A 281,686-nucleotide genomic window follows, 5' to 3' on the forward strand; every position below is an offset into this window, starting at 1 on the left:
AAACCCCAACAAGATTATAGTGTTGACATCACAACAGCTTTGCTAATATTGCTTCATATTATGTAAATTTTGAAGGCTATAGTTATGGCAAGGCATTGCAGCCTTCCTTTCCAGAGTGGTGAAAAACGTAGCTGAGTCCTCTTTAAACTAGGAGGATGAACCATCTGTTGTCTATTAAAGCACGCGCCCGAGAGCCAGCTACTCAGCTTCACGCTCACCTATAGAGCACTTCGGGGAGCAAGCACAAGACACGATGACTCTGCTTGGCTAACTGAGCGCTGCGCTGCCTTCCTCACTGGCAACGTCTGGCCTTCCGCAAGCAGCTTTAATAACACAGGGCTCCGGAGGGAAAAATGGACTCAAGACAAAATCCTTTCATTTAATCACTCCAAAACACAGTAAATATTTCAGAAGAACTTAATGATACAAAAGCAAACATGAGAGGCAAAATCCTGTTCTTCTGAAAACAATTTTAGAGATGTTTTGTGTCCAAAGAGACACTTTCAAATATTGTCAGACCTCCAGAACGTTCTTATTAGTCCTACTACTGCAGGACCTGTGAGCTCTGGTCAAGTGCTCACAGTGGTCAAGGGCTGGAGCACCTTTCCTGTGAGGACAGGCAGAGAGAGTTGGGCTTGTTCAGCCTGGACAAGAGAAGGCTGTGGGGAGACCTGAGTGCAGCCTTTCAGTACTTAAAGGGAGCCTATAGGAAAGATGGGGACAATCTTTTTAGTAGAGACAGCAGTGACAGGACGAGGGGTAATGGTTTTAAACTAAAACAGGGTAGGTTTAGGCTGGATATAAGGAAGAAATTCTTTACAATGAGGGTGGTGAAACACTGGAACGGGTTGCCCAGAGTGGAGGCCCCATCCCTGGAAACATTCAAGACCAGGTTGGACAGGGCTCTGAGCAACCTGATCTAGTTAGTGGTGTCCCTGCTCACTGCGGGGGGGTTGGACTAGGTGACCTCTAGGGGTCCCTTCCGACCCAAAACTTTCTATGATTCTATGATTCTATAAGTGCTGTGACCTACTGTACAAAGTCTTGAAGACACAACCCACCCCAAAGCAGTTTGCAATTAAAACAAGATGAGAGCCAAACCCGGGACTCAGGCAAGCCAGCGGGCATTCAACGTAATCATGATCACCCAGCCATGCTGTGCCTCAGTATAATTCAGATTTTTGATGCGTATCAAACAACCACAGGGAGTTTTATGGAGGTATTGAAGGAACATCTGCACTTTGTGAATGTGCAAGAGAAATTCCTCCCGTAAGCATGAAGAAAAAAGCAAGTGGAAATCTAATCGGCATTGGATGGAGATGGGCATCATGGGCCATCCCCATCTGGGAGCCAGCCTTTCGGTAATCACAGTGAAACAACCAACTGGACAGGCCACCACCGGCCTCAGCACACCTGGTTAGCACAGCCAAGGTGTTTACAGGCGATACGACAGAGAAAGGGACGTCAGTGACTGGACGTCAGTAGAAGGACAAGACAGAGTGTGGGGTACCAGAGGGTCAGGAAAATGCAAACGAAATGCGACATTATGAAAAACATCTGCTGAGGGTGCTGTTTCATTTCAGGTTTATAAATTAATCAATAGCTTATTTTGCCTGAAATGGGAAGGTCCTGCTGTCATTTGTCTTTTTCTCTCCCTCCCCAGCCAGCACGGACAGATCGTTGCTACTCATCAAAAACAGTGGAGAAGACTGACCCAATACACCGTGCCACCAGACCAGGTCTGAAGCTGACACAGAGCGGCAAGGCTAGGGGAGGAATTGAAGAGAGGTCTGAATGGAAGAGGAATCTTCTCAGGGAGAAAGGGAGCATCATCCTTTGAGTTATAGCACGGGGAAGTCGGGACAGGTAGCAGCGCAACACAAAGACAACCACTCCACCCCCTTCCCTATTTCACTCACTGTTCTCATCTTGCCTCTAGTCTTCAGCACTAATTAATGCCGCGCTAGCTCTGCTCGTCCCAGAAGCCTGATGTTAGCAGAGGATATCAAATGAATTGCTGTTCTTCAAATGGAAAAGAGATGTTGTAGTGGCTTGAATTTTCATAGTGTGGGCATAAAGAAAATATGCTTAGTTTCTTTTTTATATACCGGGAAACATATGAAAGCTGGATTATATTTGTCCCAGCCTGCCAGTATTTTAAATTTATAGATCCCAAATCCTTTGGGGAATGTCATAAATTTACATAAACTCTCAAGTGCTAATGCTTGCGTAGGGATCTTTAGATTAGCGGATCCATGTGCAAAAGCACATATGCACAGCCACCTCTTCGAGGTCTCGCGCACATGGAAGCCAACGCACGCTAACGCTTCTCATCTCAGCATTACTCCGGCCAGCAGCAGACCAGAAGCTCCTTACTCCACACCACCACGGTTCCTCAGAGGACAACTCCTTTGAGATCTGCCAGCACTAACAGTACAAAGTTCTTCAGTTTACCAGCGACATCACCTCGGATGCAACAAGAGTGCTTTCCAGGCTGTATTATCTCTTAAGGTCCAAACATTTCTGAGCTGGCCTTTGATACTAAAATTTAGCCCTAAGAAACACCAGCCACTGCCCAGTCTGTCCTCGAACAACAGAGCAGTTTATCTCAACAGTGCATGCAAATTGATGAAAATTTCCCACTTTAAACTATTTTACATTTTCATTACAATTGTTTTGCTTTATTCAATGACTTCCCATGCAAGCCAAACTGGTTTATACGTGGAACTGGATTTTGTGTATCAGCAATACCCCCTGATACAGTTCTTCAACAGAAACATTTGAAAGGCGTGCCTATTCCTATCACATAAAGGCTTAAAATCAATATTTTTCCTGACACGTGAGCACCAAATGCCTGAGCACGCTGACGCGCTGCAGGACACGAGACTTGGCAAAGGTGATCCCTGCTGTGGGGAACCGTGGGAAGCCATGAGGGCAGGCAGAGCATCTCCCCCACAGCGCGGGGGGTTTGCAGGATCCCCCGTGTCCCCCTGCCTGCGACCCGCAGGGTCTGGCCTTGGAAGGGGGCTCGAACCTGGCCGCCCCTTCCCACCGGGTTATCAGAAGGTGGCACTGTGGGATCCACCATCGCCTCCAGCCTCAGCCCAGCCGCCACCAGCAGCAGCTGCCAGCACAACTGCAGCCTTAATAATGACAAATTGCACATCCGCCGCTCAATTAGTCCTCATTCATGTTGCGAGCCCGTCCTCCGTCAGGTGGCTACAGTCAAAATCCCTAACACTGAATTACCTCTTTTGTTTAAAAAAAAAAAAATCTCTAGCGCAGTACTGTGGAGACAGGGACCCACGGGCTAGCGCCGACGCGCGTGTCCTGGGCAGAGTCACCGACATCGGGCTCTCTGCTTCTCTGGGCTGAGGTTTTTCAGAGCAAAGCAGAAGAATTACAGGATGGCAACCTCAGCCCGTGCCCGACACGACCGCTTCAGCCTTCGGTCACGGCACAGCAAACACAAGAGGCAGGAACGTTGTCTGCGGTGTTAAACAGCAACTGATCCTGCAAACACTGAGCACCGAGGCTCCAAAAGGTGAAAGGCTCAAAGCTGTGAAGAAGTTCAGTCACAGTGAAAGCACTGCAGCCTCTCAACGGCCTAGAGGCTCAGCTCAGAAAAGTCGTGACCACACGGCAGGGTGCAGACAGACACAGAATCACAGAATGGTCGGGGCTGGAAGGGACCTCTGTGGGTCATCCAGTCCAACCCCCCTGCCGAAGCAGGGTCTCCTACAGCAGGCTGCACAGGACCTTGTGTGTGCTCTGCCCACAGCCCAGCTCAGCCAGAGGCCAACCTGGGAAGCCTGGGACAGCACCAAAAGGTCCCTCACCACGGGGGGAAGATGCACAATTTTGGCCACAACCATCCAGCTACCCCAACCGCTCTCGGACGTGCAGGGAGCCGACGTAGCTGCCTGTCTGGCCAGATGCCTTTGCACGGGGTGAAGGGTGCAATGTCTTGTGCCACCAGAGTCAGGAACAACTTTTGAAAACGACGTGCATGTTCCTCAGTCAATTAAACCTTATAACTGCAAACAGAGCCGTGTCTAGGTATTCTTGAAAACCTGAGCCGTAGTATGAGCCCAGGGACCTCACCATCTGGCATACTCAGTTGCAAAATCGATGCTGAACGCACAGGAACACTAGCAGTTCTCCCTTCTATCACAGGACACCACGTCCAGGTGGTGAACTTCTGCCTCACGTCACCTCTGAAAGAACGAAATCCCTGAGGACCAGCTCGTACGCGCTCACTCACCCACTCGTATTTACCCCAGTGGAAACACCGGAGGAAGTATCTGCTACTCAGTGAGAGTAAGAGGCAAGCAATCTGGCTCAGAAAGGAAACATAACACCAGCTGATTCGGAGCTTTTTAGCATATGAATGTGTAAATTTGCTGTGACAGGTGGGATGTTTCAATGGCTTTCAATAGAAAGCCAACTGCTACTCAGTTATCATTAGAAATTTCTCACTGAAATGCCAATGACTGGTGCCCCATGCTGGGTAACGGAGCTCCGAATTAGTTTTTAAAAAGAGAGAGTGAGAGCAACTGAAAGCAGTATCCCTGCTGGGGGATTTCCTGATCGGAGCACAACCAGCAAAATATTTGTTCATGCAAATGTTTCCTGCCATGAGCAGCTTAACAACATCAATGTGTTTCACGGAGGAAAATAAACAACAAATAATGAAAAGCACATGAGGCAAATAGAAATATTTGGAATCATCCTAATTACAGAAATCTTCGCTTTATGGAAAGAGCCAGAGAGCCCAGCACTGACCTCAGTCTGTAGCAGAGCCAGGCCAGGGAGAGTCTCAGGAGGAGATTTCCAAGACCTCTTTGCCAGCTATTCAAGGATATTCGGCACGCAGCAAGTCCTCCAGCAGGGAAGACAAAAAAAAAAACCACCCTTGAGTGCAGCTACCGATGCCCTCGTGTAGACGTAACTTCAGGGTTTCTCCGGTGGTGCAAGGTAGCTCGCACATGGAGCGGTCCTGTCACCAGTATAACCCTCTGCGGGTAATCTCGCTAGATGGGTCTCCTGGAAAACATCAGTAAGACAGGGGACAACATTTTAGGGAGTTGCTAAGGCTTTTTGGTGGCTCCTGTCCAACAGCCAGCACACAGGAAAAGAGCCTGTACAATTTCACTCTCCTGGAATAACAGAGAGAAAGGTTCCCATCTGTCTCCTCCAGCTCCCTACCCCTTCCAAGATGAGCAACAACAGATCACCACCTGCTTTTGCCCAGCCACAAGCAGAGACGAAACGGTCCGGCAGTCCTATCAGCAGCAGTTCAGCCCAGGATTTAAATCCTCGGTGGGTCACACACACAGCTCCCACAACATCCCTCCCCACCTCGGTCCCCTCACCATTACGGTCCCCTCACCATTACCGACTGCAATCAGCGTTTCAGTCGAGCTTCCATTTGTTTTTACTGAAATAAACACACGGGTGCTCAGAAACGACAATAACAAAATGTCCAGGAGACTTGAAACAACACAAGCTAGATGAGGGATTTTTTTCCTCCTTCACCGCGCAGAACCTATATTCCAGAGAGAGACGAATTTTTCTTCAAACTAGAAAAATGCTGTTTTCTGTGACCGACAGCCATGGCTACCGAACCAACTGTCCTGCTCTAAATACACCCAGTGCTACACTAAGTGAAACCAAACAAATGAATTCAAAAAGATTAACAACTCTCAAGCCAAAAGACGTGGAGCCTTTTATGTTTTTCTCTCCAGGATATCTGGGGCGTTTGTGTGAACACAAGTACACTGCACATGATTACAATTTATTGAATTAAACACAGAATAGTTTATGTTGTACAAAGTAGCACTTTCTTTCCTTATCTAATGCAGATGAAATCTTGAACTTCAATGCCCATCTGCAATACCGTGTTCCATTACAAAAACATTGAGCAAATTAAACGAAGTTCATCTGGCACGGTATTTTTTGTAGTTTGGTTTCTGAGGTTATGAGCAGGGCTTCGGGCAGCTGCTGCAATCAGTCTGCAGCTTCAGTGTTGGTTTCATGGTGGCTGATGACCTAACAGAAACAGCAAATGCTGAACATCAGGGGGAAGTGGCAGAATGCTGTTTAATCATCTTACATTTCCTCTTTTTTTTTTTCTTTTTGTCTAAAAAGGTTATTTTTCTAAAAAGGGATTAAAATCTTCAGCCATTTTGCTGCAAGAGGCTTTGGTTTCAAGCCACAAAAAGACACAGTGGGGGGATTCATTTTGCTTAACAATCAACTTGAAAAGTTCAACAAGACACGCTGCGTTTAGCTTTGAAGCTCAGCTGTTGGCTCCAGTCCGAATCTAAAGAGAGTTTTGAGGGGCACATTCGCACCTAGGCTTTCCCTGGAGAAGAGGATTTACGGCAGCAGACCTTCAGCCACAAACCCCCGTGCGCACCTCGGCCCATATACGAAACCACACCAAATGTCCCCAAGCTACCGACACGCACCGAAGCTGCGCTTGATGTTTCCACGGCTCCCGATGCGGCGGTTGCAGGCTAACGGCTCGGCACCTGACGGCACATTAGTTTGCAGGAGAGCACGCACCAGTGTGGACCAGGCTGAGGAGCTGAAAGGATCCAGCAGCCGGCTCAGAGGATGCTGCTGCGTGTTCGCCCCAGAGATGCGCTCATCTGAAACCTCTCCGGGCTTGGATACCGCCAGCGCTCACACCGACACGTCGGAGATTATATGTTCTATCTAGCAGTTTAGAGAGGCCCTGCAAGGTTTATTCTTCTCTTTGCTCGGTCCTGCTTACCCAAAGGCCTCCAAAATGTATCAGCTATCAAAAAACATGACTTCAAAGCTGAAGGAAACATCTGAAAGCCCAAATGGAGGCAGACAACGACGCCCAGCGCTCCAGGAAGCGTCACTTTACAATACGCGAGGTCTGTGGAGGTGATGACATTAACACTCACAGCAGAATTTCACTCCCAGCGCTGCTAAGAAGCAGCTGAGAAGCTCACAGCTTTGCTCCAAGGTGTCTCTTGAAGTCTCCTGTATTTCTTTGCACCTCCCTGACAACAGCTCTCTGTGGCTCTCCCATAACACTGCGTATTGTGAACTCGGAGTTATTAGCTATGTTAGCCAAGGCAGGGTGCAAAATAACCCCGAGCCTTCTTTCTTAGATCTCGGAAAACTATTTGACTCAGCTTTCTTTCCTTACCACGAGTATAAAAAAAAATAGGCACTGGAAGAGTTTACAAACCCTTTTCATGTGGAGAGGAGGAACATGAGTTCCCTTTAATCTTTCATAGCTTGTGTGTGTTAACGGCATGCTTGGAGAGTGCCAGCTGATTTGAATTTTGCAAGGGATATGCAGGGACCACCAAAGTGAAAGAAGGCCTGTCCTTGCGATGAGAGAGGGGCTGCAGGGGCAGAGGTGACCGTGGGGAATGTAGGTCTAGAAGGAGACATTGTGCTGGGACCATCACACGAGCAGGATGCTCTCTTCTGCAGACTGCAGTCCACATGCACAACTCGGGTCTACCCTAGGCCAGGGAAAGGCGGGCTTCCCTGTTCACCTCTGCTCATTCCACATCTCCAGCTTGCCAGGAAGGAGGAGAAAGGCTTTCTCGCTTTAGCATAGGTGTCTTTGCAGAGAGTATAGTCTTCCCTGCAATGAATGGGGATCAACTTTAGCTTACGATGGGTGGCTTACTGTGAAGGCAAAATACGAACTATTTATGTAAAATAGAATACAGATTAATGATGGGAGAAAACCACAGGTGCAGAGAACAAGCAACAGATCATGTCCGAAGAGCACTAGGGCTGCTGCTATTACAGGGTGACTAGCTCTAGAGTTTAGTCACTGGTTTACCACCTCCCTGAGTTGAAGTACCCATATTACTGACACATTTTCTAAGTGCCTTCCAGAGTTTAATGCTATTCTAAATACCCTACAAGCCTCCTTGCAAGGACAGGTTTGAAATAAATACTTGCACGATGAGCAGTACTCAAAATATAGTGGGTTACATACTGTCGTGCCATAAAACACCTGCCTTGGGTGTGTTGTGGGGCATGACGCAAAGAGCCTTCTGCCTTCAACTACCTGAACAGAGGACTCCAGTCTTCCAGCTGTGACTTGCCACAGACCAGCTGACTGCGTTCAGGAGTTTTTTACTGAGCAGCATTGATGTGAATTTCATCACTTTATAGTTCTCCCCATTTGGGTTGAAAAACTGGCACTACTTCCAAGAAAAGTATTCAATAAGGCTAGGGAGACAAGCAATGTCTAATGTGAAATCTGCCAAGTAATGCGAGACGGAGATGGTGAGAAGTTTTCCAGCAGGACATTCTTCCAGGAGGAAATTTGGTTTCCTTGATTCCCAAATGTTTGCAGAAACGTGTCAGCTTCAGTGACACCGTGTTTTGAAAAAAAGCTGGAACAGGGCTTAGGTTGAGATTGAACACTCAGACTTCCTTCGAGGGGAACTTTGCTGTTTTGAAATGCATTTTTTCAATCCTTTCAATCTTATGTAACACAATATAAAACAGAAAAATCAATTTCAGACCAAAATTACATTAAACCGAAAAGTTTCTGTTATCTTAAAATAATTCTTCCCCCGAAAAGCTCATGCTGCAAGAATCCAAAACTGTGTTACGTCCTTGTTTTGGAATAGAAATGGATTTAAAATCGCAGTAAACTCCTGTGAAATGGACCCCTCCGTTCCAGCACAGCGTCGTGGCTTTTGGTTAAATTCACGACTGGAGCAAAATGCACAGTGGAGAACAGGCCAGCTGTTCTGCAATACTTGTAAAGCTATAGATTTATGGATATGATATCTATATGAGAATGCTGGACGGTTAATTATAGAAGATATTCTAAAACTACAGCTAACAGCAGCATTAGCCGAGAGGTCTGAAAGGCTCTTGAGACATTTCTGCCCCAGTTCTGCTCCTCATGCTCTGTTGGCTCTGACCTGGGGGAACTGGTGAGCACCAGCCGTGCTTGCAAACAAATGGCCGTGTCCTTGCAATTACCCAGTGACTCCCAGATTTCAAAGCCAGAAGGGATCATATAGACTCAACATGTGTCTAACACAGTACCAGCCTTCATTCTTTTAACACTTGCGTCCCATTATCCAGGTTGCCAAGTCTCGTGAATTTTTGGCAAGTGGTAGATCTTGGCCAGGGTGAGAGCTGCTCTCCCAATCACACGAGAACCTCCAGCTTCCTCAGAAATTTTAGCCAAGCTAAGGGAAACTTCAGCCAACCTTTCTGACAAGCTGTTTATCCTAGCGTCTGCTTCCCAGGATCGAAGCGATTGCAGCATTCCCAAAAGCAGGCAATGCGCTCTTCACTCCCATCAGTAACCCAATACCAGTCTGACAGGGAAGGACGGGGAACGGAGATGGAGAAAGATCAGCAGATAAACAGGATCAGATTTCAAGCACAGGGGTAGCTCCTCTGGGACTCCCTCTCCACCCCCAACTCCCCGTTTCCTTCTTCTCTCCATCCTGGCCAGTTTGAAAGAACAGGAAAGGAACTGGGCCGCAGCTGCATATTGCTGTGCTGGCCTGGGGAGAGAGACTCGAGCCCAGCATGAGCAGAGCTGATGCTGCAGGGACGGGGTGGATGGTGAAGAAGTCTATAGTGGAAACAGCAATTTGCAGAACTCGCGGGAATGGAGAAAGCAGAGGGAACACAACTGATTTTAAGGAGGAGTCAAACAGGCCAATTTGGGGATAAAAAGTACCCACCTAAACAGACCAAATATTTCTTCTTGATAAATCTGAGAATCACTCACACTGAAAAGGGAAGGAACATGGCGAAGATTTTTTTTTAAGTTGTACATGAAACAGGGCTCAAAACTTTCTCTCTAAATTCACATAATTAAGGATGGAAGAGGGAAGCGTAAAATCTCTCCCATTTTCAGTCTAGTTAGGTTAAAACTACTGCATTCTGACACGGGTTCATCAAACAGCCTACATCAAAATCAGTTTGCACAGGAGGAATCAGAGATTGGGGTTGGACTAGATGACCTCTAGGGGTCCCTTCCAACCCAAAACTTTCTATGATTCTATGCCAGAGCAGCTGCTGGATATGAGCTGGGTTATCCACACCTCTTCCATCTTTCTTTCTGAAATTAGACGGTCAAGCAGCCAGCAGAGATACCTCCTCACGCAGAAACATCACCCAGTCTGCAGCTCCTGTAGAGCTGAGCTCCTACCTGCAAAGCTGAGCCTGAGCAAAGCCCCAGGCTGGGAACAGGATCCACACAGAACTGCTTTAATGAACCAGTTCCTAACGGAAAGGCACCACATCTTCCCTGGATTCAGCCTCAGCTCCCACACTAAAGAAGAACCTGGGAGACTATGGGTTGGACGGCTGAATACAAACGGAAAGACCTTTTCCAAGGTGTTATTCTGCAGATAACCGGAAAACAACATATAGTTTCCTAATCTGAACTACCACTAGTAAAAGAGCTGGATCCTGCATGAAAAATCATGAGGGCAAGCTGTACAAAGCATCCAAGAACCTGAAGAGCCTTTAGATTCGGAGAGTGAGCAAAACTATAGGAAATAATAGCAGCAACTGAGCTGAAATGGCTATCACAGCTAATCACATCCGTTCTTCTTCCCTAATAATTTACAGCTGAATAGCAGGCTCTGTGGAAGTATTGGATAAGCAAGCATTTCGTGCGGTGCCCACTTTTAACAACTGCCTGGGAGTGATTATTTATGTGCAAGTGCCAAAGAATTTGACGTGACAGATTAGAAAGTAAAACCAAATTCTGCTCTCAAGGAAATCACGAGAAATGGGAAGGAACAGATTGGATTTCAGTGGAGCAACTGTGCATTTACATTTTTTCACAGATGCCCACCTTTGACATTTGGTCCATTTAGAAAAGCTCAACGTAAGAAAACAGGGTGGGAGAATCAACTGAAATCATAAATGATCAACAGATGAAGGAGTGGAAATGTCCATGTTCTGCTATCCAAGCTCTTTTGTGTTTGTTGGAAGAGTCTTCCCTCATCAAGCCCAACTTCAACTTATTTGGAGATCCTGATGTTCATCCAAGGCCTAATTTAGCTATCGAGAAATGAGATTCAAAGGAAATTAGCCCTTTTTAAGTGGTTTCTTTTTCTCCCAGTAGCTTTCATGGCATTTTCACTTCCTTCAGCTTTTCAGATTTCAAACTTCAACAAGCGTGAAATCTTTGCTCTGTTGGAGCCAATGGCAAAATTCCCACTTCTTTGGATCATCCCATAATTTCATGCTATATATTTTGCCCAAGCTTTACCGCAATCAAAGCTTCTTTGTTGCTCCGGTTAACAGTAAACTGTTTCCAGATTCTGGCATTCCTAATCTGCAGATAAAGAGCTACAAAACTGGAGTAATACTGGAAAGGAAGGTAGTGCTTGAGCAGAGGCAGTCTCCTTGACTGGAAGACTCGGAGAAGGAAAAGTGATCTAGGTGCAAGGGCAGAACATTTCCAGTCCCACCACAACAGCTCAGGTGCACACCACGCATGCTGCCGCGGGGGCAGCCGGCTCGGAAGGATCCCAGCAGAAAGGAATTGCCATCAGCTCGCTCTGTTGGTGCAGACACATAGGCACTGACACCCTCGATCACGATAAAAGCTGAAAGAGCTAAAAAATGGCATCAAAGATTAAAACAATAAATAAAATAACAGCTCACTGAAACACCCTTGGCTTGGTGACCCACCCAATAAAATGATGAAAAAAGCAAAAGGGCAGTGAGGAAAGCTGAGAAAGACAGCATTTTGCCCAGGCTGCAGGAGAGTGGCAAGGTGAGGATCTCTCACCAACAGTTCAGTGTCTCATACTGACTTGCCTTCACGTGGAGCTAAGAAATCTTCCAGCTGACAAGAGATGCAGGCCAGGCACCATAAGAAGCCCGTTAATTTGCTTATTCCCCAAAGGGCTTTAGGATCGCAGCTGAACACACAGGGTTTCTTCTCGGAGTCATGGGAGAGCCCGCGTGCCCTTTTCATTTGCTCAGGGGATGTCTAGTCTCTCCGCTTCCAGAGACAGAACCACAGAACCACAGCCCTGCCTGCTGTATCATTAAAATTAGCCCTTTGTTCTGAGACATTGAAAAGGTTAAAGACTCCAAGAAAGTATCAAAGCATTTATATAGAGCACATCATCAACAGCGTTTTCTCACCTACAGATAACGTACTAGGTAAACCTCAAATTAATATCACTCTGTATGTACTGTCTGTGTTTGCTACATCATCAAGCCAAAAATTCAACCATTCACTAACACCACAACAAAGAAAAGAAAATGAGCTCTGCAGTATCCAGACCAGCTGCCTGTTAAAGATAAGTCTGCACCTCTTGTCCTGGCTCCATGCAAATACACTCCAGTGGGTTAGGAAGAACTCTTTAATGCAGGAAGATGTAGACTACCAACAGATATTGAGGGTGATAAACAAGATTGCTCCCTTCAGTTTCTGCCTTAATATTTGCAGAGCATTTTAGGAGGAACTGTAGCCCTAACCCCACTCCCGTTTTCCGGCGTGAACCCAGACTCTGTCCGCACACACACAGAACAGAGAAGTACTGATCGCACAGAAAACTCGAACATTGCTCTCTCCTTCTCGATTTTTAAGCATTTAGTTGTGCAGTTGGAATAAACTCTTAGTGGGGCTGTTTGGATGGGATTAACAATAGCAAGCACTCCGGTAGTCTAGAAAAAAATATATTTAATATTAGCGTTCCAGCTGATCTTTAAGCCAAGTCTACCTATGAAGACATCGGTAGACATCAGGTTTCTGTAACTCCTAATATAACACTGCAGTTTTCAACAGCTCTCAGTTCTAGAGATCAAAAATCCCCATTGTTTTCCCCTGGGTGATGCAGGACCTCACTGCAGTGATACAGTCAGTGCCTTCTTACTGCCATACACTACATACGGGGCAGAGTGGCCTCTCTGAGGTCCTTCTGTTTCCCTCCCCCTTAGACCCAATGCATTCAGAGAAAAAAGGGATTTCAGCAAGAGCATCATGAAGTGCACGCCAGACGGGCACAGCCCAGCCCCAACACTGCGTGGAGTGAGCAGCAGTCAGAACTAAGGAGCAGAGGACATCTAGGGCTGTAAGGCAGCAGGTTTTGAGGGGCAACTTCCTAGTGTTTAAGGAGTAAAATGCGCCAAGGGGTGGGAAGGTGAAGAGGGTAGATGGAAGGAGGAGTACGGCTCCAGTTCATTTAGGGACCCAAGAGAGACTGGTCTCCACTCCTGTACAGTCAGGGGAAAGTTGAGCATCTTCAGAAGGCAGGATCAGGGCAGGAGATCTGAATCACTGTCTAGAAAAAACTACCTCTGAGCTGGTTTTTGGGGCATCTAAATTAGACAGTGAGTATTACCCATGCACAAAACAGCAGATGCAGCCTTGAACTAGGGAAAACTGGAAAAAGCTGGTGATTGAGAGCCACAGCCTGATTCACAGTTTTCTCATGGGGTAGCAGAGTCCTTGTACAATGAGCTCGTAGCAAAGCAATGAGTAAGCCCTGTGAGAACATAACATCACCTGAATTATGTAGGCCATGTCTAGACACAAATGCTTACATTCCACATAATCAAATAATTCTCAGTAAGAAGTTGTCTAAACAACGGACACAGTTCTGGCACCTGAATTCAGAAAAATAATCACTGACTCCAGAAGTCATCTCTTCATTTCAGTCAGAATAAGGCGCAGTCCAACAGCACAAGGCTGGCAGGGTCCGGTCCAATATGGTTTCAATTACTTGTTTAAAGTCAAGCATATTCTCATGACCAAAGTACATTTTAATAAATATATTCCCTTAAATGCCCGGTAAGGCTCATGGTAATCTACTTAAGCATTATTTTCTGGAAGGTTTAAGATTCCTGTAAGCTGAATTACATGTGGAAAGTTACATTAACGTGTCTTCACATAAACTGAAAGTTTATTGTTTTATTATTATAGAAAAACCATAAAAAGATTTGTCTGAAGCTATTGGCTATTGTGCTACACATCTGGTGGAATGTTAGTTATTACAATAACTCCTTCAGCGCCCTCAAATGAAGCCCTAGGCTAAAAATGAAAATAAGTAATACGATAATACTGTAAAAAGATGTTATGGAATCATACGGAAATACCGAGCCAAATCCAGCTGTCAAGGGAAAAAAACCCTGGCTGAGTTTTAAAAATAGCATTAAGTTAGGCAGGAAAAAAGGTCAAAACCCTCATGACCAAGCCATCTCCTCAGCCAAGTCCGGGGTGCTGTCATAGCGCGCTGGCAAGACGAGCAGCGCTCGAGCCAGCTGCGGAAGGATCCTTGGCTAGTCTGAGGCTGACACTATTGTCTCTGTTCCCAAAGCTAATTAAAGGCTTCCCAGAAATATTGGTTAAGTTTAATTTTGTGCTGGTCTCAGATCAGGTCTGGGGACAGCAGGAGGAAGAAGATGACACAGTAAAGAGCCAGCAGGGATGGAAGGAGGTGAGGATGGGCAGGGGCAGCTGAGACGTGGGCAGCATCAGGAGGCTGAGTAGAGATGCTACGTGTGATGGGCTTTCAAACAGAAGAGCAGTGCTGAGGCTGCCCAGCAATATAGCCAAAAATTCAGACCAAATTCTGGGATGAGAGGTGGGTATTGAGGGTTTGAGGGAAGCAATCCCAAAATCTGGCTGACAGAGTGGTTTTCCTGGGGAAGATGAAAGGGGTAAGAAAGGTTGGGAGAGGCGAGTGAGATTTAGATGAAGCTTCTACTCCGAAGTAGACGGAGGGGCTTGGGATGTAGATAAAAGCAGGCACTGAGGAGGAACGGCTGGTTGTTGAAGTCTGGGAAGAAGACCATGAGGAGTCAGAGGCGTTTCAGGAAGGCTGGAGTGTGAGCACGGGGAGGCTGCGCCTATCCCGTTTGCTCTCTCTTTCCATCCTCCAGCCCATCCCTCCTCCTCATCCCCCCGACACAGCAACAGCTCTTCCTGCTGCCCGGGAACCACAGCCGTCCCAGGAAGGGCTGGGGAGCAGGACAGCAGAGGCACTGACATAGATTTAATTCTGCAACAGCTGATCCTCATCTCCTCAAGCAAAGGCGAAGTATGCAGTCTGTCATCCCTCCATCTGCTGCCTTAATCTCTTGTAACCTCTGTTGGAGGCAACATCCATTTTCTGGTGGAAAATGAAATGTAGACAGGACCATACCAGTTGCCTAAAAAAAGGTGGCATAACTGGAAGCAGTTTTGAGCGCTTTGACTTCTGCAAGTGAACCAGACTGGTTCCAGCAACCAATGTCTATATTTATATTTATTGCTCTCCCGATCCAGAGCATATTTACCATGAGAGCTAATGGAGCAATATTTCTTCTCCTATCAGCACTGGCTGCTGCAGAGTCTGGGTCCTGTGGCAGAGCAGCGTCGTGCTGCTGCACAGCTTTTTCTCGCCCTCATCTGAAGCAACAATGTTGTTACAGCCAAGCCCAAGCCTGCCTCCTCTGAGAAACTGGTCAGTGTGCAATAGATTTGGGGTTAGGACAGGGAATGAACCAAAAATACTTCACAGAGACAAAATTCTTTGCTTTACCTAAATCTTGAAGCTCTTTTGTATCACTTACCTGAACATCCATCTTCTCCAGATGTTTCATTTTTCATACCAGTGGCACACTGCATCTGTATCTAATAATGTTACTGATAATTGTTGTTATGAAAGAGACAGGGGTTCTTCTGGATCAAGCACAGTAATATTGTTGGCTTGTCAAAATGCCACATACTAATTTAATTAATAATGCTATTAGGTAGAGGAAAGAAAATTTATAATCTTATTCTGGAAACTTGAATGAAGAATTAATCAGTTAAAAAGCACACTTTGGAAATGTGCTGTGTCTAGTCTAGACTTATCTCTCAAAAAAAATCAGGAAAAGTGGTTAGGGATAAATAAGCTAACCAGAAACATCTGCCTTTAATATTCCATTTTGACGTCAGTGCATCTTTATTGGCCTCCCAAAATAGTCTAAGGTTTTGTGAAACAAGCAGCAAACACAACATACTGTTGTCCAGTTTTTAAAAGATTTTTCCATTGATGATAAAACTAGAAAACCTCACTGGAAGTAGAAATTATCACTATTTCATTTTTAAAAACGTGCTTTTACTGCACTCATAGCAAAACTCAGGCCAATGCATGACCTCAAGGGTTATCCTGTTTCACATAATCTGAACTTTGCTTGCAACTTCCATGAAACCTCCTCGCAGCCTTTACAGGGTAAATATTGTTCCTGCTCTGGCTGGTCAGCTGCATCCAGCGGAGCACCGGCAGCCTCCAGCCCCTCTACCGACAGGCGACTCTCCAGCTCACCTACAAGCCAGCATCCCTCCGTAACTGGAGATACGGCCTCGTAAAGTGCTGGTTTTTGAGAAGCAAGAAGCAAAAGCCAGCAATGCTGCTGCTGTGCAATTCATACGAAGCAAGCACGTGAGGCAGTCCTGCAGCCTTGGCAGCAATTTTGCTCCACTGACTTCGTCTGTAGAACAAATTGCACAGGGTAAAATCCGGTCCAAAGCCTTCCTACCACTCGAGTCCAGCAAAGCTTCACACCAACTGAAGAAGACTCCTGCATGATACAGCTGGGGCTCCAAGTTGGCTCCAGAACAGGCTGGCACAAACTGCCAGTACGTACTGGAGACAGAAAAGCCGCAAGCGGGCCAGAGACTCTGTGGTTAGGCAGCTCCAGCCAGCCCAGCTCCCTCCGCAAGCCGCATACCGCTCCTGTGACTCACGGGCTGGAGCTGGGGCAGGAGAGGAGGGCTACACCGTTAGTATTTCCTTGGCTTTCTCTAACACCTCTGCGAAAGAGCGTTTGCACATCAGTTAGGTAGGATCAATTGCACACAGCAGTAAGATTTGCCCTCTTTCAGGGAAACATAAAGCTTCTAACACCTCAGACAGACAGAAAGAAGCCACTCTGATTCTGCTTTTCACTTCTGTATAAACATTTCATTTTAAAAACCTCTTCAGATCATTTTGAGCACATTTTTAATAGATTCAGAAAAATTCCGCCTCCTCTACACACAGAGCAGCGAGCAGAACACATCTTTGCAAGCCACAACCCAAAGTTTAACGACATTCCAAGCCTGATGCACATCTAGGAGTGATGATGTGGCAACAACAGCCCTGCAACAACTGGGAGTGATGGGAAGAACCGTAACTGCTCTCTAAACAAAACCCATTTGATCCTTTTCCCCTCGGACAGAAGCGTGATGTTGTTGTTCTCCCTGGGAATTGCAAAATCACTTTCTAAAAGTCAAGTTTTCTGTAAACACAGAAATGATGCAAAAGAAACCTTGCTTGGATTTTCATAACTCTTTCACTCCGCAAATACTAATCACTGTAGTAAGTCAGTCAAGCCTTTTTTTAATGAGACTATGACAACCTGAATCTTTTGTGATAAATATTCATCATCATTCAATTCCATAAATGTGAACAATAAAGAAGCAGGTTAAGACCACGGAATTTGAAGGAACCCTTCCCAGCAGCCAGCACAGGTTGCTCATAGCAGCCATAGCTGCGGCTCGGTCTGCTGGAACAAAGAGGCCTCCGCAACCAACAGATACTTGCATTGAGCTGACAATCAGTTTTGAACTCATACGCATGGCCACACTGTGAAGTGGCCCTCATAGCAACATTTAAACAGACACTTCTACATCCCCCGACAGTTTCTCTCTTCTTTTACCCATACGCCAGCCTTCTATGTCATATCTCTTTACTACCATACTTACTTCTTTGCTTTTTCAGTCACTCACTCCGTTGAGCCTTCAGGGATCAGAGCTACGCCTTCACCATGGACTTCTAATTTGGATGCTCAGCTTGAGAGATGCCAGCTTGAGCGATGCCTGCCACCTGCATCTCCCATGGCTTCAATGCACACTGTGCCTCAGTTTCTTTTTCTTAAGAGCTGGAAGCAAATATTCAACACCAAAAACTGTGGGTTTCATTTTCAAAGACAAAAGGCAAACAAACTCCCTCAAGTTCTTTTCTCCCTCACATTAGAGTTTCTCAACCCTTTCTTAGGGCTTGTGATGCGTGCAGAGCATGGGTCCAGCGGGATCCCAGCAGACCTCCCAGAACAGAGCTCCCCTCAAAATCGAATTTTATGTCCCTGTTTACAGCTGTTGTTCTAACACAGCTTGGATGTCAGACACACATATTTAGAATCACTTCTGGCCCAGAAAAGAAGGCTGTACTAGAGCCCCAAGAGGTTTTCTGACAAGTCTTCGACATTTCCATTGTGTCTGCGTTTGTCTGGAAGCGAAGCTCCCTCCCCAACCCACTCAGCATCTTCGTGATGTGTCGGTCTCAGGAAGACAATGGTGGGGCTCGGGGGCTTTGTTTGCCAGGTGGTTCCTACACTGAGAACCAAGCTGTAATGTCAGAGGGAGCAGCAGGGCAGGGCAGAGAGGAAGGGAAGATGCGCACTAACCCTGGCCAGGAGGACGCACGGAGGTACCGGCACGCTGCCCTGAGCCCCCCACAGCCCCCAGTCTGTGTGCTCTGGCTGAGGAATGGATAAAAGAGAAAAATACCAGCTATGGCAAAGGGCCTGGGATTTCTGCCCAGACGACCTTGTGTATGGATGAAGATAAAATCTGTAACCAGCTGTGCCGGCCCTGAACTGACCATCCTCAGCAAACACAGTGAGCACAAACTACAGAACCAGTTGCTCCGACACTTGTAAGATCCTTTGTCCCAGACCACGGGGTTGCCCACGCTCCTCGAGAAGCCTGGAGCCTCTCCCTAACTTCTCCCCAGCCCTCCCCTTTGCTTTCTGAGCATTGCCAGCCCTGGCCATCCACGAAGTCCTTGGGCAACAAATTACATAAATGACCTTTCTTTCTTGCAATCTAATTTATCTGTTATTTACTGCACCTTATCTAGCGCCTTCTCTGTGAAAACCACACCATAAATATAGCCTAGATCTGCCAGCAAGCCTCCTGCTACTTTAATAACCCATCAGTACCTATTATATATAGCGTAGCACATAATGAAATCCAATAGCACATTAAAATAATTGACAAACATGCACACCTTTATCTTTCACCTTCTTCTACTGGAAACCTTCCCATTTTACACATCTTCCACTTCCTGAGACCAATGCTTCCTTTCCCCTAACTGCAATTTTATTGCTTTGTCCAGAAAGAAAAAATATTCCCTTAACAAATCAGTTACGTGTTTGTTCAAAGCCTACAAGGCCTATGAATCTCCTCTATCTCACTTAGTCTTTATCTCCCCCAGTCTTTCCTAATGAAAAACATAATAATCATTGCCTTTCAGATGACCTAGTATGTGAAGTCAGGAACACATTACTTATTTTATGAACCTGAAGATGAAAGGGCCACCATAGCTTAGGTTACATTCTCCAGTTGGGAGTGCATACCCTTCTCCAATTAATTAGGAGTTAGTTCCATATTTCAACTCCTCCTATGGATGAAAAACATTTGTAATAATTCCACATACAAACAGTTGAGTTGGACAATATAAATCCTCTGCTTTGGAGTTTCTTCCTTCCTGTGGAATACTCCAAATCTTTTCAATCATCCAGACATTACCTGGGTTATAGTCGTCTTCATTTTTTAAAAATTCTTTCCAAGGAAATTATGATCCTTCTGAACTGACCATCTATTTAAGTTTTGATAATTGCTGAGTGTCCTGTGCAAGAGTTCAAATAGCTCAGCTCTGACCAAAGTCAAGGGGAGCAACAGCACAAATTCGGGCACTGGTGTGCAGATTGCACCACGAAGAACAGAATTTATCCCCCAAAGTTTCTTTAGATTTTTCATATAAGCAGAGGCTGTAAGACAGCGATAGTGTATGATTAAAGAAACTTTAAAATGTATATGAAAAAGCAGAACAATAAGTGTCCAAGAACAATTTCTGAGAATTAAGATGATTCCCCGAAGTGCTGCGCAAAGGTCTGTGATGATCAAAGGCCAAATGGCTAAGGTGGTGAGATGAGTAATTTTAGCTACACTGATGTGCCCTTTTATCCTTGAAAGAAGAGCATCTGCAATAACCAGCACTGTGGGACAGGTATACAGGAAGACACATTCAGAGTACAACTGTTACTGATGATAAATAATTTTACAGACACTGGGTTTAATTAGTTGATTCTGTAATTGGTCAAAATTTCACTAATACAAAGAAGCTTCTCTTGTTTAAAACAGTAAAGATGATCAGCTACTCTATTTATCAAATTGTCTTTAAATCATAAGGGCATATATATATATTTTCCTACAGACACTGTAATGAAACAGGAGTTGGCATACTGTTTTTTCCTCTGCAGGCCTTTACACTCATTTCAAAAGAAGCTGGATATGATTTTGTCTTCCTTTTAAACATGTCTGAAAAACACAAAACCATTTACTTGGTGTAACTGCCCGTAGCTATAGAAGAATCATAGAATCATTAAGGTTGGAAAAGACCTCTAAGATCATCAAGTCCAACCATCAAACCAACACCACCGTGCCTGCTAGACCACGTCCTGAAGTGCCTCATCTACACGTTTTCTGAAGACCTCCAGGGATGGTGACTCCACCACTGCCCTGGGCACCTTGTTCCAATGCCTGACCACTCTTTCAGTAAAGAAATTTTTCCTCATATTCAGTCTAAACCTTCCCTGGTTTAGGACATTTTCAGATGTACAGACCTATTACCAGATCCAAAGGTGATGTGATACCAGGTTCTTGGGTTCACAGACGTCGTTACAGTTGGGCAGAACCATCATCTGAAAGCTCATAGGGGCAAGTCGCTGGGAAAAAGCAGAGGAGAAGAAAGGAGGGAGAGAAGAAATTTGTAATTGTAAATCTCAGCAGTTTGGGGTTTTTCACAGGTTGCATTCCCTGCGTGGATTTGCTGCGGCTCCTTCATGCAAGTATTTCTGCAGCCTGTAAACACAGACCAGGAAATTTATAAATTAAGTTCTTGGAGTTCTAACTTGCAGTTAGGCTCTGCCTGCCTCTTCGTCCTATGAACCCGAGCTTAGCTCCTGGCATTTTCCTGGCCTGACAGTGACAAAATTGAATCTAGAGATCTCAGTTATAGCTCTAATCTTGATGGATTTTCTGTCGTCTAGCCTCAGTCGTGGAAGCGCTGTGATTGTCTCAGAACTCTATCATTTTTAGGAAAGTACACTCCTAGACCTCCTGGTAGTGGGAAAAAGCTTGAAAACACTAAAAAAAAAAAAAAAAAAAAAAGACAGAAAATAAGTAGGTAAACAGAAGCATAAGGGCTTTAGGACTTCATTATGTATTACTACAGCAGTAGTAATATCTTCCTCTGTCTTCATAGTCCTCTACACACCACAGTTACGCCACTATCTAAAACCTTATCCTACCACCTGTGTACCCAAGGATCCAGCAGAAGCAGGAAGGTGCAGGGTGCTGCACAAACACAGAACAGGCATTATATGAGACAGAAGGAATTTCCAGTCTAGGAACTCTTTTCTTCTACCCTTTGTTTACTTTTTTTTCAGATTAGGATTTTTTTAATTATGCACTGCTTTTCTTATATGATTGTAGGTACCTAAGGCCTTCGCTCAGGATGCCTAGAAGTTCTTCTAACAAAAACCTACAATACATATTAAAATTACTGGAGAAAATACTGAGGCAAATGTTTCCACTTCACAAGCACTGGGAATACTTGGTGAAAGACGCTTATTCTGCATGAGTGGCCAAGCACATACTGCTGATGCAATGCTGCTGAGAACCTCTGCACTGGTGTGGATTTTGTGTTAGCAGTAAAAGACACCACAGTATGGAATAACAGAAGCTGAGACTTTGTAACTGTTTTCTACTGTGGTTAAACAACGTCAATTTTATACTGTCATTTAGTCTCAAAGCGAGAGGAAGCAGCAGTAAGAACTCCAGACCAAAACATTTTCAGCTAGGCAGGACACTCACAGTTAGAATTTTGGTACATGCTATTCCAGGAATAAATAAGCTTTTTTTTAGTAGTGTTAAATCTTTAATTATAACATCTAGGAATTTACAACCATGACGCTTAAAAGCTGAGCTTTGAAAATTTAGAGAAACTGAATCTTCTAAAACGCTGTCTGGCACCACAGGTAACCCTTTCATTCTTTCTGTTTTTTAGTTTTTCTTGAACTAGGTAGTACCTTCCGTCATTAAACTAAGGAATTTCTCACTGAATCATCTAAAGCATAACATTGATGAGACACAGTTAACCTGTACTCTTGTCTGCTGCAGAGCAGAGGAATAAAAGCTTTCTGGTATGTAAGTTCAAAGAAATGGACCTTTTACCAGATTTGAACAGTTGTCTTGGGAATGCAGATTTATGAAAATTGATCCCCTGTCTTTGTCTGCTGGAACAATGTGCCTTTCTTCCCCACGTTTGCCCCCTGTCTATTCTACTGAGTCAGACTTCTTCAGAAAACTTTTTTTAATTAATAGAGGATACCCTTGCAGCCACAAGGTTATAAGATGTCTCTGACAAGCCCCTCTTTGGATACAGTCAAAGAGGAAGACATTCAGACTTCACATTCAATTTAAAGTAGAGGTCAGAGTTCAAAAGTGTCGTTTGCCCTTGTCATGTTCTATTTGGAATTCAAATAGTCAGAAAAACAAAAGGCAAAATGACACATCCTCATCACTGGTATTCACCAGCCTGCTCCAAAACAGGCGTCAGGGTAAAAGAAAGGACATTCCTAAAGGTATTTATTGAGATACACTATATATAATCTCTGCATTCCAAAATACACAAAATAATCAGACTAAAAGAGCGTAGGTATATACAGCTACTGACTGTGACAGACTTCAAAACGACTCTCGCTGGGGAGAAACTTACATCAGCTTATTCATATTCTTCCTTAAACTACCTTTATAGAAACCAAATAACTTCAAATCGAAATTTTTGGAAGATAAATTTTTAAATGCCATTACAGTAACTGTTGCTGTATATGAAATTTTCTTGCTATTGCCACTTAGTCTGTTTGATTATTCTCTGGGAGGAAATAATAAATAGTTCACTGATTTCTGCCATTTTCCTGAAATAAAATCGTGAAAATGAGAAAAGGAGGAGATTATATACATTGCCAAAACGTGAAATGTTTTAGGATCATAGATTTTTTCCAAATATTTGATCATACAAGTTTTGCTTAAAATAATAGCGCTTTTGGGAAGCACTCCAAAACCAGTTTCCTCCTTACAATGTACTGGCTGCATCCCACCTTTGTCTCTGAATAAAGTCAGGAAAAAAAAAATGAGTTACAGAATGCAGCAGCAGCAGCTACAGAAGCCAAAAAAGCAGCTGAGATAATACAAAATAGACAAACTTCACTCCTTTTTAAGTATTCTTACCATATGGAAGCTTCTATTTACACAAGTGCAAGACTCCTTTGACGATAAATATTTTTCTGTAAAAATATAAGGACTACATAGAATCTGTAAGGACTTCTCATTCATTCATTTATTGTTCTTCACATAGTCACGGACCTTCAGATCTATTTCTGATTATACTCTTACACAGAGCTCCTGCAGGTAAAATTTATTTTTTTTTCTACCCATGCCAGCTTCTGCTAAGCATTTTCCTAAATTCTGCAATTCTAGTCATAGAAGCTCCTTGTAACCTCTCCTGTCTCCCAGTTTGAAGTCTAAAGCCTAAAGCATGCTCCAGCCTGTGTTTTTGTTCATTCCCACATCTGCCTCCAGCCCACCCACCGCACCCACCACCTCGCCACCTGAGTGCCTTGCGAAGCACGGACCGCGTACCTGCCGAGCCCGCGCAGCCGCCAGTTCCGTCTCCTCTCTGTACACAGCACGCCCCGATATTATTGTTGGTTGAAGACCTGACTGATTAAGTTCGTTTGAGCAAGACTACGCAACCATAAGGGCTGTCTGTGTAAATAATGAGAGGGATGATATGGAGAGGTAACACTTTTCACTAAGCTGGTATCTTTGAAACAGATAAACGAGGAGGAAGGCAAAGCCAGGTTATCTGTCTCTATTTCTTCTGCCTCGGTTGTGTCTATGCTAGAATTTGGAAATGAGCTTGGGGTTGGACTGGATGACCCACAGAGGTCCCTTCCAACCCCTAACATTCTGTGATTGAAGGATATGTAGACCCAGCCTAGTTAATCCGAGTGGTCACCTAGCAGACAAGTGGCAAAGCTGGGAATATTACCCAAGTCCTGGGTGCCAGACTTTTTTAGTTTCACTAGTCCCTACTCTAAGCAGAGTATTTACCTGGTGGGGACATTCTGGGCAGCACGAGATTCTTTTCACTATGGATTGCTGCACAACATACAGGCTGTGGACGGCCATGGCTATGCACCAAGTATCCTTCAACGCAATAAGAACCAGAAAAAGGGTCATACTTTTTCTCCATTTATCTTCATTAGATGTTTAATTATAACCGGCCTTCGGGGGGGGACCTCGGTTTGCTTCCCCAGTAGGATGGCTCCACTCCACCAGCAGGTTTGACTGCAGACGAGTATAGGCAAACGTAAGCGCCGACAGACAGCTAGCCCATGTAGTACGAAGACATGAGAGAGTGGACTTTCATGTGTTTCAGCGCTCTGAGCCTACCCACATGTCTGTACAGAAATTCTCACCATCCTACCTTTGACACGGCTGCGACCCATAGAAATTATATTAACTGTCCTAGGTACTTTATCTCTGAAATCATATCTTTACTATCTATAAAGAGATACCCTAAGGGATGAATTAAACAAAAGACATGCTAGTAATCTTGTTAGATTATCGTAAATATTCTTCACACCTAATCATCTTCCTATCCTTCCTAGATTAACTTAAAAGAACTTTAAAATACGAATATTATTTTCAATACACAACACTTTCCTGGACTGTTTCGTGTTTCAGTGCTTAGAAAATGACAAAATATAAAAAGTTTTGGCTCTGCAAGACTATTGGTGATCTCTGCCTGATAACATGCTCCAGTTCTTTAACTGCATTTAATTTTGGACATTTATAGGCCCTGTCATCTTCATTTCCCAGCGCAGTATTGCTGAGCTGCTCCTCAAGAAAACCAAACCACTATAACGTATACAGTGTGATATGCTGCTGGCTGACACTGAAGAAAAATTCTAATGACAAAAAGTCAGCCTCCCTCTAGACCAATCTGTGAGACAACTCATGATTTATTGGACAAATACAAGATTTTTAATATCTAGAACCCTGAAAAGTGCCTGCTGCTTCTCTGTTGTAATCGGATTCCAGGCAGTGACTCTGCTCTGAGGCGTGTTGTACCGCTCGTGTCAGGAAGACGGATGAAAACCTGAAGTTCATCACAACTGTGAGACAGGACTGGAGAAAAATGTCACTTTCCTGACATCATTCCTGACATCAAAGAATCAATAAGCAGCACTTATGTTTTAAGTTCAGAGAGATAAAAGTAGACAGACAGCATTTTAATGTTTGTTTCCCTTCTTATAGCATATTTAACGCAGGGCTGATTGTTGGTTTTTTTCGTGCCAGACAAAGCAAGTTGGAAATACTTTCTCACAGCATAAGCTAATGTTCTCAATCTGTTTTTCCTTTCTAGGGACTGCGTAGACAAATTCCACAGCAACATCTGATGATAAGATCAGACAGTAGTAACGGAGACATGTTTAAATCATATTTACAACATGTCCCCTCCGGGCCAACCGAAGAGCAATCTTTCTTAGAACAATACATATTGGCAATTTTTTTGCTTCGTTTAGAGACAATTTTAGCTCTTCAGTGTCACAGAAATACGCAGGGCTTTACTCAGATAAAACTGCTATCAAGGCACTGGGAGCTCTGCCAGGAAAAGAGCAACGTCTCTGAAGAGGAGTTCAGCTCAAAACAGGCTTCGGGATTTACTCTACTGGGCATAAACCGGTGCATTTTATCCAAGTTTAAAAGACAACGAAAACATGGTTTTGACAGGAAAAAAGAAAAGTCATTAGTTTCTGAGTCTAAATTTACTTTAGACCCACCAAAATGTACATCCATTTACACGTCAAACAAAGCATCATTGGGGTCTGGCAGCCCTGCAGAGAACCAGGATCCCCAGCCGCCCCCCCCAGGGCCCTTCCTCCCTCTCCTGCCCCGGGTGGGGAAGCTGACAGGTTTGTCCCAACAGACCCTGCTTCGTCCGGGGCAACGGACAACTGCCCAAACCTCTACCCTTTCCTTAAAACAAGGTTTGGTTGATAGCAGGAGGAATCTACACAGGCTTGCTGACCCTTGACCAACAAAATGAAGTCCTTCTGGACAGCAAACTCCAAGCTCTTTGCTGCAAGACAGAGCAGAATCCAAGATATCAGCAGAATTACAAGTCAGCAGCTGGATATGGGTCTAGACAGTGAGACCATCTGCCGCTGCGTTAGATAGGTTCCATGTAACCACGTTATAAATGCTCCTGCTTTCTGGTACGCACTGCATGACCAAAGTTAGGAAGATCTTCTGCCCTGGAAATATCGCTATATCACTGCCAACTGGTGGGCTTCCTTTCCTGCAAAGCAAGTGACACTTTGCACTGCCAGAGGAAGGATATCGGACAAGGCGGTCCATAAAGCAAAGAAAGAAATCGGTGCAGCAGAATGTTCGAAAGGAAGGAGGGAGAAACCTCTGCTACGGAAATAATGAGCAGAATTGGTATCCTGGTCTTGAAGCGTTTCATGTTGCAAATGCACACGCTCCGTGCACCGCGCTGGAGAAGGTTCTTCACTGCCCCTGTTAAACCGTTCCTAAACCTCCCTCCGAGACGGAGCTGCTGCCCAGCTCCGCCCAGCACCCACCGGACACCGGGATCTCTGCACCCCACCACCACAGCGACTCCTCAAACGCGCCACAGCTTGAGGGGATCTTGGCAGATGGAAGCGATGTAAATATGAGATTATGTTATCTAGCATTGTTACTATAATTTTACGGTCCTCTCTGTATACAGCGTCTTAAAACTTTGTAAGCTCTTCTCTTGTTTGGCTTTCACTGCCTTTAAGCATCTTGGTAAATTTATAATCCCTTTTCTTTAGCTTCTTTTTCTGTCTCTTTACTTGAAGACCTGGCATGTAATGAATCAAAGGAGGGATATTTATACCCATACTGTGAGAATGTTTACAATGTACAGAAAATTCTGTCTGTGGTTTGGTCTTTGTATATTTTCAGAATAAATGACAGTTTTCCAAACGCACTATATTACTGTTGAGTCCACAGAGTCTGTATTTATGTAACTAAAATGCTTTTATTTAGACTTTTGCAACATGCCAAAATTAAAAATGTTTTAATGAATGAATCAAAGCAGTACAGTAAAGAAATCTGTAACGTATTACCATTTCAAAATAAAGATTACTGTGAAAAGCCTCTCAGATACACAGAATCTGTTTGTTTTACAAAAAGCAATTTTGGTTTTTTTATGCCCATTGTCTTAATAACAGAACTTTGATCTTGAAAATATTTTAGCCTGAAACATGAATATGGTAATAGCCAAAGTTTCCATTTAGCTGCTGCTTTAAGTTCCAAGAATATTGAGTTCCACTACACGTAGTATTTAATAATTTACATATGGGCTCCAGGCGACCTCCCTGAGGTCATGATGCAGACACTGTCTAAGTCTTCCAAAATTTCACTCAGGTATGTGGATTTTCAAACTCAAGAATATCAATAGCATCACTAAGGGCCTGACTCCGTATTCCCAATGCCATGATCTAGTTTGGAGAACCTGAGTGTTGCGGAAGAGCGTTCCAATCAATCACACAGACATTAAGCACTCCAGGACTTCCCCACATATTATTTGCAGAGTTCCTTAACAGAGCTAAGAAGTCATTACGTTACTCGAGCATCTGGTATTAAATCCAGTCCCCTATAAAGTTTTAGAAACAAAGGAAGCAGCTACTAATACTCCATTTCCTTAATTCCCTTCAAAGGAATTTCCCTTTCTGAAATACTTCAGAAATCGGAGCTAAAAATCTGTCTTACTCGTTTGCCTCCTTAGGCTTACTTACAAGTGCAAGTACCCATGAATGAATGAGGCGGCCTCCCACCTTCCCGCTCACAAATGTCGCTGGGGAGAAAAAACAGAGGATTTAGTAAATTTGCCTGGCCCTTCCAGCTGTCACGCAGCCCTGCCTGACCACGTGGGGATCAGCTCGCCCATGCACCTGTAACGAGCGCAGTGCCGCTGGGGCTGCCGGGCTGCGATGGATGCCCAGGCAAGCGGACACCGATGGATTTATCGAGCCTGTGCAAATCGTCTCTGTAGCACACTGTATATCATAAGCCTAACATTTACAGAAGCACCAGTTCTGGTATATGTTCGCTACCAAAATGATCCAGAGATGTTTCTGGGCTTCTGCATCCGCTCCTGGGGTGCGAGCTAGTCAGGTCAGGGAGACGGTGGATCGGGTTTTGAGAAGAGATTCATCACCGAGAAGTTAAAGACACGCTGCTGGCACCACTAAGGGTATTCTGAGCATCCTGGTGGCACCCAAATTTGCTTTAAAAGCAGTTGTATAAACACAGCTACAGAATCACAGAATCACAGAATCACAGAATAGTAGGGGTTGGAAGGGACCTCTGTGGGTCATCTAGTCCAACCCTCCTGCTGAAGCAGGGTCACCTACACCAGGACCAGATAGCATCTGCCTTAGAGGCAGACCAATGTCGGGTAGAACGGTACTCTGGGCTGATATTTATTCTTCATTAAGCAACGTTTCTGATAAGCTGAAGCCTTCATCCCATCCCAAATCAAGTTACACATGCGTTCTTTGAGCTTGCACACATTTCCAAGATCCTTGAAGTGAATGAATAAATCTTACAAATGGTTATATGCCTCTAATGACACCTCTTGAAGGGAAGCTGAACATAATAAATTCTAGTTAATCTTGATGGATGGGTTGGAAGCAAGGTGCGCAAGAGATAGCTAGCGAAACCACTAGTATTAGACATTTCCATTATCATTAAACACGCCACCCTGCCCTGGAAAGCTGATTAATATCAACACCTCAGAAAAAATACTGGAACATCTCCAGCATCGGATGTGACCTTGCAGTACTGCGGGTCCAGGGCAACTGCAGAAGGCAGCGAGTCCTCTGAGCACGTTCTTTAATCTTTGGTTACGATATGAGCACCGTTAACATTTTAGAGGGCTCCAAAATTACAAAGCTACTTTCTTCACTCCCCGTCAGTAAAGAGGACATACACTTGGATTTAACACGTGGCTGAAAACAGTGGTGTAGCTACGTCCCAATCGGAAGGGCAGTTTGCCGCTGTGGATCAAGAGATCCGGACGCGCAGCATACTTGGGCCACTCTGCCCACACCCAGGGCAGAACCAGCCCATCCACCCTCTGAATTCAGCAACACAGAGACAACAAGGATTCAGTAACAAGGAGATTCTGCACTCGGAGCAACGTTGGCCTAGCATGGCCCAAAGTAAAGAATGCGATTATAATCCAGTTCCTGATACTGGAGAAGTCTGAATCACGTCCTTTTCGATGTCATGCCCAAGTGAGCTTGACCATACTGGCAACAAAGGAAAATTCATACTGCTACTGAATAGAAATAGCCTTCTGCAGAGCACAGGACATTTTCATCCATTAAATATCTGGAATATTTCAGCGCAGCTACTTTTACATTTAAAATACCGTGGTCTGGGGCACACGTCGCCATGTGCTGTCCCCGCGTGCCGAAGCACGGCTGCGGCATCCCCCTCCTCCTCCCCACCCGGAGAGCCGGGCCACCGCTGCTTCTCCTGCTCGTGGCCAAAGCCCTCGGTGGCTCCCGCAGAGCCGGGGCAGTGAGGAGCTGGGACAAAGCCACCTCCACCACGGAGCTGGCCTGGGCGCAGGTATACGGGCTGGGAGCGGGGGCTCGGCCGCGGCAGCGCTCCCCGCTCAGCGAGGAAAACCATCTGGATTCCACAGTTCACAACTGGGGCAGGCATTCCAGGGCAGCCAGGCTCCCACTGGTTTTCACTTTGTTTTCTTTAAAACAGACCGAGTTGCTGTCAGCTTTCCTGCGACTTTCTCCCGCTTTAATTTACGTCCCATGCACGCTCCGCAAACATTTTCCACTGGAATAAGCCAGGGAATGAGTTTCTCCCCTGCAGCACTTGGGGAAAACTGATGAAGTTATGCAAAGAGGTTTGGATTATTTCTAGTCTGAACTTTTTATTTTCTGATTTAAAAAAAAAAATAAAAAAATTCAGATTATATTAGGGCTAAACCTATTGTTACCAAGCAACAAAGAAGGATAAAATTGGAATGTTTTTGAAATGACTGCTACATTTTTCAGATCTCAGTTCAGCTTACGGTATTAGAGGAAATTAGCAGAACATAAATAATCATCAGCCTATTAGTATATTAAATACCAGGATGCAAACCATCCTGACTATATACCACACATCTGTGCCCACATACATTTGATTTTCTGATGTGAGGAAAGATCTCTAAGAATTTAGCAAGTTACTACTGCGGATGAATTCCATTCAGTGTCTTACTATTTTTAAAAGGAATGTCCTCCAATATCCTCGTAATTCTAGCTTTTGTCTAGCATTAGTACCCTGGGAAATGGGTGACAGCTTTCTGTGACTTGAGGAGTCACAGCAATATGGCATACATATTTGTCTCAGATTAAAAAAGAAAAAAAAAAGCCACAAGAATAGTTCAATGCAGTAAAGTGTCACACAGCCAATATGCAATAAATGTAATAAACTCCCACATATCACTTGACCGTCTTTGCAACTGTACAATCTCTCTCAGTATTTACCTATTGCTTGGGTTTTTGAAAGGGAAAATTTCTGACTAATGACCTGGTCTACTTTAATATAACCAGGTTCCACTTAACAGAAAATTGATTTTTACCCAACCATTTAACTGACTCCTTTTAAGATCAACCGCCCAGTGAGATGGACCTGCGCACTACCACGGGCAGTCCTGATCCTGGCAGGCGTGCTCCTAGCAAGCGACATGCTTCAAAGGCACCTCACTTGTGCACATTCCCGCAGCGCATACGGTCTTGCTACAACTTTAGCTAAAGGTAGATTATGAGACTAAAGAAAATAATACAATTAATTGTTTCTAAATACCCAGAACACAGCCACATGCAGACTCACTGAGTCCCTGCAAGTGACTTTGATCCTTGTGGCTGTTCCCCTTCGGACATAGCAGTGGGGAGAAATTGTCCTCTTGGGCACCCTGAAGGGAAACCAGACTGGGACCATTCTGCTCCGTGCCGCTGCTGACCTGTGTCACGATTTCAGTGAAGTAGCCAAAGCCTTCCACCAGCAGACGAGGAACAGAAATCCTCCAGGGAACCCTGGGATGGGCAGGACACTGATTTTTCCATTTCTGGGTTGTTTGATAGTTTCTGGGGTTTTTTCTACTTACAAACGAAGTTAAATAACGAAATGCTAGTGTTTTCAGAGAGAAAAAAAAAAATAATGACAATACTTTTTGGTTTCATATGTTATGTTTCAGTTTTTATTTTTAAAAATCCTGAGTTTTCTAAACTGGCAAAAAAAATTTCTCGTAAGGCCAAGCAATCTTGTCCTGAAATTTCATTTTAAAATATCTAAATATTTTACTTGGAAAATTACATAGCTGAAACATTCTCTTTTTTTCCTCCCTCAAATGAATCAACTTGATTTTGACTGAAACACCGCTTCAAATAGGGGAGAGAGATGTCTTCTGGAAATAAGTTTTTGAAGTAAGTCAGGTTCGTATTAGGGTTTAACCATAAGCGTGAACCTGTGTAATCCCAGACACCTTCAGAGTAACTCTGAGACCAAAAAAGTTTTAAATAACTGAAAAAGACTTGAAAGGATCAAAAAAGGTTATTCCAAGGCAGATTTTTAAGCATCAGACAGGGAATCCAAAAAAATGCCCAGCAAATCATATTGATCTTTTATGCTATCTGTAGTCATCGTGGTCACTAAACACCAGCTCAGACTCCGCTGCAGGCACTGCTGTTTGACAGGGCAGGCTCATGTCCAGCCACAACTTTCAGTCTTTCTTATGATGAAATGCAGCAACTTCCACAACATATTTAAACATGAATCCCTGGATCTTCTCCCCACCCAATTTAAAACTTCTTCAGTTCAGCTCACGAGAATTTTACAACAAATCAGATTGAAACATTCTGAAAACATGGCACGTAGGACTCCAGGGATTTCTTGAAAATTCAGCAATGAATAAGACACATAATGTGAGGTTTTGTAATTCCCACGTGAAGGTTTACGAGTTCAAATTGCAATGCTTCTGAGAACAGAAGGGAGGCAAGGACTGAAGGATGTAACAATGTTTAGCAGACTAAATGATACAGCGAAAAAACACACAAATGTGGAGCACGTAATTCATCCTTTGTGGCATTGAAGAACCCCTTAAGAATCTCATAAAAATCTTTTCTAAAAAAGGCTTGAGCACCAGAAAACTTTGTGTTCTATCTAAATCAGTTGGTCTAATAATAGATGGAAAATAACTTTGCCTGAAAAGATTTTGCCACTCCATGCAAATCGCTTATTTGAACAGCGATACAACATTGAACCCAATTATAGGTAACTCCCGACCACTCCGCGAGCAGTTTGGGAAGGAATACACGAGTATTTACATAAACATGTACATTTGTATATGACCACTGGACAAGAAACCCAGAATACAAGCGATTTCTAAGAGTTTCGCCCATCACAGGGTATCTCCACGAGCGCCCTCCGAAGTAGCGATCGGGTGGACCGTAACCTTTGCTAAACGACCATGCATTTGGTTCCTTGGGCGAAAGCAGGACCCGAACTGCATCACTAACACCTAAGCACAGCCGGCGCATTCATCAGCAACCACAAGCAGGTCCCGTTGAAAATTATTTCTTGGAAAAGTTTTAATGAGAAGTTTCTACTGAATTACTCAAAGAGGTGTCTATCGTGGCTTGCTGTCCAGTCCTATGAACAAAATGGTTTCTGAGTCCAAATCAAAATACTCTGTGTTTGTCACATAAAATTCTTCTCTGACCAGTATTAAGAACCAGACACACTGGGAGAAGTCCTGCCCTGCTCAGGCCTTGTGCTAAGAGCCCTGGGATTTCACGTCAGTCGAGCAGCTCCTTCAGTCTTTGGTGGCAGCATGGCACAGGACTAACCACTTGCAGACATCTGCCCTGATTCTGAAATAACGTAATTTGTGCACTGTGAACTGCTCTTACTTTTCCTTATCCTCCTACCTGCCTGCCGCTTTTCAATACACCTAAAATACATCCACTAAGGGCAACCCCCATCAAACCAATGCTATTGTTTCCTGGCAACTGTATTTTTTCCCATTAAAAAAATTAGTCATGCAGGTGTTTTTTCCTTAGGGCAAGTCTAGCCAGTTAATTATTAAGTAACTAAATTGCTTAACTAGTTAGAGGAACCCCGACCCATCACCAGTCATCACTTGGTTTCCACAGTGTTCACGGTTCACAGCAGCAGAAGATACGGCCACCTGGTACCTGCCAGGTGCCGGTGGGGGACGGGGCCGTGCTGCCACACGCCCAGCCCCGGTCCGGTCCTGCTGCCCGCACGACAGCTCGGTCAGCAACGTTCTGCAGCCTGCGCTCCACCACCCCAAAGGCACTTCCAGATGGGAGTAGCAGGGACTCCTCCACGGCTTTTGGAGAAGTCCTGGCACTGGGACCTTTCAGGTGCTGTGGCAGCAGCGTGACTGACAGTAAAGCTGTGCTGCTGGAGGGAAGGAAAGCAGAGCTTTCGGGGGATGCAGGTCCTTCACGCGGATGGCTCGGACTTCTGTGATTTTGTAAGATGCCTGCTGAGGCTGGAACAGAAACTTATTCTGGGCAAAGAAGGCCTTGCTGTTTACACAAGGATGCCAAGCAGCTCCCTAAGGAAGGATCCAAACGTAAACTTATTTATGTGAAACGTGAAAACTAACCGTGAACTCACAGAGTTGCCGTCGCCCTGTGGCAGTACAGAACAGTTTGTCTTCTCATTTCGGCATCCAGCGTCGCCTGCAACCTGGATCTTTTTCTCCACTGTACATTCACAATGAATAAATTAAAAAGTCAAAACACACAAACACCAAACTAAACTGGACGAAATCAGCCTTGAACAAGAAACGCATCGTGACTGCTGCCGAATGCATCACACTTCTTAAAGCCCAGGGACGTTCAAAAACTGTCAGTAGCACAGAAAGGTGCTGCTTCCCTTCGCTTGTGCACAGCAGGAGACAAATGAACTTTGACGTCTGCTTTCAGCTCATCGCAGACCAACCAAGGTGCTCCATACGCCGGCACGGGTTGTTCGTGCAACAACCACCCAGCCTAGCGAGGGCAAGGGCATCCCTCTCTACAAACCCCAAGCCTGGTTTCTACAAAGTCTGATGTTTTCTTTGGTAAGGCTGCTGTTTCCAGAGTCTAGTTTATTCTTGCAAGGATTAAGTAGATAGCAAGAATAACATGCTGCAGTGTATGTTGCCAGCCAATTAAAGGGGATCATGGCCTGATACTGGTAATAGAGATTCTACAGAATATTTTTCAGACTCCCAGACAATAAATCTTAGAAGTAATGTCTGGGATATTGTTCCAGCCCAACAGTATCAAACATTTATACAATGGTATATTTATACAGCTAGTTTTATTTGGAGCAATGATCTCTCTAGATTGATGTAGTGACTCAAAAGTCGAGCCTTGAAGCCTGTCTTATTATGGTTCCTTCAACTAATGAGTACTGAAAACAAACAAGCAAGTCACCAAAAAAAAAAAAACAGACTGCAAAAACAGATCATAATTGATACTAATCATTTTTAAAGTCAACAGTAATTCTCCTTCATAAAGATTTTGTATGAGTCTGCAGATACTACTTACAGCCAGCGATTCCACCCTGACCTCTCATTTTAAGAACCGCATTACAGTTACAACAGTTTGTAATTGTCCATCTATATTTATTAACTCCGTTCTCTTCTGCCTTTCTCTTACGTGTTCTTGTTCTACAAGCATATACTTTTTATAGTACGAACTTCTCTTTTAACTTCTATACATATATTCATATTAATACGGAAACATTTCTATGTATTACTGTCACCCAGATATTACTGTTACCCAGACAGAATGACCACCCAAGTCCCATTCTAGAGGTACAGGATGCACCTAAGGTACAAGTGATTAAATCAACCTGCGTGCTCTCTCACGTGCTACTGTTGCTGAAAGTCGTAATGGCAGTTTTTAGTGCTGGGTCCTGAAACTGGGTGTTTCTGAGTGGAGGTTGCAGAAGACACCAAGAAAAGTGCTCTCTACCATGTCCGCCTTTAATGGTTTTTGTCTACGAGGTCTACATTTTCTCAGTAAGGGTAGGGATAACACTGATAAATGGTGAAAGTACAAGACATGAGCAATTTAGGGCTCAGCTGAGCAGTTCCACCCAATTGCCATACAATTCTACATGAGTCATTTAAACTTCAGAAAAATGTTGCCATTCAGGGTTATGGAAGAAAAGGCTGACCTGTTTGCCTTGGTTTTTATCCAAGCCCAAGTGCAATGCTATGGGCTGAAGCTAGCTCATCTTATAAGCAGACATCTATGCTGCTGAATGATTCAAGCACCTGTGTTTTTCTCCTTTGCAAGAGTAGGTTTTCACAATTTGTGTCACTCTGCTAGTGAAGAGGGTCTTATTTTCAGGACAGATAAAGTGGACATATTGGTGGCTAGAAGCAAAGTCAAATAATGCAGCAAATCGAGCGCTCTACCTGAACCGGTGACACGACAAACCCAGAGGCAACAATAAAGTCTGCCAAGAAGCCTGATATTATCAGTGGGTCCCCAGGTAAAAGAAACACACTAAGTGGTCACAAAAGCACTTTGACAATACGTGTCTTAGAGTATGACAAGATTTTTACTAAAACATAATTTGGATTTACAAAATGTCCTATACTCTGGATGTTTTGACTGATAAAGAGGTAGTAGGGGTTTCTCCCCAGAAACGGCTAGCAGACATTTGGATAAGCAACAACATCAGTGTATTTATGGCTGTATGACTCAGCCCTGATGTAAGCTGAAGGTCACATAACGCTCCTCAGAATACCCATAAACATAATAACTTGTTACAGTCAAAAGCGACAGCAGAGGAAGTACAGTGTGAGAAGGTCGAGAGCAGCAGCAGCTTTCCACTAACACCCCTAAGAGTAGCCAGAGTTTTCATTTGCTAAGTCTTGGTCAGAATCAATAAAACTTCCTTTCTTTATGTTTTGATCATTGAATCCTAAAATGCGCCTTCTGTATAGCAAGAGCAAGAACATATTACTGTATTTACACGCATTTCCATCAAAAACCTGCAATCAGCATCAATGCATCAGATTTCCCTTTCCCCTCCACCTCAGAACTGTTGAAAATGAGCTAGAAAATAGTTCACTAGTTATCTGAAAGGAAACCTGCTAATTTGGGTGGTAGATGATTGCTTGAGCACAGTTGCCCAAGCTGAGCCCTGACGTACCCAGGCCATTGGAAATCATGAATGAATTTCAACAGGGTATGCATCCAGTTGATGTCCTACTAATATGTATTTGCCTGGAAATCCAACAGAGAGCTTAATAATGTATGTCTAATGTAGAATTTACTGGTGGCATAAAACGTTCCTAATAGGCAATATATTGGATACATGAAATACTGTGATGACTTTGACCCTCACAGTTCAAATGTTTTATGAAAAGTGCCATTCAGCAGATACCAGAGCGCCGAACGCTCTGCCCATAGATGATGTGATCGAATTCACATCTGCATAGCCCAAACCTAAGCGATAATTTTGAGTGAAGTGTAAGTACTCTACCAGGAAAAGCTCATACATCTGTTGATAGAATAGAATCATAGAATTAAGATAGACTGTTAAAAGACAGTTCCTTTCAATACTGCATTAAGACCATATTGATATCTACCTGGAGCATTTTTATGACATCCACTAGCTCTATAAAAATGGTACAAGTTGATTTCTACCAATTACATTCACAAAGAAATGGATCTGAAGGGCCTGCAATACTTTCCAGAAATGTTTGTCCTCAAAAGACTACGAGCTTTGCAAATCCACCATGGGTTTTACCTGCCCTGCTAAAGCAGCTCTACATTACCAAGATCCCATCAGTCTGGTTAGAGGCCTGATTTCACACAATGATCCTTGTGCTTCCCAAAGTCACAGGTCTCAAGCAAACAGGTGATGAGCTTCCTGACTGCCATGCTACAGTTCAGCATTGGACCCATAAGGAAACAGCATTAAACCAACAGCCTGAAACTTGTGCTTATTAGATCTCCTCAGTCTTACTTTGGGTCATGTGTTCTTAGAGAGAAGAAAAGAGAAAGGACCCATTGGGGAAGCGACTGCAAACTGTTCCATGAGACAGGTAGGATTTGCATGACTGTACATCCATATAACCTAAATTCCTCATGCTGTAGACAGCTGCCATAGGTATCTCTTCTGTAGCACACAGGTATACCAAAAAGAAATTCAGGTAATCTGTTTAAATGTTAAGTAGAATCTTAAGAGCCAGATACAAAGCTTATCAATGCCAGTAAAAATCCAAAGTGTCATGTGCTACGTATTTTGAGTAGTCCAAATTATAATACTAAGAAAGTAGATTATTTCCTTTGGAGAAGCCACAGACAACCCCAACAGCCCGTAAGAAACCAAATCCTTCAGAAGCACTCTGGAGCAGCAATTTTTGGTGAAGAGGAACACTGAGTACTTATTTTCTTTCAAAAATCAGAGCAGTCACTTTATTCATATGTGGAAACACAACCTCCCCACTATGTTTAATGTCACAAAAACGCTAACTGCTCATGGGGGAAGTATTAGATCAATGCTAAAAAACAGCTGGGAAAGACCAGGGGAAACATTGCACAAGCTCTGCAAGCACTTTGTGGAATATTTAGCTGGCACTTTTCTGGAGTGTTTGTGAGCATTTTGTGATATTTCTGAAGGCATGCTGGGAAAGTGTTATGGGAAAATAACAGTCAAGTAGTAGAGCCATATGAAAAAAATCAACAACAAATAATAATGAAAGAAGCGAACTTATCCCCCAGATAAATCAATGCTAGAGCAGAAATGCGCTGTGTGTAACAGTATTTCTTGCTAGGAAAGCACCAAGCTAACTTGTGTGTTATTTCTATGATCAGTTCCCTTCATCACTACTCCCAGCAAGTTGCTAGCTTCCAGCAGCAGATGAGAGAGGCATCAATGTGTCCACACATTTCAAGAAATCTGCCCGTCTCCCACATTCCTCCCTCTTGGCCTATCATTAACTTAATTCAGCTTTTGTGAATTTTCAAGAATGCCCGTGCTGCTTTAACAAATACAGGTTGCATCCTGTTGTGCTTAACTGAGGGGCATTTAAGCAATTTATATTCACTGGAGTTGTAGTTCTCTCCTCAGATCTTATCACCTGAGATATATTTCTTCTTCATAGTTATTTTAAGCAGGATTATACACCCTCTCCCCTTGTCCTGCCCCCAGGTGGGACAGTCTTCCCATCCACAGAGGAGAAGCAGCTTCCCCAGCACAGCTCCTGCCTCCACCCCTCTCCACTTTACTATTTTGAAGTTTTCTCGACAGATTCACGACTTTTAAAGGTATGTAGAACGTATCCTGCAGCCTCCTCTGCTCTACTTTTTTCCAGCTCACTTTGATCTCACCCTCCTGCGCAGAAACCTCAGTGTCTGAGAGCAGACACGGTCTTTGTCCTCGTGACAGACTTGACTCCAGAGACCAAGAACTTCTGCAAAATGCCACCAACAGCGTGCACAGCTTGAGCACTAACATTTACCAGCCAAGGCCCCAGAAGGGTGTATATTCCAGTAAGAAGCCAACCCCTTGAGCAATGTAAAAGGCCTGCCAAGGACAGCCAAGTAAAACCAGATGCCGTGGGTTGGAAAGATACAGAATGGTAGTCACACTGGTAGACAGCGCGAGATGAGAAAATAAGGAGAGGACAAGGAAATGAGTGGGGAAATGAAAGAAGAAACAAAAGCAGAGCAACAGGGAGAGGGCTGACATATGCAGTATGAAAAAGCATATGACAAGCAGGCTATACAGGAAAATAAAGGAAGGCAGACGTCAGTGCAAAAAGGAGGAAAATGGGATCTAGATGTATATGCCCACATCACTTCTAGCTGTGATACTGCTGCCTACATCACAGTAATTTAGCAGTTGGGATCTGTTAGACAAGAATGAATGATCTCCAAATGTTTGGAAAAATATGAAAGAATGAATCATACTATTTGGCTATATAAAAAAATAAACCTATGACCTTTCTATTATTACTTACAGTTTTATCCTTACTTTTGCCATTGGCCTGAATGGTGCCGTCCTGTTTCAATCTGTCTTCCATAAATTCCTGATAATTGCGTATGTGCTAACTTTACACGGCAGAGGTCAATACTGTACTTTGATACGATAGCTGAGAGTAATACTAAGGGAATGGCAAATGTACAACTAAACTTTCAGCAACTTGAAAAAGCTTTGCATGCCTCCTGAAATAATTCCTAACATGCTAACCTTTTCTAACTAATTCAGTACGCTAACCTTTGCCTTTAGAATAGTTATAGTCAGATAAATCATTTGACTCTACTATCAAGGCTGTTACCTTTGGCTTCTTCCATTCTTTTCTATCCTGTTATTCAATGACTTAAATCAGTCACTAGAGCCTACTTCATCAAGCTTCAATAATCTATAAAACAACTATTCATTCCATGATTTTTTCATGATTTTTCACCACTCAGCGCAGTTTTCTTCACTAATATTACTGAATTTCTCTTTACATTGGGGGCGGGGGGAAAGGTAATTTCCACAGTGGTTAATGAAAAAGTTATTGGAAGGCACAAAGCTACTGCAGAATAAAACCCACATCTTTATGTAATACCTGCATTCAGAACCAAATAAATCAGTCTTCAGAGATCAGGCTAAAGGAACAGGCTTTGGAGCTTCAGTCACTGGGGGCTGTAGCAGTACGGATCCACTCTGACAGCATACAGCCAGAAACACAGTGCAGAGCAACCAGTGCCGTGTATAAACATGTCTCGGGGAGATACAACCAGGCTGCTCTTCGCTCAGCGTCTCCTAGCTACAGTTCTGACGATCACACAACAGACTGGGTCAGAAAAGCACCTCCCATCCCCAATATACAGCTGTTTAAGTAGCAAGAAGGTCCTCGGAGTGAATTTCTGAATGTGCAGGACGCTGGGTGCAGTCACAGTCAGAGCTCACAAATGATGAGAAGGCTTTGCACTGGCCTTAAGCACCGTAGGTGAAGGCTCCCTGACTTCATGGCACAAAGCCCTTTTACAAACGGCGGTTATTTTAACTGGAGTATGGAAAAATCTTGCTGTAGTCTTCATAAATGCTGTCTAATGGAAAATGAACTAGCAGAACACAAAGAGTAGGTATGGGAGCAATCTCATAATGTCCTCATTGTCACAAAGCAATGTACAAACACACAGTGTAAGCCATTATACCGAAAACAATCATCTTCCCAAAATGGCCTGCAGCAGCAAGCAGCTACGGAAAGGGATTTGTTACCAATCATACAACGCTCTGCGCTAGTTACCAGTCAGATCTTCTCCTGATGTTTAGCAGGATTCTCTGCTTTGCAGTTTGAGAAAGCGCCTTGATCTTAAATAAAGTGCTAAGCTTTCAGCCTCCTAGTTTAGCTACACGGTGAAAAACATGAGCTACTGTGAAAGAGAACGGAGCAGAGAAGCAATACCTGTGGAATTGACCATTCTCAAGGTTTTACTCCCATTGCAATGTCAGTGGAAAGTTTCACATATAAAACTGGAACAATTCTGATTAATTCTGAGCTAGCCACGTCAACACATTTTTTGGAAAAAAACAGAGATTGTTGAATCATAGAATGATAAGGGTTGGAAGGGACCTTAAAGATCATCCAGTTCCAACCCCCCTGCCATCAGCAGGGACACCTTCCACCAGACCAGGTTGCTCAGAGCTCCATCCAACCTGGCCTTGAGCACTGCCAGGGAGGGGGCAGCCACAGCTTCTCTGGGCAGCCAGGGCCAGTGTTTCACCACCCTCATGGTGAGGAATTTCTTCCTAATATCTAATCTAAATCTGCCCTCTTTTAGTTTAGAGCCGTTCCCCCTTGTCCTATCACTACACACCCTTGTGAAAAGCCCCTCTCCATCCTTCCTATGGGCCCCTTCAGGTACTGGAAGGCTGCTACAAGGTCACCCCGGAGCCTTCTCTTCTCTAGGCCCTGCTCCCAACTCTTCCTGGAGGAAGGCTTGCTCCAAAGGAGCCACGCAACAGACCTGGAAGACTGGCAGGTTTAGTTCTCCATTTCTGACACACGGCTGGCCGGGCTGTCGATAGCTGTCTGCTATCTTCACCTAATGCAGGCCCTACAAGCGTCTCTACTCCCTTCCCTTGGGAACAAACTGTGTGGGACATCAACTACGAAAAGTACAAAAAGCAAGGGAGAAAGAGTGACCTTAAATGGTGGAGCTTATGATCGTGTAGATGTCCCTGAAACCGCTTAACCCAAACACAAACTGAGATCTCTGAGGACACAAACGCATCCCAGTTCCCACACGGGACCAGCTTTGCTCTCTATAGGAGTCTCCTCACCTCCAGAGCATGTCAACCACTGCCTCTGGAGCCTCCATTGGTTTCCTTCTCTTTTCTGTATGACACCCACAGCATTTCCCAGGACAGCAATCTCCATCCCCACCTCCAACCCCTCGATTATCAAAGCTGCCAATCCTACTCACATGGATGGAGAGGGAAAATGAGCCGTATGCTGAACGTGGAGCATAATCCTCACTTCAAGTTTTACTTACTCGGATACCCACGCCGCTCCTCTGCTCCACACCATCTTCTCTTCTCGAAGATCCAAAGTTTCAGCCTCATTAGTACGTCCTCCTAAAAAGCCAAACAAATAGGAACAGTCTCCTTCATGCTCTTGGTGACTTGGCTTTTATATTATCAGACCTGACTGAAAAAGTTAAGACCATTTTTATATTAATGTCTTTGAAAATTGTCCTTGTTTTGTTTTTAATTAAAATATAGCATTAGCTGTATCATTACCATTACTTTGCTAATTTTTCAGATAACACTTTTTCCCTGCATTTTTATGTGGCATCCCGGTTAACAAAATGTTTGGGGCTTTTTTCCAAAGCTAAGCATTTCAGAAATAAATAAGAATAAGTATCTATTTCAATACAGTTCTAAGAAAAAAAATAGTACAGAAAATTTACGTTTTGCATTTAGAAATAGAAAAAAAGCTGTGGACAATATTTCCTCGTAATGATCTGTTTCTAACTTTTTACAGTGACAACAAATTTGACATTTCAAAGAGTTTTGAGAAAAAAAACACTTTTATTTCTTCAGTCAGATCTCACATTTATATTAAAAAATATTTTTGCCAAGAGGCTTACATTCTGTCACTGACAAATGTAGCAGAGACTGCCAAAATAAAAGGATGCTACTTTTCTTCATTTTGGAACCTTTGTCAAAGTTTAGAAAAGATCTTAGAAACATCAAAACTAAACATCTAAACTAAATGTCTAAAATGTTAATGAAATTTCAGGACATGCTTAATCTTGCAAAACCACAAAGGAAAAAAAAAACACAAAGGAAGAGAAAGAAAGGAGCTGGAAGCTGTCTAGATCAAGACATTTGAAAAACAAAAATAAGGCTAAACCTGAAACAGCTATGAGAGCTACACAAAATGTTTCTCGTTAGAGCAAGCCAGCTGTGAATATTCATATTTAGCCACGTGCTTTGAACGGCCCCGGCGCAGCCTCCTGTGCAGCAGGGCAGCACTCCGGTTCCGTGGTGTTCCCAGCACACCCACGGAGGAGCACGGCTCCCGACACGCCACAGCACTGCGCAGTCGCGAAGTCACGGACACCAGCCACGGCGGGGAGGCCGTGGGGGTCTCGGTACCCACGCAGCCGCGACTCCTGCGGGGATTCAGAGCTCCCAAAGGAGCTCATGCAAAGACGAAGAGTCTTCATACCTTGAAGTTTGTTCTTTCTTTCAAAGAGAAAAAACCCCAAAACCTTCTCATGTTTTAAGAATATACTTTTTTCTCTTAACAGCAAAACTGGGTTTATTTAGCTAGAACGTACCGTCTGTCCTTTTCTGAACTGACTGGTCTCCAGAACACACTCAACTCCCCTCACCTGCAGCATTTTCAATTAAGAGTAAACAGTGATGCATATTAATGAGCAAAACAATGGCTTCACCTAGTGTAACCCTCTTAGCATATGACTTCTTAATCCACTGTCTGTATAATTCATCGGGGACTACCTTCTTAAGCTCTTTGATCATTCATATTAATCCAAACTTTAACTTGCATCAAGAGGTTTCCACACTGGCTTAGCAGTTCCCTGATTCTGGCGCTTCACGTCACTGATTTAAGACCCCTGCAATCGAAATATTGGGGTTTCGGGATGAGGTCTCCAGCTGTATGCACACCCCGGGTCTTCTGACATGGGAAGGTTCCTACAGACATCTTTAGTTTCTATCGCACGTGGAGTCTGGGATCTTTCAAGCTCACAACTTCTCCCAAACGTCACCGTGATGTTATTGCGCATCTGTCTACAGGCTGGGATAAACGGTCGCCATGCACCAAGCTGAACGCTGACACAAAACCCTCCCCTACGAAGCCTTTTCACACCTAACGTACATAACTTTTCTGAGCCCTCGTTCAGCTCCCAGAGTCAAATGCAGAGCACACATGCTAAAGAGCAGCTCTCAACCTTTCCCACCGAAGCCCAGCCCACAGCAAGGCATTTTCCACCTGCATACCCAGTTTGATGCTTATCCTAGCCTGATCATACCAAGTTTATTTTAAAAAGAATTATTTTTATTACAGTACTTAAAAATCACATGCATGAATTATTATTACTTTTCTAAAACTGCACACAACTTTTTCCAAGTGGCCCGTTCCACACACTCACCATATTTGCTTCTTTTCACCAGACAAATTTTGCCATGTCCCTGCTTTAGCTTCACAAAGTTACACTGCTCTACCCATGGCTCTGTTTTATCCCAACCCCCCTCCCTAGCAAGAAATAAGGAAATAACTCTTTGAAATCTGTTCTTACAATTTCTAAGAACTGAAACTTACTTTTCAAAAACTTGTGTTTTAAAGCAACATAAATTCCACAGAAAATCCAGGAGCACTGAAATGGATTCCTTAAGCCACCACCACTTTCTAAAATACCTTGACTATCAAAAAAAAAAAAAAAAAAAAAGCCAAAAGCTCAATTAGGATCAAACTAAAGACCCTCAAGCCCCTAATCCTGTCTCTAAGAGCAATCAGCTGGGGATGCTCATCTTGCACAGATAACACAGGGTCTGTTGGTGGTTTCTCCCCTACCTTCTGGCAACCAGTAATTGAGGAACTTGTAGAGACGGAGGTCAGTAGCAACAGCTGGGCTCACCCAGAGAGCAGCCCCCAGGATGCTCTGGGCCCTCCCTGAGGGCTCTCTGCAATGCCCTGCCGTAGCACCCTGCGGGCAGACCAGCACTCCCCTAGCCTTTATTTCTTATCTGTCTTGGGGCTCACCTGGCCCAGAATTAAAGAATTTTTTACTTAGACTGGGCTTTCCACAATGCTTCTGTTTCTGAACTAGGATGTATGTTCTAAAAGGGAATTTTTCCTTAGTTTATCAGAATGTAAACAGTGCTGTAAATACATAAGCGGGGCAGCTGCGTACCTAAGAAACCGTGGATGATCACCCAAGCCTTCCTGTCAAATACACCTTGTGCAAGCACTGAGAACTGTTTATTTTGGAACCAGCACAGGAGCATCCTGAGATCAAGCAGGGTTGCTGATGTGGAAAATACGGAACGTTCCACATTCTTCACAATCGTCCTGCCAGGAGGAAGAGTGAATTATTTCCACTCCTCTTCTTGAAAACAGGAGGGTTTTTCACACTTTTAAAGACTTTCAGAAACGCTTATATGTGAACACAGAGTCCTGGATAAGTTCAGCTTCACCTCTTTCTCGTGGGGTCAAACTGTCGATTCGGGGCAGCCCACAGGCTCTTAGATTTGTCAGGTGAACACAATCCCAAACACACCGACCCCCGCAGAATGCCGCCCAGGTGGGTGCTGTCTGACAGGTCTGCAGCATCCGTGTGCATGCAAAATGGGGAAAAGGCACGCAGCAATTTGTGTTCACCGAGCCCTCTGTTCTCCGAGACGTGGACCGACCTCCACTATTACTGAATTCGTCGTACAAACCCCTACAGAATACGCCTCTAAATTATGGCTTGCGTTTTACGTCCCACCCGTTACCATTGAGTTAATTACAGTCTGGATTTAAACATTATCATTACTTAGAAGGTGTAACATGTGTGAAAGGGAATTAGGTATACATAATGTCAGTTCTCTCTCTCTAAATTGTTTAAATAAGGGAGGAAAAGACAAAGAAATTATATAGTACAGAATGTGGTGTCTACATCATAATTTGATCCCTCCTGCACGTTTCTGTACTGCCAAGGAAATTCAGAGATGCAGCATTTGTGGCCGTAGGGCTGGATGCCGAGTGCTTTCCAGCATGCCGCCTCCACTGAAATTTGGACTCCTTGTGTAGTTTCAGGCAAGCAGTGGTGAGGCGTGGGCCTCAGTCTTGTACTCTAATCACAGACTTACTCATACAACAGCAACCACTCACCGAAATGGGCTCCCCTATCAACTGAAGAACAGCCCAGGAAAAGCAGAATTCAGTTTCTAGCACCCAGCTGAAGACTTATTACAACGGGCACTTCCATTCTCCTGCACTTCATTAAGCTCAGTCTTAAAACATGGCTATTTGTCCCTTACTACAAAGAGGATTGTTCATAACAAAATACATAATAAATAACTTCAAGATTCTCAGATATTGTAGGGGTGAATGTAACTATTCACGCAAAGAGCACTCAACACGTCTGACTGACCAAATTTCCTAAAAAAAAACAGAAACAAGAGCATTATTTTATATTTATCTCTGTCCATATTAATATAGGAATGTGTACTTATAGCCACAATTCTCGCGGATCTTGCCTCTCAGTTATTCATAAATAAAATATAAACTTCTACATGAAGAGATGAGGAGATGGAAGCCAGTTATGAAATAGGCTCCAACGATGCCAGTCCTCCATGTACGTGTCCAAAAACAGCTAGACATCCGAGGCAGACAGTAGCTCTTGAAGAACTACACAAAAATATGCATGGATCATCAAGAAAGGATGCACATGTGCTGCCTTTTGCTTCTTGCTTAAATGTTTCTTCTGAAAAAGAGGGATTTGATTCAGATTTTTGACGCAGCTCGTTCTGTTGCTAATACACAACTGACTTCTACGCATCCATTTTAATATTGTGTCAGCCTTCTACTTGTACGAGCAAAACCCTGAAATCCTAGCTCAACTGCCAAGCCAGAGTCTGACTTTTTGTGAAATACTAAACATAAACATCATATAAACCATTCTCCTCATGAACCATCGCTGCTGTGGTTGATAGGGACTACGCTTTACCAGTACGAGAGTGAAATTTTATTTGGTCCACATTGACCAGCTCTTCTGTGCATCTTCCATTCATGCAAACTGGTATTCCTACCAGCAGTAAAAATAAAGGATTGAGGCAAGTTTACTTGACTTCTAATGACAGGAGCTATGCAGATAGATAAAAGAAAAACATGTAAAACACACTTATTACGAGAAAGGTCATAAAATGGCATAGAATACAGAAGCTTTCAAATTTATAACGCTGTACAGGGCTTCAGCGCTTGGCACTGAACAGAATGTTGAGAAGATCTTGACATTTTAGATACATTTTAAAGATACTGCACATAATCCGAATACACGAAACATATTCTAAACCCGCTCAGGACCAGTGTGAGTTTCAGTTTCCCGCAGGCCCCAGCTCATGAACTGGGTGCACGAGGAGGGCCAGGTGGCATTGGACACGTCCTATTAACCTTGGGGGTTTGGTTGGAATCAAAGAAGGCAGGAGAATGACACAGATGATGGCTGTGGAGCGGGATTCGAATCTTTCTCCATGTTAAGTAATGGTTTCTACTTTTTTAAAGGCAAACTAATGTTAAAAAGAACAGGTTTCTTGCAAAGATCTCATAATCAAGTGTAAAGTGATGCTAACCTTTACGATCAAAAGGCAAATGAAGAGCAGGAGGTACTTCCAGCCAAACTGCATTTGATCTTCTGGGAGGCTGGAAACTTCACAGCAGCAGAAAAAGAACCCCAGCCTGCACGAGACCTGCGGCAGGAACCTTCGTTTCGCAGACACCGTGTCTGTGCCACGTCCCGAGCACAAACCGACAGGCGCTCACCCTTCCCGGGAGAGGAGAGCAGAGCAAACGGCAGAGCCGTGCCGGTCCGGCCACGGTCCCACCCCAGCACCCCACCTCCGACGAGGGGAGAGCTGGCTGAGTGAAAACCACCTTCCTCTGCTGCGGCAACGTCATGCCAGCCCCGGTGGCAACACTCTGGGAACCAAACCTCTTCTCAGTTTCAAACCTCGGCCTTTGGAAAGAACATAAAAGGCTCATGTTGAGAGGCTGTTTTTTGAACATTTTTTCCAAGGGAGAGCGGAAATGTAAGCGACTCCAGTAGGGAAAGCTCCATTTGTGCCTTCTCCCGTGGACAACAGCAGCGGGGAGAGGGGAACTTCAGTGCCCTGCCAGCGCTCCAACTGTCGTCTAAATGCAAGACTGCAGTGGCCTTCAGAAGTTTTAATTTATAAATACAGTATCTATTCCTACAGAAATGTCACATTAAAGTACACCACAGAATTCAGCACACCATCTGCCTACCAGTGACTCCAAACGAAAATGTTATTCAAGTTGTTGCCCGTATTTTCCATCCAAATATTTGTACAGTTTCATATAGCCTAAGGAACCTGGCCCTGATGTCATTCTCGTTGAAATCAATAACAGCTCTGCCTCTGGCTTCAACAGGAACGGCCTCAGGCATCCCGTAGTGACAACTTTGAAATATTAACCCAAAACTGCTATCACTGAAGGCAGTAATGTGTTTCCATTTCTACTTACAACCATCCTGAATGCAGGCGGCACTTTCCGAACTCACGTAAGGAAGGTCGTAAGGCGGTGCTCACGCCGGGCACTCACTGAGAGCAGCGACCTGCAGGCAGCCTGCTCAGGAACGGCTGCGTCGATGGCTCTCCCCACCAGAGCAAGACGCACAGCGTCTTCAAACACAAACACGTCGTCAAAGACACAGCGGCCGAAACGAGCACCAACGCTCACGTCGCTCACTACGCGCAGCCCCAGACCACGCAGTCAGAAGTTTAGTTTCAGATAAAACGCCCACAGAAAGGAATAGATGTCGTGATTAATAACAGCTATCGGAGATCTTGCGGCAAACTGCAGAACCACGGTGTCCCGCCGCGCGGTGTGCCGACATCACAGCCGGCACACGGAGGATCGGCAGAGCGCGCGGCTGCGGCCCGGGTGCTTGGAGGTACGAGAGAGTGGTGAGAAGAGGAACCCTGAGGAGGCAGAGACGAGAAAGAGGAGGAAGAGGAAAAAGGCCATGAAGAGCAAGAAGGAGGTATGGGAATCACTGCTATAGATCGAACAGAATAATCAGAAAGTCAATAATAGACCTGTGTTAATTGAACTTGATCACCATGGCCCTGGACTGCGCGTGACTTTCAGATGGAGTTAACAGAAAACCTACATACGCCGTCCCGAATTACATCATTTATGTTTTTTTTAAAAAGGCACAAATTGTGAAAAATTCCTTAGCTGGGTACATAACCCTGAATACGTGATGCACACGTTCTTCAGTAGAGCGATGTCAACAGCCAAAAGCAACCTTAAGCCTTCTGGAACATTAATAATTAGAATGAAATGACCACTACAGATGGAATTCATATTTGTAAAGTGAAAACCCTTAATGCTAACTACTCGCCTGAGACTGAATTGGGGACGTGGCTGTGTAACCACTAGTCTGTTACCTTCTAAAGGTCACCAGCAGACAAACAACCATCCCAGGCGTTCGGAAAATCATTTTACTGTGATATAATGGGAGACACTAAAGGTCACTTGAACCTGAAGTTTGTAGCCGGGCTTCTACTTTGCCAGAAAGCAAAACACACTGGTGAGGGGACTGGAGCATCTCTCCTAGGAGGAAAGGCTGAGGGAGCTGGGCTTGTTCAGCCTGGAGAAGGCTGAGAGGGGACCTAATATATACTTACAAATAACTGAAGGGTGGGTGTCATGAGGATGGGGCCAAGCTCTTTCCAGTGGTGCCCAGCGACAGGACAAGGGGCAATGGGCACAAACTGAAGCAGAGGAAGCTTCAGCTGAACATGAGGAAGAACTTCTTCCCTCTGAGGGTGACGGAGCCCTGGCACAGGCTGCCCAGGGAGGCTGTGGAGTCTCCTTCTCTGGAGATATTCCAGCCCCGCCTGGACAAGGTCCTGTGCATCCTGCTCTGGGTGACCCTGCTTGGGCAGGAGGTTGGACTGGATGACCCACAGAGGTCCCTTCCAACCCCAACCATGCTGTGATTCTGTGAAGCACGACTGAGCTGGTAGTTGGCTCCAGCGCACGTGGGAATTCTGCTCCACCATCACAAGGGACAAAGCTGGTCTCTTACAGCTTTCTTCAGTGCCTGAATACTGAAGTCAGAGTTCCTCCTTGTCAGAGGAACTGGTTTTGCCTCATGCTACACCTGGTACGTCAGGTGTGGCCTGGCTAGCTTTCGGTGGCAGGTTCTGGAGTGCTTTTAGATCATCTCCAGGCAGAAACAGGTACCAAAAGCGGTCACATTTCCTATCTCCCCCACGTGCATCCAGGGGACATCATTGATGGGACATTCATGGGACACTACCAGGACACTGCCTGGACACTGATGGGACACTGCCAGGACACTGCCAGGACACCGATGGGACACTGATGGGATACTGATGGGACACTGATCAGACATTGACAGGACATTGACGGGACACTAACTGGACACTGATGGGACACTGACCGGACATTGACGGGACACTAACTGGACATTGATGGGACACTGACCGGACACTTCCGAGCTACTCAAACACAGCAGAAACGCGTCCCTCCGCCTCGGGGCCAGGGGCAGCCCCACGGGCAGCGCAGGGCCGTGTCCCCGGGGCAGCTCCACGCCGCGCCCGTCCCGCATCCCCCGCGCTCTCCCCTCCGGTAAAGCCGTCCCGTTGGCCGCCGGCTGCTGTGGCGGCAGCTCGCAGCCCCCCCCCGCCGCCCCGCGCCCCATGCCCGGTTACCTGGGGGGGGGGACACAGGTCGGAACCCACCGCGACCCCCGACCTCCTCTCCCCGGAGCAAAGCCCGAGCCCCGCCCAGGGGGGGCGGACGGGACGGGACGGGACGGGACGGGAGACCCCGGGGCGCCGCGGGCGGGCGGGGCGGGGCCGGGGCGGGGCCGCGCTCTGCGCGGGCGGGAGCGGGGCGGGGCCGGGGCGGAGCGGGGCGGGGCCGGGGCGGGGCCGGGCGGTCCCCGGGAGCGGCGGGGCAGAGCGGGCGCGGCGGCTGCCGGCAGCGCTGCGGGCCGGGCACCGAGCTCCCTCCCGGGCGGCGGGGGCAGCTGCCCGATACTTATTTATTGTTATTTTTTGCCTCCCGCAGTCCCGTCTCCGCGCTTTGGTTACTTTGGGCTTTTCGGTTTTTTTTTTCTTCCCCTTTTTCGCGTGTTTTTCGGCGAGGCGGGAGGAGGAGGAGGATGGGGTTCGAGCTGGATCGCTTCAGCGGGGAGGTGGATCCCGACTTCAAATGCAACCTGTGCAACAAAGTGCTGGAGGACCCGCTGACCACCCCCTGCGGGCACGTCTTCTGCGCGGGCTGCGTGCTGCCCTGGGTGGTGCAGCAGGGCAGCTGCCCGGCCAACTGCCAGCGCATCTCCGCCAAGGAGCTCAACCACGTCCTGCCCCTCAAAAGCCTCATCCTCAAGCTGGACATCAAGTGCGACAACCACTCGCGGGGCTGCGAGGCGGTGGTCCCGCTGCAGCACCTGGGCGAGCACGCCGAGACCTGCGACTTCTCCCCGGCCAAGTGCCGCAACCGCGGCTGCCGCCAGGTCCTCAACCTCCGCGACGTGGAAGCGCACATGAGGGAGCGCTGCGAGGCCAGGCCCGCCGGGCTCTGCGACCAGGGCTGCGGCTTGATGCTGACCCACGGCGAGCGGCGGGCCGGCGGGCACGGCTGCCTGCGAGCGCTGCGGGCCCACGGAGCCGCGCTGCAGGCGAGGGCGGCGGCGCTGGAGAAGGCGCTGAAGAAGGAGGCGCTGCGGGCCGGCAAGCGGGAGCAGTCGCTGCTGTCGCGACTGGCGGCGGCGCAGCTGGAGCTGCAGGTGACGGCGCTGCGATACCAGAAGCGCTTCACCCAGTACAGCGCCCGCCTCGACGCCCTGGCCCGCGGCCGCGCCGCCGCCCCCGGCAAGGTAAGCGCGCCCGGGGCGAGACCCCCGGCCCCCCGCGGCTGGGGGGAGAGGGGCTGGGGCGGGCCCGAGCCTCGCCGGGGTGCGTGTCCCGGCGGGGTTCTGCATAGCGGGGCGGGGAGGGGGGGTCCCGCGGGGCTCTCAGCCCTGCGTGGGAGCGGGACGCGTCCCGAGGAGCCCGCGAGTCACAGAATCACAGGATGGTGGGGTTGGCAGGGACCTCTGTGGGTCACCCAGTCCAACCCCCCTGCTGAAGCAGGGTCACCCAGAGCAGGCTGCACAGCACCGCGTCCAGGTGGGTCTGGAATATCTCCAGAGAAGGAGACTCCACAGCCTCCCTGGGCAGCCTGGGCCAGGGCTCCGTCACCCTCAGAGGGAAGAAGTTCTTCCTCCTGTTCAGCTGGAACTTCCTCTGCTTCAGTTTGTGCCCATTGCCCCTTGTCCTGTCGCTGGGCACCACTGGAAAGAGTTTGGCCCCATCCTTCTGACACCCACCCTGAAGATATTTATAAGCATTTCTAAGGTCCCCTTTCAGCCTTCTCTTTTTCAGACTGAACAAGCCCAGCTCCCTCAGCTTTTCCTCATAGGAAAGATGCTCCAGTCCCCTCAGTCCAGTCCAGTCCCCTGAGATATCCCAGCTCTGGCTTTTCAGAGCCGCAATGTACCAGGTTCTGTAGATATTCATTTTTTTTAACGTGAGCATCATTGGGATCTGGACCCCACATGGCAACCGGCGCATCAAAATACCCAGGTCACGGTATTACTGTTTTATTTTTCCTCCCTTCTCTCCCCGAAGAAGCCTCTAAGCAGCAAAACGGGGATTGCCGGGGCTGGAAATTGTACTAAACCTCCACGAATCGACTCCCAGGAGTAGCGCAAAGCAGAGTGGCTTGGCAGAGGCTGTCGTGACACGGTGCTTGCCAGACCCTTAGCTCACCGAGCGTCCCAGAATACGGCTTCCTGCAGAACGGTGTCCTTGGGATTAACTGCGACGCAGCTCGGACACCCTGCCAGCTGTTCCATGAGCTGAGGCCGTCGTCCTCGTAACATCCGTGTCCGAATACGAGGCGGCTGCTGTGTGCTTGCATTTTTTTCCAGAGTCACGCAGGGTTCTTTCAAAGCTCAATTTAGGAGGAGAAAAATTAACTCAGCCCCTCAGAATTAGACTGTTTATAAAATGACCAGAATCAAAAGCCAGAGCGACAGCAATCCTGAAGTTTTAATTGGAGTGAGGCTCCCCAGCGAGGGAAGCCCTAGAAGCCAATTATCTTTTAAATGAAGACATTCAGAGTCCTCCCCGTGACCCGGAATGTGCTGCCGCAGACACAGCGGTGTTAAACCGTTCGAAACTGTCAAACATCTGTAGCCACACCGCTGGTAATGTCGAGGTTCGGCAAGCTGTGTAAAGGAAACAAAACTTCAGGTTAGAACCTCTCTTTTTCTCTGGAGAAATCCAGGGGAAAACAACCCACCATGTTTTGACTAACTCGGAACAGAAGGAGTGTTTCAGTCCTGACTGTACTGGTTTAACTTCTGGCAGCACTGGTTGTGATGCTGGTTAAAAACTTAGCAAAATAAATCAGGGGCTGGCATTCACATCGAGATTCAGGACAGTTCTCCTCCTCCTCTTCCCACAGCCCCGTGTGCTTCGCAATGGCGTGCTGCAGAGCTTTCCGCTCGCACAGCTCCGCTCCCGCTGGCACTGCCGGGGATGGAGAGCCCTCCCCGCAGTCCCGCAGTCGGGAATTGTCCCAGCCTCCTCGTCCCCGCTCGGATCCGGACAGCACGCCTTTATCCTCGCGCTGCCGCTCCTGCGTCGCGTTGGGAGCGTTGGGTTCGCATTGCTCAGCTCTGCACAGCGTAGTGAGCTGCTGTTAGCGTGAAAGCTGCTCCTTCACGTCGTCGTAAACGTGCGCGGCACAGAGTTTCCAGCCATGCTTTTTATCAGATTTGTGGATGCAGCTGGCCGAGACGACTGTGCTCGCTCTCAGCTGCCCTACAAAAGGCTGCTATCCCGCTTTCTGAAGCAGCGCCCGAGCTGAAGCGAGCTGGAAGGTGTCATGTCACCGCGGGCCTGTGGTCTCGCGGTCAATCAATGACGTGTCTTTCACAGCATTTTGGGCAGCTTTCCAACGCTAACAGCTTCAGTCTGCCCAGCTCCCAGAGAAGCGCAGCCGGGAAACTCGCATCTTTGTGCGCCGGAGGGTTTTTTAAAAGACCCTCGGTGATCACCTCGCGCGGGGCCTGCTTTACCGATCTGGGGCTGTGGCAGGCGTCCAAGTTTTTACTCCGGGGTGGTTTTCTCCGAGACGCTGGCGTGGGCTGTGCGGCGTGCGGTGCGGATCGTAACGCTCGGCAGGGCACAGGTACTCGCCTAAGGATTGATACTTCACAGAATCACAGAATCACACAGAATGGTAGGGGTTGGAAGGGACCTCTGTGGGTCACCCAGTCCAACCCCCTGCTGAAGCAAGGTCACCTACAGCAGGCTGCACAGCACCGCGTCCAGGCGGGTCTGGAATATCTCCAGAGAAGGAGACTCCACAACCTCCCTGGGCAGCCTGTTCCAGTGCTCCGTCTGGAGCATGTGGATTACGTATATGATAATGTGGAGGAACCAACTTCAGAAGCAGTTGCGTATTCAAAGCATTCGGCGCCTTTGCTATCATTATTTAATTATGATCATTACTCACATTTTGTGTATTTTGTTATCAGATGTGACTGTTCAGCCTGTGTTAAAACAGAAGCAGGCCTAGCACTAGCAAACTGGGTTCACGGGTTAGATGTGGTGACTGCAAAACTGACTGGAGGATGTTCTGGCTCCTCAGGACGCGAGGAAAGACATCTTCTGATTTCCCTGCCTGGTGGTTGCTTGTCGCTGCAGATGCAGAACCAACCTAGAATAAATCAGATGACGTGTCCTCTAGTCAAAACAGAAGAAATGCCCACTTACAGTTCTCTTTAAATGCTTAGTTAAAGGGGAAATATGATATTGAGGGACGTTAGGCCATTCATGAAAGACCCAAATTCGTGGCGTTTTAGCTGGGGCAAACTTCTTTAGCAGCTTTGGAGACCCAGGTCGGGGTTTGCCGTAGCGTAGACTTCCTTTGTGATGCTGGGTGACTCACGTAGCTTTCCTGTGCTTCGATCTCCCGTTTCTGAAGGGAGTTTTATAACACTGCCATAACTATGCTGAGAGAATTACATAAAACACGTATTTTATACACACAGTCACCTGTAAATATCTCACAATTTTCTAGGTCCCCTAAACGGATGTGCCTTAAGTGACTCCCATTGTGTTTTCCATGTGTATTCTTTGCCACTGAGGGAACATTTTAATTTTATTGTGTAATTACTCTGCTTACTCCAAAGGACAAATTTGAAGGTTTATTCTGAGAGCGACTGTTTATTCCTTGGTGGGAAGAGGAGAGGCTTATTGTGGGCGAGCTTGAGGAGGGAGTGGTGGGGAAGGTGGTGTGTCTTACTCAAAATTAGTGTTTCCTTTGATCAGGCATGTCAATCCTGAAACATCAAAGTCTAGATAATCAAGAAAAAACTCCTACTATTCAAACAATGCTTAATCCTTGCTGAAACATACCACTGCTCACACCTATTGATAAGCTGAGCTGGTGGTTCCTTTATGTACACAGCCGCCAGAGTCCTTTGGGAAGAAGCGAGCAAGGGAGAATCGGGAGCAGGTCGTGGCGCTGGCTGCAGCGGCGGTGGAAGCCCTTCTGCTGTCCCGACGGCCGAGGCCAGGGCCAGACTCCCAGTGAACGGATCAGAGGTGCAGGAACCCGTTCCTGAGCTGGTATTTAGGACCTCTGGTTTAACGCCTCTGTGGAGGTGGTGACACAAGTTTTAATTGTGTAAAAGCCAGATGAAGTCCTTTGAGACAAGGTGGGGGTTTTTTCTCAGCCTGTCCCCGAGCAAGATCCGCCGGGCTGGTCCTGGCAGCCCTTCGGCCAGTAAACAAGGGGCGAAGTGCCTCCCGTAACGAAGACAGACAGAATCACAGAATCACAGAATCACAGAATGGTAGGGGTTGGAAGGGACCTCTGTGGGTCATCTAGTCCAACCCCTCTGCTGAAGCAGGGTCACAGGGACCTTCTCCGCCACAGCACTACCAGAGAAATCAGTCTTCCGATATCCAAAGGGGAAGGCAGCCTGTTAGCTCCACGTTACTCAGCTGGGAAGTGCAGTCATTTCAAGAATTATGTCGAAGAGGTCTGTTCAGCTGTGGGAATACAACATGCCAGTAAGCATCAGGTCGGCCGCCGCGTCAGATGACGGGGCAGGGCTGGATGCTGGCCACCGGCCACCGCACTTCCACGGTTACCTCACTGTTTAATGATTGTTTCGCTGGAAAGCGAGACACGTTAGAGGGGAAAAGAAAGGCAGAGCCCTGGAAAAACCCTTTGCTTCAAGAGGGTTGTTAAAGGAACTGTGAAGACTCGAGCCGTGAATCTGCAGAAGTAGCCGGGAGTTGGGGCGAGGCGCTGGTGCCTCCCTCGTGCCGGGCACGGATCAGTCCGGGTCAGCCCTGCGCAGCGGCGTGCGGGCCGGGCTCTGTCTGCCGCGGAGGGGACGGAGATGGCATAAGTGTACAACGCCATCGGAACTGACTGGGAAGTTTCTTTAAAACCCCCGTGGACGTTTTTCAGGTTTACCTACAAAAAAATGCGTTAGGGTTCTTTTTTTTTCCCCAACAACTTTAGACTCATTCAAACCCACCTGCTGTAACACTTGTTCTGCTAGGTATGAAAGCATAATCGTAGCCACATAAGGAGGCTTTAATGAAAACATTCAACTTTAATTACTGACAGTGTCTGGAGAGAAACGCCGTAATTGTTTCTTGATTGTTCTAATTGACTTGCCTCCTTAAAAAGGCATAATAGGGAAAGTAAACAGTGGCCCTAGCGTGTCCTTGTCTTTCAAATCCTGAATCCTCAGCCCCTGAAATTGCTCTCACAGGACTGGAAATTTGCTCCTTGAAATCCTGTCTGAGGTCTGGGCCTGAAGACTTGCAGGGAAATAGCCTTTACTTCATTTTTCAGTCCTCTTCTGGGTATCTGATTCATGCTGATGCCAGGCAAAATCAAATAAAATCAGTTGGCGCTTATTCACATTTCTCTGTATCAGGTCCAAGTCTATTTATTATTTGACTTGCAGGAAAGATAATGATCACAAGCCGACAAGAAAACTGTAAACCAAATTTTCAGGTGGGGTGTGCTGGTGCAGCTCCCCTGCGGTGGAGCTCCGAGCGTGCGGTCGGTGGAGCTCTGCCAGTTTACACTGGTGGGGAACTGGGCCTTGTTATCCATCCCCAAATCTGTAGGAGTAATTCGGTAATTCAGGATTACTTTGACATTTTTTATAAGTTTTATAGACATTAATATTTGATTGACAGCTTCAAATTGACATGTTAGAAGAAAAATGCACAAATTAAAAACATCTGCATCAAATTACAGTGTAACTGTTGTAATTTCTATCATTAATTGGTTATGAAAACCAGACTTGTAAGATAACTTCCTCAAGATTTTTGTGTTCATAACTTTTGCACCTTTTGGATAAAATAAAGAAGATGATCTTGGAGGTAGCAAGGTTCATATATATATCTGTAGATGCACAACATACCAATCCCATTCTGATTTCTAAAAAAAAAATTGTTATTCAGATGGTGTTGGGTAGTGTTCTGTAGTGTTGTGCTGTAAATAACAGCCACTTGACTGAGATTGAAGTTCGTGCGTTGTGAGGGTTTAGTCCTCTCTAACAGTACACGCGCTAACTTTTGTCTTAATGAAAGTTAATAGACCGAAGTAGCATCTCTGTGTGTGTGGTAACGGATGTTTCTGTGAGTTTGTGTCTGTAGTTAGGAACAAGCAGGGGTGAGGGGAGAGGATAAGGGATCGTGTTCACACCGTCCCCCAAATACTGCAGGTCCATCCAGTCTATCTGTGTCGTACATTTTTTGTCCAATCAGAGAAGTCTTCACTGCAGAATTTCATCTTTTAAGGAATTATCATAATGATTTTCAATGACGAAAGATTTCTGGTTTGCTAGTGTTAAAATTCCAAAGAAAAAAATTACTCCTGGCAGGCGCTGTGAAGAGCAATTGGCATCTCGGGCCTTTTGCAAACTTGGTAGCAGTTCTGTTTAATGCTGTTCTCAAAAGCGCACCAGAGCACTTCTGTTGTATAACACTTCACGTTTGATACCGTTTCAAACAATGTCATGTAGCTAGCGCTAGGGAGAAGCCACATCAAAAACCAGTCCTAGGATTCCCTCACCCTCAAGCATTGGAAAAGTCAAGAATTCAACTGCTGGAAACGTGGAGTATTTTACATAACACGTCACATATGACTGGGTCAAGTAGCTGCAGGAACCAGTATTACATACAAATATCTTCTGCTGCTGTGAAGTGTCTCGCTGTAGATCTCAATAAAAACCAGGCATAAATCTGACGGGGTGGGTCTCGCCGAGCAGCACTGCTGGAGAACGCCGGGGTGGCTGGCGCGCCGAGGCCGGGACCTGCTGACTTTGCTCCCGCAAAGTTGTTCTAAACATTTTTCTCTAAACTACATGGGGGGGGAGGAAAATAAGAAATCAACCCAGGAAACCTGGATGGGAGTATTAGCTGTCCTACTTACCAGTGCACGCAAATATTTTGAATATGTTGATCTGTTCTTTGTAGGGTGAAGAAACTAAAGCGCTGACTCTCGTCCTTCATCGTGACTCTGGCTCCCTTGGATTTAATATTATTGGTGGCCGACCCTGCGTGGTATGTTAATTGTTAAAATATGTTTGCCCTTTCCAGTGGGGAAAAGCATGTAGGTCAACACTTAGAGGAAGAACGCTGCTGACAAGCCTGTCGTTCCCTTGGGATTCTTTCGGAGCAAACCTTACATTCGGATTTGTGTTGGATCTCTGTGAACTCCACTGGCTTTTCTCTCACGGCGTGTTTATTCTTGCACACTGTCACACCTGGCAACGCTGCTGTTGGTGCAGTGTCACTCCCAGATGGTGAAACCCGTGGTGTCCCTTTCTCGGGCCATACAGCTTTGAAGATGTTGCGTGGGTCCAGGGCGCGCAGCTTTAGGCCCTGACAGTTCACTGAGAGAACGTTATTTACTCTCCGTTCCACCAGAGACCGGGCAGCCCTCGGTGCAGGTGGAGGGACGTAACCTGAACAGCCTACTTCTGAATGCTGTGATTTCAGCAGATGTTTCCTGCACCATACACTTACTAATGTGGTTTTTTTTCTGGATGCTAGTTGGCTGGAGCTGCTGCATATGACTTTAATTAGATCAAGGAGTGGATTATACCTTGTCCTAGTAATTTACAAAGTCTTCAGAACTACTTGGCCGCTCGGAAATCTGACATTAATCACGATTTATTCCTAGTAAATTCACTTGAAAGTTATTCTTTCTTTACAGTTAGAGTTTTTCAATTTTCTGAGACGTTGCTCTGCACGGGTAGAAGCTGGTGACACAATACACCGGAATATGGAAATACCTTGTTAGGTAGAAGTTGGTTTTTGTGGTTTTATTTTTAAGCCTCCAGAGGAAGAGCTGTGCAACTAAAAATAAAAAAGCACTGTTGTCTTATGTTTGATGTGCAAGCAGGCTGCTCTCTCACTGGATTTTACATTAAGAGTAATTGTAATGAAAATTACTACCGAGCTGGCCTAATTCAGAGGAAAATTACTATCGTGCAACTAATGTACCTAATGGAAGTCCACTCCTGGTTGTTTAATCTTTCAAAATGGGAGTATCGGGTGTTCTCATTAGCACAGAGTAATTCCATGTTAAGACATCGATAAGAATATCTCTTTCAAATTACAAGCACTGTTGTGACATGGACAAGTTTTAGCTGAGGGCAAATTAGAGTTAGTTCAAGGTACAATAATAAATTTTTCTTTTCACCCTTAAAGGACAATCAAGATGGTTCCTCTAGCGAAGGAATTTTTGTATCGAAGATAGTTGACACGGGGCCTGCTGCGAAGGAAGGAGGGCTGCAGATTCATGACAGGATTATCGAGGTATGTGAATACACTATCCAGTCTCCTTTAATAGTGCGAGTCCCATCCCAGGTCTTCAAATGGCGTGGTGTTTAGGGTGGGTTTCAGGGAAGTGTCCCGTGGTAAACGCTGTCTAGAAGACATGTCTGTTAAAATACGCTTGACTTGATTCAGTGCTGACCTTCATGGCTTTAGGTATAGTTCTTCCCTAAATATAGCAACCAGATTATGGATGGTATGTGCGTGTCCTGACTTTCTGAGGAGCTAGCATCTATCTGGTATGCCATAGATATTTCTTTTTAAAGCCGTTGGAAACTTGTAAGTTATTTAGTTAAAACCATATGTGAAATATCTGTGGTGTAAACCATGATTTTATTTTTTCTTGGTGTTTAAGAACAGTTAGAAAAAATTCTGCTCTGCAATTTCTGTATGGGTTATTATAAACCTAAGTGACTCCCTTAATGTTGTTTGTAAGTTCTTATATTACTCAGATTGCAGTCTGAATTTCTGCTCATTTTGCCAAAGTCTTGACCTCAATAAAAAGTCCTTCCTGTGAAAGAGACGATTGCTTGAAACATTGCTTGCAATTTGGAGGGAGCAAATTTCTCTTTGGGGGGAAGAGAGAGAGAAAAACGTTGGTTTTCATGAAACAAAATGCAGCTGATTGTGAGTCAGTTCCCATTGTTTAGCACTTTACAGTTCAGAAAAAGTATTCTTCACTGTCTTATTTTTGTAGGCTGGAGAAACTTTGAGAGTCTATTGTTCAAAAAGATAAGTGTGGTGTTTGTTGCCAAGGATATCATGGAGCAGCCAGTTTCTCTAAGTAATGGAATTCCATTGCTCTTATGTTTTGCAAATGAGCAATAAACAGCTGCTAAGGATTTTCTGTTGGCAGGGGACAATGTGTATTTGCTATTTTCTGTACTGTTACGGTAAATCGTATTCACAATTTCGTAAGGATATAAAATATTAATTAAGTTGCTTCATATGGGAAAGAACGGAGCCACAGTAGCAGAGCTATGAAAAGATAAGAAGCTGAGCTGTGAAATGATCCAGAGTTGCTTAAAGTACAGATGTGATGTAACATAATTGCGAAAAGGTCTGGACAATTTTGTGAGAACTATGCAATTTTGTTTGAACTGAAAATTTTCCCATAAGCATGTATTTCCCCAAAGCTTGTTTGAAAAGCTGACATCCGTTTCTGAAGTAGTACATAGTCACACAAACCAAACAACTCCGTGAGGACCAAAACTATGGAGAATCCAGTACGCCAAGGTTAGGAAGTGTCCCAGTCTCTCGCTGCAAGCCCGGTTCAGTCTCCCTGAGCGTACGCGCCGTAACGCAGTCTGTAATCGCGGTCACACGGCATTTCTCTGTCGAAGCCACCCTCGCTCACGGCACGGGGGACGAGGGCAGCTAACCTCCACAGCATCTGCTCCCTTTGCAAGGGACCTCCCTCCTTACTGGTTTGGGGAGGGGGGGTGTTCCACTTTTTTTTGCTCCCTCCTTCCTGCTCCGTTTCTCCCCAAGCTTGGCGTTTGGCAGCGTCAGCACGGGCCAGGCTAAGCAACTGAGTACAGTTAGGCTGGACGCACGCTGAGAACCCGAGGAGAACACAGAGGAGGACGAGCTGGGTGAGCTTTCCTGCCTCACTTCTTGGCTGTGGGTCCTCCCCGAGTGGACTGACGCCTGGGTGGGCAGTGCTTGCGCAGGGTCTTTTCCGCAGTCCAAGTTACGTTTTCACAGGAGAGCAAACCCCAGAGTAAAGACACGAGAGCGATTTGCCATATTTGCAGCACACCAAGGGTAGCAGGAACCTGTGTGTCGACGTGGGTTGACATGTGTTGACAACTCTTGTTGTGCTGACCGCAAACTCATTTTCATATTCACTCTTCTCATCTCTAAATAGATACAAAAACCTGATGAAAGTTTAGCGTGTTTTTTCCCAGTGGTTGACTTTGGGTGCCTCCGCGTCACCATCTGAGTTTGGATTGAAGCAAGTCTCTGAATGGTGCCCAGCTAATGCAGTTTAATTCCCATTCTGGAGCCATCTCCAAGTGTGCTAACTGGATTTTATTTTTAGATAAAATTAATTCATTTAATGCATCCCAGCCACTACAGGCATCCACTTCCCAGAACAAGACTTGAGAGCGCTCATACAGGGCCCTCAAAATACAGGTAGTGTGGACATCAGCTCCTGAAAGCAGCTGTTCTACTCTGGATTCTGTGCAATTTATAGTTAGTGTGCTACATCTAACCCTAGTGTGGGCAAAGGAAAAAGGGGGATACTTCCTGCATGAAGGCATCTAAGTGAGCTTTATCATACTAATATCCAATTACCTTAGATAATTGAAATATCCCGTAAATGATCTGGGTGAAAAATAGGTAATGTCCAGTGATAGTGTCCTTCTAGAGACAAAATTTTTTATAGCCTTCACGCTGTCTTTTCGATTTGGCAGTTTGGCTGAAAAACCATTTACAGATTTAGCTGTAACTGGCAGGACACAGCTGGAGGACTCAGCTGGAACTTGGCATAGAGAGTAGAGCATCCCAGCGGGTCACATTTGCTTTCAGAAGCATGAGAGATGGTAAAGAAAGATGGCAACTTAACTGTCTCGAACTGAATTTAGCTGTCGAGCACTTCTTTGACTTGTTCATTCAGTGTTAGGGTTTTGTGTATCACCAGCATGGTTTACATGGACTCTTTCACAAAGAACTCTTATTCCAATATAAGCTGCTGAGCATAGCATCTCCAAAATTAATTCCAGCATCCATCGCAGAGAATTTACGATGAAGTAAAACATAAATTATTTGATTTCCTTTTGGAAAATGTTCTTTTGCTGTGGATCTTCTGGTGGATACATTCTGGAGCACATATAAAATATGAGTGTCACTTCTCATTTTCACAACTGTCACAACATTTCTGATTAGTGAGCAGGGATTAGGCAGTGCAAAACAGACACGGACATGGTACTGTTTACAGCTGATAGCAAATGCATTGTTGTACTGGTATTTGCCTGCAAATTCCATCCCCTGACAAACTGATACGGAGATAAACTCTGAATTATGTCAGAGACAATTTTTAAATACATTTTCTTTATGAAATTTGGATTTCCTGTTCTACATCTTTGAGAAGGTTAAGTCCAAAGAAGTTAATCAGGTTTAAGAATTGTCTTGAATTTTCTGTGAAAGCAATTTTTTGGCCCTTTGAATGAATATCACTGACATAAGTAATGCCGTTGTGAAGTGACATACATCAAGACCAATGTTGCATGGTGTGTGCTCCTCAGTTTCAAAGCAGCGTGTAATGGAAATACGGAGAAATAGGCTTTTTCCCTTGTATTTTGTTTTACAGAATCTGTTAAATAATAATGATATTTAGTGCTTACATAGGACTATGAAGATCGTGTTATGGCTATTAACTGCTTAATAATTTCCTCTCACTGTTTAATAATAATAATAATATATTTTGCAAATGGGTAATCTGAGGAATATATATATAGGGAAATAGGTTCTAGAAGTTCTTGTCAAATTGGGGTTAAAGGCTTGCATCTTGGTCTGTGTGTGAACCAATGCTTCTTACCTATATGTGTTTTCAGATCTTTCACAAGTACTTTAGAAGCGAGGGAGTTATGATGCTGTGAGATTTTCTCTGGTTTGATGACGTGTTTTCCGTGCAGTTCTGTACCACTTCCACATTCAACGCGAGCAGCTGTCTTAATGCAGTACTAGTGATTTACTGAATTATTGTTAAGATGTTCCATAGCAAATTGCCATGTTAAAAACATGCTAAAACTGTTGATTTTTATGCAAAGGAATTACTGGTCTCATCGATTTCATTTTTGTCAGGGCAACAAAATGGTCCCAATTTCCTCTTAACAGAAGTTGGTTCGAGTCCCAGCCTCCTCTACACAGCTGCTTGGCATTTCTTGAGAGAAAATTAGATTTTCAGAGTTTTTATTTTTAAGCACATCAGCTCCGGAAGATTATACATAAAATATAGCAGTCTCTTCTCCCTAACTAGTAAACTTGTTTGTTTAGCTTCGGGACTGCTTGGAAAGAAGGAGGCTTTTGAAACGCTGACTGCTTGCCACCTTAAAAAGTTTGAAGCACAATTAGGGTACTGTTGAGGTAGTACAAACCGCCACAGCTCCACTGAAACCGGGAGGATTTATGCCACCTGGGACTTGCCCGCTGTTTCGTGCTGCTCACAGGAAGGATCATTAGTTCAGGAGTTGAGAACATGCCTTAGTGCATGCGATTGATTTTCCCCAAAGCACGCTCATTTGCTACAAATTACAGGTTGCCTTTCTGTTAGGTGGCTTTCTTCGCAGATTAGACGTAAGAACAGTGAAACTTTTTAGCAAATCTTCTGCTGTATACATGCAAGCACAATCTACGCTCTGCTCTGGGTTCCCTCTTCACCCTGTAGTCCGCGGGCTGCTTTGGCAGAGCCGCTTTCTGCTCACATCAGGTGGCTGGGTGGCTCCACCAAGATGAATTTTGTAGCTGCATTAACAACACAGCCTCTGAAAAGTCAAATCAGCACAGAGAAAGCTCCTCAGCCCCGCAGGAACGGCGAGAAAGGACGCGTTGGCAGGCACGCGGCGTACCTGTCCCTGTCAGCGACACGTACAGATCCTCTGCGGAGGCAAGGTCTGCTTTAAACTGGAGTGAATGAATAAATGAAGAAATATGTCATGCGGTCTGCTGGTGCGTGATGGGGTCGAGTTTTTCCACAAGACTGAGCCTCCGGGCTGAAAGGGTTCAGTGTATCGCCAGTCAGCCCTGCCCTGCGCGCCCTGTGCCGCTTATCACCACTCACAGACAGCTCACGGGAGACTGCCACAATCACTGAATAAAATTATTAACTGAGCACGGCCTTCAATCTCTCATGCGCTGGTGAGCACTTTTGAAAATGATGCCAGCTTTAGCAGGATAAACCTGAGGCTACAGCTACTTGGAGGAAACGTACTGCGAGCACTGGCTGGACTCCGACAAGCGTATGGGTTACTACACAGAATTGTTTCATTCTCAGGAAAGGAAGAGTTCAGCTCTGCAAACGAGATTTACTGCGCAGCTACGTACACTGAGGAATTCATTTTCTAGAAGAAAACATTTTCAGTCAGTGACTTAAAATTGGCTGTTCGAGTTCCTGCCAGGACACAAGAGCACATTAGAGGATTTGTGGAGAGCAAACGCAACGGGGCAGTGAGCGCAGCTATAGCAGAGTCAGCTTTTTTTAGGGTTTATAGTCCTAGAAAACTTTCCAAGCCCTTTGTCCGTATCTGTTAATGGTATCTTACAAAGCAGCATCGTGCCAATGGTAAAACATAGATCCCGCAGCTCGGTCAAAAGGGAATAATAACAACCTAAAGAGGAAAATGTAAACGAAAACAGGCGGCTTTGGTTATCACTGCATTTTTTCCTTTCATAAATTTATTTGCCTGATTTCATACCAGCACTGCAGTCTTAAGCTGTGGCGGGGAGGTGGGGAAGCAAAGGGATGAGCCGGACAGCAAAAAGAGAACGAACCAAAGAGGTGCAACAGGGTTTTTACACTGAATACTGGACTGGTGTCCTTCCCACGAACAGAAAACCCCTAAGTTGGATGGGAGGAAAATTTAAGTGTAGCAAACAAAGCAAGCAGCGTTGTTTCTAGTATTACAGAGCTACGATCTCTGCCTCTTCATTGCTAAGCAGACTGTGGAGCTCAAGTTATAGGCACATTTCATGCTGCAAAGGTTCAGCGTGAGTTCCCCTCAAATTTCTGCACCATCTTATTCTTTCTTCTTTTTAACAGAAGTCCACAGCATGCTGACCCGAAGCATAATGTGGGCATTTTTAATCTGTGGAAGCTTAGAATATCGCTCTCAAGGGCATGCTGTATGAAAAAGATGTAATTAAATTATCCAGACAAGCTCTCTAAACTCAGGAAAAGAGCCCTTATGTGGAACACTTCTTAAATTAACGGGATTATGGTGTCCGCGTCCCTTCTGCCCCTGCACACGCCCCTCTGCTCTGCGCTTCCCTCTGCTCTTGCTTTCCTTGCTGACTCAGCGTGCTTGACAACAGCCCGGTATCAGTCTGTAGCTAAGGTAGAACCTGTCCTGCAGAACCTTTACTGCTCTTGCGACGGGGGCAGGACAACTGCGCACAAATCGGAGAAAATAATTGCCGCTACTGGAATGAGGAGGGATACCGTTTTTTTTCTTGAAAGGTGCTGCAGTTACATTTGTGAAAGAGCTTCCCCGACAGCAGCGCAAGTCTTTAGCTCGAGCCAGCAGACGAGTGCTGCCAGGGTGTCCGAGGCTCATGGGGGGACACGTGGGGACCCCCGTGCAGCTCTGCCCCGCTCACACTGAATTTAGGGGGGGGAAACAGTTTAACTGTAGAATTTTGGCCTTGTTCCTCACGTATGTGCAGTGGCTGCAGCCATTCCAGTTTTACACAAACTACTTCATAGAATCATAGAATCATTAAGGCTGGAAAACACCTCTAAGATCACCAAGTCCAAACGTCAACCCATCACCACCATGCCTACTTAGAATCATAGAATGGTTTGGGTTGGAAGGGACCTTAAAGATCATCTGGTTCCAACCCCCCTGCCATGAGCAGGGACATCTTCCACCAGCCCAGGCTGCTCAGAGCTCCATCCAACCTGGCCTTGAGCACTGCCAGGGAGGGGGCAGCCACAGCTTCTCTGGGCAGCCTGGGCCAGTGTTTCACCACCCTCATGGGGAAGAATTTCTTCCTAATGTCTAATCTAAATCTGCCCTCTCTTAGTTTAGAGCCGTTCCCCCTTGTCCTATCACTACACACCCTTGTGAAAAGCCCCTCTCCATCCTTCCTGTCGGCCCCTTCAGGCACTGGCAGCTGCTCTAAGGTCACCCTGGAGCCTTCTCTTCTCCAGGCTGAAAAGCCCCAGCTCCCTCAGCCTGTCCTCATAGGAGAGGTGCTCCAGCCCTCTGCTCATCATCGTGGCCTCCTCTGGACCCGCTCCAACACATCCATGTCCTCCTGATGTTGGGGGCTCCAGAGCTGAACGCAGGACTCCAGGTGGGGTCTCAGGAGAGCGGAGTAAAGGGGCAGAATCCCCTCCCTCTCCCTGCTGCCCACGCTTCTCTTGATGCAGCCCAGGATGCGGTTGGCTTTCTGGGCTGCAAGCGCACATTGCCAGCTCATGTTGAGCTTCTCATCCACTTCTAAGTTAATTGGACACCGGGGATGAACCTAGAGCCTGGTGTTGGCATCAGTGATGTTCGGAGGCTGTTCCAGTGATGGGGCTTCTCCAAGCCCCAGGAGACAGCCTCAGCATTTTCTCCTGACATTCCCATTCCCATTTGTCCTCTGGAAGTAACCCACAATCCCTGTTCCTCTCACGTGCTGCTCCCTACAGACAGCTGTACCCCACGGAAGCTCTCTGACGTCCCTGCTCTGGGGGGATGGCTGCAGGGGGGAGCGCCGGGGCTGCTCTGCGGTTGGGGGGGCTGGGCTGTAGCATCCACAGTCCCTGCAGAGAAGTTAAATAGCATTGTTCATGTTTGTGCTGGAGTTACACCATTAAATGGGAAATTGCTCTTGAGAAAAAGGAGAAGTGATCATGACCTTTCCAGGTCGGATTCTCTTGCATCAAACTTTTCATGACTGAAGGGATGGGAAAAGTGGGAGAAAAATTCTATTGATAAGATAGCATTTTATAACGTTCAAAAACCAGCGAGAGTCACAGATTATCTAGCATATGCCCTGCCCCCCAAATTTTTCTCTCTTTGCTATGGTCATTAACTCCTTTAGTGCCACAAGGAGCAGGACGTGGAAGGGAAATGCAAACCACCCTGACAATTTCCAGGCCTGCCCAGTCTCACATTCAGCAAGGGACTCGCTCGGCTGACGCGTGTGTTGCCTGATCAGACAGCTCGTGAAGGACCTCAGCCACTCTCCCTCAGCTTGCCTACTGCCAAGTAAACCAAGCGGTGCCAATTCCCTCCATAACGCAGCTACGGGTGGGTCAGGTCAGGGTGCTGCAGACCAGCCCACGGCTGGGACACCTGCCTTGAAGAGAAAATACAAATCACCTGAGAAGTCTGGATATTGGCTTTATGAAATACTCCTCTTTCAAAGAAGTGAAAAATAGCTGTTTCACATTCTCTGTAGCTAAGCAGAGAGAAACGTGTCAGACTCCCAACAGACAAATACTTTTCCAAAGAAGTTGCATCTAGAGCGTGTAACAATGGGACAATTTAATCTTCTTTTCACATGTGGTATAATTCCTTGCATTTTCAATCATCTCCTGTTCAGTTTTCCACATGCGAAGCCAACCCGTTATGATTAACTGTTAGATTTTATTTTTGGATTTTTGAATGCGCCGAGTCTTTTCAGAGAAAACACACAGAATGTCCTATCGTCTATTTTCACACATTTTGTTTGTATCATAATAATTGGGCAATCAGACACAATCATCCTTAATTTAGTACATATGCAGTACATTACCATGTCAATTATAAGAACAGATATGCATAAAGTCAGTGCAAATTAGCTGACAAAAAAAAGCAAGCTCAGACCATTACTATTCAAAATGCACTTGAATAAAATTTACATAACTTTTCATTTGGAATTAAAAGAAAAATGGAACTTGTCCAGGAAATGTGAAAAGTACTGAATGGGTGGGGGTGACCAAACCTTCCTGGGGATCCTGAATCCTGACCCTGCAGCTCAAGCCTTTTTTATTCTGGTGGGGGGATTTTTCTGCGTAACCGACGGGCACTTTCTTCACAACAGCGTCTTCCCTTTATTCCCCTCCCCCCCAAAATATGGAAACTGAACTGAAATCCTGGCGTCTGTTCTATTAAGAAATATAATGCAAAGTCACTTCTGATTAATGATATTTGTAGTTTTTAAGTCAAATAAAGTCTTACTGCTTGATAGCAACCAAATTATATTCCAATAGGGGGTATGGGGCTTTGTTAATTTCTTTTTTCAAAATTGCTAAGTGTTAGTTTATGATAAGATATGAAACATTACAAGCAGGAAAATGAGGGTACTTGATTAGAAGTTGATCCAATTTACTGTATCACATCGTGTAGCAATAATGGCATTAGATTCATATTCTCTCTCATACATAAGGCTTTTTCCTTTGCCCTATTAATTTGTTCTTTACACTGAAAAATTGGAAGCCTTTCAGAATTAACTGCAGTTCTGTGCTATAAACACTAAGAGGTGACAACTTATCAGCACTGTGAAATTAATTCCAACATTGTTGACCGCTTCTTTACTTTATCCATGATGTTTTCATAAATTTTAAAACCATATAACGTTACTATTTTATGTTCCACTACAAAGTGCAACTACAGGACTTGTAAAGTTTTTAGACTCTCATAAATACAAATGGTACTGGGCGGACAATAAGAGTAGTTTTGCTTCAGCACTGGGGCTTTTAAATGAGAAGAGTATTAAAGCTGTTGCTTTTAAGAGAGAATAGTATTTAAGTGGTTGCTTTTAAGACTTTACTATGCATTTTAGTATCCAGAGTAAGTTTGTATTATGTTAAGTGTTCTTATCATGGTGTAGCGTTTCTAAAAAGCTTGTATCTGTAAAGAGAATTTACCTCTGAAAGTGAATTTGAGTTTTAAAGACTGGGCGGGGGAATAATACTTCAAAAGAGGAAACGAGAGGGTTTCTCACGAGTGGAAGGGGGTGGTACGGAGCGCTCTGCGGGTAGGTCAGTGGATGGTGGAGACGCGCATCCCATCCCTGGGTAGGCGGCCGGCGACGTCCCTGTCGTGCGGGGCCGGGTGATGGCTGTGCTCTGGGCCACGCGGTTCCCAGATAGCCCAGATGGCACAAGCGTCTTGTCTGCAGCTTAAATTGTGCATTGAATGTACCTCAGTTGTGTGAAACATGTAGAAAAAAAAGTCAGAATATGGAAAATAGTATCTTTTGTTGGTGCAGGCCCCTTTTTAACAGTCTACTGAAGCCTGGTGTTAAAATAATCTTTTTAACAAAATCATTGATTTATGTAGCCTCTATTGTAGGACTTGACCCATGGATCTCAGGAATAGTACACCCTACCGCAGACTCTTCTTATACACCCTTGTGCACTGACACAGTTAGCATCCATAACACCAGTATAATATCCACAGCTTAATTATATGCCCCATTAAACAGCAGTACAGAATTAATCGTGTTTAAACTGAAGTTAGATGACATATGAAGAGTCATGACTGGTCTCTTTAGCGTAGTGAATTTTATCTGAAAGTACTTGCCTTTATTTTTTGCCATCACCCCCATAACTTTAAAGTGCACAAAAGCGTGCAGTGCTGAAAGCAAGTAACAGCTTTGGTGATCAAGCTTGGCTCAGGATCCAGTTTAATTTATGCAGAGATTTTCAAAGACACGAGCCACAGGTGCTCAGTCCTGTGAAATATCACCAGGACGTTGGTAATTTGGAGATCCCGTCTTCCAGTTTAACAAAGGGAGTAAAACCATTAAAGGTTTCGCAGGCTCACCAAATGGCTGGGGTTGGAGAGGAGCTCTGGAGACCATCTCATCCAGCCCCCCTTGCAGGGTCAGCTGCAGCCTGTAGCCCAGGGCCACAGGTCTGCCGTGGGTGAATGAAGGCACGTTCAGCCTGAAGAAGAGAAGGCTGCGAGGGGACCTAATATATGCTTATAAATATCTCAAGGGTGGGTGTCAGGAGGATGGGGCCAAACTCTTTCCAGTGGTGCCCAGGAACAGGACAAGGGGCAACAGGCACAAACTGAAGCAGAGGAAGTTCCAGCTGAACATGAGGAGGAACTTCTTCCCTCTGAGGGTGATGGAGCCCTGGCCCAGGCTGCCCAGGGAGGCTGTGGAGTCTCCTTCTCTGGAGATATTCCAGCCCCGCCTGGACAAGGTCCTGTGCAGCCTGCTCTGGGTGACCCTGCTTCGGCAGGGGGCTGGGCTGGATGATCCACAGAGGTCCCTTCCAACCCCGACCATGCTGTGATTCTGTGACACGCTGTGCATGTGAATAGTCCTTCTGGGCCACGGGGCTGAGCAGGGACGTGAGCTGAAAACTAGTAAATAGTGTATGTGTGTATGTGTATGTATATATAGATGTTTGATTGATTGGATGAATATGAGAAAGAAACCAGCAACAGGAAGGGAGAGTAAAAATGTTTCCTGAATCATTTGAGGGGGGAAAAAAAAAACGAGAAAAAGAGAACTTTTTAGTGCTGTTTTTTTTCTTGTTCTCTCAGTTCTGCAGGCCTCCCAGCTCAGGAAGATTTAGTTTATTTCTTAAAAGGTCTTGCTTATAAAGCAGACCTTTCTCTGGCCCTGGCCAGCTCTAATAAAAATGAGCAGTAACTTTAGCAGCTGCCATACCACATGACTGCTTGGAATTGCATAACTTCTTTTTCCTCCTAAAGAAACACACAGAGAGATCATCTGATCTCCACCCTTGCAGCGTTCTCCAAAGTGTTTTTCTCTGACTTGATTTCTCAACAAAAATCTTTTTCTTCATTCTTTTAACAATCCTCTCCCTCTTCAGACCAAAAGCTGACTGTAAATAGTAAGAGGCTCTAGGTAGAGCTTTCAGGAGTTAAGTGAATAGGGTGATTATTTTTATTTTTGCTACTTCAAACTTTATTACTGTTTATCCATAAGAAGCCATGTCATGGGTGAAAGATATTTAAGATAATCAAATATTTTGTTGCAAATTGTGGGGTTTTTTAGGGCTTACAGTATTTCTGACAGTATGCTTTTGGATGGAGGGGCATTGTTGTTTGACAAGGAGGAGGTCCTGGTGAGAAAGACAAGACTTCTGTGGCCATTGCACATGTGAACTGAACACAGACTGCTGGCTCCCACCGGGTCCCATTTCATCCTCTGGAAATCCCGGAGTGTCTAACCTGATCTGCAAACACAGAGCAGTTGGAAGTTTCAATTATTCATCCTGGGTGGCATGTGGAGATGCGCCATTGTTTTCTGAAGATTTGTTTTCCCCTCTAGCAAAAAAAGGACCTTTTTTTCTTCCCCAAACGCTGAGCCGGCGCAGCAGCACAGTACTGCCGAGGCAGCGCGAGTACGAGGGAGCGCAGAAGACAAAGGTGGGATCGATCCGTAAGCAGGTGGCACGTTGTTCTGCACCAAGATGCAGTCTAACCTGTTGACTTCAATATGGCCAAGGGCATGGCTGGAAACCAGAGGCAGCAGGAGCCCTGTGCAGAACAGCCGGCTGTTGGGCTGCTGGGGCGGACGCACCGCGGCAGTTCTGGTACAGTTTTACAATTACTGCTTCCACCGCAGTTCTCACGCAAACTTTTAAGCACTCTTTTTTTTTTTTTTAAAAAAAAAAAAAAGAGAGATGTTTGATGAACCTACAGGTGTGTAAATCTGTACTACGTATGGAAGTTCATAATCATTTGCCAAAATGTGAGAACAAATAACCCCCTCTCTGCACAGTGCTTTTTTCTGATGCAAATTTCTTGCAAAGAAAAAAGCCCTTGTTAATGAGGAGACCCCACTGACCAAGTATTTATTTAAGTCTCCTTGTAGTTCATTCAGAATCAAGGCTAATATTCATATATTGTAAGTCTTAAAGAAATCTCACGTCTATAGTTACAAGGAATTCTTAAATCATTCAGTGTTCATTGAAAAAAACCTGTGCATCAAACTCTTCAAAGCTTAGTTCATCCCAGATCCGAACAAACAAAAGCCAGGTCATGACAGCATCACAGAATATGAAATGTTGCCAAAGTAACGAGCCCGTTGGCAGGCAGGGAAGCCCTGGGACCTGCCCTTCTCAGGGACGCCGTCGCTGGCTTGCACCAAGTTCGATGCCCTCCCTGACTTGAGGCAGTTGTCGTAACTGCAGGCTTGCCATAAAATTTGAGTTGATGTAATTTCCACTTTTGCATTTCCCCATTTTCTCTGCTAGGAATATTTGCCTTTTCCTGCTACTTTGTCGAGAACCCTAGCTCTGGTTTCAGGGCGAGAGCCTTGGCACCTTGCACGCTGCAGGCTGAAGAAGAGCTGGCCCCTCGCAGCCTGCCCTTAGCGGCAAGCGTCGAACCGTTTGGAACAGAAAGGGACGAGCTGTCTTCAGGTGCAGTTACAGTTCATAAGCGTCCTGCTAGCAGCTCTTGTTTTACATTAAAAGTTCACACAGCCAGCTCTCCGATTCCTTCCTGGATTTGAAGGAGCCAGTACATACCGATGCCTTTTTTTTTTTTTTTTTTTAATATAACCTTTCATTGTTTTCCCTTCATTTTGGCCTCTCTCTTGCCTCTTAAAAGCTTTGTAGGCAAAGTTTCCTCTGCAGCAGGGGAGTTGCTGCTGTTTCCATTACAAACCTTGCTGTAGCAGCTAGACCCTTTTCCTTCAGTTTTAGCCAGTTTCACCCCCTGCTGCTAATTAAAATGATTTCTTTCTCTCCTTCTCTGTTTAGCAAAAAAGCAAGTTTGTTTGCCCTCTTTATGGATTTCTCGTCGCAGAAGGCATTTGCAGGCTTGCAGAGCAGCTGACGTGAGAAGCAAGTAATAAAAGCAGGAATGAGCGCGGGTGTCAGAGAGAGCAATAGATAATATATGAGCCTCTTGCCGGGTCTAGCAACTCCCCGAGCTCTGCAGAGCAGCGAAAGCTACTTTCACGGGGCTGACGCTGTGCATTTCAGGTCGTTTTCCCAGCTTGCCTTCCCCAGATGCTCTGCTGTGGCTCTTTGTTAGACACCCAAACTCATTAGATTAACGAGAAATATTTTAGTGATGTATCTCCGGCAGAAACAGGGAGTTGAGGAGATGCTGGGAAGTTTCTTTTGGGATGAAATGAATTTCACACACAAGCTAAGGGAGAAGTCGTGTGCCTGCCAGTCCTCCAGATACGAGTGATGCACTGTTAGTCTCGTGCTTAGACTTTACGCTTGCTTTTGAATATTGTGTTATAATTTGAATAGATTTATAGAACAAAGGCACCAAAACCCCACAGTTAGAACTAAGATGATACGCTTGTCGCTAATTCTGTCCCTTTTACCCTAACTTACCCTAAAAATAATTTGCTTTCCATTGGTTTATTCCATAGCCTGAGGTTCTGTTCAGTACGAACAAGGATTGCAGAGTCTGGCCCTTACTACTTGTTTGTGTCTGATGGCAACCATTTAATTCCCCTCCTTTAGAAAATCTTTGGGGAAAAGAAAAAAAGAACTAAGCCCAAAAGCTTTTAACTGCTTAGAAAGTGTTTTCCTGCAGTTTCAGGAAGAAATGCAATTATCATGGCTGCTTAATTAAAGTGAGTTGTCAATGAAGCGATAAACCATGGTAGAATTTACTTATCCTTGAAGAAGGATGCAAATTAAGACTATACGTGGAGGTCTTGGGAAAGGTCTTGACCGCTTTTTGCCACCAGACTAGTAATCACGCCAAGTCATTCATATTCCCGGGCAATCAGATGATGTACATGATCTTTTGCAGGGAAAAAAGGGCTATGGAAATAAGTGTACAGTCAAACATGCTAAAAGAATAAATGTCTTTGTTTATATCTATCCTTGATGCATTAATCAATGAGCTGTTAAGCGCAAACCACAACACTGCAAACCATGCAAGCCCTTTCTCGAAGGAAATTGTGAGTAAGTAGCCAAGGATAGTCAGACAGTATTTTAAAAGCTGCTAAAAATGGAAAGACAAATCCTGACCTGAAGTAATGACCATAGTGTCCAATTAATTTGATATCTGCTAGGGCAGAACTCTTGTCTAGCTGAAGTCAGCAGTGAGGATTTCACTAAGTGAGTTTATGAGAACTGATGGTCACATTTGTAAAAATATTTTCTTATCTAATGATAAAAAGTAAATTTAGAACTAGTTATTGTAACTATTCTTGTAAGTTCCATGCAAGCCTATAGTATGATCTGTAGGTGAGCAGGAATCCCTAGGGATAAAGCTGCCTTTAGTGAAAGTGGTGTTACCATAAGCTGTCTGCTACAAGGGAGAAAAAGCCTGAACATGTAAAACATGCATGGTAATGCTTAAGTACGGAATTTGTTTTACTAAACCCAAAGAGACTGCTCGTCTGCTTAAAGTATATTCATTAGATGAAGAAAAACTGGTGTCTTAGGTACTACTCATGAGCATGAGAATCTATAAGCATGTGAAAATATTCCACAAATGGCATATCCACTGATCTGTGAAAGACACAAATTGATTTTACATTTCCTCTGAGTATGTAAAACCTTAACTAGTCATGGAAGAATCCAAATTATGCTGACACCTAAGAAGAATTTTATGGAAAACAAGAACAGATTTTTAGTCCTGTCTCCCAGTTTGTAACAACCCAGTTGTAAACTGCTCAGCTTGCACTTTCTTCAATGTAATGCCCAGATTATTAGCAACTTTTATTCTCCCGACAAACTAAATTTTTTGACATGAGATAGCGAACCACAACATGTTACATTGTTGTTATGGATTACTACGTATTTTCTTTTTAAGAAAATAAAATGTAACATTAGCTTTTTGTTTCAAAATGGAAAAATGTTGGGTTTTTTTTACTTTTCAGAATATTCCCATTATTTTTGTTACAGTGCACTCATTTTCTATTCCTTATATTAAATTCAGTTTCTGCCATTAATTGCAGTGTAAGTACAGGCTTGGAACCCGGAATAACAACTTTGCAACTGAAACACACTGACTGCCAGCACTCCCTGTGATTTAGAGAGACATCAGACTTTGCATTATTGTCAAGTGTCCAAGTTATTTTACATTACTTTTCTTCTCTGAATGTATTTTTTTTGTGTCATGATCTAATTAAATTTATTCTATAAAAGCTTCTAGTTCAGCTTCACGGTTGAAAATTTCCCTTTGGTCAGATGCACAAATTCAACAAATTCTAGATCAAGGTCAATAGTAAAGCTACAGTTTTATTGTCATTGGTGGTGTTCTCTCCCAGCCATTACTTATTCTATCATTTAAATAGCCTTTGGATTAAAGTATACTATTATATCAAGACCACGTAGCATTGTAGGCATTAAGAGCACCAAGCGTATCTCTAAATCGCAAATGGGCCTGATTTTTGTTTCGCTTTATCCTTTGCTCTGTCAGACAGAGGATTTCCTACCCTTGTTTGTGAAAAGCAGGCTGGGGCTGGAGTTTGAAAGGAAAGCATAAAACTGATTGCCTGATGGTTTCATGTTACAGACCACCTACCCTGAGGAGGCTGAGAGTTGGAGGCCCATTGAAATTCTAAAGAAAGAAAAAGCTATAGACGAGCAACAAACAAATAGGTAGAACTTAGTGGAAAATTAGAGGAACAATAAAATAGGATTCCATTTTGTTAGCAGTTTGGTACTTGGAATAGCTTTACATTTGAGAAAATACAAAGCAAAAGAAGGAACCACTTAGGGGAAAGACATTAGACAGACGTTTAAAGACTTCCTAGGCAGACCTCACATAATTTTGTACACTTAAATACCTTGCGATAAAAGCTATGTATATTCCAATGTTGTTCTACATAATTCTTTTATTATACAACTAAAAGATGAGAAAATTGTAACTAAACTTGCAAGGAAGGGGAAGAAAATAAAACATGCATATCTCCAGAACAGGCTTTTTTAAAAAGGTAAGCACAAGGCAAGATTCTTGTAGTTCTTTTGGGACCTCAACAAGCAATTTGTCTAGAAAGTATTTGTTTTGGATAAATTATGGAAGTCAGTGACAACGAATAGATGTATCTTTCACTGCACTGCATGCAATTTAATAAAAAACCTATTTCTAGTCCTCCATGGAAAACTTGAAAACACATCTTCGATTTAAGTCTGGAAGTCTGGTGTGCACTAAATAATCATAGTTGTTTACAGAAAGTTCTATAATAGTATTAAATGAGTATGGAGACTAACAGAAGATCAACAAATTAATGCAAAGGGGAAAGAATTGGGACTTTCAAATTGAAGACATCAATGCAAACGTAAGGAGATCTGCTAAGACACTTAAGACAAGTACGGCCAATGAGTCAGTGGTCAGGTACCCGACAGAAGTGAACATTTTTGCAGGTAGTGTTTTTGCCGACAGATCAGTGAAAGGCAGCCGATGTGCTGCCGAAAGGACTGGAGCTGAATTTAACATTCACTTTTGGCTGAAATATTTATCTAGCTTTATTTACGATCACCCTTAAACAAATCTGTTTACTTCGGGGCACTGTGCAGTGCTTTATGTACGTATCTGATTAACTTCCCCGTACGATCACCCTGCGAGTTAACTTCTGTGTTGTCTGTGAGGATTTTGAACAGCAACAGAGGAACTTTCTCCAAGTAGGAGAATTTGATTGCAAAACCACAGATTGTTGTGGACCACTGAACTCGAAGCGGAGCATTGCCACAGTTAGTTTAAGGCAGTTTAGCTTAGCATAGGTGAAAAACTTCAAATGATAAAGAAATGAAGTAGCTGTCAACTGAAGTTTAAGTTTACTCCGAATATTTCCCAGAGACAACGGCTGTACATCACTGCTGTTTGTCTGGCTGCTCACTTCCATGATGATAACATTGGGTAGGAATTTACACAGAGCGGGCTAAAACCTTTTATTCCCAAACACATTTATCTTCGTCTCAATCACTTGGGAATCCAACAGCACAAGCTCACGAGGCCAAGCAGCTACATCCTCGTTTGTGCAAAGGCCGGTTCCTCTGTGCTGCGAGTCTGCCCACAGAATCACAGAATGGTCGGGGTTGGAAGGGACCTTTGGGGTTCATCCAGCCCAACCCCCTGCCCAAGCAGGGTCACCCAGAGCAGGCTGCACAGCACCACGTCCAGGCGGGTCTGGAATATCTCCAGAGAAGGAGACTCCACAGCCTCCCTGGGCAGCCTGTTCCAGGGCTCCGTCACCCTCAGAGGGAAGAAGTTCTTCCTCGGGTTCAGCTGGAGCTTCCTCTGCTTCAGTTTGTGCCTGTTGCCCCTTGTCCTGTTCCTGGGCACCACTGAAAAGAGCTTGGCCCCGTCCTCCTGACACCCACCCTGCAGATATTTGTAAGTATATATTAGGTCCCCTCTCAGCCCTCTCTTCTTCAGGCTGAACAAGCCCAGCTCCCTCAGCCTCTCCTCATAGGAGAGATGCTCCAGTGCCCTCACCATCCCGCTTTGGTCTCCCTGCGCGGGATGTCCTCTCGGGTTGCGATGTCCTCTTCTGGGGCGAGTCTGAATCGATCTGTTGTTCTGTGGGACAGCAGCTGCAGGGGCTGGGAAGGCAGCTTGAGGGAGAAGGGAAAAGCCGATTCTTCTTCAAGACAGAGCTGAAAGTTTTCTTGGTAAACAGATGTTCCTGCAGTGGCTGCTTTCTGCCGATACAGTCAGTTATCAGCCTGTAAAGGCCAGTGGGTTCAAGCAAAGCGATGCCTGATACGTTTTAACAGGTGCCAGGGCAAGCTTTTCCACTTCACACGCTTCAACCAAAGTAAAATTTCAGTTGTAAATCGAAATGGCCATTTTCCCCCTATCAGGAAAGGCAGAATTTCCCATTAGCAGCTGCCAGGCTGCCGCGAAGGCTGACACTGACTTTGCTTTCCAGGTGGGGAGTGTTATTGTTTCAAATGCCCCTTTTAGAGACCTCTTCCACAGAGCCCTGGGATGTGGAAAGACACTGGAAACTATTTTGAATCCTTACAACAGGTGGTTAGAGTCAAACTGCACTACATAAAAGTTGTAGTCTTTCCAAGATTTCCATTTTAGCTGCGTGAATTATTTCTTACTTAGCTAGATAGGAGCCTCAGTAAGTTGCACTCAATTTTTATATGCTTTCTGTAATAAGCAGCCAGGGCAAGTGTTTTTTCTGTTCTTTCTGCTTCAAAATGCATATGAGCAAACAAACATCTAATCTAATACGCAGTAGCAGCACAACAACCAGATGCCTTGTTTATGCTTTAAAGTATTTTTGTTCAAGCCCATACACAAAAGTCCTTTCCACTTCTGAGATGTTCAACTTGCACTTACTGCAGTTAAAGGATTCCTTACGACAGAGCTGGGTGAGCCATCGTGTCACGCAGCTAGATACAGACTCTGTTATCAAGGCCTCACGTGAACTTTCTTCTTGAAATGGAATCAGTATCAGTTTCTTTCATGGCCTGATGCGATACTGCATGAATTGCTAAGGTCTGCTCCCACGCCTGTTGTCTGTCTTCCTCTGGAGGGGGCCAGGCTTGGGCCCCAAGACCCAGTAAGACCACAAGTATTGCCTAGCAGCTGAGCTAAGGATGCCTCCCAGCTCTGCAGTGTCAGAATGGCCTGAAGCCTTTCCATTCCTATTTCTGAAGTGTAACGAGTAGACATCAGAAACTGTCGCATGCAGAAGTTTCATGGCTCTCTCTAGCAGTGTCCGCTGTCAGTTCTGAAACCCCGAAAGCCCAAGTCTGAAATCCTTGTCAAAAAAAGAGTTTTACTTCTATATACGAGTAGTAGTTCACATAGCAATGCCTTCACAGAATATTTTCAGCTCCTGCAGATCTTCCCTGCTGCAGTCAGCGTGGAGTCATACTGACGCTATTTTTTCCAGTGGTGGGAGGTAGAAGGCCTAAGGAAAATGGTCAAATACTGCTAATAACAAGAACCTACTAAAATTAATTTTGTGTTACTACTACCAGTACTAAATGGAGAAATTAACTGAATGGCATGAATGGAACAGAACAGACTTTAGCAACAGAAGGTAAATAATGCCGTGTTTTACATAAGCATCAAATATTTGACAGTTTTACAGCTGGCTTGTTATTTCCAACAACTGTTGCACTGGGATAACAAGCATTTGCTCTTTCCATTCCTGGCTTTCTCACATCCTCAGAACAGCTCACGCCTGGAGGATATGCTAAGAAACTGTGGCTTTGTATTAATTCCACTTGGGCATCTGAAAGGTTATTTATTTATTCAGCTATCACAGCAGAACCCAGAGGTTTATTTAAGCAGCTCACCAGAAACAATACGAGGCTGCCCATTAAGGTAGGGGCTCATATTGGCTTCAGTGGGCTGATTTCACACATCATAACCAGACAGGACTAATGTTTTTTGTGCTCGCCCTGGAGAGGGTAGGCACCTTCTGCCCTACTTAACCTCTAACCCACAGTATAAAAGTTACATGAGATCCACGGCTGTAGGTAGTCTTTTATTATTAACTCTAGTAGTGCATGGGGACCTTCATGGAAATGAATCCCCATTGACAGTAGTGCCTGTCTCAAAAAACACGCAGTGTAAGTACTCCAAAATGTACAGAAGGACAAAGTCAAGAGGGGTTGTATCACCGTTGTCATCAGGGAACTGCGGCACAGGAGTTTAATTGACCCAACTTCATGGCTAAGCCAGGTGTCAAGCCCCAACCTTTCAGCCCACCGAGTTACTCAACCACAAAGGCAGCCTGCGTCTCTGGAGGGCTGGATAAACCCAGACAATCCTAATCCTCAGCTCCGGTTGCTTTAGTGCTACTCCACAGTCTTACATACGGATGGAAATTTGTGGTAGCTTCACGGTACCTTTGTCTAGACTAAGATTTAGGTAGATAATACTGAAAATATATTATATGACACATTTTAAAGAGGGCTTGACAAGGCACTGCATATGTTAATATATGCTGAACTAGTCAAGGGAAAGATTAGGGAAGCATCACTTTTAATGTGAACTGAGCCTATGTTAAAGTATATATCCTGCCTACACTAGATTTTTTTTTTGCTCATGCTAGAACAGACTGGCTAACCAATTCTAGTGGATCTGAAGACAGTGGAGTTATGGGAGCAGTGTAAAGTGATAGAAAAATGATCAGGTAGAAAATTAGGCAAAATATTACTTCATTAATGAATAACAAAATACTCTATGGGATTTTACTAATCCTTAAAACATAGATCAGCTACCTTGACACTAAGAAAATCATGAGAAATCTGAGACAAAATAGGCATCTTTTCAGAAAAGTCCTGAAAACAAATATTTAAATTGTTAGAATGCTTCTTAGACCATAGCTACACCACCTACAGTTATATACCCTATAAAAAAAGCTATACCTACACTTTCATGATGAACAGGAAGCATCCACAAAAGTGATAACAGCTGCTTAAAATTCCTATTTTTATTCGAATTGTTTTATCCATGAATTCTGTATGCAACTACAGCTTGCTACGTTTGACTATTCCTAACAGCAATTAATAATACTCCTTTAAAAAAAGAGCAAAAGGCGAACCAGTTTCCAGATAGAGAAAGCATTTATTCTTTGTATACCTAAGACTCCCAGAGGGAGATTTGGGTGTTCCAGGAATGTAGGGTGGGGTGGACTGCAGCTTCCCTTCAGCCCGTGATATTAGATTAGCCCCGAATTACTGTTTCTGCTGCCATTTTTAGTGATTTGGTATCAGCAGCTACAGACTCTTCGGAGATAAGGCAAGGGCATGTAAGCTCTGAAGGGTTCTCATTCTGGTGCAGGACTATATCAGTCTGGCAGCTGTTGCTTTGATTGAAAAGGTATGCTGACAGTTCAGGGCACGCTTCGACAAATGGCACCAGCTTCTGAAAAATGTACTTCCAACAGAACTGCCCCCAAAAGACTGTTTGTTGAAGGATTTCAGTGTCACCATGCCTGACGTTCGCGATGAAACCTGAGTTTTTACAGTGTGAAATGAAATCACATCAAAATGTTTTCAGAAAATATATTTGGGGAGATATAAGAAGCACGAAGCCATTACCGTAAGGATCTGTTGACATACATAATCTATAGCACTGACAAATTATTGCTGGTATTAACCAACAGTTCCTGAGTGTATATTATTTATACTGGAGAAGATGTCTTGCAGAAGACCGATAAGATGATAGCTAAAGTGCAGATGACTCTGAGACCTGAAGTTCATAACTAGTCCCCACTTTCTGGGACACTAATGCTGGTTCTGGACAGCAGAAAAATTGAGATCCAGACCAGACACTCCTAACGAGTCTGGGAGTCATTAAATCGAAGTGCAACTCTCAGACCATCACAGCACTATACATGTAATAATGATTTTAAAACTCAGAAGAAACCATTATTTCAGCTAAATTTTCCCATGGGCCATGTTCTCCATTACCTTGTCCCTTGTGTGGTCATTTTATTTAATGGGAAAAGCATATAAGACTCTGTTGTTCTCACTGATAGTGTTTCACGCTCACTGTAATTTAAATATGACTGCACAGGGTACAGGGTAAGAGGGAAAGAGACCCAGCATAGCTAGAATTTTGTGCAGAGAGAAGATGCTCATTGATTTCCTACTTTCTGCCCCTGGATGCTCTGCTCGCTTCATGCTCTTGTCTCCCCACCAAAACCCTGTGATTCACATCCATACTGTTTTGCAACACAGGAAAAACATTGTTAGAGTGTTTTGACTTGTGTCGTTAACCAGAGAGCCTGGGAGCTGACTCAAGTACTCCAGTCTGCCTACTCATAACAGCACTGCTGGAGCTAGACGTGGTATCGTTAAAGATCTGTATATATAGCAAGTTTAAACTATCACAGAATGGGTTGGAAGGGACCTTATAGATCATCTGGTTCCAACCCCCCTGCCATGGGTGGGGACACCTTCCACCAGCCCAGGCTGCTCAAAGCCCCGTCCAACCTGGCCTTGAACACTGCCAGGAAGGGTGCAGCCACAGCTTCTCTGGGCAACCTGCTCCAGGGCCTCGCCGCCCTCAGAGTAGAATTTCTTATATCTAATCTAAAACCACCCTCTTTTAGTTTAAAGCCATTACCCTTGTCCTATCATTACATGCCCTTGTAAAAAGTCTCCTCTATTAGGACCTACTACCATTCCTTCACAACAGCAGCACATGCCATCCTAATCAGGGGCGGGCAGCCATGTCTTTCATCTTGTTTTGACTTTTTAAAAATGATACGCACGTTATTTATGCTTTTTGTTGTTCTGGGTATGGGTGGCAACCTTAGAGCAACCTCGAGCTAGGTATACCTGTTGCACGGCCTGCTGCTGGGAAAGCCCTGGGGCTGGCAGCAGCCTTCCAAAATCCCCAGGAAAAACCCTACACACGCTTGGTCCGTACAGGCAGAGAGGGTGACCCAGGGTTCTCCCTTCCAGGGCGACCAAACCCGTCACCATCAAAGGATGCAGAGCTCATCTGCCCTGGGCAGGCTTTGTAGGCAGCCCCTCTGAGATTGAGTTCAGGCTGGTTTCAGGGGGAGAAGGGATGGCTGCTGTGGGGTCACAGAAGTAACCTGGGGGTAAAAGCAGTCCCAGAAGCAGCGTTACCAAACAGAGCATCAGGATCCTGGCAGCTAAAGGTGGGCTTCTCCAAGCCACAAAGGCAGTCAGAAGTGGGGATGCCAACTAAACTGAGTTCTGGAATCCCCAGCTAGTTTCCTTTCTGGTAAAAAAAAAAAAAAAAAAGTATTTTCTATTTTAAGTAATTTAATTACTGTGGTAGTACTTATCACTATATTCTGAACTTTTGAATTTATTTCACCCAGAACTATTAGGTAGTCACTGAATAGGCAGTTGAGGTAACAAATTCAGATTAAAACTTTGGGGTTTTTCCCCTCAATGTGCTGACATCATCAATTCCAGAATGATTTTGACTCAGTATACTTCCACATGGTGCTCGGTGAATGCAGACAGTGCACACGCAGGAAGTTAGCACGGTTTTGCCAAGATATGGCTATTTGTTAAGTAACTTATGGTAACATAACTGGGTTTAGTTGTATCTCCAAATCCTAACTTTCTGTGAGGAGTTTTGCAGGCCGGCGGTACTCGCCCCACCTTCAGTCCTTCAAGCGTAGGCTTAGCAAAGACTGTCCCGCTGAGTCTCTCAGGGTGCCAGAAGGGAAGACAGGGCAACTGTTCACAGGCTTGAAATAACATTTTTCAACTTAGGGAGTTGACTTGTGCCGGGTATAACTTTGTAGAGAATATATGAGTTAGGAATCAGAGGTTAAGATACATGGAAAAAAAGAGATGTTTGTGTTTTGAGTTAGTTCTGTACAGCCACGGTTGTGCATGAAGAAGGAGGAAGTATTGATTTGCTTGTATACAATTGCAGGAGATTTACTGTAAAACTGATGCAATTATGTGGCTGAAATAACCTGTTAGCAATTAGGATTTTGAGTAGGATAAGTAAAGAAGAACACGAAAATGGGACTTGATTAATCCCAGAAAATTCCCAGAGCGTATCACATGTCCTTATATCCAGTGCTTTACACTGGAATGCTCGGTGCCTGCGGGTACTGCTGCTGCGAGGGACAGGCAGACCGCCCTGTTTGCTCATCACAGGATCGTGCCTTCATTGCCTGCACACACAGAGTTCCCAGAGTCACTGGGAAGCTAAAAATATCTCACAGGATAGATGCGAGTCTTCTGAGGGTGACTGAAGATTCTGTTTTCCAAGATAGTGTTTGAAATGCATAGAAGAATCCATTAAACATTTAATTTCAGCCAAGTACAGATGAATATGAATTAAGAGTGTGCCTGAATTAAATACTGTTTTATGTTAAAGCTACTGATGAATTAATATTTATATTCTAATATATAACTTCAAACCATTTTTTTCTGCAAAAATTGACGTCACAAACTTAGTAGTTCCTGTTGTTGAAGCATGGCAAAAAGTCAAGGTTGACTCAAGATCAGAAATGTTGTAAAATGAATGCGAGAATTTTTCTTTGAACTTAAGGCTTGAAGCCATGAAATGTTTCTCCAAGGGCTAAAAATTTTGTGATGAAAGCTGATGTTCCCACTTAAGACCATGATTCCTAGATGTGAGGCTGTAAAAGAGAAACATGAGCTAGAAGGGGGCTGGTGGGTGCGTAAGCCTGGCACGGGGTGAGATTCAGAGTCTGCTTTGGTCGGTAGGTTCAGGCACCCGAGTCCTCCAGAGCAACTCAAAGTTTACTCTGAGGAAACACCTGAGCATCAGCTCCCACTGGTGCCTCCAGGGAAGAAGTTAAAGGAATGTTAAAGAGTCCTGGTCATGCACAGAGTTCAGGTTGGTGCCCGATTCGGTGCCCAGTGGGTCTTGTCTTTGTAACAAAACCTGCCTGATGAGCTTGGATGCCGGGGAGTTCGATAGCCAGAAACTGGCATTTTTCCATCAGTGGTTTCATTGTCATCAACAGTATGGATTTACCAACAATATGGTGATGAAACTTAAGAGGTTTCTTTATCCAGAAAGTGGAAGGTAGGAGAGGGTCGCCCATCCGTACGATGGCTCAGGCAAAGCTCCTGCTGACTACAGAGCGAGTGGTGGCTCCTTCCCTTGGAAACAAGGGGCTTCCACAGGATTGCCACCGAAAAGTCCGAAAGCAGCAGTGGAAGGATGAATTCTGCTGGCTAACAACTAGGTGCATAGTCCATGAAAGAGGAGAGTGTTGTGGTCCGCATCTGCCCTTCATGTTTCTGTGCCCCAGTTCCCTGAGCTAAGTTAAGTCAGGCAGATCAGAGTTTGCCTGCAGGACTTGCATGTGTTTGGGGATTACCAATATGTACAGCCACATTTTCAATTTTTACCTGTAACATTTATCATGTTGGGACCCTCGTCTTGGTGAGGTGTCTCAGATATTTTAATATAGTGAACATTTTTACCCTGCTCTAAACATACAAACTGTTGTTGAGCCATCACTGCTTCGCTGCTGACTATGGACTGCTAAGCCCTTGATACTGTCCATGGCTTGAAGACCTACAGAATGTTCTCATGAAACGATCATTTCCAGAGATAAAGTAGGTAAAAACAAAGCTATATTGCTGATTTTTTAGAAAAAATATAATCAATTTTCAGTGCAAACATTCAAAGGTATAATGAAAAGCTGCTGTAACAACAATTCTCCCCGTGTAACTGCTGTTACGGGGTTGAATATGCCATTTGTAAGGTTTAAATTGCTTTTGCAGTCAAGTGTTGTAATCCATTAGTGATAAGAAAAGGTATTTGTCTATCGGTTGTGGTTAACTACATTCCTTGTATTAGAAACAATTTAGTCTTTTACGTGAACCCAGTGCAGGAAATTGTTTAGAGAGAGTCTGGCTGCAGAGCTGGAAAAAGAGAGTAGTTAGTGCTCCCTTCCCCCAGCAGCCATGTGATGGATAACTGAGCACTGACAGCTCACAACTTAACCTTTAAGAGCGTTGCACAGAACAGCACTACATGCTTTTACTCAAAGGATTTCAACTGCCTCACTCGGCAACTCCTAAGTAAAGTTGTGTCGGAAAAAGTCATGCTTTTCAACTCTTTCTGGGATTTTTCTCTTTAAACAGTGATGTTTCTTCTTTTCTCTGTTAAATAATGTTAATTGATTGTAATTTTTTTTAGATATCGTTACTCTCACAACAAATAAATCCTAAGTCTCTGGACAAATGGAAGAAAACTTTTAAGATTTGGTTCTTGTAAATGGGAATTGCAATCTCTGTAAGCTTTCAGATCAGATTTGCTACCAACCATATTGCTTTCCTTTGGGTTCTGGAACAGCGCTTGCTAAATATTATCAGCTTTGCATGTTTGGCTAAACACGAGTGGTGAATCAGTACACTTCCTAGGGTTTCTTTTTCCTCTATAAAGATGCTGACAAATGTTGCAGCAGACCTCTGACATACGATCTAACACATGAAAGCACAATGCATATTACATATCACAGACTCATTGAAATCAGAGATAGGGAAGACGTATCAGATGGTAACATCAACCCCCATACTGGCACTGAACCGGTATACTAACAGTCTTGGCCGCTACCTGCTATCCGGCTTATTAACATCCCATAGCAGAACGCAGAATCATAAATTATTTTAGGATCTGTAATACACTACACATGTACAAAGCAAGATTTTTTTCGAAGTATTCTAATGGAATTCAAAAGCACTGCAGCCATACGTGTGTCTGATTGTAGTGCAGCCATCTCCTGTTTATGACCACCAATAAGTTTCGTTTTGTGCAGGAGCTGGTCTCGGAGGAAAGCAGGGTCAGCAGGCTGTTAGAGGCTGGTCTCAGCCTCTCCTGAAACCCCAAAGCAGCCTTCCTGTGGGACTGAGGAGCCCCGGCTGTTCCACCAAATCCAAGATGTGTCTACAAAGCTTAGCACCTAGACAAAATTTTGCTGGAGTCATTGGGTTGGACACCACCCGATACTACACGTAGGATCCCTGTATTCTACTGTTAAAGATCATCCTTGCTGAGTACGAGGTTTTTAGGTTTCCAGAGGCCCACTGTTTGCTGGCAGTCTTTACATGGTCCTGTAAAACACCTGAATTCCATTTTTGGCAGAGGAATTGGAATATGAATATTGCAGATGAGTCAGCTTTCCCACCTAATCTATTTGGCAGGAGGAGCTCCGAACTACAAGGAAGGCTGGCTAAACCCCCAGAGAAGGACGGTCTGCCGTCTTAGGAAAGCCAGCAGTGAACGAGGAGACTCAGCAAAATGCATTACCTAGGGTTGACTTGTTTATCAGGAGTGCTGCAGAACTTCAGCTACCGATTTCTGAAAAAGAGCGTGGAGTCCATGCCAGGACCACGTCTTCCTGACAAAGGCTAGGCGTCTAGCCACGCGGCGAGAGCACATTCTTCACAGCAAGCAATCATAGAAATACCAGATTCTTTCTTGTGGAAAGTGTTTGGACATCGCACGTCATCGTTAACATGAATATTTCCTGCTACCCCACTGCCAGGGTGCTCCCAGCAAAGCCTGCATGAAGGAGCCAGGCGTTCGGCGACGCTGGTGCTTGCAGCTGAGTGGGAGGGCACTAATGCCCCAGCGTCTGAGCGGGTCAGGTTTCTCTTATGGTTTTAATCTGCATTCATCTGACAGTGATTCCGGCTTGTTTTCATTGAGCATAACCACATGTTCAGTTTTCAACAACACATGAAAAAGTAAGGGCACTGTTCGCAAGCCGAAATGCCTTAACCGAGAGCGAAAGGATAATGCTGCATCTGCACCGCCATTCATTATTTATCTTCAAAGCCTGGGTTAGATTTACGGCATCTGTCAATCATCTCCAAGCACTTACTCCATTTCTTTCCCCTCTCTGTAAATCACATCCATCAAATCTGCTGTCAGGCAGATAGTAAAAGGTCTCTCCCCCCTAAAGGGCCTCTCCAGCTGAAAGCAAAACAAGCACCTGATAATCCACTGGAAACCCTGCGGGGTATAAATATACCTGCAGTATATCAGGTCAAAATAACCACGGGGGATCTAAAGGTTGGACACCAGGGTGCTCTGCCCAGCCAAGTCCAGTTCACATGAGCGTGCCTTCTCATATGGCTCAAGTTCTCCCCAAATGGGAACAGTTTATCCAGTCCCTTAAAACTTAATTCCACCCCCCAACATTTACTTTCCCTTTTTGCTGCAGGCAACGCAGTAAAATGCTTATCCAGTGTCTGCTCAACGTGCAGCTGAGATTTCTGCTCTGGTTTCAGGCAGTCTCTGCCTCCACAGCCATAAAATAATCATAAACATAGCTTTGTCCTGGCGTGGAAGGTCCAAACTCTGTGGGACGATCCTCGCTGCCTGCTAAGCCCCATGCAAGTTCACAAATATTTGACGATTTACATTCTACTTTGGATTACATCTTTTTTTTTTCTTGCATCCAGTTTCACATAGAAAGGGTGACTGGAATTAGATGCTCGGAGCTCACCTGACAGATAAATCACCTCCAAGCTAGTTCCGTTTTTGGCCATAAAGTTGTACGAAATAGTAGCTACAGGAGGGCAGACTTCAGGCTCCATGTTGTAAACACTGTCAGATGCAGAAAATAGTTTCTGGATTTTATACAAGGTATTGGACTATCAAGATGTGATTACAAGGCATACATTTTCCTAGACGCCTATTTATATGCGGCTGAACACTGCTTTTAATTCATGAAGCTCCTCTTTTATATAAAATGCAGTTTGGCAAGTTTTAGCACTTAGTTAACTAATTCCCACCAGAAATACTAAAGCGTGGTTTCCATTTATAGCAAAAAGGATTAAGCAGATTTAGAAATACAGTATGTTGACAGTACTATTTAAAAAAAGCATATGGACAATTTGCTCCTTTCTTCATGACAAAAATGAGTGGTAACCATCAAGTGCTGTGCATCAGAATGCTAGCAGCTCCTTTTCGTAAAGAGCAGCGTGATCTTTTCCAGTTGTAAAATCGAATCCAAAGCAGCCGGATTTATTGTTCTTTGCTATCCTCAAAAGGCGTGGAGGCATCTACGCAGCCCTTTCTAGGCAAAGTTAGTGTAAAACTCTGCATGCAGTTTTACAGAACATGACTTTGATTGGTACAATAGTTCACAGCACTGGATATTGTTTAATTGCAAGTATTTGGTGATGATTTTCTATTAATTGCCAAAGTTTATGCTAGTGTAACTCCAAGCTTCAAGAGATCCATGACAATAAAACTAATGCAAAAGGAGGGGAATTATGTTTTGTTTGTTATGAGCATATGTCTTGTTGGAACCTCTATAATTAAATATTCTGTTTGTGCTTTACAGAGAAGCGTCTCTCATAATTCTGCAGTAGAATAGAAACAATTACAGAATAAAAGATGCATGTCTTTATACTTAAAAATATATACACATACAAACACAGCATGCCCTTATAGAGCTAAAGGGTTTATACAAAATCGGTTTGTTTTTTTAAAATCCACAGATAATGTATGACTCAGTAAAAAAAGACAGCACAGTATTTGATGACTACCTAGGCCCCATTTTCTGCCACTTTTATTGATGTTGAGCAGCTTCTGACTCTGATTATCCCCCACCAACTTTTATTAGGTTGGAAATAGATATAGCTACTGAAGTCAGTGATAGAGGATTTGTTAACGATCCTAGGCAATAGCTTAGCCTATGAAAAGTCCTAATTACCCAGCAAGTATAGAAAAGTTCTTACTAGACACAGGCATTGAGATTTTCCTTGAAGTACTGGGAGAATAACTGACTGGCATCATCCAGCAAAGTAACAAACCCTCAGGTAAAAACACATCTCTGGTAGAGAAGCTGATCAGTTATTCCCTGATTCTCCTCCAAGAATGTTACAGCAGCTCTGCGGTGCGATAGCAGAACTGTACCGTTGGCTCTGCCGGTGCCTCCTGCTCATCCTCCCGGCCAGAGACGGGCGAGCAAAGCGCAGCACAGCCCATGCCCAGCCGCCATACGGATGCGGTAACGTGAAGGGAAAGCTGCCGCTGTCACAGTGGGCAGCGGGCGTTGGTCACGTTCATCCTTCTGGGCTGTCACCTGCCAAAGGATGCAGGCTGTAATACAGCTCAGGAGTCTCTACAGCCACCAAGAAGGTGGTGTCGGAGCAGGACATGATGCTGCCTATCCTTCTCCTTAGACATTTATATTGGTCTCAGATACCTGCACAATTTTGTGTTCACAGAGCCCTAGAAAAATATCGATCCTGTGGTACAGGAGAGTAAAGGGAAGAGGTGGGAAGACCCATGAGCAAATCCACATAGCAAGTCCTGCCCTCCAGTGCAGGGAATTCTTTCCAGTCCAGCGTGAACAGCAATATTTCGTATTTACAGTAAGTGCACTGAACTGGGAAATGCAAACCCTCTGACTTCCAACAAGCAGGGACTGAAGTGATTTTCAGCTGAAGTCACTGAAACTTTGTGTGCCTGCAAGATCTGATATTCAGCTCAATCTGCAGTCACTCTCTTTATCCATTTGCTGACTGCAGTATATTAGAGTGAATGAGTAACACCGTGATATTTTCTTACAAATATGCTAGACTAATGCCATGAATACTTTTGTTAATGATCCAGAACATTCACAGCCTGTTTTAATAATTTCTTCTCTTTTTTACGTCTCAACTATTATTAAAATAAGCAAAAGTTACCAAAAAGTGTAGGGACCAAAGCTGAAGCATGAAAAAGCAATACACTAGCATAAAAGATTGCAAACAGCAGCAGCCCTCTCCGAGCAACTGTTTGCTCTCAGCAACACCATCCAAAGAAAAAAATTGGTTCACAACAGTGTAGTGATTCATGAAAATCCCAGCTGCATCTGCAGCCCCCGAGTCACCGGGCAGGTGGCACCGAGCCGTCAGGCTGGATGCACAGAAGCATGGCAGAGCATTGCAGGAAAGCGATGTTCTAAATGGAGCGGTCCAAGGTGGGTTTTGTTGAGCCGCAGGTGTAGAGGATTTTAGAACTGTGCTGACCAAAAAATACATAGCTGTTTTGTAGCTGCGCCTCTGATAGGGAGGTCTAACGAGAAGTAACTGAGGGCAGAAGGAAAGTTACACAACAAAGCTCCCAGGTTTCTCAGTCTTGTTACATGCTGCAAATTATGGTAATATTTAACGAGTATCAAAATCTGGAAGTACTAAAGCAAATAAAGAAAATACATTAGAAAAAAATTAATCCAGACAGGTGTATGCCAAAATAATTCAAGCCCTTCCTTGCTAGCAAATATCAAATGAAGATAATTTACATTCCCCTTCAGCAAAGCCATCAGGTGCTTCACCCTGTAGAAGCAGCCAGCTGGAGAAACATCTCCAGTACACAAATGCTGTGCACCCCAAGCGTTCTGTGGAACTAGCACCTGAACAGCAATGAGCTTGCTAATGTTTGCACTCCCTGCTTCTCGTGGCAGACCATAACACGAGGCGAGTTTAGGTCTGTATTACTGAAAATTAGTCTGGTTACTGTGAAGCTCCAGAGTCCCTCAAATACTTGCATGATCATCCCTAGATAAGCCAGCTATTTACCACCAGTTAGATTACATTAACTTTTAAATATATATATATAAAAAATACATGTGTGTATATACATCTTCAACACAATTTTCAGAACCACGTTTTATGATTTAGTACTTTCCCAAAATAGACGTATACATCCGCAGACTTGAAATATGTTACCCTTAGGAGTTTTAAAAAAATACATATAATCATGCCACATTTTTGAGAAAAAGCCCTTCCTATTCTGGAGTCTTATTGCACTCAACTGTGTTATGGATACATCAGTGTCTCCAGGGCTAAACGCACCGAAATAATTGTAATCCAATTGTGCTGAAGTATTTAAGGGAGTTTGTTGCTGTAAGAACGTTCCATTTGACTCCACTGAGACACACAGCCAGAATGCTGTCAGAAATCAGAGTTGTGGCTTTTAGCCAGCTTCTGTGGAAGGCAACGGCCAGGCTGTCATCTGGTTCAGCTGGGCTGGGACCCGACTCTGCATTGCTCTACCTGCTTCGCGTAACAATGGCTTGTTAGCGTTAAATAAAAGGAGTTACCAACTGCAGTAGCATTTTACACAAGGTGTATGGGTAGATGCAGCAGTAAGTTGGTTTACTCTGCCAGGTGGATCGCAGAGAGCAGCAACGAATGCCATATTTCAGTCTTAGCTTTCACTGATGCCATATTTCAGTCTTAGCTTTCATCAGCTGCCCAACATACTCTGCTTTCCACCTCGCTCTTACCACCTAGGTAGTATTCCGTCCTCCTGTTGGCTGAACATACTCCCTGTGTTATTATTTGTTATTAATTTTGAAATGTGTAAACACAATTTTCATGATTTTACGCAAGTCATTTCAGGTTTTCAAAATTTTGAGATTTGGAGAAATTCTGATTAACTGTTCCAGTGTATGAAGCTCTCAGTCACGTAATGCAAATCAGGACTTTCATTTTAAGTTATTCACATGCATAGCAAATATATGGCCTGAATCTGAGAAAACAGCTGCGTGTTTTTAAACATTATTGATGATAATCACTGCAGCTGTCTCCCCTGGGACCCTGAGCACAGAAACCTCTCTCAGATGCTTTTTACAAGTCCACTTAGTTTCTTGAGCCAGTAGAGTCATCCGGGGGGCACAGGTCTGGCTCTTGCAGGGTACGTACTTGCAGACTTAGCTGCAGCATACTTGCTGTGTCAGAATGACGACCTTCAAAACTGAAGTTTGAGGAATGGGTTTACTAAATCTCACAGGTAAACACACCAGCTTTAGCACATGAGATGGTATCTATGCTACTGTCGCTATTTGTTGATCATGGTAGGCTGTTAAAAGTCATGATACTTCACACCTTTTCAACCAGGGCATAATTTCACATGTTTAAGTAGTTCCAGAGAGCTTTCAGAAGAACCCAGTTCTGCTGCTTAGTTTATGCAGCCGCTGATTTTAATGAGACCGTTGACAAAGCTAAGCACGTGCACCAGCATAACCTTAGACTGTCATAAACCATATTTGGAAGTTGCTGCTAGGTGTTGATGTTGACTAACATGCTAGGTGTTCGCACAACGCAGTAATCTGAGGAATGCAGACCCTGATTTGTGTTTCTGGTGTCTACCTGTAAATGTTTTTGCTTCTGGCATCCGTAAGGCTATAGAAGACTAACCCCCATGTCTGGCACAGGGTCAGAGAAGAGTCAGAAGAATGGAGTCCTGTTCTTACACAAAAGCCCTCTCTGTCCATGGCTCAAAGGAGTAGACCACACTTAGATGGATAGAGCAATGATATATAAGTGTACATTTTCAGCCTTTAATTATTAATCTCCTGGGTTTTGGTTATTTCATTTTCTGAAAGTATTTTGTTTCATTTTTGGCCCAACGGCAAACTAAGAAAAAGATGTACAGAAAAAGCACATTTATGCATGGCAGCTGTTAAACCTTCCTGCAGAGCCTGCTGGTTGTGTATCTCACAGCACCAGCTATCTTCTGATAAAGGGAGTCGCTCTGATTTCGGTGGAAGGCCGTGGCTGATTTACAGTAGGTGACGACGTGGCCTGCAATTCCAGCCTCAAGAGAGCAGTGGGTTTTCTTTGGTAATGACAGGTATTTCTAATGAGTAGCCTGTATCAGTGGAAGAATGAATGGGACAACTAGGATTTGATTCCTGACTAATAATAGGAATTAAGAGGGGAAGGGGACCCTATTAGTGAGATTTTTATAAAGTTAAAATTGTAAACAGCAAGGGAAAATCTACAGTAAAAACACAAGTGAATACAAAAGCTAATCCTTTTGTCCTATGGCAATGAAGTGCTTTCTAAGTAGTGATACAAGGCACTCAGGCGATTTGAAAGCTTCTACCATAGCTAATATTTGAGCATTACGTCCTGAAACTTTTCAGATGAAGTCCTGCTTTCAGTATTCGCCTCTGCTAATAGAAATCGAGGATAAATTGTGACCACACGGTCAGTCTTACTCCTGAAGTCAGAGCGAGGGAACACACTGATGGAAATCAGCTCAGAAATATTCAGTGAAAGATTTCCAGATTTCCTAACCCAAGGCTGGTGCTCCGGTTCCAAGAAAAGATAATGCAAATTTTATAAATGCAAACCAGCTGCCTTTTTTAAATCAGCATATTTTCTTTCAGAAATGGGCCAGAAAGCTCAGCATACTGAAAAATGAGTTTGCATTGTTAGTTTTGAAACAACTGTGGTTTATCTATAGTGAACTAGTTATTTAGAAATCATCGCAGCTTAAGGTTTAAATTAAAATCTTTTGAAATTACACTTTGAAAGCTCCGTTGGATAGTACTGTGTGCTGTCCTGAATAACGCACATGTAGTTGTGTATGTTCTAACAAAAACCACTAACACTTCCTTGACATGTCAGTTATTTTTCTTTCAGTATCTAAACCACGTAAGATAATCCCGTTAGAAAATTTAACCGCCATCATTAAGCATAACGCGCTTTGCCGCCTTCCTCTTCTCATTTCTGGGGTACAGACTGCATAATGCGAAAAAGCACATTTTCCACTGATGGTTGTCCCCTATCTCCTGCATTGGTTTGTTTTCCAAATTTTTTTAATGTATGTGGCCATCTTCACAGCCCGAAGGATGCCCTCTAGTCCGTCCCTGCACGTGCTGGTAGCAGGGAAGCTTGGAACCCCGACGCTGCTCCGCACAAATCTGAGCACTCCACCCAGCTTGCCATTCAGCTCTTGGCTTTTCCGCTGCTGGCGCCGGGTCACATATTTTCTGATGCAAGATACTGTTTGTAATCAAAATCTGTATCTTATTTGACTTAAGGCAAACAGCCAAGTTGGCAATTTTTGTGCACTGTTTTAGACAGATTTGTAGTTGTGCCCTAGTTCCTTGCGTTTCCCTGCTGCTAGCCACCGTACGTGTACTCCAGCCAAACCTCTTGCTGGGTTTGTATCGGTCCACAACAGGGGAAAGGGAGTAATTCTAACCTTTCAAAAGATTTAAAACCAAGATATATTGACTTGTTCAGGGTGATACAAGTAGTCTGTGATAGACTTGGAAAGTAAGCCCAGCTCTCTCAAATCCTATCCCAGCATGGCAAGCTTATGAACACAGAGTATTTGCAGTGTAGCTTGTTCTGAAAATAGAGTTCTCTTATGTTTTGTGTATTCCTGTGATTGATGAGAGCTGTTGGCTCTAGTAGCTGTCATCATAGACAGTTGGCTTGGTTGTTAGGAAAGTTCATTGGCTACCCTTATGCAGAGGTCAGGAGAAGCGGGGATGAGCCCAAGAAATTTTACTTTGGGTTTGAGCGAACAAAGAGAAGGTGTCCGAATGATGTTAAACAGCAAAATGCACGGTGTTAAAGAATACACACTGAATCAAGGTTGATCGAACCAGAGTTTTAAGAAGTGGAAAAATTCATTGAAACGTAGCTCCTTGTTCACACCAGTGGAAGAGCTTAGCCCACCCTGTCTTTCCACCTTTTCAAGAAAATAGTTGAACAATTGATACTATTTTATAGCAAAAATAAAATATGAAGGAGTAATTCTTAAAGCCTTTGTTACTGCCTTTCTCCACACCTCTAAGAGCTGCTGTAGTGAATTATTTATAAAATGTTATTTTATGTTTCCTGACCTAAATGGCTGCATAGTCTTAGTGTTACTACACTGCAATTTGTTACACGGTCACCAGCCATATTACAGTGGTATGAAAAGTGCCATCAGAATGTAGTAAAGCACAACCAGCACCGGTTGAATGAAAAGAATGAAAATAGAAGCGGTGGTGTTATTTTTAATAATAAAGACTTAATTTTCAGGCACTTAATAGGTGCAGCAAGCCTTGTTTTCTTACTTGTGCAAACATCTATAAATGCTTACTTCTACCTGCAGTTTAGGAAATCATTGAGGCTTCTGAAAATATAGGTGATGTTTCCAATTGTTTATCATTCAAATTTCAAAATTACGTTATTGAACAATACATAGCATAAAATCTACCACGGTGATCTAGAGGCAAACCCAGCAACTATGGAAAACCACAAACACCTTGAATTGCTGGCTAAGAAACAGAATAAATAATCCAATACAATTAGGGATATCAGTACAAAATTAATAAAACTATTGAGATTCACCAATAAATTATGTTTATACATGCAAAGTTTTGGTCACCATATTATATTCAAGCAACCAAAGAGTTTTCGTAGGTGAGCATGTTAAAGACTGGAAAGTAAAGATTGACTACAGCTGTACCCATTGCTAGAGAACACAAAATATCCCTTAAACAAGAATGTCACTACTGAAAATGAAAAGCTGATTTCAACAAGTCTTTGCTTTCACAGAACAGCATAGAGCACTGGAAAGTATATACCTCATTAATAAAACACAGTCTGTTCTAATTTAGACACATGTAAATACCCCTGGCGTTGTTCCAGATTTGTATCAGTGTAATTGATAGCAGAATTTGGATAGTATATATATACACACACACACATATACACACACTAAGCTTCCCTCACACTACTGTATACGAGGGTTTTGGAACAAGAAAAGCTCCTTTAAAAAAAAGCAGCTTGTATTTGGATTACAGACTTTTGTCAGAACAGTCTTTTGCTTGTTTGGTACTGAAGTGTATTAACTTCTGTGATTCCAAATAATTTATTCCCCCTTGATAATCAGATTTAGGTTTCTGGACTGTTTTTCTTGAAGTGTTTTGTAGCTTGTGTTGGAAAGTACTATATAAGAAGGCCAGCAGTGAACAATTACAGTTTACTTCTGGCTGGATCATGGTGTAGGCTGGATATTTGGCTGATGTCTTTCACTCTCTATACAATTGTATTAATGTCTTTCATATGTTAAGCACTCTTTTCATCAGAACATCTTGGCCACTTATAAAGGTGGGCGAGAACTGTTGCCCATGTCTTTACAGATGGAGCTCTATAGGTGCAGAGGGGTGATGCAAGGGGCAGAAGGCAGCACTAGAAATGAGTTTATTGGATCTTCTGCACCCCAACCCGCGGATTCTACTGTCTCCATATAGATTTAAAGGGTTAGTTGTAAACTAAGTCAGTTTTACATAATGCATTCGAGTCACACTGGCTATTTTTGCTATATATAGAAATAAGTAGCAACATCTAAGAATGCAGTGGCAGGGAAACCACAATAAAGATCCTTGTGCATTCAAACTGGGTTGTGCTGGTTAGATACTCCGGGGAGTATTTGGCAGTGCTGTCAGTAATTTTATCACCCGCAAAGCGGTTCATCTGTAAACCAGTGGCAAGGGCCACATAATGGTTCCCCTTGTTCAAGCGGAGGGGAGGAAGAGGATGATTTGAGCAGTTTCAAAGGGGCTGCTGGTAGGCTGAAACCTCATGGGTTTTTTGCCTTAAGCAAATTGTCACTCATTCTTCCACAGTAACCTCTGGCAACTTGAACAGCCCCTGGGGACTGCGGGCAGCTAGGCACAGATCAGAGCAAACCTGAATTGCTCCCAGTTTTTGTCCAGAGCTCAGGCAGTCTTCTCAACCAAAGAATGTGAAAGGGCTAGTGTAGCCTCTACCTCCAGGAGAAATCTGCAGCTGAACAGATTTACAAAGCAACATCTACCAGAAGGACTTTGATAAGGACTCAGCTGTAGGCCTTGACCCAGATCAAACAACTCAGCCTTTTCCTCCACAATCCAACACAACCTTTCCCGATTCAGTCTGATGCCCATTGCTTCCTTCGCAAAGGGGCTCACTGGGATGCAACCAACGCAACGGGCAAAGCGCCAGAACCCAGAAAGATCCAACCAGGAACAGACAGCGACGCTTGACCTGATACAACTAAAATGCAGTCTTGATAGCAATGTAAAACACCCCATGAAAACTAAAACCACTACTGAAAAGGAAGACAGTGATAGCAACATATCCTACCGACAGTCCAGCGATCACCAGACAGCGAGCCAGGTCCACACTTGAGCCAAGAAGTCCAAACAACTCAGGAACAGGGGTTGGAGACCAGTGCAGCTCCAGCACAGCTCAGGAAGGGACTGGGGCCCCAGGGCTGAGCTGAAGTGGAGGTCTGGGCGGTGGGTGGGGTGGGCAGGCACCCCAGGTGAGGCTGGTCAGGGCCATCAAGGCCTCTCAGTGCCCCAGCTGTCACCGGTTCTCCTGGGGCAGAACCAAGATCTCCTTCTGTTCTTTAGACAGGATGACTTTACGGTCCCAGAGCCGTATTCTGCTCTCACGTGTATCACAGTCTAAACCTGGAGTGAATTTGTTGCAGTTCTAAGACCCTTAAAGTGCCACATGTCTTCTCTGCTGTCAAGAAACAGCACAGCTTTGCTTCCCGTGTTCTCCCTCTTTTTCACGCGCTCCGTGAAGGTGCCAGCCTTTCCGCAAGCGGCCCGGGCCCCCGACGGCGTCCGCAAGCCGTGCAGGGTCCGTGGCACCACGAGACCGCCCGTTCCCCCTTTGAGGAGCGAGGGACGGGAACAGCAGGGTGGCTGCGGGTCACAGCACCGCCGTGGAAGTTCACGCACCGCCTGCCATGGCCCTGACAGCTCACCCGTGACAAAAGAAGGTCCCTTCAGGAACACGCGAGGTCTCTCTCAGCTGCCCGGACCCACGGGCGGGCAGCTCTGCCCCGTTCCAGTGACAGCGCGTGGCGACGGCAGCTCCCCTGTGACTGGTGGTAACACTTTCACAAGTTTTGGGTTTTGAAGTTGATCCCTTCTGCTGTTTTATCCTCCCTCTGAAGACAGAGGCTTCATGTGTAGCTCGAGTAAGGTGGGGGACGGTCCGGCATTGACCCACAGCAGTCAGAGACGCCGTCTTTATGGTGATTTGTGTGTGCTCAGTGCAGTTTTCCCCTTCCCCCTTTGCCGGCCGGGAAGGACTACCAGCCCTGCTTTCTTCTTCAGCAGGGGATCAATAGGAGCTTTGTAGGCTTGTCCCAGTTCCCTGTACAAATTGACAGGACAAGGAAGTGGCTGACTTGTCCTTGGTAGAGTAATTTGCTCCCAGATAACCAGACAATAATAATTGCTTTCTGAAATAAAACTTAACAAATACATCCAGAAGAGAAAATACACAGAAGTGCTGGGGAGGGGTTGTTTCTGGTTTTCCGTCTCTCACCGTAAGCTCCTTGCTAAAGCTCTAAACACCAGGGCTGGCCACAGTGGCTCTGAAGCAGTTTGTAGTCCCACACGCGTTTTCACTTACACTTTTCCCATTTTTGCTCATTATTCTGATAATAAGAAGCCCTCTCCCTTTCCCCATTTCCCCATTTCGTAAAGCTCGTCTCCAGGTTTTGCGTGCCCCGCTCTTGGGACTGCCCCACCGACGTCTCCCCGTGCGAGGCCAGGCTGCAGGACAGGGTCCCTGGCCTCGACCCACACAGGAGGGCAGCGGCCGGGGGCCGGGTCCCCCTCGCTCCCCTCCATCCCGTCCAGCCGCCCGAGCCGGCCGGGCTCCCGGGGTGCTGTAACAGGATCTCCCCGCTGCTCCCTGCTCCGGGCTCTGTTTTTCTTGGCACACCGCTCGCTGAGACACTTTAAAACAGAAAGCAAGTCAGAGCACTTTTGGCTTCCTTCCTCGCCTCTTCTCCCCCCCTCGCCTTGCTTGAAACAGTTTATGAATAAAATCGGGGTATTCTCTCTTAAAAGCGCTCAGCTACGATGTTAAAATTTGGACTGCGAGGACTCTTTTCAGTGTTCAGAAGTGGCAGATGTTTGCAGCAGGCGCAGTGGGAAAAACCCATCCCGGATTCCTGCAGCGGGAAGTTAAGGTGCAGGCTCGATTTTTGGTAGAAATATGGATCCCCATAGATCACTCGCTGCATATTTTAATGACATTTAAACATAACCAGATACAATTAATACTTGAGAAGCGGGGAGCTATTCTAAGCAGCGGGACCTGAAAGCGCTGTGTTCGACTGAAGACTTATTCACCATTCACTCAGAAACGGGCTGAAAGCAGGCTGGAGGAAATTAACTGAAATAACACTTTGCCCAAATGGAATATTTTAATTCATGCTAATACACAATGCTAAGAAAATAAACGTCTCTGTAAAGGATTCTCGCAAGCATAAAGCAAACAATACTTCCCGTGCTTCTTTCTCACCATGCTGATATTTCTAGAAAATGTGCAGAAATTTTGATCCCTCGTGACTCTGTAGCACAGTGCTGGAGCCTGTAAGGGGATGGAAAATGTACATGTACCTGGAGGCAAACATAAATCATCGTCAGCCCAAGCACTCTGCGGACTCCGCAGCCTCCTCCAGCCAGCCATCTACACATGGCAGCTCATTCCAGACGTTTTCAAGACCGGAGTATCTGCTGCGTGGTTTTTACACAGCGGCACCGCGCTGTTTACGCTCACACACCGATTCCCAGGGAATTAAACTGTTAGACTGTGTAAGCTGGCGTAGTGATGGTTTGGCCCAGTTTTCCACGATTTTACACTAGCTGAGGATCTGGTCCATGAAATCAGAAAGTGAGAGCAGCTGGGACTCCGCAGAAAATCTGTCACGTCTATAGAACCATGTGTGATCCGGATGCGCTCAGATTTGCAGTTCTTCAAGCACTGATCGGCTGACATCGAGGGCTGTGGCACCGACACCCGCTGGGAGCTGAGCCCAGCGTTCCCCTAAGTTCACACTGGCCACGGGAAGACAGTAACCCATTTCTTCTTCTTTTACCACTCCCTCTACGGCGAAAGGAAATCGACCGCAGGGGATGGCAGCTGGGAGAAGCCCGCGCTGTGGGATCTTTGCAGAGGCACAAGGCAGGACCTGCAAGGCTGTTTCTCCACAGGAGCTGCAGCCTGAGAGCTCTGCTCGTACGTACCTAGAGGCATGCGCGTGCCTCGTCCTTTGAGAGAACCAGGGGGCTCTTGCTGTAGGACACCTTTTCTAGTACATAAAGATCTTGCAGAAAATGTAAGGGTAGTACTGAAGCAGTACCATGTAAGAGTTCATGTGTCTGGGATGTATTAGGAGGAGCGTGGCCAGCAGGTCGAGGGAGGTTCTCCTTCCCCTCTACACTGCCCTAGTGATGCCCCATCTGGAGTACTCTGTCCAGTTCTGGGCTCCCCAGTTCAAGAAAGATGAGGACCTACTGGACAGAGTCCAGCGCAGGGCTACGAGGATGGTGAGGGGACTGGAGCATCTCTCCTAGGAGGAGAGGCTGAGGGAGCTGGGCTTGTTCAGCCTGGAGAAGAGAGGGCCAAGAGGGGACCTTATAAATGCTTATAAATATCTTCAGGGTGGGTGTCAGGAGGATGGGGCCAAACTCTTTCCAGTGGTGCCCAGAGACAGGACAAGGGGCAATGGGCACAAACTGAAGCAGAGGAAGTTCCAGCTGAAGATGAGGAAGAACTTCTTCCCTCTGAGGGTGATGGAGCCCTGGAACAGGCTGCCCAGGGAGGCTGTGGAGTCTCCTTCTCTGGAGATATTCAAGACCTGCCTGGACTCGGTGCTGTGCAGCCTGCCCTGGGTGACCCTGCTTCGTCAGGGGCTTGGGCTGGGTGACCCACAGAGGGCCCTTCCAGCCCCTACCATTCTGTGATTCTGTGATTCTGTTTAGGGAGAAAATATAGCCACGGTTTATAAGTTCTTCAGAATAATAAGAAAAAAAATCCATATCTCTCTGTGTTATCGCAATGCCAGAGGTTTGTTTGCCAGGCTTTGCATTTAATCTTACCTACATTACTGCAGAAAATTAAAGACATCTGAGAAATCAGAAGGAATTCCAGATAAACCATAGAAAATGCTGATATAATACAGCAATTGTACATACGGATAAATCTTACATTTTGATGACTTCAATAAGTATGTGGTATGACAGAGGTACGTAGGTGGATAGAAATACTAACCTGGTACCATGTCACCCAAAAGAAAAAACAGAATGCTAGAAGATAAATGCAGTAGGGGGTACGAAAATGCTTAGTGCTGTTGTGCACCATCTCCAGCATCTGTGGCACGCCTCAGTGCTACGTATTTGACGTGTTTGGAATGACCACATATCTCGTGGTTCGAGGCAGAGTGCTCTTTCACAGCAGGAAGGTGTTGGGGTGTGCCAGTGAGAACTCGTGGTCTATTTTATAACATTCTTATTACAGTGATACTGGAGCGTGAAAATTTTTCTGTGAGTGATGCTGGGAGATCTGCTGGTTCGTGTTTCTTTCCCCATTTTTGCCTGGTTGTTCAGAAATCTTACAAGGGGATAGAAAAGGGGGAGGAAAAAGGGAGGAATTAGATATCATCGTTGGTAGCATTATTGATCAGAGATCAATTCCAAAATACTGATGATTGCAGATATTGAGCTTCCTTTTGCTGAAGACTGTTCAAAAGTGCCCTACCAGCAGGGTTCAAGTAAGCATAGTTCTGACAGTCCCTGCTCGTTATGCCTACTCTTAAATACCAAAATACACCAGACAAGATTTGAAATTTTTGAGAACGCTCTGTCTTTAACAACAGTGATTTCTAAATATTACACGGTACATTTCACATAACATGTTACTGTTATTTAGCATAATGTACTAAGTATTTAGGTGGTAAGAATACTTTCCTGGCTAGTTCTTTTGAAGAGGTTCTTCTGCTAGAAAAGTATTCAATAGCTGATTATACTAATTTCCATGCAAAGCAGATATAGTTGTTATTCCAGTGTGCAGTGAATAGTGAATAATAATAATCTATTCTTCCATTTTTCTGTAAGCTTCTACTAAAGAACAGAAATAAAAATAAACTGCGTTATGCATCTGGAAGACTGTAAGCTTTTCTTGTTGCAGTTGTGATGCCATGAAGAAAATTTAATAGCCGCCAAGGGCCCAGACAGATTTTTCATCATCATTTAGCTTCACTTTTAGGCACGGATTTACACAGCCCAGACAACTAAAGTAGCTATCAGTATGGTTTTGTTAGTCTGGTATGCTAAACTACTCTGCTAAAAGTAATCCGGTTAAAAAAGCAGTTAAACCCAGCAACCGGCCTCTCGGCTGATGGCTGCAGAAAAGGAACAAGAGATTGTCCACAGAAACTGAGTCAGTCTGGGGAAAAGTAATGGAGATTTCTTCTGTGGTGGGTCAGAGAACCAGTCCCCAGGGGTCAGGACCGGCTGCAGGGCACAGCTCGTGCTGGCTCGCTTCTGCTGACAGTTAATTTCAGTCACTGGGGTGATAAACTGGATTATCAGGGGCCCGAATCGGGAGCAGTCCAGGTGACAGAGCAGCTTGAGCACAGAGTGCTGCTGAGCTGGCACCGCGGTGAACCCAGCCCCTGCTCGGCAGCAGAGCCGGGGACGGGTCGGGGACGGAGACCACGCAGGGACATCTCGCCCCAGAGCAGGCGTGCTGCGGGAGCAAGGGGAGCGAACTGGGCAGCTGCTGCTGCGTCTCCTTAGGACAGTGCAGTAGGAACAACCAAAATGCTGGAAAATGCTATATTTGGTGAGAAAATGCTGTCATTTCAACTATTCTAAAAACCCATAAAAACTGGTGTGGGAGGTATTGCAAAATAGCCTCTCTATCATTGATACAGTTTGAACTCAATGTAGTGTTAATAAATATAAACATTTGCCTTTTATTAGTAAGAAAATAATTTTAATGGTTTGTGCCTCTGCTTAATTTAATAAAACTGTTTTACATCTCTGGTATGTGTGCTTAGGGGATGGTACTTATTAGAGAAGTAAGTGTATGCCAATGGATGGTAGCTATTAAAAAATCAGTGTACGCCAAAAGCCGTCAGACAAGCTTACTGTTGAATAACGGGTGGCATAAACATTTGTGTTTAACAAACAGAAGAGACTTAAGGCAAAAGCAATACTGTTGGACTAACAGGCAATGTGTGTTTTTTCCCATAAAACTGGTCCTCAAGAACACAATATTGACTGCTGGTGGAGCACGCACTTCCCCCAGAGTCTGTGCTGAGCGTACAAGCTGGGACTGCCCGGGAGCAGCGCTCTCGTGCGCGGTCCTGCGCGCTTCGCTGCGGGAACACGGGCAGCGTGCCATGTGTGCTGTGTCCCCAGACGTGTCCTGGCGTGCCCTGCTGCACTGGAGCTGCCTGCATAAACTGAGAGGCACCTTCCCTCGGTGACACCTCGCCAGCGGCTGCGAAATAGTGCAGTAAAGGTCATAGGTCAGAATGAATCCCTGGCGAAGAGAAGCATTCAGAGGAACGCTTTGCTCCGGGATTTCTCCAGTGACTCTGTTGTCTTCTTTTGCCTGGACCTTTTTCTGCTCCCCTGAAATTCTCAGCGGTGTCTCCTACCACCATGGCTAGGGTAGGGCAGGGACACACCATCCTCTGCGGCTCAAGGGAGGGGACCCACTCGCTCCCAGGCGTGAAGGTACGGCTCCTCGGGCTCACAGTACTGTCAGATACCATGATGACAACTCATTTTATGGATCCAGTTGCTGTAGGAAGACACAGATGTGAAACCGGAATCTGACTGCTTTGTATAATCTTGGCTACTTCGCAGAGACGTGGGAGAGCTCCTAGGAGAACGAGGCACAGGAGAATACAATTGTGCACAAAAAAAACGGAGGAGGGTCACACCCTGCACTGTCCTTTTGCCAATTTAGAAGACAATTACAGAGAAGAGGCTTTGCTCAAGCCACACACATTGAAAAAAGCGGAATTAGAGGGAAGCGATTAAGAGAAGGGTTAAGAGAGGGAAGATGTAAATCCAGTCTCCTGGGCTTTATTTAGAAATGTCTGGCAAGCAAGACTTCCATAACAAGTCAAAAAGCACATCTGCATTTTGAAGTCATGACAAAATACACGCTATCCTCAGCAATGTGACACTTCGGCAGTTACAATTGTTTTGAATTAAGTTTGTGCGCTACATGCATGCGGACAGATGCAGAGTGGATGGCCGGAGTTAACTGTTTGTCGCCCCGTTTCCAGGAAGGCCGCAAAGAACTGACATTACAAGACTGGGTATTTTACCACCAGAACTCTTGATTACCACGTTTTGGCCTCTTCGTTCTGTCTCGGGCCAATCTTACATCATGCACTGCACTGTATACGAGCCGAGGAAGGTCATTTAAGAACGGAAACATTCCTTCATCTTAGGGTGATCAAAGCGGCAATCAAAATCACAAGTCCTATAGCATTTATTCAGACCACTGTATAGAATGAGATCAATGAATGTTAATGAAAGATTTTAGACAGCCAAAAGCAGAAATAGGATGGAAAAGTAAGAAGTGCTTAACTTGCACTGAAGTAAGTGTATATTTTGCAAATCCATAAGATAGCTGTTTTTTTCTGGGCCAGGCAGTGTAAAGTTGCAAGGAGTAGGAGACGAATAAGATTATTAGAGGTTCCAGTGATAGTTCTATATATTCACTTATCTTTTAGATATTTCCAAATTTGGCTTGCCTGTTTCCTTTCTCCACATAGGCTGAGTGCAGGCTGATTGTCTTCTAATGCCTCCCTCCTCCTCAGAGTCTCTGAAGAACAAGCAAAAATTTCCATAAGTGATCCATTCTTGGGGAGCATTTTCTGTTGAGGATTTCATTTCTGCGTGCAAAGCTACGAGGAATAACCAGCCCCGCTGTAAACTAAAAGAGCAAAGATTTAGATCAGATATTAGTAAGAAATTCTTCCCCATGAGGGTGGTGAAACACTGGCCCAGGTTGCCCAGAGAAGCTGTGGCTGCCCCCTCCCTGGCAGGGTTCAAGGCCGGGTTGGATGGAGCTCTGAGCAACCTGGGCTGGTGGAAGATGTCCCTGCTCATGGCAGGGGCATTGGAACCAGATGATCTTTAAGGTCTCTTCCAACCCAAACCATTCTATGATTCTATGATATTTTCAGCTGGAGATAAACCTGAACAGCAGTGGCATTAGGAGAGTGAGTCCACCTGCCTCTGGGTGCCAGATGTTCCCAGTGGGCACAGGGGCCACAACGGATCATCACGGGCTCGTCTCGGGGGGAATTAGTGCACAGTAAATGTCATTGCAGCATGTCGGAATTTACTCGTGCGTAGCTAAGAAGCAGTGACCACTGACGTTTAGGATTAATTTTCGCACCATTTTTTCAACGCCCGTAAAGCAGCCACGGGAACAGAAGCAAACATTCTACGAGGAGAACATTGCACTGTGGTTTGGTGGCTGAGTTACCAGAGTGAACTATTCCGAAAGACCAGAATATGTTATTGTCAAGCTCATCAATGTGGGCCCTTGGACTTTAGTCATATGAAAGGAGAATAGTAGTGACTTAAAAGAGTTGCTGAAAAGAGCCTCACTTTCTAAAGTAGGAAATTAAGCCAAATACTTCAAAATTGAAAACTTAAAATACAGTCAAAGCAAGTGAAAAAATGTCCTAGGTTTAAAGTGAGCTACTTTGGCTTAGGAATCTGCGCATTAATTCCTGCCAGCAATACTTAGAAAAAAGAGAAAGTTAATTAGGACAGAAGGACTGGTGTGGGTATTGGCCTTGCTTTTACAGATCCTTCGATGTTGCTCCATTTAACCCTGCCAATGAATCTTTTTCTTTGATCTTAAACTAACAGGATTAAAACCAACTTGTTAAAATTGAATCCTGAGTCACAGAGAAGATCTGTTAAGGCAGAACTTTCTTAAAGCTGCTATGTTTCCTTCTAGAAAAACAACATCAGTTACTTATTGAGTTTATGATTCCAAAAAGCTTTTATTTCAGAGTTCCTTAATTTTGACGGTAGTAAATAATTATGTTTTCACAGTTACTTATTTTTTAGTTATAACAAAAATCTATTTCTCACTCGTCATCCATGCAGGCTGGGGCTAGAAAGGGTGATGTTCTGTGAGTGGGCTGTCCCCAGCGTGTGAAGGCATCTGGGTGTTCAGGAGGCCTGGCAGCCCCTCTGGCACCTTGGAAGTGGAACTTCCAAACTAAATCTTCACCAGCGTGATACTTCCTTGCATTTCATGCATACTCAAAAGTTAAACAGAAATTGCTTAACTGAGTTAATCCAGAAACAAATGGCAAGAGAACATCTTTCTCTGTGTGCTGAAACCCTACGGAGGAGGCACCTGAGATGATCTAGCAGGTGGGCTCAACTTTCTGCCCTTCGCTCCCTTCCAGTGCAGTCCATAACATTACTGGGAATCTCATCTAATTATTGGGAATCTTACCCTGATTTTGGAGAAAGGAGTAAGCTGCAAAGCACTGTATCATTTGCTTCCAACATCTTTACAGAAATTTGATGTTTGAAGTGTTGGCAGCAATCTTGAGGTTACTCACATCAATAACAAACTCTATAACAACATTAACTGCTACACAGAATTTAATAGGTAAATTAAGCATAGTAGTGGTTTCATTATTTAGTAGTGGCCTTACGTAACAATTTTATTTTTATTACCAGGGGTGTTATATTGTAAAAATCGCCTGTATTATGAACTACGAAACTACACTATAAACCTTAGCAGAGAGGCCAGTCAGCCACGTGTAACTGCGGCATTCCAGAATCAACATACTAACTTAGCCTCATGTCTAACATCACTTAGTATCTAGCTAATGAGAGTAAGTCAGGAGAGACATAAAGAGTATGTATTTATGTAGAAAATGTGAACCTTATTCCTTTCCAAGTAGTCATGGAATATATATGCATGTAAGTAATGGTAAATGAGTAAAACACAGCCGTAAGATTGATTCATAGAGATGAATTCACACAGATGAAATACTGTAGCAGTTCAGCACTGTGTCAGTAAAATGCTGAAGAATGTCATGTATGGGAAAGCCTTGAGAAGCTCATCAGTTTGCTGGAAAAAAATATGGTCAGTCAAAAAAATGATGCGTTAGGGTTTTAGTTCATGTAAATCATTGCTTTCTGCGTTCAGCAGAAAAAGAACACAAACACCAAAAGATGTGTCCTAATCTTTCATTTTCGTTTCATCTTTTCCTTTTTGTTATAACTAAATTAAAAGAGATTTCTCATTTCTCATATTACATAGTTGAATTTGTTTGAAAGCTGCTTGACTATTTACTTTCTTATTCCAATTAAAGATCTGTGGAGTTATGGGTACTGTTTATTTGACTAGTCAATTGGCTAGATTTTTGATCTGCTCTATTATTATATACTGAATTCCTCTGAAGTCATATAATATTTACTTGTAGCCTTGCCTGGGTGCAAAAGAAAATATAAATTCACATCTTTGACTTATTGAAGACTAATCATATCCCATAAACAATTCTGAACAGGCAAGATGTGGATCAGATTGCCTTCCCATATGATTTTGTTCGAAGAACTAGTTAGAGATTAAAGTACAAAAAGTAGCGTTATTTTACCTTCTGATTGCATTAATGTGTTCTACATACCTTCAGAACTCTTCATTACTAGTTATTTATACCGTTAGTAAATACATTAGTGGAGTACAAAGTGATAAAAGCAGTTGTCTGGCAGTGACAAAATTTCCTTGGAACTTAAAAAATATGCTATTTGTAATCAGCACAAGTTATAAATCCTTCAGGCTGCACTTTGAAGGAGAAAAAAGCTGCTAGTGTAGAAAATGAGAAGTGCATTTCATCAACAAATATTTACATTGTGAAAGACATTTTCTGCTAAGATGGAAAAAAATGCTGTCATCTTTTCGCACTTTCAGAAGAATAGCCAACGTGTTGGTAAGAAGTTGGCTTATTTCTCTGGACCACTTACAAATATGTATGAATAAGCAAGTTTTAAAATTTCCAAGCTGACATCCAAGCGCCAGTTACAGTGCAGGGCGCGGATTCCAAGGGAGTCTCCAGCGCCCCGCGCCGCGGAGCCAGCCGTTCGTCGCAATGCAGAAAAGCACAGCGGCATGCAGAGGCTGCGCTCTCACGTCTTCAAAAGGGCTTTGGGATTCAAACTTCGGCAATACGTAAGTGTTCTGGTAAAACCCGAAGACAGTCTATGGCCAAAAACCCAAAAAACACAGTAGCCCTGAAGAGCATCCCTGAGCAGTCGGCTATCCGCAGTTTAGACCAGCGGTAATGCTTCGCCGCTAAATCTTCAAATGCTGTTGCAAAGCAGTAAGGTGAAAGCATGAATTACCAGAAAAAATCATAGCAAGCAGTTCTATGAGGAGGACAATTGCAGGCTGCATCGCTTCAAAATACATGTTTTTCTGGTGTTCTGCATCAGATCTGACTGAAGACCCCCACAGTAGAAGACAGACTGTGGGAGGACTAAGAAACCACAGATGGAAAGTGCAGAGATCATTCTTTTGAAGTTCATTAAGCAGATAATGACACGTCTTGATTTTTACTACTTAACTTACTCGGTACCCTGTCCTGCTGACTGAAGTAATAAGGAAGCAGAGAGAGAATTTCAAAGAACGGAAAGTTCAACAACCTGTTTTTCCTGTAGTTATTTCTAACTTTCAGTTTAGTAGCAGAAAGTGTTTGGACTATCCAGAGAATTGAAATATGAGAATAAGGTATGTTGGTTCCTTGTCGTCATTAGAAATGGTGACAAAGAACATGTTTCTCTGCACAGAAAAAGAGATTATCCAAAATTACATACGTTTAAAGCAGAAAAACCCCAGTTCATGTGGAATGCAGCCACAGAGGAGGAGACACAGCACAGAAAACTTAGGGGTACTTTCCAGATGAAAAGGAACATCCTCATGGCCATGGCCAAATTCCATTTTAGATCAAAAACTAGACCTAAAATGATGCAAAACTGAGCTCTATAGCCCCTAATGAAATCCTTGTTGCCTAATGAAATCCAGATTCCCAAGTTAGGCACCCAGCTACCTTTTCAATACGGTATGAAGAGATAAGCACCTAAACGTTCAGAAGAGCCAAACACTGATTGACACGCTGCCTTCCAGCTCCCCGTGATTTCACCCTTCAACACATGGGAGCGTGACTGGTGCTGCTGAGGTTAGAATTATAAATGTCACAGCCAACATTCAGTTTTTTAAAGTTTGAAGGAAAAAGTGTTGCTTCATGTTGAATTTTAGCTTCTTCCTGAAAAGCCGATAATAAAAGTGTCAGATATTCCCCTATAATCTGTTTAGGCATGCCAGCTTTCCTGAGGGAACATAAAAGCTTGGACTGAGGAGAAGAAAAGCTTTGAATATCAGACTAGCCTTTTCCCCTCCACTTTGTAGCATTACCTTAACTATAATAGAGATACAATCTATATTGTCCAAATTCTTTGTATAATTTGTATTAAATAGTCACTTGAAGCTTGTCTGGAAATCATGAAACTCTAATGTCCATATTCTTCATATATCAGTTTCTATTTCAAATGCATTTTCGTGTGCTGTTACAGGCTTTTAAAATTACGTGGGCAGTTTCTTGTGAACTTTAGAGGGGGGAGTTTTAATCTTCCCAGTATACTTCATGAAAGCAGTCACCGGGCCGATGGAGGGATTAACAAACAGGAGCTTGAAACTACCCACTCATGTAAGCAAGCGTCCCGGCCAGCTTCCAGCGAAGCATGAACGAGCGCAGCCTTTAATGGCAGCTGGCATTAAAGAGCGCTCCGGCATCACATGCTGCGTCGGGCTTCAGTGGAAGGCCCTTGACATCAGAAAGAGCTGAACTCTGACCTTGGCCCTTGCCACCTTGATTATCTGCAAGAGCAATTTGTTAAGAGTTATTGTGTGTGCGGGGCTGCATCAGTTGGGCAGTTAGGAATTTCTAAAGCAAACAGCAAGAAGCTACGTAATGTGCTACATACAAAGGGCTTTCACATTTAAATTCGTGTATCGCACGTTAGGCACGCAAATTGCATTAAAAGGTTGTTAAATTGTACACTGAAAGGCTCGCTAGCCAGGACAGCTGCATATTCTCTCCTTTATTCCGATGAGCGCATGCTGTCCCCCAGCCCTTCCGTGCGTACAGCTGGCGGCGCTGGCTGGAACGAGCAGCTTCTCAGCTTTTTTCACCCACATAGTTCAGCGGGTGTTTCACATGGCTGACTTACTGACACGGCCTGAACTGCGCTTCAAGAGCAGAATTGCGAATTTTGCCACGGTTGTCCCTTTTTGTGTCTATTCCACAAACATTAATTCATCTTCCCAACTGCAAAATGAGATGATATTAAGAGGTAGGAACCTGAAGGACAGGGAAAAAAGCCATCCCGTGGTGGGCGACGGGCCGTATTGGCCGTAAGCCTCACACCCCATCTCTCAGGGCATTTAGAGTTACAGCATCCCTTTGGACGTGTAGAGCAGGGGCACTGCCAGCGTGTGAGGTTGTGGGGCGGCAGCACTCCAGCAGCTCAGCCCCACGACCTGCCTCGAGCATTAACACTTTGGGCACTGTTCAGCTTGTGGCCACCTGTAATAAGCTCATTCTGGGTGACCTGCAGCACACCAAAGCTCAACTGCTTCAAAAAACAGACTGTATTACCACCAAAAACTCTCCAGTTATCATCCCCCGTCTTTCTGGTTTCTCATGCAGCGTGTGTCCCTCCAGCTCCTTTCCCCTGGTGCTGGACCCCCAGGCTATGCCGTTGCCCAGTGCTTTTAGCCAAGCTGCTTCTTTCCTTTCCATCCAGTCACTCATCTCCTGTCTCTGGGGTGGGAGAGGGAAGCTGGGAGCTCCTGGGTGCAGCAGCACTGGTGCAGGGCATGGCCAGGACAGCCGCAAGCTCTGGTGACGTTACCTGCCAGGGCAATGCCACCATGGCCTGCGTGTACAGGGAGAGCGTTGATGTCCTAATACAGTGTGCAAAACAGCATATTTTCCCCTATATTCGTTCTCAGAAAAAGATGAGCAAATTTTTCCACAAAGCTAAACGTGAAGCAGATATCCAGCACGGGTAATTTCAACCTCCTGCATAAAACTGGTAAAGTGTAAGTAATTGAAAAATGGTCTGAAAAGTTGCCAAGGATGACTAATTACAGGTATTTTTTACCAATCCCAACTAAAATGTATAGTGTATAAAAAGGTGCTGTGAAATGCTGTTGTTTTGGAAACCTCCTGTCGTGGTTTAACCCCAGCCAGAAGCTCAGCACCAGACAGCCACTTGCTCACTCTCCCCTGCTGGGATGGGGCAGAGAATCTGAAGGGTAAAAGCGAGAGAATTTGTGCATTGAGACAAAGACAGTTTAACAGGTAAAGCAAAAGCCACGTGTGCAACCAAAGCCCAATAAGGAATTCATTCACACCTTCCCATCTCCAGGGAAGCAGGGCTCCATCACACATCATGGTGGCTTGGGGAGACAAAGGCCATCGCTTGGACATCCCCTTGTTCCTTCTTCTTCCTCCCGCTTTGTGTGCTGAGCAAGACCTCACACGGTATGGGAGATCCCTCGGGTCAGCTGGGGTCAGCTGTCCCGGCTGTGTCCCCTCCCGGCATCTCCTGCACCCCCAGCCCGCTCGCTGGTGGGGTGAGGAGCGGAAGAGGCCTCGACTGCTTAGCAACAACTAAAACATCAGGGTATTATCAACACTGTTTTCAGCACAAATCCAAAACATAGCCCCATACTAGCCACTATGAAGAAAACTAACTCTATCCCAGCCAAAACCAGCACACCTCCCTAGTTATTCCATATTACATGTGGGAAGGATGAACGTTCTACTTAGCAGTGCATGTTCCACAGCCGGGCATCGACCAAAGCGTAGGGAAGTTGGTAAATGGTTCCAAGGACTGCATTTCAATGATCCAGAAAGCGGTAGGGATGAAGACAGACGGATGTCAAACCCATTTATTACAGCCCTGAGACTGGAGGGCAACCAGCAGAAAGATAAATATCCAGGCAAAAATGGGAACTGGGAGATGACACAGAACCAACAGGAAACCAACAGACTCTGATGCTGAAGCCAAGGGAAAACACAGGCAGAAGGCAGCCGAGAACCAGGCCCAACCACAGGGGCACAGACTGAAGAGGAGGATGAAGATGAAGATGAAGGGTAAGCAGCTGTCCCATCCGCTGCAGCGGGGTCTGAGAACCTGCTCCCCGAGTGCCTCCTTAGGTCTTCTGCCCTGCTGGGGCAGAGCTCTGACTCACAGAAAACCGAGATTTCCTCAGGTAGTTTCCGTAGCTGACAAGAATACACAGATCTGCAATACATTTTTATGTTTAATTCTGATTTTTTTTTTTAGTTTGATACCAACAATTTTCATTTATGAGCTGATGAACTGAGGATTTTCATTTAACAGGACAGGTTTCTTTAAATAATCTACTTAAGGACAGAAATGCATACTTTGGCATGGAAAAATAGTTCTGTTCCCCAGTGTCTCTGGAACACCACAGACTTGAAAGCAAAAGTTTTTGTTGTGTAAGCAAAAAAAAAGTGCATGTCAAAGCTGAATTTTCTTTGTGTTTTCCTTGAAAATATCAGCTAAACTTTCCAAGGGAATACATTTTAAAAATCCACGTTGGTTGATTAGAAACAAATCAAACCAGATGCACTAACAGCCCTCATGCGAAAATTCCCAAGCGAGACTAGGTCATACTTTGGAACTGGAATTCTGTAACAGCTTGAAACCTGGAGAAGGAGAAAATATGTTCTGTACTCCTGTCTCCAAGCATTACCCCTGAATAAACGCACCGATTTCATTGAGTTGGCTGCCCACTGTAGGGTGCATTCTGCAGCCTGTGTGCTGCCGAAGTGAACTCCGGCTGGGTTTTCAGCTTTCAGACTGGTAGCTCTGTCAGCTGTCACCGTGCCCTGGGTAAGATATTTACTGGAAAACCACTCTCTAATTCTGGGTGAATGGCATTCTGGATTTCCAGAGCTGTATGTGCATAGCATTTGTTTAGGTATATAAAGTTACTCATGCAAAAGTACCTGCAAGGTCAGCACCTACATTTTCTCAAAGTAGCAAATACAAGCTGTATGTTAATATTGAAACCGCGCTCGTGGCTTAACGTGATAGCACATGACAGTATAGCTTCAGAAGAGGAATGCCATTTCAACGGGGAATCTATAACGAACGAGATGACAATGAACAGAAATCACCGCAGCAGCTGTAAATTTGGTATATGGCATCATTTGCTGTACTATCCTAGTCGCACTCGGCGCCAAAAATGAATTTTTCATAGGTAGACTCATTGAAATGGTTTGTTAGATACTTTTATTTATTAATGCTGGACTACTGAGGCAATGCATTGACCCAGTTTGGGAGAGCCCACCTAATTTATGTTTGTTAAATGTGTCTGGGAGAACATGATCTTTGAGCAAGTAAATGCAGTAAACGGGTCCGCAATTATCCTGATTTACACCAGCAGAGGAAAAATTTCACTGTCTGACAAATAACACATGTAAATACTGAATAGAAGTTGAAGTATTTCGCACTTTAAAATTTGAGAAAGCAACTTGTAGAAACCAAAAGAACTAAAAGGAAAAATCTTCATTACTCGAGGTGCCTTTGCCCAGCTCAGCACCCACTGGAGCCCAGGGAAAGGCTCCTACGAATATTGCTTTAAAGCAGTACAGCAATTAGCAAACACTTTCAAAAGAGGCCTCCCCCAATATGAAAAACTAATTATTCAGCATTAAACAGCTTCATATTTTCTGATGTGTTGACTTAAAATATTGTCCCCTTTCTATAAATTTGATTTGATTACAAACTCTTTTTTTGATTTTATATTTCCTATTACAAATGCAACTAACATAGATCTTCTGCTTTTAAATCTGAGTTAATTAAATTGGAGCATGCCAGTGAAAGCATTCTCTTTTTAAATACAGACTCTTTGGGTCCTGAAAATCCCTCTTACTAGGAATAACTGCTATTACTTCAAAGCAACTAGTCAAAACCGAGTGCTCTTTCATTTTTTAATAAAGAGATTTTCTGGTCCAGGGGGGCACACCTGATATTGTTTGCATCCAAAGCAAGTGGTCTGTAATAAGCCCAATGAAAGTTTAAGCCTGCTTTCAAGGGTCATCGGCTTTTCTGACTGTTACTTGATCTGTTTAGAACTGGCTAATTTGTTAATCAGAGCAAAGCTTCAAACTTGCTGTGATCTCCTCCTTAATGCTGTTTTCACACACTAATAAGTAAAGCAAAAATTCTATACAAAATTGTCACATGCTTTTCTAAAAACGCAAAATACCTCGACATCTGGTGTAGTACTAAATCATGCTTCAGATGTTGGAAGTTTGTTCTGTTCATAGCGGGATTTAAAACTCATTTTCTCTAATATTGTGCATCAAAGATTTTCCTTTTCCTCTTACATACTGCCTACCAGTTTGAGTTGATTTTCATCTCTCACTGGTTTATGTCTGCATGTTTTTGTGGGATTAGTCCCATTCAGATGGTGAATAATGCAAAACAGACTTACCATCCTCTCTGTATCCTAAAGCTGGTCAGTCTGGTTGCAGAACGCATAGGATCTCAAAATGAGAAGAGACTTTAAGGGTTTCTTTGCATGGAAAAGTCACCATGATATAATTTGAATCAGGGTGTTTTTTTAAAAAAATACATAGTTAATTGGTGCCAAACTCCAACTTTCAAATTAAACTTTCTTATTTAGTTCAGTTGAACCCTTTCCTAACAGCTTTACATTAAATAAAAATATTCCAATCTCTAGTGAAAAGAGCGTCCACACAGGTTTTTACTCAAGTTTTGCTAGGAGAATTTAAGTTGTGCCAGGTCAATTTTCTCGTATTAACTGCTTTCCCTGTAACAATATGGACTCTGTGCACAGGGAAAATAGAGTGAAAATAGCGGAATGCAGAATGCATGTCAGCTGGAAAATAAGTGACCTGCTTGTGAGAATATTTATGTGTTTTCTCCTAACTTGGCTTGGGGAAGAAAACAGCTTGACAAAACATCAGCCATGAGCGGGATGGTTCTGCCATTGAAAATCCACGTGGTCGGACTTGAGAGGCTTCTGGAAAAATGCAGTGCTGTAGTTTAGAACCTGGAGAGTTTGTTGGAAAGGCGTTTGCCCTAACATCTGCCATGGAACGGCGTGTGCCCTAACATCTGCTGGGCAGGGCAGGTTGGCCTGGCTGAACTGGTCGCTTAGGAGTTACCATCATCAGCTTTTAGCTCGTTGGTGCCTGTTTCATTAGCTATAGAAATGCACAGTGAAATCTTTCATTACAAATACTTTCACAGTTATACCTATTTGCTAATTTTTTTAGACCCGGTAGACTGTTTTCTCTTCCAGTACGGTATTTGAAAAGGAAGATGTATTCACATCTGAGCTCGCTAAAGCACAAAGTTCTCCGCTTCCCGCCTCTGTGTGTATATAAGCCACGGAAAAAAACGCAGTGAAGTTCAGAATCATTGTTCTTTATAGTCTTTCCAGTCTGGAAGTCAGATACATGACTGTAGGCCAGTCTCATTGCACGAAATAAAATATTTCTCCGGAACACCACAGTTAGTCTTTAACTGATTTACTGTAGTTAAAGAGTAACAGTGAGAGCGTTCATAGTACCAAGCCTGGTGGCAAAGCCCCCCGTACAAACAAGCCATTCATGAGAGCAGCAGAGGCTGTGAACAGCCTGAGCTTTTTCTCAGCATTGCAGTGTGGGGCAAGGCTATGGAGGAAATCTCAGTCCAGCTCTGCAGTCCAGCTGGAATAAATTCTGAAATGAAAGGTCTCTAGATACCAAGTAAGACCATTAGTGTTTTGAACGTTGCAGGGAAAAAGATCAGTCTCTGCCTGAACGTCTGCGGCACGGTGAAGTCACCTCAGTGCCCTGGCCAGGCTCTCTGGACAGCAGATGGAAACCAGGAGAATACCCAGCTGTGGGGACAGTCAGCGCTGCTGGGCTGGGGAGTTAGGTGGTCTCGTATCCACGGGAGCTTCTCCTGCTTTGCTGGGTAGAGGAGGGAGCTGACAAAAAAAGTTAATGAGCAGTATTAAATCTGTTCAAGGTGGATGAGCTAATCTTCTTCCATCCCATCCATTTCATTTCCATCACGCTGGCCGTGATCAGCCAAAAAAAAAGGCAAGCTACTGAATGCTTTGCTTAGCTACCACTTAGCAAAAACAGTCTTCATGTCAGATGATCTATGATCTATTTATTACATGAAAATTGCTTCAGTTTAGATGGCTTGGGGAATAGCATCTCATCTGCTTAAGAAGCCCTTCTGCCTTTCTCTCTCCATCTTTAAGCTGATTATCTGGTATCTGGTTTTGTTACTCTACTCCACTATTTTATAGGCAATGCTGATCAACAGAATTTTACAAACTTCCAGAGAATGTTTTGCATGTCCCTCTTCTAGCTCTTGAACCACTCATTATAATAAGAATTTACTTGAACACTTTGGGTGTCTCACGCAGTGTTTGTGTTCTGTATCATTTAAATACCAGACTGCCTGATTACTTCTGGAAACGCTAAGATCTGTTTCGAAATGTCTGCAATTTTGCAAGATGATTTGTGTCCGCAGAAAACAGGACATTGAATGGGGCGAGAGCAGAGAGGGTGCAGGGCGCAGCAGCGGCGAGGAGCTGCAGGCAGAGCAGCTCGAGGGCTTTCCTCGGGCAACGCCGGCTGACGGAGCCGGCCGGGAGGCGATCGTGGCGTTATTTAACCATAGCACTTGTAAAGGTGTAGTTAAAAAACATCACTACTGTGTATGTCGTGAAAAAAGAAGATGGTTCAGAAACAGTTTGCAGAGCAGGTGTACTAAGTACGGTTCCATTTATTTAGCGTATTATTGGATATTGTGACTGTCAGATGCTCCCATAGGGTGACTGACTCGTATTTAAGAGGGGTAGGAGTCTGTGGGCAGTGCCTAGGTCTCTCCAAAATGCTGGATATTCCAGATGTCTTTCGTCCCCTCTAGAGGCAAATCATAGAATCATAAAGGTTGGAAAAGACCCCTAAGATCATCAAGTCCAACCGTCAACCCAACACCCCCATGCCTGCTAAACCATGTCCCGAGGTGCCACATCTACATGTTCTTTGAACCCCTCCAGGGATGGTGACTCCACCACTGCCCTGGGCAGCCTGTTCCAATGCCTGACCACTCTTTCAGTAAAGAGATTTTTCCTAATGTCCAATCTAAACCTCCCCTGATGCAACTTGAGGCCATTGCCTCTTGTCCTGTCGCTAGGTACTTGGGAGAAGAGACCAACAACTACAAATGAAGGAAGCTACATTGGGTGCCTGGGCCAGGCAGAGCAGGCTGAGGTGCCCAGCCAATGGGCCAGCTCCAGGAGCTGGTCCTCAGCAGTGGGCTCCTGCCCGCTCTGGCTGGCCGGTTCCCCGGCAGAGATGCCATCGGCCCCGCAGCACAGCGGGAACAACGGCGGCTGGAATCACTGTGCATCATCATGCGTCTCACCGTAAAGAAATACTCCTCTCTACAACAGTGACAATAGCACAAATAAATAACCTCCCTGGGGTAGGAGGGACCAAGCAATAGATATTTAATAAATAACGCAGTGCTAGGCGTGTCAGAAAATCTCAGCGAGAACTCACTTGTTGGGCCTCATAAATATTCTCCAACACTTTCCCTTTGGAGAGGCATTTTCCACAGCTGAAGTCGGCTCAAAACAGGTGGTCGGGGTTGTTTTGGTGTTTGTTTGGGGGAGCTCTGCAGCAGAATTACAGCTGCCATGTTCTAGTTTTCAACACATTCAGAAAATAGAAACAAGTAGTCCTCTTTGTAGGGCTACAGACAGGCACAAGAAGCCAAGTTTTAAGGCTGCTTCAGTGTTTGTGGAGTTCTCACCAAGGGAAATTTTTTTGGTATGAGCAGTACGATTTTTCTGATTGCTTTTTGTGCTCAGCTCGTAGCTTTGAAAGCTGTTGACACACATGCACAACAGACTTTGCCTTTTATTTTTTTTCTGCTCGATTGAAAGCAGCTTTTCTTTCCTTAGATTTATGGTATCTTGTTTTCCTGAGTATTAAAATGCTTTGAGAAAAGACAGAAAAATATATTAATTTTCCAGGGGCAATATATTTTAGTAGAAAATGGGTGAATGCTTATGTTAAACCTAAACAATGCAAGCTGTTAGGACACGGAAATACAGTATTAGCAAGCAGGCTTTAAAAAAGATAGTTAAGCAAGAGAAACATGGAAACAGCCCCCAAACCTGAGCAAATTATTTATGAAAGATTAGCCTTACATATAAGCATATGCAGCAGGATGCATGCAGGATTTGTTTATCATGACCTTTAACGAACCTGTGTTATGAGTGGGAACCGAGTCCAAGCTGGATCTTCTGCCAGCTGCATCACCCGCCGCTGCCTCACCGGCGCTTTCACTGTAGCAGAAAGTTCAGGTCTTCGTTCGGTTCAGGGCTGATTTGCAACAATTAAATGATTATTCCTAAAATTAGGAAATTCTGCTCAATTCAGATCATGATTCCTTTATCACAAACAGAAGTTACACCAATGCAGCAAAAATAGACAGGCACATTTTGTGCGGTTTCTTGAGGAAAGGCCTGAGGATTTGTATACAATTTGCATTTTGCCCTTTGGCTTTCACGTAATTAAGGACATCTCCAGATTTGTTTTTCAAATTGAGACCATAGGGGAGCGGCAGTGAATTCCTGTATGAGCCTACAGGGCTGTGTTTGCCAAGGTGCAAGGCTTTTCCCAGGAAAGGGAACAAAGGCTTCATTTTAGTTAGCTGTATAATGAACCATTTAGGAAAGATAGGAGAATGTGTTAACAAAGAATAAATATAACAGAAACGGAGATATTTAAATTGTATATCCGATAGAATTATCTTCTGGGGTTTTAAGGTTTTAAAACTTCAGATGTTCTTGGAGGGGAAGTCAAGTATTTATTTTAGGAAAAAAAAAAACCTCAAGATGACTTAATATTACACGTATTTAATTTAGCTCCACCAATGTTTATAGCACTGGACACACAGTGTTTTACTGCAAGAAGATGAATATTTATTAACAATTCAGAATGATCTGTTCCAAAATGCACAGTGCACTCACAGTGGTGTTTTACCACAGCAGTCCAGGTGTTTCCTGTCTGCGTTTGGAAAGGCTGCTGCTCGCGATAGGTCTGCTCGGCAGCGCTGTTAGACGTCGAATGTGCAGCAAAAGGACATTTTACTCTGCCTCATCTCTCAAAATGCAAATGGTTAAAATTTTTAAATGCTGGTATTGCCTAATCTAATGTGGAGGACAGACTTGAGAAAATCTATCTAATATGCACAAGGAATTTACGTTGTTCTTTATTCCAACCCCTCTGCTGCAGTTCTCTAAAGTGTTTCACTCACATGGAATGGAAAAGTGAAGAACTCGATAGAAATTGATATTTTCTACATTGTGCCTCCACATGACATTTGTGTTGATGGCAATTCCACGGGTGATTGCTGGTAGCGTTCTCACTTTGGTGCTTTGTTCTTTTTCGAACAGTCCAGCTGGGCGTGTTGGGCTGCTCAGCAGGTTGCATCTCAGCAGAGGGATTCAAGACTATGAAGGCGACCTGCCTGAGCGGTGAAGTAGATCCTTTCCACAGGTCCAGAAAGAATTTTAGTTACCGTTGTAGGAGATTCCAGCGACACACTTCTCCTCACCCAGAGAGCTGTGAGATTGCAAACGATCGATTCCTGATAGCAGAGATGAGCAGAGGAGGTCATGCCGGTGCAGGACAGTCCTGCTGCCAGCCCATCCACATGTGCAGCTCTCCTGCCAGGAGACGCGGGGCGGTCGGAGCAGGGAAGCAGGCGCTCGGATAACACCCACGCTGTCCTGAGGTTCAGCAGCGGGAGCAGCTCCCAAGGCCAACCGTTATCGTACAGCCATCATTAGATGGGCTGGGAACGTCAGGGTGCTCTGTGGCTGTAATCTTCATAAAATTTTACTTACATCTGAAACCCGTCATTATGGAGCTTGAACTCCAGGCTCTGCTGCGCCAGCGTTTCCGCATTACGAGTGTGCGCGTCCAAGCCGCTGAATGCAGATCCAGTGATGCGCAAACTGCCCTACTTTTCCACGACACGTTCCCCAGATGGAAAGCTTCACCTTAGTAAGTGCGTGCCGTGTTTAGAAAGTATGCTCCTCTATCTGTTTGCACAGAGAGGAAATTAGGTTTCTGTTTATTTCTGCTTACTCCAGATAGGCTACTAAATCCCTCACTCTGCCGATTTTCGGAGGAGCTCCAAGCTGCGCTGCTGTCAGCAGTTGTGCTTGGTGCGATCACCACATCACAACAGGGAGAAGATTTCAAGACCATTCAGTTGTTCACAAAGTCAATTGCTTCTGAAAATCTAAGCTTGATGGCAGCCATTTGCCTTCTGAAATGGTCAAATTGTTGTCACTTTCTCAGAAGGACCAGATACAAGCGCTCCTCTGTGAAAAGTAACAGGAAAATCACTTCCGAAGAGACATGACCAGCCAAGGGAAACCAATTAGTGCCAATTAAGTCGGCTCCCAGCTAAGCTAACTCAGGTCTGCAAGTCTTCGTGAATGCTTTGCTGGAAGTCAGGAAATGCTTCCTCCTTCCACGGATTGGTCTCGTGACGGCAGCTCTGGCTGTCCCAGCCAGTTCCTCGTAAGCCCAATCCATGCCAGGAGCACAGCAGAGCCCCGTTTTCTCCCACCTGCTGACAACAAACCACACGGTGCCTGTGAAGGTAAAGCTGAACTGTGAAAAAACACTGTATGAGTAGAAGGGAACAGAAATTTTGGAGAAAGTTCTAAGCCAGGAAGTGAAGATATTGTTAGAAAGCTGAATTTGAAAAAAACCTCGAGCCCTTTGCTCGGGAGCCATCTAGTGCCGGCCTCGACTCGGCACCGGGCGAGTGGCTGGCCCGGGTGTCCCCGCTTCAGCTCAGACCTGGCGCAAAACTAAACAACTAAACCCAAAACCAGATAAAGGGACCCTTCAGCTGACCCCAAGTCAACTATCACAAGCGTTGGTGTCCAGTCCTGGAAGCCTATATGCAGATAAATGTTTTGGTTCTTCTCATTATCTGCATGTCAGCGCTCACAGAATTTGACCTTTATTTTGCAGGGTAATTATCACATTCGCTATAGATATTAATCAAAGTCAAGAGGGTAAAGAAACAGAATAACGGTTGGACTTGATGAGCTTAGAGGTCTTTTCCACCCTTAATGATTCTGATGTGCTTTCTGCATTGGTCTGTGCAATGTTTAAATAGCTGGGACCAGGGGTAGGGCATCGCTAGTCCTATGAACTCCTTCCCCACTTCTTGCCATGCCTTGTGTCGGAGGGGAGTTCAGATTAAAAGATGTGCTCTGAGAATGGGAAGGAACACGTCTCAAGTTTGAACATGCTGGAGTTTTCCTAACTTTCGCCAGCCCTCGCCTCTCAGAACTACTTTTTCAGTCTTACCTTCTAAGCTTTGTTATTCTTTCTTCACTTGGGAATAGTGGATATCAGGAGCAGAAGTCTATAAAGTATACTCCTCCTTTTATCAAGAACTTTATATTCAGTTTTTGTCCTAAAGAAGGCTTAGTAGGGTGTATGACTAGTATTTATGTACTGTTACTGACACAAGAAAAAGTCTTTCTAAATGTCTTTCAGCTGAAAGTTTAGGAAAAAGGAACAGAGCTTACACAGGCTATCTTCAGAGATTCTTTTCAAAAAAATGTATGCATTAAAAGGTGTTTGATACAGCTGCCTATTTTTGCTCACCACACAACAATCTACCTTTGAATTACAGACTGGAAGGCGATTATTACACTTCAGTTTCCAAAGTGACCATAAAATACCATTAGGTATCTTCAAGTTTTCCGGCCCAGCGCTGGTAGAACTGGCTATAGTGGCTATAGTCCAGTCCCTGCTGTCCCGCCTGCTGCTGCTGCATGAATTCTCCTTTGTGCTAACTCATCCTTAGATCCAGCTCATATGATGTAGGAAAAGGTCCACTGTGGCATTTTAGACAAAGAACTGCAACTAGAAATCAGCTGGCCCTGGCATATGTACACTACAGATCCTCTTCGGAGCTCCAGACCAAGGCTGGAACTGCAGCATCTCTCTCTCTCTTACCCCTTTCCTGAACATGGCTCACACTGAAACAAGAGAATAAAATCTTTGTGAAAGAAATACTATTTTCAGAATGTGCTCTCTGATTATGGTTGCTAACAATGTCAATATGGAGCACGCTAGGTAGAACTAGGTGTGTTCTACCATCTAACCTAGGCTGGTGACATTAAAGAAAAAAAGTTGTTCTGTGGCCAGAAAAGCCAATCAAACCATTTTTCTGTAAATTAAAGCCCTTCCTCCTAAATCCTTTGTTTCCTTCTCCCACACGAGCCTCAGCCTTTCCTTCTGTCCCTGTGACCCAGCCACCGAGTGACACTCCATCACGCCGCGGCTCACCCAGAGCAGCACACGTGCTCCTCGGCCCCTGGCTCCTGCCCTGCCAGCTCCCACGACGGCTGGGGGGTCTGCGGGGTTGCCCCCATCTGCCAGGGCGGGCAGGAGTTAGCCGACAAGTGCAAAAGTCACTGGGAGGAGACCGGGGAGAGCACATTCCGATGAGCCACAGTTCCCTGCGAAGTCAGGCTAAAAGGGAGCTGGAAGCATTTGGTGGACATTGAGGAGGCTCTACCTCCTCCTCCTCCTCCTCCTCCTCCCTGCGGGAAGCGGAGCGCTTCCAGGAGAAGGGATGAATTTTATGTACTAGCACTTCTGAGGCAGAATGTCACACCTAACGCAAATGGATGCTCCAGCACGTGGCGTGTCCCTTGGCTCTTGCACCCATGCTCTGTTGGGGAGCAGCAGGGAGGTGCCGGGTGAGCCCTCCAAGAAACAGCCGCGGCTGCGAGCCCTTGCAGCCTCACTGCTTCCACAGAGTTGGCCAGAACCAAAAGAAACCAGCCCAGCAGGCAGGGAGACAGAGGTGCATCCGTCGAGGTCTTGTCAAGTCAGCATGGAGTTGACCATCTTGGGCTTGGCTCTGCGTCCCGCTGGGGAGGTGCCACGCGGTGGGGCTGGGCTCTGGCCGCTCGCTCCTTCCTCTGGCTCAGCCGTCATTCCATCAGGTCTCGGGTGAGCGGTCAGAGCTCGAGTTCAGAGCCACTTCCAGGCAGCTCTGGTGATTAAAACCCCTCATTATTTCAGAGATTTACTAATTGTTTTTTTGATTCGGAACACTGGAAATGAGAACACCTATTTTTCTCTTTTCGCTGACTCCGGCGCTTTTTGGCGTAGGCACCCTGGGGAAGCAGTGATTTAGTCATCCAACCACGTAACAACGTGGGGCTTAATGAGTAACACATTTGTACTTTCCATTCTCAGTCTGAGAAAGGGCCTATAAATAAAGCATATTTGCCCTCAGATCAAGAAAACCTTTTTCTTAAATAATGTCATTAAATTTTAAATTAGATGTACAGGCAATTACCGGTGAAAATGTTAAATACTGGATAACCCATGAATATGACCTAATTTAATACAATTTTATAAATGCTTGAATTCAATCAAATAAAAACTTTTGTATAACATTTAAACTGTTTGCTTAGTTCTCCCCAGAGCTCACAGTAGGTTACTGTGAGCCAAACAGCATTACAGCATTTGTTTAAAATGCCAAAAGGCTTAGGATAGATCCTATACACTTCTAGCTGAATCCCTAGTCACTGAACAGCAATTTCTGGGCAGAAGCTGCTGTATTAAATAATTGCTAGCTAATAAATATATTTTAGACACATTATAAACCTGGATGTTAAACCTGTTAGAGTAAATGAAATGTTTATTGCAGAAAAATACACAATTTGCTGTTTTGACCTAGGTGCGTTGTCATGGAAACCAAAAATCTTTCTTGTGCAATAAAAAATCTGCTTGTCATCTGATTTGAGCCACTTATTTGCACAGGTGGTTTTCTTAGCAGACAAGTACTTAGTAAAAACAAACCTATTCTTTCTCAATAGTTCCATTATGGGTTCCCACAACAATGTGTTTCATTTCACTAGCTTTGTAATTAATGATCCATTATCAACTAATTAAATCACATTTAGATTTTATATGAGTTCCTCTGTTACACAAGGCTTGCTCCCCAGTCCTCCTTCCTGGGTGTGTTAACCTTGTAAGAGTCTTAATTGATGGTGAGAATGAAGTATTGTAGGTTGCACGGTACTTCAGGCTAAAGCAATAACAAATGTGGACACGTAAATATATCCAACAATTTAATACCAATTTCCTTAAATGAAATAAAGCAGCAGCAGGAGTAACTGAAATCAGATTTCCAATCTATACGTAAAACTGTTGTAAAATATTAAGTACATATGGTTGCAGACAATGGAAACTGAAATGTGAACTATGCTAACAGTTCCAAAATGTCATCCAAAAGAAAATTCAACTTAATAGACAACATCTTTGCTGTTAGGCCTGCTCCAGACCTCACTGAGATCAGTGAAGAGACGTTCATCAACTGATTTTGGATCCAGTCCTTGGTGTGCAGGCCTTGGGCAGAGGCTGTCTCCGTCTGCGACAGCCAATCAGACAGTACAGCCGGTGTGTAAGCCCAGGGTGACTTTTCTACACTATCGTAGAAAGCAGTAATAGTAGAGGTGAGAAGGAAAGAGATCGCAGAATCATACAATCATAAAGCTTGGAAAAGACCTCTAAGATCATCGAGTCCAGCTATTGCCCCAACACCCCCATGCCTGCTAAACCATGTCCTGAAGTGCCATATCTACACGTTTTTTGAACCCCTCCAGGCATGGGGACTCTACCACATCCCTGGGCACCCTGTTCCAATGCCTGACCACTCTTTCCATAAAGAAATTTTTCCTAATGTCCAATCTGAACCTCCCCTGACGCAACTTGAGGCCATTGCCTCTTGTCCTATCACTAGTTACTTTGGAGAAGAGACCAACACCTGCGTCAGTACAACCTCTTTTCAAGTAGTTATAGAGAGCAACAAGGTCCCCCCTCAGCCTCCTCTTCTCCAAACTGAACAGCCCCAGCTCCCTCAGCCGCTCCTCAGAAGACTTGTGCTCTAGACCTCTCACCAGCCTCGTTGCTCTTCTATAAGTTAAGACAAAAGAAAAAACTTTTGATCGCGTGATATTTTCTACAGGAACGTTACGATAGACTCAGATGACAGGATGACAGAGGTTTAAAAACAATCCCTGTATGATTTCACTGCCATCTTCTAAACTACTTGTACTTGAGACTAATGATACCCATAATCAACCGGGACCAGGTGGAGAATGTTTTTTCATTTCCCTCTCCATCTGATTAATGGACGGTGATGTCACTTACACGTGAATTTATCCAGACTGGCAGATTATTTGCGAAACTCGCCCTCCCCTCCTGCACACTCCGCAGCTGCCCCTGCTATGCCTTGTCCTGCTCCAGAGCCTCCTGGATGGCAGCGGCCACTCGTGTCCCAGGTCTGTCACCAGCCTCCCGTGTGGCAGTGACCGCTCCTGTCCCTGGTCTGTCACCTGCTGACGGTAACACCCATGGGTGCCTGGTGCCATGATGGGGGCAAACGTCGGCTTGGGTGGGAGCTGGGGTGGAGCAGCCTGGCAGCGAGGGGCTCAGTGACTGCAGCGTAGCCTGTGTCCGTGTGTCCACCCCTGGCTCGGGAGCACGTCCTGGGGTCCCTGCATGGGGTGGGCTGGGCACGGTCCAGGGCACCACCGAGCCGGTGGAAAGCCCTGACTCAAGGAGCCGTTCACCCGAAGGAGGGGAAGCCCTGAAGGAAGAAATACTGTGTCCTACCTGGAGGGACGGGGACGGGTTAAATGGGAAGTTTCCCATTTGGAGGCGTTGGCTCTTGAGCTGCTTTTCTGGGCAGTTTTGAGCATCTGCTACAAATAAGAAGCTGTGCAGGATTTTAAGATTTCAAGAAAATATTCTAGGTAAATAACAGGCCCTTACACATTCCTTTTCAAATGTGGCAAATAGTGTAAACAGCTTTTTGAGACTGATTACACAAGTTACATGTTTAGTCTACAAACTGGGTCCCGTTAACTAAAGCTCCTTTGTTTCTACTTGGAATGGTTTTATCAAAGATTGAAGAATCGAGTTTTATACGTGCAGTGGAATGTTAAATCACATGCAACCCGAATGCCTTGGAAATGCAACGCTTCGGGGCACTTTTAAGAAACTACATTTGTTAAAAATTTTATTTTATCTGATCACTATGTGTATGGAATTTTGCACACTCATAGAGAACAGCAGTATATCTACTCAGTTTTATCATAGAATCATGGAATCATAGGTTGGAAAAGATCTCTAAGATCATCAAGTCCAACCGTCACCCCAACACCACCATGCCTACTAAACCATATCCCAAAGTGCCACATGTACACATTTTTTAAACACCACCAGGGTTGGTGACTCCACCACCTCCCTGGGCAGCCTGTCCCAATGCCTGACCACTCTTTCCGTAAAGTTTTTCCTAATGTCCAATCTAAACCTCCCCTGATGCAACTTGAGGCCATTGCCTCTCGTCCGATCGCTAGTTTCCTGGGAGAAGAGACCAACACCTGCATCGCTACACCCTCCTGTCAGGTGGTTGTAGAGAGCGATAAGGTCCCCCCTCAGCCTCCTCTTCTCCAGACTGAACAGCCCCAGCTCCCTCAGCCACTCCTCATCAGACTTGTTCTCCAGACCCCTCCCCAGCCTCACTGCCCTTCTCTGGACATGCTCCAGCCCCTCAATGTCCTTCTTGGAGTGAGGGGCCCAAAGCTGAACACAGCACTCGAGGTGCGGCCTCACCAGTGCCGAGTACAGGGGCACAGTCACCTCCCTGCTCCTGTGGCCACACCATTCCTGGTACAAGCCAGGATGCCGCTGGCCTTCTTGGCCACCTGGGCACGCTGCTGGCTCCTGTTCAGCCGGCTGTCGACCAACACCCCAAGGTCCTTTTCCGCCGGGCAGCTCTCCAGCCACTCGTCCCCACGCCTATAGCGTTGCATGGGGTTGTTGTGACCGAAGTGCAGGACCCAGCATTTGGCCTGGTTGAACCTCACACAGTTGACCTCAGCCCATCAATCCAGTCTGTCCAGATCCCTCTACAGAGCCTCCCTACCCTCCAGCAGATCGACAGTCCCACCCAGCTTGGTGTCATCTGCAAAATTACCGAGGAAGCACTCAATCCCCTCATCCAGATCATTGATAAAGATGTTAAAGATGTTATTAATGCAAAAATGGACTTTACTCACATACCAGAGTATCTGCCGTAGCTGTTTCACTAGATGGCACTGCAGTCCTGGGAACATGGCAGAACAGCTCGTTAGCTCCTGCGTCTGAGTTCTTCTATAACACAGTTTACTTGTATAATACATATTAGGTGTGATGGCGAAGAATATTGCCATAAAGCAAACAATGTTGAGAGCTCGACTCGGACACACTGGTTTGCTCTGTCCCACGCATGGACACAAACACGTACACGTTGCACGGGGAAGGTCAAAAGCTGGAACGCAACGGAGGGACTCGAGGGGAATTGTAACTAGAGCGAGTATTTCCGTTCACAAAAGAAAAAGGGAGAAGAAACTTCTCCAGAGAGCGAAAGGAGCAGGAAAAGAACAGGTTTCAAATTTTTGAGAGCAGTCAGGAAAAGAGGGAGCTGTGGCCAAAAATGGAACAACAGCTTTAACAGATTTAACAGATTAAAAATGCCAATAAACTTGGAAAGGCTGCGTTTATAGAAGAGAAATTCTACAGAAAGCTTAGAAAAGAGGAAAGACTTTTCACATTGAATTTGTGGGTAGATAAGAGGTGCTCTGGGGATATCCTATTTCCTTATCTTGGAGAAAGAAAGTATTCTGTCCATAATCTTACTATTTCCCTGAAGATTAGTGACTAGCAAACTAGGGCCAGCTCTTCATCTGCTGTTGACTTTCATGGCTCCTCTGACTTAAGTGAAGTTACTCTGACTTAAAACAGATGAAGATCAGACCTCTGTATGTTTGAAGCATTTATCAAGCAAGCAGATAACATCTTTTTTTTCCTTTTTTTCTCCCAACGGATATTATTAAATTACGTGCTAAGCTTAGGCATCCTGTATTTTCTGTAAATTGTGTTAACAATGTGGTTTTTGTTGAAGCACTCAGATGTTCCAGTTGTTCCTTGCATTTTTCTTTAATTGACCTCGTCCAGGCTAATGCATTGTATTTAAAGTAGTAATTTGGTAATCCTAAGGTTCCGTACAGACGAAGCAAAATGTATAAACTGTGTGCTCGGAGAGATGAGACTGGGCAGGTTTCGCTGCGGTGGCGTAAGACACGACCACCTCTGCCTTCCATCATCGCGGGGGACCTAATATCTTATAAATATCTGAAGGGTGGGTGTCAGGAGGATGGGGCCAAGCTCTTTTCAGTGGTGCCCAGCGACAGGACAAGGGGCAACGGGCACAAACTGAGGCACAGGAAGTTCCGTCTGAACATGAGGAAGAACTTCTTCCCTCTGAGGGTGACAGAGCACTGGAACAGGCTGCCCAGGGAGGTGGTGGAGTCTCCTTCTCTGGAGATATTCAAGACCCGCCTGGACAAGGTCCTGTGCAGCCTGCTCTGGGTGACCCTGCTTCGGCAGGGGGTTGGACTGGGTGACCCACAGAGGTCCCTGCCAACCCCTACTATTCTGTGATTCTGTGGGATGGAACGGGACCTGTGCGAGCACTTTGGGTGCCCCACCCCGCAGCCTGGCATTCCAGCCTAAAGCACTGATGGGGGGAGCGTGAAGTACAAGAGCGAGCTAGCCTGACGTATGTCCACACGCTCCCTGCTACAGCGGCAGCGGCACGAAGCCGGCAGCCGGGGGTAGGAGCAGCGGCGGCGGCGGCGAGAGCTGGCAGAGATTGCTGACGAGACCAAAGGCATCGGCAGAGCTACAGCAGTGCGTGCTTCAAAGAAAACACGCCAGCACCACCTCCGTCTCCGTGACTTCACAGGGCTTACTGCCTAAAACCAAAGCCGACAAAAACTCACCCACTAACTTTTAATCAGTTCTGAATGAGGCGTTAAAATAAGGGTATTCTGTTTCATTATTAAAATTATTTGCAGTTTTGTGGCTTCTGCCATGCTTCCAGCCTGTCACATCCCTTAGTGCAGTAATACCACTGTACGTTAGCGAAGTGTAAAGACCTTCTCGTGAAGGCTGCCCTTCTGCAGTGACAGCAGGGAGTCAGCAGGGTGGGCTGTGGATGGGTCTGAAGCATAACCTTGTTCTTAGAAAAATATCACTTAGCCAGTATTTCCAAGCCTGATAATCATGTTTTTCCTGTTGATTCAGTAAAAAAGAGTGTTAATCTTTTCCCTGAGCTGCAAGTTGCATTTTACGATAAATGCTTTTAGCACTGGAACTGGTATTATTGATGACTGTAAGTCTCTGAGTAAAAAAAAAAGCTTTTATCAAAATTGTAACTGCTGAGTACATGTAGTCGCTTTACGTCACGTAGCTCTCACACAAATCTTGATTTTAGCTCTGGAGCATTTAGGGGCAAGTGAAACTTTCTCCCAAATTCCACAGATCTGAGCCTGAGAATGTCAGTTTGTCTGTCTCCAGCCACAACTCCCAGCAGGTCCTGAAACATGTGACGCAGGGGAGCCATCCAACACCATCATCTCAGGAGAAAATGCCACACGAATTCTGCGGCGTTAAAATCCTGCTTTTCAGCCTTGCCCTCCTTTGACCGCCGGTGCAAAGCGGCTGAAAGCCGCTGCCTGGCTGGCAGACAGCACGTGGGCTATTAGTTCATCCCCGCTGAAGGTTCCAATTAGTTCGTGTCCAATTCAGACTGCTGAGACACGCAGCCAGCCTTCCCCAGACAGCTCGTCTTTTCACAACCAGGAGCACTGACAAGCGGAGGAAGAGTGATGTAGCCGTTTGGCCAGGATTTAGGGGCTTTGTTTTGCAAACAGAATGCCGGGCTTGCAGAAGTGCCCGATGAACCGGTCCCGCTCCCACACGCGCTGGCCGGGCGCCCGGTTCGAGCACTCCAGGTTCCTCCTCACAGCAGAATTAGAGGTGATGAGATTTTTTTCTGGTTGTTCCAAGCCTCAGGTGGGTCCTGACCTGCTCTGGACAAAAGGCCAATGGGACTTATAAATGATTATAAATATCTCAAGGGTGGGTGTCAGGAGGATGGGGCCAGACTCTTTCCAGTGGTGCCCAGTGACAGGACAAGGGGCAATGGGCACAAACTGAAGCAGAGGAAGTTCCATCTGAACATGAGGAAGAACTTCTTCCCTCTGAGGGTGACGGAGCCCTGGCCCACACTGCCCAGGGAGGTTGTGGAGTCTCCTTCTCTGGAGATATTCAAGACCCACCTGGACAAGGTCCTGTGCAGCCTGCTGTGGGTGACCCTGCTTTGGCAGGTGGTTGGGCTGGGTGACCCACAGAGGTCCCTGCCAACCCCAAACATTCTGTGATTCTGTGACTTTTGCTGGGGAGAAGGAAGCGATCATGGCAAAGGGGACTGGCGGAGCTCAGTGGCTGGGGCGGCCTCGGGAGCTGGTTTAGTGAGCAGGGATGGCACGGAGGGGCATCGGTGGCATGGTGCCGTGGTTTACTCCAGGTGGGAGCTTCCGCAGCACTTTTCTTTCAGCCTAGTTGGGTTCCTCTGGAAGTCACACAGAATCACACAGAATCACACAGAATAGTAGGGGTTGGAAGGGACCTCTGTGGGTCATCTAGTCCAACCCCCCTGCCGAAGCAGGGTCACCTACAGTAGGCTGCACAGGATCTTGTCCAGGCGGGTCTTGAATATCTCCAGAGAAGGAGACTCCACAACATCCCTGGGCAGCCTGTTCCAGGGCTCTGTCACCCTCAGAGGGAAGAAGTTCCTCCTCATGTTCAGACGGAACTTCCTGTGCCTCAGTTTGTGCCCAGAAAGTCAAAAGGAGCTTGATCATTGCTGTCACCGGGAGCGGGGTTAGTTAAACAGAAAGCACTTTTTTACCGGTATCACCTTCATACGTATAGGTCTGACATACACAATTACTTGAAGCTGACAAAGAGCTCGTATAATTGAGGTATTTGTCTAATAAGCCTCATTTACTTGGAAATGTTCACAGGGCTGTAACCCCGCGCAGCGTGGCACATGCTTCGTGGCACGTGAGGCTGGAGTGCCTGTTTCCCCTTCGTGCCGATAAGTACAGTGTTATTTTTAAAAAAACTATGGAAATCTCAAAAATGTCTGGGGCAGTTGTGTTTCTTTAGAAATACCGTAGTACAATTTGTTATTAAAGTTCATTACTGTTTTATTTTATTACTCATTTTATGAGTATATTCGCTGGCCGTGACAGATTCAAAAACAGTCTGATGCTTGAAAGTGTCAGTAAATAGCAACAGTTATGTGGTGCCTATGTTTGAATAACAGTGTGTTTATTTAAATGTTCTCTCGGTAGTCAGCTGCAGACTTCTAAATGATCATCCTGGAGGTTGTCTCTCCAGTCAGAGATACAAAATGTATTTGACCCACTTGCAATATATTGGATTTTTCTTTATAATCTCATTAAAAACTGTGCAGTGAACACAAAACCATAATTTACCTGGTGTTGTAGTTTCATTAAACTTCAAAAGGGTGCTTGATGGAGTAGAATAATCCTGTTGTGCATCCTTCATTGAACATCCTTCAGAGAAGTTTATTCATTTAATTAGAAGGTTTCTCAAAGTGAAGATTGCACTGGTTTTACTAGTCTGACCGCATTTGCATTTGTTATCCAAAGCACCCTCTGTTTCACTGTACTTATGATAAGTGTGTTCGCACACATGCTGCAAAATATCTCCACAAATTGGTACTTATTTCAAAATTGTGTTACTACTAATTCGAAAGTGAAGGAACACAGAAGCTCCATTACACTTTAAAGTGGAATTTTCCCTTCAAATCTATGGATTAGTCAGGGCAAACAATGAAATGTTTAACTCAACATTAAATGGGATTATTAAATATCTTTTCAAAGCAGAAAATCACATGCATTATTCTTTTCCCAGTACAAAAGGACAGTGAATGAGTTTCTCTCTTCATTCAGTATAAAACAATGAGTAATACCGTGGGCATACTTCAGCCCCAGAGGACTCTGCTGAATCACACACGCTGAAAACTCTCCGGATCATTTTAATACGAAGGTGACATTCTCTGTGATTAAAACACGGGATTGCTGTAATGATGGCGAGGGTCGTAAAAGTTGGGAGGATGCAAACTGGGATACAGTCAACTGGGATGTTGTGGCTAGGGCAGATTTTAACTCCCCGTCTCCGTCCTGTCTGCACACGGGCAGTTTTGGGAAGATGCTTCGCAGCTCAGCACCCCTAACACACAGCTGGAAGAGTAAAGCTGTTTCATTTCCATTTTTCTCTTTTATGGGTCTGGCTTTTGGGAGTGTGACCTTTCTCACATCTAGATCGATACGTCTGTAACCATTAATTCTAGGGAAACCAGGACTTGTTTGTAACGCTAGAGATTAGGGTATAACACATGGCCGAGCCTCTCCCTGCCGAAGAATGGATAGGTGGCTAACTAGGCAGTTCTCTTCTTAATTAATGACCCTGGCTTCCCCAGGAAAGGGCTGCGCTCCAGCTAGAGAGGCACGGAGATGGATAGCTCTTCTGTATCCAAAACAGCATGAAGGCACTGGAGCTGGAATACCTAGCCCAAAAAGTAATGCCTCGCCTTACAGCAAATTTTTTTCTTCCATATCTCACTCCCTCTCATGCCTGTATTGGGTTAGGTACCAAACAAATGGCAAGTATTTTCTAGAATTAGGTATCTTTTCTCATGTGAGTAACAGTCGTGATAAACATCAATAGGTAGCAAAAACATTGCCGAGCCCCAGATTTCTGGCAGTCAGGATTCCTAGCCCCAGGTAAGCATGGAAAGCTTTTGGCCAACTGTGCAAAACTTCTTAAGGAAAAAAATATCAGATGGAAATTATGCCAGCTTAACAGAAATTTTCTTTCTATGGGCAACTGAAAGGATCTTTGGAAGTAAGGTTGTTAGTTAATGAGATCATTTGAATAGTCTTTGTAAGCGGCTGGCAATCCCCGGAGGACGGAGCGGTACCAGTCTTTCACCTTTTGGCCCATCTCACATTGAGCAATGACAAGGTTGCCTGAAATGTATTCTTCGGAGATTGCTTTAGAGAAAATGAAGTGAAAGGCACTGCCTAGATTTTTGTACTGCGTTTGCTAAGCGATACCTCTCAGGAAAACCTTTCCTTTGCCCACGGCTGGAGCTGGGGCCGTCCGCACAGGACACGACGGCCTTTGATTGCAAATAGTGTCTCTGCTGGCTTCAAAATTCTGTGCTCTTTGTGCTGAACTCTTCCTGGGTAGGAAAGTATGGAGAAGTCTTTCTTGTGTTGCACCAAGTCTGTTGTGAGTGGGTTAAAATGTTTATTGTGAGTTGAGCCAGCAGAGTGCTTGGAACTAATTAGGGCCTTGGCTGGGGGGTTATTGCGGGGCCACAGGGGTGAGCAGTAAGAGATAACGAAGATGCCCAGTTGTGTTCAGGTGCTTGCTTCTTTTGTTACTGTAATTGCTACTGGGAGGCAGGTTAGTATTTAAAATAAGCTGATACTTTTGTTACACAAATCCATATTAACCCCACAGAATGACCACATAACTTGAGGGGATGACTTAGGCGTTAGTGAGGGCAGTGGCTGAGTCCCATCACCTTTTGAGGAGCTCTTAACAGTCACAACAATAAAACCGTATTTAACCCTAACCAGATTTTTCTGCCGACCAGAGCACACAGGTGAATGACCTAACTGCTTCTATAGAAAGGAACCAGATGGAAAAAGATAACTGAGTCTGTGTACAAAATATTTCGAACATGGGAGATGCTGCTCAGTATTTTCAGCTATTTTTTACTACCTTTTCAAAAATGTATCTTTTCATTGGATGAAAGAAATTTTAATTGACTGATTTTTGTTCTGAATTTTTCAGGGCAGGAAATAAATCTTTACTTCCTTCAGCAGTTGTTTTCAGTCATCTCTGTCCTGCCGCTGTTCAGTGTCCTGGGTAGCCTGTGATCCTGTGATCTCCACTTCATGTTTGTCAGAGGATTTCTCTCACTTAGCTTTGAGCTATCCCTGCATAAGGCCATTGCAAATTAAACGAGAGCAGGTCCAAAGTCATGCCAAAACCTCAGTCCTTGAGCTCAGAACAAGTTTTGGATTGAGTCAGCGTACGTCGCGGTTCAGCAAGCCGGTGTTTTTCTGGGGTGGCTGCCACCATGTGCTTCAGCGGCGAAGCATTCACTTGCAAGGTAGTGTGGGTGTAAACCCGTCTCCGCTAAGTCAGTGGCAAAATTCCCATCAGCTGCCAGGAGATGAGGGTGTCTTCGCAAGTCTCTGGGCTCGGTGCGATATTTCATCTGTCTGGCACGCTATGCCAGTGCTTTGCTTTTCTCATGTTTCCTGGGGATTATTCAATACGACAACTATTGGTCTATATTAAACCTTACTCTTCATTTTTTCATGTTTCACTTCCCTGGTGCTTCCATCTACCCATTTACTTAAAAAAAAAAAAAAAAAAAAAAAATTACCGTGAAGACAAAGTAAGTCTGTAGTCCCTTTGGATTTGAAGTAAAACTTCAACGTATAAATTGAAGGGCAGGGGCTTGAAGCTGTATCTGAAAGAAGCCAAGGTGAAATCAGCTTTCAGAGGAATGAGAAATGGCACAATTCCTCGCAGTGTCATGTTAACTCTGAAGCATAGTGGTGGTTCAAAGGGCATTAACGCTCTCAGTGTCGCTGTTATTCTTTCTCTGCTGTGCAGGTGAAAACGCGACAAGCTGCGCATGTTTCTGCAAGTGGTCACGAATGAAGCCTGAATGGCTAATGTATCTTCTGAAGTACTGATAGGAAAGCTTTTCTTTGAAGGGTTTTTTATGTGTTGTTTTCCTGTATTTTTATCAGCTCTATTTCTTAACCAAATCTGCTCTGTTCTTACAACCTGGTTTTGTTTGTCCTTGCATGCTCGAGGTAGGATGCTGATGACACATGAAGAGTAAATGTATAGCTGATTTCATCAACAATTACTTATATTCTTTTTCTGCATGTAATGTTTTATCTCGCCCTGTTCATCATCCGCTTGATAAAAAGTACCTAAATACTTTCCACATGCAACACATACCAAATCACTGCTGACTAGACACTGAGCTAAGATGTTCCGCGTTATGGCCTTGTCTGGTGGAGTGGGATTTCCATCTCCCCCAGTGGGGACTGGCTGAAGTGGGGCGGTTGGAGGTGCTAAGCCTGAAGCAGCTGGGGTGAACCTGTCCCAGAGCTATCTGCATACAGCCTCGGAGGGAAACAAATCTAAGCTTGGTTTAAATGGATTAGTCAAACTTCACTAAATGCTTGTGTCGACATTCTCATTTGGAATTAAAGCGGTCTTAATTCAGTTTCATTCACTTAGAAAATTGATTAACTGTATGGACAGAGCATTGCAAGCAATAATATTGCCACGGCTTAATGAGTTACCATTCGTCAGCTGACCGTCAATAACTCCTTGTCTATAAGCTGCTGTCCCCCCACAGTTTGCCTGGTCGCTGTGAGGGCTTGACAGCCTACACACGCTCGGGGCGAGCAGCTAAGCTGACAGGCAGTAATCTTTTCATCTCGATTGCCTTGAAATCATACCCCGTCCTTCTGCAGTTTAGACAAGCCCTAAATTTGTTGAGTGCTTAGTACGGACTTTTGTGCAAGCAGCCCTCATTCATGTTCAGGGCCACCACCAGGAACCACGACGTTTCAGGCGAACAGCATCGCTTATGAGAGATGGAAAAAACCCCGTTTCTGTGCCGATTTATGGGTGAAGCCTACACAAGCTACACTGCAGGACGGGGGGCAGCGAGGAGGGCCTATTGGCATGTCATTTCTTCACAGTACTACTCGATGGAAAGCCAGCGCGCGCTCATACCATCTCTGGACAGTCTATACTGTCCCTAGGCAGTCGGTATAGAGGCACCCCCAGAGGCAGCAATCTCGCTTTGCCAACAAGGTACGCGCTGTAGGCTGATTTACCCTGCTGAGCATCACCAGAAATGAGCTCAGGCTGTGCTTTGTGTCGCTGCCCTGGATGCATGGGAGCTGGTGGCAAGCTCGTCGAGCAATTAGAATCATAGAATCATTATGGTTGGAAAAGACCTCTAAGATCAGCAAGTCCAACCATCCACCCAACACCCCCACGCCTGCTAAACCATGTCCTGAAGTGCCACGTCTACACGTTCTTTGAACCCCTCCAGCGATGGGGACTCCACCACTGCCCTGGGCAGGCAGGGAGCGAGCGAGAACTGCTCACTCCCTGGAGCGCAGAGCAGATGCACCTCATGCAGTGCTGAACTCAATGCAAGCAACCAAGGTAGATACAATTGCAGTTTTGTTTTTTCCATCATTATTTCCAATAAGCGTTCCTGTAATTTAAAAACTCTACAAAGTTGACTGTACAATGAAACAACTGCTCTTGAATTATACAGTTTAAATTAATTATGAGCCCCAGTGAGGGAAGAGAGATGAACAAGTGAAAAGCAAGCACTCTGCAGGGCTTTTCAATTTATTGTAAAGTTTGGAAAATTGGGCCCACTGTGTCTATTACCCACTTTATAACAGTCATAACTAGATTGGTTTGTTTGTTACACTGCTGGATACTCTCATGGATCTTAAAGCCTTGCCAATTGTTTTATTTATTGGTAATTTTGTTGCATGCCCCGGTAAAAGGAAATAATTGGACTTTGTGTATAGTGCCAAAATATGTTTTCCCGAATGACTATTTTTAGCAGCCAGCACAGCTAAGTAAACCCATGGTCCACATACCACAGAGACATTTAAGACTGGTATTGGTTATTTGTTTCCTGCATTATCTTCAGGGTTAAATCAACTAAAGCACAACTGGGTTTCAAATTTGGAAGCAGCTTTTCACTATTTTCTTTGTACTCGTATTGAGATAGGCCCCTTGGATGGAGTTTTCTCCTCCTCACTGTCACCCAGACTCACCCAATACCCACCTATTCTTGGCAGAGGCCCTCTGATAGAGGCGCAAGTGAGGTCTTTGGGAAGGCAGTGTGGGGTTTGGAGGTACATGTTTGAACTACACTAGGCTGCCCAGTGAAAAGGTGCTTGGTCCATCTCTGTAGGGATGGACCTCTCTTTTCACTTCCCGTGGTGATGTCCAGGTTCAGACATCTTGCAGAGATGTGATTTGCAGAGATTGCTAATATCTAATGTACATGAGCAAGGCCCTCTGAAGTCACTGAACTAAAATGATGTCTCTGAGCACAAGCACTCTGACTCCTCTTGTTGCTCTTTCCCAGAATTTTTGGAAACAAGACGAATAAACCAATTCAGGAAATGTGTATTCTGAAGAAAAAAGGGGTATTCCTTGATCAGCAAGAAGCAGGCATGCAAAATTGTGTTCACACATGCAAAAGGCCCTCAATACAGAGAAGGACCTAAAGACCAAGGATAATACGGTTCGGAGTAGCTGGCGTGGTGGAGCCTTAGGAGACGTGAAAGGCGCATGAGGAGAGCAGGGGGTTCTAAGCAGAGAAGCAACACCGTAGGTCATGGGAGAAGCAAGGACACCGGTGTTTTAGTTAGATAAAAATGATGGAATTAGTTGCTGCTTATGAAAGCCATCACAGGCTGTTTTTCTAAATTCATTCAGCTCTCCTTTTATCAAGTGAAAGCCTGCTTCTGGTTAGGCTGCATGAAATTTATCATTTTAAATGAGAACATTCCTGTAAATCCCCTTTCTCCCACCCTTCTCTCTCCCCTAGAACTCACCAAACATCAAAACACAACCAAAGGGGGAAAAATTAATCTAAAAAAAGAAGTCTGCTAATCTGTTCATTTATCGCCATTGTGGGGTCTTTGCCATTATCGGTGGCAGGCATATAATTGTGGAACTTTTTACGGGTCCCATCTGGCTCCCCAATACATTTATTCTAATTGTGAAAAAGCAGGGATATTCTTGCCACTCATTAGTATAAGCTTACTTGCCTTAGTTCCTTTCTCATAACAACATAGGTCAAAGAGGAGACACCTTAATGAGAATCTCGGTCACATAAACAGGAAATATGGTTCATTTTCTTATCTTCATTTGCAACTCAAAACTTCATGCCCAAAATGAAAATACTAATTTTCTTTAGTTCTTTTTTTTTTGCTTTGTCTTTCTCTTGGGCCTTTATATATCAAGTAGGGCAATTATACCATGTATTTTCATCATAAGTATTAATATTCCCATTTATGAATTAATTTACCAGCATAGAAGCAAGGAACTAAAGGACAAAATAATTTTAATTCCTTGGTTTTATCTCTGGAAACAGTTGTTTTCGCTTCTTCAACCCGCAAATTAAATGGAAAGGAAGAATTACATAGCGTCGAAGCTATTTAAAGTTGAGATGATCAAAAGGAAAAGAGCAGGGCACTTTAGCTTTCTGTCAACACGTATTTTATATGCATCGCCTTCATATGGTCATACGGGGGCCAAAGATAACAATTAGCCGTATTTTCCCTGTATGCTGGGAAGGCAGAAAAGGTGACGCTGCTCCAAGCTCGGCATTTTATTTCTTGCGCACCGAAAAGCACGCACATTTCGGAGGTGCGCATTCATTGCACTACACCCCTGCTAAGCTGTGCGTATAGGAAAAATAAAAATAAAATGAAAGAATCCCTGTTTTATTTCATTTATGATGCAATTCAACGCGCATTTCTTGGCTGGCGAGTGGCGCTGGGACAGAGTGACCTGTTGTATCAGCTGAGGACTGGGTAAGCGTGTTCAAGTCGAAGCTGGAAGGCTTGGCCAGGGTTAGCTTGGGGGGTGCACGGCTCCTCACCCCGCGTGGCGTGGCTGTTGGAGCCTGGCTCCTTAATACTACCCGGAGTTTAAATGAAGCACTGCTCTCTCTCAGATTCATCCACAGACTAATCCCCAGTCCACGTGTAGCGTTGTTTTTAATTGCACGTTGCCCTAAGCAGCAGCCTGAGCCGGTGAAGCTCGCAAGCTGCTTGCACAATCCTTTCCTTCAGCTCAGGTGGTATTTCCGTAGGAGGGCTGCGCTCCTCCAGCGAAGCAAACACAAGGGAGTTCTTTAACAAAAAGTAACTCTCCTGTGAGGACATGCCAGAAGATGTTGCTTATTGTGCAAAAAAGTTTACTGCAACTATTTTCTGATGCTTCTTATGCTCTTGTTCATCCTGGGATGTGAAACAAAGTAATATATGTCAAGTTGCTCCATATTTATTACTCCATGTAGAATGTCTGTATTTTTCTGGGAAAAAATGCTGAAGGTGGGAGAATTTAATCCACTAGCATCTGGGGAATCTGAAGTTTCACAAGCAGGATTGCAGACATACTCCTCCCTTGTGTTGCATTTCCGTTTAATTGATTGAGAATACGTTAAACACAGCGTCTTCGTTCCAGAAAGCGCAGCTGAGGAAGATCAGGCGTGCAATTTAAGGCACTTTCTGAAGCGAGCAACTCAAGTGATGGGTTTGCAAATGGCGAAACCAGCACTGCAGCTGTGAACACCCTAGCTTCGGAAAATCCGGGCTGGATCCAAAAGTTACAGTTAGAGCTGATCTCTTCACAACAGATACGTTTACAGATGCATCTGTTGTAGGTTGTGGAATACAAAGTACCTAACTCCGTAAAACTGTCTTTTCCTCATTATATGCATTGGCTTGGGAGTAACTACGAAACTGAGTAGGTCTGTGTGTGCCACATTTCTTTCAGTTTGTCAGGATGAAACCAACTCATGTTTTTAAACGTATATTTTCTGCGTATCTCATATACACCACGTGTGCTATGAAAAGTCAAACCTGAAGGTGGGCTGTGGTTCAATACAGAAGAATGTAAAATTTTGCACTAGAAGTATTCACTTTTCTTCCTTTCTGATGAAAAAAAAGTCTTTGAATGCTTGCATTTGGATATTGAAAACAAATGTCTTACCAATCAACTTGCAATTTAATTGAGTTGAAATTAAATGCTAAATGCAACAGCTATAGATTTTTAATATGCTCCTTCAAATCACTGCCCTTTAGCGTAAAAGTAGGTTACTGTCACTTTTGGGAATGGGATCATCCCATGAAATCAAGTGGCAAAACCTCACCAAAGTCACTTTTTCTGTGGCATTTAATTGAAGAGCCAAGTACACCATCACTATGTGCATTTTCATAAAGCTACTCGAGGGATGATATGTGAAAATAATTTATGTCTGCTTTATGCAAGGTCATTAGCGCTTATACAGAACACCAATAATGACACTAAACCTTCTCATATACTTACTGTGTTTGCATAATATGGTATTTTTGGTGAAAAAAAAGAATTTAATGGCAAAGGCCATGTCTTTTGAAATAGAGTATTTAAAGGCTGCTGGTGTTTCGATGGAATTATTTTTTTGTGGGATGTTTAGTTTGTAAGTGAATTGCATTAAAATAGACTCATGAGTGAAATTTCTGTACAATTTTAAGCAAATTTTAGCTTTAGAAAAAAACAGCTGTAGCCATTAAGTGAAACAGCTGTGTATCGTAAGAATCAGCTTTGCTCCATGAGGATGACTTTTGTGTTTGTGTGTTCTTTGCTTTTGGACTCTATGTTCTTTATGGATGATTAGAGCATGCAGCTGAAATACAGACTTTATCATGCATACCTTTACAAACACAGAATAAGAACCAGACTTTGCTCAGCAAGATTACAGTCTAGGCAGATGAATGGGGTGGAATCTTAAAATAAAGGCAGAATGATGTCATCCTAAAACACGATGAAGAAGTAGAACTGATACAGGGCTTGGTACAAAAGCATTAATTTGTCAAATAGAAATTTTAAGTTTACATAGTTCAATTTTAAAACCCCCAGGAGCTTTAAATTCTCTTTTTGCACATGGCCATCACTGCCCCGGGCAGTTCAGCAGTTCCCTTCTACCTAAGCCAAGCTGCAAAAGCAAAACGATCCTTGGTTGCGTCGCCTAACCTGAGCAGTTCGGTCCGTTAGATAGGCTCCTTCCACCCCAATCCCTACTGACAGCATTGGGTGCTGTAGAAAAAGTAGCTGAATTGGTTTATTTTTAAAATATTGCAGCTAATACTTGCATAATGATCTAGTCTTCAGAGTACTCCGCAAGAAACCTACGTGCAGTGCTCTCCTCAGATGCACACTGTCCACAAACTAGGGTAATGCCTTATCCTTCTCCACAGGAAAAGGGAATGAAAATGCCTTTTCTGTCTGTCCTGCTGAACTTGTGACTCTCGCCGGGCCAGATTCTTCCCAGCTGGGTCCTCTCGGATATCTCTCATAATTACACTCCTCATCACTTGTACTTATTTTTTTAACAAGAAAGGTAGTGTGATGCCACGTGTGGTACGCTGAAGCTCTTTGGGGAGCACGCACCGCCTGTGCGTAGAGCATCTTCTTCAGTCAAATCCCCCTTAGACCGTCTCGCTCGCTCGGACCCATGCGCGTGGTGGAAGATCCTTCTCCCGCATCATCTTGTGTTAGCCCATCAGAAACGCCAGTTACAGACTGTCTGTGATGGGCATTCACTGGGACCATCCTACCCGTGTTGTACTGGCCACAAAGAGACCTGATCTGCTACTTAGACCCATACAATGTAGGTAGTAGTACCGCTGTTAATATGCAAGGCTCTGTGTCTTCTTATCCATTATCTCAGCCTTTTTCTTACAAGCATGCACATCCTTCACTACGTGGCAGCTGTATCCGCTCTTCCTCAAGACTATCCGTATTCACTGATTAAGATAAAATTTTGTGGACAAAAGCGGCAAAGCAGTATCTCTCATGCTGTTTATTGTTAAGGGGATATTTAATAGCTTTTAAATTCATTTAAGAAAATGGGAGCGGTGAGTCACATGTAATTATTCCCAGATAGATCATTAATTACTCGATAAAGTTTCTGCATAATGCTCCCTTTTGCTTTTTTTGCCATAATGATGGGCGATTTCTCATTTATCTCAGTTTGCTTGTCAGTTTTTCCAGTTCCCTTTCATCCCCTATCTGTGGTATGTATGTAAATATTACAGATTGAGATTGATAAAGGTTTCAAAAAAAAGGCTGTTACTTTATTGGATTACAGAAGAGTTTATGAGAAACTCATTTGATTATTATGTTAGAATGGTATCATTTGCACAATACAAGTATGGCTGGTTTGGTACCTAAATGGTGACTGCATTTTTCATGGGCTTGTAATTCAGCTTAAGAAATTTGAAATTGAGAATGCCAAACGAAGATACCAATACAAAAATTACATTTGAAACTAAAATTGGTGTTAAAAAAAAAGTTCACCAGGTTACCCTAGGCTTTCCTCCATTTAATCACAACTTCAGATGAAGTCCTCAGAACCTGAAACACGTGTTAACAAGAAAGAGTGAGGCTGCAGGTGCATTTGGCCTATATGTTCTGTAAGAACAATCAGCATACAGGCTCTAGCAAATTAATGAGATGGATGTGCCAACATAAATTGAGATCTAGATGGATGTCTTTTTTCTCCTTTGTCTCCTTTGAGACACAACCTTCAGAGTTCAGAAAGAAGGAGAAACACGAGAGGCTGAAACTCAAGGAAAAGTCATTAGTGCTCCTGCTTTTTTATCATTTGTTCATTTTACTGTTGGACTGGTTGGGATATCCCATGGCAATGTGTTTCTTTCTGTTGGGACTGGTTGGGATATCCCATGGCAATGTGTTTCTTTGGTGCTGCTTAATCTACCGCCTGCTGTATCTTCAACCGCCCCTCCCCAGGTAAGTCAGAGAGCACAGCAGGGAGCAGGCACACCGCAGGACCGCTTTCTCGGAGGTTCCATTTGATGCCAGGTATCCCCTGGCTGCGTTGCCTTTGGAATTCAAACGGAATCAGAATGACTGTGCTACTGTCCTCCAGACACCAGACTGACACGAGTAGGCGTGTACATTTTATACACGATAAAAATAGCGTCAGGTCATGGGACAGCTGACGATTTCATGGTTCTTTGCAACCAGCACGTAACATCTTACTCCCTGCACTCTGATATGCCCGCAATCAAAGTGTCTGACTAGGCACAGCTCCCCAGCAACACCTATAGAAAATCTGAAACAGAATAGTGATAACCTGCTCCACAGCAGCTGGCGAACTCTGGGGATAAATTTCTCCCCCTCCATAAACACTTGGACATTGATAAGCGCAGGCTGTCTGCGTTCCCTGATACACCCAGTGCTGTCGTGAGGTCATTACTACGTTATGATTACCCTGCCAGCTAAAACACGCCTAGCTGAAACGTTTTAGATTAGCTTTACTGTTCCACATTATACTCTTTATTTCTCTGTAAATAAACAAAACCAGAAGAGGTACCATGGGGAAGTGCAGAGAGCTGAACTCGAACATCGTGACTATGTTTGAGTCCTAACTGCTGCCAGTATCCCAAAGACTGCGCACGCCGCCCTGGGGCAGCTGATCGTTCCAGCCGTACCGGGAGGGATGCGTGGCTGATTCAGCGACCATCTCAAAGTGCCTTTCCTCCAGGCAGGGTCATCTGCTGTCATGTGAACCGGTCACACCGCAGTCACGGCCACGGCAGTGCTGCCCTACAGCTGCTGCCCGTTACTCTGCAGTCAGCTTAGCGCACAGCTTATGGGGTGTCCGTCAGTAGCAAGTCTTAAAACTGTCTGCGAAAGCTAAACAAAGCTTAACAAAGTTAAACATTTGAAAAGATGCCCAGTCATTGTCACCGCTAACCAAGCTCAGCTGTCTGTCCAAGCCTCAGGCATCTTGGGACCGAACTGAAAGTCCAAGCAGACGCGACTCCGCGTTGCAGCACCTTCCAGCCAGAGAGATTGAACAATGCACGCGATTACAGGCTCGGGACGAGGCGCAACGATGAATTCTTGAGTCTTGGTGGTAGCACCTTTGCAAACTTCATTTAAACGGAGCTGTCTGCTTCTCACTGCTTGTTTTCAATGCCTGAATTATTGAGCAGATGCCATGATAGTGTGGGATTGCCCATAATGAAGATTCAGAAATTCAGATGCAAAGTCCGTTCTTCCTGCAGCACGGCTGTACACATAACTGATTTATTTACATAGCTCGTATAAATGGAATACAGGATCAGCCTTGGATAATGAACCTAGAAATACTTGTTTGCATCACCGATGTTCAAAACCTGAGGACCATAGGCAGTGAAGTGGGAATTAGTTCAGACCACCAACCGAATCCTAAATTTATATTCTAGCCTGGGGAGTTAATGCAAATACACCTCACCAGGCTATCAAAGACTAACACATATTTCACATTTTCTGGTCAAGATAGTATGATTTCAAAAAATAATGAAAACGGAATCTGTCTCATCAGGGTTTGATGGAGCAAGATGCCAGCTCTGGGAAGCGGTCTGCTTAGGCTGGGGCACTGGTGATGTTAGCCCTGCCCTACGCAAATTACATTTGTATCACTCACAGGGACAGTCTCTGATGTGGTCATAAAATGAGCTAAGTGGAAGCATCTGAATTTCTGCACTCTTTGATGCTTTCTTCAGGTTCTCATGGGACACGTGTGCTCCCCAGAGCCTGATGCGAAGGCGTTTGAAGTCTACAGAAATCCTTCTATTGACTTCGCCCAGCTTTGGACTTGGCTTCTAAGGCTGTGGGTGTGGAACTGTGCTTCCTCTCTGCACCAATGTCATCAGCTTCCCCTGCCTTTTCAGGACAAGCTCTTGTTATTAGAGACCCACGGTACGATGTGAAACAGCCACAACCAGAACAAACTTCCTCCCCCCGTTACTTCCGTACAACTTGGAAACCTGTTGCTTTGGAGCAATGGGCTGATGCTTTGGTTTTTAGCCTCTTGGCTATGTTTTAAGGATACTGATTGCTGTAGGATCATAACGGCGTTCCCCAGATCCTGATCCAGCCCCTTCCCACCAGTGACGCCCAGTCAGCTGGAACAAATTTCAGCAACCGCTGACCTGGGATATATCGCACCAGTAGCCTCGAGATAAAACACCTTTTCCAGTTCCCAGCGCACAATCAATCCCTGGTTTTAATACTCATATTTAACATGTGAGACTTCACAGCTGATCAGCAGAACTCGCTTGTGAGGGGAGCAGAACTTCCCAAAATCATATTTATGGAAGTCTAATAACAGCTGCCTGGCGCACTAAATGTTAGGGGGTACACAGCTTCCTCTGCATGGGAAAAGTGGTTTATATGTTTCGTGTTAGTGACTGCAATCCAGTTAGTAACAATTTACACCACATTTCACTTTAAATGTTCTAAATATGCTATATTTTTTTAAAACATACTTTGGAAATATTGTAGGGTCCAAACATTTTATTGTAATAATTAATCTGTCAGTTTACTGGTTTAGGGCTAATCCAGTACATGTGGAAGTTAATGTAAATACTTAAATTTATTTCAGTGAGGCAAATATTTCACTTTGAGGTCTGCTGTATTAGCATCCAATTTAGGACAAATCCAATCCATTTAGGACAAAACATATTTTTAGATTAAATCTATATGAATCTTTTACTTTTTATGTTAACTATTAAAATTCTAATTCTCGGGAGCTAGATGTGACTACCACATTACACTTTATTAATTACAGTACCTTGATTTGCATTACTGGTGTTTTGTATATCGGTGCCATTATTCCAGCACTGGTTCTACGTGCCCACCAGCTTGCTGTTGGGTGTGCTACAGCTTGCCCCTGGAGCAGCAGAGGGGTGTGTAATGGCAAGGCGGTTGGTGGGACAGCATCCCCTGGGAGCACGGGGTACTTCCTTCAGGATTCAGGTTCATGTTTCTGCCTTGTGCAGCTTTCCGTTCTACCTGTTCTTCATATTATTTCTCTCCACGCTAAGGATGTTTATTATAGGATGGGATAAGGAGGACAGAAAATAACCTTACAGTGACCAGCAGCAGTAAAATGGAATTACTCATTTCCTTTGCGGCACAGCATTAAGAGCTCCCATCAGGCAGCCCCCTCCTGATGGCGAGGACTCTAATTGCGTGTATTTGCATGGGGTTGCGCTCGTACGTGTGCAAGGTCTGATGGAAGTAAACAAGCCAGAACTGTAATCAAGTGGTGTACAAGTATAAATCAGTTAATCAGTTCATAACTGCAATTTTAACCTTAAGGTCTTTGGTTTAATAATGCTGAACTTTGAATTCAAGTCGTACGTGTACATCTTCATTTCTGCTCCTGGAGCAGTAGGCATGGGTGCTGTAACTTTAGGGGACTGAGAATCGTCTGGAGTATCTTATAGCTCATTTCACAGCTTGCTGCCTTTATACCTGAAGATTCATCTTTGGGGTGGGTTTTTTTTGCCCTTTCCATTCACTTAAGAAAAATTTCTTTTAATAAAAAAAAAAAAGGGCCTTGAATGGTTATACCCCATGCTGATTGCTTTTGCTTAATGGCCTCTTTTCTGAGGCTTAAAAAAACCACAACTTTGAACATAATAATGGCATTTTCTATATGCTTGGGACTGGAAGAAAATTATAGGCCTGAGCCATTTTAATGTAGCCATCTTTTCTTCTGATTCATTTCTGAGAAAAGAAGCAAGGGACTATATTTACCACTGTCAATAACATTTGATTTATTATTTATCTGTCATGGTATGTGGTGACTTAAATTTACATTCCAGTTTTAACAGGAGGAGTTTTGTGATAGAAATCATTTTTCACTGTAATACTAACAGTTGATGTGTTGGAAAACCTCCCTGTGTTGTGTAACACTTTCTAAATAGCTGAATACTGTTTGATAAATATTTGTTAAATCCTTTCATTCTATTTTTGGTTTTGCTTCATTAGTCGCTCAGGATCAGGTTCATTGCTTGTTTCTCTTTCAGTGCCTAGAAGAGGTGGTAGTAGGAAATGAAAGAAACGGCTACTTTATGTTTGGAACCTACATGTAGAGGCAGAGGTTATGTTTTGGTTTTGGAACTTTCTGGCCCACACTCCCCAATACCAGGCAAGCTGAGCCTGGCGTAAGTCCAAAGAGGGCAGAGCACATACGGGTTACAGCTGCCTGGAACGTTCTCTTGCCTCGCGGAGCAATCTTGCTGACAGTATAAAACAAGGCAGTGCCCACGAGCTGCTTTCACACCACCTGAATGCACCCTCGGACTCATCCTTCGGTCTAGATCAGCTCAAAATAATTTTACCTTTTAGCACTTTATAAATAAGTAGATAGCTGTAGGGATCCGCAGGCTAAATGTGTCTGTCTAATAACTAGCCAGGGTAATTTTTAAAGAAATGCTGTGATTTGATTTAGCAATAAGTGAACCTTTCAAAATAGGTGTCTCGTACGCAGAATGGGTTGCCTAGTTCAGATGTTTGCGGGAAGGTCAGGCTTTGAACAAAGACGGGAGGAAAACAGGTGAAAGAACTTCAGAGAATTTTCAAAATTAATTTATAAATTTGCATAAAATGTTGACTGTTTTTGTCCTGAAAGAGGAAAAGGAGAGGCTCTCCTGGAGGTCTGAAGGAGCAGAGGGAGCTAGAAATGCACTGAATTCAGGCAGAGGATGAGGGTGCAGAGCCCGTGAGGAGAACCTGGGATGCAGGCTGGCCGCAGAGGAAGCGTTGCTCCTCTGTTGGAGGAGGATGCAGGAGGTGACCTGTTATTCATCTCCAGCCCTCAGGCCGCCGGCGCTACCACTAAATTAGACCTTTTAGAACAAATGAGTTCAGTGTTAGATACTAGCTGGGGATTTTTTGCTGGGCTTTGTAAATTTTCCAGTATTGAAACTCCTCCAAATCTCAGTATTTACAACCTACTAATAATGCCACAATATATGTATTTTTATTAGACTTTCTGTTGAACACTAGTCTAATACCTTTGCTGTCTTTATTTATGACGAGATTGTTTCCAGCTACTGTTAATTTATTTTACACAGCCCATGATGTAATCGTTAAGCCGTTGTAATGAAGATTGAAGGTTTAATAATGCCAAGTGTTACAAATTTCTATTTAATCATTCCTAAATCGATTAGTTACTTTCACCCAAATGCCGTGCCATTGAAACAGAGAGAGCTAAAGACACACACCGCTGCGGCCAGTGTTTGATGGATGTTATTTTGGTGCAGTGGTAATTGAGTTATTGAATTTACTCATCTTCCAAATGGTGTTTGCATTGTCTCAGCCATATGTGTTTAGGGCCAGGGGAAGGTCATTAGGAGCTTCAGACCAGGGGCATGTTTGGGTTAAAGTGATTTTGAACAGCCAGTGTTGAGGTTAGTCAATTAAAAGAAATAGCACAGAGAGATGCTACAGAAGGGCATGTTATAGGCTGGTCACTAGGGAGGTCCCAAAGGCCTGTTTAAAATAGTCTAAAGATTCTGTAAGTAAATGTCTGCTCCTAGCCCCAGGCTCTTTAGCCACTGACAAATTGCTGTGCAAGATGCCCTTCATTTCAAACAGGTTTCAGCTGTAAACAAATTTCACACTTTTATGGCTACATATAGGACGAGCCTATAAAGGCCAAGGTAAAATATTAAACAATAATACCTTCTGTAGATATAAGCACAGCCTTAAATGAACTTCCTTAAGGGAAGATCCGGGCTGCGGGTGAGACACAGGAGCCGTGGGCAGGCTGCCCGGGGCAGACCCTGCAGCCCCGTGCGCGGAGCCAGCGGCCATCCCGGGCTGGGTCCGTGGCTCATCCGCAGCCCACGCCGCTCGGCCCCGCTGAGCCCTGCCTCAGGATCAGCTCCACGTGATTAGATGGCCCCTCTCCTGGGTGACCAAGTGTCGGTGCCAGTACAGTCCAAATACCCACCCCACAACAGCTGTCTGCATTTGGAATTAAGAACAAAGGACTTCTGTCATTTTTTAGGTGTTTACGAATAATTAGACTGCTGGAACCAGATAAGAGCGAGAAGCAGCAGAAGCAGCCCTACACATTTCTGTTCTTACATTAATTGTGAAGATTTTCAGGGGACTGATGTCCTCTACTACTCCAAACTGAGTCATGGGGAAGAGCAAAGTCTCTCTTGAAGTGAAAAATGGGCCCACTTTATTTTTACTACTTGGCTAGATGCTGTGTATAGAGACCATTTTTTAGTTCCAAAGCGCTGGGGAGAGGCTCATGTTCTCTAATATTTCTGTTGTGCAATTCTTTAAAAACCTGTTGTTTTATAAATGCATTGCTTTGCATTTGCTTTCTGTCCTCTAAACACTATTTAAATCAGAAGTAATAATTTCTAATCCTGTAAAATGCCCAAAGCTTAAATCGATAAAAATTTGATGAATACATAACCTGGGGACATTCTGTTTGGCTGATAAATGATAATTCTGGGAGTGCCTGGCAGCTTTTGTGGTTAAACCTTTGCTTTTATACAATTAAATGGCCAACTCCTTCAAACACTGGACGCACTCTTAATGATAACTGCCCAAGGAGTCAGAGAGCTTACTGGGGACAAGCGAAGCAAAGCCCTTTCTCTTGGTGCCTGGGAAGCCAGCGTGGTCGGGCTCTGCGTGCCAGTTCCCTGGGGGCTCAGGACACTCTGCCCAGGTCCCATGCAACGTTTTGGGTGACTGCAGACAGTATCCCCTCTGCCAAGGGCACTGCCCTGGGCCGTCGAGTCTCCGGCTGGGCCAGGCGAGCCTTCCCGTGGCACAGGGAACACACACAGCAGGCCAGGACACATCCATACCCGGTGCTACCATAGTGACAGTGTGATCCTCCGCAGTCATTCGTGGCCAGTTTACACCGTTTTATGAGATCTGAGCCCAGTAAAGGGACTATACGATCGCTGTAATGATACACAGACCGCAGGATTGCCTGCTGGGAGCCTGACGCGTTACCTGCGAATGTATCTCCATCACGCGCTAATGCAAAAACCCCATCGCCCGTCCCTCCACGGTCCATCCCCTCCAGCCCTCCCTATAATTTTCCTCACACCCTGCAAAGCCACCCTAAAATATACACATACGGGCAGTTTCCTCCTCCTCAATCTACCCCGTTCCAGAAACTGCACCTCCAGGAAATCAAACCTGCGTTGTGTATCGTACGGTGGCGAGGGCAGAGGTGTCACTGCACGCAGAATGGGATTCTGTCCTGTAGTTTGTAGCTGCCGGGTCCTTTTCAGCCTCTGCTCCACCATATGCCAAATTTGTAAAATCTTGTTCACATTTTTTTTTCCCTCCCTTCACCAGAGAGCAGCTCTTTAGGGGAGAAACAGGGAGCTGACAATTACACCGCTTCCCGCTGTGAATAAACTGCAGGACATCCCTAGCCATCAGGCTTTACAGGGAGGCTTAAGAAGTATCTTGAGCCTTTCTTCCCTGTGCTGATGAAGTTACAAAGCCAGGCGCAAGCAGTTTGGCTGTAAGATTAGAAATCAGCCAGGAGAAATGATCCTGCTTTAACGTGCTGTGGTGCCTTCATGTTGACTCCTGCGCCGCTCAGGCAGAAATGATGGGAAAACAGTGGGGCAAAATGAAACACTAATTATTTTTATCTTTAATGATCACTGGCAAAATAAACAGAGCCCTTAGAGATTCTGGCATATATGAGATTGCGTGTATTTATTTTCTGTATTATTCTAGCCACAGTGTCACCCAGCACCACATCTCACATGACAAGGAGCAATTAAAGGAAAATGTGTCCAGGCTATGCCCCTGCCAAACTGAATCATGACCCTTCTTTTGGCAGCCTCGTGCATGAATCCCCTTCCTTGGGGAACACCAGGCAGTAGCTGATTTGCCAGCTGACATGATACATACGGTTTTTTGTGCATGTATGTCATGTTAGTGACGTTACGCACTCACTGAAAGCAGAGCTTACATCTCAGCATAATGCGCTATTTTTAATGCTGCTGAGATATTCAGAGATTAACAGTAAGGTCCAAGGAGAGAGGCAGTGTCTCTTCATGGGGTGTTTGCTTTGTTCCAAGTCAAAATTCACAGCCATTTGATTTTGAAGTAGACGGTACAATATATGCCGATATAAGTGTATCAAATTGCCTAGTCTGAATATAAACAGCTGTGGGTGTAGTAGCTGAGAGCACCTGGGGAGTTGTATACTACAGACAGAGGATCTTCTGTACAATTTATTCAATTAAAGTGTGAAATGTGTCTAAAAGAGTTATTTGAAGGGCTTTTGTTCTCCCGCACAATTTCTGCCTCCCGCTCCCTTCTTCCTTTTGTACCGAAGTCCCAGAGCACCGCTCAGAAAGGGAATAATGAAGTAAGAAGTATCTAGGAAGGACACGCAGCTACACAGCAAAGCAAGCTTAGCAACATCACTTCCAGTATTTCTAGTTCGTAGAGGAGATTTGAATAACTGTCCTGTACATTTAACATAAAGCTATTCATTAGAATTCAACTTGTTTCTATTCCCTCCATAGCAGATATTTGCTTTATTTCAAATAAAGACATCTCACTAGCTAAAGGAACACTGCAATGACTTATGGACTGAACCACAATAAACATAGCAAGAAACTTTATACAGAATCACACATAATCTGTGTGAATGTGTATTTAATTTATCTACATCTAGCTACAGCTCAGCTTCTTCCAACTGCTCAATCAGCTTGACAGTAGCATTCATATAATGCCTGAACTGGGGTTTTGTTGCCTTGGCATGGAAGCTTACTGCCATTTTAGGCACTGTGGAGTGTCTGGACTGGCCTCCAGACACTGCTTCAGAGGGCTGCAGGTCCTCTGAAGTGCTGCATCCCATCTGCCAGGCATGGAGGTGTCTTAAGACATCCTAGCCGGCACTGGATATCTACATTTAAGCAAATGAACCCTGCCCTTACAGACTAACAGTGAAGTTGCTGATTTTACTTATGTTCTAGGGAAAACACAGAACATGCTATTTGCTTGTGAAAGTCCCCAAGGCACAGAAATGAAGGCAAGGGAACAAAACCCCCCTGATTTCCATCTTGAACACATAGCTCCACTGACGCTCCAAGTCCGTTGGTTCTGCAGACCAACCATGCGACCCTTTCCCTGCCAACCAGCAGTCGCAAACCCAAGGAGAAATACTGCCTGCACGGCCAGTTTCCATCAGAGGGTCCATAGTGTCTCCACCTCAGGCTGCATAAATCTGACGTCTAAAAAATTCACTAAGGCCCACTGTTTCTCCCCTCAATCCCAGCACAGAGTGAGAGGCCTTGCACTTGCACTAAACCGGGCAGGTTTTCTGCACATATTACCATCCAGTTCAAATACTTAATGCTAGGAGAAACTTCCCATTTCTTGGCAAGAGAAAGCAGCTGTTGTTAATCCAGGTTTGCCAAGACAGACTACATATTCACAAATCACTCAGAACCCTCTCCTCATACCGAGTCTACTGAAAAAGGACCAGAACAAAACCTCTGGCAGAGCCGGAGTCGCTCCACGAGCAGTAGCCCACGCTCTCATCGGAGAGCCCAGCACACAGAGAGCGCTGCTAAGAACTGTAAGGACTTAGATTTGGGGGATCCTGTCCTCAGTCCTTCATTTCCAGTATGTCCGTTATATCAGCGGAAGATCAGGCTGCGAACCTCTGCCCTACTTATGGACCATCCCAGATCACGGCTCTGTTCTGCCTTTACAAAACGGCGCCTTCCAAAAACAGTGTTCTTCTAGGTGTCCTATTTCTCTCCTTGCTAAAGGATAACCAGAGCATGGAATTACACAAGCACCACCATTAAATACAGATTCACATTTTGAAAAACACAGGGGTAAACTTTTTCATACGAGAGAGGAATCGTAATATCAAATTTATGTGATTCTGTGATTCTGTGATTGGTCATTGCAGTCTAAAGTCCAGTATAATTCCCTTAATACAATCCACCCATTTTTAAATGAAATGTAGTTGGTGTCAATCAATAAGAAAGATCCAGTAGTTAGCTGGGATCATTCTGTGTGTGTGAAAACTTCTACTAGTGACTAAGCATAATGTTTACCATTAAAAAAATCCCAAGCCCAAGTACTTCAGTACTCAGAAGTATCATTAGTATGTGGAAAATTTAGCACTTGTCCCAGAGTAGCCTTTTGCCCAGCTAATACAGTGCCTGGGTCTGAGTCTGTGTGTGGTGACAGCGTGAGGCAACGTTAATTCTACCAGAATCCTAACACCCAAAGTGAAAGTAGAGAGCAGACGCAACGGATAATAAATCCCAGAAGGTAAAACACGAGCCAGGTGCTATATTCATGAGACCCAGACTCCTTACCATTTCCAGAAAATAGAGAAATGAGAAAAACCTCTAGAATTTCTGCTTTGCCAGGATCGTATTTTTCATCTGCAGCAGTCAGTAACTGCCTGGTGCTATACACTCCTCGCAGAGCGAGGGAGAGGAGGAACTGGTTTGTGCTCTGGAAACCAGGCTTCTCCTGGCTCCAGCTACTGGCTTCTCCTGGTTTCCAGAGGCAGGAATAGCTGCACCACGCGTTCACTCCTCCAGCTGCCGCTTATACGAGGAAGGCTTTCCCATAGCTGCTTTTTTGCTCTGATGATGCGTATTTTCCATGTCTCCACAAATATTTCTACAACTGCTCATCGCCTTTCCGCGGCGTCGGTGCCTCAACAGCGACACGATCCCTGCTCATCTAACAAGGCTCACCAGCACGGCGGAAGCACTGGGGGCCAGCAGACCTGGGGAGGGCTACCGGGTTATTTCAGGGTTGTGACACTTGATGGGGAGGGGTAGGAATGTTTTCTCTTTGCAGTAGAAGTTCATCTCCGCAGTTGCTGATGGTATAGCTCAGGACTTTCCGGGATAAACTTCTCAAAATCGAACAGATTTTCAGAGCCAGCATGTAATTCAAAGACATTTAGTACAAGCAGTTGTTCAATTTATCATCTTGAAGTCCCAACATTTTTAATAAAATTAACAAATAGGCACCTCATGGCAATCAGAGTGAAATTACTTTTTTTTGTAATTAGACTTCAGACAATGTTATATTATGTAGTTAGGGGAACAGAACTTTGTCTCAAATTTCAAAGTGGTGAATCTCAGTTTAATTCTGCTAATAGCAATTAACACAGATGGCTAAAAAGAGTAATTATCTGCTTTGGCTTTCTGCCACCTGCCACAAATGAACTGTTTTCTTTAATTGCTCAGAATTACTCTTAATCACACAAAACAGATACTTAAATCCTAGTCACATATTGCAACTCAAGAGCAAGATTTGAACCCAAAGCACACGACTTAAGAAATCCCCGCCCCGACCAGGCGTACAGTGCTGGCTCTGCGCTGTGGCGGAGCAAAAGATTAATCCTGTCACCTCCAGGTAGGAGCAAAGTCTGCCGGCTGATCACACAACTCCTGCACGCCGATCCCAGTAATTACCAGAGCAACCACAAGGCTGTATGGGCAATAGCAGAGAAAAAATCCACACAACTTCTGCCCACTGACACGCTTTCTCTAACAAATGGCCATTTTAAAAAGCCACACAAACAGATTTATCTTAAAAATGACTTACTGAAGAACTTAAAGATGTAACATTAACTATACCTGACTGATGAGTCAACGCTTTTTTAGATTCCTGGAGATATTTTAACAGAGATAATAATCCCATTTCCATTGGGGCATTATTTTGAATTAAATTGATGTTATGTATTTAAAAATCCCAACATGACACTTTTGGAAGTTTCTGGCTATGTTATATTTTATAGCTGCAGTTCTTGCCCCACCATTCAGAGGTGATGTGTTTGCTGGAAGAACAGTAGGTCTTCCCTTATTTGTTTACTGCTGTTCTTGATGTCTGAACTAACAAAAGAACAAATTCCGATTCTGCAGAAGAACCGAGAAGTCATCTCCCTCATTCTGCCTACTGACAGTGAAACTCCTCTTTAAGCTGAATCCCCACATTAGACTGGAAAAGCACTAATGCAATTCCGGAGTTTTAGATAGATCTCTGTGCTTAAGAGAAGCACCACACTTACTGTTCCATGAATTACAAAGCCATTAGCATCACCATTTCTCCCAAACTTGTTAGAGAAAGTTCGCAACAAAATTTATACAAAAGGTGCATGAACTACACAAGGCAAATTAGGGTGGAAACCTCCCAGTAAGAACTCTTTTAAGTTTAAACAAAAACTAAAATTAAGAGCAAACGTTTTCACTTCTCAGTGGAAGATCACCTACAATACAGTATGTATTACATGTTTTTGAGAACACATACTATTTTTCAAAAATTACTCCATTATTTTCAAATTAGATAAACTCATGAATAGTGCTGTTTAGCATCTTTTTGTTGTTACAGCTTCGTATCTTTACATGAGCAAGTGGCAGAGGGAAGGGAAATCATTTAGAAGCACAGACCTGGACAGCAGCCTTAAGAAGCTTGGATGTGTCCACCAAGCCAAGGATAAGCAAAGACCTAAACTGTGAAATTAGCACTGACCGAGAAACTCCACAGAAAAACAGTTCTGAACGGGATCTTTATGGAAATTCATTACCTACGGCACTAATGTTGTATGCCAGGGCTTTGCACTCTGCTCCAGCTTAATGCGAGTTTCTGTTTGATGAATCCCTCGCACCAGTCTGACTGTGGCTTCCAAGGGAGCCTCAGCTGGGCAAAACGTCTGCGAGGAGGTGCGAGAAAGCACGGGGCTGACGGCATCATCGCCCCGGTGTATTTATAACCACAGCAGGGAACGTCAGTCTAATAACAGTATTTACCTTTGTTACTTGGTAAATACCAAACTGTTATTGGGCAATTATGGTAAAGGTCAAGATCCGCTTTCTTTTTTTTTCCCCTTTAAGAAACATGCTTACTCTGTGTTTAGCTTCAGTTAAAAAGTGCTTTTCATAAAGCATTTAAATGTATCAGAGCTTATGACGCTGGCTTAATTTAATGGTAAAAGATAAGAATTTTTCCGTGGCGCTTGCTCAGGTATCCTTATTATCCTCCAGCTTTCAGACGGGTTTGGTACAACAATAACAATAAAGGTTCATAAAATGCAGCTATTTGTGTATGAATATTGTCCGAGTGACAATAGGTTGTTATGAGCGGCCAGCGGACGCTCTCTGCTGCGGTGCCGTCGCTGGGAGCGCGCGCCGCTGCAGGAAATGAAACCGATTTCCCAAGGAGGGGAGATCAAATCCGTTTGGAATTCTAATGGACTAAATAGGGTAACGTGTTTGGTTTGGTAACCACAGAGTTTAATCAAGTATTTTTAAATTTTTAAAGAGGAAACGGCCTTTGCTCCAAAGGATATCCACGTTTGCAGTGCATAAATCAGATCCCGAGTCCCAGGATCCTGATCTCCTGATCCTCACCATGCAATTAACTCTTTTACTGATGAACCTCCCGGCCATTCTGCTGGCGTAAGGTGATTTGACGCGGCGGCGCCGCGCACTCTCCCCTGGTCTCGCCCTGCATTCCTCGCCCTTTCCCAACGCACGGCCGTGTTTGGTGGAAGCCCATCCTGCACGGTCCTGTGCCCCGCTGCCCAGCCAGGGTTGCTGGCGAGGGGGACGGGAGGGCTGGCGTTCAGAGCGCCGAGCACAGCGTGGGGTTGATTTAACACCGTGCAAATGTCAGATTTTAGACAGGATAGCGTGTAGCTATGACAGCTGTCTTTTAAATTATGCAGAAGAACAAGCGGAGGACAAATACAACAGAGCAGTGCTTGTTAACGGGATCTACTGAGTACAGCAACGTTTGTCCCTTCAGAACACCCACAGCACCATTTTGCAATAAAATCAGGTAAAACTGTAGGTGCATATGTATTTTCTGACATGCCTGCTAGACATCATGATAGAAATACATTTTGCCAACATAAAATATGCACACGCACTCACACACCTGTATCGCTCTTCTGAGATCACTGATAACTTATCCGTTGCCAAAATGAGACGGAAAATTTACAAAACACGTATCGTTAATATACCCACTCACGGACTACTTTTGAAAAATGCGATTCATAAATTATACATTAAGTTAGCAACCAGACACGCACGCACCGACAGGATATTATCACGGCGAAGGCGGCGATCTTTTCCAAATGTAGGGGACACATTAACGCGCTGTTGAATGACAAGGGGAACCGGGAGCCTTTCAGCAGAGCTTATCGGAGACTCTTCTGGAAGCTCAAAAGAGGGGTGCTGGGAGTCCCGTTCTCTCCCAAGGTTCAGATGCCTCTGAACGTAATCTGGGTAGAAATCCCCCCGCTTACAAGCAGAGGGTCCCCACAGACTATTGGCCTTGCTACCGCCTGCACGAGAAGCATTTTCAGTATTAAAGCTTGAATCTAGGAAAGCCTTATTATCCAAACTTGGGCGGGTTTTTCTCTTTCTAATTCAAAATAAAATTAAATTAATGTTAGAGTAAGGAAGAAAATAGGAGTGCAGAGACAGAAAATGTTTGAAACGCTCTCAAGTCAACACTGCAACTAAATGGAAAACATTTGAAACGTAAATGTTGCTGTGCAAGTTATGGGAAAGGTTTTCTGAAGCATGCATTAATTAAGGAAGACATGCTAGAATCCGGAGAGCGTTCATGACTACACCTGCGAGACTGTATGCACAAATACTGGGAAATACTGCAAGAGGTGAAGGTGTCCTCCTCTCCTTTACAGCAGATTTCAAGTAGGGGGTGTTCTCCTTCAACACTCTCAGATGAAGACTCGCAGTAAAACTGCACGTGAACCAGGACCACTCTCCTAAAACGCTTGACTGAGATGCCAAAGGAGCCAGCAAACTACTGGAGAAAAACAAGCCCGCCCTGAATCCAGCATTGCTGTGATTCCAGATTCTCGTTTCTTAATGACAGACCAATCTATGTAGATAGCTTCACACAGACAGCTTTCACAATAAAAATTAACAGATGCTTGAATAGATTTAATATAAATGATAGCAGGGAAACAGATACACATTAATATCCTCCCAAAATCTCGAGAATTTTATGATTTTTTAAAAAATGGGAAACGCATTAAAAAACTGTGCCCGTGGGTAGAAGTATTTGAGCTAATAAAACTGTATTTTGCATTGTAACTTTCTTTTATAGGGTTTTTTTTTCATTGGCATTTGTTTTTTATTCATTTGCTTCTTTAGTACTGTCTTCTGTGGTATCATGCCACCATGACCAAAGTGACAGACTTTTGTCTCTGCTGGATTAATCAGTGTGTTCTTTGATCCATAACACATGCTCCTAGTAGACATTTAGCATCAACATATTCAAGATTTGTGGTCTGGCAGTTCACTGCCTGATGTTAACCTAGCTGATAGACAATTTAGAGTATTCAATTTTTTTTTTCTTTTTATTGAGCCTGTCTTTTATCCATGATAGAGGTTAAACAACAGAATCAAATGTATGATGTTAAATATTTGGGTTGATATCTTTGCTTGGAGATGCATTTTTTTTCTGGGTGAGCAAGCACCGAGAGGCTTCCCCTACAAATCCCAGATCGTAGGCACAGCACGGACATTTTTATGCACGTCTTGGGTGCGGGGTTTGTGTGTTCTCAGAACAGGGCACAAGCTCCACGCCAGGAGGTCCAGGACCTCGCCAGGCTGCCGCTGCTCCAGGGGCACAGCCGGGCACCACGGCCGATGGGGAAGCCTAAGGGGCAGTTAGCGAAGTTACTAAACCTGCTGTGACTTAGGTTTTGAGGACTTTGTGGGCAGAACCCGCCGTCTGCCGGGACGGTCCCGGCAGCCGTGGGGGATGCAGGAGAGCTGCAGTGGGTCACGGCATCGGGAGGAGCCGGGCTCCTTCCTTCCCAGGGAGCACCCGCTCCTCGCCTGCCCACTCCAGGGCAAAGGGACCTACACAGGGCTGTGACAGCGGGTGGCTGACACGAAGTTTTATTTCCTCCAGGTGCTGCGTGAAATTGTTAGAAAGTTGTATCAAAGGAAACCAATAAAGGGCAGGGTAAAGAGCAGAAGGAGTACAGAATCATAGACGGTTGGAAAAGACCTCCAAGATCATTAAGTCAAGACCTCTAAGATCATCAAGTAGGGTGGTAACCCAAGATATTTTTCCTTTAGTATATCAATTAAATAAAGGATATCCATTGATGAGATTCAAACTATTTAATTATTTTTCATTGAGAGGTATGGCACATGATTTATGGCTCAGCTACTCCTTTACTGATCGCGCTGCTATAAAGTGCTGCATAATATATTGCTTTCTACTATGTCATGCACAGATAGAAATGGCAAGTGTAAAATGGGATTAACTGCCCTCAAAATAGTCTGGGCTTGAAATTACTTATACAAGGCCGGTGTCAAAACTCCCTTTAACTTCTGAAGGTTCTGAATTATGTCTTCCTCCCCATCTTCTGTGGCACACAGGCACATCCCTGTCCGTGGCAGACCTCTACACTGCCCCAAAATAGTACGTAGGGGGGCAGAGGAGAGAGGATCTATGTTTTTGAAAGCATTGCCCTGCCTTGAAGAATTAAACAGAAAATGAATAGAGAAGCCAAATGTCAGCTGCTCCCTTAGACTTCAAGGTTCAGGAAACTCTGCTTAGTGGGAGTGGGAGAAGACTGGCAGGCTGAAATGTAAGAGAATAATTACATTATAAGGAGATTATGGAAGATTATTTTTCTGTGGGCCCCAGATTTCTACAAAAACAATCCTGAATTGCATCCTACAAGGCAAAATGAATTTGCCCATTCCTCTAAACGACAGGATATTATTAACTGCATATTCATTTGGTGTGCGCAAAATTAAAAATGGGCTCATATTACAAAACGTTACATGCATCTTTCTTTCATTTGACAACATGGAGCTCAACGTGATTAACAATGTGGCAGCTCACAGCAAGAAGAAAAATAATTGTTTTTTCAATATACAACCCCCATAATAATTCAGAAATCAATATGCATCCTCAGAGAGTTTCCCCCAGCAGAGGTGTGTAGGAAGCAGGGTGGCCTGCCTTCATTTCCTTGTGAACGTGAAGCTGTGGCAGCCCTGGCTAGCCGGGCTTTTTTTTTTTTTAATGTTTAACTATAACCACTGGGACTGGAGCCATAGCTTCCAGTGGCCTAGTATGAATATTAATAAGACACTGGGCCATGGAGTTCCTTGCTGACTTTGACAGTTTAAAGGATCAGTTAGTTAATTAGAAGATGACATGGCACATCGCATCCCTTGGCTCCATCCTGCCTTCTGTCTCCTCTTTTCATTTTCTTTTTTGACATGTTAGATTACATCATTACTTGTAGTTTCACTTGTTAGCCACGCCATGAAATGAGAATATTTTAAGCTGTAATTATTGTGATTTCTCTCCTCTGCTAAGAACATGAAGCTCAAAGAAAGCATACAGAAACTTGAATTTCAAAGACTTAGGAATACATGCTTGGTAGTTTATAACCTTCTAACTACAGCCAGCAAATAGAAAAAGCATTTAAGTAGCAAAGAAAATTGTGTTGATCGTCATACTGACAACCAAACTAGTATTTTAAGTAGGTGCCCCATTGTCTGTGATTTATTTGTGAGCTATTTAATTCTTTCGTAGGCGTATTTCTCAGAAATCCAGAGTCTCTTCCCCCCAGCCATGAACTGATTGTGCCTCTAGACATGGACATGCAATTCAGTACATTCATTGCACTGTTCTATCCTAAAAAAAGTATGACTTTTCCATCATCATCGTAGTCAGAACGGACAAAAATAATCTGAACAGAAAGCACGGTACTATGTAGCAGCCCTCTCATTTGGGGGAGCAACAAAAGATAACAGAGATGCACCGTAGATAATAAATTTCATTGAAATATTACCATATTTTCCAACTACACCTGATACCCCAAAATAGACAAGCCACTACCTGAAACATACAAATAAAAAATTAACCTGCAAAGCTGCAATCATATCATAAAAAATTTGCGAGTTTTACATCGCAGTGTCTTACTGCCATGAGCCATCAGGGCAAATATTCTGGACACATAATAAGATTTTGGAAGAACCACAACCACTTATTTTGTGTATGACTAGATAATCTCATTAATTAATATTCATCTTCTAACTTACACTGTCCGTAAAATTCTCATCAAGGACATTGGGCTATTTCTGCAGAGCAATGCAGAGAAGCCCGTGTGCCTCGTGCTTTCTCCGTAGGCTTCCCAGTCTGCAGGCAGAGGGGTCTGCAGGAAAATGGGAATGCAGTTCGCAGTGTGGAAAGCCTGCAGTGCTGGGGCTTCACTGGAAGCGCCCAGATTAGTGGGTGAACGTCTGCTCCAATAGGAACGGTCATTTCTGGGTTATTATTGGTATTCATCGCTGTGTCTGATTGCCCGTGTGCTTTCACATTTCTTTTATCAAACATTTATATTTTGTGTATTCATTCAATACTACTTAATCAATACTGGTTATCAAAATGTGTATTTTGAGGGAAGAAACAGCCGAGGACATATAACTACACAATAACTCTATGCAGTTAGCCAATATCATAACCTCTGTAGGTAATTTATTTTTTTCATTAAGTTAAACATGTAACCTCCCATTGATTCACAGGGCTTCACGAAAATACAGCACTAGTAACAGGTGGAAATCGCTTCCATTGCTGTTTAAGATAGAGCTAGCTTATGTTACCTGTAGAAGGAACAAGGTCCGGAGTTGCATGCTCTCCAGCAGTGGACTTTACTCATGGAACTAGAATTCCTTGTTCAAGGTAAGCCAAGTTAGGCATGAAAAGTGTCCTTCTGGTGTCAGAGAAGGGATTAATGCCTTAGAGTGTCTTTTAGCAAATCAATGTCATTGCAATAGTACCAATTTCTTAATGAAACAAGAAATGAACCGGCATCGCTGCAATTTCATAGGCTGGTAAAATTATATTGTAAAGAGGATAATTGGAAACCTAAATGATCCGAGGGCTGGAGCACCTCTCCTATGAGAAAAGGCTGAGAGAGCTGGGGCTGTTCAGCCTGGAGAAGAGCAGGCTCCAGGGAGACCTTAGAGCAGCCTTTCAGTACGTAAAGGGGGCTTGCAATGAAGATGGGGACATACGTTTTAGCAGGCCCTGTTGTGACAGGACAAGGAGTAATGGTTTTAAACTAAAAGAGAGTAAACTTAGACTAAATATAAAGAAGAAATTTTCTTATGATAAGGGTGGTGAAACTCTGGCACAGGTTGCGCAGAGAGGTGGTCGATGCCCCATCCCTGGAAAGGTTTAAGGCCAGGTTGGACGGGGCTCTGAGCAACCTGATCTGAGTGAAGATGTCCCTGCTCAGTGCAGGGGGGTTGGGCTAGATGGCCTTCAAAGGTCCCTTCCAACCCAAAGCATTCTCTGATTCTATGATTGTTGGTGTATTTCATACACTAAACAATAGAAAGCCAGGCACTAGAGCACTTGGTAGGACCTCAGCCATCTTCTATATTCTTCCCTACTTTCAAGATTATGTCTTGGTTGGCGCGGGGAGAGCACAGTGAAGTTCACAGCACAGGCAAGGCCTGACTCTGGGACTGCAAACCCGTCAGAGTCCCCGTGTGCCTCTTACTCTTTTCTCTCACCCCACACGTCTAATCTAGTTTGACTGTACGTTTGCTGAAGCAGAGACGGCGGCTGCTCCACGTGTGCGGTACGCAGCAGAGTCCCGCGGTCACTGCCAGCCCCTCTGCGTGCCCACACTGCCATTAATCGCACAGACCAGTTCTGGAGCTAATGCCAGTCTACTTCAGTGGAAACACAACTTCAAAGACAGAAGTGAACACTTACATTTGCTTTGTTCCTAAAAGCCTGAAATCCCATTTCATTCAAGGTCTGGTCATCTTCTGGGTCTTTTCTGCATAGGAGCTCTAGTCGAGAATTAGAAATCACATTCCTCATTGTCCACCTGAACCTAGAAATGAACACAAAGGCAAACATATACACAACTTTTTTCATTTTGACTGCTATTTGCCATTAATACTTAATATTCCCACATATCCTTTCATCAGATGGTTAATATAAAACCCAACGAACCATAGATGGCATTCCTGTTTTGCTCTGTTTCAAATTAAGTGTGGAGCAGTAAAAACTGAGAAATGAAAGGTAATATGTTTTCAAATAGAAATGGCTTGAAATTCATAATGTGAATACAGTAGCTAAAATACGAAAGTAAGTGAAGACTGTGATCCTTAGCAGGTCTTGGCAGTTTCTGGCCATATATTATAAAGCATTATTCAGCTGACCCTAAGGGGAGTTCATCTGGAGACATTAAGGTCAAAGGGTCGCAGCATTTGGACACAGTCAAATGGATTTTACACCTTTGTATCTTTCTGACATTACTGTTTTGCTTCAGCAAACTGCCTAATATCAGATATATCCTACTGGGCACCTTTCTAAATCACTTCAATTTTCTTTGTCCCTGGGCTACAGTTATATGATCAGATTCCAAAGCTATCACAGACCATGATATACTGTTTTACTTGCTCGTTTGTATTAGAATGAACTTTATTAGCTTTTGGGCACGTGTCTATCAGTTTTAAAGATTAAGTATTATGTCAATAGTTTTTATGCAGCATTCAAGTATACTGAATCATTTTGCTTGCTCTGAGATTATTAAAAGTGTATTACCGCTTTTACAGAAAACATTTTTATTTTACAATGAACCATCACTCACAGCACTCTGTGCTTACCAATGCTATCCCTCTAAAGTGATATTTCACAGCAAAATCAAATTGGGGTAGATGCTCTGTAAGTAATTTTAGATCTGAGAGCACCTGAACCTTATAAACACAAGTGTGTAACTAAGATTTGACTCCACACTCCTATGCTTTCATTATCCACTTTCTTCCTTTAAATATTCTTAATTTTCTATTTTATATTCTTGTAACTGCTAACAATAACCACAGCACTTTTACTGTGTAGAAACTGATGATTTGTGCAGGCTTAAATTTGTCCTTCTTCTTAAACAGAAACTATCTAGTTACACAACCCACAAAAAATTACGGAGATGAGCTTGGCTGTTCCAGTATGAAACGCAGGAAATCATAGATGCTTTTTTGCGAGGAGGCTGAGGTTTCATGACAACCTGGAAGAAGCTTTTAGAGCACAAATCCAGCCTATAATCAGATTTTCTCATTTCCTTGCCAGTCTTCTGTACTTTTGTTTTTGTGGTTCATAGTGGCTGATTACATTGTGTCGCGAATGGGAAAACGGACGAGGGCAGCGCGTCGGGGATGGGAGCTGAAGAACAACTCTTTAAAGCAGGATCTGCCTCCAGGTCCCTCACTTGGGCGTTGCTAGGCTTGCAGCGTCACAGCTGGCGAGTTCGGAGGCGGTTTATGGTTAGGTGAAGGAGCACTCCTTTTTTGATCAGTTCTTTCTCTGTCCTCAGTAGCTAAAACCCTGTTTCACCCGCTTCCATCACGGTGTCATCACTGTAAAGCTAGCGTGTACGTCCTCTGGTTCATGGGATTGCCTTTGGTCTTAATCTTTGACCAAGACCTCTTGGCCCTGCTGCTAGAGACACCCAAAGAGGCAGCCCACAGTACGAGGAGTTTCGTAGTCCATAGGTCAGCTCTTAGCATCTGAATTTTCCCCATCAGAAGGTCTCAGGGGCATATTAAACAGTTGTTTACCCTGTTCTGACCTCATCATCTCTGCTTCATGAAAGACTGAATGAACACAACAGCTTTCTCACATCTACTGGCCTTGCAGTGCTTACAGTGATGCTGCTCTAATGTTCCTACAATATTACTGTCTGTCTCAAGTGGCATAAATTAAAGAGATATCGGACTCCTTAAAGAGCTCAGAGGGAAGAACAGTTCCTCCAGTGGTTGAATAATAAGCATCATTTCATTTAAGTTACTTCTGAGAACTGGAACTCTTTCAGAGATGCTAAGTGGAGCAAATAAGGATCTCAAGACTTCAACATTAACTGATGGGAATAAAGCCAACGTTTTACATTTGCTTTCACATCCTCTCTTGTGGTATGTTTTAGTTTAAATATTTTGGCTCCAGTCTCGAAGCTTCCAATGCATAGGCAGATTGCTATGCCCATATGCAAAAAAGATGTAGAATTGAGATCTTTTTGCTGCTACGTTTAGAGTATGTATTTGTTGTGCCTGCACAATGCCATAGAAAATCCCAGTTCACTTTCACATATTCGACAAAGGACTTTTTAAAAGGGTATTTTTTAAAGTAGATCTACACTAATTAAATGTATTATTAAGAATCCAACACTTCACAGCTATCGGTGGATTGTAGTATTGAAAATCTGCAAATAAACACCAGGGAATAGAACTCAGTCTGAACCCAGTCTCAACAACGAGGCACTCAAGCTTTAATAGAGTTAACCCAATGGCTACAATTAAAAAGCATCCTAACACACTCTGAAAAATTCCAGATACTTACTTTAAGCTACAGTTGTGTAGCACAAGCAGTGTTCTTTCGCACCGCTCTATGTAATGATAATCTGTACAGTTTCCTGACTTCTGTTTATACCACACACCAAAGCGAGAATTATTTATAAAGTCACAGCTGTTCTCTTTCCCAGCCTTTGTTTCTCGCAAGTCTTAAATATTTGTAAAAACAAGAAAAGTAATTAAAGTATTGATACATTAAGCAAACATTTCCCCAGTCACACAGCTTAAACAGAAAAGATTTGTTTAAACAGAACTTGCTAAGTATATGTACGAAAATACAATGTTGAAGAGTTACTACATACTAGGAAAGCCAACTTGCATTTAAAGAAACAAAATAAACCATGCTTAAGCGTTACTAATATTGCAGTCAGCCACTCCAGCACCAGGATCTCCCAGAACCGAGCGCAACGGGTTGGTGTTTGCCCAGATCTGTGAAGTAGCTGTGTGCCATCTGCTCCTCACACAAAGGACGCGAGTTTATTCTTGCTGGTGGGAACTCCTGTCCAAGAGCCAGCACTTGGCAGCTAAGTCCTTACCCTTCAAAAAGCTGGCAGAGAGCACTTTGTAGCCTTTGAGTTCCCTAATAATGTTCCCCTCCAGGGTGCAGGTCCCTCACGAGTGCTTTATTCCCCTCTTTATTCTGACTCACCATCCCGTGCAGACAGGCAGGACACCTCGAGCGCGTCGGTCTCCTGGGGATTCCTCTTACCTGCCAACAGCTGACAGGCTTCATCGTAAAACAAATCAAACATTTAAATAGCAAAATTTAGACTGGGCTTGTAGTTGCAAGCTGAGAGGTCGTAGGTTGCAGCTAAGGCAAATACAAAAAGCAAAACCAGCCCGTGGTCCTCACCAGAACCCCCAGTCTGCCCAGGACATCCAGCTTGCCGGAGCCGAGAGCAGCTCCCTGCCCTTCGTGGTGGGCCCATGCAGCCTGGCTGCTCTCCACCTTCCATCCCGGGGGAATTAGCTTTTGGACACAACAGCGAATGTCCGACAGTCGGAGCCAAGTGTCTTAGTAAAAGGGATCTCGCAGCCTTGGTCACATGTAATCAGTCAGAGAGCAAGTAATCGAGATAAACGCTAACGAAAGCTCTTGCTGGCACCTCGCGTATTCAGAGGCTGTTCACTATTGTTCCTAGCCAGGTGGCTCGCTAGCTTCCCAGCCAGCCTGGGCTGCTCAGACTCAGCTGGGACCACTATAACATTCACATTACACGCGACATAAGCCATCCACTACGCGTTCGTTTTGTTAAGCTCGTTATCTGTGGCACACTGGCGAGACCACACATGACACATTGTTAACGCAGATGACAGATCCCGTAACGAGCTGCCTTATCGGGACGAACCAAGGGAAGCCAGTTTACCTCCACCACGCACGGAACACACAGACCAGGGTTCCTGCCACACGCTGGCCCTCCCTCGGTACGTAGGTTGTAAAAAGTGAGTGTCACCACACAATTAACACGCAGCCAAGCCCGGGCAGCTCAGGTGGCTCTTCCTGACGCTGCAGGTCCAGCAGCGAGAAGCACCAAGAAGGCCACTCTGTTCTTGGTGTCAGTCTCCCAACCTCGCAAAGAGCGATTAGACGGAGGAACTGGCCTCGTCAGACCTTCTGGCATCACCCACTGAACCCGTTTATGGTGGCAGAAGTCGCGTAAGAACTACACTGAGAACTTGCAGCAACGTTTTACTCAGAACGTGCAAACGCAACAGCTTAAAAGCTGACCCAATTCAGCAGCTGTCACAGGGACAGCACAGATCATCCCTTTACCAAACTTCAAATTTCTGTTTCCAATCATGTTGATACTAAAACCTCCTCAGAGAAAACGTATCCAGAATTTCTTAACATGGGCAAACAATGTATTTTTTTTCTGCAACCTTACTCCTGGAAATGACTAAAACGCTTTGGCTGAAGTGTACCACTGAAAGGAAAAATTGGACTTGGACAATGCCCAGAACACAAGTTTACAGCCCAAATATTTAAAGTTTGGCAAAGTACTGTAAAAACCAGTCTACATTAACCTGAGGCAGCGCTACCATTTCTGCCTACGAGACGAACAGAGAAATATGAGTTACATTTCAATAATGGAAACCATCTCTGTTGAGACGAGCGCTGGCCTGACGGTCAGGCTGGCTTATTTAGCAGAGCAACAGGGCAACAAAGCCAACTGCGCCGCGAAGCCAGGCTGTTCGCTGCTGAGCAACCTGCCTGGGCCTCGTCCGCCGAAGAATCCGAAACCTCCCATTTGTGGGATCCCTCCGCTCTGACATCAAACCAACAGTCAGGCTTCTGCTGGACTTCGTCTCCTAGCCTGATCTACAGGTTATCTTTTTGAATCAGATGAAGGATTATCTCCCGTAGTCTATCGTGTTACTATAGGAAAATAACAACTGGGTGCATTTCCATTAAAACTGGAAAGGAAATATTCCGCGTTTCTGGTTTATTTCTCATCAGATCCAGCTGCATGCTATTTCTAAAAAAAAATCCCAACTGAACCCAGCCACCTGAACTGAGCCACAATATTTAAATAGCAACTAGTGTTGAAGAAAAACTTAATTGCATGGGGCAAAAAAAAAAAATCATAGGCAACATTTTTGGAAGTTTTACCTTAAGTTGCTTAATCGAATTATAAAACCAAAAATTATCTAATCAAAGCCATAAACTTCTTTACAGTTTCACTAGGGCCTCTCTTTTTTTGCTTAATTCACTTATCATCATCATCTTTTCTGCTTTTAGGGAACACTAAACTTTCCAGTTGTTCAAAATCAACAGCCGCTGGCTGTCAACCAGCTTCGGAAAAGCCTGTAGTATGTGGTTTTCCAGGGATAGTCTGAATCGTTCTTCAGCTCCGAGAGCCAGCAGTAAGATCCAGGCTCCCTCTGTCTTGCTCCAGCCTCGCCAGTCCTACCACCGTCGCGGTGGTTATCTCCTCGGCAGGGAAGCATCGCCGTCACAGCGCAGGGGTGGAGTCCCTACCTGCTTTAGGTGTTACAGAGGTTCGGCAGGGCTTGCTTTCTGGCTTTCTTTTCCTGTACGTAGGTAGATTTTGCTACCAAAACACATCTCAGAGGTAAGGGACCCTCCTCTTGTCACAGTCTCTATTTAGTAAAGTTTAGTACTAAAACGCAGGCTCGGCATGAACTGCATTTCAGCAGCTGATCATTTTAATGCCAGTTAGGAGTTGGTACATTTGTAGCCGTAGCTGGGTACCCTCAAGGCACCTACATTCTGAGTTTGGCCATAAAAGCTGCAGATGATCCTTGCACAACATTTCCATTGTCATCCCCAGAAACCTGCGAAGCAAATCGTCAGAAAGCAGCCAGACCGCAGCGCGAGATCCAGGCCCTCCGCCACGCAACGCCTGCACTGGCGTTACGCTCTTGGTCTCGGTCCGAGCCGCTCTGTCGTCATCTTTTCTTTACAGCAGAATGAATTGAAAGAAGTGTTATAAAAATGCATACTTCCTGAACGCTTGGGCTGTTGAAAACAGGACGGTCAGTCCAAAGCCGTAACACAAGGCAGGGTTTCCTGCAGACTGGAAAATATCCGTACAGCTTATGACCTGTGAGTACTTTTCTAGTTCATCGGGCAGTTCACTGATGTTTTATCCTTTACATCTATGGCACAGGTTCAGTGTGGATCTCGAATACTGAATAGTCATAAATGCCATATTTATTTTATTGCCTGTCTTTTTATAATCCGGTAAAGTTTTATTTTTAATATAACAGTACGTGAACCAGTCATTTACACTCTTCAAATGCAATGGGAGTCAGTAGCATAGATGGCCATTTGTCAGTTGGTACAAATATTAATCTAAAGCTAATCTATAAATATTAATCCAAGACACTCTTTTTTTTTTTTCCCTAAATCCACATACATTCACATTTATCTCTTCTGCTCTGGAGCCAAGTCGTCAGGCTGCACGTAGGCTTTCAGGGATTGAGATGGCCTTTCTGTGTCGCGTTTGTTCACTCGCCTCCTGCTATAAAACTGCGGCTCTCGGATGCCGCCACAGTGCGAGAGGAAAATAAATGCTGCTAAGCAGATTCAACTTTGCCACAGCCACTGCCGAGTTTGGTGCCTTTGCACTCATTTCGTTGTGACTCACATTCAAACTGTACTTCTAGCCTGCTTAAATATGTTCAGAATTATCCTGAGGGACCACAGTAAAACGTAGTCATGTTTATTTGTAATTGCTACAAAATGGTTTACAAAATTGTTAGTGGCTTTTATTATGCCTGCTACTGAAGCACTTGCCTGTTAATTAGAGAAATTTCAGCTGTCATAGCTGGCAATTACAGCTTCTGTATCCCCGTCTGTTATGAATAGTCAATGAGAGCTGATTAATATGCATGAGCAGCAGTATATAGGGCGTGCGTGGCGCGGCGGGCAGAGGGAGCGCTGCGTGCTGCCGGGGAGGAGGGAGCCGGGGCGAAGCGAGCGCCGTCGCTCCGCAGCCCCCTGTGCCAGCCCCCCGCGACCCGCTCGGGCCAGCCGCCTCGCCCGGGGCGTCCGAGGACACCTGCACGCATGCACGCTGCTCACCGGCGGCTGCTGGGCTGCGCTGGCCGATCCGGGAGGTCATTTCTGCCGCCGACTCAAACATGGGATGCAGCCTGTGCACTCTCCAGAAGCAAGAAGAGCAGTACAAGTTACTGTACGAAGTTTGTCAGGTAAAGAATGAGATTTCATTTCTAAAAGCAAGCGTTCTCTTTTAGGCTAGCGGCCACTGTTAAGGACAGGGAAGATGGAATGCCAAAAGCTGCTTATACTCGTGGAGATGAAAGGGGGGGGGTGCGTTATCTGATATGTATGTGGGATAACGATCCTGTTTTTACAATGTACCTTCCCATTCACCCTTGCAGAACGTCAAATATTTAAAGGTGTGCTGTTGGTTACACATCAAACTTTCTACAAAACTTTGCATCACAGAATAGGACTCTGTGGTTAATTTCTGCAGTGTGTATTAGGTCAGATTGCTTGACAAGGACCATGGGTCACACGCTCTTTGCACAAGTTAGGAAAGACGCGTAAGGAAGGTTTTGCATCTGTTTACAAGGACATACAGGCACTTCTTCCTGAGCAGTGCATCCGTTCAGTGCTCAGGCTGCTCTCTGAGTGCCTGCTCCTGTAAGTTGGTGGCTAGTTGTTGTAGCTTTTGCACCTCTGTGTGTAGAAATGCCAGCTAACAAATAGTTGTGTTTGACAGCAGATTAGAACTAGGACTCTACAGATCTTTATATGTCGAATTATTCCTATTAAGCATCTGGTAAGTTTTCTAAAGAGGTGATAATACGCTAACTTCTGTTACAGAAATGTTGTTTTCTATGTTTCTTCTGCCTGCGTTATCTCCCTCTCTGACATGTCTCACCCTGTCACACCTGAGGCACGATTTGGACCAGAACAGCGCGATGGAACGGTGCAAAGCGACGGGCAGGGGTTGAGGGATGCACTCCTACTGAGCTCTGTTGAAGTAATCGTAGGCAGATAGCTCATGGTTAACCTCTGAAAAGGCAGAGCTGTCTGTACCAACACTCCAGACAAACAGAAACTACCCAGGTCCTCCAGGCTGTACCCTACCCCTGGCCGTCCCCGAATCGGTGACGGTACCCCCGCCCCAGGAGCGTGGGGCTGGGTGACGTCGCCCAGCGCTCCCGCGTTCGCCGGCAGAGGGAATTGCTCAGCAGCACACGGGAGCCAAAGAAACCCCGGGTCCTCCCTGCAATACCACCTGCATCTGCCCCGATGCTGCTCTCGCTGACAACAGAGCGAATAAAACATGCGGTCTGTTACGCTAGCAGGGAAGTGATTAAATTTTAAACACGGAGTTTTGATCTAATTCTCGCTCGCTCACCCAGAGGACGGTGACACTTTGTGAAAGGAAAAAAAAAAAACTTGTGAGAGCAAATAGGAAGACACGCTTACTGTCATTTCTATTTATACTAACTCACTTCCACTTGCGAAGCTGCTGTGCGCATGCGATGCCGGGAGGAATTTTAGAGCAGGGTACTCGCGTGTCTCGGACGTTGTTCTGCGCTGAGAACTGGTTTCAGGGGCTGCCTGCGACAAGCAGACCTGGTGCCAGGCACTGTTGGTGTGACTCCTCCGTTCAGACGGAGCAGGGGCGGGGGCAACAGTTACTCCTCCCCTGAGGTTGCCAAGTCTTCACGCAGCCTGGGTTTGAGGACTATCAGTGAATCAGAAGCACAACCACCAGACACAGCAACAAATTATCCATATTTTGATCGTTCCAGAAGCGTGCGCGTTTCTTGTTGTGAAATGAAGGTGGCAGAGCACCTTTGCAAGTTACTGACATCTCCTGACAGATGCAGGACAACATCCTTTAAATACACATCCTTGGTATCAGGCACGGGAACAGCCCCGCTGCTGCCCAAGGTGACAGAACCATCCCGTGCTGGCTGCAGGTGCAGCTCTGGCAGTGGTTTGGATCTGGAAATCAGCCTGCAGCGTGCTACAGCCTTGTTTCAGCAACATGTGGAGCACAGTGCCCAGCACCCCTGATTAACTTCAAGCATGGAAATCCCGTGGGAAACACGGCTGGAATATCCTCAAGCTTCCACAGAAGTGAGAGGTGCACGTAATCCTATAAAACTGGGATTTCTAACATAGTAAAACCTGAATTATTTAAGACTATAATCCCTGATTACTCCAGAATAGAAATTACCATGCAAAATTATTTTAACAGGATACTACTTTGATTTCTCTGTTTCACAAGATGGGTGGGAGGGAATTCTATAGCTTAGGGAGTACATCCAGATAACTAAATGTCACTACAAGTATAAAAATGCATCCTCATGTAAATTAAGAGCAATCAGTTAAAATTTAACGGTGAGGGAGATGAAGAATCATTTTCATTTAAAATAACAGGATATTAAAAAGTTTCAAAATATGCTAGCAGTTACAAATACCTCTCATAGTGGTTTTATTTCATATCAGCCATGTAACCCTAATATCATGTGATGACATGCCATTTCTGAGAAAACTAAAAGGAGCTTTTTTTAAAGTCCCAGTATGACAAAATTTGCATAACATGGTTTTAGGAAATATTGAGCATTGTTACAAATAAATCCTCTTAGCCTTATTTTGTAAAAGTTCATGACTCTGAGATGCAGGAATTCAGAAAACACTTGCAAGAATTAATAATAGTGCATAACTGCACTTTCTCTATTTGGCCCAGAGCTTTAGTGTGGCTGGGAAATTAATGCTTCAATAAATTACAATTCCAGAAGGTCCGGTAGGTCTGGCTCCGTAAGTCCTCATAACAGAGAGCACAAAGAGGATCAAATCTACCAGGGCTCAGGCTTTATCCCTTCCTCATCCATAGATAATTCAAAGAGATCCTCTTCATTAAGGGCTTTGGCACATTGCCTACAATTTCTTTTTGGGCCGCTGTGAGCTTAATGATGCAGAACAATGGTCTTCCCTCTTGTTGAACACATACCTTATTGTACCTTTAATCACATAATAAAAACCAAATTAAGACACCTCGTCATTAAAGCCTATAGTAGCTGTGCATATCAATGCTTTGTATTACAAATACAAAGGGGACTACAGCAGCTTGGAATCTTGATGCGGAACAGAGTCACTGACAATAAGCGTGCTCCTGGCAGCAATGTGATGCATATAATATCTTAAATGTATCCTGAGGTTTACTTCCCAGTTGCATACAGCTTATGAAATGCAGTAATCATATGCTATTAGATTTTGGGCTTCTAGTTAAAAGGAAATTTTCTTCAGAAGATTTTTAAGGTTGTGAAAATGGAGGGAGAAGGGGGAAGAAGGAAAACCAGAAAACTGGAGGGTGTTTTAGACCAGTTTTCCAGTTTGCTTTTCTCAGTGACATCCACTTCTATACAAACAGTAATAGAAATAAAGGCTTCTCCCTTTGCAGGACAGTTCCTGGGGGACCAGAAAGTAATCTCCATTGAAGGAAACTTAAAGAATGAGTCATCTGAGATAGAGCTTTGGAGTTTGTAATATAGGGACAAAAAGATTAGGGCCTCAATTTAAGAAACTTTCTGAGTACCTGTTTCTCTCTAAGCACATGTTTACTCACAGTTTGGGAGGTAAGCACACAGCAAAATCCTGTCCTAAGTAGGCACTTAATATTTCCAAGGGTGAGAACATAGACTTTTAAATCTCATATGACTCGGAACTGGATGGACAACGCTCAGAGCTGTTCCCTGGGAGTCAAGATGATGAAAGTTCATCCAGTTCCCATGGTGGGCAGACACCATAAAAAAACCCCATCAAGACTGGCACTTCTAGCTGAGAACTGATGCGATGCATGAGTATGGAGACCAAGGCCTTCCTCCAGGCTGTCCCTCCAGAATCGGGATAGAAACGCTGACAGGAAACAAGCTCACATTGCTATTGCCCTTGCCTCAGATGACCCGAGGCCAGAAGATTTCTGCCTCCGCGATTGTTGAGCTGGCACCTTTCACAAATACTGAAGTTCATATAAAAATAAACAGTTGATGTAATGACCTTTTAGGGGTTGAGTAACTCAAAAGCCCCATTCGCATGCTTTTGGCCTGGCCTGTCTCTGAGACAAGTAAAAATGACAGCGCTGGTACAAACAACAGCAGCCAAACTGGATTTGTCTTTTAAACTAGACTAAGATAAGATGCGGCCAAGGTTATCTGAGCACCAAGGTCAGCATACAAATTGCTGTGCTAATGAGAAGACAGGGAACTAACCGACACTATATTTCATCGGCAGCTTCCAGCGGCATCACTTGCGAGGAGACTTCCTTCAGCAGAACGCACACACAAACCAGTTGCGCTGAGCTGATCACGGTTCCCTTCGCCATTAGAATTCCATTCACGTGTTTAAACTTGCACAAATTAGACTAAAGTAATCAGTCATTAGGAAAGCCTGATTCAAGGAAACAGTCTAACTAGACTTAAACCTGCTGAGCAATGATGCTCTACTAAATCAGGGCCAGAACGAAGCTTGCCAAAACAAACCTTTAGCTCAAAAAAAATTTCTAATCAAAACTGTAAGATATAGGAAACAAAAATAATTGCCTCTGTTCGGATGCTTTTCAAACCCTCAAATTTAATTGCGCAGCCAGAGAATTAGTTTGTCCAATGTAGTTTGCCTACACTGCAGAAGTTTTCCATGTTAAGACCGAACTGGTTGTGCCAATAACAGTAAACTGGTCTACGTGAAGGACTCTGTAGGTACGCTGTCTGTGCTGCAGCTGAAATTAAGAATAGCATTGAGGTTATATTCCATCACTTCACTACTGTTAAACTTGACCTCAATAACATTGGTGAACCTGTCACACTTGCTTCAAAGTAGGGATGTGTTTGCTTAAACAAGAGGTTAGCTCCAAGGCCTTTGTTCTAGGTAGGGTTTTCTACCGCTGATTTAGTTCAGCTGTAGCAAAACTCTGCCTGACAGCCTGGAGACTCATAATCTGCAGCAAACTGCCCTTTAATGATTGTGGCGCCTGTCTGTGGCTCAGAAGTCCCCTTTCTTAATTAGACATTCGCCAGAAACTGGCAATTGAAATTTTCCTCTTCACTTGACGATGAATAATGCAATGCCTCTGTTAGGATTTCTTTGGAAGATACTCTTTACTGCGTGTCAGAGGAGTATTTTGGTCATTAAGGGGGACATAAACGAGATGTGATGTGAAATAAACACAACGCCTCATGGCCACCTGTGATATATATGGGTAATTTGACCCACTGCGCAGCTGAAATATCTTACTGCTTCATAATCTTCCTAAAATAACGGTGCTTTTCTTCTTTAAGGGAGCAGATAAAATGCTTCACCATGGCATAGCTTTATCTGGATTTTTTTAAAGTGATAAATGATTGAAAAGATGAGTTTTGTACTGCTTTACACTTATACATCTGTTTAACGCTATAAAGCAGGTGGCAAGAAGTCACAAGGGAGAAGGCACTAGGGACGATCACTCGGTGCTTTACCATCACATGTCAGGCAGGGGCTGGGCAAAAGGCAACACATGGAGTAATGAAAAAGTGCAGATTTAATAAATGTGTTTTGTTGTGTTCATTAATAACAAAACAGAAGGTCAGGCTTCACTTTCACTAGGACAGGATAACTCTACATTTACACGTACTCTGGGATTGTTCCTTTCAGAGACTTGGTGGGTAAATGGACGCAGATCCAGCCAGCCCCCCCTGAACCCGGTAGCCAGTTAACGATTTGACAGGAGGGTGACCAAACAAATAACACAAATTATACACGAATTTTAAACAAGACTACAACATTCAGTACTTTAAACAGTGACTAGTGAAGGAAGCTTTCCTATTAATACAGTACAACTTCAGGCAAAAGGCCAGAGGCTGCCATCTAAAAGAAAAATGGTAAGCAGCATCACAGCATTATCTTCCTCGTGTCAATCCCATGATAATTGTGGAGGTGTTGTAGGTGACCGGACACATTGTCCACTGCCACAGGAACTGGGCTCTTCTTTATTTCATTTCTAAATGCTGAAACTTCTGGCTTTACACTGAGACACCACCTTAGCTTTGTTCAGTAGCACTCCATTTTTCAAACACTATCATCAATCTCTTTGAGAAATAAAATGCTTCACAGAAAGAGTAATTGTACAATCAGACTAAAACCATATTTGGTTTACGCATTTTCATGAATCATGTGCATTTACACTGAGTGACTTTTAGAGAAAGTGAATGTTCATACGTTGCAAGATCAGCCTTTTTTAATTTGGCAGAGTTGCTTGCAGCATGCAACAGAAGCTCTTGTACCTGACCGGGCAGTATCTGTGTAACTGCCATAAATTCTAGCCAAAGAAAAAGGAAAATGAAGGTGTTTTTATCAATAGAACACTTTGACACAGTTCAAGGCCATGGTCAAGCACCATGGACTGGAGGGGTGGAGTGGTGGTGGTGGAACTTCTACCTACACAACACCTTCTGAGGTTTGTGTTCTTCAGCTGAGAACACTGCTCTACTTCTGGAAGCAGATGGCCCAAGATCACAAAGCCTACTCTGCAGATACCAGGTATCCACTGAAGGAGCAGGGCCTCTTATTAACAAACCTGCTTGGATCTGTCACTGCTTCAGTAACCCTCTTCAGCACAGATCTCTTCAGAGCTACCCACAATTTCTCTTTCCGTGTCTTACATTACCGAGACATTCGTGGAAGAAGGGAGGGGAGCGGGAGGATGCACTCAAAAGCTACAAATGATGAGCAGCAGCGCAGAAATAGGAATGTTGTGAGTTAGAATGGTCTTAAACACAGTGTCTTGGAGACCGGTGTTTGGGTTTCAGGTGTGGTGTGCTCTATGTGACCTCGGATAGATCGCTAACCTGTTCTGGGTTTCCTCTTCTCACTGTACGATATTCCTTTTGTCTCTTTGCTTGGAGCAGGCTCTCCAGAGGAGGCACCGTCTTTAGTTCTCTGTTTGCGTAGTCTGATATGCTACTAAAATAATATTGGTATCATTTTAACATGATATATATACCAACTTGTTCTACTCCAATTTTAATTGAAGTATGTTGTAAATATTGCTACACTGTCAACTGTTTGAGCTGCAGGTGGTGGAAGGGCATAGTTGGTTTCTTATGTCACTCCAATTTAGCTTAGATCATAGAATGTTTTGAGTTGGAAAGGACCTTAAAGATCATCTCTCTCCCACCCCTCTGCCATCCACGCAACATTAAACCCTCAACTAAACAGATTGATCTTTTTATGCTATTTACTATCATTGTGTGTTGTTTTAAACACAAATATAGAAATACACAGCTTTTTAAAGAGTTCTCATTCATAAAAAAGCCATAGTTTGCTGTACTAGACGGATACACAGACATAGGCTTTGCCTCTTGGGAAGAGCATCTGATGGCACGTTACAGCAGAAGCAGCCCACGGTGCCACGCCAGAGGCACGGCGCTGAACGGGGGCAAACCCAGAGAACACGAGAAAGTGGGTAACTGCGCCTGCTGAATTCTGCTCATTAGTGATTCATGTTTATTTATGGCTGCCATTTGTACCTCACTCGGCAATATAATTGATTGGGTCCCTCTGGGTCCTGCTACTGAAACGGCAGAAAGGGTCATTAAAAGGGAGGGCCTGCAAACGTCTTTCTGTGTCTTACATGGGCCAGGGTTATTAAGCCGTGAACAGATACACGAAAGATCACTTTTTAAATGCTGACAAAATATGAAAATGTATTTCTGCCCTGATATAAAGTCATTTCATGTGATCAACACATATTTAAGAAGAAAGGGCTCCAAGTAAACTTTGGTTATAGAGAAGGTGGAAGAGCCTCGGAAGCCCCAGCATTACTCTAAGCCTGTTTTCATTGAAGCGACTGCTGAAATTCCCCTGTGCTTCTGAGTTGGGAGACATAGGAGCAGAGCCTGAGAACCCAACCAAAAGCAGGCACATTTTAGTATGCTAGAGACAGTACTGGTGCTGTGGTGTTCATACGTAAACGTGCCAATTACTAGCAGAATAAGAATTCCTTTATCTCAAGGGTCTTTCTCCCAAGATTTTCCATTTGGAAGTTAACGGTTTAGAGAACAAATGTATTCTGTACTCTTAAGTAAAGAATTTTTCATTGGTCTTAACTATTTTGTCATGGATGGCTCACAAGGCAGAAGGGAAATGCACACACATGGAAACAGTCTATTACTAAACAATATCATTCTGCTTTTTTGAAAAAGAGAGAGACTGTCCATATGAGGAAAATAAAAGAGGGATTAGATGGAGACGCAAGAAGAATTAACCTATATTTTGAACCTTCTTTCTCCAGTTCCTGAGGAAAAGGGGTTTTAGAAAATAGGCTTTCTGCTGCTCTAGTTTCTATAAAAATCTTTAAAGTTCTGCTGCTTTTTCTTAATATGCAGCCTTCTTAAGAACTTGCTAAAGAAGTGAATCAGACCAGAAAGGCGTTTTAAATGGAGCACAGACGTCTGTAGTCTAACAGAACTAGCATTTTTATACTGCACTTCCCAAGGATTTGCATGAATTTCTACAAAGAAAAGCTGCTTACTCATTCTTAAGCAAAAAAGTTTTCTCTCTCTGACATTTGGGAAGCACAGAAGAACCAACAAGCCGCAGAACACATACAAATGTTTACCATTCATGACATTAAACCCATATATATCAGTCTAACTTGATGGCTGGAAAAATAATTTTCTTTTATGGAAACCTTTTTAGTAGTTGTTGTATATCATCATCCAGTAAACAATGTTACATGTTATTTAAGCAAAAATATAATACAATACAATTATAACTCCTATGTGAAGGAATTTTCTGGCTTTCACAACCTTTCAGTTAACCGCTACTGCCAATGTCCAGACTTACTCATCTGTACTCTTGGCAAATGATGTTTGCATGGGCTTGAATGCAAAACTCCTCACCTACGGTCATGGAGTGTCCTGCCTCATGCTCTTCTGCCAAGCTTGTCCCAGCACGGCCCCGTCCCGCTGCCCTCGCCTCTCCGGGTCTGCAGGGCTCCCAGGGCTGCCCGTGGGAAACCCGGAATGCATCTGAGGAGCATCTCTCTTGTCTAAATAACCCAGCTGTGTTAATTCTGCTATCGCAGGAAAAGAGATAGAACAAATACCAGGTTTTCCATAAGCGTTGTATCAGAAGGAAAAGAAAATAAGAATTGGTGGTAACCAGGAGGAAATTTTGTCTGTGTAAACAAGTGGCACGTTTTGATGTACCTGAAAGCCCCCAATTTACGTCTGAGGTCAACAAAGTGGCAATCAATTAGGCTTCTCTACCCACCCAGAAAAATAAAACATGTAAATCGCTTACCATGCTAAATAATTAAACAGCAGCTATTGAAAAAATGACATTCACGTAACAGCACAACTGCGTACTACCTTGTCAAAATATCTTCCTCGTCCCTCAAACAAGAATAAGCATGTGTTTTCTAGCAACAGAGCACAATTCTGTCATCTCAGTCACGGCTGCAAATGCCCACAGAGTCGCCCAGGAGGTCGAGCCTTGTCCTGGAGGGTTCCCAGCCTCCGCACCCTGCGCCCATTCTGATCCCCGGAAAGTTTGGCCTTAAATTAGCATCTAAAGGCAGTTGGCTCAGGAGTTGGTGGAGGATACCAAATCTCTCAACAGAATAATTGTTAAAGCACGTACGTGTGGTGTAAAACAACTTGAGACAATCTGTCCTCACGAAAGGTATTTCACTATGACATATATCCAGAATTGATAAAGGAAGGAGGAGGTTTCAGCAGGACAGCTCCGACAGAGAGAGAAGCCGTTGTGTATCCATTACCTTACATACAACACCATCAAATTATATGGAAAGCTATGTCCTAGCTAGGTCTTCATAAGCCTAAAAAGACATGAGATTTTTTCCTGATTTCTTTCTTTTCTCCTTGTTGATTCGCCTATCACCGATCTGTTCTTTCTCCCTCTCTGGTGGCCATGCGCACTGTAGCATCCTACGCTCTGTAATTAATACACATCCAACATAAGATGTTGCAGGTTCATAACATGTTGCAGCTGAGAAGCTACTTAATAAGTAGCTACCAACGCAAAAGAGATTTGAAAACAGACTCAAGACGTGGGTCTTACCAACGCTACACCCAGCAAGATCCTACTGCACGTTTTTACTCTTTGATCTCCAAGGTAGCACTCAAACTTTTCCAGGCTTTTTCACGGCTCTTGGAAGTTTCGGCCAGATACAGCATATTGTCATCTCTTTTTTTTTTGCTTAATTCCTGTTTATTTTTCTCACCATTTGCTTCTTGGAAATAGGAATAAATAATGAAAGCCCCATGACTGAAATGAGAGTTTAAGACATCGTTTCCATTTATTTGTTTGGTGGGACACTCTGTTTGGATTTGTGTCACGGCCTCCCCTGTTATACCTTGCTGCATCATCTCTCTTTTTCTTAATTACAAATATATACCATGTTTTACCCTAACTGACCATGACAGCATTTTTCATTCCATTATCAGAGTTTGGCCGTGCCAACTGAATGCTGACAGCACACTCGGCTTCACGACACCTTGCTTTGCCGTTGGGCTATTATTTAAAATAATATTAATATTATTCTATTTCATAAAGATTACATAATTTGTATTTTAAAAAATCAAGCATCCCTTCCTTATTTATTGTATGGTCTTAGTTCAGAATATTTATCTCTGTGTCTCATGCAGCTTCTAAGCCTACTATCTGGCTCCACCACAAATTTCATCAAGGCCCATTCAGCTCAGTTTAACTACATACACTTCAGTTTAACTACAGCTTTCTCCATATTCAATATATTTCCAATGCAAAAAAGGTCCAAAAGCTAAGCATTTCAACATTTCAGACAAGTTAATTTATCCATCTTTTTTGCCGTGAAAGATTCCTTTGTCTCCGTCACATGGCATGTAAGGTTCTTAAGAAATTATGCATATTTGTAGTTTTTGGCAGTCTTCCGAAGCATTCATATGCATGGATTTTTTTTCTTCTGTGCTATTTCAGATGTAACTATTTATAAGGAAGAATTTTGCTGAGCACAATTCAGCAGCATTTTGAATAAAATCTGTGATTATAGAGCCACTTTTTTTTTAACAAAGTGAAACTGTACAGATATATTTATTGGCTTTTAAGCACTATGAGTAATTGTTTGTCAATTGTGACAAATTTTCCAGATAGAAACTAAAAATCTTAATATCATCTGTTTTCTAAAGTTTTAGAAGGGCTTGAGATTAGCCACAAGTACTAATTCTACATGGACACCAGAAACAAGGCCATTGAGATCATCCCCATATATTTTTCTTCTACATCACTTTTGTGCTACTACAAATAAAATACCAATACCTGCTACTTTTTATAGACAAAAAAAAAAAGCAATTTAGCTCTATTATCCATAAGCAGACTTGAGAATTACTAGTTTTTATTATCCACATATTTTAGCATTCCCATCCTCATGTCCCTTCAACAGAAAACAGTATTATTGATGTGCTGGGATGGGAAATACTAAAGAAAAAAGAGTAAATACAAACTATTGACTGCTTGGTGTTTACTACATAAATTGGCAGTTACCGCAGGTTTTTAAGAGGTCAGGTTTAGACAGTGTTATTTCCCCGATATAAATCACTTTAAAGCATAGTTTTGCATCATTGCATATTCTTCCATAATTCCCCGTTCAGAATCTAAATGCTTGACAGTGATAGCTCTGTGCAACCCACTAACTCTTACTTCGTTAGCGCAGTTCTGAACACATCTAACAGGTCAGCAGTCCACCACGTTGGCCAAGACTGCTGATGAAAAGAGAGACCTGCAGAGCCAAAAGGATTCCACCCAGGCTGAGTTTAGGAATAGGTCTCTTGTAAGAGATCCACAGACTGACCCTGAAACCATTCATCGTGTGAGTGGCTACTGACCAGAGAATTGTTTGCCTGATATGATGTGGGTGCTGCTGTCTTTCACAGAATTATTAACTTTTAAAAGACAAAATCCCCAACCATATTTTAGCAGTGGGCTAAGAAACCCATAATAATCACAGTACAGTGAGTTATGCGTTCATTTTACTATACTCATTGCCATCTTATCAAACCCATGATATAAAATTGTACATACATCAAATATAAATCCCGCTTTAGAGTTATTTATTTACGGTGCTCTGCAGAGTCCTAGTATTCTGAAATGCCCAAGCGGAGACCGTTGAATACAAACACCCAGTGAAATACTCAATTCTGACCTGGAGCCAGCGATACGAGATGAAGGGTTCTAGCAGAGCAGCCTGGATGCCATCATTTAGGGCGTTTTTAACGTCCCTGCCCCCAGGTTTTCTCCAGCCCCTCCATCGGGGCTATCCCCGTGGCCAGGGAAGCAGACCAAGAGGAGCACGTACTCCCCCAGAGTCCAACGCACCGCCCGGGATCCGCAGCGAAGCCGCTGAGGAATGGGAGAACCCGCAGGCATCGGTTCTGCTGCGGCTGCTGCCACCGGAGAGGACACGCAGCAGCAGGCAGGCCTCCGAAACGCGGAGTCTCAACCAAAAGCCGAACGCCGGGAAATCACAAACCTCTTCCCCAGAAGGTCCCCTTTGCAGGAGGAGAGGTTTTAGCTTACAATTTGGCTGACTCTTCGCCCCGAGGTCTGGTCTCGTGTCATTCTGCCTTGCTATGCAGCACTTCTCTTTTCTCCTGCGTTACCAGCTTGTAGAAAACCCCGTCAGGATACTACATGGAAATAGCGCCTGTGGTAACAATTTATGAGACAGCCCAGCTACCGCCTGTTCCCTGCATGATATCAGCCTGACTTTGAAGTTACAATTATTTATATATCAATTACATATGAAAGCACAGAGAGGATGCCAGTCCAGGGATTTGAAGAGATAAAGTGTCCTAAAGTACCTCGACTAAAATTCAGGCTTGTGCTAAATCGTATGTAATCCAAATTTATTACAATATTGGGGAATAAACTGGAGAGCTATCCTTTGCATGTTTTTACCAGTTTTTAGCATAAAGACGTGGGAAGCAGCTCACCTGAAAAGTTTCCTGCTCACGAGGCTTAGACCATTTCTGAAAAACACTACACTTTCTTCAGTTGAGATTCTTTTATTTTGATTACTTGTTGGATTTAGCTGTACCAAAAAAAAAAATTAGGATGCACACAGTAAAATGTGCAACACTTAATTTGCAGCAAATAATAAAACTCGAGCCATAATCATCATTTCTTTTTTCCAGAGAAAACATTACGCTGAACTTAATTTTACAGCTGTACAAATTGTTTTAAAGTAATCTGCTCAATTGGGCGAGTTAATGATATTTAATTTGACCAGGTCACACTTTACACGCTATGCATTACTGTGAGCAGTTGTGGTCAATACAAGTGTTTGTGTAATGTAAATGTAATGCTAACATCTCCCATTCTCAGCTGGCTTAACAAAAAACCTGGAGTCGTGGCCTCCCTAAGATAAACCAAAGATGACAGTGTAATAAGTGTTATGTGCACAAGGTAATTCAGCAAGAATTTCGCCTTTTCAATCGATTCCGCACTCCAGTTAACCCTCTTCATTATCACCCAGCTTTTTTGCTGTGGGCAATACGTTAAGTAAGGGCTCCATTCAGTTACTGCGCTGAGTAATGTTACTCATTCAGTTGCCCCACTTACTTTAATGGGACTAAACATGGCACAGCACAGTGTGAACTAAGTGCTATCTGATACAAGTACAGATACCAGAATCCAGACATATATTTTAGAGTTTTCCATCGTGTTCAAGAACCTCATGTGGCAGAGTCACCACATTCGTACACATTTCAGACATGTACAAAAATGATTAAATGACAGAGTAGCCACCACTAATACCTGAGGCTAGACATTATCGCATTTACGTCCAATCAAGGCAATTCATTCTTTTTATGCCTTGGAAAAAATATGCTATTCTTCCATGCAGCAGGCATCAGCTTCCACCATGCACTCCTACCTCTGATTACAGGTAATGTGGTTTATCAAGTGAATAGCTGTCTGATTGGCAAGGGTACGATGTCAGACATCATTCGCAATGGAAACACGTAAACAAAGGATGCCCCTTGATGAGAAGGGCTGCTACGACAGGGCCCTCGCTGTCAGCGCTAGTAGCGTCTTCAAATCTGAAATTGCAGTTTATCTCTACGTGTCAGCCAGTCCAAAGAATTTGGTAACAATTATATGATGGCATGATGCTTTAGGATTCTAATATCATTATGCAGCTTCCACTAACATATTGTTCTGGGCAGCTTCTCTTTGTTTCTTTTCATCTGTATTGCAATGCCAAGAGTTTGCAGGTTAAAAGAGGATAAAAACTGATTGGAGTTACCAGTGGTTCCCACTACAATATACTTCTTTGCATATGAGCCCATGGACCTTTTGGATGGACAGATGTCGCAATAAACAGGCAGAATTTCAAAAGAAATCTCCATTTTGGGCTGGCAACAGCAGGAAGTGGATACATGTTCAGGCTTTTCACCACAGTTGCCTTATTTTAGTTTATTCCACACTATTCATTGTGTTTAGCTCCCTTAAAATTGCAATCCATGCAGAGACACACAGAACCATGAAAATCTCTAACAAACCAAAACTCGAAATGAGAATTACGGTTTTGTAGCTTCATAAAAATTCTGACAAAAATATGACCTCATCTCTTTCACAGCCCCTGGGTAGACTTAGACACTTCTGAAAGAATTCATTAGAAACCACGTGAGGAAGGAAGCCAAGCATGAGCGAAACACAAAGCCAGAGCGGGCTGGAAGGGCTCGAGACCTCTCCCTGGATCGGGGGGGGGACACCTCTGCTAGCCAAAGAGTTGAAACTGTAAACCTTGTACTAAAACTGAATGCCTCATCTCACTTTTGCTGCTGTGAACAGGAGCTTTGCTACTCCTTTGGGATAGGAGGGATCTGTGTTCAAATTCTTTTCTCAGACCCCCACCTTCCGTGGCCTGGCGTGTCTAGCATTGGTAGGTCTGGGTTGGGTCTCTCAGTTGGGTTTAGTAAAGACATTCTGTTTGGTATAAATATTTGCTCAACCAGGAGATGATGGATGGCAAGATCTGGGGATGGGAAATGGCCAAGCTAAACAGACAAAAAGTTACTTTGAAAAAACACCCATAATTGGTTTTTCCTTATTATTTCTATTCCCTATCCCAGTATAGAGATTCCATCCATAAAATGGATATTTTTTTATTGCAGTCTATGGGTACCACCATGATGTTTCATCTGAAAAATTGTTTATCAGACACAGATATGTAATTTTGTAATTTCAGCTCTTGTCCCAGTAGTTCTGTTCAGTAATAGGGTTAAAAGATTAAAAAAAAAACAAAAACAAAACAAAACAAAAAAAAACCCAACAAAAAAACCCCCAACAAACTAGAAAAATTACAGGAGAATCAATAACTTGTTTTGTTTGAATGAGGGCTGTGGGATTTCTAATCTGCAAGAAACAAATGGGATGTCGGTTTGTACTTTAGCTCAAAGAGTGAGCCCAGTAATATCTAACTATCAAAGTAAAAAGCAGAGCACAGGATTTATAAAGTTACTGTAGGGAAAGGGGAAAAAGTGAGGTGTGTAACATTGCAGAAGTAGTTACTAGTACGTGCTGTGTGTACCTTTAGATGGAAGCTGAGGCTTCTAAATTAAAACCAACCAACCAACACCAACAACGATCTCCTCCGCTTTCTGACTGTTCCTCTCACTGCTGTGCTCGCCTTCTTCCCACAGGTCAACGGGAAGGATCTATCGAAGGCAACCCACGAGCAGGCAGTGGAAGCCTTCAAAACCGCCAAGGAGCCCATCGTGGTGCAGGTCCTGAGAAGAACGCCGCGCGCCAAGGCCTTCCCCGCCCCCCACGAGTCGCAGCTGGTGGACGTGGGCACGCAGACGGACATCACTTTTGAACACATCATGGCTCTCAGCAAGATGGGCTCACCCACTCCACCTGTCTCTGTGCTAGACCCGTACCTCCTGCCCGAAGAGTAAGTAACGGTTTGTGAAGCCCTTGAAAATCTTCACATTCCTTAATGTGACATGTTACAAGTAGTTTGCGAGCTCACCTTTACTGGTGAACCTGTACTCCAGAAGTAGCCAGGATTCATACACCACTGAGCCATAACTTCAAAATATTTTAATTTTTTCTACACACTAGCAAGCCATTACTCACATGAGTAATGCCACTGAGTCACAACAGGGCCTCATAAAGCTTATCTTTTGCTGGCATTTGATGGATAAAGTCATTGCTTCTTGTAATTCCTCTCACTGCCTCTTTGGGTTGCTTATGTTTTAACTTTATTTTTTATGGCTGCCATAAATTGTGTAATGCTAAGAGCTGCTACATTCTGTTCCAGTGTATTAATTACTTTATTATAACCCTGCAGCAATGTTACGCAAATAAATTATTTTCTAGGACTAAAATTACTTACCAGTGCTGTCACGGATGTTTTAGAATCAAATTTTAATTATTGTTAATGGTAGTTTGATGCTTTTGTACTTACAAATAAAGATGACAATTATCTCCTGGCACACCCCCCCCCCGCCCCCCCGCACTGTTCGAGAGGAAAACGGCTCCCCAAGGAACCCCTGCGAGCTGCGGGTCACCTCGCCACGCACCTCCACAAGGGAAGATGGAAAGGATTCTGAACGTCACGGTTGCCGCGTATGAGAGACCGTGATTTGGCCAGTCCCCCAGATACCTGGGTTTGAGATGGTCCTGTACACGGTGAGAGGCATCGCTGCCGCGCACGTGTCCTGGCCGTGCGGTACGGCGCTGGAGGGGGGACCCACGGAGAGCCGGCGCGGCGAGCATCGGGCGGCACGCACACACACCCCGGCACGCCTCTCCGGACATCCCCGTCAGCGCTCCTGGGAAACAGGGTTGGACTACAAACAGGCACTGATCCTGTACTGCTCCGAAGGGACTTCCACAGCCTGCTAACATTCACGCGTCCAGCCAGGAGCCGGGCTTCTGCGTGCAACGTCTGCTCCGTTCGTGACTCTCAGTGCCGATTCCATGAAAGATGGTTCCAGCGGATATTACTGCGTGGCCACCTATTCCCAGCCCATCGAAAATTCAAGCACAGCTGCATGTTTTACTGGAAGCGTTTGACAGAAGGCTACAGCTTCAAGCTGGTTTGCAGCGAGCAAGCAGCAGGGCTTAGAGCACTGGGGAGAGGGCACGCTTACTCCTAGAGCACCTACACTGCAGGCCCCCAAAGACGTTTGCGAGAGGGGTTTCAGTACCTGCGACTTTCCAGCTGCAAAGCCAGATACACCAGGAAAACATCAAAGATCAATTCATAACAAACCATTTAGATTGCAACATGTCTGCATAATCCCAGCTCAGTCCCATCAAGCAGCCTCACATAGCTCCTGAATCGTTAGACGCAGATTCCAACCGCTGGCATCAGCGTGGCTTTGTGTGGAGCTGTAGATGTTGGTCTGAACCCCACAGCCCGTCTCACGGCCGTCCCCACGTACCAGGGCAGCCGTTCAAGTATGCTGGCACCCAGCGTGTCCGAGCAAACAGAGTCATTTTTTCCTAACGCTTCCTGTAACTTCTCCAAATCCCATTCAGATTCATCTAGCCTGCACTTAACAACTTGGGCATCTTAGCCAATTAACAGATGCAGTTACATAAATGGCCTCACACTTACAAAGAAACACGTCTCTAGTTAACGGAGAATTAAAGGGAGTTTACTTTCATTGCAGAAATAAAATTCCAGCATAGAAGAAAGCAATCACAAGAGCACTGCTTCCAGCTTCCAAAGTATAGACAGCGAAACTCCAGCTGTAAAAAAGCAGCATGCCAATAGTGAATGGCAATATGAAGAGCGGTGCATATTTAAATAGTATCTAAATCGTTATGCGCAACTTGTTGCATTCAAGTGAATTGGCAGAATGCTGTTGATCCAAATAGTTGGGTGGAAAATTACTTTTATAATACTTAGCAATTTGATACAATTTTCTGTCTTTAAGGCAAAGTAAAAATACCAACCAAATGCCAAGCATGATTTTACTTGCATATCTGCAAATAACCTGTTCTTATAAGTAAATAATCTAGTGTTCCCTCTCATCCTGAACCCTGGCAAATACCTGCCCGCTTAGCTGTCACCCGGTACCCCCTTACCCTACATTGCTGCTATTCTCTCGGTATACTTTTTGCCCAAGTCAGTTTTAGATTTGGAGAAAAGCCACGAATAAATGCTAAGGCTCTTCATAAGTCTCTCATGCATCATCAGGTGCCAAATATTTTAGACTCCTCTTGTAATACATGTAATTTTTGTTTACTACATTTATTGGTGTAAATGGTATAGCATATATAATTAACCACATAAAAGTTCTTGCTTTGGTTGTTAGTCCGTCATATTCATTTTGACTTGCTATAAAGCCTGGAATGGATTAATATGCTAATTAGAGTACTGAGTACTGTCCTAAAACATACTTTTTTTTTTCCCAGCCATCCATCAGTGCATGAATACTACGACCCAAATGACTACATGGGAGGAATTCATCAAGAAATGGACCGAGATGAGCTGGAATTAGAGGTACTTAGTCTTTAGTAACTATTTCATTCACCAGAAGTTTGACTTGTGCATATCATGGTGTTTATATTATATATAAAGTGAAAAGTCATTTCAAAGCAGTTCTTTGTAATAACATTGCTCATTAGTTACTTTGTAAGGTTGCAAACCTTACTGATACCTTTAGCAGTGTATTTAACTATGTGCCATAGCCTGATGAGACACATCTTCAGCAAACAAATTAACATAAATAACGAAGTCATTGATTCCATTAATTAAATTTTGTATAACTGTGCTAATCTAGACTTTCTGAAAATCTGAAAGACTTTGCAGGTTTGCTGAGTGGCAGGACCTGTTCCGCATAGTCACAGCAAAAACATATCAATTTTCCTGAAATTCCCCAGCTGAGAAACAGATGTTCTTGATCATATAATTTAGAAGTATTTTACGTTTACAAGACAAGACCAGAATAGATATGCCACTCTGCTAAGCTGTTCCTCCCTTTTTCACTCCTGAAAATTTACATATGTATAGATATAAAATGATAGATAATAAAAGTTGAGCCCGTAATGAAGGTATAAAAGTCCATTTTGCTGCCAAATCTTTAAAAATCACTTTCGGTTTTAGTACTTGTGCATCCCATCAGAAGCTGATCTTCAGTTTGCTCATTCTCAGTTTTAATAACCTGCTCCCAACCATTCCGAGTACAGCATATAAATTGTGGGCCTTAGTTCTGCAAGATACCGAAGCAGTACTCACCCAAGTGTTTTTAATAATTTGTAATAACTAGCAGTAAAGTATTCTCAATACTTCTAAATGCTGCCAGCGATGTCTGACCCAGCTAATCCATTCAAGATTATCAGCAAGTGAATAGTTTACTCTTAGCTTCCTTGCACTTCTGATTTCCCCGATCCTGGTCCTGCTAACAGTAATTTGTCACAGCAAGCGATGCTGACCCGTCTGTAGCTCTGTTCAAATCAGCAGCAGATTTATCAACAGCCTCAGAGGGAGCAGAGTTCAGTCGTTCGATGAGCATGAAGTTGTTCCCTTCTATAAAAGTGTTTGCAGGATCAAGGACTAAAACCCCATAAAAAGTTTGCAAGCTGTTCTCAGATTCTGCAGATCTGGTAGTAATTCATCTCTGTATACAAACGCAAATCAAAGTCAGGATAAAATCAAAGTGCCAGTAAGACAAATGCTGTTTAGCAGACTTCAAGGCCTCACTTTTCAAACAAGTGCCTTTTTTTTTTTTCTTAAACAAAAACAAATACAATATAGAGCTCAGTCTTAAGGGAAAATGTAGAACAAATTAGTATTTTCTGCCAGTACCTTTTCAAAACCTATCTTTTAGGAAATCTAATATTGTGGATGAATTATATAGCTTCCATTAGAAGGTCAACCAGTTGAGCTGAAAACAGTTTAAACACATGCACTTCAGTAGCCAGACGTTAATATGCCTTAAACCACAACATTAATAATTTTGACATTGATATAGTACTTGATGGCAAAAGGTGATCAGCTTAGAAGCACAGGGAGATGAACATTAGAAAACTCTCTGTAGCTTAATAGTATTCCTTAAAAACCACTACAGATTCTTGTTCAAGTTGTAGCGACTGTGATCAATGGTAAGGTCAAAGTGCTAACAGGGACTCAACTGGCAAGTTGCTTTTTTGTTTGCCTTTTGATAGATACGTTTTAAAAGACCACAAAGGCACCGTTTCATTGACTGTAGCAGGAATGTCTAAAGTAAGAAAGCCATCAAGTCAGCCTTCTGGGCTTCCAGGTCCATAAAATGTGCTTTGAATTTAAATCAGAAGCTCCTCATCTAAACTTTTATGGTCTATAACTGACTGCTTAGTGATTTGTAACAAGTAAACAAGACAAAAACAGCGAAATACCCAAGTTCACAACAAGCTTCCAATGTAAATATCCGTAGGAGGGAATTTATGCTGGCAGTATTGCCAAGACGCCAAAATTGTGTTCTCAGTTTTATCTCTCAACATTTATCTTAAAATTGACGACTCAGAGGTAACTGCCATATATTCCCTACTACAAAAATAAATAAATACCGTTTCTTTTCTTTTGAAGTTTACATGCCGCAAGGAAAGAGAGACTAAATCCTGAACTGCTATTTTATTATAAATTAAAAGTACATTCATTCTTCACAGAGGCCCAGCCAGAAGTCATTTCAGGTTCATAAAGGAAGAATAATGTCACTCCAGGATTCCCCAGCAGCATTATGCGTTGATATGTTTATTCAAACAAGCCTGCCCAGCTGTCAGACACACAGCCCGAGTCAGGGCTTTCTCAGTGTGTTCATTTTCTCAGATTACAAGGGAGAACATTTCACATCAAGAAGGGGGCTTCTTCTCTTGTGTTTGACTGTCTTTACCCTTTCCTATATGCGACTTGTACGTAGGTCTTGCTTTCTTTCCGAGTAGAGAACTGAACTCAGCTGAATGGCCAGCTGAGACTACGTACAGCTTGGAGATGACAAACTACATGAAGTGTTTGCTAACTGCTAGGAAATCTCCCTTCTGACACTCTCTGTCTTGGGCAGAAGTGAAGTCTCCACTTCTGGAGAAGGAGAACAGATTCATTCAAACAGGCTTTTGCCCTCCCAGCGCACAGCTCGCACAGTGTTCCCGGCGTGAAACCACAACATCTGATCAGCAAAAAAAATGAACACGCTGAGCACCAAAATCCCTGCTTCAAAATTAATACCTCGCTGCTTTTAGGAAACCATAAATAAAAGCTGAGTACCAGGGTTTCGAGCTCTCCCCTTTCATAAAATCTAGAATCATTAATGTTGGAAAAGACCTGTGAGATCATCAAATCCAACCATCAGCCCGTCACCACCATGCCTACTAAACCATATCCTGAAGCACCTTGTCTACACGTTTTTTGAACTTTACTGTACTTCGCTACTTCGGTTGAAAGTCTTCTTCCATTTCTCTGATAATCTATTTGCAAGAGAGGGGAGGAGGCAAGAGGGTAACTATTGGAACATGGGAATCAGTAGGCTTCATCACAGCCACTCTGCAATTTTTACTCCATCCTGGTTGTAAAGCATCTGAAAGCATCTTTTATGTGAATATATTTCTTCTCAATGGAAAACTCCTGCTCTGCAGGGAGTTGCACTCACCAGGAGCTTCTCAAAGCATTAGTGTGTCTCTGAATACAAAGGACCCCAGCCCTAGAAGTCCTGCTCAGGCGGTGATCGAATATGGAAAGGTTTAAAAAGCAGTACCTTCCTTCAGCCTCACAGCGGTACTTTCTGAGGCAAATATTTGTATATTCTTTGTTTGGAACAAACCCCAAAGTGGTAAAATATTTCAGCTTGCTGACAAGCTAATACTGAAAGGTGGTCTGCCCTTAGCTCTCTGGAGGGCTTCGACCTGGCCATAACACCTCTTACCACATGAGAAAGGTCTCAATCGTGGACCATCAGCTATCTGCTTGGCAAAGAGCCTGGGCATCCTGCAAGTTATCTTATTTAGGCATCCTAAGCCCCTTGTCATCAGGGCAAGATGCACTTTTTTCCAACCTTTCCCAGCACCGCTGACGAGTGAAGCCAGTCCAGCCTCTGTGGTCCATCAGAGAATTACCATTACCATCATAGAGCTGGGCTGGCACAGAAACCTCCGGGTAGATTTTCACTTCTTCTCTAGGACAAAGAATTTTGGAATGAAAATTGGAAAGAAAACCTTTTTTGTAAAATTTTCTTCTCTGAAAAGTGGAGGGGTGGGGTTTTGGCTTTTTGCCTCTGTTGAAAACCACATTTATGTGAAAAGACAAATGTGAAGATCACCTTCTTTAGCTTCAAGACAGCAAGAACAAGACTTTTCCTCTTGCTGTACTAGGGCCAGTTGCCAAAAGGTACTATGAAGGCCTCACGCAGAATAAAAGGAAATAGTTCTTTATATTTATTTCCCTGACATTCTTTTCTGGGTGAAACCTATTAATGGAGTAGGAAAAAAAAAGTGGGCCCTGCTGATCAGGTACCTCAGAAGTCAGCATGGAAAAAAGCCATTACTTTTTACAGAGACAAAAGGACAGAGTAGTTATCATGCAAGCTTTGGGTAATGCTTTCTGAATGTTTGAACTTTTTTCACCCAACCTTTTCAGATTTCTATGGTTCACTTCTGTCTTGTTAGAGAAAGGACTTTGATTTTTATAAATTTGCAGGCAGGCCATAATTTTAAATCAGCAGTACAATAATTCAATATTCTGCTGCAAATGAAGGATCTTCTGAGCTTATAGAGGTTAATTTACTATTATCACTTACTCCTAATTCATTATTATGAGCGATTGCAGGTATAATGTCATAGCACATGTTCATTGCTTCTTGTCTTGCTACAAATGCCATATGGATTTCGGTAACTAGCTCTCGGAGCCCTCCTTGGCTCTCCAGTTGGTACGGAGCCAACAATCTTTCAGACAGTTCTCTTGTGCAGGCTCTGTTTTGAAATAGCACACAAAAACTTCTCTTGAACGTCTCCCAAAATGTCACTTTTACCTGATCTAAAGAAGCAGATTTTAATTATCTGTGTGTGTAAAATTGGTGTCATATATGAAATTCTTACAGCTACCATGCTAATGCAGCCCTGACATTACTCTGTGGATCCCACCGTTGTCTGCTAATTCCTGCAGATCTAGACCAGGCGTTGAATACTTCAGCATCTCCCTTCTGCAGTGTAGGTGGCTGACACGCTTCGTATGATTTTATATGGAGTGCATGGCAAATAGTATGTGAGCCCCAACTGAACACTAAATATTCTTTCATCTCATGACCATGCCGTACACCAGACTAATCCGAAAGCGCAGGCGTCGAGCGAGGTCTCGGGACAGGACCCAGCGGCTGTGCTCCTGGCAGAACGCTGCAGGATCGGGCCCCAGGGCTCGCCAGGAGCTGGGCACAGAGGAGTGAGAAATGGCAAGTCCAGTGGCACTGCAAGCACGTGAGCTCGTGCCTTTAGGGTTCTGTAGGCCATATTAATTCCTAGAGTTTAATTAATTCCTGGTATGAGCTACCACAATACCTGTACTTGCAGGTGCCAATTTTGTGTTCTATTTTTCCTTTTCATGTATCCGTGCATCACACGGTCTCTACTCTGAACATGGGAAATAATCTTTGCTTTGAAGACTCTGGAGTTGGTTTTTCAACTCCAACTGGAATTGCACACTTTTATCTCTCAAATATTTCAAACCCTTATGATTACATTAAAATTTTATTGATGCAAAGACCCACAGAAAGCAGCTGTTCCTATCTTTAAGTACACAACATTATCATATTCAGGTAGCATCAAATCCACTTACTCTTTTCCTACCAAGGACTAGAGGGATTGTACCCAAGGGTAAGTCTGTCAACTAATTACTCATAAAAATTCAGGTTCTAAACACCTGCTCTAAGAAGTTTTTCTTTGCTTTAGCTTTTTGCTGCTTTATTTGTGAGTGTGTTTTTAAACAATATATATCTGTTTTCCTTTTAAAATATATAGCATTTAATTTACCAGATGATTTATTACCTTCTCATACATTAAAGGTGATGTCTTGGATGGTGCATTTTAAATGTAAATGGGCAAACTTACTGTGCTTTTTTTTTGTCATTTTATTTTTTTAATATTCTATATATTCTTCACTACCAGTATGACAAACAGTACGATGAGCTATAGCGCTAGTTTCTTACCACTATTTCATTGCTGTGTTTTCGAATAAGTAAACTATACAAAAACTTTCCTCAGGACATGAAATCTTTTTGTTAAAGTATGCAGGAAATATGGGGACCATTCTAGGCCTGAATTAGGCCCAACGCACAAATTCCCACCTCATCCCCAGTTCGCACCGTGATTAAATGCAGAATAAACACATTGACTGCAGTGGATTTCCCAAGGATCAAATGAGATCAGAATCAAATCCACTTTGTCTCATGTTTTCATCTGAAGAATTTCCACCTGCTCTCTAGAAAGCCCCAAAAGCTTTAGAAAGCTGAAAAAAAACCCCACTATTAAAGCATTGTGTTCAAATCTTTAAGTAACAAAAGAGGGAGAAAAAGAGCAGCAGTTCACCATGGATGCTATCGATTGAAACCATTTAAATACCATCTGAAATGTCACTGACATTTACAGCTACGTTTCTTTTTTAAAAAAAAAAAAAGAAATTACACATGTTGACAAGTAAATAACATGAGATTGCATGAGATCTTGGCAGCTGTCATCTAGACATGCCAATAAATTATTCATATCAGCTTGTTTTATTGTCTTGCCCCTTACAAATGGCATGGCGCAGGTCAAAACAGAGACACAGAAAATAACGAGTCGTGTTATCAGGACTGCTCCACTGGAACGGACGGGTCCGAGCCCAACACGCGGTACTACACCTCTACCTATGCAGAAACCTCCTTCCTCCCCATGGAGCATCCTCAGGGCTGACATCGCAGTCCCAACAAGCTGGTTAAGCGCATTAGGTTCCCTTAAGCTCCCGGGATGTCCCTTGGAAGCCAGAAGGCAGAGCTGAAAGATGCTACGCGGATGGTCATGCTGACTGCATGCCAGCCAGGAGCATCCCTCTGCTTGTGGGTATCTCCGTGGATTTTACAACCCCTTACACCAACTAGTGCCACAGAGCAGCAGAAATGAAGGAAAAAAAATACCCCGCATGAAATCCTCATAGCAAAACAGCTTAGAGGAAGAACATACATTTTTAAGATCACTTAAATGTCTCCAAGACTAACAAGACCCCCAAAGAGCACTTGGAATGATAAAACACGACCTGCTGAAACCAAACCTTGGCAAGATAGCGAAGAGCCTGTTCTATTTCTATAACCGATACCAAATGCTTTGCTGACAATATATTGATCTTCAGTCACACTTTTGAGAAACTTATTACATCATTTCATGAACATTCCACAAGTTAAGGTAATAGAGTATTATATTTTCCTCTGAAAAGCCAGAAAATTTCCCTGCTTATAAGGAAATATATATCAGCTGTGGCAAATATTGAAATCATACTCTATAAGTGTTTTAGCATTTGAAGTCTCACCGCTACATGAAATATAGGTAATTTTTCTTCTTTAAGATCAATAAAAGGTCTGTTTTCAAAATGACTTCATATTGATTGAAGGGTCAAAAACGCCCCGGGTATTGATTGTCTGCATATAATCACGTTTTGCTCAGTAAGTTAACCTCGTCTACAAGTGAAATGAAAAGAGATCCACTATATCACTTAAGCAAAATATTTTCATTGTACTTGAAAAATTGCTCCCATCAGTCACCAGTGTCTCACTGACAATGTATTTTCTTTTCCTTTTTCTTTTTGTTCTCTTTAAACCCCAGGAAGTAGATTTACACAGAGTGAACAGCCAGGACAAGCTCGGCCTTACTGTGTGTTACAGAACGGATGATGAGGATGACATGGGTATTTATGTCAGTGAGGTAAGCTTGAGCTGATTTCCATAAGATACAATTTGTCTTTCAAATTGCGGTGTGGGGCATTTGAGACATTTGTCTTCTGTTTGTACCATGTTCAGAAAACAGCCAGAATGCAGTAATTGGAAGAAATCTAATTATTTTGCCTTTTCTCCAAACAAAGTGAAATCCTGCATCCATTGAAGTCAAACTTCATTATATTAACATTTAGCGTTCATTTTTCCCCAACAGTCCCAGCATCCAATTTCTCCTGACGTTTTCAAAGTATTTTCACTATATTCCCCCCTTGAATTTTTGTAACCTAAAATCTTCCATTAAAATACATCACTTAGGACATAATCCTTCCTGTTCTGCGTGAAAAAAATGGTTCTAATCAGCGCACTGTGTTGCAAAGCAAAATGTTCAGTCATGAGGTAACTCGGTATGACGCAAACATGATAAACCCACATTTTCTGAAGACACATCTCAGGAAGAAATGTTGTGGTTTTGACTTCATCATTTTAATTTGCATTTCACTTTGTCTGACATAAGCAAGGAGAAGTCCTGTGATCACCAAGCGAGACGTTAACAGCCACAGCTGCCGCGGCAGTGACAGACTCACTGGCTTACAGTGTCAGTCATACCACCAACACTGGGTTTACGAGGGGAAGCAAGCACCGAGCTCTCAGACCCCCAAAGCACTCACAGTTCTCTTCTTTCGTAGATTGATCCCAACAGCATTGCTGCAAAGGACGGTCGACTCCGAGAAGGAGATCGCATTATTCAGGTATGCGTGTAGATGGCTGAAAGGCTGCTAACACACTAGAATCTGCTGCTGTGTCTTTATTTCAGTACAATTTCTACAAATCATTCCCTTCAGACTGGTATTCATACGCTTCCTTTTAAATTTCTGAGGCTATCTCGCTCAGATTTTGATAGCCCTCGCCAGGTAAAGCCCTGTATCGGCCCTACTCTGCAGGCTAAGGGTTTTGTCAGCAGATGTCCTGTTTCCAGCACGTATCCTGATACGCTTCCACTTTTAACTCTTCCTTCTACCCCAGAAACCCTCTATTTTGGCCCCGGTAATTATTCTTCTTTGCAGAATCTCTCCGGGCAGCCCTCTTTGTTCACAGGGATGTTCGGACTGGTTCAGCAGGCTGAACAGCCACCGCTGTGTGCCAGAACAAGTCGTCCTCTAAGTGCAACAACCCTGCACCATCAGGGCTTCATCAGATGTGGTCTGTCTTCTGCATAGGCACAAGGAGAGGTCCACACCCCGTTCAGTCTTTGGGAGCAGCATCCATAGCCTCACCTGCCCCACGCTAGGATGCTCCTGGGTCCTTTCCACCCACCAGACCTGATGTTAGGACTCTGCTCCCACCCAGCTCTCCTCCTCCAGTTTCTGTCCCCATAACAAGGCTCTGCGCATCGCATGCAGGGGTTTGGAACAGCTTCACATGTCCAAACCAACACGCTTGCCCAACGCTTCCCTGAACAGTACAGCTGGAGATAAGAACAGGGACTGGGCCATCCGGCCGTGCAGTGCTGTAGGGCTCATCTCAGCAGCATTCAGATATCCCCACAAAACGGTTTCACTCTGTTCCTCTTTTTTTTAAAGATCAATGGCATAGAGGTACAGAACCGAGAAGAAGCTGTGGCACTTCTCACCAGCGAAGAGAGCAAGAATATCTCCTTACTTGTTGCAAGACCAGAAATTCAGGTACAGTAGCAACAACAAAAAAAAACCTCTCTTGAGTCTTTTGAGTCTTAATTAAAAGAGTTGCTGTTTTGTAGAAAGCAGTTAGCATCTTTTGAAGAATGTTATCCTACCTAAATCTACCTAAAATCATATTATACAGTTTGATTCAACATATATATAGTCTAAAATAATGGAATTTAGCAGTCACAGTAGTTTTATATATGTTTTATATTAAAGTTCAATTTATAAGAAGTTCAGGAATTTATATATGCTGCAGTGCTATTACAGACACATCAGTGCAAGGTATTATGGATGGTTTCAAGCCATACCTTTGAAGAACATACTGAACTCTAATTCCTATAGCTATTGATTATTCATTCATTAAAACACCTATTATTTAGCCCTTTATACACCTTCTCTAAATGTAGTTAAATACTGTCAAGAGGCATCCTCAGCCATAAGAAAAGGCTGAACCTGATCCCTTTGCAAGGGCAGGATTAGCACAACAAAGATGTTGAACAGCCAGCCTGAGCGCTGCTGTTTGATCCGTCTCTGCTCCTGGTGCTCCCAGAGCAACCCTTGCCAATGCACCTGCAGACACGGGGTCAGGCTCACGACTATCCTGTTAGCCTCGATGTTTCTGGCCTTTCCTTTGGGGATAATTGAGGCTGGAAGGAGGAAAAAAAATAATAATAATCTTACAGACCCCCAACAAGCATTTTTCCCCTCTGGCCCTTGGCGCTGCCTCGCACATGGTTTGTTGAAGCTTTGGAATCTGGAGTGTTTTCATACATGCTAATAAGACACACACAAACCAAAACAGCCCCAACTCTTAGAATTATTTCCATGGATGAAAAGGCTGGGTTTGTTTCATATATAAAGGGCTGTTGAAGATAAAACCGTGCTGCTGGAGGTGGCTGGGGGGGAGGTAGGATGGTCGATACCCGCACTTAGCACAAGGAGATGTGTGCTCCTTCCCCAGACACGGCAGCACTGTCACAGGAAGGAATCTCCTAAGGTTTCCCAGTCGCTTTGCATGAAAAAGGAGCATAATTTATGTCAGTCTTCATTCTTCTGACAACATTTGGTTTGGCTTTCCCTCCCTTTACACATAGCTGGATGAAGGATGGATGGATGATGACAGAAATGATTTTCTGGATGACTTGCACATGGACATGTTAGAGGAACAGCACCACCAGGCAATGCAATTTACTGCCAGCATGCTTGAGCAGGTACTGCCCTTCTGGTGCGCGGCGGTGTCAAAACTTCACGTTGCACTCCATATTCCAATATTGAGCTTGACTGAATACACTCAGCGTCTTGAATGACGATCAAGGCAAAAGGACTGTCCGTAAAATCAAGATATTACATGACTATCTACAAAATTCAACTTGGGGACAAAAATGTTTTAAAATGTTACCTTTTTACTTTGCCCCTTATGACAACGTGATCGCAGTCCTCAGAAATCCACCGTTCTGGCTGTGGTCACCGAGAGAAGTCCGGGCTGGGTGTATGAGAGATCTAGCAGGCAGAGAGCTAACTTTGGAAATTTCCTATCAGATATGCGTGCACACACTGAAAACAGCCTGCTCCCCAAAACCTTAAAATACGAACGCAGAGCTCGGGCAAATGGCTGAAATAAGGTCTGCATATGGGGAGAAAGGCAATGAAAAAGCAAAGTTTATGCAGAGCCACAGATCTGGGCCTGCATTCCCCTTGGTTCTGCCATGGTTAACACAACGGTACAAGTTCATTAATAGTTTTTTGGGTTTTGTCGAGAGTTTTTTCTGTGGTGTTCTAAAACTCTACATCCTCTGCAGGAGCCACATTTTCTGAAGGGACGTATTCTCACTTTGGCACTGCAGAAGAACTGGATGCTTTTGCGCACCTAAGTGGGAGAAGAAACATTTTGAAAACGTGGCTTCTGCCACTGTTGCCTTGTAACTGAAAGCAGAGCTCAGGTTGTTCTGAAAAGGACACCCACCACGGCTGTGTTTTCAGTCCGTTACTGGTGTAAGTCAGTAATGGACTGAAATTCAGTCCATTACTGATGATGGTAACTAATGTTACCATTTCTACAAGTTCTTAATGATCTTTCCATACAATTACAAGACAAAGATGCAGGAAGGGTAACAGGTGACAGATTAAGACCACTATTAAAAGATAAACACCGTGAATTATTGTCCATGCAATAATTTCTCTTTCTCTCTTTTCATTGTTGCTGTTAGAAGAAGCATGAGGAGGATGGAGGTACCACAGATACAGCCACTATTTTATCTAACCATCATGAGAAGGACAGTGGCGTGGGGCGCACAGACGACAGCACTCGCAACGACGAGAGCTCCGAGCAGGAGAACAACACGGATGATCACACCACCTCCTCCAACACTTTAGGGAGCCAGAAGCAGCTGATGTACAGTCACGACACCCTAGGCAGTGGCGATATGCAGTTCAGCAACGAGTCGTTTATCTCGGCCGACTGCACAGACGTCGACTTCCTTGGCATCCCCGTAGACGAATGCGAGCGATTCCGGGAACTGCTGGAACTGAAGTGCCAGGTGAAGTCTGCCAGCCCCTACGGTCTGTATTATCACAACAGCACGCTGGATATGAGCAAAAGCGACCAAGAAAGCGTTGACAGAGAGCTGGAGATGCTGAACGAGGAGCTGCGCAATATCGAGCTGGAGTGCCTGAATATCGTGAGAGCTCATAAAATGCAGCAGCTGAAAGATCAGTACCGGGAGCCCTGGATGCTACACAACAGCGGGTTCCGCAACTATAACACAAGCATTGACATCCGCAGGCACGAGCTCTCAGACATTACGGAGCTCCCCGAGAAGTCTGACAAGGATAGCTCGAGTGCGTACAACACAGGCGAGAGCTGCCGAAGCACGCCGCTCACGCTGGAGATTTCCCCTGACAATTCGCTGCGCAGAACGGCAGAAGGCATTAACTGTCAAGGTAATGAGGGGGCAGTGGCATATAATGTCTCCCAAAAGAATTCATTTGCTAGCTCAGAAAGTCATGAATCCAGCGCTGGTAAATGCCATGCGTCTGCTAAAGATCCTGACCTTGGCAAGCAGCTGGAAAGCAAGGAGAGAAAAGCCAGTGATGGAAGCAAAAGCCCTACTCATGGTCAAAAACCTTCGGGCTCCTACGTCTCCCCGTACCATCACTCTCCGTACAAGCATGCTCATATTCCTGCCCACGCACAGCACTACCAGAGCTACATGCAGCTGATCCAACAGAAATCAGCGGTGGAGTACGCACAGAGCCAAATGAGCCTGGTGAGTATGTGCAAAGACTTTAACTCGAGCCAGAGCGAACCCAGGATGGAGTGGAAAGTGAAGGTCAGAAGCGATGGGACGCGCTACATTACAAAGAGGCCAGTCAGGGACCGGCTGCTGAGAGAGCGTGCCATAAAGATCAAGGAGGAGCGCAGCGGTATGACTACCGACGACGATGCCATCAGCGAAATGAAGATGGGCCGTTACTGGAGCAAGGAAGAGCGGAAGCAGCATTTAGTGAAAGCGAAGGAGCAGAGGAGGCGGCGCGAGTTTATGATGCAGAGCAGGTTAGATTGCCTAAAGGAACAGCAAGGTGCAGAAGAAAAGAAAGAGGTGAATATCATTGAACTGAGCCACAAAAAAATGATGAAGAAGAGAAATAAAAAAATCTTTGACAATTGGATGACGATCCAAGAACTGCTAACCCATGGAACAAAGTCACCAGACGGCACACGGGTGTACAATTCCTTCCTGTCAGTGACTACTGTATAATCACCCTCGCTAAATTATGTACAGACAACACTACCATTGGGGTAGAAATCAATGCCTCGTTCAATGTGGCAAGATTTTTGTATATAAGATACGGTCATCGAGTTTATAGTTCAAATACTGAACTCTACAACTGTGGGTGCCAGGATCTCCGTTACGAAGTGGAGAGGAAGCTTGCCCAGCTCCTTCAGCGGCAATATCAGCAGTGCTTTTTGGAATACTGATTGTACTTTTTTACTTGTTACCTTTTACATGAAGTGTTTAAATATCAGAAACGTATTAACCATACTTACACAGGTAATTTGCTTAAACTATATTCATATTAAAAGGTACCCATGCTTTTCTTTACCTAAAAAAAAAAAATATGCAAAAAACCCACAAAAGCAACTGCACATATGTATTTTTTGTGAAACCATATTTTGTGATATTATTTTGCTGTTGTTCACTTCTACACAGAGTGCTGTTTAACGATATTTAGCTCAAGGTTTAAACTCAGAATTAGAGCCATTCTCTTGTAATATTTAACATTTATCAAACAGCAGTTTTTAGAGTTAAGCTCAACATTTAAACATTTTTCTTTTTAAGGTTTCTGAAGAAAGTATGTAGGTTTCATCTGAAAAGCCTGAAGCAAAGTACACTATACTGCAGCTTTAAAGGATTTTAAAGCATGTTTGCCAATGTTGCAACCTCTTGAAGAAATGTGCATGTACAGCTGATTTGTTTATATAAGACAGTTTGTGGAATTTGAGAAGCCCATGGTAGTAACTGTTTGCTTTATAGATTTGAATGTATTGAATTATTAAAGCAGTTTCATGAAACCATCATTAGCTACAAACGTTACCAAGTAAAATGAAGTAAAATAAATTATTGTTTTATATTTCAAACTCTTCTAAATTCTTTTGCCTCCCTTCTGGTTTCACCACGTAGAGTGCTCTTCCCTCGAGCGTAGCTCCTGTGCTGCAGGAATGCCCGGACGGCCGACCGGAGTCGAGCCCAACAGAATAATCTGCGTCCTGACTTTGGGGGGAATTTGGACTGAGGGTTTCTAGAGGGAAGAGGCAAGAGAGAAGTACAAGGAAGATCAAGAGTAGAATCAAGGAAGATCAAGAGTAGAATCAAGCAATGTGTAACTCACAAGGCATTTAAGATGACCTAGAAGTGAGAAAGAAATAGGCCTTCTGCTCTCCTGTTGTGCTTTGCTTTGTGGTTTCTTACCGGTAATATAAAACCCACCTACAAACTTGAGTGTGGGTTTACATTAAAAACAGACAATACATAAATTAAAGCATATATAAATTAAAGCAAATAAATATGTAAGTTGGAAGAGATGGTGAAAAAGAGAAAATTAAATGTCAAAGAACTATCCCACTCCTTTTCTTGTCTTCTATTTCTAATGAGGAATTCAGATATAAATTGGAGCATCCTGTTGGATAAAGTAGACTCGTTATGAATAGCTCCCAGATTCTCCACCCCCCTCCCTTTTCCCTTGCCCCCACAGAAAACTTGCTCCCAAACCCTTCTAAGTTTTTTGTTCTGGACTCTTCTGTCATAACTATACAGAGCAAAAATTATAATCTTAATGATAGAAGTGACAAGTTGGAAGGGGAGAAACTAACAACTTCTCAGTGCCTATCTTGTCTAGTTTCAAGAACCAAACAGATTTGTTCTGAGTTTTTTCCACTCCCTTTGTCGATTAGCACTGAATTAGCATTGAATGTACATTGACCATATTCCAGAGTAAATTCTTTTACATACCTAAAAATGCATCTTCAGCCCATGTACATTGTCACTGCCCCTTGAAATCTGATACTCAAGTCAATAAACCTCTGTATGTTTATCTTCAAATGATATTTTCCTTTGGGATAAAGCACTAGTCCTACTGCAGTCTATGAAAGATTTTCTATTGACTTTGTTAGAGCCAGGATTTCATCCTGACAGCCATTAGCATTGTGAGTGGTTCAACATCAGACGCTTGCTGTCTCTGTCTCAAATCTGCTTTACCCCCAGCTCATGTTCTGTTCATCCCAACTGCAGGCGTGAGAGCCAGAGCAGAATATTGCCTCTCCTAAAGCTCAGAAACGTAGATGCCCAGGCAGAGCTGTGATTATTGCAGAATCACAATCCTTAAACCAGCCATGAAAAGACAGCTAAGCCAGCTGTAGTCTACCTGAAAATACTAGAGAAAAATCTGAAATGCTCTAATAAGGAAGAATTATCATCAAGGTGTTCCTCACAAAAAATAAGCTTTTTTTGGAGTAAATTCACAGGTAACGGTAACTTTAGGCATCAGTTACATAAATGCTGAGAGTTGTATGCATGTGTGTAACATCAGAAACATATTTGGGAATTCAAGTGTGATGCGTAGAAATTACATCAAACCATCAACAGTATAAAATTTACATTCTTTAAGATGCTGAAATAAAATTTTTGGCCAAGAATTATTCTCACACCTTTGAGTTTTTCCTCACTACATACTACTCATACATTTGTTGTTACTTCGGTCAGTTAAAAATCACATCTCTCCTTTAGTATTATGATTTATTAACTAGCATCAGTTCACAGAATCCATCAGTTATCCTGGAAATCCAGGCAAAGGCTTTGCATACTGCAGATTTTCCTTCTCCCGTCTCAGTTATCACACGCCCTTTTTCATTGCCTTATCAAAGTACTTAATGCAGTGTTGAAAAGTGAGATTTGGGGTCTTTCTGTTACTTGTAAGGAAACACTGGAAATTACCATCACGTTAGTCCAAACCTGACCTCATTACAGTGAAATGAATTGGACTAGAAAAAGCAGCCTTTGATGCCTAAGAGGAAATATTTCATCCAACAGCTTTTCTAAAAATTGCATTATAGTACCTACTGCAGTGCTTAAAGCGAACAACAGAAATTGTTGTTCTAGTTGCCTGCAGGACACCTCATGTAAGAAATCCCCAAGATTGCATCTCCCATCTTACCACAGGCTTTACCCAAAACCAAACGCTCCCCAGAAACTGCTGCGCACCCCTGCAGGGCACAGCCACCCTCGCAGCCCGGGGTCTTGTCCCACAGCAAGATGCTGACTCAGCGATTGCCAAGCAGCCTGAGAGTTTTTACCAGAGCCCCTCGCACAGCCCGTGTGCGCAGCTCGCCGGGGGCTCTCACGCAGCCCTTACTCATTCCGACTGCCCCACGCCCGTCTCCGATTTTGCCGGGGTAGGGGTGCCCAGCTACAGACCAGCACCTCGGTCCCCATCCTATGGGTCTGGGCAAACCAGAGATGTAAGTGGATGCAGGTTGGTGCAGCATTTGACCTGATTCTTTGCAATAAAATTAGGCTCTGGGTCAAACTGGGGTCAGTCTCCCTACATTGCAGAACATCTCCCAGACATAAGGTCTATTAAGAGTGTAAAATACTTCTTTGCAAATAGGGTTTAAATCAGCGTGGAATCACCCAGTTTAGATGTGCGCTGAAATGGGAAAGCCCTGAACCAAACCTAACAGCATTTTTCGGTAAATTGAAAGAAGAGAACTTGCACATTAGGGATGGCAAATAAAATGAGGTAAGACTACATATTGCCTAGGGACTACTGGTTGGAGAACTAATTAGGATTATAAACTGAAAGTATGTAAATTAACCAAATATAATTATCTGCTAGTGGCCTTTGGAAATAGGTTACAGGATACTTGTTAGCAAAATCGCTCAAGTGCCTGGAAGCTATACAAAGCAAGACATAAGCAATTTAAACTCCTCTTTTTGTTTTATTTTCAATTGTTTTTCAAGCAGTCATTGTATTAAGGATTTATTGGAACATAAACTAATTAGAGAGAAAACTCAAAAACCAAAAGTAAGACAGAAAGTGTCACAGCAGATGCTGTACCTCTGTCCCAAGACCCCTGGTTTTATTAAACGTAAATTCTTTAACGTGACAAAATAGCAAAGATTCTGCTGGGGGTTTCATCCCAGCAGCTTCATTTCTCCATGAGAACAGCTTCCATGAGCTTCCAGCCAGAGCTAATCTGGAGAAGCGGTGGCTCTCTCGCACGCGTACAGCTTCTCAGCCGCACAGGGTCTATGAAGATGCGTTCGCTGTTCAGATGCAAGCACGCAGAATTAATGCCCCTTGCCTCGAAGTGCCTGTCAGGACGCTAAGTAGGACTAGATTCAGGGGCTCCTGCGGGGAAAGCTTCTCCTTCCCAGCTCATGTCATCAGAAACTGGAGACTGGCCACTGGAGAGACTGATAGTGTTTGGTAGTCGAGACAGTGATATACCCTAGCCATTGGGGAAAAGCTAAAGGGGGGGAGGTCACATGTAAATACTAGCGGGGCTGATTTCACGCTCAAGCATGAGAGCTTTAATACACAGGCCTGACACAAAGCCCCCTTACGTGATCTGAAAGACTCCAAGCAATCACAGAAGATTTAAAAACAGGCTATTCACTTACATAGTTAATTATCCTAAGCTGTATTAATGAAGGATATGAAGAGAAGGGCCGTCACAGCTTTGTATATGGGAGCAGAACTGGATTTTCTGCTGCTAGCCATTCCTCCCATGTGCCTTCTAATGGTCACTGCTTAAAAAAATGCTCATCCTGCAGCCCTGCCAAGCTGTACCCCTACTGAATCTCCAGGAGAGATCTGTGCCAGAGCTCCTCTTGCACAATAAATTATGCAGCTTTGTTGCAGGACTGATCATAAACCCGCTAATGGCCAGGTTTGCTATTTGGCATGGACGGCTCCGAAGGGTGCTGGTGTCAACTCCTCCTCACAGGTCCTAAAACTTCTTGCTGGAATCCTAAAATGCCCAAGACACTGGAAACATTCTCATTTCTGCAGCACAAAAAGATGCAATTGCTTAATCTGAAAACTCAGCAGAAAAAGCAAAACTGAAATGAACTAAAAACTACTTGATTCAATCTGCCAGTATTGAATATTGAGAATTAAAGCTTCATCCGAGTCCTGGTACCTGAATTAGTGCATCAACCTCATGGATCTAAGAGCATAATTGCAATGCCCTTTACTGATCCAGTCCAAAATGGCAACAAAGTCCTACCAGTTTCCAGTGAAAAACCGTGTTATCTGAGAGACAGAGCGTTTCTCAGAGGAGATTTAACCAAAGCAATTATTAATGAAAATAATAACCAGGTAACAATGTTCCAATTAGTGTTTTAATTTACAAAAATATAATGCCAATATTATAAAAATCAGTGTAACTCCACTGCAGTCAAAGCCCAAATAAATATCTGCGCTGATAGTCTTCCTTTTTCCTTCTGTGCAAAAACAAAGTCATTTTTAAAAGACAACTAAATTGTCCATTACCTTCTTCAAGAACCTCCATGCATACATGAAAAATCAAGTCAAAGCAAGCCCAAGCAGCCCATACCTATTTCTCCCAGCAGACGATGTTCGCCTTAGGTCATGCGCTTCTCACACCCTACTCCCATCTCTCCGCTGTCTGGGAAAAATGAGTCAGCGAAGTCAGAAAGGGACCAGAAAGAACAATCCCCACAGTCTGTCAGCTGGGTCTGGGCCCAGCTGTGACCAGGGATCAATTACATCTGCAGGAAATTACATATGTAACACAAAAAAAAGCCAAGTCTGGCTCTGCTGCTACGTTTTGATTTTGTGTTTAGTCTTAAGGACCAGAAAAGGACCTGGTCCATCTCCCATATGATATGATAAGCACATAATATTCTATGCTACATTATAAATGTGCTCTGTTGGGACTCGGAAAATCCCCTAAGGACTGGAAATGTCTTCATTTCTATGGCATAAAAAGATTAAATGGCTTGCTCTGAAACCAAGGTAGGAGACTCTATGATAAAACAACAACCCTAAAGAATGGCACTTGTCCAGAACCAAGGGGTCAAAATCAAAATGCTGACAAATCCAAAACTGCAGAAGTGCAAAAGGGCACGACAGCTTGGGCAGCTGGGTCATGGACCGCGCAGTCTGGCCACGAGAGAACACTTGGTCTGTCCTTTTAGTGTGCCATGGAGGAACTTTAAAGGTAATTTCTCTGACAATCCATCCTTTTTATGTTAAGCAACTGCAGGACCATGCAACAGGGAGCCCCATTAACTGAGAATAAGAACTTCTCTGTAAAAGTGAACTTTTGCTGACCTTCTCTCAAAGAAAATACTTTATCATATCGGAGTGCGGGCCTCCCAGGTGTCACGGCGAGGCTCGGACTGGGCGGGATTCCATTGTCCCTGTTAGGAGAGCCAGCTTTGATTTTCGATAATCCATCCTTCGGCTTAGCTGGGCTTTGTTAGCTTAGAATGCCATATACAAAGACTCCCCAAAAGGCAAATCCAGCTATAATTGTTTAATAAAAGTAAATCAAAAGGCTGCAAATTGAAGGCGCCCAAGGTTTGTCAAATTTCTGTTTAGCTCCAGTTAAATGTAAGCATCCAACATTTACTAGTCCTTAGGGCTCAGGGTAGCAGCCAAAATAAAAGCGGTAAGGTCACATCCAAATAATTTCCACGAGAAACACAACTCAGTTATGCCATAAGGTCCAGCAAGCACAGATGCCAGAGGTAACAAAAACCAAAGCCAATTTTGCAAAGCTATTCCAGAAAACACTTCTCTGCTCTACTGCATCTGAACTCGCAAAGACACTCCACAGCCTTCTCCACAAACTGAGCTCAAGGCAGAGGCAAGCATTACATGATTACTTGGTAAAAAAACTATCTCTACTAAGGAAAGTCTGAACCTTGCTATACGTACAACCACACAGCTTTCTCCTCTGTCAGTTTTTCAATAAGGCTAGAAGTTTTTGCTTCATTTATTCTTTCTAGAAATCTTTGTGGGCATCTCTCCATGCATCTGTACTACAGAGTAATCGAGGCTGGAAGGGAGCTCTGGAGATCGTCTAGACCCATCCACCACTCAAACACGACATTATCAAGGATCACTAAACACAATATAAACAAACAAATAAGGTGCCACAGCATGCTGATTTAAGGCAAAGCCCAAAGGCACAATGCACCAGTACAGGCTCGGGGCAGAGCTGCTGGAGAGCAGCTCTGCGGAGAGGGACCTGGGTGTCCTGGGGGATGACAGGCTGACCATGAGCCAGCAGCGTGCCCTAGATGCCAAGGCGGCCAATGGCCTCCTGGGGTGCAGTAGGAGGAGTGTGGCCAGCAGGTCGAGGGAGGTTCTCCTTCGCCTCTGCTCTGCCCTGGTGAGGCCCCATCTGGAGTGCTGTGTCCAGTTCTGGGCTCCCCAGTTCAAGAAAGATGAGGAGCTACTGGAGAGTCCAGCGGAGGGCTACAAGGATGAGGAGAGGACTGGAGCATCTCTCCTATGAAGAAAGGCTGAGGGAGCTGGGCTTGTTCAGCCTGGAGAAGAGAAGGCTGAGAGGGCACCTTAAAAATGCCTATAAATATCTGCAGGGTGGGGGTCAGGAGGATGGGGCCAGACTCTTCTCAGTGGTGCCCAGCGACAGGACAAGGGGCAACGGGCACAACCTGAAGCAGAGGAAGTTCCAGCTGAACATGAGGAAGAACTTCTTCCCTCTGAGGGTGATGGAGCCCTGGCCCAGGCTGCCCAGGGAGGCTGTGGAGTCTCCTTCTCTGGAGATATCCAAGACCCGCCTGGACGCGGTGCTGTGCAGCCTGCTCTGGGTGACCCTGCTTCAGCAGGGGGGTTGGACTGGATGATCCACAGAGGTCCCTTCCAACCCCGAACATTCTATGATTCTGTGAATGAAGCAGGCACTGAAAGAGGGGGTAACAGTTTCAACACAGGCTGTGCCTTCCTTCTCCACAAGCATTTTCTGACAGACACCAGAGCACGCCCTTCATGTCCTAGTCCTGAGAGGCTTTTCATCAAGCACCCTAAGTACCCGCTGTCCTACTGCAAAAAATGGCAGGGTTGCAGGTTTTAGAAAGGTGACGTGAGTGGCCCTTGGGGCATGGGATGGGGCAGTACCTGCACTAAGAGTCCTTTGGGTCCTGGGTCCCTGGTAGGCAGCACGGTGGCACTGTCCCTGTCCCCAACAGTGACCCCAAGCACAGCTGGTTCGTGAGGCCAAGGAACAGGAATAAGGCTCTAGCATCACGCTGCAAAACTGTTGTACCACAGCCCTCAATGGGCTCAGGCGCGAGAAGAGCAGCAGTTGTGGAAGGCTGTACTTGACACGCAAGACTTGGCAGATGGGTTTGTATTCATCCCCTTAAAACGTCAGCACTGGAAGCAGCGCACACCCCACACGCCCGGAGCACAGAGCAGGTTACACGCCTTCAGGCGTGCGCACAACAGTATTGTTGCTTTGAATTATTCAGGCTGGGGAAAAAGTCACATTATTAAGAAAAAGTAATAACCACCACATAACGCATCTGCTTGTATCTGTGAGGCACACACATGCCAGCTCTTCTCCTTCCCGAGTCCCAGGACGGTTTCTAAGTCCTGTGGCTGAGCATAAACAGCGCCAGTCCCCCAGTGGAAGCTTCACTTGACTTTACGGGACAAGGAGCAGACCTTGCTGAAGAAAAGTAGCTTCACTCATCAGCATTAACAGCTTATATATCAAACGCTCACACACAGACGAGAAACAAAACCAAAGCTAGAAAACCCTTTCACCATGTATTACACTAATGTAGCATCTGTCATTTTCAAAACTAAGTCAGAATAAATGTGGCAATTTCAGTTGCCTGCATGTGGCTGTTGATGAGTGCAGAGAAATATTTCCAAATTAAATGGATGAACATCCATGTGGCTAAAGTAGCACAAATAGGACTGGGCACAGCTGGTACTTTGTCTCCTAACACGGAGATTAGTGCCATCAGCAGGGGCACACGAGCCCAAAAATGCAGTAATTCTGCTAAATAACAAGTGCCTGCCAAAGGACTTGTATATTCCCAGCACAGCTTTAAACCTCAAGTCATCACCAACATCTGAGGCAACGAGGTTGCCTTAAAAATGCCGTTCAGGTTTTGTTCTCTCCGCTGTCGGAGGAGGAGGTTTGCTTCCAACTCAGGTTACCCACGCGCCAACCCACAAGCAGTAGCAATGGACCCCAGCAAAGCAGCTCATAATATTCTCCTTCTTATTTAAACTATTCCACCAACCCTTCCAACATCTCTCACCTTCCTGGTTGATCAGTTCAGGTAACAACAATCTTTAGTTAAAAACCAACAGGAACATGACTTACATTTACAAGGTCAGTGAGCAAGCATTATCGCTCATCTGGAAAAGTACTAAAATTTTTTTTAAATCCATTTGGACCGAATTAAGAATCTTCACTCCAACTATGCTCACAAATGCAGCCAGTACTTTATTATAAGGTAAGTCAATACTCTTTGAAGACTGATACATGAAGTAGACCTCATGTGCTTGTGGTCCTCACATACACAGACGGCTGTGGCAAGCCAAGGGGAATGGCCTGCTCCTGGGCAGAGGCACCCCTGTTGTTCTCCTCTGCTGAGGAAGAACTGCTCCAAAGCACTCTGTGCCCGATGAAGCTACACGATGCAGCAGGGCTAAAAAGGATTAGAAATGAGCACCTACGCTGAAGAAGAAAACCTTACAAAAGGCAGCAACTGCAAGCCTTTCACAGGCTCTGTGTTTTAGCTTGTGACTCCTGTTGGGCCAGTCTGAAGTTTGTCCTCTCAGGAACGGCAGTCCCGTGGGAGGCCTACAGAAGGGCAGATCTTCAGGACTGTCAGGCTGAAGCAGTCAGATGTCAAGAGGAATTCAGCCAGGACAGGAGGTGACCAGCTAAAAAAACACTAGCATTCAATAAAGCATCTGTAGTCTGCTCATTCAGGCAATGATCGCCGTGCTCCAGTCGCTGTTTGCTGGTCCCAGAATAACCAAACTTCTTCACGCACACGGCCACAAAGGTGCGCTTGTCTGAACACTGACACAAAGGCCCTTACTCATCCAGACCACCAGGCATATGGAAACACTACAACGGGTAATTTAGAAGGCCACAACAGGTTCCACCATTTCACTGACTTACGAATTGAGAGGAGCAAGGACCCTTCAGAACAGGTGAATCCAGTTACAGTTCTCGTCTTGCTTGATGTAAAGCTGCCAGCTTAATGGGACGAAAAATGGGCTGAGGTTAAGATATGGGATAGAAGACAGCGACAGAACTTGGCCACTGACGCTGAAGCTGGGAAGGTACCTGAATGAACATGCGCATCATGGAGGAGAGTGGCCACACACAGCACATCCTTCCCACCTCCGAGGGTGGCTGCAGCCATCAGGGCAACCTAGGAACAGTCCTTGTTCCACACACACACACGCACTCAAACACCCTGACGCTGGGGAACCTGCTTTGCTTGTCAAGACAAAGCCCAGACACCACCGGGGACAGGACCTGGCTGAGCAAGGATTTAAGTCGGATCCGTATCCCAAGCAAGTTCCCTTTCCATAGGACTCTTGTGCGCTCCCTCTCCATCCAAACAACATTTAACTTTTTGTACAGAAGAAGCCAAACTGCAGAGAGCACTGACTGCAGCGTATGCCTGGGGTGCCTCACTCAGAACCCGAGTTTCAAATCTCAGCCTTCCCAGGCTATTCATAGGTAGCTCTCACCCTCTCCCTTCAGCCAAGAAGTCCTTCCCGAGTCTTAAAACGTCCAGAGTGAAAGCTCAGACAGCTTCATCTCCCCGTCCCCCGCCTAAAGTTCCAGTTTTCAAGAACAAGCATTTTACAATGGAAGAATGTTTTGCTGAAAACCACTGTTCACTTCAGTGCCCATGATCGAGAATACATGTAAAAACACCTCCACCGATCTGAACAAGGAGCGTCCATTCTCACCCACCACAGGCCCAGGAACCTAATGAGTTTCAGAGGGCAGTTGTTAGAAAAGAAGGTGAAGCTTTCAGCCTCTACCCTCATATCTTCCCGAGACCATCATTTGCTACATCACAACCCTTTTTGTTTGCTCACAGTACACATTTGACAAAGAAGTCCAGCGAAAAGCAGTAGCAGAAGAGTTCAGTAATGAGATGACAAAAAAAACAATATGAGGGTTGTTGGGCTACCAAGACAGTGAGTTAAACATTGTCGTTTAAAAAACAGAAAGAAAAAAAGAAGAGAAAGGTTTTGACAAAGAAAAAACTGAATCATGTGGAACAGTTGATGCACCCAGATGATAATCATTACTTAGGAATGACAATGCAAGTCTCAATGAACAGAAGATTGTGAGAAGTAGACAGCACCGCCAGCTCAGGAAGTTCCCAAACTCTTGCCAGAACTTGTAAGGGCTAACCCAGGCAACAGCCCTGCTTTCTATATGCTTTTCAGCAGCATCTGTTAAATGGCACCACTAGAGAGAAAAGACTGGGTTATACGGACTTTGGGTTTGACGGAGGATCGAGTCATCACACCGTGCTGACATATGCACACAGGACAGGGCAGGCCCCACAGTCAGTGAGAGTCTGAAGGGATCAGCTCAGACGGCAAAGCAGCAAGGGCACTGCTAGGAAGGGAGACAGGAAAAGCATGCACTTGGGTTCCTCCTTGTAAGACAAGAGTTACTACAAGCATTTAGCAGCTTACGAAGAATATCTTACTCGAAATACAACTCAGACTTGTTCTGAAGCTGCTAAATGCGCTACTTCTCTGGTGAGGAATACAATTAGATTTGTATAAAGACTTTTTTTTAAGGATGTTTTATTTTGATTTATAGTCACATGAAATTTTAGAGACTAAAATAAAATCCTTAAATGCTCTGACACTGAATTAGGCTATTTAAGGATAAGCCTGGATTATTTGCAGAAAGCTGAGAAAACCCAGCAAAACTAATTCTCTGCCAACAGCTGACTGACTAGTTCTGAAGGGGGATAGATGAAAGAGCATTGGTACTCTTTGTACAATTGTATTCTGAAATACAGTGAGTAAACAGAAATTTAAACTGATAAAGAGTATGAAATGGCTAGGAGTCCTTAGAAGGTAGTTCAAAACTCACTAAAAAGGTAGTGGATTTTTGATCGGGCCCATATGAATAAGGATTCCTCCCACTACGGTCAAAAGATTAGGACATATCCTGTCAGAGCCTAGCAACACCACAAGAATCAGCATAGTTAAAATCAGATCAGAATTTGATCCAGAATTTCTTGCTAGCAATTTCAAGCCATAGCTAACGACAGACAGGCATCTTCTGCCAGCAGATGAATGATTTATACCCATGAAGTCACCATCTCAGATCACTCCTATCCTGACAAGTCTCAACTGAGGTTTTATTTTCTCATTGGCCATCTTCAATTGGTAAACTAGTTCTATTAGTTCATTGTCTTTCTACCCACTCACTTGTAAACAGGCCAAAGTATTGACAGAAAGGAGTCTTCCCAGTCAAGTTAAAAAGCTCATGGGTAGGGCCCCACTGGTGGAATTTCCCAGGCAGAGCTGAAATAGAGAGATCGAAAGCTTCTCCGCAAAGATTTTCCACTGGAGAACATCCTGCAAATAAGCAACCTAGAGGAGCGTTACTATTCCAGGCCAGAAGTGGGGTGGGCACCACAACGGCCAGTTGCAAGCACAGCTTCAAAATTTCTCTGCTTTAAGCCCTAACCAAGTTGCTTCTTTTGTTTAATAGACGAGCAGGCTTTCTTTGCATAGTAGTGCTTGTGCCTACCAAGCCAAACACCATCCTGCACCTGCAACAGCAAACATGACTTTCGCTTAGGTTGAAGAGGAGAAATTTTACAGGGGGTGGGGGTGAGGAAAAGGAAGGAAGGTTAAAAGTACCATCAACCAAGATCAGAGCTGCTGTTATATGAATAGTGAGAAAACGACCAATACTGCCTAACAGTTGAATCTCAATCTACGAGGGTTTTATACTTTTATGGCTCGCTGTCTGCCTCATGCCAGTGTGAGCTACAAACCATAACTTTAATAGCCTCAACCAAAGAGTTATGAGAATATCAGATGCTGTGGATGATGAGCAAATAACAGCAAAAAGGTAATGAAAAGTATACATTTATGTCCTTGATATTAAAGTCAAAGCTATAAACATTGACAGCCCTAAGAGTAGCAGTTTCTATTGTCATTGATTAATGCCTTGTTTTGAAGAACAAGGAGAAGGTTAAAACAAGAAAGAAACAAGGAGATTTTTTTTTTCTTCCCTCAACATGAAAAATTACATTGGCTATTTTAGGTGGAACCTGCATTTCTGGAACATTTTCATATAAGGCAAAATCTCTAACAGTGGAAATGCAGTCAGAGAGATCTTCTAGGGCCTTTGAATCGTACCAAAATGCACACGTTAAAACACTAATTAGCCAATGGTCATGCTCACTAATATGTACACTTCAAATTTGTTTTTTTAAGTCCTTTCCATTAGCATAATTCTCAGCTGACAGTGCAGTCATGCCCATCAGCTATTCAATGCAAAACAGAGTTTCTTTTAACTCTTCAGTAACTATTCCCTCAAAGACTTTGAGGGAAGAAAGTCAACCTAGACAAATCAATGCAAAAACTTCACAATTAATCATGATAGTTAGCAATGCAAAAATATTTTCTGCCTAAAATGGCATCAGGGATGCAGATTACGGCTTAAAAGTTAGTCAAAAGAACCTTCCATGTCTGACACAACCTAGAAGATTGCAGCTGGCTCCATCCACTGTAATACCATCTCTTCACAGAATGACAGGGGTTGGAAGGGACCTTTGGGGTTCATCCAGTCCAACACCCCTGTCGAAGCAGGGTCACCCAGAGCAGGCTGCACAGGAACTCATCCAGGCAGATCTGGAATATCTCCAGAGAAGGAGACTCCACAACCTGCCTGGGCAGCCTGGGCCAGGGCTCCGTCACCCTCAGAGGGAAGAAGTTCTTCCTCATGTTCAGCTGGAACTTCCTCTGCCTCAGTTTGTGCCCATTGCCCCTTGTCCTGTCGCTGGGCACCACTGAAAAGAGTCTGGCCCCATCCTCCTAACACCCACCCTTTAAGATATTTATGGGCATTTATAAGGTCCCCTCTCAGCCTTCTCCAGGCTAAACAAGCCCTGCTCCCTCAGCCTTTCCTCATAGGAGAGATGCTCCAGTCCCCTCATCATCCTCATAGCCCTCCACTGGACTCTCTCCAGTAGCTCCTCATCTTTCTTGAAGTGGGGAGCCCAGAAGTGGACACAGCACTCCAGATGGGGCCTCACCAAGGCAGAGTAGAGGGGGAAGAGAACCTCCCTCGACCTGCTGGCCACCCTCCTCTTAATGCACCCCAGGAAACCACTGGCCTTTTCCCTCTCTTCCCACCTAGCTACACATTCAGAGGATTACGTTTTTCCAGTTCAAGCCTTCTCCCCGTGGCTGGTTCTGCATGGAAAAATAAGGTCACACACTTTTAACGTTTCTGTAACGTCACCACCACTCTGATAAGAGAGAAGTTTTATCTCTGCTGTTTCTGCTCTGCTAAAACATTCATAGAAACCTATGCCGAGAAAGCTCAAAAGATTTGCACAATTCTTCCCTCCAGCACCGCTCCCCTCTCTCCCAGACCCCTCTTTTAACCTCCTGTCTTTTGCACCATATAAACACAACACCTGATCACCACCCAGAAAAAACAAAATTGTGTCTTCTTGACATTTCCAGCACAAAAGAGCCTAAAGGTTCTCTTTTTAATCATTTTAGATCAAAAAAGAAATACAGAAAGGAAAGAAAACATCTAACTAAAGCTATATAAGATGGCAAGTCTGACACTCACTCGGCAAAAGCGAAGCCTGTCCCATGTCCTGGGGACAGACGCTGCTCTTCAAATACAACTCACGGCGTCGGTGTTACACGCAGCATACTATACTAGCAGTTCAGCACTTATGCCAACCCACTGACCTTTTACCCATCTAAAAGGCATCAGCTCTCCCCTCTGTTGACATCTGCCATTCCTCTTTCTCCTGCCCGCGAGCCCATCGCTTCGGGTTAGACTTCTCCAGCCCTCGGGGCACAGCTCACTGCTTTGTGCCAGGCAGCCACCCTGGGCAGCAGCCTGGCTCACTGCAGCTCCACAGGTTCTCTCAACACTTGTTCTAGTGAGCTCAGGCAAAAATGAGCTTTCCTACATAGGCAAGGGTTGAGAAGATGACCTTTTGGGGGAAAAGCCTAATATTTTTCCTCGACTGAAAGCAAACCTATTTCTCCTGAACACCAGAAGTGCTCACTGTGCAACACTATTGTATATTGTTATTCACATGCACTATTCTTACGCTGGGAGCAAAGATGCCCCATCCTATGGACCTTCACCATGGCTTTGTGCTACTCCTTAAGGGAACTGGTGTGATGTTTTCTTCTTTCTTTTCTTTTTTAATAACCTGGATTGTTATTATTATTGCTGCTGTTGTTGCTAAAGAGCTCTAGGGGGAGATGTGGAAATAGTCTGTTCCCTTGTGTAATGCCTGAAATCAAACCAGAATACATCAGGCTGACACTGCCTGCCTGTTATTGCCTTAAAGCTAGTTATTAAAAACAAACACAAACAGTGGCTGCACCACACCATATTCCACCTCCCCCAGAATGGAAGGGCTGGTGGTGAAAGACATACTGCATCCAGGACTCCTTCACAGGGACTCAGGCCAGCCAAGATCACCATGTGCATTTATATCCAACCTCTTTGGGGTATGAAAAATGTGGAGAGTCCTCAGCAGGAGACAACTCCACTTGCTTATGCAGTTCTGAATGTATACTGTTTGCACTACAGAATGCCATAGCACGGATTTTCATCTTTGCAAAGGTTAAACAATCCCAGAATTCCTTCAGTGAAACTTTTCCATAAACACCGCTGCCTGGTCCTGCTATAAGCACTAAGCAGCAGCGCACGTCCAAAGCCTTGACAATTGTTTTTCTGGTGCAAAAGATGACCAACAGGCAGTGGGATTTCTCTGTGACTTTAGGGTAACAAACCCGAGTGTTACACTCGAGCCTGTGAAATGCATTTTTGTCCAATGCCTCATAGTTCTGCAGGTAGTAGGGACATTAGAAGACACAGAGCTCTGGGTCCTTACAATCAGTTACTTTCATTCCAAGATCCTTTATTTTGATTCAGCACTGCATATATAGCAACCACGTTGCTGTACCTGCTACCAGTCCTGGGCTAAACGCCTGTTCTCCATCTGTGCCATACGCCAGAGCACAAAGACATCAGTGAGCGCTCAGGCAGCCTCTTCAAGAGGCACACGATTAACTCGGTGACGCTCAGCAACTATTTGACACGTTTGTCTGCAATTTGGTGTTACGCTCCTTTCAGAAAAGCTGAGCAGGTCCAATGAATACTTCTGGAAGGAAGAGAAGGTTTTTCCTTCCTTTGTGAGAAACCGAGGGTGCTTGCCAGGCAACAGATGGACAGAGTACAAGAGTTCCCTCTCGTGAGAAACTCGCTATCTTCGGTCGTCGTCCCAGAGGTACCTGACTTCTTTGAACAAAAAAGGCTCTCGGTCTTCTCTAGAGAGCGCACTGTAACAGCAGGTCACACATGCCTACCGCCAAAACTCTGGCCATCTGAGGATCTCCATGACTTTGCTGATCGTTTTGGAGGAACTACATGACCCACACCACCCCTCAGTGGTTCACCACGCTCCATCGCCTGCGCGAGGGGGAGGAAACAGCAGACTGGGGCAGTGGAGAGGGTGGGTTCTGAGGAGGAGGAGAAGACAATTTTAAAAGCTGGAAATCAAGCATATGGTAATTTTTAAATACTTTGAACACTCTAAAAAATCCCTGAGCGTGTGACATGGTTAGCCTGGCAATAAATGAACAGGAAAGAAGGCATATAAAAACTATCAAGTGAAGTACTAAGCATAATAACAGGCAAACACAAATCTCTGTGAACTTTAAAGAGGCTGCTACTCTTGAAGCACATATAAAGGATACAAAGCTAATCAGCCATTTAATAGACAATCCTATAAATTAAAGGACTACAGAAAGCTGGTGCCTAGAGATAAATGGATTTTCTTTTCTTTAGGTATTTGCAAATTTAGCAAAGATGGAGCTGGCCTTTGTTTTCTTGAGAATAAAACACTCGGAGAGATATTTCTCTGCTGCTACCAGCAATGAAATTCAGAGGAAAAACACAAGCAAATAAAGCCTGACATATACATGATACGTTAGGTATAGTGCAGAGGGCTGGTCTCCCTGACCCAGGAGGCACTGCCTCGTCCTTCGTTCCTACAGCAGTTAAAATAGAAACAAGAAATCAACACCTACACATATGAACATCTTCAGGGGTTTCGATCATAAGCTGAACAGAAAAAAAAAAAATCTAACTTTGTTTGATCCTTGCCACAAAGATGAACCCAAACAAAGCCCAGGATGCTGCCACCGCATATAGAATCTGGCATGGGTGTGAGGTCACATTTCAGAGAGGTCTGACCCAGCATAGTGAGCGGGTAACACCATTAAACATACAAAATATTTTAAACAGAAATGTCCTTCCCTCCTAAGCAACTATGTGGAGTGAGTTAACATCAGGCACTTTGCACCATGATGGTGATTTTGATCCATCGCTAGGAGTGCGAAAGCCAGAAACATGCACGGTGCAACTACAGCCTGAGAGCAGGCAGCGGGACGCGGCTGCGGTTGCCACAGCCTGTCAGCCTGGAGTCCTCAAAAACATCTTCGTGTTCACCTGGTGCTCAGCTGCTCATAGGTTCAACATTTACTACTCAGAGGAACGACTCTGCCAAACACCCAACGTGCACGAATCACAAAACACAAACAGCAAGGGAGCCGCCAGCCCGCGGCTCTGAACGCAGCACTGCCCGCCCCACGCCTGGAGCGCCCACCGCCCGGGCACGCGGATGAACGGGGTGGAAGAAGCCATCCCTTTACATTTGCAGCTTTGATTCCATCTTGATACTGTCTTTTACATTACAAGGAAAGAGCAGCAGGGACAGTCAAAGTTTTTTACAACAAATGGTTTCCAGTGAAAAATTGTGCGCTTGATCAAACACATTCTGGGTTTTAAAGGGTATGTGCTTCTTGATTCACTTTTTACTCATAAAAAAATAAAATCAGCAGAGTTCTGTGTGCAGCAAAAGGTGAACCCAAGGGTGTCCACGCTGCCACCTGCACACCCCTCTTGATTAGCCAACAAGGATGTCATTACCCTGCTTAAATTACTCAGACAATACCAGCAGGAAAAATGTATTTGTACTGTCAAAATAGTTACTACCACAAGACTGAAGGTTCTGGTTTTATCTCCTCCTTCTGGTCACTCTATTATTTTTTTTCCTTTAAAATTTTCTTCATTGGTATTGACAGAAAGCAACAACACAAGTTAACACCACGTTTTACATTTAATTTCTATTTAGGTATTATATTCACCTTTGTGATTATGATTCAAATTTTTCACTAAATAGGTTTTCAAATTTGGGAAAGTTTTGAGCTACATCCTAGGAGACAAATACACAGGAAACAGAAGATGCTCAGAAGACTCTCACGAGATTTTCTATGGCCATGATCCATCTTGCTCATTAAAGGACGGAGAGAAAATGTTCAGCTGAGAAAAAGGAAAAGGGTTTGGACTTTTCGAGCAGTTTCTTTCAAACTGACTTTTAATGAGCTTTGACTGCTAAAACAGTATCTTGACAGGCTTATAACATCTATGCTACTACATCCTATAAATCTGTTTTTATTTATATTTCATGTGCAGTATAAATCTTTCAGATGAACAGTGTGCTCTTGCACCACCACTGCAGAATCCCCACTCTACTCCTAACCGCATTCCTAATAACGGTAATACTAATCCCAGTCATGTCAGCTTTCTCATGTTACCACTAATGCTAGTTTTGGCAGACACTGGTTTAATTTGAGATGTCTTTTCTTCTTTTGGAGGTCTGAATGCCAGTATTAAAATGGAGAAATACATAGCTTGCTATATTCACCTTGACTCTGTATATTTGTGATTGTAACTTGCGGTGGAGAACATTTGAAAAATAAATCTTCGGTACAGTGATTCCTCTGATGACAGCTAAAGGACAGTAACTAAGACATGCTACTCTAAGTGATAGTTGAAGAATACGTACAAAACAACTTCAGGAAGTGTGCACAGAAGTTCTTTGACCAGAATAGTTATAGAATAATAAAATCTGAGCTTTGAAATAAGCTTTCAAAAGCCTGCCAGAGTAAAACCCTCCTCTAGCATCACAACAGCATCTGAACCAGTTTTATGTAACATATTGTACTCGTCTGAGGATCCATATCTGCAGATGATGTACAAATCCAAAATCTAGAGTTGCAATTATTTGTGCCCTATTAAGCAAGCGGCAAGCTCACCGCCCACAGCACGCGGGTTTTCAACACAACCCCTCCTCAAGCAGGACACGTCACTCGCAGGGTCTGCTCCCTGCTCTTGCCCAGAGCTCCTGGACAAACCTGACAGAGCACCACTGCTGCTGGTTTCATCAGAGACCTCCACAATTTGGCCTCCTAAAAGAAAAAATATGAACCATTTCTCTTTGGACCCTCCACAAGCACCGGTGTTTGCATGAAGGTGCCTAAAGAAGTTTTATGCTTTTATTAGCATTTATCTATAGAATTTATTTCTTTTTTTTAATTCTCCCCCCCCCCCCCCCCCAGCTTGGAAAGAGTGGTGTCTAGCTGTTGAGAAGTCTGAAGGGTGGCATTAATCTCTGTGAATCACTACCTCAGCTGCAGCTACTGTTCAATATTCTTAACTGTCAGCACCAAAAATATAGGTTTTCTCCACAATAAACACTTTTTAAAATACCAGTAGGGCCACTCTAGTGAGAGCTGTTATCATGAAATAATTATGCCCTTTTGGGGTATGAACACACGGCCGTGCTTTATGGATTAGAGCAACACCCCGCATGAACTACAGCAGAACAACAGCTCCTGTTGTGCTTTTCTCTCAGAGAGGAAGGTTCGCTGTCCTCCCCATCCCAGGGTTTTAGGAGGTGGTTCAGGCACCTCAGCTAAAAACACATTCATAAGAATTGTAAGAGAACAAACAGCTGCGACTTTCTCACTCTACAGCCATCTGTGTTCATTTATTTTTAATGAATCATTTTGGCTACTCATTCATGCCAAAGTCAGATTTGATTTGGTAGTTGTAGATTAGCTCGTTATCAGACAACCCCTTCACTGCCGAGAGGGCAGCTAACACGTCAAGGGCTTTACTACAGCAGGTCTGAACCGCGCGTCGCAGGTGAAGAGGAGCCCCAGGACTGTCCTCTGTGGGAAGAGGGACAAGCCTTTCACAGCTGCGCCGTCCTTGAGGTCCCACAGCTTGGCTTCATAGAGACAAGTCTTTCAAACTCCCAAGAGACTACCAAAATAGACTCAAAGACATTGTCAGCCATACCTGAGGAAAGGACAACGCCAAATCCTCAGCACTTGCACATCTTTATCCTGCTAATCACTTCTAGCAGTTCACATACATATACACACACTATCATGCCTTATATATGTTGTTGTGTGTGCATATACAAATTAGTGGCACCATTTAATGTTCATAATAAAGCAAGGCACTTAAAAACCCATAGAAGGGCTTACCTAAAATATTAGAAAATATATACAGTATTTACAGATATTAAAACAGACTCAGACAGAGCTGCAAGGATACTATACGTATTCAATGGCATGGTGAAGAGGTCTGGGCAAGACAGGGTCAGATTTAGGGGCTGGGGCCAATTCTAACTGGAGGTTCCAGTCAGCAGTGCTGACACCACAGAATCACAGCATGGCAGGGGATCCCATCTGTGGGTCATCCAGTCCAACCCCCTGCCGAAGCAGGGTCATCCAGAGCAGGCTGCACAGGAACTTGTCCAGGCAGGGTCTGGAATATCTCCAGAGAAGTAGACTCCACAACCTCCCTGGGCAGCCTGTTCCAGGGCTCCATCACCCTCAGAGGGAAGAAGTTCTTCCTCATGTTCAGCTGGAGCTTCCTCTGCTTCAGTTTGTGCCCATTGCCCCTTGTCCTGTCGCTGGGCACCACTGAAAAGAGTCTGGCCCCATCCTCCTGACACCCACACTTTAAGATACTTATGGGCATTTATAAGGTCCCCTCTCAGCCTTCTCTTCTCCAGGCTGAACAAGCCCTGCTCCCTCAGCCTTTCCTCATAGGAGAGATGCTCCAGTCCCTTCACCATCTTTGTAGCCCTCCCCACTGGACTCTGTCCAGTAGCTCCTCATCTTTCTTGAACTGGGGAGCCCAGAACTGGATGCAGCACTCCAGATGGGGCCTCACTAGAGCAGAGCAGTAGGGGAGGATAACCTCCCTCGACCTGCTGACCACCCTCTTCTTAATGCACCCCAGGAGACCACTGGCCTTCTGACTGCTTGTCAGTGGGGAACAGCAGCGGGAGCACTGCGACAAGACCACGGCTAATACTGAACTAAAGATATTAAAAGCTTTCTCTCATGGCCTGATCCTTAACACACACACAGGGAGCTTCACCACTATGGGAGGAAGGCACCCCACTTCCAGAGAGAGCCATGAGAACACAGCTGCCACTGCAAAGAGCCGCCCGCCAGCTGCTCCCATCTCCTGGGGAGGTCCCACACAAAGCACTGAGCGGCAGCAGAGCTGGGCACACCGACAAACGCCCATGCAACTCATCCCTGCCAGCTGAGGTCACCTACGCCAGTCTCCACACTTTGGTGCCAACAATGTTATGAAAGACCTGACTCTTTCAAGGTTATTTTTTTTTCCCCAATCAAAATGAGAAAAGGTTGCAAGGCCTGGAAGATTTTGGACACAGTCCCAAAAAAACAGTCATCACCTGGTTTGGAAAACAGCCTAAACTGCCATACTATAGAATCCTAGCACAGTTTGAGTTGGAAGTGACCTCCAAAGATCATCTAGTCCAACCCCCCGCAATGAGCGGGGACATCTTCAAGTGGATTGGGTTGCTCAGAGCCCCCTCCAACCTGGCCTTGAGCTAGGGACCTATTTACACATAAAGAGACAACTGTGTTCAGGACAGGGCCCACAGCCACCGAGCAAAGCAGGCCGAGGGATGCATTCACACTTCAGTCCGTGTGCCATACAGAGGCTTTTGTGTCAGAAATGTTCATTCTGGATCATTTTACACATGAGCAGGGACCTAAAGGAGCGGGAGGCACAGAGTAGAAACTGAAAAAGAGCGAGACATCAAAAAGATGGGAAGACTGAAACACAGTAGGAGATCCAAGACAGAGCGGGGCTGAAAACACCTGCAAAACCAAAAAAGCAGGAGGGAGACCAAAAATGGGTGACTGTCTGAAAAGGGGGGGGAGGCAAAGAGAAGAGTTGACGCCAAAAAGGGCTGGGAGACCAAAAAGGGGGCAGAAAGCCAGCAAAAGGGGGGCAGAAGTTAAAGAGTGAATAGGGGGGTGGGAAGCCAAAAATACGGGGAGGCAGAAGCAGGGCAGGAGCGGAGACCAAAACAGGGTAGTAGACCACAATTGGAACTTGAAGCTGAAAAACAAGGTGGGAGACCTAGGGAAGAACTGCAGCTGCAGGAGGGGTGGGAGGCTGGAAAAGAGGGAATGTGAAGGACGAAATAGGGCTGGGCTATCCAAGGGAGAGCTCATGCCAAAAGAGGGGTAAAGAGGCTGGCAGAGGGGGTGGGAGGCCCAGGAAAAAATCTGAGACTGAAAGAAGGGTGGGAGACCAAGAGGGGGTGGAAAGCTAAGGGAAGGGTTGAGGCCCAGGGAGGGGTGGGAGACCAAGATTTGAGGTCAAGAGAGGGATGGGAGGCCCAGGGCTGAGCTGAGGCTGACAAGGGGATTGGGAAGCCATGGAAAGAATTAAGGGCAAGAGTGGGGTATAAAGCCAAGAGAGGGGGGGAGGCTCACAGAAGGGCTGAGGCTGAAAAAGGGGGTGGGAGGCCCAAGAAAGAGTTGAGGCCAACAGGACGGTGGGAGACGCAGGAAAGATTTGAGGCTGGCAGAGGGGGGAGAACAAGAGATGGGTGGGTTGCCAAAAGAGGGTTGGGAGGCTGGGGAAAAAGTGGAGGCTGAAAACTAAGGGCAATCATACCTGCTTTAATTAAGCCCGCTTTTGTAGTCTATTACTTACAAATTTTAAATTCATGAACAAATCCTCATTTTAATCATAATTTCTGCTAAGAAAGGAGAGAAGAAAATAACAAACGCACCAGTGTGACACAACAAAGCTTATGTTTGCTAGTCTAATAACAGCTGTGGGTTTACAAAACACTGGATAAAACAACCAACAGAAAAACTACATCATTTGGCTCTGGCTACTCAGATGTAATAAATGGCTCTTCGGCTGGGATAACCGAGCACATACTGCAGTGATTAATGTGAAAAGCTGGGTGGTGTATAAACTGTGTAACAGAAGAGAGCAATATGGCATGCAAACCAAACTAAACCAACCATAAATAATTTAGGCATCCTTGAAAAGATTTACAAAGATTTATTTCACATATAAATCCTCTTCGCTGTAATATCAGAAAGAGGACAAGCATTTCTTTGGCTTATTTATACAGAACAGAATGGAAATATCACTTCAGAAAGAGGAATGTTCCACTTCTCGCCCCCCACCCCGTCAAGACATAATACAGCAGCATCTTCGCTAAAGGTCTCCTGAAAACTTCAACACTAAAATCACATTCATCAGCGCAATTTCATGAACAGTCTCTGGTCAAGCAAGGAATTGTTGTTTCTTCATTGTTCAGACTGCATGCCAGGGCAGAACTTGCTGTGGGACACCTTTCACTAACATGACAACACCTGCTGTTTGCTGTTCCAGTCTAGCACAGCTCAATGGGGAAGCACTGGGCCAAACCTTCCTGTCAATACTCCAGTGATTAAATCAAAAGCTGTGGAAATTCGTCTAGCAGTTAAATACAATTGGATTTCTCTTTCCAGCCCTAGGTACCACTGCCAAGCACCACGTTATTCCTTAATTTGAGCTCAAGTTGTAAAGTCTTCGGAATCCCAAGACACATAAAATCAATCCATAAGATCAAGAGCAGCAAGCATGTCGTCGTTTTCCCGGGTGCTCCGAGGTTGCCCGGTAAAAGTCAGGCCAAGTTTAAAATGAATCGTCACAAACGAGAAGGACTGGAGCTGAACCTTATGCCACCACATCTCCTGCGACGTGCAGAGCCTACAGCAATGGTGTGAGCGGGGGAATCGGGACGCTGCGCGTCGCAAGGCAGACAGCGCGGCCGTCTCCCAGCTCAGGCTGCACGCTGAAGGCAGCCCCTCCGCGCTGGGTTACACAAAAGCACAGGGGCTGTAGCCGAAGACGCCTTCTTTAGCTGCTGCACCTCGCAGGGGGCTACAGTTAAAAACCACAAGGCAGCATTAAGACCACAGTTGGCTGGTATCATAAGAGTTCGGAAGATAGATATTTTTTTTTGTTGTTAATATAATGTTTTTCGACATTTGCCTCTATTCATCCACGCTGGGCATGCTCTGTATGAGTTCATCAGAAACAGAGAGTGCCTTCAGCCTGAGGGCAGTGCTGTCCCAATGCTCACATACGTTTATAAGAGTTCCCAGCTGTCTCTGAAAGCAGGATATGCCTAAGTCTCATTTGAAGTTTGAAGGCTTGGTTCACCAGCAGAAGAACAAAGCCTCGGGATTTTACCCTTTTTATTGCTGCAAATGCCAAGAAAAGTTTAAAATTAATAGCAACCAGCATAAAGTGGAATAAAAAATAAAAGAAACATTTACTGCCTTAGATACAGGCCCGTGCCCCTGACATTTCCATATCAGGGCAGTATTCTCTGCTTTAGCAGCAAGCAAGCATAAAACATGCTCTTATTGCAAACACCATGAATTTTTCTGCCCTTTTAAACTTAGCTGTGGAAGGCTGCATACTATAAAAATAGAGAAAGAGAATGGAAGACTATCATTGTACATAAGGCAATTACCAGGGCCGTCAGCAAGAGCAAGATTTACTACCTGGAAAGGGTAAAGAGAAAGGAATGTGCCAAGCAGTTCAGAAAAAATTGAAAGAGACGGGTGTTGCAAGATATCTTGCCAACCCCAAATTTAGTAGAGGCCATATAGGCGTAGAGCAACCTCCAAAACCCCAAACACCCCACAGGTCTTTATCTGTACAGGTGATCCCATCAAAACCGAACAGCTACCTGTGGGGCACGCAGCTCTTCAGAAGCTGCTTCTCTAACAGAAGACACAGGACCACAAAACCTGTGAAGTTCTGAGGTTACCCCATCTGCAAAACTGGAAGCTATGATGGGAAATATTGCCAAGAGACACCTGACTTCTCAGTAAATTGTATGAACCCATCACCCTTCTGAGAGATGAACCCCAAGTTTCATCCAGTGCCGCTGCCACCACTGAAAGAGTTACCAGATGGGTCCAGGCCAAGCAGATCATGAGCAGCATGTTCTTATTCAGTGCTATTGCCCAGGGAACTCAAAGGGCTCACACTCACCCAGAGCATCTTTGGTTCTAGCTGATTGGAAAGAGACTGCCACATCACAGCTTGAAAATCTGAAAATATCCATTGACTATCATCTCACCCAAATCTTACTGTACTTGAAATTCAGGTACTACTTATAGTAATATGAAATAATGGTCACGGGTGGAAAGATTCCATATGCTTATAAGACACTCCTGGCTGGAGAAAGCATCTGCTATTGAGCTCCTTTGCTGGCTTAAGCTGAGATAGCCATACTGGAGAACAGCTGAGGTTCTGCCCAGCAAATCTCTATGCAATTAATAGTCCTTGACAATGTAAGACTCAAAGATTGACTGCTGCCATTTTCTTCTTAAAAAACACTGGAAAAATACTACAGTTTTGACATGAAAAGACACCAGATCAGCAGTACAACTTGGAGAATGTGATGCAAACTAAGGAATAAGTACAGAAACCTTTGGCAAACTCCCAAAGAAAGTAAATGCATTGGAAGTCTCAGCCAAACAAGCTTCTCACTAGAATAAAAAAAGGAAACAGCAAGGGATTTATTCTATGTAGCATGTGTTGGTAGTTGTTGCTTCCCCCCTCCCCCCCCCAGAGGATCCTTTCAGCCACAATGGGGAGATACTGTGGTGATGTAGAAGTGAGAAGTTTTAACACTGAATTGTTTAGTTATTGCTACGATTGCTGATATCCATAATTTTGGATTCTCAACTGACTCAGAAATGACTGTCCCCTGCAGGCAAATTGTCATCCTTAGCACAAAACATACTTGGGGCCTGGATAGCAGTAAGAAAAGCTAGCGCAGGTGGAGAAGAGAGTTAAGCTGAAATCACTTTTCAATTGCTAAGCCATTGTTATGAGAGATTGTGCATAAATATTCACACCACTACTAAGCACTTGTATTTCATATTCCTGCTTGAAGCAAGTTTTTATTGCCGAGTTGTAACTGCCTGAAATTAACACCTTTTCCTGAAAACGCTGACAGATCATTCATCGTCATAGTGCTACACGGCACAGAACACAGCTATAACACTAATACCAGTCTACTTAAAACAGAAATCAAAACAGAGCTCTGGGTGTTAGCCAGCCAGCCCTAGAGCAGCCCATCCTGCCTTTATAGCCCTGCAAACCTCCCTAGGGCCATCAGCTCAAAGGCCAAAGGAGGGCAAAGAGCCCTCCAGCTGCCAGTGCTTGAAAAATACCTGCCACGGCTCGGCATTGCTACTTCATGCCTGATCTGAGAGCCCGCTGCTGCTGTGGGGAAGGAGGGTCAGCAGAAGGCCAGGATTCAGCTGGATGCCACCAACGAATCAATCTGCCAAGGACAATCTCACTTTGACTGCTTCTGTTGGTCAGGAAAGAGCAACACGAAGTGACATGATCATCCTGACCTGGCACTGACCGATTACTTTGTAGGTGTTCATTCCTTTCCCCTTGATTTCGTTCCACAAAAGCAGCCAACATGAGGCCTCTCCCATCCAAAACAAATGGAAGAATGAAGGGGGCTAAGAAGAGGGGGAGGTGGCATTGGATGCGGCAGCAATTTCACTCTTCTAATACCTCTCACCTCCCCTTTCTACACAAGCACATTTGCAAGGAAACACTATTGCTAATTTCAAAATTTTATAGCACTTTTAAAAAATTGTGATAGCAGAAATGCCTGAGAAAATTGAAATCCCAAACACACTTTTTTGCCTATATAAACTAATCCACGTTTCTGTGATTTTTCTTTTCCCACAAGACGTTTCAAGCAGACAACTTTGTCGAAGTTAGAGACACAGCTTTTACTTCCTCTGCAGCAAAATGCCCCCAAAGCAACCTGAACCTTTCACATGGATCCCCAGTGAAACCCTCCTGCTGGTACACTCCGTTGCCAACCCCAAATTAAGTTAAGATTTGTTAAGTTAATAAGTTAAGTTCCTGTGCACAGGAACCCCAGCCATACTCTCGACAAGCTATGTTTGTGTCTCACTTTAGCCTGGTTGGATGTGGCCCAAGCTGCAGTCCCAGGAGGACAACCCTGCTGCTCCGTCCTTAACACCTCCAGGCAGAGCTCCAACACCTCTCACTTTTTCTCCCCATTCACAGCAACAACAACAAAAAAAGCTCATAAAGCAGTCAGCTGCCTGATTCCTCACCATGAACAACAACTCATGCAACCTCACCGAAAACTGTGACACTGGGCACTGCTGCAGTGGTTGCCCCCCCACTGTAATGTTGCTGGTCCAAGGTTTCATTCTGTACTCCCAAGCTGGCACTGGTTATTTATGTCACCTTGGGGCTTGGAAGAGTCAGAACATTGCACGAAGCCCATCTTTTCCACAGTTTCTGGCCTTTTTTTCCTTCAGCAGGTAAAGTAATCAAAAGGTGTGATATTATATTTGCTCCACTGCTTCCAGAGTCAATAACTCACAAAAAAAGGTACACCAAAACTGGAATATTTCGTCTGCTCTGATGACTGAAGAGAAACCTACGACCTCTCCTCAGCAATACTGTTCTGTAACACGTTATCCAACCCACGTTTTCCAAGTACCCCACCTCTCAGAGCACAATACTTCTCTTTTCACAGGTTGGATAGCAGCACCGAGAGCCCAGCAGGGAGGTCTTCAACAGGCACTTAGCTTTGGCCTGGCCCCAACTCCTTTTGATGTCAGCAGGAGCGGAGTGAAGTCAGTGCTGTGAACTACTTTGATAATCGAGGCCTTAACTCAGCAAGTAGTGGCAAACTCAGACAGGTCTTGACTCCCATTAACCAGGGCAGCTTCTTTTAGTCACAAAGTACTAGCGTGCAGAAGAGCTTTTATTCCGCATGGGTCCTTCGGTATCAGATTTTGGAAAATGCTTGGATTACCCCTCCTCAATTGCATCTAATTGCATCCCCAAACACTAGGTCTTTATGTAACAAACAATCCCACGGACACATTTCTTTGTTTTACAAAGAACAGTCTTCTTCATCAACAATCTGAAAGCTGCATTTCTGGTTTTAACGAAGTCCTTTGTAAAACACCTTTGGGGGGGGGAGCACATTGCAGAGCTGACGTACAGATTTTCAGCCACACACTTAAAGATTTTAGTTTTAGGATTCATCTGAACTTTCCAGCTTCCGAAAGTAGAGAAGGGAAGAGGAGCTTAAAATTTCAGTGAACTAGATAATCCACCCTTTGCCTAAACCCTCCAAGTCACAGCACGCTCACCACCTGCTCCGCTTTTACACATGCAGCCTGGGCTCAAGCAGGGAACAGTCTGTTGCAGTGAGGATTTCAATACAATTGCAAGGGCAAATGCTACAACTCAATTTTAAAGTCAAGAGGGAGAATTACAAACAAAATCTGCAGAGAGTCAGGCTTGCAACCATTAACAGTGTGCTGCATGTACACGCACCTGTGCATTTGCACCTGTAGCAAGAGCTCGAGGACTTGCCTTGTGACACTGGCTGTAACGGGGGGGACAAGTCTACTAGGCATCAACACATCAACGTATTTCTGCAACCAAGGTCAGAGAAGATTAAAAAAAAATATATATATACACATATAATCAGAAGCAGCCCACCAGAGAGTTCAGAATAGCCTTTATCACAAGGGCTCAGACATATGGGTAAACTATCTATCTATGCAGCTCAGTGATTTTCTTCGCATATTTAGGAAATCTAAACAAAAAGCATCCTGCCCCCTCCCCAAGTGAAGAAACTCTTTCTTTGCCCACGCATCTCTCATGCTGCCTTGCTGTTAAAGCTATGCAACACTGCTGCTCTGCCCAGCACTTTGACAATATCCTGACGAAAAGCTGTGTAATCAGAAAAATGACAGAAGTAACCCACGAGGATCTGCAAAAGCCATTATTTACAGAGGAAAGGCTCAGCAGATGCTGACCTTCCCCTGTGTTCTTTCCCAGCCCTATGGCTGATAATCCACACTGTAGTTATTAACAAAGACAGTCCTACGAGCCTGATACGGTCAAATGATTTAGCACCTGCAGGTAAAACTTTTATACTGCATCTTAATTTATTACCCACTAGCGACCCTTCTTTTTTATCAGTCAGAACAGGAGAGATTAGATCTTCCATGTAGATTTTATGTTTTGTCACCTAGGAGATTTACAATCCGGGTTGCACCTACTGCATTCAATGAGGCAAAGCTATGTAATCGTTGTCCTCTGGCAGTGCGTGAAACTGCAGAGCATCACGCTGCCGAAAAGCATCGACTACCGGAGGATGCAGCAGCCAGAACGCAGTTCAGGTTTGTAGAAATTCAAGAGGCAACCAAGAGGCACATTGCAATAGCCAGGCTCAGACAGACCCTACCACTACTCTGGGAAGAGCCGGTCGGTATTTTCCCACCAAAACATCTCCCGTTGCGTGCCGTGCTGGGTAAGCAGAGAGTAGAAGGACAGTCTGCTTCCCTGTAGCTTATTTCTCGGTGACAGCACAAACGCAGGTGGGTCTGGGCTAAGGAAAGTGTAGGATTGCCTAGAACCAGAAAAAGAAACTATTTTCTTGCCATGCGACAGTTTCTACAGCTTAGTGGGAATGAAGGGAAAAGTGAGTTTTATTTTGTGGGGTTTTTTTTTTTTTCTGTTTAGGTTTTGTTTCTTGATTTGGTGGGGGTTTGTCTTTTTAAATAATAAAAACCTCCTAACACCAAAATCTATTACTACTAATTTGAGGCAAAGACTTCAACCTGTCTGTCTCCTGCGTCAGATAACTGCCTTAAGCACGAGGCACACCCCTTTGCTGCCAGTTGCTCTTGCTGACGCTGGTTTCGGCCGTGCAAATAATCAGCTTGGCCACCGTGGAGTTGTCCAGCGGAGCGACCTGTTCCTGTTTGGCTTCACCTACACAGACATCCACACGCATGAGCTACACAGCACACATGGAGCATTTCAGAGCCACTGCACAGGGCCTGGGGACATCTGCAGGAATGCTGGCAAGGCTTATAGATATCCACAAATCCCAGTCCACGTAAAGATATACACATTCCTATTTCAGCCAGAGAAAACTTCTAGACAGAAAGAGAGGATGTGTCTGAGGAAGCCTTGATACATTAGCTTTGGTCATGGTGCTCATTTGGAACAAACTGCCTTATTAAAAGTGGTCTTTGTATTTCAAGCTGGCATGATTCAAAACAAACACCTTTCAGCAAGAAAAAAAACTGAGTCATTTTGAATTTAAATATCATTTTTATGAAAACCAATCGCGGTACTGAGCCCTTCAACTCAAACACAAACATTAGTTGCCAAGCACCTTACATGTTTTGGTCCACAACAGCGCTGGAAATACAATGTTGAAGAAACATTCTGCTTGAAGAAACAAACCCTCCAGATTTGTATATAAAAACCTCTATTATCAACAATAAAAATGGTTGGGTTAAAACCACATACTGTATCTCCTTAAGTAGATACTTCAAAAAAACCGAACCGGCTAACACAGACAATGATCCATTTGCACACACACTGACCATAACAATCACTTTATAACAGCACAAACCACATCAACCTTCGTTTCCAAAGACAACTTCCATGTGCAAGTGCATTATTTCCTCCATGGCCTTACGCTTATGAAAATTTCCAGAGCTCAGTATTTTGATCGGGTAGCTAGCACACCACCCCCAAAAGGGTTAATGAAAGGATTAGAGCATGGTTTGGGGTTTGGTGGGGTTTGTTTTTTTTTGCATTACAGTGCCAACACTTTCTGTAGAAGGGGTGAAAAACTTAACAGCAGAGGGCTGTAAAGGGATGGACAGGTGTCTGATTACAGATAATATCCTCACTGTTTACTAAGCCACACCTGAGCTTCCTACACAGAGGTAAAGAAAACAGCTAAGCCGGCTGTAATTCAGAAAGACAGAACTTTGCGTAATGAGAAATCTTGACTTCGCATTTAATCAAAATAAGCTAGATGATGAGCAGTACAGCAGCCTACTGTGGAATATGTGCTATTAATCATACATCAAATAAACTCTGGGAACTCACTACTAAAAAAAAAAAAAATCACTATTCACCAGCAAGTTTATCAGAAATTTAATCAGAGCAAGTACGTAGCTTAAACACGTCTTACATGAAACGAAGTATAGTACCTGAAGCATCAACCATTATATATGCACATAAAATATAACACATTAACAGCACATCTTTCAAGAACATAGATACGCTACATCAAAGTGAAATTTTACATCGGCAAAGTAAAGGTAAGAGAAGTATCTCACAGGCTATGAAACAAATCTCTTTTCTCAAAACCAGGTGAAACAGAGTACCTTAAGAGTCACCCCATTCATTACCCCAATTATTTAAAATCAGAAGCACAGCATTTGTATTTTATTTGGAAGACCAGTACATTCTGAGCAGGACCTCATCATAATCTTAGATTAAATTAAATCTTAGATTTAATAGATCTAAAATCTTAGATTTTAGAGTTATGCTCTTGTTTTGATGGACACTGAAATTATCGTCAGCACCCCAAATTCTGTAGGGGAGTAATGATTTTTATTTGGTTTCAGTCAGAAGTGAGATTTGTGTATACCATTCCCCTGACTAGACAGGAATAAATTAACCTGTCACAGTGCTTCAGAGTCTACAAAACGAGCTTCTGTGAAACTGCTGACTCCCCAAGTAAGCGCTGGGTATGCCTATCCCAAAGCAAAGCGTGTGATGGGAACAGGCGAGTCAGCGAGCTCTGCAGCTGGCAGCAGTGCGATCGCATCAGAAAGCGCCGAAGCTGGAGGGCAGCACACAAAACGCCCACTCCAGCCCACGGTACCGACCACACTCACCTCTCCATCGCAGTCTTGCACATCAGAGCCACAGTCATGGCCATAAGAACTCATTGTTCTGTGCTCAGATATTGCCGTTGCATGGATGTTTTGGTTTACTGTGATTTTAAGTTAAATTTGGATTGATCAATCGTTTAAAAGCACATATCTTCATACCTGATGTCATTTTAAACCATCAACTTGTGGCCTCACAGACTGTGGGAAGGCTGTGGGAACTGAGCCTGTGAGGAGGTCTAACTTTGGAAGCACGAATCTTTCTGAGAAACAGAGGCACTGAAAGACCCACGTTTTAAAAATCCCACCTTATTAAACTGCTTCCTCTGCCTTAATCCCTGCAACCATGATCAAAACTCCCTTTATCCTTAGTCTTCATACAAGCACCAACTCTGCTAACGAACCTTCGAGGCTCTTTGTGCCTAACTGAGGACTTGGGTTGTTAATTTAGACTGGAGCACGTGCACCATCTCCTCTGTACAATTCCTCAAGCAAGGCTAACTGTAATTCTGGTTGATGGAAAACACGTACATACATGTAGATGCAGGCATAACATGTTAAAGGTATTGCTCAAACCAGACTCTTCATATAACTGAGGGATCATTTTCCATAATCTTTCTGAGTAAGTTGGAAAAAACCCACTATCATAAGTACCCAGGTGCAACCCTTGGCTAATATCTGCCCCATCTGGCTATGTTCCACAATATTATCCTACTATTACACTGTACCTCACCACCAGCAACACGCAGCAAACTATCCCTTCATAATATCCCCCGTATTCTAATTTAGCTTTATTCTATCACTTAGCCACTTTGCTATTAAAATCTACTCCTAAAGAGAACTTAGCAATTGAATGAGATAAGCACCTTTTTAGTACGGAAATCCTTACAGCAAGTCGGTACCGGTGCAACTGTCGTCACATGGAAAATGCCAGCAGACACACACCGCCCTGCGCCGCCAACTTGCTGAACCAGAAGGGCTGTGTCGAAAGTGTGAGAAACAGCTTAATATATCTTCATTGATTTTTTCAGCCTCCTTACCGAGACTCTCAACTCCAGTGCCAGAGGTTATGCTGCTTTTTCTTCCATGAGTATCTATTAAGGACCAAAAGTCATTGGCTTAGCGTATAAATACCATGGCAATGGTGTGTTTTGGTTATTATTCACCAGGATCAGATCTCAAGTGAAGAAAAAAGCTCTAAATTCCTTTGCCAATTGCTAGAGATATCAAAGACCCTTTTCACATATTGATTTTTTTGGTGTTATTTACTTTACAACAGTAGGAATATCCCTTTGCATGTTCCAGATATAAGAGAGCTAGAGAAGTAATCTATATGAGTGTAAGATAGGATATTGAACTAGATTCCCTGAAGCAGAAGTCACTGGCATAGAGGTAATATTTCAGAAGGATGGAATTGATTTCTGACCCAGTACTTCAGCACCCTGTATTCATGAGAGCTCATATTGGATGAAAACAAGTCGATACAAGAGGCATATGAGATTTAAAAGGCTATGAAGTACAGTAGGATAACAATGGATAATTTACACATGATGCTTAATAAGCAACTGCAGAAAAAGCTAGCTTTTTTTTTTTCCAACACCCAGTGTAATTTTTCTTTACAGTTACACAGTAAACTTTATAGGGTGATCTTGTTAAACCTAAGCCAGGCCACTAGCTCATGCAAACCCTTCTGGTTTTAAGGAGACAGTAGGCTACCCAGCAGGGCAGCGTACTTCTTCTTGCAAGTGCATCTCATCAGCCAGGAACAGCAGCAGCCCAGGGGTACCCAAGTGAAAATCTGTAAAGCTTGCTTTTGCCCATTCACGCAGCGTGGGTTAGTCTGACAGCTTCCACCTCGGCGAGGGGCTGTACGTCCTTCGTTTGAGACACAACTAGTTAAAGAGCAAACAGCTTCCCCCTTGCTCACCTGCAAAAGCTGTTGGGACGCTCTGCACCAAACTGATGTGTTCTTCAGCTGAACAACGTGTATTAAATATTAAAGAATACATGCTAAAGAGGAGCGTTACCGCAGGACTATTTTACTACTTTCGGTGGTAGTCAAGCCTGCTTCTCTTTCTGGTTCTCCCTCAGTAAATCTTGATTGATGGCAATCTTTTCAATTTTATCTCAGTCTCTCAGGATTTCTATCCAAGGAAGAGAGCAGAATTTGGCCTTGCTCCAATTTGTCAAAATAATCAAAGTGGCTTTTCTTTCATAAAAATCTAATAGAACTGTTCTGAATAACTTCATTTAATATTCAGCACTAAAAGATTACTTGAAATCAAATACCCAGTCTTACATAAAAAACCCCTTCATTTTACCTCTTTAAGTAAGCCTATATACTAACAATGCCAAGTATTGTCAGGTTAAAATACGAGGCAAATTAACCCTCATTAAGAAAATGCACCTGCAACACAGCCTACCAACTGTGAAAAAGCAACTGTTCACTAGATTTGCATTTGTATTGTCTTCACCCCTCATTAAACAGCCCTGCTGAATTTTGCTGATCAGTCACTGGCTGCTGTATGTTCAGCAAGATGCATCACTTCAGAATCACAATTTTGCAAAAACAAATTATTTACTCAAAATAGTTAACCAGTCTTTTAAAAGAAAAAAAAAAAAAAAAAACCACACATCATTCCTTCCCCCACTCCCCCCAAAAAAAGAAAACTTTATGTAAGAAGTCTGGTTAGCAATAATGAATATTTTAATTTATGAGAATAACCTTTTTAGATTTTTGTTAGGGTTTATTTTTGAGTCAGGAGAACCAAAAATACATCAAACACTAGATGAAAGTATGATTACAACTTGACATAGAGGGCTGTAAATGTAAACAAGTCACAAACTCCAAGACTTAATCCTGATGGAAATGTTTTCAAGGGGCTTTCACAGAGACTGATACAAAAGTTTTTGTTGAATTAAACATTGCCCTGTACAGCGTTCACTTCCACCAGTTTCTAAGGGCATTAAGGTACAAATAAAGGAATAAAACCAAAGTGAAACAGCCTAGGCTTTGCTTCTCATTTCAGTTGTGCTGTAAGCAGCATAACTAAAAGGATATTAGACCATTTATGCACTTCCAACTATATAATCTAAAAGATATTACTCTACCTGTAATACATTTAAACAAAACTAGCTTGAAGAGATGCTGTATTTGTTTTTATTCTGTTTTGCATACATGGGGACCACGAAGTTTTAATTAATGGTTCAAGCAATACAGAAACAGGACCAGACCTAGTAACCAAGAAACATGGATATCAGACAACATAGCGATGGGTACCAGGAAAAATCAGCTAAAAAAGTTCTACCAGTTTGTGTTGCACCATTCCTTTACAATGGCTTTTTCACAGAGGAAAAAAGAAATACATAATCATCTCACACAGGAGCCTGATCCCATTAAATAAAGCTCTGGTCACACAGACCTACATGTTTCATACATAACTCGAAGCACAGGGGCAGTTCCACAGACTTCAGTGAGTGCAGAAATAAAAAAGCATTAAACTTGGCTGTTCTTTGCTTCTGCAATATGTATTGCTGGTCTACTTTAGTTTTCAACTGATATTTAATTCGGAACTTTTTTGGGCATTTCTTTTCACCCCCAGCATGCTTTTCATCATTTGCTTATAGTTAAAATGTTAAGTTCATCTGCTAGAGGGACTTGCAAATAAAACACCTGCATTACTCTAAGTTTGCAAACTCTTTCAGCACAGAAAATGTGATTATTTGGTGAAAAAATGGTCACCAACATTTGAAACGATACCAACAAAAACCTCACAGCCAGGTCTGAGGTTCTGAAGGCATACAGAGAACACACTTCAGAAGGGGTGAGAGATGAGAGGAAGTAAAGGAGGCTTAGCTACGACAACCACTTCTCCAACAACCCGTGTAAGTCCAGGAACTGGCACACGTCAAAGTCCTGCAGATGGACAGCCAGGCTTATCTCACAGCACTTCCATCTTTGCCAAGCACCCAGCCAAAAATCAGCATCCTTCAGACAAATTCACACAGAGTGCTGTCCAGTTGTACTAATTCTTCACAAGAGACTCCTTGATTAAATCAGAGCCGTCCCACCTAACACGTCAACCAAATCAGTCACTCAGCTTTTGGTTTTCTGGTCTTGTGTGTGACTGGCATTAGGCTACTACCTGGAGTGATTTTGGCATAGACCCTCGTAGCGGCGTGGCTTGTAAGCATCACCGCCATGTTCTCTGTTGGCTGCCCGTCACAGAGGTCTGCTGCAATGCTCAGCTTCACCTAACCCGAGTTCTGAAGCCACTCCTGGATCTGAGCCTTCCCCTAGTGTTGTCTAAGGTCTAGCTTCGCGACTGACTGAGGACTTTCCAAAAGTTCGATTTAGAAAGAACAGAAGGTTATCAGTTTTACGTAGGAATGACTGCAGTGGGTCAGGCAAGAATCCATTGAGACCAATACCCTCTCCATCAGCTGCCATTAAGAGACATTGAGGAAAATGAAAAACACACAATGTATGCGTAGTGATAATTCTGTTTGCCACAGCTCAGGTACGCCAGACTCAAACCTCTTTGTAACTCACAGCCTATTGGGGATTTTTGTTCTGTGCTTTCCACACGTCATAGGAAACATGAGGCTGGCTTTTGGACCGGTTGCTAAACATCTACATTCATCTGCAAACACGCTTACCTACACGCATCTTCAACAAACACAACATAGAGCCTCCTTCACTACCTTGTACAGGAAAGATAATGCCTCACAGACCTCATCTGATCTTTGTGTGCATTTTTCCCCTGCAGCTCATAGCACAATTAAACAGAAAGATTTAATACTCATGAATCATTGTCTGGAAGCTGGGGGGGGAGGGTGCACTGGGGGCATAGAAATCATTGTTCTTTGATTTTCAACTCAAACCCTGATCACCCTAAGTTTATATAACTTAACCATTCAGTTGATGGATATTATCCAAGACAGACAAAGGAAAATTCTTACGTAGTTCTCCATCAAGCAGTGCTGTATCTTCTGTAGTCTTTAGATACGTTACTATGCATTGCTAAGACACTGCCCTTCTTAGACCAGCAAGCATTATATAATTTGCTCTCTACTTTTCTGGGGAACACATATTTGCAAAATCAGATGTCACTATGGATCTTAACAGCTTGCACATCAAACATGAGGTGACCTACCTTGGTAACTCTTAAAACAGAAATACAGACTAGACCACACCTATGAAAGAAGAATATGACTCATACTTTTAGTTCAGCTAATTTGCTGTGCCACTCACCTTTATCAGTTCCACTAGGACAAGGTCACACACTAATTCTACAAACACACTGCTGTTACTCCTGTTACTTCACAGCCTACCTGAGTCTCTATGCTCTCTGTGCCTTCAGAGGTGGCATCAGACTATGGCTATCTAGCTGAGCCATATGAATATAAAGATCATAATAGTGAAAATAACATACCCAAGAATGAAGTAATCTCTCTTTCCTTGGTACTCTTGAATTCAAGGCTGGATGTTTTTCTAAAATGGTATGTCAGAGCCCATACAGAAGTTATTGGCTTAATGCAGAGATTGATGGGCAAGGGACCATTGGCTGTGTTGCGCAGGCAGTCAGACTAAGTGATCAGCAGTTCTTCCTGGTCTTCACAAAAGCTCTGACTGAGGTACGCCATTAAGGCCTCACCATTCTACCCCGTGAAGCAGAAAGGCTGTGGATAGCACATGCAATCTGTGCTAAGAATTCTGCAGTTAAAAGCTGATTTTTTGAACTTTCTCATATCAATCAGTGAAGAAAAAAATAAGAGCAGAAGTCACACATATGTGGTTGTCTGCCAAAATGAACGCCCTGTAAAGGCTACCAAAAAGCAAAAGGGTAAGAAGCAAGACATTCTAAGACAGCAACAAAGCCGTAAGCAGGCAAATACTCATAGACCTCTGAACTGACACGAAAAAGAGGTCTATACAAGTTCTTAAAAAAAAAAAAATCATCAATTGAACTATCCAGAAAATTAAATTAGAGGTCAGCCAAGTACCTTACTACAAGAGAAATTCACAGCTAATGGAGGATAAGTAGTATGATGTTATGTCTCAAACAAAATCAATTGTTCAAAGAAGTCTGGCTTTTATCCAAGATCCTGAGGAGCTGTGTAAGCAGTAAAACACACAGTATAGCTAAGTACCTGCTGATGGGCAGGTAGACACATCTCGCTCTACTCCTCCTCTTTATAAAATGCTGGACTGGCAATCTCATCTTACTAACTCTGCTCTGTTTGGAAGCACCTTTGGCAAGCAACACATCAAAAAGTTGGAAAGAATTGGGAAAAAGTGTTAACGCAACAGAAAAACAGAGCTATAAACCCCTTCACCTCATTCTCCCAGCTGCCACAGTGACCTTCTGTATGTGCAGTTTGAACGTTCCCATTTCCCTACTGCAAAACCGTGACAGAGAAAAGCTATTCTTTTGCAGGACCCCAAGTGTCTGGTGTAGTTTCTGTTTATTCTGGAACTAAAGTCCACTTTTTTCTAGTTGCTCTCCTTTTCCAGAACTCCATGAGAACCTTTGTGCAATTCCACCTTTCTAGAACATCTTTGCATGCCACAAATTGAATAATTGCAGTGCGTGAACCATGATCACACAGAATTCGATTCACAGGACAAACCAATTCTGTAAGGAACACAAATCCTCCGTTCTCCTGCTGAGATCACAGATCAGCAATTCACCTTGAATTTTCAGCAGTGCCAGAAATGGAGCAGTATGCAGGTACCCAGTATAGAACCCCAGGTCTGAAGTTGTTTCGAGAAGCCAGCCTTTCCAGCCTCTCCTGCACTACAACCACCTAACTCCTGATAAATATCACCCTTTTACTTAGCCCATTAAGACCAATATACACAACTAGAAAGGTTCTCACTGTCACCTCAATCCAAATTATGCAGAACATACTTCAGCACCCTTCAGTCAATACACGGTCCATCGAAGCAAAATGTGCACGTGTGCCAGTGCCAATCTGAGGAAGCAAACTCTTTGCTTGCTCTTGTGTTTTTCTCCATTTCCCTTTAATTAAAGCTGCCATAGACTATATTGTTTCCTTATTTTTACTAAGATCATGTGGGTCATTCTCTTATTCATTATTCTTATTTCTTTCCTTAACTTTTTTTTTAAATATCATTCTGTTTTCATAAAGACAAAAATGCAAAGCTATGCTTTTTACACAGCTCAGTCCATTTTGCCCCATTATGGCCTTTTTAAACTAATCTACTGTTTGTGTTCGCTAAGAAGAGTTTAAAAATCCTCTAAGTTACAAAATACAGCACTATGAAATATAAGATAGAACATACCATTTTACCACTGCTGAGAACGAACGCTACTCAATAGTATATTGGCAGTCAGGGAAGCTGAGCAAACCCTGCAGCTTGGAAATGAATAGCTTTCACACGCACGTGTGATCATCTGGATGAAAACTTACCATGGAATTATTTGTTTCCCCACACAAACTATTCCTTGCTGACACCCAAGAAAGATTCACAGGTTAGGGCTTTTGTTTGTTTGTTTGGTTTTCTTAAGTTCTGGTTTCTTTTCTCTGAAGTGTTCCATCAGGCAAGAATCCTGCCCTAGAGGCACGACGTCTCCCTGGTGCTGTAACTCACAAAGCCTCATCACAGCGTTGTAATCAGCGTCTAAAGAGCTAAGAAGCCCAGAACTAGGAGTATGCTGCTCCTACAGCCAGCTCAGGCTTTAGAGACCACTTATGCATGACATTAAGGCCATCAGAACCGGAACGTGAATTTTTGTGATACTTCATTTTGGCATCTCTCAAGAAGGCACCTACAATATTCTGGACATGAAGTTCTGCACATCTCCCTGCCCCTCCCCCCGCTTTGAATTTCACACTTCCAAAATTATTTTTTGATGGAGGAAATAGTTTGAAATGTCATTGTAGTTGTACAGAGCGTAACGAATGGGGCAAGTCATGAAAAACTGGCTTCTCGAGTGATCTGTCTGAATGAATGTGGAGGTAGAATCTAGAAGGACAAAAAGAATAAGTATTTATTTATTCTTAATAGCTTGAAAGAGTAAAACTAGGAAAAGGAGAGTTAGATAATGTAGGTGATGCTTACATTCCCAATGAAAACAGCCAAACAACAATTTAATAATCTTCTACAATTCATTTCTGTATACAAGCAAAGAAGCTCTGCTGAGCTTGACATGAAGGCACAGAGTTAGATATTCATGCCTTTTGAAGGACTGCCAACAAGAAAATCATCCATAGCAATCCTGTTCTCCCCAAGTTCAGTCTGTTTTGTCCATGACAGTAACTGGTGAGTGATCCCTCCCTGTCCTTGTCTTGACCCTCGAGCCTCTCATCATATTTCCTCTCCCCTGTCCAGCTGAGGAGGGGGAGCAATAGAGCAGTTTTGGTGGGCACCTGGCATTTATCCAGGCCAAACCAAAACACGGAGATTCAATGCAGTTGTGAGAAACTTCCCAAGGTTTTTCCAGAGAGCACAGTGTTCTTCATTTCAAAAAAAAAAAAAAAGCCAGTGATGAAACGAAGCTCGTAGGTTACAAGAGCTCTGAAGTGACTGTAGAGTCAAATGATTACGTAAGAAATACAACACTGAAGATACTTAATTACATTGGCTCCATTCCTACAGCCTACTCTGCCAAAAGGGGAGTAAATCACCTAAAAGGTACAAACCCACTATTAAGACACAGAACCACCACTCCATGCCTGAAACCCGGAGCTTTTTCTACCTTACCTCATCATCGGTGACATTCCTACAGACAGCTACAGCGTGACTCTACGGAGGGAAAGGTTCTTCAACACCAGTGTGCATTCTAACATAGCTGAAGTTGTTAAATAGCAACCAAGTTATCTATAGCACCACAGTAAGTAGCTACAGATCACATTTTCCCCAATAGCTTACTGCTGAGAGCACCCCTGAAATTCAATAGGAGTTGGCGATTTGATTATCTCAAGTACTTTTGAGAATATCAGTCTTCATTCCGCCTGTATTCTTAATATGATCATAGAAGGGAAGAGGTCTTTGCTGACAACGCTGTCCAGATTTCAAGTGTTCTACAGTATTTAATGAAGATGTTTGAGTTGACATTCTTAAACACTAATAGTCTTCAAAGTCATTTCAGTAGCTTGGGAGTTTAAGCTCTCTTTTCAGAAGTTATTTGGCAGTTAAAAGCCTAAATCCAAAAGTCAGTATAACATAAGCCCTATTGAATATTTCATCCGTAGGTTGGTAACATCCAAGGTTGTATTTGGAATACAACGAACTCTGATTTCATACTTGAAGACTGAAGGTATTTAGTAAATTAATCTTCACTCAATATATTACTGAAATTAACAAAAATATACCAAGACATGGAGTTAGATAACATGATCAGAAAGGAAATCCTGTGAGCCAGCAGACACTATCCTGAAATCAAATTTCAGGGTTCACATGAGCTTGTGTTGTTTCTGTGCTAGTTGTCTTAGTGCTCAGTATAGAGATTGCTTACAGCAATAGATGCTTTTAGCAAATTCCAAGCTACTATTTGCCAGAGTAATTGCAGGACAGCAAATTGATAACAAAGAATGTATTAAGTAAAACACACTAATAAGGAATCTCTTGCAGAGTAAAGCTTTCCCCAGCATTACATAATAGCAGCAAGGACTTCTCAGATGCCTGCAGGACGCCTTTATGTGTAATTATGCATTCATCAGCGCCGCGGGTAACGGAAAGCAGACCCTCAAAGCCTGCAAGTGCCACACAAAGTGCAGACGAAGCATTACCAGTCTTCATAAACCAGCCACACATGACAGTTTCTCTCCCCTTAAGCTCCACACATTTCCTCCTTTTTTTGTTCTTTTCTTTGTTTTGGTTTACTTGCCACTAGTATTACGCCTCCCCATCACACCCGACAGACCCTTAACAAACTCTTGGCTTCTTCACACCAGATTCAACCATTTCAGTCAGTGTTTAATTAAGGATTTCCCCAGTAACCACAAAATGTCGAACACCATGTTTTGTTCTCACCCTTTTATCTGATCACAGGGAACAATTAACAGAATGATTGTAGGAACATGAAGCACTAAGAGAGCAGCAAATGCAGTCACTGAGAGCTACAGGAAAACAGACAAGTACAGCCTGGTGGCTGCAGGCATACGGTCCGATCAGTGCATTTAGGCTTTGGCAGAGCAGAGCATGGGGTGAGGAATTCTCTCTGCCCTTCGCTGTGGTGGAGTTTTCTGTTCCTTATTGCTCCAGCCATTACACTGCTTCTCTGCAGTGTTTGAGGACTATAATTGACACAGATATCCAAATCCACTTTCTCCCAGTTACTACTCCTTGCATTACTTCAGTGCACAGCAGCTCTGTTCCAACGCCAGGCTTCCACTGAGCACAGCCCTGCACACAAGAGGCAGAGCAGATTCACCACACACACCCCACAGCAGCACACCGCTTGAAGTGCAAGTTAGGAGCCAACAGATGCTCAGGGGATACAACCTGGTGCAGAAATCCATAGCCCAGTAGCATACTAAATGTTTCCGAGCCCACTATCTGTACAGCTTGCAGCACGAGGAGCATACCCAACTCAGCAGCCAGCTCAGGCTGACCAGCCTAGCAGAGGCACAGGCTTCAGCTGATTGAGTCTCCAGGGTGCTGTAAAGGCTGATGCAGGGGAAGGAGAGGGACACTATCAGCAGCTCTGAGGAACGTTAAGTGAAATAGTTCTAGAAAGAAAATATTTTTAATTATGAATGACAACTCAGATTGCATCATTTATGGCTTTGTGTCACTTTTACTCTTCTTTGATGCTCTTCCTTTACCTATTTTATAGGTAAAAGCTCTAGAATAATCATACAAATTCTCTTTAGAATCAGGTATACCACAATCAACATGAAGAAAAAATTGTAGGTAGAAATCTATGCAATAACCATTAAACTGAAACTGGGGAAGCCTCTAAATGGGCAAAACCAGTTTCAGATTATTAAGATTTCTTCTTGGTAACATCACTACTGTATTCTTTACAGACTCAGATAAGAATTCTCCAGCTAAACGGCTTCTGGCCAGAGAAGCACAGTTTGGCCAAGACATTTCTACTGAAAGCCTAATGATTTCAATGGTACACAAGTCTTCTTGGAAGTGGGATAAAACTTCTGACACAAGAGTCATGCAAACGTGTGAGAAATATTATCATTAGTCCAGGGAGACTAACTCCAGATGTAGAATACTTCAGTTGTTAACCACCAGCCAAATGACTACTCTCCCATGTCCCACTCAAACACTTCAGGGTTTCCCCCCATCTCATCCCTGTTTTCTAAAATCTCATATTAAATATTAGTTGGAGTGGAAACTTGAATTGGGGTCTTTTGCTTACTATGCAAGTGCTATAATTGCTAGGAAAGTGACCATTCAGACCTGTCTTCTAGATATCACTCTTCCATTCCATTCCAACACTAGAAGCCCAAAATCATGCCATAGCAATGTGGTTTCTAAAATCTCAATGTTCACAGAAGCAAAAGTAATATTTTCCTGTTCATGGCAATCTTTAAAGGAGAAGAGAAAGCACTAAGTTCTCTTTGCTCCTAACAGACGGCTCCACAGATAGCTGGGAATTCCACATTCCAGCTTCCCCGTACCAAGACCGAAGGCTGGGCTCGTCAGCACTCCTAAGGCACAGACATTGCCAACGAGCAGCAGACGCCCCAGAACCTCAGGCACTGCCATCGCCAGTTTTGCCAGGTACATGGCTGCCCAGAACAACATGTGAAATTCTCCACAGGTTTCCAAATCATTAGAATAATTCAAAGGGGTATTCTGTGGTACACATTATTATAGCTCCAACTGGATGCAGAATACTGTTTGTTCCAGTAATTCACAACCCAAGCATAGCAATTATGTAATTTAAAAACATCAGAGGAAAGAAAAAGCAACTATTCATACACCAGTTCACGCTAGCTTGCAGCAAGCAGATGGAGTTTTTGGTATTGCTTTTAATATACAAGATGTTTCCACAAATCCACAACCTCTTCAGAAATTTCTTCAAAGCAAACAGTTTATTTATCTAACTATACTCAAACAGTGTCAATGCTCAAGGTGGAGCTGAAATCTTTAGCACAGCAACTATGCCCAATTTGGATTACAGAGTGCCATACAGACTACAGAGCTACATAATTCCCTCCCCACATCCTCCCTTCAAGAACAGCCCTATAACAAGTTCACAACATGAAAATATCCAAATACACATCAAGACAAATATTAACACTAGTCAAAGAACACCAGCAATTATTCAATGTCCCCAGGCAGCTCCCCGCAGTTAGGTAGCTCTTAAAAGAAATAAACGTACTCATTTTTGAAATTCTGATACTTTTTTTGCAAGTTCACACTCATACACAAGCTTCAACTCATTCCTGTTTGGCAAAATATTTGAACATTAAGCAGGCCTTGATGTTGCCTGTTATCCAAATTGTCTTAACACATACTTAAGATTCCAGAATCTCATTCACAACATTGTCCCAATTCCACTAAATTTTTCAAAGTCCAAACTAATTTTCTAAGTCATCCCTACTTTAGCTTAGTGCCATTAAGAGGAAGAGATACAGTGCACCGTACAGTATACAATCCTGTCCAAATGCCAAATAATTCCATTCACTGCATACTTTTCAAAAGCCAAAATATCCAGCACAATCTCCCTATCAAAGAACCCAAATTACGGTATTTATGAACCTTTGGGAAAAAAGTTTGAATTTCATTAGAGAAGGAGGACCACTGCAATTTGAGCTTCAAATCCCTACCCTTCCTCTGAAAGTCTCCATTCCTCTCTTCCAAAACACAGCATTTAGTCAGCAATTTCATTAATGATAAAATAATATAGTCCCTGCCTAATAACCAAAAAAAATCACCCTACCATTAAAAAAAGACGACTGACCCTTTGGGAAATCCATCTACCCTGTAGCACTATAATACAAAGCAATAGCACAGTGGTGTAACTCAGAAGGTCTCATACCTAACAGAAGAATCTTTCAGAAATTCTTACAGGAAGAGTGGCATTTTATTACCAATTTTGATAGCAGGAACTGAAAACAGTCAGGTCTCAAACACTATAAATGCTTTTGAAGCAGTATCTTTCTGCAGCCGTGGCACCATGAGACTGGCATCCCTTGTCCCTGGGGTGCTCGGGCAGACCATCCCGATACTTCGGGTCTTTCTTTACTCCTGCCTGCAGTGCGTTTGGGAACGCCGCGATGCCACCTGCCCAGTGGAAGCCTCACGTACCGCTGCAGCAGTTGCTATGGGGCAGAACTGGTTTCCATCAGAGGAATGTGGGGAAAGAGAAGGTGTCTGGGCAATGGGCGAAAGGCTTCCTGCCCAACCTGCTGCAGTTCATTTGCAACTCTCCGTACTAAGAGTTTGGAGAGGGGTTAAGAGGTGCCTCAGCTTTTGCAGGTAGTGTTGGAGAAGCACCCATCGTAAGCAACTGGAGATCCTCTTTCCAAAAGGACTGTAAAATCTGTCAACTTGAAGTAGCAATAAGAACTTCAGAGCAAGAGCCACTTTGCTGGAAGCTTTCACAGAAAAGACAAAATGAAAAAATAAAACCTATAGGTGAATGTATAACTGAAGTAAAATCAAATATGCACTATTTAACTGTAAAAAAACAGAATTAAAACATGTAAGAAGTTTCCAATGCTTATAGACCACAAACAGAAACTAGCAAGACGAACACAACTGAACACGAAAGTAATATTTTCTGTCTTTTGGGTAAGATCAAAACTGAAACACAGCATACAACTTTAGCTCTAGAATTTTTATACAAGCACTGAATTCTCCTGTTGTGTATGAGCAGATGGCACAGTTTCTCCAGCCTCTTTATTCAAAGAGTTGTGTACCTGGGAACCACCTTTTAGCAGAGAAGGGGCCAAAAAGTGAACCCAAAAATTTCAAAAAGAAAAAAACCCACAATATTGAAGAAGGACAAAAGAAGCACTTAAGAATAGGCTACTATGACAAAAGGTTTTGCCTTCAGTTTCAGAAAGGTGAAGTTTTTTCCTGCATCCATTAAACACGATATTGCCAAGTATTTTTCAGCACACACTAGAAATAATCCAGGTGCTTTTCATCTCAAATGGTAAAAGTCTAAGAGCATACAACAATAACAGAGGAAAATGGTATTGACTGATGGCACAATATACTAAACCCAGAAAATGCCCTCATTTGGCTATATTCCATTCCTCTGACAAAAAAAAAAAAAATTTAAGAGGGAGCCAAGGCAAAGGAATCAGAAAGGACAAAGAAAGCAAGCCCCACTACTGCTTTTCCGCTTCTTTAACGTGTAGCGTGTACAATAGCAAATACTGTTCTTTCTGGATGACTCTGGATGTACCAGGATTCATCCAAAATTTTTTTCCTACCTCTTCAGCACAAATTTTCCCTCACCTCATCCCCCACTCATCCTACTTCTCTTGTTCTTCAGTAGCTACTTTAGAAGCCCTCATTGCTCACATCTTGCCATTTATAAGGAAAGTTTATCAAGAACAAAGCAGTCACAAGATAGCCGTGTAGATTTTATAACTTGGGGGGGGAGGGGCGGGGGGGGGGGGGGAATCCCAGGGCAAGATTTAAGGAACTCCAAACTCCGTTTTTCTACAGAGTTCAGCTTCTGATAGAGGCACCAAATAACATAGTGTTGAGAACATCAGCGTTGCAGTGGGACATGGTGTCTGCTGGACATTAAGAAAGTGAGCCTATGTTCTTCTGTATCCAAAAAGACATAGGTTTCTTCATAATTTTACATGCAGGGAAATAAGTGTCATCCATTGTTTACTTTGAAAAACAAACACTTTTAGATTTTGGAATGCATGGAACTGCACAGTGTTTTCTTTAGACTTAATTTATTGCTCTTTAAAAGGAAATTCAATACAAGCACAGATACCTAATTACTTGTGAATCAGTCCTATATAAATATTAGACCATAAATTAGACTATTTGAAAGTAATTCCTCTGCTTCCTGAGGTCTACTGAAAAATAAATTATAATAAAATAGCACTGTGCCACAGCATAAAAGCCTTCATATTTTATCAGAGCTGAGATAATGAAAGATTCAGATGCTCTAAATTCTCCTTGAGATTCAAAATCTTGGGAAATCCATATATAGACCCACAAACAAACTCCTTTATGTACTGGCAACAGCCCTGCTGCCACCTTCAGAGTACAATTTTACTGAGTTCAGCTTAGTGCTCCAAGGCTCCTAGCAGAGGACAGACCCGACCACTGTTATTTTCAGACAGGTCCCGAATGTAGAAGCCAGAGAGTTGTGACGAGTCCTACTGTGGTCAGAAAAGCTCCAGGCCCTTCTTATTTCAGATGTGTCACCAAAGTGCTGAAGAATCCGTGACAGATGGAACGAGCTGCACCAAGAGAGCAGCAACCGAACTGCCAGTCTCCAGAGGGACAGTCAGCTACAGACAGGCACACGTGTAGCGAGAGCCTTCCAGTACCATTTGCACCGCAGCGTGAATCTTCATCTTGTAATGGATCTTAACAGAACTGACACTTGGCACCCCACCGTTCTCCAAAGACCTAGGTGCTCTCTCACATAAAGCGCTATAAATCTCCAGTAAGGGAAAGAACACGTTTAATAATTAATCTCTGCTGGGATTTTAACATTGGCCACTGGCAAACTCTGTAAAGTGTTAAAGACTGATCAACACAATTCCCTTGTTGACGGGTGGATTTGCCCTAGTGATAGCTCAGGCAAAGATCGCTCGTGTAACTCAGCACAGGATTCTTTAACAAAGAATTTTACTGGAGGCTTCAATGAGTTCTACAGCGGTAACAGACAAGAATACCACTGAACTTGTATACCCAGTCTTCACACTACAGACTGGCACTGATAGCCTAAGTTTCCTTGTAAGAATTGAGTAAGACCAGACATTGAATCGCCAGTGTCACAAGTTACAGCTCATCACAAATCAATGTGTAGGATTATTATTTTCCCTGCCATCATCCACGCAGAACTGTATTCATCACAAATGCATCTCCTCTGTCTACACAAGAAAATAATGCTGTTCAAAGTTTAAATACAGATTCCTATGACGTCTTCCAGGATCTCTCCATGAATGAACATAAACTGTGATCATTTTTATTTAATTCTACGTGAAACTGCATACTTCAATTACACAGATACTAAATTTGATCCGAGTGTCCTGGTAAAAGAACTAGAGGCTGAGAAGGTAGCTAAAAGCACCCTTTATAGCTCCTCAAACCTTTGCCAGTTATTTTCTTTAATTAATGATGTCTGATATCAGGAGTATTTTTTTACGATGTACTGTCACCAAGATTAGAAGTGCAGCACCAATTTTATATTATTTAAGCTCTAGAGAAAAACAATTTGAAAAGAAATTGTTAGAGACAGCAGACTACATAACACCCAACTTCAGACAAAAGCCTATCACATACCAATATCCAAGAAAATTACTAACTTTGTCCATCTCTAATGAAAAATACCATTTCTACATTAATCTAAATGTGTTCTGTACAAACAGCCTGGGTACCTCAATCCAATCACTTTATTTGGGGATTACACACATAACAGCTGAAGTCAGGCACAGCAGCATCTATGTGCCTGCATTCTGAACAAAACCATTATCTTCGAGGAGAGAGAAGCTTTAACACTTCATCTTTGAAGATGAGAGAAGCTTTGTACTTCATCTATGCATTTTTTTTTAAAAAAAGCAGTCTAATGCACGTGGGAATTCCTCTAGATTAAAAAGCTAAACACTCCCCGCTTCCTCCTACCCAACCCCTTATTTTTTACAGCCCCTTCCACCACGCTGCTTCCAGGAAACTACTTTTATTTAACTGGATTATCAATCAGGATTCCTAGGTAAGGATCACCTTCGCTGTGTTACCAAGTGTCAGTCGCATCCTGCCATATCCCATTAATAGCAAAACTCCCAGTGATTAGCCTACCTAGTGCAAAGGGAATACCAGGGCATGACTTCTCAGATTCTGCAGTGGCAAGGTTATGTCATATACTAACAACAGAACACCTTTACTAATCATCCGCCTTGCTTAAACAGCAGCATCATTGTGGCATATAGAAACACTCCTCATTCTGCTTCGTTTGTGATTATGCTGAAATTTTATGACAATCTCACTAATTTCCAGAAAAATTACTCTCATTAATGAAGGCAGGAACACGTGGGACTTTGCAGAATCCGGACAGCAGACTAAACTCATCGGATAGGGGCTGATTTTTTTAATTAAGTGTATGAACAGTACGATAAAATCTCAATTAAGATCTCTAGAGGTTACAACCATCCAAGTAATAAAACCACAATGGTGAGGTAGCTTGCCATGTGCAGTTGGCACGTTAGATCCCAGCACACCAGTTAATAATTTTGATTTACAAGAGCACACATGCTCATTACTGGGCAGGGTCTTGAGCCACCCTTACTCAATGAATGCTAGTCTGTGCACTCTACAGACTGCGGCAATATTCAAATCAAATTTCAAGTGAATTAATACATAGTCACATTTTTGTCTGTCTTCCCCAACCCCACCTTCTCCCACACTTCATTCTCCATTTACTAGGAGTTAACGAAGCTCTGTCTCTGGAGCCAGCCTTTACCATTCAAGCCTGAAATATGACCAGGCAGAATTTGTGACAAACTCTAGACAAACATAATCCATTTTCACTAAAGTTAAACCTCACACTCGAGCCATAATCTCTGTTTATGAATTTTTGAGTAAACTATGGTCAAGTATCAAAGAAATCTGGATTAAAGCAGTCCTGAAATTCCAGTGCTCTGTTAAGACTTCGCGTGTTTTGGGTAGAAGGCACAGGACTAAATCAGAAGCCACGCGCCTTTCTGATCCAGCAGTTTTCAACAAATTTTAGTTCATATAAAACCTTAAACTCAAAAATAAAAGTCTAGAACAATCTCACTGAAACCAGGGGGGAAATACCTTTCCACAGATCAAGCAGACATCTGAGGACCCACTTCCACAAAGCCCCATTAACCATACTAGGGTAGAAAACAGCACACCCTTGCTGGGTAAATTGCTGCTGACAGTTGGAGTTTTTCCAATGAAAATGTCTTCTAAGCAATCGGGAACATCTCAAATGAGAAGGCTATTGGAAATCCTCCTCTGAAACAGCTGCTGTTTCTCATGTTATCACCCACTTGGGAACACGTGTCCCTGCACAAAACAGATTTTTGTGTCAGTAAGCCGTGTAGCAGGGTGCGGAGCACTCGGAACTGCTGGAAGTGGCTCACAATTTAGCCTCAGATGTGCCCCAGCTGGCTCCCCCCAAGAGAACCCACACCAGCCAAGGCTTCAGCATGAAGCTGCCCGCAGCCTGACATCAAACACACTGTAATGATCGATGACGAACCTGTAAAGGGCCAAGTTCCTCTATTCCATCCCTCACCGTTGCTTTTGTGCACAACAGAATTTGGATAACAGGACAAATCACAGCAGCCTTTGGGAAGCAGGCAGGATTTTATCCTTCCTCAGGAAGTAATCACTACGAATACCTGCACGTTCTTACCTCCATCATCCTGTAACTAGCTTTCAAACTAAAGTATGAAGTTTCCTGTGGCTGCTTGCATATTTTATATTTTGTCCTTTCTGTGACCGAGGTAATTTTTCCCTCCTGCTTTCCTGGGTTAGTGGCCTAGGAAACTGTATATTTAGCTTTTCTTATTATAGAGGCACAACAGAATGGAAGTCTCAGTCCTGTTTCCCTCTCACCCACAGCTTAAACACAATTAACTTTTCATTTGATGCATTCTTCCTGTCTGCACTCATAATGCTCCCTCAGGAAATGAGAGCCAATAAGGCCTACACAGGAGTAGGGGAGCAGGCTACTGACCAAATATTGTATAATGCTATATTATAGGCCTATGGGAATATAGTTAATTAAAGACCACAGATCTCCTTTGGGAAAATGTTTAATATATTAGCTCTTGCAGCAGAGCAATAAAATATAAACAAACCCCTCCTCTTCGGAAACTGTGAATATATCACACTTTTGGGGAAAAAACCCAGCAAAATCCAATGCTGTTTTTATTGGTCATTGGCTACAAATATATCTAATAACATACAAAAAGAACACACTTAAAGAATATTAGCTTCAACAAGCATGATCTCTGCTGTGGCCTATATATCACCTTCCTGAATTGGGAAGCACCTTTGTGTACTTCAGGTGCTGCTATAAGTTTTACGACAGCAATAACAATTAATAAGCATTTCCACTTAGTTCCTAATGCTCAGGAAGCGCAAGGACAGGCTCAAGGACAGGCCCAGGCTTCTGAACACTCCCGGAGCAGGAGCCTTGGAAGCCTGAACAGTTGTGTCCAGAGACTCATTTCAGAAGGCCTCTCCCCCATCTAAGCCTCCCCAAAGGAACGTACAACACCAACATTCTGCAAGGTATTCGCTTGGAAGGTCAAAGACTAAATGTTCCAACAGCGTTCTGCTTTTATGCAGAAGTGGAAGTCTATGGCATAGCTTACCATCAGCACACCTGTTCAAAGCAACAACCCAGACTCTAAGCCTCATGGCTGGGTTTTCTTTCGCTTGTGTTATGACCCCCACTGGAGCAGATGCCAAGTTTAAGCATCTGCAACAGGTTTACAGAAATGTCAGCATCTGAGTGCAAATAAGATGTTTGTTTGAAAATTAAGCACAATTTTTCTGCAACAGGCCCCAGCAAAAGCCCAACTAAGCTAATCCCAGCCTCTCAACCAGCCTTGATGGGTCACAGGCACACTGGTACCCAGTCTCCTTTGGGTCTCCCACTGGTACCCAGTCTCCTTTGGGTCTCCCACTACCGTCAGCAGTTTGATCGTGTTCAGAATTGCTGTGAATTGATGGATCGCACATAGAAGTCCCTAAGCATGTAGACTGTGGCAGCATGTTTGATAACATGAGAATTTACTTAACCCAAGCCACAGAACAGGGAGAACACGATTTGCAGAGGGGTCTGAGACTCTGCCTGGTGGGATACAGTCCCAGAGCATCCCAGGTGTGACCGGTCCCTGGGCCAGCAGCTATGTCCCAACAGGGAAAAAAAGACCACAGAGTCAAAAGTTGGCAGGATAGCAGAGACCTGTGAGGCTGGGATCTACAGCTTACATTTCAGCATTTACATTTCACCCCAAGTTTCAAAATTCAAGGCAGAAACATTGATCTGAAAGCTGAATTCTGAAGCTGTGTGTTCAGTGTAAATGAAGAACAAGTACAGCTGGAAAGTGGCTACATATACTCAGCTGAACCATAGGCTTTATTATTAATTGACACTACCATTTTAAATCCATATGTAACATGCAGCTTGCTGTTGTTTGTACTTAACTAGTAAACCAGCACCTAATGGGTTTTGCCGCAAAAGTTGTTCTATGTCCAGCTTCCCACCACCCACTCATGCCCATACTTTTTTTTCACCAGTATCTCTTAGCACACTGTATTTGAATAGGTGTTCTAGAGGAGGAAGGAGGACAACACGGCCCATCAGACTACGGCCAAAACTGTCACGCTTGCCCAAACCACAAGTCAGGGACGTATCCTGCAGGCCATGTTGCCAGCTCCAATACAGAGGTCAGCGGGGTACTCACGGGACTAACAGCAGCAACAGCCAGGTCAGCTCAGAGGAATGCCCTCCATTGTATTTGTTTTGTGACTTTTTAGGAAAAAAAAACAAAACCAAAAAACCACACACTACCCACACACAAACTCTTTATAATCCTAACTGTGTTCTTTCTCTGGTTCCTAAAAAAACATCCACATGCAACTGGGCCACCCACAAATTGAAACAAGAGTCATTTGTCTGTCCAGCAGGGTTTCTCGGTGGAATATGCAGCAATAAAGGCACAGCTTCTGTGCTAAAAGTAAGCATGTATGTTCACTATGTTTAAAGTTTTTACTTTAAGGTTTAGCTGTAAGCTCCTCTCTGAATAGAGGTATTGTACCTATGATGTATCAGGCAACATATTGCCATTTACTTTTGTAATTACAAGCACCTTTTCCAACAACGCTCAAATTATTGTTTCTCAAAAATAACCTCACATGAAAGGAGTAATAAGCACAAAATGATGTTTCATTAAGACCACTAAAGAATTTTTATTAGCAGTTCCATCAGATTTAAGTAGCATCTTTAGTATGTGCATACGCATATGTATGATCTGTGTCAGATTTGTCAGCTCTTGATGGATGTTTTCACTCTCAGTGTTATTATTACTCTTATATAGTAATACTGGCAACAGGGACCTATATTTTATTAAACCTTATGTTGCATCTGCCGCAGCGCCCTGGGGCTGGAGTATAGTCATCTATGCCAAACGCTATTCCTTGCAATTACACTTGATTGTTAACTGTGTATGTTCAGCACCACTTACGTTTGCTGCTGTTCCAAGGTTCTCTTCCCACGGGCTGTGCTTGAGTTCCCAGGCAGTCAACGGGATTATACAGATCAGTGGAACTGAAACACAAAGTAAAAGTTCTATTAATACAGCTAATACTGGATTAAAATTCAGGGATAACAGACAACATATGGCTCTGAAAACTATTGGTCACGTGTTTTAGAGGCAGCAGGTTAAAAACATAACTTGGTCCTGGAGTTGCGGTGTGCCAGTACGAGCCCAGTATGGCAGCGCTGGGCTAGCAGTCCAGCTGCCCTCCGAGCCACCCAGCCCCTCAGCACATTCAGGCTGCACACCCACCCCCCCATCCCTCCCACAGCCAGCAGCCCCTCACCCTACAAATCATCGAGTGCCAGAGAAAAGCCTAACCAGACAAAGCCCAAGGTTTTCAGAAACACATCACAAACACAGTGAACACACACGTGTGGAAACACACACACTTGACAAGCACACACCGAAAAAGGAGGGAAGGGATCATGTCTGCCATTTACCTCTGGAGTGACAAACCTCCATGAGCACGCCAGTGAAGAAAGAATACATCGACTTTCTTAGCTGCTGCATCACTGTTTGAGCATATATATTATAAAGCAAACTTCTTCCGATAACGAACTTGCTTGGGACTCGAGAACAAGGAGCACAAAACTAGCCTGCCAAATATCAGCACAAAGCACAGCGCGAAAGCTACACCCCAGGTGGTCCTACAAGAAAATAAGGCAAGGCAAGAGCACCCACTGCTCCACGGGGCAGCTAACTTCACATTGCAGAGCATAAAGGAAACCACCAAGCAGGGAAATGAGCCCATCCACGGTGCAAACAGAGGTTGCGGAGCTGCTTCGCAGCAGCAGACAGAACACACTCACCCGTCACTAAATCTGGCAGTTTAGCCTGAAAGGGTGAGAATAAGAACAGAGCTCTGTATGGAAACCAGTACTCTGAGGCACTGCGTACAAGTTTCTTTTGTTTGCAGCAAAGGTCCTGCAAGCCAAATAGCAAGGCCAGGAGAGAGTGGAACTGAATGACAGTATTTGCTTTCACCAAGTCAGAAAGCTCTTTGCCATAAGCTAGGTAAGCTTATACCTCAGGTACAGCAAAGCATCAGCCAGAGACATGAAAACAAGCATCTGCCACTATCAAATTATTTTGTCAAGTTATGCTTAAGGGTTGATTGATGCGCTTTTAACATCAAATAACGTTAAGCTTGGAAGCGCCAAGATACAGCCATCATTCATCAGTTAAGCTTAAGTTTTCAAATCAACCAGTGAGATTAATACGGAAGATGTCAAGATGTCTTTGTGTAATTATTGTTCTGCAGCAATTAGGAAGTAAGTTTACATTATTTGCTAAAAATATAGACAATTGCTAAGCCTGTTACCAATAATAAGTCAAATCCTATCTGTAACAAGCTGTTAAACTTCAATCTAGACACTTGCATAGACATATTTATTTACATTTTTCTGAATATGCTTGCCTTATGGAATGCAATGAGTTTCTGTATATTGAACACAAAGTTTGAATTATTTCATAGTCAGAAAAGAATGCACTTTGTAGTAGTATCAGAAGGATCATAGTGGCCTCCTAAAAATAGAATAAAGTCATACCAACAGACAAGCAAAGATGCTCAGAAATATCAAGAGACTGAAAGCATAAATCATGATTACAACCCATATAATCTTTGACCTACACACAAGCTACAAGGTTCAAAGGTGGCATTGCATTATGTATTTATTGCTTGCCTAAGCCATTATTCACCAGTCTGCGTTTTAAGAGATAGGTATGATGGAAGCCTCATATGGAGAAGAATACATCATAAAATCTTCCATGTAAAGGATGGTACAGCTAATTTATCTTGTGTTGCCTTCTTCTCAATTTATGTCATGGCAGCTTTCTATGAAACAAAGATTCACAATGCAATGCAACAACAGAACAAATTGCAACCATTCCCAGAGCAGCCTTTACATTCTCCATAGTCCTCAGAAGCTCTGCTCATCATATTGACAAATGAAAAAAGGCACACTATACCACGAGGACAGCAGAGACAACAAAGCACAAAGCTATTCCAATGCCAGTACGACACCATAAACTGACATCTACAGCGATGAACACAAGACGGAAGCAACCAGTGTGCCCCTCTGGGCACCTGGATCAGGTCGCCTAGCAGTCCCATTAGGACCCACTGGTATGTCAGAGGAAATACACCTCAAACCTCATCCAAGCTTTTAACCACAAGCTCTCTGCTATCTTGTTGCCTTTCTCCTGTGCATTTCTGACAGTTCTCTGCTCTCAGTGAACAGACTCCAGCGAGGTTGAAATTCCCTATATATCGACAGGGAATCCACGAGTAGTATCGTGATTTTGACAGCTCTGGGCTGGTTCTGCCCATTTGTTCTACAGCTCTGAAGTTCTCAAAGGTCTGTGCTGGCCCTCTGTGGGCTGCAGAAGTTACACCTTTGGAAGGCATAAAAAGAGCAATCAAGAGCAGATCTTCAGAGCATCCATACAGATCTAGAAAGACAGGAACTCCATCAGATCCAACAGATTCCAACGATGAATCCTATTCTTGATTCATTTAAAGTAAGTCCCCAATCAAAGGGTCATGCTTGCTAAATGAAACTTGTCATAATGTTCCCAAACAGAAGTGTTTGCATTCCTTGAAATCAACAGCAGTGTGATATTCAGCTTTTGCTAAAACATTTGAAAAGCTGGCATCTCGGCTGGTGATGTACCCGCCCAGCCAGCAAGCGGTAGGGTTTGCCTCTCAACAAGCTTGTGAAATGCAAAGGCCAACTTCCCTTTGCTCTGTTGATCACGAGAGACTTCTTATGAGCTGCTTCACATAGGAAGAACAAGACAACTTTTTTGACTATACCCCATGGAACACAGGGTTGGTTCGATTGCCTAAAGCCAAGGAGTTCTGCCTTACTAAAAAAAAGACCTGGATCCTAACCGCTCCTTTGCCAATATTCAGCTCTTTCCTCCAGTAACACAGGAAGGCTATACACCAGGCACCCTAACACAAAACATTCACAAAGAACGTAAAAAATATTGCAACTGATGCATGAATGTACATTCAGTTTCTTCTGTATTCAACTCCAACAGAGGAAGCAATTTCTGTAAAAATGAGTTCTGCTGCATGGTTATCTAACATGCCCTCAGGCGGTTATTTGTAGTATTTACATTTTTTACCAACTTATCAAGAGAAAATCCAATTGTTCCTAATGACAGTCACACTGTGTGTCTCCCATTCTCATATACAGGGAAGTGTTTATTATCCATTTGTAGTAATTAAGGCACTGATGTTATATGGATCCATAAAGCCAACTTCATTAAGCAAACAAAGGCGCTTCCCCCCCTCCAAACTTACAACTGAAAATATTTAAAAATAAAAGCTCAATTATAATGTGTAGCATAGTTTGAAGAACAAACCAGTATCGGCAAATCTAAAGTGTACTTAGAATTGGAAAAAAATAAAACAGTCTGTAAAAATAATTATTTTCCAGCATTAGCTAGAAATGAGCAAAATAATTAGCTAGACAAAAAGAGCAGAGAAATATTCACCAGTGTCCGTCTTCCTGTATTTGAGCTTTTGTTGTAAAATGGTTAAGCAAACTGCTTTTTTATGAGTTCAAGGCCATGTATTACCAGTGGAGGGGAATCTTCCACACCCTTGCAGAAACTTTACATCATTTGTTTCCAATAGATCAAATATAATATTGGACAAATGACCAGGAGCTGCTGCCAAATGCCACTGCTTTTACCAGGTACTTGCTGAACAGTAATTCTATTGCATGAACATAAGGTTAGCAACCAAATGACTCAACCAAGTCAGGAAATTTCTTTAAAAAACAGCAAAGGAACACACTAAACCGAAAAAACCCTGTGAAATACACGCAGGCAAGGTTTCATTGCTGAGATTCCTGTCTCTGTACCCCCCAAAAGACAAACTCCATTGGTCATACAGCAGAACATCTCGTACGAGACCATTCCTGAGCAATTTTGCTGTGCTCAGACAACACTGTGTGCTGCTTTATTGTGGGATGCGCAATGCTCTAGGAGCCTCATCAGCAAAATTTCTCACCAATTTACTCTATAGCGGAGCCTCTGTTGTCATCCTCTCTAATTATGGCACTAAACAAGTTATCGGAGTAAGGTGGAGAACCACTGTACTAATCAAGTACCTGCATTAAACAAGCATAATTAAATCCACTGTAGCCAGTAAGATCGATAGACAGCTCTACTTTGGCTTTCAAGGTTAACTATCAAGTCAGGACCTTAAACCCCTACAAACAGGACACACACCTCTGCCACAACATATCTGCCAGTACTTCAGAGGGCTAACAGGATTCTAGCACGTTATCATCAAAAGATCTCCAGAGAGGCTAGGCAAAATCCCAGAGCCAGTGAAGTCCATGGGAACTTTGGGTTCATTCTACATCTTCTCGATTCTCTGTAGAAGCACTGCACAACCACAGAACTTCATGCAAACATAAAACTTGTTTCATTATTTCTTACATCTGTGGAGGACCCCCAGACCACCAACATGCCTCCAGAAGAAACACAGCTCTTCATTTCTTGAAATGCTATCTTGCTCTATGCCAAGTCCTATTACATTTTCTCTCTTGGTAGTGTTATAGTTATCCACGGCATCACATGTGAAATTAGGGCTGGAATACTTCACAAGTATTTTCTTCCCCCAGCCATGAGGCAAAACAAAACTTTGCTCCACTGCAAATCCCTCCCATAAGAGCACATGAGATTCCAAACAAAGGTCACAGTGATTCCACACCCCCCCTACCTTGCAGAGCTGGAGAAAGGGGCAGTTCAAGTCTTCTAATGGCACAGAGTTTAAATTAAATGTTTGAAATAGGTGTCTCGCTGGAGCTGTAAGAAGTGTTTGTAAAGGTTACCAAATCCTGGCAAGTTTGGATTTCAGTGCAATATGTAAGGCTCGGACTGGGGCAGATTTGGGCTTGAGTTCAAACAGTTCTGGCCTGATTTATATTTTGTTTGAAATGATGCCCAAAACTATGATTAAGCAAGGTTTTCACCAAAACCCGCCATTCAATTCAACGGAGAGGTCTCATTTTTCCAGCAAGATGACTCCTTGTGTGTCCACCCTACAAAAGGCAACAGGAGTGAAAATAGCTTCTCCGCCACATATTGAGATGGCCAAACAAAGAGGATCCAACGGCCATGACATACAACACACCAGGCCCGAGTGTCAAGAAGTGACACGGTAAAACAGCTTTGTGTACATTTCTCACGATTAATGTTCCAGTTGAGGAGCAGCTCACACTTCATCCTTCCGATTTAAGCGAAGTACAGTGGGAGAAAGAGATCTGGTACTGGGGAAGGCAGCTTCACAGCAACATTTCTATTTATTTTTCCCCCTTTGATAATTGACCATGCAGTGCCCAGCAAGGCAGGTGCTCAGTTGGAACAAGTCAACACAGCACTGAAGGGAACACTAACCTAAACCAACAGAGAACTCTTGGGCAGAGGTTTACCCCTACTACAGGGGTGGTCTTGCATCTTATAATTGTTCCCCCAGCCCTCAGTTAGTGCCACAAGTCAATCAAACCTTAAGGAAAAGGAATATTGTAGCTTCCATCTGAGGAGTAAGAACAGTCTGGGACCCTCCAGGCTGAAAGAGACAGGGCACGCACCACCATCTCCTGCGCTGATTTTACTTCAGCAGCTTTGCAATACCTTTCCCATTAACCGCACCTTCAGCCCAGTGAATCCAGATAAATACGGTACAGGCAGAAATAAAAATGTCATCCTGTTTTCATGTTTGATTTTAGCATGCAAGTTACAGCTAATCACATGTAAAAGCCTTCCAGTATATATCCCAAAAGACCAGTGAGTAAGCTTCAGGGGTGATGGTATACATAGGGCAGTTTTTAGGAGCAATCTTCATCAAAAAATTTCTTCAGTATTAACAGGACTGTATGTTTAGAACTTGCTGTTTCTTCACTGCACTGCTTCATAATATGCTACCAAAAGTCATAGTCTGTGTTGGTTTTTTTTTTCAAAAAAAAAAAATCAAAATCTGTTTAGCACTAACTTCATAATGCATGTTACACAGCAGACGTTGAATTACTAACTATCTATTTATATGAAATTTTACTTCTATGAAAAAGGCTATTTTCATATATATTGGAGACAGTTTGCACTTAAAATTGCTGGAAAAATTATATACTAATATTCTGTAACCAAGCTGGATTTTATATTTTCAATATAGAGGTGGAAAGAACCAAAACTGATTTTCTGCAATACCTAAAACAACAAATTCTTCACTCCTGACCAAAGCCCGTAAACACATATCAACTACAGATAAATAATACAGTTACATTAGCACTGTCTTTCAACTTCGCATTTTAAAGCGCTATGTTGCATCGAGTCTTTTTAGTAGACTAGGGATGAATTAGTTTAAGGTTTGTCTACAGAAGATGGTCACTCAAAAGCAAGATGGACTACACGTGGAGGACTACTCTGTAGTTACTCCCACTGAATAAGCAGACCCAAAGTCCATAACTACTGGACATCTTCGTGCATTCTACCAAGAATGTACACACCGTTTCCCCCAAGCACGGATAAATGATGTTAATTACTATTGCACAAGAGACTAGGGAAGTTAGCCTCAGCAACCCAACTGAGAGACGACCAGGTGTTCAAATACTCATGCAGTCCGTTGGCTCCCACAGAATCACAGAATAGTAGGGGTTGGAAGGGACCTCTGTGGGTCATCTAGTCCAACCCCCCTGCCCAAGCAGGGTCACCCAGAGCAGGCTGCACAGCACCGCGTCCAGGCAGGTCTGGAATATCTCCAGAGAAGGAGACTCCACAACCTCCCTGGGCAGCCTGTGCCAGGGCTCCGTCACCCTCAGAGGGAAGAAGTTCTTCCTCATGTTCAGACGGAACTTCCTCTGCTTCAGTTTGTGCCCATTGCCCCTTGTCCTGTCACTGGGCACCACTGAAAAGAGCTTGGCCCCATCCTCCTGACACCCACCCTTCAGATATTTGTAGGCATTTATAAGGTCCCCTCGCAGCCTTCTCTTCTTCAGGCTGACCTCTCCCGGTCAGAGGGATGCACGCACAGGGGACAGCCACGCAGCACAGAACTGCAATGGGGTCAAAATGCTTCTATGAGCCTCTCTACAACGTAAGGGCTACACCGGTGGGGTGCACACCGGGAACCAAGTATCCAGCTAAGTCACTTGCTGGGCAGGAAGGTGGCTCAGGACTAAGAGCACTTTCCACTGCATCTCAACTTCAGTACCAAAAGAAGTTGCCATTCCAGACAAGAATTTCTGCAGCGCTTAGAATCATAATATTTGGTCCCTCAAAAAAATCATCATCTCCGCAGGCCAGCAAGCTTACAGTACAAAACAGAATCAATATGTCAGAATCAATATGTTATCAAAGATGTTGAGATACATCCAATATAAAAATGTATATTTAATCTTAATTGCTGCATGCTTCCTAAGGAACAGTCCGAGGTTCACGTGGAGAAGAGTCAATACAGTTTTTCTAATACCCCAGTGGTAATGCAGTGAACGTTTTTTCTAGCTGCCATCAAGCCATTTAGGGAAAAATCAGTCTTGTTTCTACCTGCTCACACTTCTCGCTGTGGACATTCCCCTTTGCAAAAGCCTTAAAAGTTCACATTGATATGAAGATTATACTACCTCATAGTCATTATCCATACCACCTACCTCCCCGACACCCCAGGCTGAGTGCACAGATCTGCTTCTCGCAAGAAGAGAAACAGGAGCTTCATACATCACATTCTTTCTCCCTTTACAAACAGGCAGGTGATTTTTATTTTATTTTTTTTTTTTTTAAATCAATCTTCACTTAGATATATTTATATACTGGGTCCTGATTGAGGCACATCTTTATAAACAGAAAAAGAAGCACTCTTCTTAAACCAGAGATAAAAATCACACCTGCTTTGCCTCAAATGCTCAGCACGGTATTGCCTGTAACAGTACTTAGGAACATAACCGCTCAAATTATTTTCTATAATGGTGCCACGCTATAGTTCCCAGCAGAATTGGAATTGCTGAATGCTACCGTCTCCACAAGGAAGGAAATGCTATTGTGGTGCTTACGTGAAAATTCACTAGGCTTCTGCTCTCAGGGGAATAGTTTCCTCCTGTGATAATGCTAAACATAAACCACATTGAGTTTTAGGACTGAAGGAAATAAAATTGGTGTGAATAAATGATTATTTATATAAAAATGCACAGTCAGGACATCTACTACATACGTGAGACCATGAAATTTAACTATCTCACTTTGCTGCTGCAGCATATATACTCATGAAAGCTATTGTCCATTTGCGATCACAGGTATTTGTCCTATTCATCTACAAGAATCAGTGCCTGAGCAGTGTATTTTATTATTTAACGGAAAATGAGATAGAACTACTTTAGAGTAAGCTGTCACTTGTAGTGTGTGCAGTGAGAAGACCCGCTCAGTTCATTGGAACGCCGTTTATCTTCCCTTTGCATTTGAAGACTACGTTTCCCAGTCATCACCAGCACCATTACCAAGAATTTAGAACAACGAAACAGGCTCTAGCAGAAAATGGCTTCAGCTTAGTTTTCACTAAGTGGCCTCCCATGCAAGTCATCAGCCCTTCTCTTCCTCACAATCTCTGCTTCAGCTGAAAGCTCTTCAGAGGCAATGGTCATGCTAGAGATGACACAGATGTTATGAGGCAATCCACCTTGGAGACACAAGGCAAGGCTTTTACAAGCATGCTAATGTCACAGGCTGTTGCTTTAACGTGACACAAGGGTGTAACATTTTCTTTTTAATAAAGGTTCTGGTTTCGTGCTACTTTCTAGGAAAACAGTATCAATTTAAAGGAAGAAATGGGAAAATCAGTATGGCTTAACTTGCAGTCTACAACTGAAATACATTATAAGACCTTCTTTCAAATTCGAGAGTCACTATTAGAAAAATCTACTTTACACAGAAGTTTCTGGAAGGCCTAAGATTAGCATGACAGTTGCACGGACAGAAGTAAAACACTTTTGACAAGTTTCTCTGCTAGACCTTGATTCAGCAAAGCACCGCAGCATATGCTCACGAGCTTTGCTGAATCAGAGCCCAGAAGTGCCACCTCTTCTGACAGCTTCCTTGTAACTGTTAAAAGCAAACCCTCTCGTGGGGACCCCTCCCCTCGCACACACGGTGCAGCAGACATATGGTGCGGCGTACCCCGCCGTGCTGCGCGGCTCGCCTCTCACCGGAGGACAGCTCTCGGTTTGCAGACGGCGTACAGCAGCAGACGCACACGGCTCATCCCCTGTATTCTGATCCAGCACAAACAGCTGAAAACCAACACGACTGCTACTGCTAAACAAGGATTACAGAGCTACTGTTTAAAAAAAAAAAAAAAGAAATCACTAAACAAACACCTTAAAAGTAAATGCTGTCTAATTCTTTCTTGCTGGCATTTCAGTGACACCATTACTGAGGTGCCTACCCCACCGCATGTTGGCAGAGCTGGTTATTTTGACAAGCATCAAGAGAAACTTCAGCTAGCTGCATAATGACTGCAACTCATTTGTATTCTCCGTTGTGTTACCCACTGCAACCATGTGCTGAAAGAGTTCATCTGGTGGAAGAGACGCTGAAGAATCTCTGCAGCCTGCCACAGTGTTCAAACGAAGCAGCTCTAGTATGTCAACTTCTCATTTTAAAAAGCTCCCCTCTTGAGACCAGCATTACCTGTGAACTGTACTGCTTGCACACGTGGGAAGATTCAGGTTGTTTCCCCATCTCTCCCCCCTCACTTCTGTCATCCTCACAGTCAGTTCTCTGCAGTGGGTTACTTCCACACAGGGAAACGGCTCGGTGTGACAAACCCCCGCCTGCGATGCCACACCACGCATGCAGGACGCGGTCCCTCGCTCCAAGCTGCGTGCCACCCTTCCTCTCTCAGCCCAGCAGACCCCAGGGCACAGGGGGCCAGTTTCCTAGCTGATGTTCATGGCAGTAATGTATACAGGACTGCTTTGATCCCAGGCACCCGGCTCCACAAGCATCCCGTAACTCTGGATTTGCAGTTGTCCTGAAGGGATGTCAAAAAACCCATGCCCCAAATCAGCTACTCCGCCTTTCAGCCAGATATTTAATTTATTGCTCCTCTGCATGCACGTCCCCCCTCCCCAACAGACCCAGAGTCACCCGATCACCGCTGCTCTGGGCCCTTCCACACCAGCCACCCCACATTCCCCACCACAGCCCCGTCGAGGCTGTAGCAGCCAGGCTCCCCAGCACCCCAGCCTTGCAGCTGTGGTGCTAGGGGCAGCAGTTTTTAGTCTAGACTGACACAGTGTTTGCAAGTCATAGAACTTATCTTAGGGTCTGCTTCCTAAACAAAAAAATAACTAAGGCTGGTGGAAGATGTGCTTTACACTCCCCAAAGCAAGACTTCAAAAAACCTGTATATATTGATCATGTAGTTAACCATCAGATATTATATTTCACAGTCTAAAGGGGTGATTTATAAAGAGATCTAAAGAAACTGTACAAGGAAATAATACTGTGACCTATTGCTTAACACTGGCAAGTCAACACATGCAACACTCGCTTAAAGCCCTGGTTCATTTGGTTCATGACAGTAGCCCTTCAGCGTGGCCGAAGCCCTCAGGCACAGACTGGAGTCTCATTCCCCACCACTATCCCTTAATACCTGTCCATATATAGCACTCTTTGTGCTATCATTTTAATGGAATACTAAAAAATAATAGTTCACTGAATGCAAGATTTACTGTAACACGTAAAAATAAAATGACAATAAAGTCATACACATAAATTAAGCGAGAAGCCCTGTAATCTAGTCCGTATCAACACTGTATTTTCTCTCCTGTCCGTGTCTCCTTCCTCACCTTCTCTGAAGTACAATAAATTACCATTACAGGTAAATATTTATATTCAGTTCTGCAGTGTCAAGATACTGAGTTAATACAAGTCTCCCAAAAAAACATTCCCATCTTCCCAAGACAGCACAAACATTTATCATAGATGCCTTTCTGAAGGCTTATGCCTTTTGGGAATGAGTTTTAGGATTAGCTTTATTCTTGTCTCAGCAACTTTTAGCTAAGAAAACTAGAACAAATTAGGACTCTGGTAGCCACATACACACTAGCTAAAATCAATAGCTTTAATTTTCACATTTAAACCTACAATTTTCATCTGACAGGCTCAGCAGGTTTTAATGCACACAACAATTTACTTTTACTGTTTTAATTGTTTTTAGTCAATCACTTTTATTGCTTCTCTGCATCTGACTAAACAAATTAATAGAGCTATGTTCATAAATGATTACTTTGTGAAATGGCTTGATAGATACATTTGCCAGTTTCACCTTCAATTACTGCCAACATTAGTAATATTTATACCAAAAGGTACATTTATCCAGGTTTTATAATTAAGTGAGCAACAGGAGCAGCAATAGCCAAAAAAAAAAAATCTATTTCATGAGATCCATAATATCAAATTTCATATTTCTAACAGTGTTTTCCCCCAGGCCCACTGCAAACAGCAAGATCTGGCTGCATAGTTGGCTGAAAAAAACCCTTTCTGGATCAAAGAGAGTCTACTCCTGCCTAGATTCTTACATGAGCTGAGTGAAAAAAACATACAAAGACTGTACAACTAAATGGTCAGGACGACATTGTTACAGGGCACGGGAGACCTGGATCAAACTCCTCGTTTTATCCCTTTAGACAAGGGCATTGAGAGTCCAAACTCCAGAGGAGACCTGGGGCTCCCTCCTCGTGCCCACCCAGCTCTGCTGCTTGGCCAGACAGGAGGAGGGGGTCAGGTACCGGAACGTTCGCTTGAGCACAACACATGGCCGCGCCTCTTCCCTTCAGCAGAGCCATACATGGCCAAAGTTAGAAAATTTACTAATTTACTAATCAAAAACACAATAGACTAGGCACAAAATTGGAAACACCACGAAAGCCTGCCTTTATGAGTGCCAGTAAGGGCCAGCCTTCACCGACACAGCCTTTCCATGCTGTGGTCCACGCACAGACCTCAGGATCCAAAGTACGAGATCACAAGCTTTCATAACCGTTACTTCAGCTGCTGCTAAATCAAAACATAGGAATGCAGCTCTGCAGTTTGCTCTCAGGTGAGCTAAGATGACTGAAAATGGAACTGAGAGCAGAAGTTACCTTCAGATTCTGCTTCCAAATACGTAATTTTGGAGGCTTGACCCAACAAGCATTTTCCAAGCAAACCAGACACATACCAGCAAGGCTCTTCTGCACAACATGCAGCGCATGTAATCACTGAAGTGAGAGATCCCAGTTCACTGAACGAAACCCAGGGTTCATCTGATGGATCTTCACCTCTTCTGTCCAAATCTAAAAGAATGAGGTTCACTTGACCAGTGAGAACACAGATTTCACACACACACAAGAGACAATTACCCTAGCCATGTAGCTACAAGGACCTTCACCCAAGACACCGTACTCTAGATCTTCTTCCTAAATTCCTGTTATTTTATCTAACAGGAGAAAACACCATAGCAACAGAAGCTAAACTCAAAGCCTCTTTCTTCACAGGCTCCAGAGTGAGTCTCCCTCGGCCAAGAAACACTTGAATACTTTTCTCCAGTGTGCTTTAAGAGGCAGGCCCCAGACTATCACGCTGGCCTCCAGCCAAGGCTCAAAAGCCTTTCACTAGCAGCAAGAGTAGGGTTTGAACACCCTTACAGCTGAGGAATAGAACTTTTCTTCTACCTTCTGGACACATTATTTAATCTAACCATTAGAACAGCTCAAGTCTTGCATGAGGAAGGGGGAGGCTTTGGGTTTGATCCAGTCAGGCAGGGGAAGCACAAATCCAGTTCTTCCAGCTCCTGGATGGTACCATCATTTTTACTCTCCCCTTCTCCAATTACAGAACCACCTTAAAGATCACCCCCTCCTTCCACTGCACTCTGCTTTAAGTTGCTTGAAACCAAAGAGGAACAAGGTGTCCAGCTCAGAGCAAGACACCAGGCCATCAACACCATGTGGAAGAGGGTGCTGCCTCCTTCCCAGGTGTCAGCCCCAGGGAAGGGGGGGAACCATGGGCTCCACGTGGGTTAAATCAAAGCTGGGTGCTCCCAGGCCCTCCAGATGCAGACTAATTCCACATGCTCAGCTCTCCGGATGTACCTAGACACATTCCTCCAGTGGGTAACTGCAGGTGAAGCACTTAACATGCCAGTTCTTCCTACTCCACACCTATTTTATCACCACACATCGTATCCTGTGGATTACAAAAACCTAACCTACAATTTTTGGAGAGTCTGTCCATCCCTCTCATTATGTTTCTTACACATCTTGCCTTATGAGTGAGTACACACTTATTCAAGGCTCTCCTCCCTACCTTTACAGAACGTGTTTTTTATTCCAAGTAGTCACCAGAGTACTAAATTGGCTGCCACTTTTGTACAAAAGCTAAAAGTGATTCTACATTGGTCCAAACTGCTGACAAACTAGTTTTTCATTTGCTATTCCTACATAATATCACTCGCATTTGATTTAAACCTTCATTGAGCACGCGCCCTCAGAAGCGGTCTGGGTCTTAAGCTGTAGGAAACTGATAAACTGCATCGTGTGGTAGAAGGGCTTTTTACTATTCTTTTAGAAACCTGCATAATATCTTCTACGAAAGAGCCCTGATCTCTGGCTGAGGCTGCTAGGTACTTCATGAATATAAACTGAATATATTAATCCTTTCGGTTCTTAAGCTACCAAGCCTACACTCTACTGTAACAAGAAAAATCATGAAAAGCTTGTATGACAAAAAAAAAAATTGTCTTTCTACCCATGTAAATGGCAAAGAACAAGTCTGTTTATTTCCTGAGGTTCATGCAAAAATATAATTTTTGTTTTAGTATTTCCATATTCCTTGAATCAGTTCCCTAGCCTAAACACTTTTTTTTTTTTTTTTGAAGTTGCTTGGTATTGAACAGATACTTGATCCACAAGCAGTTTTCAGCAAGCCACCCCTGCTCCCCTCCCCGCAGTGAGGTAGCACATCTGCTCCATAATCCTGTCTTTTTGTCGTCAGGCAGGACAGCACTCGCCAAAAACGTCAAACTATGGACAGCCACCTTGCTTGGATGACACACGTCTGTGTGCAGGACCCTTCAATAAGGAACTAAGTCTAAAAAAAGGCTAAATAAACAAATCTCCTGTCACAGATTACTCGAGATGTTGCTACTCAGGGCGCAGATTAGCAGGAAGAACAGATAAAGCCAGAGGTGGCAACAACATCTCCCCCCGCAGCCAAACATCTCCATTTTGCTCAGACAAAGCCAGCCCTCTCGCACCACCACATCACAGCAGAGAGAGGCGATCAGCAGAGCCGCAGCCACAACAAAGCCGGGGCACATCTGTATTCCCACAAAAAAGGGCGAGTGAGAGCATCTTAACTCCATGCCCCGCGTGGCAGCTCAGCAAGGCAGCGGTCTCCGCTCATTTTTAAAGTTGCCTTGAAACGGTAACAAGCTGAAAAAAAACAGTCATTTATTTTTCTGCAGGCCACCACCCTGGGATGCTGGCCCACAGAACCCTTTGCAGAATGATTAAAACGGTATCCAAGAGTGACTCTGAATTACTTTGTACAAGATGCACACATGTACTGTCGGACTGACTCATTAGAAGTGCTCGTCTGGCCCAGCTACAGCTATATTTAATAATTCTATCAGCTAATGACATCATTTCATAAAGACTGGTGAAGAATTAGTGATACAGAATGATTTTGAGGCCAATTTTCAAATACAGGCAAGGTACCCCTTTCTGCACTCGTGGATTGAGATAGCCAACACGATACAGCTGACCAAGATCAGCTGGAAGCTTTAAGCGACAATATTTTGTTATTTCCCTTCATGCACACTACAGCACGCTGCTCCGAAATAACGGAGAAGGTCCCTTACAAATAGGATCATAACTTGTGTGGACAGATAAGACCTGCTGAAACACAGTTCAACACCACTTGTTCTGCAATAATAGCTGAGGGCCCCAACCAGGATCAGGCCTTGCGGTGCTGGTCACACCACGCAGGAGCAGCCTGTAGGTCCCTGCCAATAGAGTCTAAAGAGACAGCGCAAGCAGGAAGCAGGCAAATAAAAAAAATAAAAATAAACAGCCCCAGGTCACATAGAAAGTCTGCGTCAGAACCAAGAATCACATATAGATCTCTCGATTCCCAGTGTCTTACCTCCAAGACCATCCTTTCTCACTCTTAAAAAAGAAAGATTATTTAAAAAAAAAAGCACAAGCCATCCATCTACAGCATTACTATCAGTAGTTATTCCAATCGCCCTTTCGGGAAGTAGAGCTACACCAGGCATCAGCCTGCCCCACGTGTTTAAGTTGGGGACAGAAATCAATGCTAAAACTTGAAGTTTATGAGAAGTTCACCACTTGGCAAGATGCCTCCTTCCATCTCATCTGCCCAGGTTGCTGCCGTGCACCATGCCACGGCACCTCCCGCCCCCCAAACATCCAAGATCCTGTTACAGAGATGTTACAGGGCGTATTCCCAACACACCCAGAGACACATTAGGAACGCACTGCACTCCGTTTTCTTCCCTTCACTGAACTCTCTAGCATAGCAACCCACATGCATCACACAGTTCGCTCTACACCAGCCAAAACGGATGAAAAAATCACGTCCAAGCTATAAATCATATCAGCCCACTGCAATTAAACACATTCAAATTCCAAATCCCAGAAAGCAGACTTTGTAATGATACAATTGCTGACTGCATCTACCAAACACTCTATTGCTGCCCTTCAAACGTGCTTTCCATTTACAAGCACACAGAAGCCACTTTACTGCCAATTCCTCCATTGATGGCACATTTTATTGACAAAATACAGCTGAGCCACCTAAAGCAATTCCAGCTACAGAATAACCTTTCACACCAGAAGTTAACCAGCTCCTCCATCCGATCGCAGTAGATTTAGATTAGCAAACACCACACACAGACACATTCAGATCCCTCTAACAGCCCCGTGCCAGCTGATGGCTAAGGACAGGGTAATGTTATAACAGTATTTCATCCTCCAAGTTCTGGGAAGCAAAGCCTTCCTTTCTCAGAAGACGTTTGGATTCCCACTCTGCCACAAACCTTTTGATCTATCTGCACCTTTTCTTCCCTGTCTCCAGTTTCCCTCCTTTCTTTTGTCTTATCCCTCTCCTGTATTACAATTTTCTCATTACGCTTCTACAAAAGATTGTCTCAGTTTAAATAATGCTGTTAAAATAAAAAAAAAAGATGCCCAGTCTCCCCACAAGCTTAAAAGCCACAAGATGTACACAAGTCTATCTAGAGCGCAAGCCCTGGCACTGGCTGCTTGGACCAACGAGCCAGCCCACAGGAGCCCAGGCAGCCGCAGCCTGACAAGCTCACCATCGAACAAATACTTCAATTTTTAAAACTGGCAGACTCCAACAGAAAGTTGTGCTTCTTTTAAACGTGGTCATATAAAACATTTGCCCTGTACAACTTACAGAAGCAAACACAAATCTTAAACATGCCACGACCTGGAGCTCCCCGGTAAAGCAGCTTGCTAGGAAGAGAAAGTTTTAGAAGCTACTTCTATTGCCAGGCTTAATCCTGCATTCCTGTCAAGTCTGTCCTTCAACTGAGTTTGCCTGATCAAAGATCTCACGGTTGACCTCTCAGGTTTTGCCCACAGATCACTCGAAGTGCTAGTTTACTACCAGCTGCTCTTAACATCTGCCCAGAGCTAGCTGTCATGGCCTCTCCAGTTTAGTCTGTGCTAAATAATTCTGGGGGTGGCTGGGGAAGGGGGAGAGACCACACAGCAGCACATTCTCCCCCAGACTCCCACAAAACACACACCATATCAGGCAGTCTGATGGAAGAAGATAAATTTACTAACACGTATGTACCAGTGCAAGTCTCAGACAGAGACTGCTACAGCAGAAGCGCAGCCAAGCAGCGTTTGGAATCCAACTGCAAGTTTCCAGACAAACATCAGACACCCCCAAGCTCAAATACCTCCCACGTGAAAGCAGACGAGGCCTCGCACTGTCAGCTCACAGGGTTCAGCTCCAGCCTCAGCCCCGGAGCACGCACAGCAGAGCGGTGCCAGACACCGCAGCTAGCGGGCTGCCACTGATTGCAGGAGAGCGGTACCGCTGCAACAGAGATTGGTCCCTGCAGAAGGTGCTACGTGGGGAAATTATTTAAGCCACTGGAGGTTGGCTGACTTTTCTCAGACTTTTTAGTTAACCCCATGCAAAAGAACTCAGCACTCCCATCTAAAGCCCTTTTACAGTTCATAGCTCAAATCCGGTTTGTCTTTGGGTGTACACACAAGTTGAAGCTACTGCTGTCCCAGATGGCCTTTTTTTTTACAGCTCAGTTGGAAAGTCAGGTCATTTATTCCTGCAGGCTGGGCACTGACCAGAATCACAGTTTAAAATAACACTAAAAAGAAATCAAAGCCAGATCTAACAGCCAGACACCAAGTAAGAATCAACGCCTTACTGCCCTGCCCAGAAAACCAGGCAGAGCACGAGAAGCCCGCGTGCTCACCGGGCAGCCCGCACCATCCCACCCAACGGTGGGACGCTCGCTCCTCCTCACCACGCAGCTGGTTCGCTTACCACGAGCTCAGACGCCCCTCACGCCGCTGTTCTGCAGAGCTCCGATGCATCGGATGCCCTGGAAGAGAGCTCCTCTGTCCACCCACCTATGCTTTTAGCTCACCTGCACAATATGATTTTTTTTTTTTTTTATGCTCTGTGGTAGCATAAAAAAAAATTTATTTTTGTGCTTCACCTCCCCAAGGAGATCATCAAATGTTTTCTCCCTGTATGACCCAGTGGTAACAAAACAGTCCTGTGTTAGACCTGGGAAACCACTACAGAACTGCTCGCTAGTGTCTTATGAGAAAGAGATACTTCTGTTGGAAGGCAGGGTATTATTAGGTGCTTTGCTCATTAACAAAAGCTGATCAAAGCCACGCTGCTTCCCAAAGATGTGGCACTCTATAAGCTAGCGCAGTTTCCTAAAAGAAGACAGTGGCCTAAGTCCAACCAGCTCACACACAACAGGCACTTCTCTTTCTGTCAATTTTAAAATGGGCAGAGTCCTTCATCAGAAGCCCTGGTCAGCCCAGAATTACTCAGCCAAAGTAATTTCAGAGCTGGATTTCTTGCCTCCTTCCCCCTCAGCGGGGAACACACCTCTCCTGCTGCTGAAAAGCAGAGACTCCTCGTTCCACTGCTTCCCCAGCCCTGCCAGGTCCCACAGGGCACCGCGTTGCCGGGGCAGGGGGCCGAGGGTAAAGCCCCCCCCTTGCCAAAGGCACCCGACACCAGCTCTAAAGTCAGAAGGCACTCATGCACAGAAGCCTCTCTCCTTCCAAACCCCACCTTCCCTTTGCTAGCTCAACACCCCAGCCACTGCATTAAGGCATCAGACCTCACCACATCACATCGCTTTCCTTCTGGTCAAAACAGATTGCCCTGATTTAAATAGAGCAGCTTAGATTCTACAAAGAGAGGCAAAGAGAAGTTAGCAGATATCTCCACCCTTACCTGCAGAGAAACAGCAAAGCCACCCAGCAGCCCCCAGACCTCTTTTTATCTGACCCCATCACCAGGCTGACGAGCCCGTATCGCTGCCAGCTGACAGGCACTCTCCCAGCTGCAAGCAAGCAGAGCGATCATCCCGGCTGCATGCTGGTGGCTGGGGCTGGTTTCAAACACCTCGATTTTCCACTGAGGAACTGTTCTTCAGTTTCCAGTTTTATTCGTGTTACTATAGAATCATAGAATGGTAAGGGTTGGAAGGGACCTTAAAGATCACCTGGTTCATGATCATCTGCCATGAGCAGGGACATGTGACTAGCCTATTTTATAAACATCTGAGGGCTTATCACTAGGCACTACAAAAGGTACATCTATATACTGACCCTCTCACAAAGATTTCTAAACAAAAATGCCACAATAAGGTTGTTCTTCATGAAGTTCCTACACTAGAAGTTCATTTTATTATTAAAAAATGACATAAGAGTTTCAGAACATATAAAGGTGAAACCCCCACTGCAAACATATTAAATGGATGGGAAGAAAATATTTATGTTTAAAAGCTGGTTGTTTAGTAACTGCAGAGTGACTTAGGTCTCAGATGTCACACCTTGCCCCACTGATGCACAGACGTCCAAGGCAGCTACATGTGGTTATGGAGGGTACAGAGCAGCCTGCCTCAGGGCTCTGGGAACCAACAGAGATCGGCAGGATTGCCCTGGCAACGCAAAACTCCTGTGCTTAGAGAACAACCCCCTTTAAGATCACACAGCAAGACCTCTGTTTTCGGTGGGGCAGTTTAGCAACGGCACTGCCAGATCTGTAAGCAGAGGCTCAGCACTTGGTTCCAGCCCTTGCCACACTCGGGCCCCTTCCAATGCACTTATTTAAACAAGATAGCCAAGACCCGCAGTCAGAGAGAGAGATCTGAAGAGGAGGGCCTTCGGTGCATGGAGCACAGCTCTTTGAGCGAGTTGAAAGTCAAAGGGAATGCAGAAAGGAATAAATAATCAAAAGAACAGCAGTAGAAAGAAGCTGGTAAGGCTCCAAGAGGCACAGATCTATTCTGATATTCCTAGAGCACCAAGAAAACAAGTCGTTTCTTTTGTTGTTTAAAGTAGATTTTTGCTGTAAATTACACTATTACATAGAAAGAAGTGCCTCATAATAACACAAGTTTTTTACTGTCCACATGACTTTAATTTATCTTTTGTACTTGAGAAGAGTTAAAGTTGTATGGGTCCAGAACAAAAAAAAAGGCACATGTGGGCATCACTTGATAGCCCAGCGACCAGAGCAGTCCCCTTGGCAGGAAAAAAGCTGTGAGCCAACATCCTGCTCGCAGGGCTGCGCAGGGGTTTACACAAATCGCTCCTCGGATAATCCGTGGAGTGCAGAGAGTCCCTGGCCAGGGGGACTGAAACATCCGAGGGCAAGATCCCGGGTGCAGCAACTGCCCGGAGAGAGGGCTGTGCAAGCACGGACAGCCACTGCGTGCTGAGATTCCCAGGGAAAGAAGTGACACCAGCGGAGAGCGGGAATCTCTCTCTGTCTCACCCAGAAACAGCCATTTACTTGGTGGAGAACCCAGCATCTCTCCTCAGCGTCTTTCCAAGCTGTTAACGAAATCCAGCACCGGCCCAGGAGCTCAGAACAGCACCTGGAGTCACTGGGACTCGTTTGTGAGCAAAGATAAAGAGTAAATATGAAACACTTGAGGGGAGCGGCCCCCAAGGGAAAGGCACTCCAATAGAGACAAATGTTGGAAGAATTAGGATACCTTTAAGTATATCTCGGGGAAATGGGATGGAATAAAGAAAGTTTATGATGAATACTGGGGGGGAAAAAAACAGTCCTGGAAGGTGAGTACATTGGAGAGAATTATCTTGAACACCTCAAGCAACTGAGCTTTATCACATCTCTTCTGAAAGTAGACTGGAAAAGGATTTAGGTACCGAAAATAAGAGATAGAAAAGAAACTACCTGGAGAAGGAAAGACAAGATCAAATAATCTCTCATTTGCCATGTAATTCCTTGCAGGAGTCACCCTCAGCTTCCCAGATACTGCATCTGAGCCTCAGATTTGAGGTTCTGGATCTGATAGATTTTGATTCCCAGGGCAGGACAAACACAATTACACGCCTTCCTACCCCCACCTGGACTGAACCAGCTTCAGTCCAATGGAACAGAAACCTTCAAGAAAGGTGGAATTGTAACAGGGAAAAAAAGGATTAGAGGTAGAAATCATCTGAAGTCCCCCAGTCCAGCCCAAACCCTAGGGCTGGGCTCCATCACGGGGAAGCAGGGCGGCAGAGGGGCTCCGAGGTGAGCTTCTCCAGCACATCGCTCAGCCTTACGCCTACACCAGCAGGTTCTCCAGCCCCGCGGCCACCTCAACGCGCAGCTCCTTCTCCTCAGCACCCCTCAGGGCCAAGCGAACAGACCGTGCCCCTCCTCGAGGCAGCACCTCGGCTGGGAAGCCGCCTGGCACCCCGACTGGTTTCGCTGTCGCCCCGACCGATTCCGCGAGGCCTCTCCCCGCCCCGCAGCCTCGCCGCGTCGGTGTTGGGGGCTGCAGAGAGGAAGACGACGGCGGGTTTGGAGGCTGGGAAGCGGCGCAGGTGCCCCTCCATCGCCCCTCGAGCTGGGCTGGCAGCGCCTTCGCGGCGGAACCCACGGCTGGACGGGCCCTGCCCGAGGAAGGAGGGGTTCCACCTGCCACCCGCCGTGACCCGCGGGTAACAGAGTTACGGCCCCTTCCGACTTCGGACAGCCAAGGGGCAAAGGCTTTGGCAGCGCTCACCTCCCAGGCCGTACCCCAGCCACATCGCTGTTCACATCTTTTTATTCTAAAGCTCCACCTCCTGGAGCCATGAAATTAATACAGAGGCGGCCCAGCTCTCCCTCGGAGTGAGGGTGCGAGCCGAAGGGGGAAGTTTGCAAATGGGTGATGCTTACAGGGGCAGGATTTAAAAAGGTAAGAAGCACCCCTGGTTTGTGAGGTAAACAAAAAAATAAACCTGCTTTGTTGGCCAGCTGACCTCCTGATCGGGGGAAGCCGGTTCGATTACCCAGCACTCGGGATCTCTGACCGGGCTCTGCTCGATGCCCCGCCGGAGCCCAGCGCGCTGAAGATTTAAGGCTATTTCCAACGTAAATACAGGAAAGGAAGGATGACCGGGGGATGTTCCCCCCCGCCCGGCGCGCCTCAGGCGCTGGTCGGAGCGGTTCCCCGCTCCCGCGCACCGGAGGCTGCCGCCCGCCTCGGGGGACCGGGAGGGGAGCGGAGAGAACTGCGGGGCCGCTCCCCGGGCCTGGTCCCACCATGCCCGCCCCGCCAGACCCCACGCCCCGCCGCCCGCCAGAAAAATGGCGGCGCCGCGGCTGCCCGAGGCGGCGGCGCCCTCTGCCGGCCGCCGGCGGCACCGCCCCCCCTTCCTGTCCCCGCCGGCACCGGGGCCTCGCATCGTGCCCCGCGGCCCAGGCGTCCCCACCCTCGGCCGAGGGACCCGCGGCCTCCCGCCTGCGAGCTGGCGTGCGTGGGCCGCCCCTGGCTGGGCGCACTGCCTCGGTGCCTGTTGTCGCGGGGCGGCTGGCGGTGCGGCTGAGCGGGAAGGCTCTGCTTTCCCTTCAGCCCGTTTTCCGCGAGGTGAGAAGGCAGCTTGCTGTTCTCCGGGCTGGTCTGAATCTTTATTCAGAGGGCTATGAGGATGGTGAGGGGACTGGAGCATCTCTCCTATGAGGAAAGGCTGAGGGAGCTGGGCTTGTTCAGCCTGGAGAAGAGAAGGCTGAGAGGGGACCTTAGAAATGCCTCTAAATATCTGCAGGGTGGGTGTCAGGAGGACGGGGCCAGACTCTTTCCAGTGGTGCCCAGCGACAGGACAAGGGGTAACGGGCACAGACTGAAGCAGAGGAAGCTCCAGCTGAACATGAGGAAGAACTTCTTCCCTCTGAGGGTGACAGAGCCCTGGCCCAGGCTGCCCAGGGAGGCTGTGGAGTCTCCTGCTCTGGAGATATTCAAGACCTGCCTGGACTCGGTGCCGTGCAGCCTGCTCTGGGTGACCCTGCTTGGGCAGGGAGTTGGGCTGGGTGACCCACAGAGGTCCCTTCCAACCCCGAATGTTCTGTGATTCTGTGTGATTTTATCAGCTGCTTCAAAGAAAACGGAATTGTTCAGCTGCGCAGAAGTGGATGGTCAAGAAACAAATGCGTAAGATCCCCTCCACCGCCGCCCCGTCCTGCTCGTGATCTCCCCTTCCGCGCTCCGCGTCCGTCCCCAGTGCTCAGAGGGGTGGGCACGCGAACAGGTGGACCAGGAAGGCTTTCTGGGCACCTCTGGAACGACGACGGAGCCCGGTGGCGAGGCCGGCAGCTCCCAAGAGCCGGGCGGCTTTCCCAGTTCGTCTGCTGGGTCCTGCCCCAGCACGCTGCGAGGGCCGGCTCCGCCAGCCTCCGCAGAGCTGCTGCCAGGCAGCCCCACGGCATCTGCCCACCAGGTCACTGCGAGAGGCCACGGCCGCCGCGGGAGGTGAACGGTGGTGAAGCTGCCTGAGAACACGAGTGTGGTGGCGAGGGCTCAGGGCAGGCTCGGCGGCAGGAGCTGAGGAGCTGCGGGTTGGAGCCTTTGGCTGCTGCAGCTCACGCGAAGCCACAGGGACGAGCTCGGTTTCTGTTACACAGACACCCACGTACGCTTCCCCCACTGAAGGCCCTAACGCACAACTGTTGCTCTTTTCAAATAAACACAAATTAAGGAAGCGAAGAGCTGGATTGTCTCAAAGATGAAGGTTGGGCCTTCTGTTTTCCTTGGCCCAGTCCTGTGTCCCTGTCCCCATCCCAGTTTAAGGCCAGTTTGACTCCCGCAGGCACCTGCTCTGTCCCAGACTGTTAACAAGACCGCACTGTAGTGGAGGGTGCCCCTGAGAGTACAGGCAGAGCACAGTGAAGGGAGAAGCACCTGTAACGAGCCTATGGAACAAGTGGACAACTCGAAGAAATAAAAAAAAAAAAAAAAAGAATTGGAAAGGGTAAAAATGATCGCACAACGACGTGGCTGGAGGGAGGTGAGCAGACCTGGGGCAAAATCAGCCACGCACCACAGGACGTCATGGCTCAGAAACAGCTTGGGCAGAAAAGAACTTGGAGATTATGGTGGACCACCAATACAGCAAAATGCCACTTCAGGACCCACACACAGCACGGGGGAGGCGTTGACCAGCAGCTGCAGCAACCCAGGGGTGGGAGCGACGGTTTAAGGAGCTTTAAACACCGGAGAGTCTCCTCTTGTATCACAACGGCAGAAGACATGTGCATCCAACAACGCAGCCAGAGCCACCGCTAAATTTGACCTGTTCGGTGGCCCTCAAAATCTGTCGTGTCTTTACCTGCGGTGACACAATCTGGCAATTATAAACTGGAATAAAACAGAATAAAGTCATGCAGGGAAAAGCCCAGTCCTGAGTAGTTTCTGTCACCACTTACTCACGATTAGAATTTCCAAAGGCCAGAAGTCGTTCAAGAACCGTGTCTATAGTTTATTGCTGTAAACATGGATGGAGAAAAGCAGCTTTCCCGAGTGAACGTGAGGACAGAGGATCAACTTACAACTGAAATAATGCAACGGTTTACAGCGAACTTTGCCGATGAGTTGGTAAATAATAGTCCAAAACTTGGGGAATGACTTCAGGTGCCTTGTTCACATGCGTGAAAAGATCATTCAGAACCAAAACATGATTGCCGTTTCTGTCCATAGAAGCCAGAACATCCTCTTTCAGCCAGAAAACACAGGATTGTGTCTTAACCTAAAAGCTGACATCTGCAGAGATCGGTTGTTGGCATGGATGTTTTCTGACAGGCTGTAGGAATCCTGGAAATAAGGTGCCTCACGTCCCAGAACCTGTTCACAAGCACAGAAATGAAGACAAAACGGGCCACAACCTGGTGACTGCCAGGCTGTGGGAGAGGCCCAGCAGCAGAACGATTCACTGCACGGGAGCATAGAGAGCACAAACGCGTAGGCACACGATATAGCCTATATATGCAACTTTCAGAGCTAACCCCTTTCAATTAAACCACGCAGATACTAAAAGAACATTATATCCATAGTCCTTGAGGCAAACGAGAACCAAGAGCTCCGATTCACAAAAGTTCCGTGACAAAAGGTGGGTGTCTCTTTGGTGCCCAGGATGCCTTTGCTAAGCCGCACCTCTTCGTACTTGTCTAACTGAAAAACCTTGACCTCGCGTGACCTTCAAACTCTTCCTAGAAATGCCCTGTTTGAGTAAAATGCCAAAGGGTTGCAGAAGGGTGTTTGTACAGTTGCAGTCAATAGAATGCGTTCATTCTAGAAAAAGAATTTTTTTAAATTAACTACTTGGTTGCAACTTAACTATTGCAAGAGAAAACTCATCAAGAATCTATTAGGCTTCAGCTCTGCTTCCCCCCCACACACATACAATTAACAAAGAAGCTAAAAATAAAAGCTTGATTCTTTTGCTCCAGACCCAGGACAATCTTGCTGGAGTCACGATGCAGATTTTCAGTAAACTGCTCGAGGGAAAACAACATCCAGCCCCAATTCCTCACAGATTGAAGCAGCGGCAGAAATATTTTTCAGCCCATTTCCTGCATCCCCTAGGCTAGGCATAAACTGCAACGCAATTCCAGTTCACTTTTCCAGCTACTATTTCCTGCTGAAACGGTTTTAAAAGGCAGCAGAGACTCCGCGCGGCAGCGGGGGTGCCTTAGCAAACCTCCGCACACAATTTTTGTATCGAAAGTTTACTTCGTTCAAGCCAGCAGTAGACCCAGGGAGATTTAAAAAAGAAATCCAAGCGTGTCCCAGACCCGGGCAGCACTAATCCTTGTCCTCACGCGTCCCGCTGTGGGCCAGGACGCAAGGCCAGCGGCCATCGCGGCTGTCCGGCGGGCAGCCCTGGCGCGGGCAGCACCCAGCAGGAGCTGCTGCCCATGAATCAACCCCAAACTGCACAGTTTAACTCAATATACGAGTCCTTACAACCCCAGGTACACGCTATAGTAGAAAGCTCTATCTAGTGCAAGCGTTAAAGTAGTCCCTGAGGTTTAGAAACCAAGGCTGACAGAGCGTCGCAGATACTTTAAGGAAATCGGCTTTTCTGGGATACCGATTTTTTTAAGCATCAAGAACAGAATTAAGGGCTGACTTTTACCTTGTATTCTGAAAAGTGAACTCATTGCATTGTCTACTTCTATCCTGGTCCCACGTCACAGGTTTTTTAATAGGAAATACACCCACGGACGCTGCAAAGCACCTGTTGCCTGGTTTTCTGCGGTTTAACCGCGCCTTCCTTCGCAAACGCGAGCAGAGATCCTGCCCGAGCAGCCGATACAGCGACGTGCTCCGGGGAGCGCGCCCTCACAGAACTTACGGCGCCCACAAGACACAGGCCACGAGGAGAGATCCAGTGCCACAGCTCCAGGCGGGCGGAGAAGCGGGCGGCTGTGCACGGCGAGGGGGCGATGCCTCTGACAGAACGCGGCTGCACTGCCGCAGAAAGGCAGCATCGCCTCGTTTGCTTTGCCTTGTTTGTTTTTTTTAAATTCACGTTTTTGAAAAAGGGGAGAATCTTCTCTGATTTAATAAATGCAATCTTTAAATGCAGGCACATACTTAGTATTAAGAGGCTATGTGATGTTAAAGCTTGACTTCAATTTTTACTAGCCATTGCAAAAAAAAAAAAAAAGAAAAGTGCAGCTACGTAACTTGATCCGCACCTCAAAGTTCTGCAAGTCTTTACCACAGTGGCACTAGTGCTGCCGAAACAAACATATCGAAAGGTCACAGGTGCTTAAAGAACAAGTTTATTGACAATATCTTCACAAATAAACAGTCTAAAGAAAATTTCAGAAATCTCTAAACTTAGAAATTTTAAAATTTTGTTCTCATTGGCAAAATATTAAAAAAAAAACCAACAAAGAGAAGTATAAGATGTCACTATATTTTTACTTTCCCGATTTCAACATTTTGGTTCAATCCTTTAATTTTGTAACACACATCCAACCCTTAAGCACAATGAAAATGAGTCGAAGTATAATTTTCCTTCTGCAAGGGGATCTCAATTAATGGGATTTTTTTTTTTTTTGGCAAGCATCTCCCTGAATCCTGTCTGCTTAGAACTTGATAGGTAATGTCAGCAAGAAATAACTTTATAAATATTCCAACCGAGCCAAATTATTCCAGTATTAATCAAAACCTAGATTTCCCCGAAATGACAGAAAGCATACCGTGTAGTACAAGAAACTATCAGCATGCACTTTAGAGGTCATTTTTGTACTTCAGGTACGTGAACTTAAAACCGAAGAGGGACAATTCTGATAAAAATGTACTCAGGTATTTCATAACATTAATATTTATTGCTTTATATGAATACTGTA

At 44.2% G+C, this 281,686-nt stretch overlaps 1 protein-coding gene across 2 annotated transcripts; it reads left to right on the top strand.

The window, feature by feature from the left end:
- Positions 1-50,451: 50,451 nt before the first annotated feature.
- PDZRN3 (PDZ domain containing ring finger 3) lies at positions 50,452-203,669 on the top strand. Of its 2 annotated transcripts, XM_075432871.1 has the most exons (10): positions 50,452-51,372; positions 58,064-58,150; positions 59,303-59,410; positions 185,556-185,809; positions 188,287-188,374; positions 195,685-195,783; positions 196,481-196,543; positions 197,375-197,476; positions 198,571-198,687; positions 199,684-203,669. In XM_075432871.1, the coding sequence occupies exons 1-10, from the start codon at positions 50,656-50,658 to the stop codon at positions 201,232-201,234; spliced, it is 3,186 nt and encodes a 1,061-aa protein (XP_075288986.1). In that variant the 5' UTR covers positions 50,452-50,655; the 3' UTR covers positions 201,235-203,669. The 2 variants fall into 2 exon arrangements, with proteins under 2 accessions (XP_075288986.1, XP_075288987.1); XM_075432872.1 differs by lacking the exons at positions 50,452-51,372; positions 58,064-58,150; positions 59,303-59,410 and adding an exon at positions 169,790-170,039.
- The last annotated feature ends 78,017 nt before the right edge of the window (positions 203,670-281,686 follow it).

Source organism: Opisthocomus hoazin, chromosome 11 (assembly GCF_030867145.1).
Source record: "Opisthocomus hoazin isolate bOpiHoa1 chromosome 11, bOpiHoa1.hap1, whole genome shotgun sequence".
Lineage (NCBI taxonomy): Eukaryota > Metazoa > Chordata > Aves > Opisthocomiformes > Opisthocomidae > Opisthocomus > Opisthocomus hoazin.

Coding starts and splice junctions, on each gene's coding strand:
- PDZRN3 (XM_075432871.1), top strand. CDS start 50,656: ATGGGGTTCGAGCTGGATCGCTTCAGCGGGGAGGTGGATCCCGACTTC. Junction 58,151..59,302: donor TTGGTGGCCGACCCTGCGTG/GTATGTTAATTG, acceptor TCACCCTTAAAG/GACAATCAAGATGGTTCCTC. Junction 188,375..195,684: donor GAGATGAGCTGGAATTAGAG/GTACTTAGTCTT, acceptor TTTAAACCCCAG/GAAGTAGATTTACACAGAGT.